Raw genomic sequence first — 237,573 nt, forward strand, 5'->3', positions numbered from 1 at the left:
AAAAGAACATCTGTCCCAAACTATAGGGCCTGACCAGAGAATTTAAAGTACAATCAGAGAAAAAAATAACAAACCTGTTGCTTTTTTCTTTACAAAAACAACTCATCTACAAACCCCAACTTCTTTGCCCACAGTTCTCACCAAACTCTAGCTCTCCGCCCCCCCCCCCCCGAAAAAAATAGCTCACATCCCCTATTCAGACCCCCAAACACCTGCACAAATAAATGGGCTTTACGGAGGCAAAAGCCCAAGGGCAAAAGCATTTTGCATTCTGCAAAAGAATTTTGCTGCAAAATGTACTAGTTTGTTTGTATACTACATCTACAGAAATGTGAAACAAGGCAGTTAGCTGCACAGAAAAGCTTATTTTTACTGGCCTGTGGAGGTAACAGACAGAAGCCAATTGCCTGCGGTGGTTAACATGACAACTTCTCTCCAGTCTATCTTTCCCTGCTCTTCCACTTTTGTTACCCTTCCAAGTGTCTGAGTGCGGTATATTCAATTATGTGCATGTCAACCATCTTGTTAATTTTACAAGGGCCAAATTCTCCTCTCCTTTACAACTTAGTTAATCTCAATAGAGTCAATATACATACTGCTAAGGATGAGATAATTGCTTTGCGTAAAATAAGAACTGACCCTACGTCTTGTTGAATTGAGAATAAGGTGGAATGGTTTTTAACACAATACATTTTTCATTTTCACATTCTTCTGCTCTACCTGTTGAATCTGAAAACTTGACTTTGCAAAACCTTACTACAAGAGAATGCCCCATGAAGTCAATAGGGCTGCTCCCATAATCAAGGAATATGAGTGAGAGTAAATTTGAAACATCACTTATTCAATGGCATCTAAGATGTCTGGAGCTAACATAGTGGTGTCGTGGTCCATGACTGGAGCTCCTAAGCACTATGGTAATACAAATAAATAATAATAATAATAATAATGCAGTGGGTTTTTCAGAGGGCTAAGGGAGTGAGGTAGCCAGTTCCCATTGGATCCCAATGAAATTTGGGTACCTTTAGGGTCCTTGGAAAATCCCAGCTTTAAAGTGAGTATACATATATATTTTTAAATTACTATGACATTTCATAAAAATGAGGGTCAGGGTGAGTAAATATCCCATCTTGATCTTTTAAAAATATTAATTATTATTTATATAGTGGCATTAATTTACCTTAAGTGTCTCCTGCTAACCCTCTCTGCCAAGCCCAGCTGGTGCAGCAACAGTCCTCAAACAGCTGCAGGTGAGGGGAAGTGGGAAAAAGTGCATCTTTACTCCGTCCATCTGAGAACAGCTTTCCCCTGGAAAGGAACAGCCCATACTCACCCAATGGAAGGGAGAGAGACAGGTTGAGGGGTGCAGAGAGAGGGGTGTCTGGGATCAAATGCACCTTCCTCCTCCAGGAATGTGGTCCTGTTTGAAAAGGGTAAGAGGAGAGACAGCTGTAGGGGTCTGGGAATAAGTACTTGTAACCACACCCTATGGAAGCTGAGGAAGTCCTGACAGTAGAAGGAAATAAGCCCCCGTCTCACTCTTTCAAAAAAAATGAAAATAAAGAGAATGTGGGATTGTGGATCCATTTTGGGAACCTGGTTACCGAGTCCAGCCATGAGCTCTCAACTCCCTGTTGTACCTAACTTTGTCCCTGGAAAAATCATGGAGCAGGTCCACAAGGAATCAATTTTGAAGCACTTTGAGGAGAGGAAAGTGATCAGGAACACTCAGAATGGATTCACCAAGGGCAAGTCATGCCTGACTAACTGAATTGCCTTCTATGGTGAGATAACTGGTTCTGTGGATGAGGGGAAAGCAGTGGACATGTTATTCCTTAACTTTAGCAAAGCTTTTGATACGGTCTCCCACAGTATTCTTGCCAGCAAGTTAAAGAAGTTTCGGCTGGATGAATGGACTATAAGGTGGATAGAAAGCTGGCTAGATCATCGGGTAGTGATCAACGGCTCCATGTCTAGTTGGCAGCCGGTATCAAGCAGAGTGCCCCAAGGGTTGGTCCTGGGGCCAGTTTTGTTCAATATCTTCATTAATGATCTGGAAGATGGCGTGGACTGCACCCTCAGCAAGTTTGCAGATGACACTAAACTGGGAGGAGAGGTAGATAGGCTGGAGGATAGGGATAGGATACAGAGGGCCCTAGACAAATTAGAGGATTGGGCCAAAAGAAATGTGATGAGGTTCAAGAAGGACAAGTGCAGAGTTCTGCACTTAGGACAGAAGAATCCCATGCACTGGTACAGACTAGAGACTGAGTGGCCAGGCAGCAGTTCTGCAGAAAAGGACCTAGGGGTTACAGTGGACGAGAAGCTGGATATGATCAACAGTGTGCCCTTGTTGCCAAGAAGGCTAGTGGCATTTTGGGCTGTATAAGTAGGGGCATTGCTAGTAGATCGAGGGACATGATCACTCCCCTCTATTCAGCATTGGTGAGGCCTCATCTGGAGTACCGTGTCCAGTTTTGGGCCCCACACTACGAGAAGGATGTGGAAAAATTGGAAAAAATCCAGCAGAATGCAACAAAAATGATTAGGGGACTGGAGTACATGATTTATGAGGAGAGGCTGAGGGAACTGGGATTATTTAGTCTGCGGAAGAGAAGAATGAGGGGGGATTTGATAGATGCTTTCAACTACCTTAAAGAGGGTTCCAAAGAGGATGGATCTAGACTGTTCTCAGTGGTATCAGATGACAGAGCAAGGAGTAATGGTCTCAAGTTGCAATGGTCTCAAGTTGTAGTGGGGGAGGTTTAGGTTGCATATTAAGAAAACCTTTTTCACTAGGAGGGTGGTGAAGTACAGGAATGGGTTACCTAGGGAGGTGGTGGAATCTCCTTCCTTAGAGGTTTTTAAGGCCGGGCTTGACAAAGCCCTGGCTGGGATGATTTAGTTGAGGATTGGTCCTGCTTTGAGCAGGGGGTTGGACTAGATGACCTCCTGAAGTCCCTTCCAACCCTGATATTCTATGACTCTTTGATCAAGAGCTGCCATGGCCCCTCAGTGCCTGTTTCCTAGCAGCCCTTTCAGTTGCCACTCTTCCCGCCTCTCCCCTCCTTGGCACCTTTAAAGGTGCAGCAGATCCCAATTTGGCAGTTGAAGGAACAAAAATGCACCTTCTTCCACACTCCTTGCTCTCCGATGTTTTGGGCTTTGTCTTCAATGATGCCAAGGTTTTGTGTTTGTTTTTTACCCTGAGTTAACAAACCACGATAGTTATCGCACTGTAAAATCCTAAGCGTAACCAAGGCTTACTGTGAGGAAGCGAGGTGAGGTTTGCACTATACTCCACAGCAATTGTTGGCTGCGCTTAGCTTACCTCACAGCAAAACTAAGTGCCTTGTCTCTACTATGATTTTAAATTGGGATAGCTAACATGTTAATTACCCCACACAGCTTTTTTGTCAACTCATTTGAATGGTGTTGCTGCAGTGTTTTCTGGCACCTGCTGCTGTCCCAGTTTACCACAGCCCTTCAGTGATGTAGGAATCTACCTAGGTGGGGCTTCTATCCACAGTCAGGAGGAAAAAGGCAAGACCATAAAAACGGCCATACAGGGGCAGACCAATGGTCCACCCAGCCCAGTATCCTGTCTTCTGACAATGGCCAATGCCAGGTGCTTCAGAGGGAATGAACAGAACAGGTAAACATCAAATGATCCATCCGCTGTTGCCTGTCAGAGTACATCTACACTGCAATGTAAGCCCAGGGTTAGTAGAACTCAAGTTAATAGACCCTGGATTTGTTAATGTAGAGCCTGAGCATCTACACTCATTTGTAACCCCAGGTTAGGAATTGTTGAAACCTGGCTCCCAACTTGGGGCTCCAGCATCTACAGTTCATTATATGTGCCCGAGTCCAATCACCCATATCCACTTCTTAGTGCCCTTTCAAAATGTGGCCGCTCTAGGCCTTTGTTCGTTGTACAGTGTGGATAAACTTGACTGTCCACCAAACCTGACTGTGCAGAGGACAAAAAGTCAGCCCATGGGATTGTAGGATACTTTTGACGGACTCCCAGAGCACGAGGCCAGTGGGGCTGCATCTACACCGCAAAGCAATAGAGCTTGAACCCCTGACCCTGAGCCCTCGGTTAGCATGATTTGTATGTAGAAGGAAGGGGGAGATGGCTTGAGCCTGAGTTTGAACACTGTTATTACACTGGAGTGTAGACATACCCTCAGGAGCCACAACAGGTGTGTCAATTAAAACCTGTGGCTAGCCCACGTCAGTGGGCTCAGGCTGCGGGGCTGTAGATGTCCGGGCTCTGGGACCCTCGCCATGAGGGGATCCCACAGCCTAGGGTTCAGCCCAAGCCCAGACATCTACACTGCAATTTTATAGTTCTGTAGCCCAAGCCAAGTGTGCCCAAGATAGCTGACATGGGCCAGCTCTGTCTGTTTAATTGAAATGTAGACACATTTAATATTTTTTTACATCTAGTGTAACAATAAATAACAGTAAAAAAGACTAATGTTGGCCATTCACTCGCCCTGATGCTTAATTTTATGGTCAATTGTATCGGTGAATTGTACCACACTTTAAAGCACATCTAGCTGATATGGATGACACACTGAACCAAATCATCTGTCAAAAACCTCCTCTACAGTACCTGCCACAATTATGCTTCTTTGGTAGTTCCAATGCACTTTCCATTGGATCTACACTGTCACAAGCAAACAACTTTAGAGATTAAAGTGAATACATAGTTGTAAACAAAATGACGTCTGAATGATAGATAGGTAAACACCGTATAACAGTTCAGCCTATGCAATGAATGGAAATGATAGTTTCATTCAGAAGAAGCATGACATTCTTATATTAAAACACAGAGCTGAAGAAAAGGTGGCATTAAAAGCCACTTTCTTCAATGGGCAGTTTATTGGCGTGCGTCCCGCAGTCTACCTGATTCCACCAGACACTGCCAGTCTCCTCCACTGCTCCTTCACTGGGACTCATTACACTTTTTGCTACAGAATAGGACTGGTGGAAACATATCAATCAATTTCAGTGAAAAATTGGAAAGAAAATTAACATTTTTCATTTGGTTGAAATTTTGTGGCAATTTTCAGTGAACATTTTTTAAATGAAATGAAAATTTTGTTTTGTTTAGTTTTGAAAGTAAGAGAAATTTTTCATAACCATTGAAAATAACTAATTAATTCTTAAGATTTGGGACATTTTTCCCTCTCCTACAAACATAGAGTTACTCATCACATTGACAAGCATAGGAGTCTGCAACGTTAACTATAGTATTGTTTTCAGCAATCTGCCTTTTCCTAACATAGCCTCTTATTCCATTATAATGCTTGAATGTTTCACAGGCAATGTTTCCAATCCACTATTCCTAGCTCATGAAACTTTTTAACGAAATGTTAGCATTTGCAGACACCAGATGTTTTGACATAAGGAGAAGCAATATGTAAATTTTAATCCATGCTAGGAACAATAGCCTGCAGGCACCTTTTTCTTATTACATGAATCATATACTTAACCACAATGTGGTGGATTATATCAAAATCATCATCATCCGAAGTATAGTACACTTGTCTTGTGGTTGCCAATTAATGAAACTGATATATATTTAACTTGATGGGTATCAGTGATTTAACCAATAAGCTTTAGCATGCTTCACTACTGTACCTCCCCTGCTATAATTAGATTTTTGGCCCTGCAACTGATTAGTATCAAAACTTCTGGGTTTTCCTTTAATCTCCCATCGGTTGTCAATACAAGTGATGCTTACATCAAACCTGATTGGGTATCATTTGCTAACATCACCATTTTTAATCAAGCAGTCTAACACGGTGTCTTTCCTAATCTTTTTAATAACTTCTGATTGGATTTCCTGATGTTATTTATTTAATCATTAAGAGCTTGATTCTGCAAGATGCTGAGCACCTCCATAAAATGGAATTGAGAGCTCTTAGCACTGCACAGAGAATCTTTTATAATCAGATCTGTGTATAATGTATGCACAAGCAAAGTTTCCTTCCTTTTGGCTAATCACAGAACTTTAGTATGCAAGTAATAATTAGCATATTCAGTTTTTAACGTTAATTAGGGAAATCTTAATGAACGGACTAATGGAATAATAATAATAAAGATGACAATACTATCTTCATTTTAAATAAAATGTTTATCTAGTGCTGTGTAAAACAATAAAAATCCTTATTTTCAAAGAAATAAACATAAATGCTACCAAAACAGGGCTGAAATATATATTCCTATTTAACAATATTTGTATTATTCATGTACATAAATGCCAGCTATATTCTTGAGATGGCACTTCTGATATTAGTAATTCAAAATGTTCAATCCAAATCGTAACCTAATTCAAAATGTTGTCTAATTATCAGTTTTAAAAATGTTTTACATCTTAAAAACACAATATTCTGTTTACCCTAGGTTGTCTGGGGAACTTCTAGTATAGTAAAAGATTTTTGTAGAGCATCTTTGTGATTTAACAGATACCATCATACCTGCTAGCAATTTTGCAACATTCTGAAAACACTTTCCATAAATCAAAGCCTTAGCCGCAAGAATAAGCAGATGGCAGGAGAACATATTAAAGAATATATCAATTATATTCATTAAAGGAAGGCTTCTGGATCATGATGTATCCTAATGGACTAAATGTTTAGCAGTTGTGAAGTCTAGTAGATATCTCCTCAGATGCTCTTGGCCGATGTTATTATATTGTTTGGTAGTGGGGTTCTTAGTGAGTCTGGACAGTGAGATTTCACAAGGGATATATATATAAAAAAGATGTTTTAATTTTAGTTCTTTAATTGTATTAATATAATAAACAAAGTACCAGGACATATCAAGTGTATTTTTATAAAGATTGCATGTACAGTATGTAATAAAGTATATTCTGTCACATACATTTACTTAGAAAACAAGATACTGTATGGTTAAAAATGAAAAATAGCAATTATTATAAAAATATTCTAGTCTCATGCTAGTAATGTAAATGCCTTTACTGATCTAACAGACTTAACATAATTTTAAATTACAATAATTTTACAGCCTCCATTCATATATACAGCCCTATTAAAGTCAAAAGGTATTATAATAACAATGTTCTTATTAAGATTAAATGACTGAATTATATTTAGTCCTTTACCCGATAAAGCAACTGCAGTTCTGTTTGTTAAAATGTTTGCATGTAGTTTACCTTTTCAAACAGTACCCCCACTCTAGGCAGTGAAATAATTTAGGTCTTGTTTCTTAGTATAGTATCTATATCCATTTCATGAATTAAACAAGTTGATAATATTTCAACTCCCTTTCCTTTTTATATAATTATCAGTTCACTGGTTCATGTATACTGTAAGAATATGATGACCAGCTTTTAATATCTGCTACTGAAAACTGGCAAAAGCTCCTCATTTAACATATGTGTAAAAAATGAAGATAGTGGCAGAGGGTGTTGGAACAATTTGTATAGTGGGGGTGCAGAGAGCCATTGAACAAACCTGTAAACCCTGTATATGATGGAAACCACTTCAAGTCTGAGGGTGCTGCTGCACCCCCAGCACTCCTAGTTCCAGTATTTATGGATAGTGGATATCCTAGAAGAACTATAGAAGTCTTTCTTTCTTAGGGCCTGAGTCATAGACCCACTCCATACCTTTTGTACAAGACTTCAACAAACAAGGCTGTATTAGAAATAATTTGGCCATATTGCTCATGCACCAAAACCTGCAGTCCCGATACATAATTTACTCACTGACATCAATAGGAGTTTTGCTTCAGGATTTGTCCCCGTATTCATCAAATCACTTTCCTCTGCATAAGCATGCAATGAAGAAAGCATTGTGCCCTGGTTTAAAAAGTACTAAGCTTTAGTACCATTTCACTAAAGCCGAGCTGACACAGAGAATTTGTTATTCAAGAAGTTTGGGATAGTGAGACCAACACGTGGACAGTTCTGGCCATCTAGTCTGTTCAGAAGCTTCCTTAACTCAGTAGGGCACGTCTCCATTGCCCTTTTTTGTAAGCATTAAAATGTTTGTATTAATAGATCAAACCAGGAAACTGTAGACTCTGCCACTAAGGAGCCAACTTAATTTTCTTTTTTTCCCAAAGATTCATCCCCTAGCAGATGTGTCAGAGAAGTATTTCCCACTTTATACCATTGATTTCAGGGGTGACACCATATCTTTTATTAAGTTGTAGTAATTCATAAAAACACTAACGATTATTTGAAATGATGAATATCTACTGGAAAAATAATTTGATGGCATTGACACAGCATTATCATCATGTTCATTAACATAAGCATTTTCATGAATGACTACAGCTTGATGAGAGTGTAGTTGTTGTCAATATATTTATTTGCAGAGACAGCAGTTCAGTATCTGGAAATAGAAACACCGCCTGTTAGATTTCTCATGCAGAAAATACTTCTGGTGTTTCATATTGAGGGCATTGTAAGATGACTAGAAATGAACTTTAAAAAAATTCATGAATGCACTGTAATCCTTTTTTAGGACAGCACTTGTAGAAGTGATTAAATTCAGGATCTTCCTTAAAGTCAATATGGTTCCTAGGTATGATCTAAAAATTCAATAGGAAAATCATGTAACACATTCATATTTAATTTCTTTTTCTCCATTATGAGCAAACTCACATTGGTGTATTTGAAACTAATGTAGTAGAAACTACAGTACAAAGACAAATGAAAATACTTGACATTAGTCAACAATTCCCTCCCTTTGGCAGCTGAAATGGGCAATACACATCCTAAATTAAGAATCAGTGCATGAATGTTACTTTGGATATATCCTATTTTGTATTTGACTTTCACTACAAGCTAGTCCACTGGTTCCCAATTTATTTATCATTGTGGGCTACATATGCAGCCCACAATGCGTTACCTGGGCCGCAGGGGCCGGGTGGCAAGATAGCGGCAGCCTGGACCCCGACCCTGGACCTCGGAGCTCACGGGGCCGGGTGACTGCCCCACCCCAGACCCCTGGAGCTTGTGGGACCAGGCAGCAGCCCCAGACTGTTACCCCAGGACCCGGATCCCGCCACATGGGCTGGCCTTTAGCACACAGCTGAGCTGGGCTGGAGCTGAGTGCTAATTGGGCCGCATGTGGCTTGCAGGTTGGAAACTGCTGAGCTAGTCCCTGACAAAGCTGTGAACTCTAGTGAAGTAGGCTCTTCTTCCTGTATTCAATTACCTTTGGTTAATATTCCTTCAATGCTCCCATCCCCATTCCCGCTGTTCTTTAAAAAAAATACTTAACATGTCAGTTGTTGTTATTATTTATTATTTGCATTGTAGTAACAACTAGGGGCCTCAATCAAGGATCAGAGCCCCGTTGTAATAGGCACTCATATAACAAGAAAATGCCCCAAAGCACTTACAGTCTAAATAATTTGATTTATATGAGCTAATAGAACTCCTTGAGTTGACTGAAAAACTCAAATGTTTCCTTTAGACAGATAGAGATTGGTTTTACTACATGTCTGCAATGCTTCCTAGAACCTGAGATGAAATTATACAATTTATAAACCCATGTCTTAAACTCTTAGCAATGCACTGAAGTCAGTCCAAGTGAAATGGAATGAGAAGATAAAATTCTATCAAGAGTACACCAGATAAGGAAACTGTAGCCCTCAAACTGTTTGGATATGCTGTAGCACACTAATCAGATCTGGGCTATGGCCCCTGTACAAACATTTACCTAAGGGAACGATCCATTTAGCAACCTGAATGGATATTCCATGAGATCTCATTTAACTTCTGGGCACAATTTGTTTTTGTTTTTTTTAAAGAAAATGAATCTATCAGGGTAAAGACATCATTCTTGGATAATAAATGTAAAGCATTCACTCAACTAGCAGCCTGCTTGACTCTCCCTTAACTACTCCACTACCCATATCTATAAGATACCTTTTTTAGGCAGGTTCTGGCAGAGCAAAGTGGAACACAACACTTTTACTTTTGAAACATTTTTTGACTTGCACCAAGACCCCCACAATGCTCTTTTGACTCAGTTGTGGAAAGCTCTGAAGAATTCGGGTCAGCTCAATTTCCAGTGTATTACTATTAGATTTAGAATGATTGCACTTAATCTATTCCAAGTATATACATCTCTCTCCAAAATCCCACTATGTACAAAAATCATGTGTCTTCTACCTGCCCTCAAACTGCCAAACCTCTGTGGGGTTATCAATCCACATGTTTTGTGAGTGCCCAGTATTAGCATGTTAGAAAGTAGTGGATCATATCAATAGGTATCAGGAATATCCCTTATGATTCCAAGGTCTGCCTACTTCATTTTTATAGTGAATCTAGAGATGAATTGAAAGTGAAATTCTCTCTGACAAAATGTATATAATGGGAATCCAGTGCATTGCCTTCTATATCCAACTGGCTCAAAGACGTAGGTATCAATTTAGATATAGTCCTTTTAGAAAAACCTTATTATGCCACAACAAGAAACAAGGTACAATTCATGTCTGGAAATAGCTTTCACAAGAAAAACAGTAGAGAGAAGAGTTGGCAACAAAGAACTGGTGTTAGCCATATTAGCACTAATGGCTGTTTTTATTTGTACTAACTGTAACACTGAATATATTCATTGTGTCTTGAACATACCTGCACTCTTAGTATGTTCTGTTGCCTGAACAGAATCTGTCTTGAAGCTGCTTAAACCTTGCATCTGTTTCTGTCTGATTAATTCTTTTAAATCAGTATCATTATGTTAGTTTTTGTTTTTCTTCAGTTACACGAAAGCGTTTGAAAATAAATATAAAATATGGGATACTTTTCTAAATAGGAATAAAACAGGAATTCTAAGGATTCTGAACACAAATTTATGGACTTTGTTGCTTCATTATAAAAAGAAGTAGATGCAGTTCATGAAGCACTGAATTTATGCAGACTTTACTCTGACAAGAGCCCTTTGCTCCCTTTTTTGATGTCTGTAACCTCTCTATTGCAGGAACATCACATTCAAACATTTCCTCATTGTTGTGTTGCAATTGTTGTATATATTGAAATTTCTCCTTTTCATTTAAAAAGAAATTAACAAATATTTCTGACTAAAACATCATTAAATTTGAGAGAAGCGAGTGGTAGATTCAACAGAGTTTTTGCAATGTGGGTCTTCATTTTTCTGGGAACCATTTTAATACTGCTGTGAGAATGTGAGGGCAAATGGCTAAAGCCTTCCCAGTGAACAAGGAATGGTCTGTGCAAATGCTAGCTCTGAACAGATGTAGTCAATTCTGGGCAAAGAGATATGAATTCAGGTCCATCTTTCGTCTTTCTGTGACATATGCACTCACCTACCCATGCAACAGCTTATGTCCACAACAGTTCTCCACCTTCTTTGAACTGAGTACAAACATCACACTTAAATTCATAATACAGTCTCTTAGCACCAACAAAAGATTATAAAAATTAATTATGCCCTTTCTAGTTTTAGAAATCATCTCCATCATCTGTGCTAAAGCTACTTCTTCTGCTGCTCTCTTTTGATGCAGCAGGCGATATTGAAGACAAGAGTGGATCTGTTCCAAATGGCGATATTGTGTCATCCAGTAAGATTTCTTCTAACCTTTGTTCTTCTTTTGAAGCAGCGCTAAAAGACAAATCGGTGAAATGCGAGAGAGGATCAGAAAAGGCTGTGGATCCATCACAAAGGTCAGCATTTGGTCCATGTACCAGAACCAGTTGCTGAGAATAGTTTATGGAATTCTCCTCTGGATATGTCTGTTGCTTGATGTCCTGGGCAGCTACATCCACAGCACTGAGTGAAGACATGAGCGGTAGCCCATGCGCACGAGCCTGTATTTCTAGTTCCTACGGTTTCAAACAAAAAAGATTGAAATAATGATTTTGGAAGGGAACTTTATTTCTTTAGAAGCACTGTAGGTAAGAAATATTCATACATATTGTACATGCTCATGCACAGTAATTCTTAATCCACTTGTGGCAATATGTTTAAAAATACAATATATATATGGCCAATCCATGATAAATAACAATAAACAACATGGGCTGGTTTTCTTTTTAATTCTCAGCTTGTAGTTAAGTGAACGCCCTATGGGAATATAAGAGAGATGACAATCCCCATAATACCATTACCTACAGTACAGAACCACTTCAAGGTGATGGAAAAATGCTGCAGATATTTCTACTTATTAATTATCCACAAAAATTCAAGGCTGCTATCTGGAGAGATAGCAGGTACCTTACCTGATGATACATTTCTTTAAATCTTGCATTTCAAGCTATGGAAACCAGATTCTGATACTTTATATCACATGAGCAGATGATGTGTGACTTAATATAACATGGCACAATGTACCCCAAGGCAATGCAATGCCGTGGAAATTTTACAAAAAGCAAAAGAAAATATGGAGGAGGATTTAGTGTTCAATATTGTTTTAGGGAAACAAATGAATTTTTTTGCTGTAGTAATAATGTAGATATACTACATAAGGCAACATTTCTTCAAAATATTGTATTAGTTCTCTATAAATATGTTACCTTGCATAAAGCCTAATTATCGAAGGATTTTTCTAGAAATCTAAAGAACTTGCATAGCAATAAATCAGACTCATAAAATTATGTAAAATTGTACCATTCCTGAAAAAGGCCAATCCACTTTTAATAAATGGCATTTAGGAGAAAAAAATGATACAGATGAATTAAATTTGATGATGGATAAGTAGTGAGAAATCTTTGTAGTTCATAGTGACATTCTTATACAAACCTGAATTCGAAGTAGAAGTCTTCTGTTAGTCTGCTCTAATTTCTTCTGTCTGTGTTCTAATTCTCTAGCTCTCTGTTGTTCTTTTTGTAGCCACTTGATGTACTCCACTGATGCTTTTAAAATCGTTCCTTTGTTCCAGCGCATATCACTGCAGAATGTAGAGATAACCTTTTCACAATTGTGCATGTCAGCAGAATTCATAAGAACTTACAAAATCTTTTACATTAATATGAAATAATGATTTACATGACTATTATTCACTCTTAGATATTATTGCTTCTGAATGGAAATTTTAATAGAATAGTTAAGAAGCCCTTATATAGTAAAATTAATCCCAGAATGAAAATAAGTGTCAAAAGAAAGTAATAAAGTGACTTTTTGTGGGAGAGCTAAATGCAATATCATGATTCTACCATTACAGTTTTTATATTTTTAGTGAAAATTGCTTTTATTATTAACTCCAAGATTAAAATCTCTGTGCAGTATTTCTGCATTAATGAACTAGGAAATATACATTACTTAGGACTTAAGCCTAAATTTTTAAAGAACATTTCAAATATACTACTCCTTTTACCTGACTTTCTAATGAGGTAGCTTTTATGCTTGTCGGGGAAAAAATTGTCCGGGCTGAATGCTGGTCCTCATCGATGGTGAAGCAGACAAATTATAGTTTAGCAATCACATGGAGTGTAATATGACAAAACTTTCTCATCAAACCCTTTGACCACACTTGAATCAATATATAGCTGGTTAAGCAGCACAAATAAAAATATATCCCAAATACTTCTTCTCCAAGGATCAGACTGACTGTGGCACTGATCAAACAAAGATCTTAAGCACGTGCTTAATTGTAAGCACACAAGTAGTCCCATTAAAGTTAATGTGATTAAAGTTAACATTGCACTCAAGGACTTTGTGGATCTGTGACCTTGAAACAAAATGGGTTTTATGAAGCATGCAGATTTTTGATATAGTTCTAAATCTTATAATATAGGTATGGGTACAGCCTGCATGTCAGATACAGATTGCAAGATTTTAGAAAATCCATGTCACCAATTTCAAAGACAGAATGCCTGTAGAAGTCCACACAGAGGAAAGAACTCATATGGCCCCAGGTCTTGTATATATAATAGCTGATTGTGACAGATATGATCATTTCCTGCAATATTCTGGACAAACCTTATTGAATTAAGTGTTAGGAGCTCATTGTATTAAATATGCAAATTATTACGTATTATTGTGGGATTGTATGTAACATTTCTAGTAGGGAAACATGGCTAATGTAAACCCTGGGAAGTATTATGAGCTTTCAAGGACTATTTGAAACAATGGACCAGACAAGTATGAACTTTTAAAGTTAAGTGGGTCTCCCACAAAATCTCTAGGGGTGGTGTATACTAATATACCTCTGGTTATGTAAGAACTCAGCCTTTTGAAGCATTGCTCCGCTCCTGAGGAGGGACATTTGTCTGCTGATCGCCTGTTACATGAGGACAAGATGATACTGCTAAGAATGACTTCGAGCAGATCACTGAAGGCTACGTGGCTCTGGGAAGAAGGATAAAGGAGTTTCAGATGCAAGTGGTGTTCTCATCCATCCTCCCCGTGGAAGGAAAAGGCCCGGGTAGAGACTGTAGAATTGTGGAAGTCAATGAATGGCTACACAGGTGGTGTCAGAGAGAAGGATTCTTTGACCATGGGATGGTGTTCCAAGAAGGAGGACTATTAGGCAGAGACCGGCTCCACCTAATGAAGAGAGGGAAGAGCATCTTTGCAAGCAGGCTGGCTAATCTAGTGAGGAAGGGCTTTAAACTAGGTTCACCAGGGGAAGGAGTCCAAAGGCCTGAGGTAAGTGGGGAAGTGGGTACCGGGAGGAAGCATGAGCAGGAGAGCGCGAGAGGGGAGGGCTCCTGCCTCATACTGAGAAAGACGGACGATCAGCGAGTTATCTCAAGTGCCTATACACAAATGCAAGAAGTCTGGGAAACAAGCAGGGAGAACTGGAAGTCCTGGCACAGTCAAGGAATTATGATGTGATTGGAATAACAGAAACTTGGTGGGATAACTCACATGACTGGAGTACTGTCATGGATGGATATAAACTGTTCAGGAAGGACAGGCAGGGCAGAAAAGGTGGGGGAGTTGCACTGTATGTATGGGAGCAGTATGACTGCTCAGAGCTCCGGTATGAAATGGCAGAAAAACCTGAGAGTCTCTGGATTAAGTTTAGAAATGTGAGCAACAAAGGAGATGTTGTGGTGGGAGTCTGCTATAGACCACCGACTAGGGGATTGAGATGGACAAGGCTTTCTTCCGGCAACCAATGGAAGTTATTAGATCGCAGGCCCTGGTTCTCATGGGAGACTTCAATCACCCTGATATCTGCTGGGAGAGCAATACAACGGTGCACAGATAATCCAGGAAGTTTTTGGAAAATGTAGGGGACAATTTCCTGGTGCAAGTGCTGGAGGAACCAACTAGGGGCAGAGATCTTCTTGACCTGCTGCTCACAGACCAGGAAGAATTAGTTGGGGAAACAAAAGTGGATGGGAACCTGGAAGGCAGTGACCATGAGAGGGTCGAGTTCAGGATCCTGACACAGGGAAGAAAGGAAAGCAGCAGAATACGGACCCTGGACTTCAGAAAAGCAGACTTTGACTCCCTCAGGGAACTGATGGGCAGGATCCCCTGGGAGAATAACATGAGGGGGAAAGGAGTCCAGGAGAGCTGGCTGTATTTTAAAGAATCCTTATTGAGGTTACAGGAACAAACCATCCCGATGTGTAGAAAGAATAGTAAATGTGGCAGGCGACCAGCTTGACTTAACAGTGAAATCCTTGCTGATCTTAAACACAAAAAAGAAGCTTACAAGAAGTGGAAGATTGCACAAATGACCAAGGAGGAGTATAAAAATATTGCTCAGGCATGCAGGAGTGAAATCAGAAAGGCCAAATCACACTTGGAGTTGCAGCTAGCAAGAGATGTTAAGAGTAACAAGAAGGGTTTCTTCAGGTATGTTAGCAACAAGAAGAAAGTCAAGGAAAGTGTGGGCCCCTTACTGAATGAGGGAGGCAACCTAATGACAGAGGATGTGGAAAAAGCTAATGTACTCAATGCTTTTTTTGCCTCTGTCTTCACGAACAAGGTCAGCTCCCAGACTATGGCACTGGGCAGCACAGCATGGGGAGGAGGTGATCAGCCCTCTATGGAGAAAGAAGTGGTTCGGGACTATTTAGAAAAGCTGGACAAGAACAAGTCCATGGGGCCAGATGTGCTGCATCCAAGAGTGCTAAAGAAGTTGGCGGATGTGATTGCAGAGCCATTGGCCATTATCTTTGAAAACTCATGGTGATCGGGGGAAGTCCTGGACGACTGGAAAAAGGCTAATGTAGTGCCCATCTTTAAAAAAGGGAAGGAGGAGGATCTGGGGAACTTTTTGGACTGTAGGCACCAAAAGAGCACAGAATGAGACTTCTTTTGACTATTTCAGAGACAGCCTTGGAAAACTGTACTCACCCACTAACCCGTGGTGACTAAAATATCATTAATATTTTCTCTATTTTCAAGGAAAAGAGTGAGTGACTAGATCTTGTGCCTGATTTGGTAAATTTTTATGGCAATTTTGCAAAGTGATACTGAAATAAGAATACTTATAGTGTATTCTTCAGAGAAACAATGGGTTTTTGCCAATCCTCCTATCCACATAAGGTCAGCCTATCCTATCAAGGAACCAGAACAATACCATGAGAATTATGTGTCCACTCACAACCAGCTGGCTCAGCTTGAAAATAAAGAATATAATGCCGCAAAATTAGGTGCCAAGATAATTCAATGTTCAACAAATTAGAAATTCTTAAGATAGCATCATCCTCACAGTGGAAAAATAATTCATACAAAACTGTCAAATATTTTTTGCAACAGTTTCACACAAGTGTTGTTATTCAAAAACAGGCAAAAAATTTTGACAAAAATGTTTTTTCAATGTATATTCCTACTAGACATAAGAATAAACCATGTGTTATAGACTATACTTTGAACCCACTAATCAACAACTGGAAATCTTTTTTTAAACAGAATAACGTTAGTAACCTTAATATAATGATCTGAATATTATTTACATTTCCTAATTGTGACGGCTGGACATTTCTACTGATATAATGGTGCTATTTTTATCTCTTTCTTTAAGTTAGATCTTCACTAAGAGTCTAATTGTTACATTCAGATTTACAATGGAAATAGGCAACTGCTACATGGCTCAGAAGCGTTAAGGCACAAATGCTAGACAGGTGACGTTAACTAAATGAGGTGACATTAACAAATTTGAGGGGCTTGCCCACCAGTGTGAACTCTGATGAAAAGCTTGCAGCCCTTCTGATATCACTTTACTAAAGAATTTTGAATCCTTGGTTTTAAGTCTGGAAGTTCTGGACTGAACGACATCAGTCACACTTTCTTAAGTTTGATATCCAATAAGCGTATTGTTCAATACCCGATAGTAAGTACAAAATTCCTCCTAATTGGCATATATATGGTGGGATGTCTTACAAAATAAGAGTATTATAGCTAATCCTTCCAGTGCATGAAAGAGAGACAGAAGTTCCCTCATACACTAGGACTGATGCAGGGAGGGGAAAGGCATGCAACAGCAAAGGATTGGTTGGGGATCAGCTGGTGTATGACAGTGCCATCCATAGGCCCTTTGCTCCATCCATACTTATTTATGTCAGCAACAGAGGAGAGCTGATGAAAGAGCTTCTGTGCTGGCTCTACATCACAGAGGTTCCCCTTCTACTAGTGTGATTTTCCTGGGACAGCTATGCCCACTTTAGCACCACCTTCTGCTGGCAGTGCAGCATAAGGCAGCCACCTCACAGCTTGCATAACAATTACCTGCAGTATGCCTAGCTCTAGTTAGTAATTGGCCCTCACTTCCTTTAGAGCTGAGTTCATCAACATTAAGACAAAAAGTCATGGAATCTGAAAAATATTGTCACTTAAGAAAAAAATAAAATAACATCAGAATAATTTAGCAATTCCCATAACATTTTCCTGTTCTTTAAACTTTGAAATTCTAAGCTGAAATGCAGTTAAAGTTAAGTGAAAAGTGACTGCAAGTGTCATTGTGGAATTCCATGTTTATTGTCTCCCAGTGATTTCTATATCAACCTTGCTCAGTTTGCAGAGAGAATTATGATTTTCTAGCTACCAATGCTGCAAACTCATCTGAGAATCTGCAAAGTCAAGCAGTTGATGTTAGTTGTTATTTATTTTATTTGTAAATAATATTTTAAAACAATATTTAGAAATGGCCACATTTTAAATAATTGGAACCATCAAATTGTGCATATAACTAGCCTGTAGACCTTCAGGGAGTTATTATTTGTTATTCTTGTCCTCTTTCCCCATTCTTTTCTATTCCTTGTCATACTCATGTAATGTCTTAAATTAAGCCCAAGTCTTGCAAATACTTACATATATAACTCAAGACACAAGAGCAGGTCACTTAAGCTCAATAAGCGCTTACAGGACTAAGACCTTAGACTGTAAACTCTTCACAATAAGGACTGTGTCCAGGGCCATCCCTAGACCTAATGGTGCCCCAGGTGAGGAGCATCTTCAGTGCTCCCCTTCCATTTATTAAACTTTTGAATACCTTATTTTTATTGCATATGTAATATGTAGCCCATTTCACAATTTGGATGCACCATATGTATGCATGTTTTCCCTGTCATATAAAATGATAAATTTGCATGTTAGGATCTGTAAATCTGTATTTATTCATGTCATATATAAGCAAATAAAAAACTAGTTTCCTCTAAGCTTATAGAAATTTTTTATAGAATAGATGAAATGTACTAACATCAAGAAATTGAACTATGCACGAACATTGGGTGGACCCAGTATTAAATAGTATTACAGTAGGTGACAGCCTTAGAAGATTAACCCAAGTCCTTTAGTTCAAAAGGTCACTTTTCTTGCCTTTGCCCACACAAACTGAAGCACAGCATCAGAGAGATCCAAATACGGGCCAATGGAATTTTCAGACGATAAAATAGCAAGCAATGTCAATCTCTTGTTGGCCATCATCGATTGAAGATATGTTTTAATGAGCCTGAGCTTTGAAAAGCTGTGCTCATCACTCATGGCTGTGACAGGCAACATGAGCAGAATCCTCAAAGCTATCCACACAGTAGGAAAAGTGTCCTTCAGCTCTGCATCATGAAGGAATTGGAGAACTTGGAGTGGAGAGTGCTTCCCATGTGGCAAAATATAACAAAAGTTGTCTAGTTCGACGTATAGGTCTTTATCTTTGACATACAAACATTCCCTATATGTCAGCATCCAGTGAAGGTCAGTACAATTATTTAAGAGTGTTTTTCTGTCCCCCAGCAGCTTACTAAGGTCATACAAAACCACCCAGGTCTTTTCATGGTGCTTCATTTGTCCGAAGCTTTCTTCGATGGACACTCAAGCAGTGTCAACGAGTGAGCAAAAAAACTCCCTCTTGATTTTTCTTCCTAGCTTCCCATCACCTCATCTCTTCCCTCTTAGCCAAGCTGTCTCTTCTTCGATGAATACGAGTTTCTCTGAAGACAGATTCAACTCCTAAGTTTTCTGCCATTTCTTTGGCAGCAATGATAGAATCTTCAAATCCATTGTCTCTGTAGGCCACAACAAAATCAAGGCAGCTTCTCATCAAAGTAGTAGCAGTCGCAATGTCCATCGACTGAGTTTGTAATACCTTGCTTACAATGTTTACTTAGAACAGGAGATCATGCCAAACCACAACTGAGACCAGACATTTGAAGTCAGTTTCTAGTTTGCCAGGCTATGCATCTTTTGTCAGATTCCGGTCTCAGTTTTACTTGACTGTGTCAATTCCATCAGGGCATCGTAAACCTCAGTCACTTGGTACCTCACTGGCCTTACACTGACAATGCAGCTCTCCCAGTGAGTGTCACTTAGTGGCTTCACATCAGATTTGTAACATTGTCCATGAGGATTTTCCTCCTGATAGTCGATGCTGAAAACAGGACATATATCCTTTGCTGTAATCTGAAGATACTAAATCTAAAGATGATGACACTGCATCTGACACAACCAGGGTGAGGGAATGGCATCCAAAAGGCATGAAGGAAGCTCTTGGATTCAGCGCAAGGGTCCTTGTCTGGACAACCCTGTTTCTTCCCTTCATTTTAGCAGCATTGTTGTAGCCTTGGCTGCAGCAGTCCTGAAGCTTTATTTTACTCTCATTCATAGATTCATAGATATTAAGGTCAGAAGGGACCATTCTGATCATCTAGTCTGACCTCCTGCACAGCGCAGGCCACAGAATCTCACCCACCCACTCCTACGAAAAACCTCACCTATGTCTGAGCTATTGAAGTCCTCAAATCATGGTTTAAAGACTTCAAGGTGCAGAGAATCCTCCAGCAAGTGACCCGTGCCCCATGCTACAGAGAAAGGCGAAAAACCCCCATGGCCTCTTCAGATCTGCCATTCAAAATGTTCATAAACAGTTCTGTTAAGTCTTTTCCAGTAGAGTCATCCACAGACTGGAAACAGATAAAGTGTTCTTTTACTTGGATACAGCCATCCTCATTGTCAACAAAGCTTACTATAAATGACATCTTTTCACTGTGACTAATGTCAGGAGTGCAGTCCATTATTATGGTGTAGTACTTTGCTTTGCTGAGCCGCATCAATATGTTATCAAGCACCTTCCTTGCCATAAGGTCAGTCAATTCATTTTGAATTGTTTTGCTGCAGTAATGGTCCATAGCTTCTTTACAAACTACTTGACGTAGGTGCTCACGCATGACATTGTCGTATTTCCAGGAGCTCTACCAAATTGAGAAAATTACCATTATGTTAACTGAACAACTTACCTGATGAGCCCTGGAAAGCCAAACTATTAGTCACTATTTCACTGTTCAAGTCATAAAACACAAGTACACTTTCACAATTACACAATAAAACAAGATTCCCAATATTGCAGCTGGGATATCACTTCAGTTTGTTCTTATATCTCAGTGATTGACTGGCAACATCCTGCCCCTTATATATCCTCGAGGGCATGGCTGACAACATTCTAGGAGGTTTGAGGAAAATGTAGTTCTCAGAAAGTCTGGAAGGTTCCATGAGATTCTACAAAGATCCAGAAGTTCTAGGAGGTTAGTAAAACATGAATCCACATACGGAATACCTGAAACATTTACTTCCAACATTCTAATTTTCCCTTTTGTTGCTAACAACAAAAACAGCACCCCAAGCCTGGCGTCTCCCAAGCCCAGCACCCCAGACAGTTGCTTGGGTCACCTGCTCCTTAATCTGGCCCTGACTGTCTCTTCCTATCTGTTGTTTCAGAGTAGCAGCCGTGTTAGTCTGTATTCGCAAAAAGAAAAGGAGTACTTGTGGCACCTTAGAGACTAACAAATTTATTAGAGCATAAGCTTTCGTGAGCTACAGCTCACTTCAATGCATCCGATGAAGTGAGCTGTAGCTCACAAAAGCTTATGCTCTAATAAATTTGTTAGTCTCTAAGGTGCCACAAGTACTCCTTTTCTTCTTCCTATCTGTTAGCCCATCACAATGAAACCGCAGTACTGCCCATGGCATCTGTGTGCTACTGTAACAATAATAAAAGGAGTACTTGTCGCACCTTAGAGACTAACAAATTTATTAGAGCATAAGCTTTCGTGAGCTACTAATTTGTTAGTCTCTAAGGTGCCACAAGTACTCCTTTTCTTTTTGCGAATACAGACTAACACGGCTGCTACTCTTTAACCTGTAACAATAATCTTACCCCAGACTATTATATTATGTGTAAGATTAAGATTTTGTCACTTTTATTTTTTAGTAAAAGTTAGCCACAGGTTATGGGCAATAAACAAAAATTCATAGAAGCCCGTGACCTGTCCCTGACTTTTACTAAAAAGAATGGTAACAAAATAGGGCTGATAGGGGGATGAGAACCTGAGCCCTGCTGCTGGAGGGGAGGAGGGGCAGGGGTCCAGACCTGCCACTGCTCCAGCTCACAGCTCTGGGGACAGAAATATTCTTTCCATTTCTTCTTCAGTTTCACTGGAGATACCATGAGAAAGATAGTTATTATTTTGGAACTTCCAGATTCCATCTGGAGCATGGTTTAAACAATCAGAACTGGAACTTGGAAGTGCTGAGACACATGAAAAGGAAAATGGAAAAATACATATATTTAAATGCACTGGTTTTGAATTTTCAGCAAAATATCAGTGTTTGGTTGTGGGTTTTTTCCAGTTTTATTTTTAAATGATTTTACTTGCCTGCTAATAGTTTTGCATTTTGAAAGTACCTATCACTTGGATATCTAAGCCCTTAAAATTAAACTAAAAAGACAAAGTATTTTGTAACTTAATAGAGACAATATTCCCACCTCAAGTTTTCTCCCACTGAAAAAGCAAGTTCAAAACATCTATTCAGTTAAGCAATGTAATCCATGCCCCTAAGCATAAAATTAAACTAAAAAGAAGAAAAGGGATTTCAGTGCAGTCAGGAGTGAGTCCCCCCTGAAGTTCAACTGGATCAAAACAAGTTCAGCAAAGACACAAGAAAATAAAAGTGAGATACAAACACTTCTAAGAAGCAAAATCTGCCTTGTAAATGTAGATCATAGAATCATAGAAATGTAGGGCTGGAAGGGACCTCCAGAGGTGATCCAGTCCAGCCCTCTGCGCTGACTCAGGACCAAGTAAACCTAGATCATGCCCGAAGGTGTTTGTCTAACCAGGGGTGGGCAAACTTTTTGGCCTGAGGGCCACATCAGGGTTGTGAAACTGTATGGAGTGCTGAGTAAGGAAGGCTGTGCCTCCCCAAAGAGCCTAGCCCGTGCCCCCATCCACCCCCTCCCACTTCCCACCTCCTGACTGCCCCCCTCAGAATCCCTGACCCATCCAATCCCCCCTGCTCCTTGTCCCCTGACTACCCCCTCCTGCGACCCCCTACCCCTAACCACCCCCCCAGGACCCCACACCCTATCCAACCCCCCTGCTCCCTGTCTCCTGACTGCCCCACCCCCTATCCATATCCCCGTCCCCTGTCAGGCCCCCCAGGACTCCCATGCCTATCCAACCCCCCCGCTCCCTGTCCCCTGGGACCCCTGCCCCTAACTGCCCCCTCAGGACCCCACCCCCTATCCAACCCCCGCTACTCCCTGTCCCCCCCCGACCTCCTGGGACCCCACCCCATCCAACCCCCCATTTCTTGTCTCCTGATCTCCCCATCCCCTGAACTTTCACCCCATCCAACCCCCCCCCGTCCTCTGACTGCCCTCCGGGGTCTCCTGCCCCTTATCCAATGCCCCCTCTCCCCTTAACCTTACCATGCCGCTCAGAGTGGCAGGACAGGCTTATTTGAAAGCCTGGGAGGTGGGCGGGCACAAGCCGTGCCGCTCGCACGGCGGCGTTACTGCAGGGGAGGGGGGACAGCGGGGTAGGGGCTGGGGGCAAGCCTCCCCAGCTGGGAGCTCAGGGGCAGGGCAGGATGGTCCCGCGGGCTGGATGTGGCCCGCAGGCCATAGTTTGCCCACCCCGGTATAACCTATTCTTAAAAATCTTCAGTGATAAGGATTCCACAACCTGCTTTGGAAGCCTATTCCAGTGCTTAGCTATCCTTATAGTTCAAAAATTTTCCTAATGTCTAACCTAAATGTCCCTTGCTGCAGATTAAACCCATTACTTCTTGTCCTACCTTCAGTGGACATAAAGAACAATTGATCATAGTCCTCTTAATAACAGCCCTTAACATAGTTGAAGACTGGCCTCCCTCAGTCTTCTTTTCTCAAAACTAAAATATACCCAGTTTTTTTAATCTTTCCTCAGAGGTCAGGTTTGCTAAACCTTTCATCATTTTTGTTGTTGTCCTTTGGACTCTCTCCAATTTGTCCACATCTTTACTAAAGCATGGTGCCCAGAACTGACACAGTACTCCAACTGAAACCTCACCAGCGCTGATTAGAGTGGGACAATTACCTTCCATGTCTTACATATGACATGGCTGTTAATACACCCCAGAATATTAGCCTTTTTTGCAACTGTATCACACTGTTGGCTCATCTTCAATTTGTGATCCTCTGTAACCCCACAGATCCTTTTCAACAGTACTACCACCGAGCCTGTTATTCCCAATTCTGTAGCTATGCCCCTGATTTTTTCCTTTCTAAGTGTAGTATTTTGCACTTGTCTTTACTGAATTTCATCCTGTTGATTTCAGACCAGTTCTCCAATTTGTCAAGGTCATTTTGAATTCTAAACCTGTCCTCCAAAATTCTAGCAATCCCACCCAGCTTGGTGTCATCCACAAATGTTATATGTATACAATCCATTCTGTTATGCAAGACATTAATGAAAACATTGACTTGTACCAGACCCAGGACAGACCCCTGTAGGACCCCACTAGACTTGCCCTCCTCATAAGAGGCTTCCAGATAGCCTCTGTAGATGTCCTTTTTGATCCTGATTTTGAATGTGATCTTCTCAAAGGAAGCCATCCAGGATAGGCATGCTAATCACTCTGCCTCAGTTGTAGTAGCATTGTTCTTCCAATGCTAAGGATGATTTGCTCCACGGTTATTAGTCCAACTACCATCCAAGCTTTTCCCCTTGCAACCAAGTTTCCAGTGTCAGAAACATCTTTTAAAATCAATAAATATGGTGACAATATTGAATTTGAAGCAAGTTACAGAGTGATAGTATAAGGCAGGGTGTTTTAAAGAAAGAAGGCTGACTGGGAGAAGAGGAAGGTGGATGGTAGCAGAACAAGAGCCTCAATAGAGGGTGTAGGGAGTTGGCAATGTACCGTGCCAGGAAGAAGTAATTGATAGATGTGATGGGCCCCAGGTACAAGCGCATTTATGATTATAAATAAAGGGAAGATCATAGACATTAATTCTTTGAAGCATTTTAACCTGACAGACATTAGTAAAGTTAGATTATGGGCTATATTTATATACATAATCTATTATATTTGCTACATTTTCAAAAGTGATCTTGGGTGCCTCAATTTTGGGATGCTCAACTAAGTTGAGACACTTTAAAGGGACCTGATTTTCAGAAAGTACTGAGCACATGAATATCAGGCCCCTTCAAAGTGCCTCAACTTGGGAACTTAAAAATGGAGGCACCCAAATTCATTGGTCACTTTGTGACTGTCACATCATCTAACCAGTCAAGTACTGAAAGAAACAAAAATGTGACATGTTCATTATTTTTTCCCAAAAAACTGTAAGGCAACATCACCAAAATGTTGCATACTCTGCATACTGGTGCATACTCTTTAGGCTTCACTGATTGACATGAGTTTAAATCCATCATGTGCTTGTGGAAGAACGAAAACAGATTTAAGGCCAGTTTATGTGTTTTAACAGGAGATCACTATAATGTATGAAATATCAAAACAAGACCTGAATCCAAACCGAAATATTCAACCCAAACACCCCTACATATCTGAGTGAAAATGTTGATTCATATCTGGAATTTGCAGCTCTCGCCCATTTCTAATCACAGTTCAAGACTTGCTTCCATTAGCACTTCATAGCTGCAAACCAACAGTGCCATCCACTGTTTCTCAGAGTAATCTTTCCTCACAATTCTTTACTTAAATGGTCTAAAGTACTGTCCGAAAAAACACTAACATTAAAACCAATGTTACCAATATCTCTCTACAGGACATCTGATGTGAACAAAATCTTATTTGGGGGCTTAGGGTAGTCTTACTTTAACTCAATTGGTACACTCATCATTATATTAGTAACAACAACAACAACATGCCCATTTTACCCATTTTGGGTTGATGCCAGAGAACAAGCTGAGCTTTTGAAAATGTCATTCCCTAGAAAGGGCTCTGACTGTGTTAACTTTCTCACTGGCGATTTTGCTCAGAGTGGCTTGTCATGCCACGCTTATACTTATGTAAGTCTCACACAGCTTTATATTATTATAAAAATCCTTAATTTAATAAAAAAAACTTCTTAGCCCTGAGGAAAAAAGGCTGAAGTGTCAACAGAAAATTTTATTCTGAGCATCACAAAGCAGCCACTGACGAACAAATGAAACCCACAATATTTGTATAACCAATTATATCCAAAAAGAAAAGGAGTACTTGTGGCACTTTAGAGACTAACAAATTTATTTGAGCATAAGCTTTCGTGAGCTACAGCTCACTTCATCGGATGCATTCAGTGGAAAATACAGTGGGGAGATTTATATACACAGAGAACGTGAAACAATGGGTGTTACCATACACACTGTAACGAGAGTGATCAGGTAAGGTGTATGTAAGGTGTATGGTATGTATGTAAGGTGTATGGTAACACCCATTGTTTCATGTTCTCTGTGTATATAAATCTCCCCACTGTATTTTCCACTGAATGCATCCGATGAAGTGAGCTGTAGTTCATGAAAGCTTATGCTCAAATACAGACTATACGGTTGCTACTCTGAAACCTGTAATTATATCCAAGTTACAATCATACTGGTGCATACTCTTTAGGCTTCACTGAGTGACATGAACAATCCAAAGCTAAAAGTCTAGGCTTTAAATAACTTACTGAATTGTTCTTGCTCATCCTGCAATAGGCTTTACTATGGTGTGTCTTCCCCCGCTCCCATTTTGTTTACTGCAGAGCTTTGAAAGTTTGCTAGCACCAGAGAAAGCCGGCAAATTGAAGGTCATTGACTCTCTGTTTTCTATGTTAAAAGAGTTAAAGCCAACTCTTTTAATAGGGCACGCTGATTGCAAAGACTTTCCAAAAGCTAATCTTTAGATACTATCTGTTAAACAGAATTGTTGACAACACAAACTATTTTCTTACAATAAATTAAAAAGGATGATGAAAATATAAACATTAAGAGAATGCAGTAGGGTTTAGCAGCATAAAATTTGAGTTATCGCACATTTATTTATACATTGGTATAAAAATTATAGCCATTTTTGTATCAATTCAAAGTACCTGAATTTCCCTTGCCTTTCAGCTTCTTTTTTCAGTGAATGTAGTTTTTATGAAAGGTGCCAAATCAACAGCCTCAGAGATTGAAGTATTCTGTTTATCTAAAGAACAGGTAGCAGCAGTGCACATGCTGCTTCATCCCATTAAAGGGACCATCTCTAGGGATGAGAAGGTAGTTCATTCTCCATTATCATTCTACCCGTGGCCTCTCTGGTGAGACTCCGAACAGGCATAGCAATTATTCCCAGATGTAATGGTGGTTTTTGTGGTGTGGAGACTTCTCTCTGAGGAAATGCAATGATAAGACCACCAACTCTTTTCATTACAGCCATCAGAGGTTAATGATTTTTGCTGACCAGCTGGGCTGGATTTGAACTAGAAGCGAAAGTCTCTGTATCCCATTAACCGTTTTCATGGTTATCTTATTGCTCCTTTCCCTCTTTATTTATACTATAGACATTGTTATAGAAATGACTGTTGAACTCACGGATCATTAGACTTTGGAATAAGGGTGCCAAGCTCCTTGATTCGGTAATTAATATTATACCTTCTTCTTCTTTCAACTGTTAAAAAAAGAACAATTTACTATTGTCATTATGAAACATTCTTTGGAAAAGGCCTAATGAAATATTTTAATTAGTTAAAAACAGGCAGACCAATATAAGGACCAGTGCAATACATTCTGATTTACAATGATAGAATTAATCCTGAAGTTAGCTTAGAAATAATAAATTACCGGGTCAAATTCAAAACCTGTATAGCTCAACATCCCTTTGCCTACTTGCCTCAGGGTCTCAGTAATGTAGGTTTGCTTTGATTTTTAATGTAATTGACTTACCGCGGTGGTCCAGGAGGGAGCAAATTCATATCCCTCCACCTACAGGGGCAGCTCTCCCTGCAGGGCCATTAGTTCAGGGCAGATGGTGTTAAGGTTGCCACCATTTACTATGGCTGGGGTTCCATAGAAGCCCCAATACCAAATGTACTAGGTGCCTGTGATTGTCCCCTCTCCACATCCATTCTTCTGCCTGCAATGGCCATCTCTGGTCTTCACGCTAGCTGGTGCGCTTGCCTCCACTGTGGGCCTACAATCCTAGGAATGAATTGGGCTCATATTGCTAATAAGATCACAATGAGGGTGTGTCTACCCAATGGGCTAATGTAATCTATGGGGGTATGATTTCTAAAGCGCACTGTGTTGCACATTCATTGGTCCATGGACACCGTAGTGGTGAGTACTAAAGTTACCCTAGTGCACTTTAATGTACTATTGTTTCAAATAGCACTACATTAAAGTGCAGTAGCACGGTCTAGGTGGGCCAATTAATGAGCAATACCTTAGTGAGCTTTAGAAAACACTCCCCCATAAAGCACCTTAGCCCACTGTGTAGACAAGCCAATGGTATGGTTCTGGGGATGCATGCCACCTTCTAAGAGATGAAAATGCATCTGGCCACTTAAGCCAAGTATGTGGGTCAAAGCATCAGGCAACTTACACTCCCTCATCGTATTAATTCTTTTGAAACAATAAGAAGACAGACAAAATAGGATGTATAGTCGACTAATTAATAATTTCACCCATGAAAGGACATATTCTCCCTTCTCTGTGTTGCCAATGGAAGTGTGCATTCCTAGGAAAAAACAGTTATATCATCAGCGTGTCCATATTATAAGGACAAGGAAACAGAACATTTGGTGCCAAACTGAACACACAGAATTTATTTTTGAGATAGCTTTATTCAGTGTTTTGTTTAGTTATCAACCACTATACCTTCCATTATGGCACTGGCTAAGATGTGACTGTTGATCTGGTGTAGCACGAAACACGTAACAGGCTTCAATGGTTATTTTTAAAATAAACAAAGTTAAAAGCTATAGGAACCAGTCGAAACTCTTAAAGTTTCATATAGGTTAAAGTTGATTTCTTAGATCCAAACCTATCTCCATGATTTTCGTTCCAGAAATTTATGTGGCCTATTTTTCCAGTTCCTCTTCAGAAGTTCTTGTATTAATTTTGACCAGAACTACAAAATGTGAACTTTAATTATGCCTGGTATCTGAATGCTAGTGTAGTTCAAATCCTCTTCAGACCATCTCTAAAAAATACGATCCTCATAAACGAGCTTACCTTAAAGGGTTATTTTTTAAATCACACCAGCAAAACCTTTATATTTAATGCCTTAATATGTACAAGCAAACAGATAGTCGGGTTAGCCTCCAGAGAGAGTCTGAGCGCTAAAGTGTACACACATGTGAAACATGCCCCATGGCTGAATATTGTAGTCATGACAGATAGCTAGGCTTCAACCCAGCCTCCAATATTGTGTACAATTAAATGCACTCTTCTCCCCCACTGAGATGCCTAATTAACTAATTTGCGTGTGGTGATTATGGTCTAGCAGTCAGAGGGAGCAACCTAAGCAAAGACAAGATTTGGCACCCCAAATGTATGCTTGCTACTCTCTTTCCTCCCTCTCATTAATCCAAACAACTCAGCAACACCTGGAGTTTCCTACCTGTGTCTTTTCCTCCTTCAGAAGGAACTCTTCATTTCTGGCCAATCATCTGAAACAGGCAGTGGCTGCTGCAGGGCTTCAAAAAGGATGCCACAGCCACCATCAGTAAGATTTTCAGGGTGTGTTTGTAACCCAAAAGGCCCCATCCACAAACATCTGGGTGGAAACAAGGATACCTTCTGGAGGGGGGAGGCTACGTGAGCAAAAAGTACTCTACAGCAAGTGAAGAGTAGCATGGGTGGGTGGATGATACTACACTCCCAGTACGCCAGGAAGTATCCTGCTTAACATACGTCAAATGTTATCTGAGCAGATGGAAAGATAAGAACTCCTGAGATCTAATGCTAGTCTGATTCTGACCACAGAATTAGGAAGTCATTGAATAGTTGGGTCTCAGTTTTCTATTCTGTAAAATGGGAAGGGAAAAGCTCAGACTCACGGATGGAACCAGGGCTGGGGAATTTTGAGGAGAGACTGGATGAGGAAAGTGGTCAGTGGAAACATGTGACTCAAAGAACCAGGCAGAGAAAAAGACGGGCTAGTGAAGGAGAAATAGAGCTTAGGAACAGGTTTGCAGAGTTGGAAAATGAAGAAGGGGCTCAGCAGGTACTTGTTGAAGGTGGAAGGGTAAGGAAGAAGAGAAGAGAGGGTAGTCCTATAGAAAAAGGGGAAGAGTCAAGGGAGACTACACCAAATATGAGCCCCAGGAGGAATCATAGAATCATAGAATCATAGAATATCAGGGTTGGAAGGGACCCCAGAAGGTCATCTAGTCCAACCCCCTGCTCAAAGCAGGACCAAGTCCCACTTAAATCATCCTAGCCAGGGCTTTGTCAAGCCTGACCTTAAAAACCTCTAAGGAAGGAGATTCTACCACCTCCCTAGGTAACGCATTCCAGTGTTTCACCACCCTCTTAGTGAAAAAGTTTTTCCTAATATCCAATCTAAACCTCCCCCATTGCAACTTGAGACCATTACTCCTCATTCTGTCATCTGCTACCATTGAGAACAGTCTAGAGCCATCCTCTTTGAAACCCCCTTTCAGGTAGTTGAAAGCAGCTATCAAATCCCCCCTCATTCTTCTCTTCTGCAGACTAAACAATCCCAGCTCCCTCAGCCTCTCCTCATAAGTCATGTGCTCTAGACCCCTAATCATTTTTGTTGCCCTTCGCTGTACTCTTTCCAATTTATCCACATCCTTCTTGTAGTGTGGGGCCCAAAACTGGACACAGTACTCCAGATGAGGCCTCACCAGTGTCGAATAGAGGGGAACGATCACGTCCCTCGATCTGCTCGCTATGCCCCTACTTATACATCCCAAAATGCCATTGGCCTTCTTGGCAACAAGGGCACACTGCCGACTCACATCCAGCCTCTCGTCCACTGTCACCCCTAGGTCCTTTTCCGCAGAATACAGGATGGGTTGAAGAAGATTGTAAGGGAAAATAGGAATGGAAAGAACTTGCAGCCAGAGGGAACAGGGGAGAGACTGGAGAATAGCACTGTCACCAGGAAGAGGCAGGTCTATGTGATCGGGGACTCTTTATTGAGAAGAATAGACAGGCCTGTAACTAGAGCTGATCCTGAGAATAGAAGGGTGTGCTGTCTTCCGGGTGCTAAGATACGGGATGTAGACCTGAGGTTGAAAAGGATCCTAAAGGGAGCGGGAAAGAATCCCCTAATTATCCTTCATGTGGGAACAAATGATACGGCTAGATTCTCGCTGGAAAGTATTAAGGGAGACTATGCTAGGCTGGGGAAGACGCTTAAGGAAATTGAGGCTCAGGTGATCTTTAGCGGTATCCTTCCTGTTCCTAGAGAAGGGCAACAAAGGTCTGACAAGATTATGACTGTCAACAGATGGCTTAGGCAGTGGTGCTATAAGGAGGGCTTTGGGATGTATGGCCACTGGGAGGCATTCACGGACAGAGGTCAGTTCTCTCGAGATGGACTTCATCTGAGTAGGGAAGGAAATAGACTTCTAGGATCGAGGCTGGCACAACTGATAAAGAGAGCTTTAAACTAGGAATTGGGGGGAGATGGATGGGAGATGTCCAGAAAATCTCCACGCCAGATTTTAGCATTGAGAGGGAAGAAGATGAAGTAAGAATGGATACAGCCGTGGGTAGGAGAATGTATATAAGGAGTGAGGGCGGTGTGGATACTAGTCTAATAGGTTATACTGGATGTAGAATGACTGTGCCTAATAGGGTACAAAATGTGAGCGAGGCCAAACAGCAAAAATTAAGATGTTTGTACATCAATGCGAGGAGTCTAGGTAACAAAATGGAGGAACTAGAGCTACTGGTGCAGGAAGTGAAACCAGATATTATAGGGATAACAGAAACATGGTGGAATAGTAGTCATGACTGGACTACAGGTATTGAAGGGTATGTGCTCTTTAGGAAAGACAGAAACAAAGGTAAAGGGGGTGGAGTAGCATTGTATATCAATGATGAGGTAGAATGTAAAGAAATAAGAAGCGATGCAATGGATAAGACAGAGTCTGTCTGGGCAAAAATTACATTGGGGAAGAAAACTAGTAAAGCCTCTCCTACGATAGTGCTTGGGGTGTGCTATAGACCTCCGGGATCTAATTTGGATATGGATAAAGCCCTTTTTAATGTCTTTAATAAAGTAAATACTAATGGAAACTGCATGATCATGGGAGACTTTAACTTCCCAGATATAGACTGGAGGACCAGTGCTAGTAATAATAATAGGGCTCAGATTTTCCTAGATGCGATAGCTGATGGATTCCTTCATCAAGTAGTTGCTGAACCGACTAGAGGGGATGCCATTTTAGATTTAATTTTGGTGAGTAGCGAGGACCTCATAGAAGAAATGGTTGTAGGGGACAATCTTGGCTCAAGTGATCATGAGCTAATTCAGTTCAAACTAAATGGAAGGATTAACAAAAATAAATCTGCAACTAGGGTTTTTGATTTCAAAAGGGCTGACTTTCAAAAATTAAGGAAATTAGTTAGGGAAGTGGATTGGACTGAAGAACTTATGGATCTAAAGGTAGAGGAGGGCTGGGATTACTTTAAATCAAAACTGCAGAAGCTATCGGAAGCCTGTATCCCAAGAAAGGGGAAAAAATTCATAGGAAGGAGTTGTAGACCAAGCTGGATGAGCAAGCATCTTAGAGAGGTGATTAAGAAGAAGCAGAAAGCATACAGGGAATGGAAGATGGGAGGGATCAGCAAGGAAAGCTACCTAATTGAGATCAGAACATGTAGGGATCAAGTGAGACAGGCTAAAAATCGAGTAGAGTTGGACCTTGCAAAGGGAATTAAAACCAATAGTAAAAGGTTCTATAGCCATATAAATAAGAAGAAAACTAAAAAGGAAGAAGTGGGGCCGCTTAACACTGAGGATGGAGTGGAGGTTAAAGATAATCTAGGCATGGCCCAATATCTAAACAAATACTTTGCCTCAGTCTTTAATAAGGCTAAAGAGGATCTTGGGGATAATGGTAGCATGACAAATGGGAAGGAGGATATAGAGGTAGATATTACCATATCAGAGGTAGAAGCGAAACTGAAACAGCTTAATGGGACTAAATCGGGGGGCCCAGATAATCTTCATCCAAGAATATTAAAGGAATTGGCACCTGAAATTGCAAGCCCATTAGCAAGAATTTTTAATGAATCTGTAAACTCAGGAATAGTACCGAATGATTGGAGAATTGCTAATATAGTTCCTATTTTTAAGAAAGGAAAAAAAAGTGATCCGGGTAACTACAGGCCAGTTAGTTTGACATCTGTAGTATGCAAGGTCCTGGAGAAAATTTTGAAGGAGAAATTAGTTAAGGACATTGAAGTTAATGGTAAATGGGACAAAATACAACATGGTTTTACAAAAGGTAGATCGTGCCAAACCAACCTAATCTCCTTTTTTGAAAAAGTAACAGATTTTTTAGATAAAGGAAATGCAGTGGATCTAATTTACCTAGATTTCAGTAAGGCATTTGATACCGTGCCACATGGGGAATTATTAGTTAAATTGGAGAAGATGGGGATCAATATGAACATCAAAAGGTGGATAAGGAATTGGTTAAAGGGGAGACTGCAACGGGTCCTACTGAAAGGCGAACTGTCAGGTTGGAGGGAGGTTACCAGTGGAGTTCCTCAAGGATCGGTTTTGGGACCAATCTTATTTAATCTTTTTATTACTGACCTTGGCACAAAAAGTGGGAGTGTGCTAATAAAGTTTGCAGATGATACAAAGCTGGGAGGTATTGCCAATTCGGAGAAGGATCGGGATATTATACAGGAGGATCTGGATGACCTTGTAAACTGGAGTAATAGTAATAGGATGAAATTTAATAGTGAGAAGTGTAAGGTTATGCATTTAGGGATTAATAACAAGAATTTTAGCTATAAGTTGGGGACGCATCAATTAGAAGTAACGGAAGAGGAGAAGGACCTTGGAGTATTGGTTGATCATAGGATGACTATGAGCTGCCAATGTGATATGGCTGTGAAAAAAGCTAATGCGGTTTTGGGATGCATCAGGAGAGGCATTTCCAGTAGGGATAAGGAGGTTTTAGTACCGTTATACAAGGCACTGGTGAGACCTCACCTAGAATACTGTGTGCAGTTCTGGTCTCCCATGTTTAAAAAGGATGAATTCAAACTGGAGCAGGTACAGAGAAGGGCTACTAGGATGATCCAAGGAATGGAAAACTTGTCTTATGAAAGGAGACTTAAGGAGCTTGGCTTGTTTAGCCTAACTAAAAGAAGGTTGAGGGGAGATATGATTGCTCTCTATAAATATATCAGAGGGATAAATACAGGAGAGGGAGAGGAATTATTTAAGCTCAGCACCAATGTGGACACAAGAACAAATGGGTATAAACTGGCCACCAGGAAGTTTAGACTTGAAATCAGACGAAGGTTTTTAACCATCAGAGGAGTGAAGTTTTGGAATAGCCTTCCAAGGGAAGCAGTGGGGGCAAAAGATCTATCTGGCTTTAAGATTCTACTCGATAAGTTTATGGAGGAGATGGTATGATGGGATAATGGGATTTTGGTAATTAATTGATCTTTAAATATTCAAGGTAAATAGGCCAAATCCCCTGAGATGGGATATTAGATGGATGGGATCTCAGTTACTATAGAAAATTCTTTCCTGGGTATCTGGCTGGTGAATCTTGCCCATATGCTCAGGGTTTAGCTGATTGCCATATTTGGGGTCGGGAAGGAATTTTCCTCCAGGGCAGATTGGAGAGGCCCTGGAGGTTTTTCGCCTTCCTCTGTAGCATGGGGCATGGTTGACTTGAGGGAGGCTTCTCTGCTCCTTGAAGTCTTTGAACCATGATTTAAGGACTTCAATAGCTCAGACATGGGTGAGGTTTTTCATAGGAGTGGGTGGGTGAGATTCTGTGGCCTGCGCTGTGCAGGAGGTCGGACTAGATGATCAGAATGGTCCCTTCTGACCTTACTATCTATGAATCTATGAATCTATAAAATGGGGATAATAATACATATGTAATTCACAGAAGTAAGGGAGACAGTATGGTTTAGTGGACAGTGTATCATATTGGGAGTCGGTAGACCTTGTTTCCATTCCAGCTTTGCCACTAGCTCACTGTGTGACCTTGGGCAAGTCACTTTATCTCTGTGTCCCCTCCTACCCTTTGCCCGTCTTTGTTTGGACTGTAGTTTCTTTGAGGCCGGGACTATCTCTTGCTATTTATTTGTCACTACAAAAATATAATTTATTCTAAGTTATTTATAAGTATATGCTGTAAGAATTAATTCATGAAAATATGTAAAGTATGTCAAAGGTTAAAAATGTTATATAAGTGCGCACAGTATTATTTTATCATCTCTGGGAAGAAAGCAATGTATTTATGGAGTTCTTTTTTGTCTCCTCCTCAGAAACAGATCCTTTCTGTTAGTCTTGGACAACAGCAGATAGCTGGCGCACTCCATTTCTGTTCTCTCTGTACACAACATATAATGATATAGAAGTAGAACATATACTCACTGAGGTTGTGGTTGTCCTTTTTTTGCCTCTCCTTTGCCATTGCTCGTGTATCTGCTTCTGACAGAAAGTAACATTTATTAAAACAGTCCTTGGGTCACAGTTCTACTACTTTCTCCCTGTTACAGTGTCCCCTTTTCATTAAGGCAAAGTTTTTAGACAACAACTTTAGAATTTTTATCAATTCCCACATTACTAAAGAAGACTGTGCCTTTGACCAGTATTGCATTTTCCAGTGCACCTGACAGGTTTCTTAAGACTTTATTGAACATGCATTTTAATTAAAAAAATTAGAAGTGGTAAAAAAGAACATTACATTTAGTACTTTTTTCTCCAATTTGCTGTACTTTACAGTGGAAGGAATCCCTGCCCCCCAACCTTTACAATAAACTAATGTGAATCTGGATTTGTATATCCCATAATGCAATAGTTAATCAGATTTCTAAGGTATTCATATTGAACAAACTCACTGTTTCTTTTGAGTGACACTAATAAACCGTACATGGTTGTTAGCATTCTTTGGATTAACTGAATGTAACTTTTAAAGTTGTTAATCCATTGATATAGATTCTCCTTGAATAGACGTATTGTAAGCTTTTAAAAGAGCCATTTGTTCAATCCTGGAACAAATTTAATGGGCGATAATTTATTTATGCTATTGATTAGGAGCCAAAATGTGGAAGAATCCTCTATGTTTCCTAAAATAATTAGGTTTATTAGAAGCATGATGTTCATAAAGACGACAGAGTACACATTGTTTCTGAGTTGCTAAAGTAGAGGACCAGTGTAAACATTTCTCTTGCTCTTTGCTCAACTCCTTAAAGGAAAGAACATACACTTTGCAAATTCTTAAGCAAAAAATACTATGTATTTCACAAATATTTTATTGGTAAGGTTCACTGAATTTTTAAAACAAACATCACTGCCTCTTAAATTATTACATGCCAAAATCCCAGAGCTATATTACCTGTGATTTCCCTTTTTAGTGGTAGAGTAGATGGGCAGGAAGCATTTGTAAGACCCATATTAGCAGGTGACAATCCTTGGTCACTGTTATATATATCCAAAATGCTACTGGACAGCTTAAGGAAACAAAGGAAAACAATAGGAAAAAAAGAATCACAATATGTTACAAGCTTAAAAAGGTAAAAAGCAAAAGTAAATGCTAAGAGCAAAATTCTCGATCAGATGCGTATTCATGTCTCATGTTCTTCAATGTGAGCTGCATATGCATCTAAAGCAGAATTTGTCATCATCTTGTATTAAATAAAATTAAAGGTTAAGGGTCAAAGCCTGCCATTGTTCCACATGCAGAACTTTGATAGAGGACAATGTGGGATTTGTGTGTTGAGTGATGGCAGAATATGGCTCTTGGTGTCTGATTTTGAAATAATACTGTAGCCTATTTTCCAATAACAAGATTACTGCAGCTACACTTCAAACATGAGTTAAGTTGAAAGGGAAAATAACCTTGCTGGTCTTTACCTAGTCCCCAGTGAGTACTTAACCACACCATTGAACTCAGAATTAGTATTTCATTTTGTTTATGCTTTAACAATATAAAGAGGTTAAGGCCCGATTGCTTTTAAAAGAGGAGTGAACAGAGCACTGGAGAACATGCTGTTGGAGCAAATCTTGCAAAGTTACAAGGATAGACCAGAAACTCTACTAGCTTTGATTCAGCTCTACCATGTCTGGCTGTACATGATATTGTATTGTTCCTTCCTTTGTGAAATGCGATATGATACTTGAAAACAAAACAAAAAATTGTTAAAAGGGAGTGAAGGTTGAAAGAGTGTTCCTATGGATTCCTGCTAGCACCCCAAGATATTAACCTTTCTTTGAATAATTCTAAACTCTTTAAAATAAAACCCAGTTCTGGAAATCTAGAAATGAACAGTTTAGACTCCAATCCCATATAATCAATCCTTCATCACTCATTATCCCCATACCCAACTTACAATTAAACACTGTTGTGTATCCATGTGAAAACAGCTGTATACAAATGTGACTCAAGCCAGCCCAACAGACAATAAGACTGGGAGAACGAGAAGAAAAGATGCCAAATATTGTATTCTGCCATTTTATGGCACGCACAACTTCTGTGCACAACATTTCTTCACCCTGGCCAATGTACAACGAGCTTTTTTTTGACAAAAAAAGGGGCTTTTGTCAGTCTGGTCCAAAAAATTTTAAAAAGATAGATGAAAAAAGCAAAGACAGTTTGTTTTAGTTGGGGGAAAAGTAAACTGTCCTTAAGATACAAAGTCTCTTTTAAACTGTGTAGACCTTCATTGTCCCAGTTCTTTCTTGCATCTTGACCATGGGATTAGGCTGGAAAAGCACTTCTAGTTCTTCTACCTCTTCCCCTCAGGATGTCTTCTCTAGATTTCCCTTGCCTCCACTTTACGTTCCTGAGCCCCTAATTAACTATTTCTGTACCTTCCGTAAGGTTGGGCTCATTGCAAGCTGCTTGGGACTAAGGTACTTTGGTAAAGATTTGTTTAATGCTTATCTGTCCCATGCTAGTGTTACTACATTCTTTCGTGAGTCATTTTATGTATCTACTTACAAAGAAGCTTTATCTTCTAGGGGAAAGAAATCTCTTTAATTTTAAAGATTTTCCACTTGAGAGTCCAGTTCACTGCAAATTCTCCTAGTAACCAGTGGTAGAATGAATCTACCGTTGCACATGTTGCACACATACAAATAACACCACCTATGTACTTCAAAGCACTTTATTGGAAGACTAATACTTCAGAGCACTGAGCGCTCCTAAACACAGATAGAAATCACCAAGCCAAGTCAGTTTTGAAAATCTGCTTAAATATTTGATCTCTCAGTGCAAATAAATTTTAAAGAATGTTCGGAATTCACTTGAGTATTACTCAAGAACAAGCTACGTTTAATATGTAGGATCTGAAAGCTAAGCACATTGCCATCATAAGCACCTTTATTTCATTCCTGAGTAGTGAAACAAAGAGTACTGTAGTATTTATTATATTTTTAAGTTTGTAATATCTGTGTTGCAGTCATACTATAACTGAACTATAACAGTGGATTTTGTATCAGCTCCAGGTGTATATTTAGGGACTCCTTTTAGATTACATTACTGTAAATTAATGCAGAAGTTGGGCTCCTGACACTAGATTAACTTCCAACAACCTAATCCAAAATCTTCCTAATGGAAATGTTACTATTCACTTCAATGGACTTTGGATCAGGCTCTTATTGGGATTAGTCTTATTGTTTTAGTGAAATGACAGGGAAAAAATAACTATTAATAATATAATAGTTTTCTTACATACAAATAGTCCAGCAAATGTGATTTGTTCAAATAACTGCAGTAAAATTCTCATTCACCTACGCATACATATTCAAAACTAGGTATTAATATTGTAGTAATGGTAAATACATTATAATTTGTAATGTTATGTAACAAAGTGCTGAGGGTAAGCACTGAGCCAGCACTCTGGTCACCATTGGTACTAATTAGGTTCTCCTGGAGAAGTCATAATTAGAAGAGGTGCACCAGATTACCAGGCAAGATTGGGAATAGTCAATAAACCAATTAGCCCCTCTGACAGGGAAGTTGTATAAAAGAGCACAGGAAGGAGTGCTCAGGGGGAAAAGAGAAAGAGAGGAACAGAAGGCTAGGAAAGCTTGGCAAATGCAGGGGAATCCCCTGAGCAGAAACACCTTACCTACCTACCTCCCCTTTTGGAGACTGGATCAGGAAATTGAGATACAGTGTGTAAGTGTGGAGACAATGCTATGTATTTGTGGAGGGATTAAAACTCTAAATAAACAACACAGTGGTGTTTACAAGGAAGAAGATCTCAGGATAGTGTGTTCGTGGAAGAGGTAGGGGTGCACCATGCTGCTTTTTCACGATCTGGAGGCTTGTCTGGGATTGTGCCTGTATCTGTGTGGTTTGGAAACCTGACAGAGAAGCCGGTGTCGAGTTTTGGCAGTCTTGGTGATGGTGGGAACACCGCAATGGCTGGTGGAGCAGCAAAGGAAGCTGTAGAAGACACTGAAGGGCTTCCAACAATCACACCACACAAAGAAATAGTCCTTGCTTGCCTGGCAGGCAGAGCAGCAAAAAAGCCAGCAGGAATTTATATGGGAGCAAATCCAGGTTCAGCAACAATTCCTGCAAAGTTTAAATTGCTGAGTCCTACAATGGAAAAGAGAAACTAGGCACAAGGGATAGGACTCTGTAAGATGGAACAGGCAGACTACCCTGATGCATTTGGTTACTTTTGAAAGGGTGGCAGTGGGAGCCAGAACAATGTGGGCCTTCTGGCTAGCAACCTATTTAACTGAGGAAGCACAGGCAGCATATACAGCTCTCGGTGATGAGCATGCAAGAGACTATAATGTGGTTAAAGCAGCCATCTTGGATCCGGTGGGCCAGTCCACAGATCAATATTGCAAGAAATGTAGAGTGGCAAGAATAGTAGATGGAAACAGAGGCCCAGGAGCCAGAGGGGCAAGAATGACCCCCCCACCACCAACAACAAAGAAGGTATAATGGAGGGAGAACAGCTCAACAGGCTGCCCTTGGTGTGATGACCTCAGGCAGAGACAGAATTATGGGACGGAGCCACACCCACCAAATGTGGTTTTTGTGGGTGGAAAATGGGTAGCCTCTGTAATAGGATCCAAGATGAAGACTCTGAGGGCAAGGAGGGGCAGATGCCTGGTAGAACCTCCATTAAAGGAAAAAGAGCAAAGGGGAAGAAACTAATGCTAATTAGGTTCCCATGGAGAAGGCCTAATTGGGCAGAGGTTTACCTAATTACCAGTCTCAGTGTAGTCTGCGTTCATGGAAGAGGCAGGAGTGCAGAATGCCGCTCCATCACAGATACCAGTGCCATTAATAAAGAATGTGTAGATGACAAAGAATGGGATGGATGATATGAACAGATGAGTTAAATTGAAGAACACATCTAAATCTCAAGAGTTAAGCCATATAGACAATCTATATATCTGTCATATAGATATAATCAAATATCCACCATCTAATCAAAAAGGCATGAATTATAATCACAAAGTCCAACTCTGAGAAAAAAGATCACAGACATCTAACTAGATGCTGATGAAAAATGATGCATTAACCATGAATTGCACATGACAGCCCAAGAGCAGATGGGGGTTCAAAAGTACCTCTGTAGTGACAATCACCTCAACAAAGGGTGGACAAACTCCCTGAGGGCATGTCTACACTACAAAATTAAGTTGTCCTAACTTATGTCGACATACAGCTGCTGCAGAAATTACATCACTTGTATATGTCTACACTTTGCTTCTTTTGTAGATGGCACACGTCCTCACCTGGACTGCATGCACTGATTGAACTGTCAGTGTGGGGCTTCACGGAACAGCTTCTGAAAACCAGCAACAGTTGATGTAAGCAACACAGTGTCTACACTGACACTGCATCGACCTAACTACATTGACATTGACTCTACACCTCTTATGGAGATCGAGTTATTAAGTTGGTGCAGTGTGTGAATTACATCGGTGGGAGTGAAATTCTAGTAGACATGTACATAGTTAGATTGACAAAAGCTACCTTGCATCAACCTAACTCTGTAGTACAGACCAGGCCTGAGTCTCCACAACTGATATAAAAGGCCCAAAATCATTTCCCAACCCACTAAAATCACCTCTCTCTCATAGAGATTAAGACAGTTTTTGTCTCCTCTATGTTCCATTCTCAGTGAGACACTGGGAAAGCAAAGCTGCCACACTATCTGTATGTGATAAAAATGAGATACAGAGCTGCAAGTCATTCATAGACTGATGCCAGTGCAGTACAAGTAATCTCCCCATCTCCTTGAAAGCTCCACGTAGGTGTTAAAAAGAAGTGTCCGAAAGAAGTCTTGTAGAAAAACACCTTACCGCAATTTGCCCTATAAAACCACTTGGAAAGATAAGAACAAAGCCATTAAAGAGAGAGAGAGAGTGAGAGAGAGAGAGAGAGAGAGAGACACCACTGAAATCTGGTCCCCATTGAAGTCAATGGCAAAATTTCTATTTACTTTAGTGGAACCCGAATGTAACTTACCATGTTCCCAGCTGAAGAACAAGGTGATTCTATGAAATCTTGTGGTCAATGGTATCAAAGACTGAGACTAGACATAAAGGAATCAGCATAGACATCTGTCCTTTGTCCCTTGCTAGGAAATAGTTGGATCAATAACATTAGACCAATCACTCTGCCATATTCAGGCAAAAAAAACCCCAACAACAAACAAACAGGACCGAAATGTTCAGATAGAGAGAAGAAAAAACAGTATGAAGAGGTGGCTTCTTGAACAAGGACCTAACCATCAGTAAGATAATGGCACCCTAACCTCCCAAAAGAAGATGTTAACAATCCTGATTTATAATTCATCCCATAACTCCCTGCTTGAATTTATAAGCCCCGTGGGGCTAGAAGCCAATTTACAGGTCACAGCTAAAAGTTTCCCTAAAACCTCAAGCATTTTAGGGAGCAAAAGTATCCTAAACTCTGTAAAAAAAGTCAGACAAATCTGCACCCACAAAAGCAGTCAGATCAGTTCTATCAAATAGAAGTGCCGTGAAATGAATTGTTGTTTTCACACAATGCCCAAAATCAGCAAACTAAAATGGCAGTAGATTAAATGCCAGCTTTGTATTAAGCAGAAAGACATGAGGTGGTTGTTCCTGTGATGTAGGTAGGGAAATATTATTATCCATTATCCCTTTTATATAGATAGCAATACTGTGATTCAGGGACCCTGGAGCCCAAGCTCTAGGACATTCCCCCAGGGGGTCACAGAGCCTGGGCTACAGCCCAAGCCTGAACATCTACACCACAATGAAACAGCCCCATGGACTCACAGGGCTTGGGCTGAATTAGCTGACATGGGCCAGCCATGGGCGTTTAATTGCAGTGTAAACATACCCAAAGTGATCTCGCTTGAAGACACTAGGTTTGATTCTGAATTACCCTGCATTTTATGACAGGTTTCAGAGTAGCAGCCATGTTAGTCTGTATCCGCAAAAAGAAAAGGAGTACTTGTGGCACCTTAGAGACTAACAAATTTATTTGAGCATAAGCCTTCATGAGCTTCTGATGAAGTGAGCTATAGCTCATGAAAGCTTATGCTCAAATAAATTTGTTAGTCTCTAAGGTGCCACAAGTACTCCTTTTCTTCCTGTACTTTATGTAGACATTTACCTCAGCACAAAATGAATGTAAAACACTAAGTCAGAATGATAACATTTGACACCCACTTTGCACTGATATAAGTGACTATACATGCTGCAAGGCAATAGAGACTGTCATCCACTATGCTCTAGGGGGGTTAGGAGCATCAAAAGTGCTAGGTTATAATCCTAGTTCTCAGAGTAGCAGCCGTGTTAGTCTGTATTCGTAAAAAGAAAAGGAGTACTTGTGGCACCTTAGAGACTAACAAATTTATTTCAGCATAAGCTTTCGTGAGCTATAGCTCACTTCATCGGATGCATTTGGTGGAAAATACAGTGGGGAGATTTATATACACACAGAGAGAACATGAAACAATGGGTTTATCATACACACTGTAAGGAGAGTGATCACTTAAGATGAGCCATCACCAGCAGCGGGGGAGGGGGGGAGGAGGAAAACCTTTCATGGTGACAAGCAAGGTAGGCTATTTCCAGCAGTTAACAAGAACATCTGAGTAACAGTGTGGGGTGGGGTGGCGGGGAGAAATAACATGGGGAAATCCCATCCCACCATCAACCTCAGCCTGGACCAGTCTACACAAGAGATCCACTTCCTGGACACTACGGTGCTAATAAGCGATGGTCACATAAACACCCTATATCAGAAACCTACTGACCGCTATTCCTACCTATCTGCCTCTGTCTTTCATCCAGATCATACCACACGATCCATTGTCTACAGCCAAGCTCTACGATATAACAGCATTTGCTCCAACCCCTCAGACAGAGACAAACACCTACAAAATCTCTATCATGCATTCTTACAACTACAATACCCACCTGCTGAAGTAAAGAAACAGATTGACAGAGCCAGAAGAGTACCTAGAAGTCACCTACTACAGGACAGGCCCAACAAAGAAAATAACAGAACTCCACTAGCCATCACCTTCAGCCCCCAACTAAAACCTCTCCAACGCATCATCAAGGATCTACAATCTATCCTGAAGGACGACCCATCACTCTCATAGATCTTGGGAGACAGGCCAGTCCTTGCTTACAGACAACCCCCCAACCTGAAGCAAATACTCACCAGCAACCACACACCACACAACAGAACCACTAACCCAGGAACCTATCCTTGCAACAAAGCCCATTGCCAACTCTGTCCACATATTTATTCAGGGGACACCATCATAGGGCCTAATCACATCAGCCACACTATCAGAGGCTCGTTCACCTGCGCATCTACCAATGTGATATATGCCATCATGTGCCAGCAATGCTCCTCTGCCATGTACATTGGTCAAACTGGACAGTCTCTACGTAAAAGAATAAATGGACACAAATCAGACGTCAAGAATTATAACATTCAAAAATCAGTCGGAGAACACTTCAATCTCTCCGGTCACTCGATTACAGACCTGAGGGTGGCTATCCTTCAACAAAAAAACTTCAAAAACAGACTCCAAGGAGAGACTGCTGAATTGGAATTAATTTGCAAACTGGATACAATTAACTTAGGCTTGAATAGAGACTGGGAATGGATGAGTCATTACACAAAGTAAAACTATTTCCCCTTGTTATTTCTCCCCCCCACCCCACCCCCTACTGTTCCTCAGATGTTCTTGTTAACTGCTGGAAACAGCCTACCTTGCTTGTCACCATGAAAGGTTTTCCTCCTTCCCCCCCAGCTGCTGGTGATGGCTCATCTTAAGTGATCACAGGTTTCAGAGTAGCAGCCGTGTTAGTTTGTATTCGCAAAAAGAAAAGGAGTACTTGTGGCACCTTAGAGACTAACAAATTTATTAGAGCATAAGCTTTCGTGAGCTACAGCTCACTTCATCGGATGCATTTGGTGGAAAAAACAGAGGAAAGATTTATATACACACACACAGAGAACATGAAACAATGGGTTTATCATACACACTGTAAGGAGAAAGAAAAGGAGTACTTGTGGCACCTTAGAGACTAACAAATTTATTAGAGCATAAGCTTTCGTGAGCTACAGCTCACTTCATCGGATGCATCGTGAGCTGTAGCTCACGAAAGCTTATGCTCTAATAAATTTGTTAGTCTCTAAGGTGCCACAAGTACTCCTTTTCTTTTTGCGAATACAGACTAACACGGCTGCTACTCTGAAAACTGTAAGGAGAGTGATCACTTAAGATAAGCCATCACCAGCAGCAGGGGGGGGAAAGGAGGAAAACCTTTCATGGTGACAAGCAAGGTAGGCTAATTCCAGCAGTTAACAAGAATATCAGAGGAACAGTGGGGGGTGGGGTGGGAGGGAGAAATACCATGGGGAAATAGTTTTACTTTGTGTAATGACTCATCCATTCCCAGTCTCTATTCAAGCCTAAGTTAATTGTATCCAGTTTGCAAATTAATTCCAATTCAGCAGTCTCTCCTTGGAGTCTGTTTTTGAAGCTTTTTTGTTGAAGTATAGCCACTCCTAGGTCTGTGATCGAGTGACCAGAGAGATTGAAATGTTCTCCAACTGGTTTTTGAATGTTATAATTCTTGACATCTGATTTGTGTCCATTCATTCTTTTACGTAGAGACTGTCCAGTTTGGCCAATGTACATGGCAGAGGGGCATTGCTGGCACATGATGGCATATATCACATTGGTAGATGCGCAGGTGAACGAGCCTCTGATAGTGTGGCTGATGTGATTAGGCCCTATGATGGTGTCCCCTGAATAGATATGTGGACAGAATTGGCAACGGGCTTTGTTGCAAGGATAGGTTCCTGGGTTAGTGGTTCTGTTGTGTGGTGTGTGGTTGCTGGTGAGTATTTGCTTCAGATTGGGGGGCTGTCTGTAAGCAAGGACTGGTCTGTCTCCCAAGATCTGTGAGAGTGATGGCTCGTCCTTCAGGATAGGTTGTAGATCCTTGATGATGCGTTGGAGAGGTTTTAGTTGGGGGCTGAAGGTGATGGCTAGTGGCGTTCTGTTGTTTTCTTTGTTGGGCCTGTCCTGTAGTAGTGACTTCTGGGTACTCTTCTGGCTCTGTCAATCTGTTTCTTCACTTCAGCAGGTGGGTATTGTAGTTGTAGGAATGCATGATAGAGATCTTGTAGGTGTTTGTCTCTGTCTGAGGGGTTGGAGCAAATGCGGTTATATCGTAGCGCTTGGCTGTAGACAATGGATCGAGTGGTATGATCTGGATGAAAGCTAGAGGCATATAGGTAGGAATAGCGGTCAGTAGGTTTCCGATACAGGGTGGTGTTTATGTGACCATCGCTTATTAGCACCGTAGTGTCCAGGAAGTGGATCTCTTGTGTGGACTGGTCCAGGCTGAGGTTGATGGTGGGATGGAAATTGTTGAAATCATGGTGGAATTCCTCAAGAGCTTCTTTTCCATGGGTCCAGATGATGAAGATGTCATCAATGTAGCGCAAGTAGAGTAGGGGCATTAGGGGACGAGAGCTGAGGAAGCGTTGTTCTAAGTCAGCCATAAAAATGTTGGCATACTGTGGGGCCATGCGGGTACCCATTGCAGTGCCGCTGATTTGAAGGTATACATTGTCCCCAAATGTGAAATAGTTATGGGTCAGGACAAAGTCACAAAGTTCAGCCACCAGGTTAGCCGTGACAGTATCGGGGATACTGTTCCTGACGGCTTGTAGTCCATCTTTGTGTGGAATGTTGGTGTAGAGGGCTTCTACATCCATAGTGGCTAGGATGGTGTTTTTAGGAAGATCACCAATGGACTGTAGTTTCCTCAGGAAGTCAGTGATGTCTCGAAGATAGCTGGGAGTGCTGGTAACGAAGGGCCTGAGGAGGGAGTCTACATAGCCAGACAATCCTGCTGTCAGGGTGCCAATGCCTGAGATGATGGGGCGTCCAGGATTTCCAGGTTTATGGATCTTGGGTAGCAGATAGAATACCCCAGGTCGGGGCTCCAGGGTTGTGTCTGTGCGGATTTGTTCTTGTGCTTTTTCAGGGAGTTTCTTGAGCAAATGCTGTAGTTTCTTTTGGTAACTCTCAGTGGGATCAGAGGGTAATGGCTTGTAGAAAGTGGTGTTGGAGAGCTGCCTAGTAGCCTCTTGTTCATACTCCGACCTATTCATGATGACGACAGCACCTCCTTTGTCAGCCTTTTTGATTATGATGTCAGAGTTGTTTCTGAGGCTGTGGATGGCACTGTGTTCTGCATGGCTGAGGTTATGGGGTAAGCGATGCTGCTTTTCCACAATTTCAGCTCGTGCACGTCGGCGGAAGCAGTCTATGTAGAAATCCAGGCTGCTGTTTCGACCTTCAGGAGGAGTCCACCCAGAATCCTTCTTTTTGTAGTGTTGGCAGGAAGGTCTCTGTGGGTTAATATGTTGGTCAGAGGTGTGTTGGAAATATTCCTTGAGTCTGAGACGTCGAAAATAGGATTCTAGGTCACCACAGAACTGTATCATGTTCGTGGGGGTGGAGGGGCAAAAGGAGAGGCCCTGAGATAGGACAGATTCTTCTGCTGGGCTAAGAGTATAGTTGGATAGATTAACAATATTGCTGTGTGGGTTACGGGAACCATTGTTGTGGCCCCTTGTGGCATATAGTAGTTTAGATAGCTTAGTGTCCTTTTTCTTTTGTAGAGAAGCAAAGTGTGTTTTGTAAATGGCTTGTCTAGTTTTTGTAAAGTCCAGCCACGAGGAAGTTTGTGTGGAAGGTTGGTTCTTTATGAGAGTATCCAGTTTTGAGAGCTCATTCTTAATCTTTCCCCTGTTTGCTGTAGAGGATGTTGATCAGGTGGTTCCGCAGTTTCTTTGAGAGTGTGTGGCACAAGCTGTCAGCATAGTCTGTGTGGTATGTAGATTGTAATGGATTTTTTACCTTCAGTCCTTTCGGTATGATGTCCATCTGTTTGCATTTGGAGAGGAAGATGATGTCTGTCTGTATCTGTGCGAGTTTTTTCATGAAGTTGACAGATTTCCACTCTATACGGCTAAATTCAGTGCCTTGCATAATCACAGGTTTCAGAGTAGCAGCCGTGTTAGTCTGTATTCGCAAAAAGAAAAGGAGTACTTGTGGCACCTTAGAGACTAACAAATTTATTAGAGCATAAGCTTTCGTGAGCTACAGCTCACTTCATCGGATGCATTTGGTGGAAAAAACAGAGGAGAGATTTATATACACACACACAGAGAACATGAAACAATGGGTTTATCATACACACTGTAAGGAGAGTGATCACTTAAGATAAGCCATCACCAGCAGCAGGGGGGGGAAAGGAGGAAAACCTTTCATGGTGACAAGCAAGGTAGGCTAATTCCAGCAGTTAACAAGAATATCAGAGGAACAGTGGGGGGTGGGGTGGGAGGGAGAAATACCATGGGGAAATAGTTTTACTTTGTGTAATGACTCATCCATTCCCAGTCTCTATTCAAGCCTAAGTTAATTGTATCCAGTTTGCAAATTAATTCCAATTCAGCTGTCTCTCCTTGGAGTCTGTTTTTGAAGCTTTTTTGTTGAAGTATAGCCACTCTTAGGTCTGTGATCGAGTGACCAGAGAGATTGAAGTGTTCTCCAACTGGTTTTTGAATGTTATAATTCTTGACATCTGATTTGTGTCCATTCATTCTTTTACGTAGAGACTGTCCAGTTTGGCCAATGTACATGGCAGAGGGGCATTGCTGGCACATGATGGCATATATCACATTGGTAGATGCGCAGGTGAACGAGCCTCTGATAGTGTGGCTGATGTGATTAGGCCCTATGATGGTATCCCCTGAATAGATATGTGGACAGAGTTGGCAACGGGCTTTGTTGCAAGGATAGGTTCCTGGGTTAGTGGTTCTGTTGTGTGGTGTGTGGTTGCTGGTGAGTATTTGCTTCAGATTGGGGGGCTGTCTGTAAGCAAGGACTGGTCTGTCTCCCAAGATCTGTGAGAGTGATGGCTCGTCCTTCAGGATAGGTTGTAGATCCTTGATGATGCGTTGGAGAAGTTTTAGTTGGGGGCTGAAGGTGATGGCTAGTGGCGTTCTGTTGTTTTCTTTGTTGGGCCTGTCCTGTAATAGGTGACTTCTGGGTACTCTTCTGGCTCTGTCAATCTGTTTCTTCACTTCAGCAGGTGGGTATTGTAGTTGTAGGAATGCATGATAGAGATCTTGTAGGTGTTTGTCTCTGTCTGAGGGGTTGGAGCAAATGCGGTTATATCGTAGCGCTTGGCTGTAGACAATAGATCGAGTGGTATGATCCGATGAAGTGAGCTGTAGCTCACGAAAGCTTATGCTCTAATAAATTTGTTAGTCTCTAAGGTGCCACAAGTACTCCTTTTCTTTTTGCGAATACAGACTAACACGGCTGCTACTCTGAAACCTGGATTACAGTGTGTATGATAAAACCCATTGTTTCATGTTCTCTGTGTGTGTGTATATAAATCTCCCCACTGTATTTTCCACCAAATGCATCCGATGAAGTGAGCTGTAGCTCACGAAAGCTTATGCTCAAATAAATTTGTTAGTCTCTCAGGTGCCACAAAGTACTCCTTTTCTTTTTGCGAATCCTAGTTCTGGCACTCACTTGCTGTGTGCCCATGTGCAAGTTGTTTGACCTCTCTGAGTGCCAATTTCCCCATCTCTAAAATGAGTGTAAATATATTAATTTTTGTCAAATACTGGTGTTATAGTGCCTGGATGAAATAATGTCAGTAAATGCAATATAAATACAAAATATTATCAAGCCTGTCAGTAAGAAAGATTGGAGTAGAACTCCAGAGTTCAGAGCTCCCTTCCTCCATTCGTACTCTAGATGCTTTCTTCTAGAGTGTGGGTTCTGCTTCCTCCATCAGGATATATAGGCTACTAGAGATTTTAAACATCCTTACAAGTATAGATTGCACAGTGGCCTAACAATGTTTGAAGCTGCTTTATACGGAGCAGAAAAAGCTAATAGCAAAATTTAATGCAACTATGTGTCCACAATACTACAAGGTATAGATGAAGCAAAACAACAACAAAACAACAACAAATACCTCAGAAAATCCTACTGTACATATCTTAAAAATAAATTCTTAATTTATTAATTTAATAATTATTTAATAAATTTCTTAATATTAAAACTTCTGAACTATTTTCCTTCAAATATGGATTCTTGTTTAAATCACATTAGGATCTACAAAGCAAGACAAATTTGATGCCCCTTTGACATGTATACACATTTCTGTTTTGGGTTTTTTCCCCCCCATATGAAAATTCCACAATTTCTTAAAGGATTTTGCTGAAACTCTATAAACAAATTCACCTCTGGTATGATACCAAGCATGGAAAATTCTAGTACCCCAATATATTATACAAATTATTAGGTGTCATTCACATTATATCAGGCCACTTGCATATATATTAAGATCCTGTATGTCACAACAGGATTTCATGATGTTATATGATGTAGCACTGAAAGTTTATACACAATTATGGCTTGAACCAAATATACTCAAAACTTTGTATTTAAACCTCACAAAAACCTTTGTAACCTTACAAAAAAGCACAAATACTTTTGCAATGATATAATTATACATTATGTATATGAAAGTGACCTTACAGTGATATAGCACCATTAAATGCGATGAATCCAAGCACTTTAAAATGTCCTAATTGTACTAAGTATACATGCGTGCTCTCAGTTTTGTGTCTGTGTATATACTTTGTAGATAACATGTATGTCCTATACACATACAAACACATATAATAATTTCACCCACTTAAAGTCGGAGAAAGATAGCAACGGTTAACACAGGAAATGATTAACCAGGCACACCCAGTGACAGTGTATTACTGGAAGTGAATAATACTATATCTAACTGAAACTGCAAGGGGAATTAATGAAAGCAGAATATATATAACCAATTAGAATTTGGCAAGGATACCAGGCTTAACGCTCTTGCTTTTAATAACAAAAGTGCCACTGGATCTTCAATGATTGTATCAGAATATTGGTTTGACATCTCATCTGTAGATGGTGGTTCTCATCTGTAGAGCTCAATCCTGAAAGGTGCTGAACAGTGCACTCCAGCCTAGACCAATAAAGCATCTCAGCCCATGCTGAATTTTAACTTTGTGAGTTTCAGAGTAGCAGCCGTGTTAGTCTGTATTCGCAAAAAGAAAAGGAGTACTTGTGGCACCTTAGAGACTAACAAATTTATTAGAGCATAAGCTTTCGTGAGCTACAGCTCACTTCATCGGATGCATTTGGTGGAAAAAACAGAGGAGAGATTTATATACACACACACAGAGAACATGAAACAATGGGTTTATCATACACACTGTAAGGAGAGTGATCACTTAAGATAAGCCATCACCCACAGCAGGGGGGGAAAGGAGGAAAACCTTTCATGGTGACAAGCAGGTAGGCTAATTCCAGCAGTTAACAAGAATATCAGAGGAACAGTGGGGGGTGGGGTGGGAGGGAGAAATACCATGGGGAAATAGTTTTACTTTGTGTAATGACTCATCCATTCCCAGTCTCTATTCAAGCCTAAGTTAATTGTATCCAGTTTGCAAATTAATTCCAATTCAGCAGTCTCTCGTTGGAGTCTGTTTTTGAAGTTTTTTTGTTGAAGTATAGCCACTCTTAGGTCTGTGATCGAGTGACCAGAGAGATTGAAGTGTTCTCCAACTGGTTTTTGAATGTTATAATTCTTGACGTCTGATTTGTGTCCATTCATTCTTTTACGTAGAGACTGTCCAGTTTGGCCAATGTACATGGCAGAGGGGCATTGCTGGCACATGATGGCATATATCACATTGGTAGATGCGCAGGTGAACGAGCCTCTGATAGTGTGGCTGATGTGATTAGGCCCTATGATGGTATCCCCTGAATAGATATGTGGACAGAGTTGGCAACGGGCTTTGTTGCAAGGATAGGTTCCTGGGTTAGTGGTTCTGTTGTGTGGTGTGTGGTTGCTGGTGTTGGAGAACACTTCAATCTCTCTGGTCACTCGATCACAGACCTAAGAGTGGCTATACTTCAACAAAAAAGCTTCAAAAACAGACTCCAACGAGAGACTGCTGAATTGGAATTAATTTGCAAACTGGATACAATTAACTTAGGCTTGAATAGAGACTGGGAATGGATGAGTCATTACACAAAGTAAAACTATTTCCCCATGGTATTTCTCCCTCCCACCCCACCCCCCACTGTTCCTCTGATATTCTTGTTAACTGCTGGAATTAGCCTACCTGCTTGTCACCATGAAAGGTTTTCCTCCTTTCCCCCCCCTGCTGTGGGTGATGGCTTATCTTAAGTGATCACTCTCCTTACAGTGTGTATGATAAACCCATTGTTTCATGTTCTCTGTGTGTGTGTATATAAATCTCTCCTCTGTTTTTTCCACCAAATGCATCCGATGAAGTGAGCTGTAGCTCACGAAAGCTTATGCTCTAATAAATTTGTTAGTCTCTAAGGTGCCACAAGTACTCCTTTTCTTTTTGCGAACTTTGTGAGTGAGTCTCTGGCTAGGACTCAGCAGCGTTTTGCAAGATCAAGTCCATAGTGCCCCCAGTAGCAAGTCCTGCAGCTCCAGGACTTTTGCTAGGGCTCTCCCATCCAACTACTGAAGAGGCCTGACCCCAGGGTGCTGAACAAATTTTATAGTGGGGGTGCTGAGAGCAACTGAGCCAAACTGTAAACCCTGTATATAATGGAAACCACTTCAAGCCTGGGGGTGCTGCAGCATCCCCCTGCACCCCTAATTCCAGCAGCTATGCATGACCTTGAGGAATTTGTGCTATCTAATGAGATTACAGTTTGAATTAGTATGGCTGTAGACATGAATGTTATAAAAATGTAGTTCATGGTTGCTATTGAAGAGCTGGCAGTTACCACAATTCAGTATCTAAAATACCATAGGTCCTTTTCTAAGGAAAATATCATGCTGCTAAGCAAACTAATTTCCTCCTGTAGGGAAATACTGTGGTATTCCAGATATCACAGCATGGTAACTGTTGGTAGATGTCTATTCAGTAGAGACCACATATATGGAACATATAATATATCAATATTACACACACAAAAAAAACCTTTGTTAAAAGAACATTAAGGTTGCTAAGTCAAGCACCCAAAATTTAGGAAATCCAAGAATTAAGATTGCCTTAATTTGGCCCCCTTGTACATATGCTTTATGATTAAGGTTAAAATTCTGTCATGGGTATTTTTAGTAAAAGTCAGGGACAGGTCTCAGGCAATAAATAAAAATTCACTGAAGTCCGCAACCTGTCCCTGACTTTTACTAAAAATACCCTGGGGGTTGGGGGAGACTAAAAGTCAGAGCACTGCTGGGGGCTGACCTCCGTCAGGTGCTCCAACCCAAGCATCGGTCCAGGGGCTGCTGGTCTGACAGTCAGCCCACCAGTCAGCAGCTCTGGCAGCCCCAGGGCTGACCCCTAGGGACTGCTGCTCTGGGGACTGCAGCTCCAGCAGGCCCAGGGACCATAGCTCCTGCAGCCCCGGGGCTGGCCACCAGGCGCTGCTCCAGTCTCACCACTGCTCCTGAAACAGGGGCAGACAGCCGTCGCTCCAGCCGCAGCGGGGCTGACCCTACCTTGGCCGCTGCTTCTGCCCTGCCTCAGAAGAAGTCACAGTGATCCCAGAAAGTCATGGAATCCATGACCTCCGTGACAGAATTGTATCCTTAATTATGATACAGTCTTTAATTGCATGATCACATTATCATTTTTCCAGGTTACTTTTTTTTTTTGGTACATTGCAGTAGCATCCAAAGTCTTCTGTCAGGATCAGGGCCTGATTCTACTAGGCCTTATACAAACACAAAGTAAACGGTAATTTCTTTTCCAAAATAAACTAGATTTTCTTGCTTTTGTTAAGTCCTACGGAATGCAGTAAAGCCCAGCTCTAAATAGAGTTACAATTTCTTTATAATCTCTATTCCACTTTAATCATCTGCACTGATGTTTTTCCACCCACATGACTAGACCAAGATCAATAATCCCTGATTTATCCTAAAATTAGCTGGCAAGAGGCACTCATATTGTGAGCAGCCATCATTGTTCCATTAGACCTTGAAATTCATGTCACCATCCATTGAGGAGGAGTCATACATGTTAAGAATAGATACCTTCAACAAATACATGTATCTCTAATAGCTATACTCGTTTTGTCCGTCTTCTTGAGTGTACAGTATCATAACAATACCTGTAATTGTAAATTTCCATTTCTGCTTGATAGAAATTAATACATCAGATGACATCTAAATTGCAGCTTGCATGTTAAATGTTAGGACAATCTGTCATTCACATTTACACCCTGTCTATACACATCTTAAATCATGTTAATATTGGACCTTAAATTATAGCACAATTTTGTAAAATGATTCTTGTCGGTCTACCTTATCCAGGAAAAGTATGTTATCACCTTTCTACTTAAAAATGGCTCTTGCTAATTCTTTCTAATTATAACTATAGAGAGGGCCTTAATAACGCTTTTACACTGGTGTCACTTGCATCCCTAATGTGGAAGGAAGTCGAAAGTTAGAACCATTTTGATTGTCCATTTCATGTATTATGTAAAATGTTATTTGTTTTATTCCTTCAGATTCAAAAAGTAAAAACAAAGTATTTAATTCCTTATCATTTACCTCGTTTGTTCAGTGTAACCAGGTGACACAGCTGGCTTTAAACTCTGAAGTATGGATATGAATTTCAAAACATGCATTGATTTTTTCTGCACTTTAGTCCATAACTATCAAGTGACTAAATTGCTGTTCATACAATTACTATACAATAATATCTGAAATGTCAGAAATACTTCCTATTTTTAAATGGGGGGGGGGAAATTGGAATATCTGAAATACCTCTCAGTATCTGGCTTACTGTGTGCTAACTGCTCACACAATGGAAGAGATATATAGATAGGACATATAGTCTAGTGATTCAGAACTGGAACAGGATTCTGAAGATCTGAGTCCAACTTCTGGTTTTGTCATAGAATTGCTGTGTCACCTTGGGAAACTCAGTAAACCTCTCTCTCTCTATCTCTCTCTCCACTCACTCTGTAAGATCACAGATAACAATACTCCCTTTGCCCAACTCTTTGTCTGCTGGTCTGTTTAGACTGACAGTGCTCTGGCGCAAGAGCTCTCTCTTACTAGGAGTATTTCCAGGGCCTAGGGATCCCTTTTGCAGTTGGACGTTAAATGTACTCCAGTAATTAAACTTTTATATAATTACTTATTAAAAATATTGACTTTTAAATGACAATCACTCTATATTGGGAAATAAACTTGCTTTATTGCTAACTAATAAAAACGATACCTGTTTCTTTTTTCTTTATTTCCATGTAAAACATCAAATTAGCAAGTGCTACAAGTTTCAGATCTCTGTACTTATACCCAGCGCAAATTCCAGCACCTTATACATTTATCTTTAACCTGGTTAATAATTGTACACTGCTTGACCTGATACTTAACACTCAGATATATTATGTATGAAAACTGGCTATTTTTATCTTTGAATAATGAGCAGCAAGCTTGTTCATTATTCACAAGAGAAAAATGAACTAGTTTCAGATTCCCACATACAGTATATGCCCAGAAGAAATGTTAGTACCGACCACATACATAAATGTCCATGGTCTAGCCCAGTTGATTCCACACCAAATTCCATAGCTGTATGGGATACATGAGGCCCTGGTCTTATTTGCCCAAGCCTTTGGCTAGACCAGTGGTTCCCAAACTTGTTCCGCCGCTTGTGCAGGGAAAGCCCCTGGCAGGCTGGGCCGGTTTGTTTACCTGCCACTTCCGCAAGTTCGGCTGATCGTGGATCCCAGTGGCCGCAGTTCGCTGCTCCAGGCCAATGGGAGCTGCTGGAAGCAGCGCGGGCCGAGGGAAGTACTGGCCGCTGCTTCCAGCTGCTCCCATTGGCCTGGAGCAGCGAACCATGGCCACGGGGAGCTGCGATCGGCCGAACCTGCGGACATGGCAGGTAAACAAACCGGCCCAGCCCGCTAGGGGCTTTCCCTGCAGAAGCGGCAGAACAAGTTTGGGAACCACTCGTCTAGCCAAAGGCTTGGGCAAATAAGACCAGGGCCTCATGTATCCCATACAGCTATGGAATTTGGTGTGGAATCAACTCCTTGCTGTAGAGTTGTGTGCTGGGCTATACATTTAATTCCTTTTTAAAAATGTTCCTGGCTCTTCTGGGTGCAAAGATAACTTAAGAATGTGAATTCAAAGCAAACTAATGAAGTGATACCTGACTATCGTGAGGTGGACCTGTGGCCCCTCATCTGAACCACACCCATTTTAGTTTTTGTACTGGCCTCTGTAGAGCTGTGACAAAAACCTATTCTGTGGCAAGCTGGATACATAAGCTTCCTTGCTTTGCCACTCCCTCAAAATAATCCGCATGCAGCCCTTATGAAGGGCTTGACTCGGACAGAGAGCTGTATACCAGTCTTCCACTCCATGAATGAGTTTCACCCGCAGAGTCCTGCTTCAGACAGGTATAACTCATGAAAAATTGGTACTAAACATTTGTTTTGACAGTTCAGTTACAAACACAAGAGAACGTCCTCTCTGATATCAAGAAATGTCTTCACAAAGATTGCCTCAGAACTGTTTACTGCAACAATCTAAATTAACAAACTGCATTATTGGTTCTATACATATTAGACAGTTTCTAACCCTGTACTTTATCTTGTTTGTTCTAAGATTAGTATCTCATGATCCACATGCTTTATATATTTTTAACTCAAAAATATTGAAGAAAGACAAAGAAAATATTTGCTCACCAGTTTTATTTTTGAAGAGTCTATAATTTCCACAATATCGATAGTTTGGTCTTTCTCCTTCATTTTTCTCTTTTACTAATCTTGTAAACAATATCTAGGAGAGCTGTGCTGAAGCTTATGTACCAAGGTGAACTTTGATTCTTCCTTGGACTTTCAGACTAATCTGGTGTAGAATGTGATTGACAAAGCATTCACATTGACGTTATGCACCTTTTTCAAGTTACCCACAGTAACCAAAGAAAGTTGTTAATATTTACTCTGGACCTTTCTCTAGAATGGTTTTGAACCCTAGCAGTTTATGAAAATTGCCAAATGACATCAATGCTTACTGACTGAAAACTATCCATACAATATGCAGCACTGGGCTGCCTAGTCCAGCATTATGTTGTGCACCCTTTAACAGAAAGGATATCTGCCTGAATGATCACAGTAGTTATTAAATAAAGTATTTAGAGAATATCCTGATATTTTTTCTGTGTGGTTTCTAGCAATCAGACAGACAGTAATTTTTTTGTAATCCATTCAATTACCAAATTGTAACCATCAGTATTTGACAAATAATTAATATGAATACAAATTATTAATGCCATGATGAGCAATTGTGACCTCAAAGACCTTGTGACAGCAATGGGATTTTGCAGATAGATAGAATTGTGCATTCATCATGGTTCAGAGAGATTTAATGAGAGCTTTTTATCCACTGCTGTTAACATAATCATAAAAATTACAGATGGATAAAGACTTATTAGATCATCTAGTCCATACCCTGGTCAGGGTAAGATTATTCCCTACAGAACATTCCTATTGCTTTGCAGGTTATCAACATCACAAGAACTAGCCACTTGAGCCACTAGGCAACTGCCAATTGCTTAATCAATTGTTTCCCTGTAAGGGCTACAAGGCTCATCTATGTCCTTTCTTCCAGTGGTTGCAGGCCCCTATGAGACTGCAGCTACCTCTCTCTTTAGCAAGGTGATGCAATTCTTACAGGCTGCCTAATGGGTTATTCTCTTGTAACACGCTAGCTCGCTTTTGTGGGTTCTGTTGTTCTTTTCTGCGCTCGTGTATTATCCCCTTGTGAAAGGGTGTACCTAGCCTTTGCAGCTCCCTACAGAAAACACGGCAGTCCCAATACATCCCATCCAAGAAAGCTGCACTACAGGAAAAAAGGTGCACAAAAAGTAAGTTCTCCAGTCCCTAGAGGGACCTCACTGAAACAGCCATCTTGGAAACTACAAAGGCCCGGTCCTTCTAGGGCTAGAAGGGCTAACAACAGCCAATCAGAGCCCAGCAAGCTCAGGTAAACGGAGATGCAGGGCCCTAATACGCCAGTCCCTGGCTGACACCAGAGGATTAAAGAAGCATGGTTCTCTCTGGTTATAGGAGTGTGAGGATTAGCCAAGGTTTATTGCTGGCTGCATTTGTGTAGCTGGGTTTGCGCAGGGAGAGAGGGATCTGAGAACTTTGGCCCTCTTATAAGGATGAAGATAAAGAGGCCTAGAGAAGTAGCAGCAACAAGTTGAATTGAGAAGTTTCTGGTTGTTCTTTATTGGGTTCCTGGTGTAGTGGGTGGGCCCAGGTTTCCCAAGAAGTGGACAGGGCTCACTTGGAAGCCCTAGAAAAAGATTAAATGTAAAGGACCCAGAGTTGAGGCTGAAGATCTTGGAGAGGGCAGATAAACCCTTAAACCACTATAGAGATTTTTGGCCATGAGTCTTGTGGTATAACTGTAGAACTGATAGAATAACTCACAATGTTTGATGTATTAAACATTTTTTATTCATGAATATTTTGGGCAAACACTTCTTGTAGATTTTATGAGAATAGATTTTTTTCAGTAATCTTTGAACAAGGTTAAATTTGTCTAGGTCACATGGTTTGTTTCTATTCCTTAAATGAATGAGCATAATTCCTGCAATCATGTTTCTGGTGCAAGTACTTATAATTACTAATTCAAAATGTGCTTTTCACCAGTATTCTCCACTATTTGCTTATAATTCACTGTTCTCAGGAAATATTACTGCTAGCAAACTAATTGACTAGAATATACATGGAAAAAATGGATACAAAGTAAAACCATTAAAAATTGTGAAGGAATATTCAAAGGCTTTTTTGTTGGCTTTGCTCAGCACTAGAGGTGGTCAAAAAAATTGACACTTTTTTCCATCTAAAAAAGTCATTCTTTCTCTTTCTCAAGTTCTTCTGGTGAAACTAGTCCACATTGCATGAATAATTAAATATTCATTGGGCCAGAGAGAAAGAAAAAGAGACTGACTCCACAGCATGGTGGTTAAATCACTCAGCTAGGATATCAGAAATTTGGGTTCAAGTTCCTCCTTAGCCTGATGCAGAGTAGAGACTTGAACCTGCATTTCCTAGGTGAGTGCAGTGTCCTAATCCCCAGAATATTGGTTCTTCTTTGGTGGGTCTCTGTGCTTTTTCATGAAGACATTCAAAAGGTCTAGGTTTCATTTTTGTTCTGTATTGAAATGAAAAATTTCAAAACCTCTATTTTTTTTCAAGTTAGAATTCTTGTTTCCCAGCCAGCCCAACTTAGCACTTTACAGGTGGAGCTCAGGCCCTTGCAGAATGGTTGGTTTTAGATAATAATCCAGATAGCAGGATTCTAACAATCTTCTAATTCTTTTGATGTAAGGTTTGGTGAAAATCAGGTGAAGTAGAAGCCATTAAAAAAGTCAGTGTTCATCAGTAGTTGATACACTGCGATTATCTAAAATACTGCAGTTATTTCTTAAAGTATTAGTATTTGTGATATTTCAGATACCCCTGTATAATAACTATTGGCAAATAACAATCTTTTCATAGGGGCCACTGTTCTTGGCAAACTACCAGTATAGTGTTCCCATGAGTCTTGGCAGCATATATATATATATATATATATATATATATATCTCAACACAAACAAAACAAAAGCTATGGTTAGTGATAGCTAGGATTGCATCACGACACCTCAGTTGATCCAAAACCTGAAAAATCTGGAAATAAAAAGTATCTTGCATTCCTTGACATTTCCTGCTACACTATCTATAACAGGCTCCATAAGGCTTTCACTTCCATCTTCAACAGATTCCAAAAGAAATGTTTTCCCCAACTTCATCAAACCTGCATTTTGATGCAAAATCTTAATGGTGAGGTCATATACTTTATATCAACAGTGACAGTCACACATTCCAAGTATTTGGAAAGTTAAAACACTTTAGCCATGCTGATAAGGTTGCTGATAAGGTTTTGTGTTAAAGTGCAAGTTTGGTGAGGATGGAGAGCTGGTAGCTTTTTGGCATCTGTGACCATCTCCAGCTATAGCAGTACTTGTACCTACAACAGAACCTCAGAGTTATGAACACCAGAGTTATGAACTGACCAGTCAACCACACACCTCATTTGGAAGCAAGCGGCAGAGACCAAAAAGAGAGAGAGAGAGAGAGAAAGAAAAGCAAATACTCTACAGACCAGTACCGTGTTACATCTAAACTACTAAAAAATAAAGGGAAAGTTTAGAAAAAAAAGATTTGACAAGGTAAGGAAACTGTTTCTGTATGTCTTTCTTTTAAATTAAGATGGTTAAAAGCAGTATTTTTCTTCTGCATAGTAAAGTTTCAAAGCTGTATTAAGTCAATGTTCAGTTGTAAACATTTGAAAAAACAGCCATAATGTTTTGTTCAGAGTTATGAACAAACTCCATTCCCAGGTGTTCATAACTCTGGGGTTACATTGTAGTTAATTTAACCTTTCTTTCATTACAGGTGGCAGCTAAGTAATAATTACTACAGCTGCAGTCGGCCTATTGTCTTAATATACATGTTGCATTCAACGCATCAGTCTTCAGTGTTCAAAGTAACTTCTCTCAAGGACACTATGTTACTTTCTAGAGCTGACACTCAGGCCAACGACGAGGGGAGCAAAGGGGACAATTTTCCAATTTTCCTAGGAGCCCAAGGCCCTTTTAAATCGCCCAGGTGGGTTGCAGGGCTCCTAGGTGCGTACAGGGTGGTACCAGCAGAGGCGAAGGCAGCCGGGCGGGCATGTGGAAGCCCTGGCTGTGCCGGAAGAGCGCAGCCAGCAGCAGCTTGCTGGGCACCACCCAGCGCAGCCAGCAGCAGCTCGCTGGGCACCAGCCAGTGTAGGCGCAGCATCGCCCAAATGTCAGGTGGACTGCATCCGCACGGGCACAGCTTGTGTGTGCATGCACCAGCCGCTGCACATGGTCCAGCTCCGCGCCCATGTGGTGATGCCATACCGGGCCAGCAGCAGCGTGAGGCCTGTCTCCAGCCCACTCTGCATGATATGCAGTGGCAGTGACTCCCCGACCCAGCGACCCTTCCTAGGGGGCCCATTGACAGTTCTGCCCTGGGGCCCAGAATTGCTGATGGTGGTGCTGCTGACACTAACAACAGCCAAAATAACAGGTCCCATCATATTGGATCCTCATGATTATGGAAAAACGAGTCTCGATCATATTCTGTTTTACTTTTAATTTTGTTTTTCTAATTAAAGTTCTAGATTATATCAGCAAAACAGTGTTTTGGGTTTGTTATTCCTTCATTGGTGTAGTACTGCTGAATCAATGCTAGTCTTACATTTCCTCTGAGCAATACATGATGGTAATAGATATGCTTTATTTGAAAACAATGTTTCATGGTCAGAGACAGAACTGGGGTCTACAAATACTTGCATAAGTATTGAGGCAGCTAGATTAAATGTTCTCTGTCCCCTTATCTTTCTTTACATAAGTGATTTTAAAAGTTGGTGATAAAAGATACCCCTGATCTAAAGTAGAAACTTAAGTGAAGAAGAAATAGAGCTAGTGCATTCTCCACTCTGAGTAGTTCTTAAATCAGGGGCCCAGGGATAGATGCTTTTCTGATATAGTGAAATTAAGACCAAATTTCAGTAAAAGCCAGATGACCAGCTGCTTTAGCATAGGTGGAGCTGCAATGAGCACCTACAGGATGGAAGGAGTATGTTCCTGTTTTCACTTTTCTGACCCTACTAATACCACAACTATAATTCGTTAATTAAGGGGCAGATTATGAACCTCTGATCAATTATTCACATAAGTAGTCCCATAGACTTTAATGTGAACATTTAAGTCGCATATGGATGCATCCAACTAAAACAAACATCAGTTTAGAACTACACACAATGGGCAGCAATACAAATTCCCCAACCACATCAACCACCCACTAAGATTAGGAAAGAAAATGGTCTATGGATTAGACCCTGTGAAGCCAAAGTTCACTGAAAAGGTGAGCTTTACGTGGTATGTGGAAACCTAACAAGCTGAGTTCTAGCAGAGCATAAGAGGGAATGTGTTGCAGAACTGAGGAACAAACCATAGACAATGACAGAAGCATAAATTTAAAGTGTGTCTCTAATGCTTCTGTAGATCTCAGCTGCCACAGTGGAGTATAAAGAGAGGGGAGACCACTAAGTGAGCCATAATCACCTAGGGCCTGATTCTGATCCATCCGACAACAATGTCAGGTGCTTGTGCAGAAACACAGTGGAAGGCACAAGGATTCTCCCTAACTGCTCTTTGTGTCACTGTGCAAGGAACTGGAATACAACTGAAATCCCTCTGCTTGCAGGCACAAAGATGATAGCTAGTGTGGGAGATACCTGCCTCTTCTGGGAAACTGAAAATCCTGAGATTTTAATTCTGGCTGCTCCCTCCTCCTTGTCCCTGGAGCATCTTGTTATAACATGACCAAATATACAGAGATGTTTTAACTCAGGAAAATAATATATTCCTCTACTTTATGTGTTGCTGGACATGAGTGTATCTGAAGAACTCAAGAACTGTCATCAAACCGCCCAAAGGGGGCAGGAAAGAGGCAGAGCCATGGCCTACCCTCTCTCCACTTTGGCCCCTGGAGCAGGCCAGGTGCTCCATGGGGAGCAGACTATACCATCCTAAAGGACACACACCTGGCTGTTCAGAAAAAGGTTGTACCTCTCTGGCCTCCCAGCATCTTCTCCAACAGGAGTCAGCCGCTAAATGGCACTGTTTGGCCCTGTGGAGTTGCAGTCAAAACAGTGTAAATAAGAGAAAACTCAGGTCCATAGTGTTTGACAGATTAAAACCAAAATGCTGACTTGTACCTGCAAGAAGAGAGTAGCCATAGACAATACACAGAGTGTGTATACTTCATGCCTGAAGCTAAACATTAATGAGGCTGGAATTAGCATACTTAGTTAATGAAAAATCTTCAGTTTTAAAGAAGGATTCCAATCCTGCTTGAAAACCTACTTTTCATGGAGTCTTTTCACTCTCACTGACCATCCCTCCATACCATCTTGCAACTGTTAAGGCTCTTCCCTGCATCAGACTGATCTGAGTATTAACTCTGTTCATCAAGGACCATCTGTAAAGTGTTCTGCATATTTACAACATGCTATAAAAATAATAATTTGAACTCTATAACTGGCATAGAAATGTTTGAACACTCACTCCAAGTTCTAATTGCCAATCTGGGCACTATCACTTCGAGGGTGAAGTCTGGAAATAAGGATCACACCATGAGTTGGGGCTCAGAGGAGAAAACAGATGATATCTTAAGTAAAGTTTGAGTACTCAGATTATTTCCCCAAATACATAATGCTCTATTTTATTTACAACCCAAATTTTGTCCACTCTCTTTCCTCAAACTTGTAACATATTTGACAATGTAAACAGACTGTTCATCACATTTTTAAAAAATTGAGTCTATTGCTTTAATATTATTATTCAATTGGTATTTTTCATATTCTCACCTCAGTGCTTATAATTATTCCAAATGGGTGCTGTTTACCAATGTTAGAGGGTCAGCCCAAGGGTCTCTGCAACAAATAGAGCTCAACCCACCATCTTTCCCTTCAGAGTAGCATGTAGGAGTAGCTGCTGCTACACTGGGGATCTCTGAACTTCTTGCATGCTATTGGGGGAGGGAGTCTTTATACTGGCTTTCATGGATCTATTTAGTCATAAAACCCCTGCACAGGGGTATTGAGGAGCTGAAGCTACTATTCCATCCCAGAGTCTGCAATAATAGCAATAGAGGAACTGTGCTGGAACCCTCTATCCTTATCCTGGCCACATCCTGGGGCTGTGGATTCCCTCAACCCCTATGGCATTTCCTGGCACAAAGACAAATAACTCAGAACAATGGGGAGGAAACTTCACCACTTGAAAATACTGCTTATTCTGTCAAACTATAGTTTACAATTCAATTCTATATCACAAATCTATAGTACTAATAGCAGGATGAAAATCCATAAAATACTTACAGTTCTTTGCATTAGTAGTGTAGCTTCGGAGCAACCTATCCCTTCATCATTAAAACTTGATTCCATATTGATGATGTCATCAATAACCTCCTCCATCTAAGAAAATAATAGTTTTAAACTATTAATGATGATCCATATTTTTGATAATATGAAACTAAAGAGAAAATAAACTGCAATCAACAAAAGTGAATTAAAAACAAAGATCAAATTCTTAAACCTCATATAAACTTTACTATCTGTGAAAGATTTTCATATATATTAGTTCCCATGAGTAAAGTAAAAGTGGTTGTGTTTCACTAAGTTACTTTTTTCCCTGAATAACAACAGCCCTCTACCCATTCCCCCTTTCTGAGCCTACCACCTTGTCACACCAAGATCAGATGATAGAAGGGTTGTGGGTAACTAGTAACCATCAATCCCAACCCCTCTCAAGTGTGTCATATCCGTAACACATTTATCTACTGGTCCAGGAAGGCTGCCAGGAATCTGTGGTTGTTCAAGAATCCTGGTCACTCATGCTGCAGCATATAATGCTGCTGCCAAAATTCAGCAGGTTGAGTAATGTGTTGTGTGTTGAAGCACAGAAATTCATGGTACCTCAGTTTGGATATTCATTCCAAAGATTGGACACATATCCAAAACAGCCTGTCTGGTCCTAGCCAGAATCAGGAACTGCAGAAACATGTGACATTGATAAATAATTAAACAGAAAAAACAGTAAAAATACTTTTTGAAACCTCAATACAGGTTCAGTTTGGGTTCAGTTTGAGTTTTGAGTAACAATCTGGATTGGTACACAAATACCTTGTTTTCTTAACAAAGCAGCCCTGAAGAAGGACTCATAGTCAAACACTGTTGCTAATTCTGTTGTCTATAGGTAAGATTCACTCATGTCATGTGGGTTTGTACAAGCGGAACTGGTAGGGGAACTGTGGGTGGAGCAGCTGTGTGGATGTGCCTGCACACTCCATGCTCCCACATGTCAACTACCATGAAAGGCCACAAATGGAGCAATCCAGGGATATTTATGCAGCTCTGAGGCTCCATGCAACTGGCACTGAGAGACTGCAGTCACTACTGTAGCCAATAGCATCCCCAGGGAGAGGGTAACTATTCTGCAGCTCCTTCCCCTCCCCCCCCCCCGTGCCCATTGGCCCTACACTGGGGTACAGTATTCCACTTCCCCAGCCCTTTCACACTCCACTGACATAGAACTCAACTACTCAGGGCATATGTAGATTGAAAGGATTTCACCCTGTGGTAACAGCATATTCATGAGTCTTTTTTGTTGTATTTAAATCCCATCATGGGATAAAGCTGCTTCCTTTCTTATGCCATTGAATTAATTCTCCTTTTGCTAGTATGCAATATCTCTTGAAATCTACTGAAGTACTTAAGAACATCTTGATCTATATCTGACTGCATAAAATGTACAAGCCAGATCCTCAGCTGGTGTAATTAGGTGTAGCTCCACTGAAGTCAATGGTAGTGCTGAAGTCAATGGAGCTACACAGATTTACACAAGCTGAAGATCGGGCCTATATAAAATACAGCAATTAACTGAAAAAATCAATGACTGGGTTTTTGCATCTAAAATTTAGTCTGGTGTTTAAACTTATTATATATTTGAAATAATGTTTTTAGACAGAAATAACTTCCATTTGACAAAGGTTTGCAAATCCAGATGCATATTCAAAAAAATGGACAGTAATATACTAATGTCAGACTTTGTATTTGACATGCATTCTGCAAATACAAAATATCCAGGTGCAAACTGAAAGTTTAAGTGTCTAATCCTGCAAGCAGCTATTCACACTGGCATTCAGAATCCACGCACTTCAACGGGACTGCTTGTGTAAGCAAGGAGTACTCAGGTGAACAAGGGCTGCAAAGTGAGGCTATAAGAAAGGGAACACTGATGTGGTGCAGCAAAGAACTGGTACATGTATATTTAATTATTATTCACAAGTAACACAAGGTGTGCAAGATAACCACCATTCTCCTATACTTTCCCTCAGCCCTGCCTGTATCTTAAACATACATGCCATACCACATTTTCATGTTGTCCTCCAAGACCCAGTAGCTTGGTAACCGGACTTTCTGGAGCACCAATATTGCTGGCAGGAGGCATGTGTCTGTTTCTCAGTACGGATGTAGCTCCTGCAGGCTGGACTGTATGGCAGTGGGACAGTGAGAGGGTTTGGCTGGAGAGCTTGGTGTCAAGTGTCAGGTATTGTTTCACTTGATGTTTCTGGCTTTGCTGTATGTGATATCTAGATTGATTTTCCAAGTGTGTTTGTACCTGTGGGGAAAAGGAAATAATTTTTGAAGTTTATATTTATCAATACAATTATTTATACATAATGTTGCTTTATAGCATAAGTTTGGTAAAGAAGAGCATAAAAGGCCAGATCTTCAGTTGGAGTAAATAGATGCAGCTCCATTAAAGTAAATGTAGCTATGCTGATTTAAACCGGGTGAAAATCTGGCCCTTATATCAGCATTGTAGAATTATTATAAATCTCAAATCTTTGGTAGATGTCACTCCCTTATACATTAATTAGATACTTCACATACCATTATTCCCCTCCCGCTTCCTTAGGGCTATATACTTTGTTTACATGATGGGAAAGAGGGAATAGAAATATAATCACTGTACATAATCTGGTACATCTCTTTCCTTTTTTCAAACTCATGATTCATCGCTAATTGAAAACACTGACCATGCCTGCAAAAAATGACAGTCAAATGTTTAAACATGTATGCACAATAAAACATATTGTTTTGTAAGTGTCACAATGAATAAAAGGATTCTAAACCAACATGTAATCTAACTGTGTTTGAGTAATTAAACAGTGGCAATCATCATCAAATCTCATAGTATATTTGATTGGCTCACCTTGTAATAAGAGCAGTCCGTCAAATGAGGCATTTTTGTATTTTTGCAAAAGGAAAATTCCAGATACAATCCTAGATGGGTACTAACCAACCCCAAACCAAACTGTCTTCTACAGGCTCCCCTAGAAGAATGACAATTTTTGAAGACGATGGGACTTTATAAACTAAGTGGTCATGCCAAAAGAGCTAATTGAGTAAGACTTTGGGCCATCCTTTAATTGCACAGATTGACAATTACTACTTCAAATGGGTCCCATTTCAGATCAATGTCACATTCCTACAATTCAACCACCACAAACTGTACTGTCATTTCAGCCCTGTGGCTCTCTTTCTATGTTACGGTATGACTAGTCACAAATTTCTTGTAATCAATTTTCTTCAAGCAGCCTTTGTGCAGGCATGTTTAATATTTCTTACACAATAGTAAATCTCGCTTTGCAGCCCTTATTTTCTCTATTTTTTCACTCTACTTAAATACACTTCTTTTTAATTCTCCTACCATACATCAGCACAGACAAACAGCCCATAAAAAGTCTTTTGCATTTAAATTAGCTGTATGTTGGTACAATATTGCAGCACTTATTTTAATAGTGTAATGCTGGTATTTTGCAAATTATTTTAATTGTGGCTCCCATAAACTAATTTTTCAGTCATGTAAAAAGATTAAGATTTGCAATAACAAATATACATATACATTGCTATAGTGTACATGAGATAGGCTTTAAAGACATTAAATTGCATTTCAGTAGAACATCTCTGTAAAATTTTAAGAATACTGTTTAGACAATCCTATAATTTTAAGTTATGAATACATATGTCCTATGTATGGCGGTTGTATATTCATATATATTTTAGAGTCATTTAATTCACAAGAAATATTCATAGATTCCAAGGCCAGAAGGTACCATTGTGATTATCTAGTCTGATCTCCTGTAAAACACAAGCTATAGAACCCCCCAAATATAACTGCAAGAGCAGATTTTTTTAAAAAAACATTCAATCTTGATTTAAAAATTCTGACTGATGGAGAATCCACCACACCTCTTGGTAAATTGTTCCAATGGTTAATTATACTCACCGTTAAAATTTATGCTTTATTTCCAGTCTAAAGTTGTCAGCTTCAACTTCCAGCCATTGGATCGTGTATACCTTCCTCTGCCAGACTGAAAAGCCCGTATTAAATATTTATTCCTGTAATGGGGTTTACAGGATATAGGCAGAGGAGAGAGGAGAGCCTTCCTCACTGAGAGGCAGCCAGGCTGAGCACACTGGCACAGCTGCCAGAACTGCCAGAGACACACACCCACAGCTAAGATCAATAAGGAAAACAGCCCAGCTATAAGGGAAGGAGAACAGGGAGAAAGGAGGCAGAAGGGCTTGAGATGATGGAGGGGCTACAAACCTAGGCTGGCTCCAGGGAACCGATAGGGAGGTAAAGGAAGCAAGCCCTGGAGCTTAAGAGCTGATTGATTCATTTTCTGTTAAGTTGATGGACTAGGCTAATTTGAGTTAAATAGAGGAGAGACAGTTTGGCGAAAGATGGGACACCAAAATGGAACTACACACAGAATCTTTAACAGTTTCCAATGTAGGTACTTATAGACTGTAATCAAGCCATCGCATAACCTTCTCTTTGTTAAGCTAAATAGTTTGAGCACTGATTTCACCACTATAAAGCATGCTTTCTCATTCTTTAATCATTCTCATGGCTCTTGTCTGAACCCTCTCCAATTTATCAACATCCTTCTTGAATCATGAGCACCAGCACTGGATAGTGTTCCACAAATGGTTGCACCAGTGCCAAATACAGAGATAAAATAACCTCTATGCTCCTCATAGAGATTCTTCTTTTTATGTATTCCAGGATCGTATTAGCTCTTTTGGCCATCCTATCAGAGGGGAAGCTCATGTTCAGCTGAATGCATCATGACCCTCAAATCTTTTTCAATGTCTCTGCTTCACAAGACAGAGTCCCTCCATCATGTAAGTATGGCCTACATTCTTTATTCCTAGGGATATACATTTACATTTAGCTGTATTAAAACACATCTTGTTTGTGGGCATCCAGTTCACCAAGTGATCCAGATCACTATGAATCAGTGACCTGTCCTCTTCATTATTTACCATTTCCCCAATTTTTCTAAAACTGAAAACTTTATCAGTGATAATTCTGTTTTCTTCCAGGACATTGATAAACATGTTAAATAGTGTAGGGCCAAGAATCAGGCCCTGCAGGACCACACTGGAAACACATCTGCTTGATGACAATTCTCTGTTTACAATTACATTTTAAAACATATCTGTTAACCATTTTTTAATCCACTTAATGTGTGCCATGTTCATTTTATATTGTTTTACTTTTGTTGTGTGGTACCAAGACAAACACCTTAAGAAGTCTAAGTATATTACGTCAACACTATTACTTTTGTCATCCAAACCTGTAATCTCATAAAAAAAAATCAAGTTAGTTTGACAAGATCTGTTTTTCCATAAAACTATGTTGATTTGCATTAACTACATTATCCTCTTTTAATTGTTTATTAATTGAGTCCTGTATCAGCTGTTCCATTATCATGCTGGAGATCAATGTCAAGCTGACAGGCCTATAATTATCCAGTCATCCTCTTTACCCTTTATAAAAATTGACATAACATTAGCTTTCTTGCAGTCTTCTGGAACTTCCCAGTGCTTCAATATTTCTTGAAAATCAGTATTAATGGTCTAGCAAGCTCCTTGGGCAGCTCTTTTAAAACTCTAGGATGCAAATTATCTGGACCTTCTGATTGAAAAATGTCTAACTTTAGTAGCTTCTGTTTAACATCCTCCAGAGATGGGAACAGAAAGAATGTTATCACCATATGATGAGACTATATCATCTAATTATCCCCAAAAACAGAACAGAAATATGTATTGAACACTTTTTCTGCAGTATTATTGATAATTGTGCCATTTTCATCTAGTCATGGACCAATACTATTGTCAGGATTCTTTTTGTTCCTAATATATTTTTAAAACTTGTACTTATTGTCCTTAACTATGCTGACCACAAGGAGAAATCGATGCCCCTTGGCTTCTCAATTTTCTACAATTCCTAACTTCTGATTTATATTCATTACTATCAACTTCCTCTTTCTTCCATTTGTTATATATTACTACTTATTTTGTACAGCTGCCTTCACTCCCCCTTGAAATCAGTTATTTATTAATTTACTTATTAATTAATACATCCTTCTTCCTTGATAGTGGACTCTTTAGGAGTCTAGTAAGCTGTTATTAAAATATTCTGATTATCATTAACATTATTCTCATTAAATTCTTCCTACTATATAATTTGGCTCATAATTGTTTTCAGTTTTGTGAAATTGGCCTTATTAAAATATCTATCTATCTCTATATGGATATATATATTAATAGTCTGGATTTTATTCTGTGTGCACATTATAAATTTGATCAAGCCAGGATCACTTGTACCTAAGCTTCCATTAATTTTTAGTTCTTGGTCAGTTCCTTTTTATCTGTTCAGACAAGGTCTAATACAGAATTTTCCTGTGCTGGCTGCAATGCTTTTTGAGTTAGGAAATTGTCATTTATAATGTTTAGAAATTCCAAGAATATTTTAGTATTGGAAGCATGAGACCTCCAGCAGATGTAACTCAAACTGAACTTCCCCATGATCACACAGCTTTTTTTCCTATACATTAAAGATAAGTATGTGAGGAAGTGGCCATCCTCTTCCCAGATATGGTTTTTGTCTGGCGCAGCCACCAATACCTCATCTTGTGCTTTATATGTTAGGAAATTGATCCATAAGCATTCAGGATAATTTTCTTCTGAGTTATCAGTGACTCAGGTAATGCCATTTTTGACATAGTGGCCCCCCTTTTGCCCACTCAGTCCTTCCTAAATAGTTATAACCACTGATTTTAACACTCCAATAGTGTAAATCGTACCACCAGGTTTCAACAATACCAACTAGATCAAATTTATGCCCATAAAAATAATTAGGTCTCGTTTGGAATTTTCACGTTAGTTTTCGAAAGTATGTAATGTGCTTTAATTAAGGCCTCAATTCATCAACGCACTGAAGGACTTACTTAACTTTAAATTCATGCTCAAATCCATCCCTATTCATCAAAGTACTTAAGTATGTGCTTAAATCCCTTTACCTTCATTTGGATTTAAGCCCATGTTCAAATTTAAGCATAAACTGCTGAATTAGGGCCTAAGTGTAAAATTTACCCCATGCCCATTAAGCTCGGGAATTTGGACACTCTGTGAGTGGAGTGCAGCGTGGTTGGGAACTGACCCCAATCCAGGACCAGGGTACAGAATTACTGTTTAGCATTCCTTCATTCTGTCATTCCACAAAGAGCCATAGGTCCTCCATACTAGTTATACACTGTTCTAGAGCCACTGCAAAGGAGTGAATGTATGTCCCCTCTCCTAGCCTACTAGAACTTCCACACTGCCTAGGCTGGTGCAGAAATCCTTCCTGTGGTGCACAGACACCCAAATTCAGCAGTTTTGCTAGTAGAACTGCCACAGAGTTCCTTTCCATGGTGTAACAGATGAGGAGGACTTTGCACAGGCTCTCTATACCATGGCCCAAATATTCTTTTTTCTTAAACTGAGAGGACAATTGTTCTATCATGAATGAAAAAGTGGCTTGGAAATTCAACGTTCCTGCAGGAAATATTGAAACCACACTACTAGATGTAAAAAATAAACAGAAAGGAATGTATAAAGCATTTGCAGTTCATTAGATTAGTCTATGTTGGCTTAACTTAAATTGTTCTTGCGAACAAGGAGATTTAATCAATTAGTTGATTTTATTACCAGGATCTTTTCTGGGAGGATGATGTGGAGGAGGAAGATGCTTTCTTTTTGTTTCTTAGACTTTTAGGATGATCAATGAACGCTTGTGGCACCCGATTGCGAATTGGACCACCGCTTCTGACACTGTCCTATTGCATTGTGATTTCCATGAATGAAAATCAACTAAGCATGGAGCAGTAGTAATTCAGAAATCAGGCTCTTTTCTTGGATGGTTGTCTTTCAGTGAGACCAATAGATCTTAACAATGTTGTAGTAGACATTTCACAAGCAGGAAAGCATTTAAAGCTCCTCCAGTGGGAGATGGTCATTACTTCAGCTAAAGTTTTTCAAACTCTTAGTGGCCTCAAGTGTTCAAATTACAAAAGCAGTAAATATGAAAGTAAAATTGTTTGGGTGGGAAGGGATTTAGACTAAGATTTTAGAAAATGGGTACTTGAAGTTAAGGTACCCAGTGCATCTTTAGGCACCCGATTTTTAAAAAAATCTTGACTACTATATAGGCCGTAAATTTTTCTTTTTATATTAAGAGAACATTAGGGTTGCAAAGTCAAGCATTCAAAAGAATTAAGAATATCTGTGCAACATGAGTGAAATAGAAGAGAAAATTCAAAACTTGGTAAAAATGTTATCAAATCTGAGGGTAATGTAGCAATTAACCACAATATGATTGGAAACTGTGATTTATTCTCTACTGGAATGTCAGAAGATTGGAATGAGTCACATTATCAAATGTTAGTAATATTATGTTCAGTTTAAATCTGTTGAATAGCTCAGATTGTAGAATAAAATAAACTTTTTAGTGTTTGTAATTTCGACAATAGTTATTTAATTTTCATTTTCATTTTGAGTTTCAGTGCAACTGTTGGGTATAGTTCATTATTCCTGCGGCAGTTAAGAACAAAACCCTGGCCCCAAGGATAGAAACCACAGACTCTGGAGAAATTTGAATCTGAATCTAAACTTGGACACTCTAGCCCAGTGTTCTCAACCAATCTACACATAGCTGTGACAGCCTCAGGACCATTCAGGTAGTATATATATTGTGTGGATGCGGCTCACATAACACATATACAGCTGCATATGTGGCCCATAATGGTAAACAGATGGAGAATCACTGCTCCAGCCCATTTTAATTGGTCTTCATAAAGGCATTGGCATTGAAATACTCAATCCAGGGGGTTAGGAAAAGGATCATTGGATAAAACAAGCATTCCTCTTTGCTCCTGGGATCCCCCACAACCTCATCCAGTTTTAGAACCAAGCTCAAAATGAACATTTACATCCATGAGTAACTCTTTTAAGTTCACTGGAAATATTACATTGAAAGGGACTATTCATGTGCATAAAGTTTCTCATGTTCACTAGAACCTCAGAGTTACGATCACCAGAGTTACAAACTGACCAGTCAACCACACGCCTCATTTGGAACAGGAAGTATGCAATTAGGCAGCAGAGACAAAAACCAAAAACAAATATTGTACAGTACAGTACTGTGTTAAATGTAAACTATTAAAAAAAGGGAAAATTTTATAAAAAGATTTGACAAGATAAGGAAACTGTTTCTGTGCTTGCTTCATTTAAATTAAGATGGTTAAAAGCAGCATTTTTTTTCTACATAGTAAAGTTTCAAAGCTGTATTAAGTTAATGCTCAGTTATAAACTTTTTAAAGAAGAACCATAATGTTTTGTTCAGAGTAACGAACATTTCAGAGTTAAGAACAACCTCCATTCCCGAGGTGTTTGTAACTCTGAGGTTCTATTATAAGTAAATAATTACAGAATTTGGGCCTATGTTTACATTTATCCTATTTTTATTGTTTAAAATACTTGTGAAAAGGAAATGTAAATGATTAAATTGTGGAAAAGATGAACGGTAGGGGAAAGTTTTCAGAAGTGCCTAAATGATTTAGATATGTCTACACTACGATAAAAGCCCTGCAGCAACGCTGACTCAGGCTCACAGGGCTCGGGCTGCGGAGCTATAAAGTAGCAGTGTAGATGTTCAAGCTCTGGCTAGAGCCCGGGCCTGGGCTGAGTCCCCACAAGAGCGGGTGGGGCTTAGAGCCTGGGCTCCAGCCCAAGCCTGTACATCTACACTGCTATTTGTAGCCCTGCAGCCCAAGCTCAAGTCAGCTGACCCAGACTTTGAAGATGTGTCTACACTGGCAACATGAGCCTTGCCTCAGACTCAAGCCCAAGTCCCCTTCTGTCCATACACAAATCACACTAACCCGGGGTCAAACCCAGGGTCCCAGGACCCTGATAGGCTACAAGGTATGAGCCCAAGTCAAAGCCCTGACCCAGGTTCAAAAGGCAGTGTAGATGCAGCCCCACTTGACTCAGGTCCTGGGAGTCCTCCAAAAAGTATCTCAGAATCCCAGGAGCCAACTTCCTCTGTCCTCTCTGTTCCAAGACTCTTGAATCTACACTATTGAAAACAGATGCAACCACCCTGGGTGTACTGCAGCAGCTCAGTGAGTCAGCATTAACCCTTCTGACCCCTGAGCTGCAAACACACCATCACTGAGTTTGCAATAGAGACTGACCAGAACAAGCCTTTTGCAAATTGTGCTACTTCACGGTCACAGGAGCACAGCCTGGGACTTGGTACATCTCTGCTGTGAGGCCAATAAGACTGTGGACTTTAGTAAGAGTATCAGCAGTTAAATTGCTTTGAAAATGTTGACTGGCCAAAATGTACATGCCTGGGAGATTTAGTTGGGGTGGGTGGGAGGGGTGGGGGGCAATTAGGTGGTACCTGAGCTCCAGTTTTGAAAATGTCAGTGGTGCCTACATGATGGACTTAAGCATCCATTTTCCTATTTAGGTGCCAAAATCCCTTTAAAAATCTGGGCTTTAAGCCTAAATCCCAATGATTTTTTAACTAGTCTAAGTAAGTTATTCAAAAGCAGCAAAGTAATTTAATAGTGTAAGTCCTATTTTCAGAAGGGAGTTTTTAAGCATTGAGGAGACTAAGTTCCATTGACTTTCAATTATACTGAATGCCTAACTCACTTTTGGAATAGGATGGGATTTAGGCTCCTAAGTAACTTAAATGTTTTTGAAAATGTTACCAGTAAATGGTCAGGATAGCAGTAATGTGCAGATGAGCCGGTACTGATTCTCCTCCCAGACATTCTTTTGTAGCTGTTATAGTCAGTCCAGGCCGATTATTGCTAAGACTTTTGGATGAATGAAAGCTGGCATAAGTTCTAGCAGAGATCATTTCATCTCCTGCCCACTACCTTGATTCTATTTACTTACTCCAGGTAGGATTACATAATCAGATGGTTCAGAACCAGAATCCCAAATCCTGAACACTGAAGGCATTAAAAATCCATACCCAAACCCAGAACTGAATGTTATGATTTGACTTGAACCAAAACCTTGAATCCAAACACTCCCAAACTTTGGAGAAAGTTTAGGTCTTCTTTTTGAACCGCCAGCTCACATGTTCATATGTACTGTATTTCTAATTTATATTCCATTTACAAGCCAGTTATGAGTACAAACATAATTTTTAGGAGTTATAGATGCAACTGCAAAAGTCTTCATTTCTTTCTAATTTGAGCACACATCTTGACCATGTTGTAAATCTGTGGTAAAATTGTGTAATATCCATTCTATTCCTGCACAAGTATGAAATTTAGATTAAAAAAATGAAAGTAAAATTAGTATCTTTTACAATGTCATAGCTAGGATTTCCAATTTGTTTATTTAAGCAAACATTAACCAGATTATTTGCTGATGGGATTTTTCAATTGGAAAAACAAACAATTTCTATGGTTTTCATGTTTTCACATGTTCAGTATGCCAACGTTTTTATGGCTGACTTAGAACAACGCTTCCTCAGCTCTCGTCCCCTAATGCCCCTAATCTACTTGCGCTACATTGATGACATCTTCATCATCTGGACCCATGGAAAAGAAGCTCTTGAGGAATTCCACCATGATTTCAACAATTTCCATCCCACCATCAACCTCAGCCTGGACCAGTCCACACAAGAGATCCACTTCCTGGACACTACGGTGCTAATAAGCGATGGTCACATAAACACCACCCTATATCGGAAACCTACTGACCGCTATTCCTACCTACATGCCTCTAGCTTTCATCCAGATCATACCACTCGATCCATTGTCTACAGCCAAGCGCTACGATATAACCGCATTTGCTCCAACCCCTCAGACAGAGACAAACACCTACAAGATCTCTATCATGCATTCCTACAACTACAGTACCCACCTGCTGAAGTGAAGAAACAGATTGACAGAGCCAAAAGAGTACCCAGAAGTCACCTACTACAGGACAGGCCCAACAAAGAAAACAACAGAACGCCACTAGCCATCACCTTCAGCCCCCAACTAAAACCCCTCCAACGCATCATCAAGGATCTACAACCTATCCTGAAGGACGAGCCATCGCTCTCTCAGATCTTGGGAGACAGACCAGTCCTTGCTTACAGACAGCCCCCCAATCTGAAGCAAATACTCACCAGCAACCACACACCACACAACAGAACCACTAACCCAGGAACCTATCCTTGCAACAAAGCCCGTTGCCAACTCTGTCCACATATCTATTCAGGGGATACCATCATAGGGCCTAATCACATCAGCCACACTATCAGAGGCTCGTTCACCTGCGCATCTACCAATGTGATATATGCCATCATGTGCCAGCAATGCCCCTCTGCCATGTACATTGGCCAAACTGGACAGTCTCTACGTAAACGAATGAATGGACACAAATCAGACGTCAAGAATTATAACATTCAAAAACCAGTTGGAGAACACTTCAATCTCTCTGGTCACTCGATCACAGACCTAAGAGTGGCTATACTTCAACAAAAAAGCTTCAAAAACAGACTCCAACGAGAGACTGCTGAATTGGAATTAATTTGCAAACTGGATACAATTAACTTAGGCTTGCATAGAGACTGGGAATGGATGAGTCATTACACAAAGTAAAACTATTTCCCCATGGTATTTCTCCCTCCCACCCCACCCCCCACTGTTCCTCTGATATTCTTGTTAACTGCTGGAATTAGCCTACCTGCTTGTCACCATGAAAGGTTTTCCTCCTTCCCCCCCCTGCTGTTGGTGATGGCTTATTTTAAGTGATCACTCTCCTTACAGTGTGTATGATAAACCCATTGTTTCATGTTCTCTGTGTGTGTGTATATAAATCTCTCCTCTGTTTTTTCCACCAAATGCATCCGATGAAGTGAGCTGTAGCTCACGAAAGCTTATGCTCTAATAAATTTGTTAGTCTCTAAGGTGCCACAAGTACTCCTTTTCTTATAGCAGTCATGTTAAAGGTAAGCAAAAGCCCATATTTGATGTGCAGGTGGGAGTCATAAATAGTTCTTCTAAATATCCAAATAAGGAAGAATGCTAATGTTGTGTCAGTAATTAAAAAAGACAAGTAGAATGACCCAGGTAAATATAGGACAATTAGCCTGACATCAGTTCTTGACAAAATAATGGAAAGGCTGATATGGGATTCAGTCAATAAAGGACAAGAATATAATTAATGCCAATCAATATGATTTTATGGAAAATAGCTCACGTCAAACAAACCTTACTTCATTCTTTGATAAAATTACAGAATGAGTTAAAATAACTGTTCAGATGTAACGTACTTTGACTTTTGTAAAGCGTTTGACTTAGTATCACATGACATTCTGATTAACAAATTAGCACTATACAATATCAATAAAGCACAAGTTAAATGGATTAAAAATTGACTAACTGAGGACTTGTCTACATTACCATGGTAAATCAACCTACGCTACGTAATCTATGTAGTCGATGTACCTTAGGTCAAGTTACTGTGGGGCCTTAAAAGAAACTCTCCTGTCGACTTTCCTTACTCTTTTCATCGAGGGTAGAGTACAGGGGTCGACTGGAGAGCAATCTGCTGTTAATTTGGCGGGTCTTCACTAGACCTGCTAAATTGACTGCCTGTGGATTGATCTCAGAGCGTCAATCCCAACTGTAGTGTAGATATAGCCTGAGAGATCTCAAAAAGTAGTTGACAGTGAGGAGACATCACCGGATAGGGAGGAGGACAGGGCTGTTATGCAGAGTAACCTGATCGCATGGTAAGATGGGCCCATTCAAACAAAATGAGTTTTAATACAGACTAATGCAAAGTTACACCATCTAGGCACAGGGAATGCTGGCCATACCTACAGAATGGGAGGACTGTATTCTGGAAAACAGTGACTCTGAAAAGGATTTAGGGTTATAGTGGAAAAGCAACTCAATGGGAGCTCTTAGTGTGATGCTGTGGCAAAAAGGGCTGGTGAGATCATTGAAGTATAAATCAAGGAGCAGTGGTAGGAGAAAGGAAGTCCTTTGAACTCGGTATTTGGCATTGGTGAGTTGAATACTGGAATACTGTCTTCCTTTTTGGTATCCACATTTTTAAAAGTATATAATACCTTCACAGAAGAGGTGCAGAAAGGAGACACAAAAATGATTCACGGGTTGTAGAAAATGCCTTTCAGTGAGAAATTTTAAGAGTCTAATCTATTATCAAAAAGAAGATTGAGAGGTGTATAAATAATTTCACTTAGTGAAAATATCAGGGCTCTTTAACTAGTGAAGAAAAGCATAAGAAGAACTAGTGGCTGAAATTGGACAAATTCAAATTGGAAATAAGACACACATTTCTAACAATCCAGGTTACTAATCATTGGAAAAAACTACCAAAGGAAGTGGTGGCTTCTCCATTTCTTGATGTATTCAAATCAAGACTAGATGCCTTTCTAGCAGGCTTGCTTCAGTCAAACACAAGTTACTGGGATCAATTTGGGGGCAATGGATGACATTTAACAGCCTGTGATATACAGGAAGTCAGAGTAGAGGATCAGTGGTCCCTTCTGAAGTTTACTCTATGAAGTTATAAATTTGGCTACTTTACAGCTATTTTTTCTTTGATAAAAAAAAATTGAATTTTCAGCAAACAATGTTAAAACTGAAAGCCTTGTTATAAAATCACTGGATCAAATGCACTCTTGATATAGTGGGTGCCACTCAATGGATTTCACTACAGTTTGCCCACTTATGTTACAGATGAATATACTACCATATTTTTAACTATTTGTGGAATAAACTTCTCTGGTGATAGTCACAGTTACACTAGTGGGAACACCATCATCACCATTTGACAGCAATACAATGTTCACAGTAACTATTCTAGTTATAAGATTTCACGTTCTTTCAATCTTAGTACTAGAAAATAAGCACTGAACTACAACTTCTTTGTTAATAAAATATTCTGTAAGAACCTAAAGCTGTAATTCCATTTTAAGATAAATGCAACAGCAACATAGACTATTATAATAATTTTTCTGTGGGTTTTCAAGTAGCTTTCAGAAAGATAGTATATTTGATGATGAAATAGCCTTTCCTAACTGCTGGCAGCACCAAAAATAAATTGTTTATTTGTCCTGATAATTTTATTAAACTTGTTAAGCTTTATTGAAAATAGCATGTATTTGTTTCATACCAAAATTAAATTTCAATTAAAGTTAGAATAAAAATGTTCTATTGTTATCTAAAAATTTATCTCCAAATAATATTGCTGCTTGTCTTAGGGCTGGTGTCTAAAAGTATGTGCGAGGATGTCAATTATTTAAGTTAAACGCAGTAATTAATTTTTTTAATGTGAAATTTTGTTGACTGGAACTTTGATCTGACTAGATGGGACCTTTTCTATTAATATGCATGAAGAGAGATTACAAAGGAAAAAGACATCCTGTCTGGCAATCCACAACTGTGTTTAGCTGATGTCATATAGTAGCTTTCAAGTTAAAACAAAATTCTCATGTGACTCTAATGAATTATTTTTCATCCAGTTTAACCTTTTGACATCATATTCATCAATAAGTTGTGAACGTTCTTTCAAGGGTGAAGAGACTAAAGAAGCGCATTTTTAAAGTTCTTTTACAAAGGCCATGTCTTTGACAATCGCTACTGTCTTCTCTATTTTGGTATCTCAATGTCCTAAAATAGCTCTCTCAGCTATAAATGGAAGGGGAAGGATTCTAAAATTCTCTATCATGGCTGTCAGTAATTATTAGAAACAAGATATAAATTTAATAAAAATATCCTTAAAAATCTGCTGCAACTATAGCTAGGTAAGAAATATATTATTAATTTTTGTCATTTATATTCTTTTGAAATAGGTTTACATGCCATTTTTGTTCTTTTTGTCTGCAAAGAAGAAAAATGATATCATTTTAAAGTGACTACAATATTTTCAGAAAGACATCTTTAACTTTTAAAGGACACAGGTGATACTGTAATACACACTTAAAGACAATGGGACTCAGCAGTATGGACCCTGGGTTATAGTAGTGGATCCAGATATAGGATCAGGGCTATGATATTTTTGTGTTCATTTTAAAGATTACAATGATTGTAGGCATTTACTCTTATCTTGGAAAAATGTCATTTACGTTCTAATTCAGGAAAGCACTTACGTACATACTTAATTCCCAAAGAAGTCAAGGGGGACTTGTCTACAAGGCGCATTAGTCTGCACTAGAGGTGTGTAAATTCTAGTGCACACTAGCATGCTGTGCACTAACTGGCCCACAAAGACCAGTGCTCATGTGAACTAAAAGTTCCCTAGTGCACATTAATATAGTCCTGTTTCAAACAATGCTACATTAATGCATGCTAGAAAAATGTTAGTGTATATCAACAGGGTCCACACAGGCCAGTTAGTGAGCAATATACTAGTGCGCACTAGAACTGACACCCTCTGGTGCACTCTAACACACTGTGTAGATGAGCCCTGAGACTTAAATGTGTGTTAAAAGTTAAGTTTAAGCTTCAGTGCTTTTCCTGAATAGGGATAATGTAAGCACACAGTTAAGCGCTTTCCTGAATCAAGACCTTAATCTGCAGTATTCTATTCCCACCATCTGCTTCACAGATGTTCAAGAAGATCTGATCCTCCTCCCACTGAAATCAGTGGGAGTGGTCATTATTTCAGTGAGACCTTGAAAAAGCCCATTAATTAACATTTTTTTCAGTATTTAAGTGTCCAAAATCTAATTAAAAATTAAACACAATTTTCTAATTTGATAGACAAACTATTGAAACATGAATGACATTACATTTCTAAGTTTTGCTCTAGTTGGCAAAATACAACCATAAAGTTTTCATATTCTGGTCTACATGAAACCTGGAAATAAAGAGGATAAATGGGACCCCATGTCAGAAAGCTGTTTCATGTGACTGACACCTCTTCCCATGCACAACCCCATTGACTTTTAGAGTTTATTACAAAATGCACTTCAATGGGACCTTTCTCATATAAGCTGCTGGGTAAGACGAGGGCTTGGAGAAGAATATAACATTCATAGCAGAAAGTTTTTACAATGAAAATGCTAACTTTTGAGATTATGAAAATGTGTACAAAATGGCTTGAAATCTTTAACAAGTCAATGTTTTTTGACAAAAAAAGTATAGCAAAAAGTTTTGCTAATAGGACTGCAAGAAAGTTAGAGTTAAAGCTGAGTACAAGTGTTTGCGGGGATCAATGTCTTGGACATTATCTCTGAACACACAGATGTGTGTATCATTAAAATAGTTACCCACAATCAAACTTGACTTTTTCTAAATTAAAAATGTCAATAATCATTTCAATTATGACCTTGATAACATTTTTTACACAAAATTTCATTGCAAAAATTCACAATTTGTTAGTGGAAAATAGGTCTGGTTCAAACTCTGCAAAATAGAAACAATTTCAACATTTTGACATTTTTCATAATACTTTGAAAAATGCTTTGACCCACCTCCAAGTTAGAGGCTACTGGAAAAGAGAAGTTAGTTAGATTAAAAGGCTGAAGTAAAGACTGAATGACTGCAGTCCTTTGATCTTAAGGTGAGAGAGGAAACCACATGGTCCCAAGATAGTAAGGCAACTGCCCACCTTGCCCACTGTTAATCTGCCCTGATATATAGACCATTACCAAAAGCCCACCTACTTGTCAGAGCACTGATCTTAGGAAACAAGTTTAAATATACACAATTTAGCCAAAGGAGCTAAAGAAAAGTGAGTCAGCAAATTAGCAAAGAGAAGGAATTGGACTGTGTGGATCAAATGTAAAAAAAGAGACTGCAAATAACAGTGTTACATAAGGAAAAGCTCTCAGCAAGATATGACCAAAGGTACAAGAAGAACAATAGCTCTCCCATGGACAGAAGATCAACACAACAGCATGTGACCATTTGGGGCTATATCTTAGAACTGGCCATTCCCTGCAAAGTTATTTTAAGAATTGGAAAGGTGATTATTTTGACAGGATTTCCCCAAGGTGGTATTTGCTAACTTTCATTGGTTGAGTTCGGGTCCTTTCCTTCCTCTGTTTCTGTCTGTTAACATCATTGTTCACACAACATTCATTCAGCAGGAAATGAGTTTTGTTGCCCAATGCGAGGCCAACTAGCTGTACTTTACAACTATAGGCTTGCTGTCCCAATTGAACTGGAAGACTGGAGAGACTTTTGGCTCCTTAATTGAACTCATGCAGTCAAGATGCACAAACCTCTGACGGATCCTTGGCCAAAATCATCTAACTCTGACTTTTGCTGAAAGGAGCCCTAAGGCTTTAAGGCCAGCTTGTCAGGTTTTAAAATAAAATTTAACTCTTTATAACTTTGCAGACTTTATTGGCATTTAAGAACAATTTAACTCCCTAGCCCAGTAGGATTTAAGTTTCAAAACATGCAGTCTAAAAATAGTACATAATCTTAAACAAAACAAACAGGCTACAGGCATTATTTTTTTACAAACTATGTGATTTAAATGAAAGATTAGAACTGAAAAATGAATTAGGAATCAGACCATACAGTATAGTTACTTAGAGAAATGTAGAACTGGAAGGGACTTCAACAAATGTTCTAGTCCCCTGTGCTGAAGCAGTACCAAGTAAACCTAGACCACCCCAGACAGGTGCTGCAGATTAAGCCCTTTACTTTGTCCTGCCTTCGGTGGACATGGAGAATAATTGATCACAGTCCTCTTTATAACAGTCTTCAAATATGTTAAGGGCTGTTATCAGGTTCCTCCCTCAAAAGGTAATAACAAAATGTTTTTTAAGTACATCAGAAGCAGAAAGCCTTCTAAACAACCAGTGGGGCCCCTGGACGATCAAGATACAAAAGGAGCACTTAAAGACGATAAAGTCATCACAGAGAAACTCAATGAATTCTTTGCTTCAGTCTTCACAGCTGAGGATGTTAGGGAGTTTTCCAAACGTGAGCCATCTTTTGTAGGTGACAAATCTGAGGAATTGTCACAGATTGAATTGTCACTAGAGGAGGTTTTGGTATTAATTGAGAAACTTAACAGTAACAAGTCACCGGGACCAGATAGCATTCACCCAAGAGTTCTGAAAGAACTCAAATGTGAAATTGTGGAACTATTAACTATGGTTTGTAACCTGTCCTTTAAATCAGCTACTGTACCCAATGACTGGAAGATAGCTAATGTAACACCAATATTTAAGAAGGGCTCTAGAGGTGATCCTGGCAATTACAGACCAGTAAGTCTAACGTCAAATTAGTTGAAACAACAGTAAAGAATAAAATTGTCAGACTCATAGAAGAACATAAATTGTTGCGCAAAAGTGAACATGGCTTCTTAAAAGGAGATCATGTCTTACTAATCTATTAGAGTTCTCTGAGGGGTCAACAAACATGTGGACAAGGAGGATCCATTAGACATAGTGTTAGATTTCCAGAAAGCCTTTGACAAGGTCCCTCATCAAAGGCTCTTACATAAATTAAGTTGTCATGGGATAAGAGGGGAGATTCTTTCATGGACTGAGAACTGGTTAAAAGACAGGGAACAAAGGGTAGGAATAAATGGTAAATTTTCAGAACGGAGAGAGGAAACTAGTGGTGTTCCCAAGGGTCAGTCAGTCCTAGGACCAATCCCATTCAACTTATTCATAAATGATCTGGAGAAAGGGATAAACAGTGAGGTGGCAAAGTTTGCAGATGATACGAAACTGCTCAAGATAGTTAAGACCAAAGCAGACTGTGAAGAACTTTGAAAAGATCTCACAAAACTAAGTGATTGGGCAACAAAATGGCAAATGAAATTTAATGTGGATAAATGTAAAGTAATGCACATTGGAAAAAATAACCCCAAGTATACATACAATATGATGGGGGCTAATTTAGCTACAGCTAATCAGGAGAAAGATCTTGGAGTCATCCTGGATAGTTCTCTGAAGACATCCACACAGTGTGCAGCAACAGTCAAAAAAGCAAACGGGATGTTAGGAAACATTAAAAAAGGGATAGAGAATAAGACGGAGAATATCTTATTGCCCTTATATAAATCCATGGTGTGCCCACATCTTGAATACTGCATACAGATGTGGTCCCCTCATCTCAAAAAAGATATACTGTCATTAGAAAAGGTTCAGAAAAAGGGCAACTAAAATGATTAGGGGTTTGGAACAGGTCCCATATGAGGAGAAATTAAAGAGGCTAGGACTTTTCAGAGTGGAAAAGAGGAGACTAAGTGGGGGGGATATGATAGAGGTATATAAAATCATGAGTAGTATGGAGAAAGTGAATAAAGAAACGTTATTTGCTTGTTCCCATAATATAAGAACTAGGGGCCACCAAATGAAATTAATGGGCAGCAGGTTTAAAACAAATAAAAGGAAGTTCTTATTCACTCAGCACACAGTCAACCTGTGGAACTCCTTGCCTGAGGAGGTTGTGAAGGCTAGGACTACAACTGGGTTTAAAAGAGAACTGGAAAAATTCATGGAGGTTAAGTCCATTAATGGCTGTTAGCCAGGATGGGTAAGGAATGGTGTCCCTAGCCTCTGTTTCTCAGAGGGTGGAGATGGATGGCAGGAGAGAGATCACTTGATCATTACCTGTTAGGTTCACTCCCTCTGGGGCACCTGACATTGGCCACTGTCGGTAGACAGGATACTGGGCTGGATGGGCCTTTGATCTGACCCAGTATGGGCATTCTTATATTCTTATGTTCTCGGTCTCTTTTTTCAAGGCTACACATGCCCACTCTTTTTTAATCTTTCCTCACAGGTCAAGTTTTCTAAACCTTTTATAATTTTGTTGCTTTCCTCTGGACTCTCCACATCTTTCCTGAAGCGTAGTGCCCAGAACTGAATACAATACTCCAGGTCAGGCCTAATCAGTGCTGAGTAGATCCATTTGAGGCCTCACCAGTGCCAAGTAGAGCAGGACAATTACCTCCTGTGTTTTAGAATCATAGAATCATAGAATATCAGGGTTGGAAGGGACCCCAGAAGGTCATCTAGTCCAACCCCCTGCTCAAAGCAGGACCAAGTCCCAGTTAAATCATCCTAGCCAGGGCTTTGTCAAGCCTGACCTTAAAAACCTCTAAGGAAGGAGATTCTACCACCTCCCTAGGTAACGCATTCCAGTGTTTCACCACCCTCTTAGTGAAAAAGTTTTTCCTAATATCCAATCTAAACCTCCCCCATTGCAACTTGAGACCATTACTCCTCGTTCTGTCATCTGCTACCATTGAGAACAGTCTAGAGCCATCCTCTTTGAAACCCCCTTTCAGGTAGTTGAAAGCAGCTATCAAATCCCCCCTCATTCTTCTCTTCTGCAGACTAAACAATCCCAGCTCCCTCAGCCTCTCCTCATAAGTCATGTGCTCTAGACCCCTAATCATTTTTGTTGCCCTTCGCTGTACTCTTTCCAATTTATCCACATCCTTCTTGTAGTGTGGGGCCCAAAACTGGACACAGTACTCCAGATGAGGCCTCACCAGTGTCGAATAGAGGGGAACGATCACGTCCCTCGATCTGCTCGCTATGCCCCTACTTATACATCCCAAAATGCCATTGGCCTTCTTGGCAACAAGGGCACACTGCTGACTCATATCCAGCTTCTCGTCCACTGTCACCCCTAGGTCCTTTTCCGCAGAACTGCTGCCGAGCCATTCGGTCCCTAGTCTGTAGCGGTGCATTGGATTCTTCCATCCTAAGTGCAGGACCCTGCACTTATCCTTATTGAACCTCATTAGATTTCTTTTGGCCCAATCTTCCAATTTGTCTAGGTCCTTCTGTATCCTATCCCTCCCCTCCAGCGTATCTACCACTCCTCCCAGTTTAGTATCATCCGCAAATTTGCTGAGAGTGCAATCCACACCATCCTCCAGATCATTTATGAAGATATTGAACAAAACGGGCCCCAGGACCGACCCCTGGGGCACTCCACTTGACACCGGCTGCCAACTAGACATGGAGCCATTGATCACTACCCGTTGAGCCCGACAATCTAGCCAGCTTTCTACCCACCTTATAGTGCATTCATCCAGCCCATACTTCCTTAACTTGCTGACAAGAATGCTGTGGGAGACCGTGTCAAAAGCTTTGCTAAAGTCAAGAAACAATACATCCACTGCTTTCCCTTCATCCACAGAACCAGTAATCTCATCATAAAAGGCGATTAGATTAGTCAGGCATGACCTTCCCTTGGTGAATCCATGCTGACTGTTCCTGATCACTTTCCTCTCCTCTAAGTGCTTCAGGATTGATTCTTTGAGGACCTGCTCCATGATTTTTCCAGGGACTGAGGTGAGGCTGACCGGCCTGTAGTTCCCAGGATCCTCCTTCTTCCCTTTTTTAAAGATGGGCACTACATTAGCCTTTTTCCAGTCATCCGGGACTTCCCCCGTTCGCCACGAGTTTTCAAAGATAATGGCCAAGGGCTCTGCAATCACAGCCGCCAATTCCCTCAGCACTCTCGGATGCAATTCGTCCGGCCCCATGGACTTGTGCACGTCCAGCTTTTCTAAATAGTCCCTAACCACCTCTATCTCTACAGAGGGCTGGCCATCTCTTCCCCATTTTGTGATGCCCAGCACAGCAGTCTGGGAGCTGACCTTGTTAGTGAAAACAGAGGCAAAAAAAGCATTGAGTACATTAGCTTTTTCCACATCCTCTGTCACTAGCTTGCCTCCCTCATTCAGTAAGGGGCCCACACTTTCCTTGGCTTTCTTCTTGTTGCCAACATACCTGAAGAAACCCTTCTTGTTACTCTTGACATCTCTTGCTAGCTGCAGCTCCAGGTGCGATTTGGCCCTCCTGATATCTTTCCTACATGCCCGAGCAATATTTTTATACTCTTCCCTGGTCATATGTCCAACCTTCCACTTCTTGTAAGCTTCTTTTTTATGTTTAAGATCCGCTAGGATTTCACCATTAAGCCAAGCTGGTCGCCTGCCATATTTACTATTCTTTCGACTCATCGGGATGGTTTGTCCCTGTAACCTCAACAGGGATTCCTTGAAATTTACTTACAATATTCCTATGAATACACCTCAGAATGACATTAGCATTTTTTTCAACTGCATCACATTGTTGGGCTCATATTCAATTTGTGATCCACCATAACCCCCCAATCCTTTTCAGCAATACTACTGCCTAGCCAGTTATTGCCTATTTTATAGTTGTGCATTTGATTTTTCTTTCCTAAGTGTAGTACTTCGCATGCCTCTTTATTGAATTTCATTTTGTTTATTTCAGACCAGTTCTCCAATTCATCAAGGTCATTTTGAATTCCAATCCTGTCCTGCAAAGCACTAGCAACCCCTCTCAGCTTGGTGTCATCTGCAAATTTTACAAGTATATCCGTTATCAAGTCACTAATGACCCTGCAGGACCCCACTAGATACATCCCCACAGTTTGACAGCAAATTATGGATAACTACTCTTTGAGGTCTTTCAACCAGTTTTGCACCCATATTATGGTAATTTCATCTAGACCACTAAAATAAAGACATACCACATCTCCAGCTTCCCCGCGATCCATTAGGCCAGTAACCCTCAAAAAAATCAAAAAAGGAAATTAGGTTGGTTTGGCATGATTTATTCTTGACAAAACCATGTTGGCTATTACTTATAACCTCATTATCTCCTAAGTGCTTACAAACTGATTGTTTAATAATTTGTGCTAGTAGCTTTCCAGGCTGACTAGTCTCCTTTTTTAAAGGTATTTGCCCATCTCCAGTCCTCTGGGACCTCATCTGTCCCCCAAGAGTTCTCAAAGACAGCTGCTAAAGGTGCCAAGATTGCTTCAGCCTGTTCCTTAAATACCCTAGGATGAATTTAGTCAGGCCCTGACAACTTGAATACATCTAACTTAAATAAATATTCTTTAACCTGTTTTTTTAATAGATCATGCAGGCTCACCAAGCCACCACAATCAAATTACAGAACGGATTCTAATATTGTTACTCATGCTGAATAATATCTTACTCCATCAGTGGTCCCATTGATTTAATTAGATCTGTGAATAAAACACATCTGTGTTTTTCCAGTTTGTCTTTATTGTTGACATTATTCAATTTAAGGGATTGGTAACTTTTGGCTAATGCAGTTGATAAATGGAGAGAAACTTTTGCACAGGTAGCTATGTTTAACTGGTCAAACCTTTACTTACACTGAATATCATCTATCTCCATGAGAAGTCCCACTGAAAACAACTGGACTACCTAAGGCAGAAGGGGCTACAGAACAAGAGTAGGGGGTATCAGTCTCCTAGTGAAGACCTCAGGATGTGGCACTATCTATATAGAAAAGACTACCTTTTGAAAATTATTACTCCTGGGTGAATTCTGCATCACTGTGTGTGTACAGAATTCATGACTCCCACAGATTTCTTTGCTTCCTTGCAGAAAAATGACTTCTGATGGGGAAGCAAAGGGAAACCGCAAGAATGGTCATGCGCCGACGCCCCGGCAGTGCAGGCAGGTGGGTTTGGGCACCCAGAGCAGCCAGTAGAGATGTAAATCACCACTGGGGGGGAGTCTGGGTAGTCATGTGTGTGAGAGACACACTCTGTTCCTCTCAATTGCTGTTGTGGCATGCTCGGCATGGAGGGGCAGAGCTTTGGGGGTATTTCTGAAGAGGTAGGCATGGGGCAGACTCCGGTCTCTCAGGCAGAGGAGAATGTAGCAGCCTGCCTGCTTAGTGAATTGTTCCCATTGTTCTTATTGAATTCCCCCAGGAGTATAAAACAGGTGTAAAAATTTTTACATTTACATTTTACACTCCTTTTACATTGCCAGAGTGATGTAAAGGAGCCTTATTGTAAAGGACAGTATGGCCTTATAAATGCTTATGGTGCTTTAGTGATTAGAACTGGTCTAAATTTTTGGACTGAAAAAAATTCCTATCAAAATATGCTCCATGAACTATTTGCTACTGATCTTTTTGAAGATGGTCAGTAGCCAATATAAATTGTGAATTTGAGTCCTCACCCCTCACTTGCTCTTCAGTTGCCTATGATATACCACTAATCATAAGGATGCATCTATTTGTTGACTAATAACTAGAAATAAATGGTCAATACTAGCTACATTACTAGTAGACAGAGGGGGTTTGGTGATTTCCTTCAATGCTCCCCTTCCATTCTCCATCCATTGTATTGTAGTTTAAATAAATTACAAAAATAATTGAAACCAGATGGATTATATTGCATTATTTGACTGAAAAATATGCAGAATTTTGCAGAATTTTAAAACATTGTGAAAGAATTTTTAATTTTTTGGCACAGAATTCCCCCAGGAGTAGAACATGAAACAAATGATTATTTGGCTTTAACTAGGCCTTTGTTGGATGAGCTTGTATATACTGCATTTTGCTGGGTTCCCATAGCAAAAACTAAATAGCAATATGAAGAATTTCTCTGTATTTGTGCATTACAGCAACTAAAATTGCTGATCCTTACAACAAAATAATGTCAGCAATAAAGGAAATCTGTGAAAGGAAGGTTATGTTTTATTCATAGGTATAAAATATTATAACAAATATCATATGACAAATGTATATTGTAAAAAACTAGAACTCAAAGTACACTTTAGTTAGTAAAAAAGGTGTGAAGGTGTGGGGGAAAATTAGAATTTTTGCTTTCACAAATGTTTTTAAATGGCAATATGATTAACTATTTGACTACTGATTAAAGCCCACACTAGAAAACAGAGAAATTATTGTATTATGAAGATCCATGCAATCCACTGTGAGTCTGATTACATTTTGCTGTCATGAGTAGATGGCAGTTAGGTTGTGGGAGGAGCTCAGGAGATAACCATGATGATATATGATAAATGATTTGGGTAAATGCATATAGAGTACACTATAAAGTTTGTGGATGATACCAAGCTGGGAAGGGTTGCAAGCATTTTCGAGGACAGCATTAGAATTCAAAATGACAAACTGGAGAATTGGTCTGAAATAAGTAGGACAAAAATAAATAAGGACAAATGCAAGGTGTTCCACTTAAGAAGGAATAATCAATTGCACAAATACAAAATGGGAAATGACTGCATAGAAAGGAGTACTACTGAAAAAGGATCTGGGAATTACAGAGGATCAAGAACTAAATATGAGTCATCAACAGTGCAATATATATAATGCAAAAAAATTGAATATCATTCTGGGATGTTCTAATGGGGTTTACAATCCCCATACTGAGCAGAGGCAGAAGGGAGAGAAGAATCTTCTCTACTTACAGGTAATCAGTTGGATTGCATCCCCTCCTCCCCCCAGCTGCTAGGACAGCCAATCATGGACACAGGCACCCACACCTGTGCCCAATAGTGAAAACAAGGCCTGCTATAAAGGAGGAGAGAACCTACCTGGAGGCAGGAAAGCAGAGGGGTGATAGCCTGCTTCTGAGAAAGCAACTAGGGGGACAGAAAGAGACTACAAGTCCTGGAGTTGAAGGGCTGATACTCAATTTAAGGTGAGAGTTCATGAACTGAACTGATCTGATCTGATTAAAAGCAAGCTGAAGAGGGCTATACTTCAGGGCTTGGCTAGGACTAATGAAATGCTTTTGTTTAGAGTACTAACTGGTCATTATGGCTTAAAACAAAAATATTTTTAAATAACTAGATCAAGATGGACTATGTGCACTCTGTAAGGTAGAAGAAGCAATTTGATCACCTTTGATGGGTATGTTAATGGCTTTGCTAAAGAGAGGAACACACTTGAAGACATTCAGCTGTCTTAAGCTTAAAAAAAGCTATTGCCCTTTAGCAAAAGCACTAGGGGAATGAAGTATTTTAAAAGTGCTGTTATGCTGCCTTGTATCTTTCAGATACTGTGAGAGGATATAAAGTGCTAAGTAGTGAGGAAATATACTAGGTGGTGGCTATAGCCAATTCAGATGTGTCTACTTTGCCATAAAAAAGGAAAAGAGGGCTAGTTGGGAGAAGCTGTAAGCAATACATGGAAGTAATTTCTCCTGTCCCCTTCCTCCTTCACACTGATGAGGCATCAACTGGATGTACTGTGTCCAGTTTTGGGCACCACACTATGGGAAAGAAGTAGACTAATTGGAGACAGTCCAGAGATGAACAACAAAAATGATTAAAGAGCTAGAAAACATACTTTTTTCAGTCTGGATAATGGAAGACTGAGCAGGTATATAAAAATACATCTTCCTAATTTCTAACCTAAATCTCCCTTGCTGCAATGTAAGCTCATTACTACTTGTACTGTGCTCAGGGGATAACTACAATTTATCACCCTTCCCCTTAGCCAAAATATTACAAGGGGTACTTAGTTCTTTCTAAATTCTTCTTTCTCTTATCTCTCATTATCAATAAACAGAGTCAAAGATCCTAAAAACTAATAGAGGTCCTATTGTGTAAGCAAAAGTTACAAGGTAAACTTGCACAAGCTTCTACTTAAAAAATGTTTTGTGCGTGTGCCCCAAATTTGTACTCCATGTTTGAATTTGGAAGAGCTTCTATTTGGCCTTCCTCTAATCTGAATATCCCTTACAGAGGTGAAGAGAAGGTTGCTGACTGTAAACAAAATTTGTTTTATTATTCTTGCAATTAATTGGAAATCCCACAAATGGCATAATTGGTATTTACAATACTAAACTTAGCAAATGATCTTGACCATTCATCATATATCCCATTCAGTGGTCATTCAATTAGCTGAAAAAAATATCATTCAGACTATTTCTAATGTGCAACAGATCAAAGTTTCACTTCTGTCTCCAATTACTTGACTTCTAGAAGCAGCTTTCAAGAAACCATTTGGGGAAAAAACGCTTTTCTATTTAGGTTACAGTCCCATAAATGTACTCTAGAGACAGTTTAGAGACACTACTTGTTCGTTCAGTATTGGGCTCTCTCATTTATATTTAGAGCTTGCTGCAACAAACCTTCACTTACTCACTTGGGTAGACTTTAGGGTAGACTTTAGGAAGGAGCTATCTAAGTACGGATTACTCCATAACAGTCAGAATTTGTAGGAATTGATATTTAGGGAAATATCCAAATGCTAATTGTCATTATCCAAGCTTTATAAATCAACAATTTTCAGTCATGATCCACTCAAGAGTATTTTAATCAAGTAAAAATGAAATTAAGAAGACTGATCCTGCTGTCATTTAAGATGGTGAAACTCCCATTTAATTTTAAGGGGAGTTTTCTGTGAATAAGGAATTAAGGATTACTATGGATATGACATTATTAAGAGTAGTCATTCAAAGATCTATGGTACAGAATAAGGCAGACTCAACAAGCCTTATAAACACTTTAGTCCTAATGTGTGAAAAACAAGTTATAAATGTAGAATTGCATAGCAAATAACTCTCATAGTTACTAAACTTCAGTTTTTCAAATCGGAAACATGGATCCAGCATTTTTAAAAGCAAAACACTATTAAATTATATGAAACTGTTTCTAAATTAATGCCATGAAATGTGTAATAATGAGGTGAAACTTCAAATTAAATCATAGAAGAATAAAAACGTTTTATTAAGCAGGCCTGTTGATATTTGTCTTTGCAGGTTCAGATTTCCAGTATACTTTGAGTAGTTTTTAATAGTTCCCAGTTGTAAGCTACAAGATGCAAAACTTCTAACAATGAGGGAATGTCAAAGAATGTGTTCAACAGTAACTGAAGACGTATGAATGTCAAACGGGGTGACATTTACCAATATCTGTGTTTGTTACCAGCATTATGAGAGAGCATCCTCATGGAAAAGATGCAAAATGTCATCTTTTTCCATCTGCTTTAACAAGATAATCCTACTTTCTGTTAAGTTACATGTGTAACAAAGCATGTATTGATTAGGCTGCTTTTACCACTTAAAGTACAAACATTGACTTGCCAGGTTAGTTACTTACCCGCTGTGATTGGATTTCTATCAGTTTTATCATCTCTTAGAGCATCAACTCAGAGCCCTGTTACCAGAACGTAAGCAGCTTGCTAAGGACAAAGCAAAAGAATAACTCCATAAAATACCTGACTACAAATAATGTATGTTGGGTTTTGTGCAAAACCCAGTTAACTTAGGGGAGAGAAAAGAGAAGTGGTACATTACAGTCAGTCTGGAATTTCAGTTAAGGAAGAAGAAATGATGCAGCAATTTCAAGCAAAGACACTTCCTATTTGTGTGTAAAATGTGTTACTAACTGAAGAATCAGTGCTGGAGTGAAAGCATAGGGTAATGGAATAGCCATGTTAGTGGTTTTCCTTAATCGCTTAATTGCTCTGTCATCACTGTTTCTTCGCGCAAAAAAAAAACCCACCAAGGCAGCATTTTCCTAACAATATATTATTCTTATCTAGGATGGACTAACTTCCTGTATTTGAGGACTAACAGTCCATCGAGCTCTAGAAATATCCTCCACACAGTTCAACGTATTTGTATGTAGAAAAGGAGTACTTGTGTCACCTTAGAGACTAACAAATTTATTAGAGCATAAGCTTTCGTGAGCTACAGCTCACTTCATCGGATGCATTTGGTGGAAAAAACAGAGGAGAGATTTATATATATATACACACACACACACACACACACACACACACACACACACACACACACACACACACACAGAACATGAAACAATGAGTTTATCATACACACTGTAAGGAGAGTGATCACTTAAGATAAGCCATCACCCACAGCAGGGGGGGGAAAGGAGGAAAACCTTCCATGGTGACAAGCAGGTAGGCTAATTCCAGCAGTTGACAAGAATATCAGAGGAACAGTGGGGGGGGGGGGTGGGGGGGAGAAATACCATGGGGAAATAGTTTTACTTTGTGTAATGACTCATTTCCCCATGGTATTTCTCCCCCCCCACCCCACCCCCCACTGTTCCTCTGATATTCTTGTCAACTGCTGGAATTAGCCTACCTGCTTGTCACCATGGAAAGTTTTCCTCCTTCCCCCCCCCCCCCCCCGCTGTGGGTGATGGCTTATCTTAAGTGATCACTCTCCTTACAGTGTGTATGATAAACCTATTGTTTCATGTTCTCTGTGTGTGTGTGTGTGTGTGTGTGTGTGTGTGTGTGTGTAAATCTCTCCTGTTTTTTCCACCAAATGCATCCGATGAAGTGAGCTGTAGCTCACGAAAGCTTATGCTCAAATAAATTTGTTAGTCTCTCAGGTGCCACAAGTACTCCTTTTCTTTTTGCGAATACAGACTAACACGGCTGCTACTCTGAAACCTGTATTTGTATGTGACTCACTGTTCTGGAGTCAATTCCATAATTTTCTGATTATTTTTGGCTTCAGTAGTTTTCTCTTCCATCAGGTTTATATACATGTGGGTATGACTATTATATACTCGCATACTTTGCGTGCCTTACCACCAAAATATCTTCTCCATTAACTCTCCCTAGGTCAATAAGGTTTTCACCTTTCTAATTAAGGTCAAGACTTCCTCGGGTGAGTAGTCAGGAGAAATCCTATTGAAATTAATGGAACTGCGAGCATGAATAACTGCTTGCCAGAATGGGTGAAGAATTCACAAAATAAACCAGGATAGCAGAGAGTGCAAGTCGGGTCCCAACACTTGAATCTGTGCCATTCTTTGTTCTACTGATTTTTTTTTTCCACTTCTCATAGTTGTACTACCAAATGGTGCACTGCTACAACTGTAAGCATTCCAACTATAGCACAAGGCTACCCTTCCCAAAAGATCAAGAAATCCCACTAATTTTAAGTGCATTTGAAGCCTGGATCTCCAGTGTAAGAATGTAGCATTTACATTAAAATAACACTCAAGTCTCCTGCCTAGCTAAATTTAACCTACATTTTCAATTCCTGAAGCAAGACTTTCATGTTAACCACTAAAGTTTCATTTTTACTTCCAAAGATTCAGTTCACATTATTGTAAATTGTCTCTCTTCAAAAGCACTTAGTGCAGTTGAGTTGACATTTATGTTTGACAAGGAGTGTGAATAGATCAGGTTGAGCTATGTCAACAAAATACTTCACCTCTTGTGTGGAGAAGGTCTTCATAAACCTTGAGTGAGAAGAAAAGCATAGCAATATCAACTGAGAATTCCCAAGTCACCTTAGATTTGCAGGTGACATATTTGCTGAAAAACTTTGAAACAATGATCAGAAATTTTACTAGGAAGAGTAAGAAACACTGACTCGTGATTTTGGTCCTCCACATTCATCATGTTTAATAAATTGTGATTATGGGTGAAATAATTAGAAGCTGGACTAGCTGTTGCATGCTAATCCAGGCAAGATGATGAGGTCAAGAAAAGAATTAAGGCTTATTAAATAGCCTTTGGAAGACTGAACAGCAAGTCTCATTTCTGCTTGTAAAGATATTTTTGATATCTTTGTATTACTAGCTATTTTGCTTTAAGCAAAAACAAAGGCACTCCTCAAGAAAGTAATGAGGACAAAGCTGGATAGTAAAGCAGGGGAAAAAGTATAGCTGGCATCCTAGTAAAAAATCAACTGGTAAAAAAGCAAAGCCAGGTAAAAGAAATTGCACAAGAAAAAGGTAAAATGGCAATGAACTAGAGAATTCTTTGAAATAAAGAGAAGAAATATAGATAACTATTATGAAGGGAGCCAAGGTAGTTTGCTAGGATAGGAGAGTTAGCAGAGAACATGGAAGGATACATTAAAAATAGACTTGTAGGATGTGTGTAACTAGATATGGCTCAAGAAAAGAATGCTTGGTAGTCTTGTATGGGAGGCTTTTGATTAATTAAAAAAATCCAGGAATGTGCAGAACAATAACTCTTTTCATACCATAAGTGACACACAGTTTAAATATTTTCTTAACTGCAAATTGAAATTCACTGCATGCACAACTTCTATTTAATGCCCACACAGCAAAGCGCACTGATGGTTCTTTGAGAACAGATCAAAACAGTGCATCAACCAAAAAGTGTTGTAAATTGTTCTGCCAGAATGAAGTGACTAGTATAAGAGACTTTGAAAGGAAAAAAACAATGGTGCTAATTTCAGTAAGGCTTTTGACCATGTCATGGCACTGAGGTGGTGAGATCCTGGGGCAGAGAGAATTGTTGTCAGGCCCTGGGTGATGCAGCCTCACCAGATGCTGAGGGGCTGTGTGAGCTGGGTGAGGGTTCTAGGGGTGAAGCCCCTTGCCCTGCTTTGCCCAGATCCCTATGCAGATCCAGGAGGGGTGGGGCTGGCAGGCCGTTGGGGGTTCTCCAGCATACCAGCTGCGAGACCCTGTTGTGGGATGACTCTCTCTTTGAGACAGGATCCAAGTCCTGCTCCTGTAACTGCCGAGGGTTTGAATTTGAATCCAGGGAACCAATCGGCAGAGAGGGAAACGGTCAGTGAAAATGCAGATGACCTGGCTGGCAGCAGGGAGGAGCTGCTAGGCTTAGGCTGCCTGCATGCCTGTAACCAGACCCCTGGGCTGGGTGGGACAGAGATGCTCCCTGCCCCCTTGCACACCAGAGAGGGGGCTCATGCTGGCTCTGATGCAGTGAGGAAAGCGGCAAGCTCACTGCCTAACCCCACTAGGACAGCAAGGGCAGCACTGAGCACAGTGGGAGCTGAGACCCCAGCTGAGTGGAGGGTAGACACGGGCAGGGCAGGGCTGGGCTGGGCTATGTCTCTGTACCACACTGTGTAGACGAGTTTTGTGGATGGACTCGGAAGAGCTGCCCAGTGTGACTATGTGAATCCCCTGACCATGCTTCACTTGGTAAGCGAAAGGAGCCTTGAGGATGTAGCAGCTCTAGAACAACTCCATAGCCAGTAGGAAGGATTCCTTCTCCTTGTCCTGATGGAACATAGCAACACACAGTGTGGTTAGTCAGGCTGTGCATTCGCCCTGGGACAATACTCCACCCAGACACAAGACTGTACACTGGCTAGTGAGTCACTTTTACAGACTAATCTAATTCCCTAGATAAGATGTCAACAGTTGGTTCTGATCCACAATTTTCAGTGGATGTCAGTATGTCCGCATCAAATTCAAAGTCTTAATAGTGTACATAAAGGGCTTCAGAATCTAGGCCCCTCACACTTGACCATCTGCCTGGAGGATGAGCAAGAAAGGAAGCCCAGGGAGGAGTAGGATAGAGCACAGGTTGTAACATGGACGAGAGTTCTGTAGCCTTGCCCTACTACACCAGTGAAGTGGTGTACGAAGATAAGTTTTAACATAAACAGATCACTTATGATTTAGTCAACAAACTATCATGCTGGGCATCTGACACATTTCTGTTGCAAAACATAATGCATACTGTCCTACTAGAATATAAAAAATAACCCTCTGCCACCAAGACTTCTAATCGGGGATGGATTTCCAAAAAAAGGCCTCTCCAGCCTTCCAAAGCTAAAGCTCAGCAGCTTCTCTACCTCTATCCTCTAGATGAGTCTGAAAATCTCAGCCTAATACTATAATGTACTATTGAACTTGATTGTGTTCTCTAGGACAGTGGTCTCCAAACTTTTAGGCTTACGCACCCCCAGGGTGAAGACCAGAAGACCTGCTGCAGGTGCACCGCTGGAGGGGAACACCAGCCATGGACGTGCAGAGCTGCCACGCAACCCGGTTTAGAGACCACTGCATTAGGAAATCAATGAGAATTTTGGCTAGCCCAGAGGAAAACAAGCCTGTGGCACTCAGGACTAGAAGCTAGTTCATGGTTTAAATTAATGAACCATGCTGCAACTCTACTACAGCATGGTCTTCACAAATACTGTACATGTACTTCATAAACACTATACATACTAATGCCATTCATAGCAACTTTTACTGGTAAAATAACATAAATACCACTGGATTGAGACATGGGAGATGAGGCTTCAACTCCTGGCTCTAACACATGTTTCTTGTGTAACCTTGGGCAAGTAACTTAATCTCCCTGTGCCTCACTTCCCCATCTAATCGTACTTCCTTTCTCCCACCCTTTATTTATTTAGATATATTTAGGCAGTGCGATGTGGTATACAGAACCCATCCTGGAAAGCAAGACCCAGGTGGCCCTGCTCAGACGCACCTGAAACCCCTGAACAAGCTGGGAGCAGGAATTTACAAAGGGGAGCAGAGCAGGTCAGAGAGAGACCCCAGAAGGGAGCAGAGGACTGCTCTGAAGGGAAAATATTACCAGAGAGCTCACTGCCTGGACCAGGCAACACAAGCCTGTGCAAACCCATGGAGGAGAAGCAGGCAATTCAGATTGCAGGCTGGAGACTTGATTAGAGTGAATTACTCTAGGAAGCAAAAGGGGACTGGGGTAGGAAGTGGTCCTGGGGAAGGCATAGCTTAACATTCCAAGATGTCAAATGTGGCTGCCCACCACTGGGCCCTGGATCAGAACCTGGTGGAGAGGGTGGGCCTGGGATCCCCTATTTACCGCAAGAGGACATTACCACATCAGGATTCTTCACCTAGGTGAGAGACCTCCTGGAAAAGGCCTTGACTGTTCAAGGGCCCAGCCCCACCAAAGTGTTTGTGCTAAATGGGAGAACTGGAAACCCTTGGGTCAGGGGCACTGAGGGATCTGACCTCTTTCAATAGGGAGGCGCTATACTAAAACCCAGCCTAATTATTAGGTGGCACTGTTGGTGATTATGCACTATCTATAGGCAGACACGTTGTACAGGGTCGAGCACAATGGAGCCCTGATATTGGTTGGGACCTGTGGAGTCAACAGCAACGATCATTACAAATATTTCATGATTGTTTTACTTGAATAAATTAAGAACCATCTAACCAATTTTTTTTCCTCAAGATAAAAATACTATTTTGGGGCTAAAACCTAGCAAAATTCAGCCCAGCCTGAATTTCAACAGCAGCTCAACCCCTGATAAGCATGACTGGGGCTTACTATAAGTTTATGGACAAGATTGGATCCACAAGCACCCTCTGAACTATAGGGTCATAAACACAAAGATTTATTCCTTCAGAGATCATTCTTATAAATACTATAACGAAGTAGGCAAGTGTACCAAAAGAAAACAGATCTTTGAAAATACATTAACTATTTCATTTAGAACTAATGATGTTTGCCACAAGTCCACTGTAAACACATCCACATGGAACATTTTTGTGTTTGGAAATAGTACATAAAAAAAAGACTTTTTTTGTTCTCATTGATAAAACTTTGTTTCTACTCTTAACTAGAAAAAACTTGCCAGCTCCTATTTATGCAAAACAGAATATTTAGAAGAGGGGGGGAAAAGATGTCCTCTAACATCAGAAGAAAACATCAAAGAACTAGTGGCAACATCTTAAGGCTTTTATCAAAGCCATTGGAGAATGCATTAAAGCAACAATATATGTACCTTTACATGTGATATAACTATCAAACTCAATAGTATGTTTGATTAACATAGACAGATACGTGACTTGCATGTGCTCCTGTTTTAAAAGATAGACTCGAAATATGGCCTTGCTTGCAAAACTGAAAGAAATCTGACAAGAATGTAGGATTAAGTCCTCTGGTGTCAATCAATGTAGCTGTATTAAAATCAATGGAGTTAAAGTGACTTATACCAGCAGAGAAACGGGTCCTTTATTTTATAAAATAACTTGTACTGTCTAGATACAGAACACAGCTTTTTTGATGCATATACATTCCATCCACTTATGCAGAGATTTTTGGAAAGATGTACTAGACTCTTGTCCTTGTAAACAATGTCTACAAACCCAATGGAGCTCAGTGCAAGACTGCTGGAACTCATACTGGCTTTGCATTTTGGTGCAGATCAGCAAACCTCCATCCCCAAAGGTAACTTGATTCCTTTCAGGAATGGCCACTATTCATTATTTGTCGCTAAAACATTCATTTAAAAATCTTCAGAGCAGCACCAGGAACAACACATGATCAGCCATATGAGTGGATGAATTATGCACAATTTCAGCTCTATACTAAAATTAACTGACTCATTTTCCATAAAAAGTGTGTACATGGTGGAGGCGGGGGGATATTCTTGTAGAATTGGAGACCAGACGCTTGTTCTTTTCAAATTTAGGGCTAGACCATGCTATTACAATCTGCCCCCAGGAGCAGCACAGATTATGAAGCATTTCTCAGAGAGACAATTCCTTCCCTGTTCCTGAGAGACAGAAATCTGCTAGTGGCCCCATTCGGCTTCAAGCCCACAGATCATGGGTTCCAGTTCCTGCTCTTCCATTGACTGCTGTTAATATTTCTGTGCACTTCACTACTCTTATTATGAGCCAAGATTTCATGCACTGTGAGTAAATATCATTCACCAGTTTCACAACTAAAATAACTGACAGCTTGCATAAAATAACTTCAGAAAATACTGAAAATAGAACCCAAGTCTCTAATAGAACAGAGATAAGTCTCATCCACTTTGCCACACAGCCTTTCAGAAGGAGCATGTCAAATTAAATGCATGGACTTATACAGTGTGGCTCTGCACCACACTGTTGCAATGAGACCTATTATGACAGATTTATGGATTCTGCAACTGCTTCCATACGAAGATCTGAATCTTTATCTTAAGTGGTAGAAAAATCACTTTTTTTTACACCCTGGGTTTATTCTGTCAGATAACTCAGCTATGCTGTCTGAAACCACTAGACCACATTACTCTTCCAGATCAGGGAATGTAAAACAATAATCCTGATGCCCAGCATTACAGCTGTCTCCTTCTGTAACTCACTGGCACTAAGAGCTTATCCCTGCATGGACTGATCCACACAGAGGACAACACCATGCATTCCTTCTACCAGCGGATCCTACCTTGGTGCTGTTGATCTGAAGGTTGTAAGTTAATATCCTGTTGATAACCCATGTGGGTGTGAAAAAGAAATTATGGGTAAAAGTTAGTAATTGGAGTAATTGTAAGATTGATGATTCTATTTTATTGCAAAATGTATTCAGAAGTGAACTTGGATGTGTGCTAATGCATGTTTTACTGCTGCATTTTTATTATTTGTGTTTAGATAATGGGAGTTTGCCCTTCCACAGTGGGGTGTGCTAGACTTACAGTGTGCTTGAGAGAGACAGCAAGGTGTGGAAGATTTTTGCATGCCAGAGAATGGAAGACCCTGCCTATGCAAACTCCCAAAAGATCAGAACTTGATTTAATAAACTTACCTTTCCAGGAACCATGTGTCCTTCTTTAAGGTGTAACATTAATGCTTATGGGGAATTGGATACCTCAGGGTTTTGCCAGTGAAGTATAGAGCCTTTCTCCTGGAGATCACCAGTTTGAGTATTGCCTAGCTCAGTGGAGATTAAGCACTACTCCTATCTAATGGATGGTTAGTAGCTCCTATATGAGATGAGTTTGGTAAGTCCCAATTCCAGCTCCCCTACCACAAACTCCCCACTAGATTGCAAGTTATTTGGGACAGGGGCTACTTTTTACCACTATGATTACTTCTTTGTACTGAGGTAGTGCCTAAGAATCCTAGTTGTCAACCAGGATTGCATTGTGCTAGGCACTATACATACACAGAACAAAATGACAGTCCCTGCCCCAAAGAGCAATGTGCTAATACAGGGCCTAGCGTAAGGGGATCCAAATATGTCATCTAATGAGAGCTCCTACAGCAGTGGACAAAAGAAAAATCAAGATTGTGAGAGTTGGTCACACTGTAACTGAAATACACACATGGGGGTGGGGAGAGTTGGTCACATTGTAACTGACACACGCACATGAGGGTGGGGGTGGGGAGAGAAATTGGTTTTGCTCTGTCTATTTTTCTAACTTGTGTTTGAAATCTTGTGATTTGAGGGGGCGGGGAACACACTCATGATTTTTAAACTCTAGGGATTGCCGTACTGCAATGCTCATTTGGAAAAAACCCTGACAGCCACATTCCATAAAAAAAGTCTTAATGACATTTAGGAAACTTTTGTTGTTGTTGTTATTACATCTAAAGAGGCAAAAGGTCTGAAAAATATTCCCTTTCTAGCCCACATATCTGCTTTTCTTTGCGAGGGCTTGCAGCTCATGTGCCAGATCTCACTCATAATAATCAGCACAGTTCTGAATTAAGAAGAGAGAAGGAACGAAAGGTTGGGAACACACATTCAATAACATTAATTGTCTATTGCTGCATGTCCTGCAGTGCTCCTGAAAGTCATGTTTTAGGAATATTCATGCAGACATCCAGCAGAGAACATAACGGTAGGTTTATACATATCCCTACGACCACTAATGAAACAATGTCAGCTTTTTATGAATATTCAGTGTGCATTTGTTTAAAAAAAAAAAAGAAGGAATAACAATAGCTAGCCACTCTGTAGGTTGGCACCAACTGTTTGCCCTTTGTCAGGGAAAAAATAATTGTATGTGAATTGTAGCACTCATAAAAGTGAGATAGGTATAATGCAGGCAGATCCTGTGAAAGAGTCTTCACACACCTCAGTCCTCACCTGCAACGCTACAGTTATTCAATTACTGGGGCGTACCTCTATCATCCATAAAAATCTTATGCAGTGATTTTGTGATAAGCATAAATGTCTGCTTAGGATAAGATTAATATCACCAAATACATTTCATTTACAAGATGACAGCAGGTTTCTGAACCTGGGTTTCCAGATATGAAAGTCTTCCATAAGCTACAGCAATATCTAGTTCACAATAACATCTAGCCAAGAAAAATTGCCTTTGCATACCTTTGTAGATTAGTATAAATCCAATCTACCAATGAATTACCAACTACACTTCAGGAAATTTACTGAAGAGGCTCTGAACATATCTGAACAAAGTACTGTAAACGCAAACACATTGACTTGTGTGTATGTATGCCACTGCCCTTTTCTGGATAGAAACACAAATGTTCAGCTACTTATTACAGGCCTTGTACTCAATTTAGCAGAAGAACTGTCTCCTGTTATGCAAGTGATAGGGCTGCTGCTTTTTGGTGCTGGAGGACCATTGTGTGAAACCTAGTGATAACCATGCATTCCTATGTAGCCAGTGACTAGTTATAATATAATAGCATGAACATTCATCAGCAAGCCTTTCCCCACTATTCAGACACATGCATTCAGTGATAATCTCTATGGACTACGCTACATGCAGATGTAATTTTATCATATGTTATTTCTTCCTTGCCTGATGAAATGCAAACATCCTCAGTGTTCCCAATGCCAATCAGAAAAAAGGGCAAATAAGTTTTTTGTTGAGTTTCAAACATTACAAGGCAGAGCCTACTTTGATTGAGTGACAACCACACTATCAACATACGAGGTATTCAGAGCAACAGTAGTGGGATGCATGTCCCTTTTGAGTTTCCACTAATTGTGGAATCACTTATTTATAGGAGATAAAAATTTCATTTGAGATGCTCCAAATCCACTTTTGTGAGGTAATTGCAGAGAAGAGAGAAAAAGAAAGACTTGTTCAAAACATGCCAAACGTTCATGAATTTCCCAATGGATCTCATATACTTATCAGAATTCTGCCACAGGACTCAGCAAACTAAATGATAGTGCATTCAGATAATAATTATATAGTAGCTTATGCATACTACAAAATATAAAAAAAACACCTCTGAATTAAAGCACTTATTACTGATTGCTTTGGATCTCATGCTGGCCACCATTTTGCATCAGTACCCATCTCCTACCCTTCAGCCTCATGTCTGTCATGATGTCAGTCCGAAATCAACCAATCAGTGATGTCTAGGCTGAAAGATGTCGCAGGGTAGCTGACCCTCTCAGCTGGTCAGGCACCCAGCCAACATTGACAGGCTCTCCTAAGGATTAACCCAGATCCACCTGTGAGTAGTTACTTGACCACATGGCTGAATGACAGACAATTAGCTCAGGAACACATGAGCCTAATAAAATGTTATGAGGGCTCAGTCAGGAGAGGCCAGAAGACAGGAAGCGGCTGATGAAAGAGTCTTTCCAGGGAAGCTGCCTAGGGAGTTCACGAGGAAAGGGTACCTAGGAAAGGTATTCTTAGAAGTAAGAGGTTCTGCAAAGGAAGAGCTATGAGTACCAAGCCACTAGTGCAGTCTGGTCCCTGTTAAAGGACCTTACGAGAAAGCAGCAGGTGGTTCAGACTGCAGTGGAACTACATCCCATTCTAGTGAAGACTTCTATTCTTTTGACCTCTTCAGGGCCCTGAGTCAAGAGAAGGAACCTTTCCCAGGTGACGACCAGGGTTCTACAGAGGGGGTTCCTGGGCTGAGAGGACCTTGCTGATAAGAAGCCTGTTTGGACTCACGTGGACTTAAGTTTACCTCAGCCTCCCCTCCCAGCTAAGATGCTGGGGTAAAGACTTACATGCATGTCCATTTGGTTTTTGATTAAATCAATTAGACCCCGAAGGGTCACTGTTCACTACATAAAAGCCTTATTGAAAGTCCATTGGGGAAGTGGAGGCAGGAACATGCCTGCAGTTCTGCACCTGGCCACTAGGAAACATGATGGGTGACACTACACTCCTGCCAGAAGGGGATGATCTAGTGGGAGTGCCCACCACAAAGGCCAAATAGGGATAGTTGACATTTACTTACATATTAATAATAACCACCACAAATGGGAATTGTTATATATAGGTGTATATATTTGTCCCACACACACCAGTTTTAAAAATATAGATTTGAAAGCTCTTTGAGGGCTTGGGGTTTATCTCAAAAGCTTTAGATCCCAGACTGCAGTCAATGAGCTCTATACTTCCAACTCAGGATATCAATTACTCTCATTAGTTTCAATGTATGTCACTTGTATCCTGCCATGGGAAACCAGGGCCTAACATGATTACTGTTTTGTTTTGTTTTTTAATCAAAATAACATTTTAAATATGACCAGATCAGAAACATGCAGAACATTGAGGGAGAAGTGGATTCTCAGCATTCTTAACATATTTCCTCTCTGGTTCAAGGCTGATTTCAGGTATTGATACACATATGCATGTGATTATCTCATTGGGTCTGGTAAAAGCTGCTGCTGACTGATAAACTAGATGCCTCTATTTCTTGTATATTGTTCAAAAGGCAAGCTACTGAACACTCAAAAAGTCTCTTCCCACTGTATCAGCCTTCAAATTATAAAATTGATTTTCTGCTGTCTTTCATCATGTTTACATCAGTGTAATTCCGTTTATTAAAATAAAGTTACTACTGTTGAAAGAAGGATATTTAGACCCAGTAATGAAAAGTCTTTGATTGAAGGACAAACACCAGTTCTTAAGGACCATGAGAACTGGCTGAATATCTGATTCTAGTGCATAGCATTCTCAAACTCCACCTACACTGTTAACAAACTGTTGTACTAACACAAACATTACAATATTGTGAATTAGTTGTGATATTTCATTCACGACACCTTCTCAACAGAAACCATGTAAAACCAACAAGAGCTAGACTGACCTCCTGTATGAGTGCACCAGGATGGAAGAGCACAAAAAGATTCCCCTTCCACGTGTGTACCTGTGTAGGGTCCAGACATAATCCCAATCCTTGACACTTGGCATGCAAGGAGCAGGAAAATGTAGACTGGACAGTGGTCCAAAGAGGGATGTTGCAGTGGTTTCAGGGCAAATCTATGACTGTGATCCCTATCAGCCAGCAAAGGGAGACAGATGCAAACCAGCATGGCATATTTACAAATATGGAGTTTCTTTTGAAATGTGCGTTTTAGACCAATCCAATGATCCAAAAATTCAAATTCAGGCCTGATTTTTCAAAGTGCTGAGAATCTTCAACTTCCATTGACTTCAAATGGAACTGGAATAAATTGCCTAGGGAGGTTGTGGAATCTCCATCACTGGAGATTTTTAAGAGCAGGTTAAACAAAACACCTGTCACAGATAGTCTAGATAATATTTAGTCCTGCCATGAGTGCAGGGGTCTGGACTAGATACCTTCTTGAGTTCCCTGCTAGTCCTACGATTCTATCCTTCTATTTCAGTCCCTCTGATCAGTGTCTCAACGTGCACTGCAGGATGGTGGCATCTACTACCCATTTCATTGACTGTAGACCTGTGCTAGTGCACTCTGGGAATAAATTACTTCTGAATTCTTTCATCTAATTAAATTAATGGCATATTATTTCTCAGAGATTCCAGTTTGATACATGAGTTACACAGTGAAATTCATTAGGTTTTACTTTGGTCCAATTTTGTTAAACATTTAACATTATACACACAAAAAACTATACATTTTTTAAAAATTACATATCACTTACATTTACGGTAGCACACAAAGACCGCTGATGTAAATCAGAGTCTTTCCTTTGTTTTCAGTTGACTTTGGATTAGTTTCTAAATCTCTTGCAAGCAGTAACTTTCTCATTCGGTATAGAAGCATGTATGTTAAGAAAATGCCAAGGTTATCAGAAAAAGATGTGTACTTTGTTCTCTATTGTACAAAAAAAATAAATACAACTGTTTTCAAGTATGCTGCTCCCTGACAAAAACCTCTCTTTGGGAAATATCTAACTTACAGTAAACGTTATATGGGTTTTTTTTTTCCAAATTATTGGGTCTATTCTGAAAGTATTAGTTATTTTGCACAAATGTTACAATAAGTTAAAGTTCACCAGGAACTATCATTATATTATATTATCCTGATCTTTGCACAGTGGCAGGTGAACTATCATTGCCACTATTCTTAGTGATCTTTGTCCAAAGGCATGAATTTAAGAAGTCACACTATGTCAGATCCCATAACTGAACAAGAGAAACATATTCAATGTAATACCCAATTCACTGCTGTGTGATCAGTCTACATAAGCAGCCTTTTCAGCCAGCCTTGCATTGCAGAGTTTGATGCTGCAAAACCAACCTCCTGTGTTGAAACTGGCGCACTGTCCGATCAATGGAATTTGCTTTTTCTGGCAGGTGGGTGACCACTGGCTAATCCCCACTGCTCATTCCAGATTTATGATTGGTTCTTGGTCCAAAGGGAACTGTACGTAAAAAGGATGACAGGTTTGGAGATAAGGGATAAACCCTTTCCTGTGAATTAGGCACCAATCCACCATTTGGAACTAATGATATTTGAGTCAGCTGAAATGTCCACTCTCTCACTCTGAGATTGGGGATAACCTGGCTCAGTCACTTGTGTTGAACTGTTAGCCTATTTAAGTTTTGGGACAAGGTAGGCCTGGCCCATTTATGACCACATAAGATAAGAGGTCAACCAGAACACACATTACAGTAGAACCTCAGAGTTACAAACACCTCAGGAATGTTCGTAACTATGAACAAAACATTATGGTTGTTCTTTCAAAAGTTTACAACTCAACATTGACTTTCTATGGCTTTGAAACTTTACTATGCAGAAGAAAAATGCTGGTTTTAACCATCTTAATTTAAATGAAACAAGCACAGAAACAGTTTCTTTACCTTGTCTAATATTTTTTTTTTAAAAAAAAACCTCTCTTTTTTTATAGTTTACATTTAACACAATACTGTACGGTATTTTTTTTCTGTTTCTGCTGCTGCCTAATTGCATACTTCTGATTCCAAATGAGGTGTGTGATTGACCAGTCAGTTTGTAACACTTGTGTTCATAACTTTGAGGTTCTACTGTATTATATGTCTATGAAAAGGGGTGATTGCCAGAGATAAAGGAACAAAGGAAAAGTCATACCAAGTTAAACCATTGGCCTATCTAATCCAGCATCCTTTCTCTGACGATGGCAAATACCAGATTATCCAAAGGCAAGTGTAAGAAACCTCAACATAGACAATTATGGAATTACCTATCCCTAGTGAAGTTTCTTGCTAAGCCGTAGCAGTTAATGATTGACTTTTGTCCTGAAACATACGTATATATCTCTGCTAAAAAAGTTTTCTTCTAGTGTAACTGTAGATGCTTTAAAACAATGGAATCTGACTTATCTCTTGGCTTCCAAGATATATTATGGCAAAGAGTTCCACAGGTTATATTGTGTTTTATAACCAAAAAATAGTTTATTTTTATCCATTAAATCCATTTTCAGTTTCATTGAACGTCCCTTTTGTTCCAGTTTGATGGAGATAGGCTAAAGAAGAAAGTAACCTCCCAGCCATGCAGCAGCTGCCAGGCCATCAGCCTTTGGAAATATTCTATGTAATGAAGTTGTTCCAAAAACTAAGTAGCAACTGTCCTCACTGTCACGTGCTCTTGGCAAACCTTCATAACATACCAACAGAGCACACTTCTACTTAGTTGAAATTTAAAATAAAATCTAATTTCCAGGATATGAACTCAGAAACAGCAATTTAGAAAAAATAATGAAACCAACAGAATTAAAATAAAAGGAGGGCTTCAAGATTAAAGGCCACTGAAAAAATGGCTGATCAGATAAACAGTTATCTTTAAACAATATTCAGATAAACAGTATGTGAATTATTTCAACTCCTCTTGTACATCAATAGTAAATTCATTCTGGTAATTCCAGAAATTAAATTTAAAGAATTAAGTTTTATCATTATGTATAAAGTTACATTATTAAATGTAACAGGAACTCTGCAGTTTGGAACTAACCCTGTAGAAAGGCTTTTTATCATTTAAATATGATTTTTGAGGGGCGGGGGAACCTCTGCTGAACACTAGTGCATGCTGTTTCATCTTTAATTTAACCCTTTGAGCATTTCGCAGAATGCATCATGGAAGATGAGTTGTGGGCATCAAAGAGAAAGATAAGTTTGATTAATTCAGTTTGCTTAGAAAGGAGGAATTATTTCAACTTACTATCATGTTAATAACTATAAAGATAAACTAGGATTCCTGTTGGTGTTTATAATTGGTTAGACATTCTTTCTGGGATTTCACTGTAAAATGCAGAAGGCTGCAGATTCAGGCAAAGAATGATCTATAGGCAGTGGCATGTGGGTTGCAAACTGCAGCCCTTTGCACCTGAGGAAGCCACAGTTGTCGACAAAAGCATTTATCCTTGGGGTAAGATCGTCAATATTTGGAGTATGGCTCTTCCCAGAGAATCTAGATAGGAAGGATTTTAAAGTGCTTCTTGTTGCAAGGTGCTGGATGCCTTCTTTATTTCTCAAAACACCCCCAGCACCATTTGCATGAATGGGAAGTGAAAACATCCAGGAGGCATTGAGCACCTGGCAGAATCAAACCCTAACATATCCAGTGCTCCATAGTAGCCCTGCTGATGGAGGCTTCCTAGAATATACTGGGAAAGAACAAATTCCATTGTGTCCTCTGGCTATACACTCTCCCCAACCACCACCATTTTGAGGGCAGTACTGGCACTTCTGGCTCCCCTAGCACAGTGGATCCTGGTGGGCAGCTGACACCTTACTCCACTGTGATGGAACAGAGAACCCTCACACCAGCAGAAAAGGGGTTAAAGAGAGCCTATGGTCCAGCTAGCCCTGCCTCGCTATGCCTGCAGCCAATGCCAGGCCTGGAGGAGGAAGAAAAGGCGAGAACCTGCTCAGTTCAGGGCCGACTGGTGAAGAGGCAAGAGGTAATACTGCTTCTCTCTACAGGAGGGGAGCTTAACTACAAGCATGAGAGCTGGGATAGCAGCACTGTCCCCTGACCGAGAGAGACTGTTAAAGACACTAGGGAGCACCCAGCAGTGAGTGAACTTTACTCTTTGACAATAAGACCATTGTGGGGCTAGGCTCCCTCCAACTTTGTTTCTTCCTCTGCCCCGAGGGTCTTCAGGCTGTGGCAGAATGCTGCTAAAAGTCCACAAGGGGGTGCTACACCAGCTGAAACACTACAAACTGTTTGGACCACAAGGGCCATGCCCAAACTGAAGGGTCATGGGTAGGCAGTAGCCCAGGGTAGTGGAGTTAGGCTGTCTGCTGGGAGAACCCTGCCAGTGTTGCTTCACACAAGGCCCTGGGCTGGGACCTGGTGGAGAGGGAGGGCCTGGGTCTCCCTACAACATACCCTTAAGGGTTGAGGCCAGAAGATTCCTGGCCTTAGGTGAGGAACCGGTCACCTCTGCTGCACAGTTGGGTACATCTACAGTTGGGAACATCAGGTGTGCTAACTGCTAGCCTGCCCAGCCTGCCGAGCACCTTATTATGCACTTTACATAGACTTGCTACCACTGAGAGCCCTGCATCCTTGGCTACATCAGCAGAAGCTGGAATATTGCAGAGCTGAAGTTAAACAGGTACATGAAGGTTAAAATTTTACAAAATGCTAACTACCATTTATCACCCTTAAATATTTTAATACAAATGTGTTATAGATACAATTCCACCTTCCACAAGGGACAGTCCCTACCTTTTCAGCTTGCTCATATTGGGCGAGATCATCAGCATTTGTAAATCAGTGTAGCTCCATTAAAGTTAAAGTAGCTACAGCAATTGATACCAACTGAAGAGTAGGCCACTTATAATTAAAGGCTCTAAAACAAAGTTAAACCATGATACTAGAAAAAACACTTCAATAGGTACCAAAGTTCTGTAAAGAAGCTAGCTCTACAGTGAGCAACTAAAACTGAACAGAGGCTACCTTTAATATCATTAACAAGGGGTCATCAGTGTATTCTAAGAACTAGCAAGAACCATACCCTAGTTGCTCAAGATAATGAAATTTCACTGTCCTATATTTAGAAATTGTCTTTAAATAGAGTTCTAGCTCAAAAATTATAGAATGATGCAAGTTAAGAAGATGGAGTCTACTGGAGTCTCTTTAGAATAGTGATATGCAAACCTCAACAGGTTCACCCCAAAAGCTGGATGTTTATTTAAACGTGGTGGGGGAAAAAAAGGCAGGAACACTTGGGGCATGTCTACACTTACCAGGGAATGATGCCGTAGAGATCAATGCACCAGGGACTGATTTAGTAGGTCTAGTGAAGACCCACTAAATCAACCACAGTACTCTGGTACTCCACCGGAACGAGAAGCATAAGGTAAGTCAATGGGAGAGTGTGCCATCTGCCCAGCACAGTGTAGACACTGCAGTAAGTCAACCTAAGCTATGTCGTCGACTCCCACTAGGTTATTCACATAGATGGAGTTGCGTAACTTAGGTCGATTTACCCCTGTAGTGGAGACAAGGTCTAAGTTATTCCCATCTCCCAACTTTATAGTCTATCCTTTCTTCTCTATTAGACTTTGAACTCTTTGGGACTGGGACTATCCTAATTATGTGTCTTCTACAGCAGCAGTTCTCAAATATTTTCATAGCACTGACCACGTTTCAATACAAAGAGATAGGCTCATTGTCCACCTCACCCCTCCACTGGCACTCATATAACATCCTTGTAGCGACTACAGCAATTGCCTTTATATAAAACAAAACTATGCAAGTGTCTTGTGTAATTGTAGCTGTCTTTGAATGAACTTTAACTGATGGAAATATGGAGGAAAACCAGCGCCATGTGATCACATAGTTCATTGTAGACCACTAGCAAGTGCTCTGTGCACTAGTTTGAGAACCTCTGTTCTACAGCACTGAGCACATGCAGTACTTAACAATAAACAATAAGGTAAAATAAAACTATCCATATTTATTGGGCCAAATTCAAACTTGGTTCAAGGGGGAACAATTCCAGTAAAGTCCATGGAGTTTAACTGGTTTGCAGCAGATACATTTGGCTCAAAGTCTTGTGAAAGTATGGCTATCTTGGAATATTTTCAATACTTCCTGTTTATGGTTAGGCTGGAAAGTCTATGAGAACAGGTCTCCCCCTTCCAGCTATTTTGACAACTGTTTCCAACCCTGCCCTTGCAGGAACCAGGAAATGCAGAAGTAAGCATTGGGGGTGGGGTCTGTGTGAAAAATATACTAAATAAGTTTGGTTTAGTAGAGATTGCACTGGTCATAGACTCCTGAGCTAGGACACTTGGGCTGTACTTCAGGGCTGTCACTGACCTGTTATGTGACTGTGGGCGACTCAATTTGCCATTGTTTCCTCTGTCTCCCTTTGTCTGTCTTCTCTATTTAAACTGTAAGCAGGGACCTTGATTTATTACAGGTTTCATTTAGGTTTGGCTGAACTTATTTTCTCTGAACAAATTCACTCCTCATTTCTTTACATCAATGTTTGTTAAGCACCTAAAAAATGAAAATACTACCTTTCTGCTACAAGTAAAGTGAAAGATAGTGGAGCTGTGCCCCCCCTTGCCAGCACAGGCCAGCAGAGCCAGTTGCTCAGGACGGGGAAGGGAGAAGGGGGCAATCCTTAAAGGGGAAGAGCAGAATGAACACTTGCCTTGGGGCTGTGCACCAACTTCAAAGAAAGCTGAGCTAAACATGCATTTTTTCCTGTTTTCAACTTTTTTTTTTTTTTGCTAAAGGAAAAAGAAATTGCTATACATTTTTCATAAAGTGACTAAAGTCTTGAGACTTTTGTTACAACTCCCCCCAGCTCACACTTAAATTGCTTCCAACCAAACTTAAAGCAACCAAGTTTTGAACTGGCCTACGTAACTCAGACACCTACCTGAAGACTTTAATAAGCCATTTATGTGCACAGTTGCTTGATTTGCATGTGACAATTGCATTTTTGCAGTTGGAACTACTAGTTTTTGCAGACATCTTTTCTTAGTATGCATTACAATGTCACTATTTATGGGGCAGATTTTCTATTTTGTACCCAGCCCTGTATTGAAGGCAGTGTCTAGTCACAACTTGCACTCTCCATGTTCATATGCAACAGTAAAGTATAACCTGGTCCTATTTGCAGAGTGCCAGCACAGTGCTCTACAAACAGACAAGATTCTCTAGTTCAGAATTTACAATCTAAATAGGTTTCAGAGTAGCAGCTGTGTTCATCTGTATTTCGTGAGTTTATGCTCAAATAAATTTGTTAGTCTCTAAGGTGCCACAAGTACTCCTTTTCTTTTTACAATCTAAATAGGCTACATACATATGAGCACATGAGCTACAATAACAAAATGAAAACCAATTTATTAGAGCATAAGCTTTCGTGAGCTACGAAAGCTTATGCTCAAATAAATTGGTTAGTCTCTAAGGTGCCACAAGTACTCCTTTTCTTTTTGCGAATACAGACTAACACGGCTGCTACTCTGAAACCTGTCAAAAATGATAACTGTGAGCAGAGCTTGGAAATCCTGAAACCCTTCCAGTTTCTTTTGAAGAGCTTGCTTTAGGACAGCTTTGCAATGCTCTACTGGTGCAAAGGTGCCCTACTCATTTTATCTAGGCCCATCTGTGCAGAGAGATGTTCAAACAGCTGTGAGTGTAGGAAGAATCCCTGGCTGCCAGAACCACCCCTTAGGGCTGTAAGAAACTGGCACGATTTGGAGAAGTAGACATATTAGTCAAAGACTGGTTTCAGAGTAGCAGCCGTGTTAGTCTGTATTCGCAAAAAGAAAAGGAGTACTTGTGGCACCTTAGAGACTAACAAATTTATTAGAGCATAAGCTTTCGTGAGCTACAGCTCACTTCATCGGATGCATTTGGTGGAAAAAACAGAGGAGAGATTTATATACACACACACAGAGAACATGAAACAATGGGTTTATCATACACACTGTAAGGAGAGTGATCACTTAAGATAAGCCATCATCCACAGCAGGGGGGGAAAGGAGGAAAACCTTCCATGGTGACAAGCAGGTAGGCTAATTCCAGCAGTTAACAAGAATATCAGAGGAACAGTGGGGGGTGGGGTGGGGGGGAGAAATACCATGGGGAAATAGTTTTACTTTGTGTAATGACTCATCCATTCGGACTGGGAATGGAATGCTTATGCTCTAATAAATTTGTTAGTCTCTAAGGTGCCACAAGTACTTTTTTTCTCCTTACAGTGTGTATGATAAACCCATTGTTTCATGTTCTCTGTGTGTGTGTGTGTGTATATAAATCTCGCCTCTGTTTTTTCCACCAAATGCATCCGATGAAGTGAGCTGTAGCTCACGAAAGCTTATGCTCTAATAAATTTGTTAGTCTCTAAGGTGCCACAAGTACTCCTTTTCTTTTAGTCAAAGACTGGTGCTGTGGAAACAGTTTAAAACCACCTTTGCTCCCTTTTACTGCCACAGCTCAAGTCAGCTTCTTTAATTTACATTTTTTCAAATGCATTTGCAATTCCCACAGCAGCATGTGTAAACAACTTGTGAAATTAACACAGATAAGAATTCTGTAAGAGTTGTTCTTTCTATCACTAATTGTCACCTTTGTAGTCTCCTGTCAGTTCAGGTGTTGAATATTCTTGAAATTCAAAGGTATGAGGTGCGCTTAGTCTTTTTATATGTAAATCAAACTTAAACAGATAAAATTTAAAATGCAATATGTGTTTTAGAACCTAACTTTGTTATTATTCTTCAATTTTGCTTCCTTCCAGAAGCATTCAAAACAAAGAATATTAGGCTTGGATTAAATTACTAGATTGTGCTCTGGTTTGTTCATCTGTTTTCTTATTAAAAAGAAAAGAAGTACTTGTGGCACCTTAGAGATTAACAAATTTATAAGTACTCCTTTTCTTTTTGCGAATACAGACTAACACGGCTGCTACTCTGAAACCTGTTTTTTTATTGGGACTATTAAAGAAATCTTGCATTCTACATTTGAGATTCTTCTAAAAAAAGTCATGTTATCTTAACATCAATCTATAATAAAAATAGTATATTGCAGACTAATGCTAAAATTTAGCTTTACAGAAATTAAGATTAGTGTTCATAAATTGCTATATTAGGAATGTCATTTATTAAATCTGAAACAATGTGCAAGATGCATATTTGCAACAGAGTGACTGGCTCCCTTAAGAGTGAGTGGGGGCCGGTGCACCTGGACTGATCAGCTGCTGCCCAACAGGGCTTAACGGAAAGTACCTGTGTCTTATCAAGGGGGAGACAGCTGCAGGTAGTTGTTAGAAATCTCCCCTTGGCAAGGTGCAAGTGGCCCCCTTAAGCCCTGTTGGTCAGTCGGTAATTATTCTTGGTGCATGCTAGACTCTATTCCCTCTTAAAGAAGGGAGTCACTCTGACATACATTTTTCCAAAACAATGTCCTGTCTCATTGTTCTGTACTTACAGGGCCAGATCGTCAGCTGGTGAATAAGCATAGTTTCAAAAAAAGAAAAGGAGTACTTGTGGCACCTTAGAGATTAACAAATTTATTTGAGCATAAGCTTTCGTGAGCTACAGCTCACTTCATCGGATGCATCCGATGAAGTGAGCTGTAGCTCACGAAAGCTTATGCTCAAATAAATTTGTTAGTCTCTAAGGTGCCACAAGTACTCCTTTTCTTTTTGCGAATACAGACTAACACGGCTGCTACTCTGAAACCAAGCATAGTTTCGCTAAAGTCAAATAGCAGTATGGACACCGGTTGGATATGGACCACTGTGACAGACTGTATTCTTATGGTCACCCTTTTTACGAGTCTTTGATACATTTTGTACAAAATATGCCTTCTGGGGTATAATTTGAAAACTCATAATCTGATGAACATTATTGTCCTAATAAAACATGTGGCAACATTGTATGTAAACTTATAAAATTCTACTGTATGAGGCATGTTTCAAGTCTGGGGAAACAGCTTCACACCAGTTTCCCAAAGACAAAAGTCTAGCCAACCCCAGCCAGATGTCAATATAATAAAGTGGACTATCACTTGATTAAGCAGACATTCTTTGTCAGGAAGAAAACAATGAGCAAGAAATTTACATATTGGCAAAGAAACAGTTAAGGGTTCCTGTTCCCCAGACCACCTCTCTCCTGAACCCCAGATGGAGATGATCTTCAAAGGGAGAAGAGAACTATAAAAAAATGAGAAGAGAAGCCCCCAAACACTCTCCTCTTTCTCTCTGCTCACAGTTTCGACGCCTGAAGAAACACTGAACTGGGGGCTGACTGAAGGAGTTCAGCCAAGAAAAGCCTGTGGCAAGAAAAATCTTTGCTTTGCATTTATTTAGCTTGTTAAAATGCAAAGTAATACCCAACTTTCCTTTTATTTCTTTGTAACTAATTCTGACTTATGTCTCATTACTTGAAATCACTTAAAATCTATCTTTCTGTAGTTAATAAACTTGTTTTATTGTTCATCTAAGCCACTGTGTTTGGACTGAAGTGTTTGGGAACCTCCATTTGAGATAACAGGGTTTCTGCACATCATTTTCTACTAATGAAATTACAGACTTTCTATGAGCTTGTATTGCACAGAAGGGAATTTGCTGGTGTCATTCTGCAATATCATTCAGGATGTCCAGAAGTTTTCTAGAAGCACTCATAACTCAGCTGGGAGTAATTTTTATGCTAGAGGCTGTGTGAGCAAGGCCAGGAGTTGTTGCTCTCACAGCAAAGCAGTGTAAAAAGTACCCCAGATTGGAGAATTGAGGGGGGACAGCTGTCCAGCAGTCTACATTGTACCCTGAAGAATGTAAAACCACTAATGGAAATTAGGCACCTATGTCCTTTTGAAAATCCCCTAGGCATCTATCTGCAACTCTAGATGCCTAAATACGTTTGAAAATCTAGCCCTTGGGAGCCTAACTTCCACTGGTTTTCAGTGAGACTTATGATCCTACACCCAGATTTTTTTAAAGGTATTTAGGCATTGTGTGCTCAGCCTTGCAACACCTAACTGATTTAGGAGCCTACATCTGATTTTTAAAAGGCATGTAAGCACTCTTGGCTCCTAAATCAGTTAAGCATTGCAATGCTGAGAACAGCAGTGCCTAACTGCCTTTAAAAATATGGGCATAAGTCACTTCTGAAAATGTGACTGAAGCTCCTAAGCAATTTAGGCACTTTTAAAAATGTTATCTTAAATCGACATTTAGGCAACTAAATAAGAAGTCTGATTTTTCAGAACACTTCAGCCCCTTCAGTTTCCATTGAAGCCTATTGGAGCTTTGGATGTATAACTCAACTGAAAAACAGGACACTAATTTAAGTGCCAAAATATGCGTTTAGGGGTGCATAATCATTTTAAGTGATTTAGGAATACAAGTCCCATTCATTTTCACTGACAATTGTGCTCTTAAGTCATCTGAGTGCTTTTGAAAATCCCATTTTAGGTGCAAAAAGAAAAGGAGTACTTGTGGCACCTTAGAGACTAACAAATTTATTAGAGCATAAGCTTTCGTGAGCTACAGCTCACTTCATCGGATGCATTTGGTGGAAAAAACAGAGGGGAGATTTATATACACACACAGAGAACATGAAACAATGGCCATTTTAGGTGCATAATTTTAGGCACTCAAGTTGGAAAACAATGGGCCATGACCATGGAAGCAATTATTAAACTAATAGATTCTCTAATTGGTGATCATAGCTTTCTTTCATTTTATGCGCCCCCCCCCGGGAACAAATAAGTTATATTCAGCAGTCAGTATGCATGGTTATTTAAATTATAGTCTATTTTCATATACCCATGCAAATAAAGACATGTAAACATACATAATGTTCATATGCTATTTACTCTTTATTCCACAACAGAAATTCTAAAATTTATAATGAAGTAACATGCAAGTGATATATAAATACATACTTGGAAGGATTAGTTTTTTATTGGTAAATGTCAATAAACCTCAATTTCACCATAGACACACAAACTGACTAAAAATATATCCATCTACAATGATCACAATTTATATTTAGGCAAAGTAAGAAAAACGCTGCTTGAACACTTCCTGGAGTTTGATTTAAGGATATTCACTTTGCATATTATGACATGTGATATTGACCATTTATATTACACAACTGTGAAAATTTAAATTGAAAGTGCAAAAAAGCTTAAACAATATTATCCATCAAAATTATTACAATTGTGCCAAGCATAAATATATACTAGAAAAGAAAAGTGTGTGCTAGCGTACAGTGCATATACAATTACCAGAACATAGTCTTGCATTGAATATGCAGGCAAACCTTCCACTGAATTTACCAGGAGCTTTGTGTGAGTAAGCAGTGAAAGATCATACTCTGAGTCATTTATATTACTGATTCATACAAAATAATTTTAGCAAACTGGGAAATATAATGTTCATGTCTCCTCAGTAAGTAGTATGTTAGGTTAATAGCCTAGCTTAACCCCTGTTAGTTATGGTGCAATACAACAACCCTAGAGGTACAATAGTTCAATTGTGACATGATTTAAATCCAGAGGCACTGGTTAACAAGTTATTTTCAATCAGATCCTGTTACAAAAATGCGCTGCAAATTCAGCTACAGTTAAAACATAAGCATTTAAATCAATTACTAATGTCTAAACAATTAAACACTGTTCTTTAGTTAGTACTCCCCTACAGCTGGAGCCAGAGTTCCTATTTTTAAGAAAAGGCAAAAAGTGATCTGGGAAACTACAGGCCTGTTAGTTTGACCTAAACTGTATGCAAGGACTTGGAACAAATTTTGAAAGAGAAAGTAATTAAGGACATAGAGGTAAATGGTAACTGGGATAAAATGCTATATAGTTTTACAAAAGGTAGATTGAGCCAGACCAATCCGATCTCCTTCTTTGAGAAGATAACTGATCTTTTAGATAAAGGAAATGCAATAGATCTAATCTTCCTGGATTTCAGTAAGGCATTTGATACAGTTCCACATGAGAAATTAGTTAAACTGGAGAATATGGGGATTAATGTAAGAATTAAAAGGTGGTTAAGGAACAGGTTAAAGGGGAGACTTCAATGGGTCATACTGAGAAGTGAACTGTCAGGCTGGAGGGAGATTACTAGAGGAGTTCCTCAGGAATCAGTCTTGGAACAAATTGTATTTAATATTTTTATTAATGAACTTGGCCCAAAAAGTGGGAGTGTGCTAATAAAATTTGCAGATGACACAAAGCTGGGAGGTATTGCCAATACAGAGGAGGGCCAGAATATCATACAAGAAGATCTGGACAACCTTGAAAACTGGAGTAATAGAAATGAGATGAAATTTAATAGTGCCAAGTGCAAGGTCATGCATTTAGGGACTAACAACAAGTTTTGCTATAACCTGGGAACTTATCAGTTGGAGGCGACAGACGAGGGTTAGATAGGGAGAGCTCCAAGTTATTACAGAGAATTTCTTCCCAGGCGTCTGGCTGGTGAGTCTTGCCCACATGCTCAAGGTATAACTGAGCACCATATTTGGTGTTGAGAAGGAATTTTCCCCCAGATCAGATTGGTATAGACCTTGGTGGTTTTTCACTTTCCTCTGCAGCATAGGGAACGGGTCACTTGCTGGTTTAAACTAGTGCAAATGGTGGATTCTCTGTAACTTGAAGTCTTTAAATCATGATTTGAGGACTTCAGTAACTCAGCCAGTGATTATGGGGCTATTGCAAGAGTGGGTGGGTAAGGTTCTGTGGCCTTCAACATGTGGGGCATCAGACTAGATGATCGTGATGGTCCCTTTGCATCTGGCTTTAAAGTCTATGAGAGTGCAGCCTAACTGGCTGGGCCGTGTGCTCTGGATCCCCACAGGGGTGGAGCAGCAGCTGAGCAGCCATTACTGGATCTTCTGGTGCTACATTTGTCCTCCTGGCTAGTATGCTCCATTTACAAGGAAGAAAATCATCAGTGGATCCAGGTGGTTTCACATCCCCTGCCTGACTCCCCAGGAAGCACTTAAGGATCAGAGGTCTGCAGCTCCCCTTCTTCCACAAAGGCAGCACCCACTTCACTTGACCAGGGCTGTCTGCAGACAGAGATTGGGATAGGATTTGGGTCTTGGAAAACAAGCAGTGACTTAATAAAGATCAGTTGTTTCCTCACAAAATTAACTTCATGTAATTGTTAAAAACTTGCATGTAGTAAATGAAAAATGGAAATAGACTCCATATAACCCCCTCCCCCAACCAAAATATTATTTTGAGCTGAAAGGAAAACTTTAATGATTACTTTAAAGGTGAGACATTCTCCAATGTACCAGCAAGCCTATCCCAAAAGCTGTAGCATAATGATATTCCATATACCAGACAAAATTAATACATGATGAGAGGACTCTTTCATCTCAGCAGGCACACTCAAGTTAAAAAAAGCCCTGAATATGGATCAAGGCTTAGATATTTAAAAGGGCAACTGAGGTATATGTAGTGATGCAGAAATGTTTGTTGGACTGAGATTAAAAAGTGCTATAATCAGAATCTTCTTGTAATGCAATTTCTTCAGAATTATGAATAATTGTAAAAATCATAAGTTTTATGAGGTTTTCTTAAAAGGGGGGGGCTATATTCTGAAGCCTGCAGAGAGGCATTTTTCTCTCACTTTTGGGCACAGATGACATTACTACTATATGTAACTGAAGTGATTCAATTGCCTCCAAATGGGAGGTTTTACACCTGCTTGTCCAACCAAAGTCTAAGAATCATAATCAAAGGACATACATCTTCTCCCACTCAGTTTTTCTAGCTATGTTTCAGTGAAGGACCCTATTATTATATCAGAGAATAGGAGAAGGGATGCAGGATAGGTGATGGAATGGAGGAGAGAGGGAACTGCCGACTATAAAATTAAAAGGCAAATGAATAATTTAAAGTAACAAGTACAGTATTTTCATGGGTTTTTTCATTTATTTCTATTAAGATGACACTAAACTAGCTTTAATTTGCCTCCATTGCAAACAAATGCATGATACATTATTCAGAACATATAAGCAAACAAGGCAGAGAATCGGTTTAAGCAACATGCCACAACTTCTTTTAACTGTAACATAGCCAACAGGGACTAACTGTACCCTGGCCAAGAATAGATCCAGTGTGGGAAAAATCAGCTTCAAGCTAAAACCAGCAGGAATGCAGGCTGCCCCCTGCATAGCCTTCCAAACAAAGGATTCAGCCCAGATGCTGGAAATGTAACTTCTCTCCCTTTGTAGCAGGATGAGGGTATGAATGAGGGGTCTCTGTCTTCCAAGCAATACAGGACCTAACAAAAGTCTCATGGGTCCCATGCTTGGGTTTACCTAATGAACTAGCATTTACAAGCCAGCATTCACCACACTAGACAGTGGCACATTTTGTGATAAATTCAACACAATTAAATCCCTAATAAAACCAGGACTCCAGCATGCTATGAGGTGAATAAGCCCACGTGCTTTTGTTTGCCCTCTGAGAAAATCCTGACACCCCAAGTTGGCCAGGCCCACAGCAATCCTGGAGAACCAACGCGTGTATACTACAACAAAAGCCATATAAGGAAGGTGAATGGTGCAGTTCAGGTCCTAAAGATGGCCTGGGAAAAGCCATTTAGAGGCCAGGAGAAGGGTGGGAAAGCCCATCAGGCCACCCTGTTTCCATGAACTTGCCAATGAAACATCAAGGATAGAGACAATATCTTATACTTCCCCTTTCCCACCCCACATGCACAATGTTGCATCTTCCCTTCACCTCTAGTCATTGCTTTCTATGAAATCCATATGGAGCTGGGAAATGGGGGGCTAGGTAACAAGGAGGCTGAGAGAGGCCTTCTACTGCACACAGTGTAGATCAGTACTTCTGGTCTCTGTCACCTGACAAACTCCTCACATCCTCCTGGTTGAAATCAAGAGAGGATTTTATCAACATACCTGAGGAGTACATCATGAAAATAGGTAAAACTTTAGCAAAGAGACAGCTCACAAAGAACTAACTTTGCTACTAAAGGCCATGAAAATAAATCAATTCATTGCTGCAAAAGCCTTCCATCTGAGAATCTCAGAGGCATTATGCAGGTAAGTAAGTATTGTAATCTCTGTCTGATAGATGTGGAATCTGCGTCATAGAGAAATTAAAGGATTTACCTAAGGTTATACAGCTAGTCAGTGGCAGAATTGGGAATGAAACCCAGAAGTACACATTCCAGACCTTTGATCTAACTACTGATGCCCTGTGTTTCACTCTGCCTGATCCAACATGACTTCAAGGGATGTAACAATTGTGATTTTTTTTTAAAATTTGGTGTTTGATCTACAGTAGATAATTGGAAAATTAAACCCCACGTGACCCCATTGAAGGCAATAAAATTATACTTAACAAGAATCTGGCCCAATATCCTTTTACAGTTTGAGATATTGACATGAATACTTGCCAGACTGAGGTACTGATATAGGAAGCCATCCTTATTCAGGAATGGCACTTAAACACGTCTTTAACTTTAAGCACATAACTTAAACATGTACATAAACAATTTGCTTTCCTGAATATGGATGGATTTGGTTAAGCACATACTTAAGAGCTATTCTGAATCAAGGCCAGAATTAGCCATACGGCTACCAGCCAGAGGGTCCTTTGTGTTGGGGAGACCAGACACTGAAAAGAGACTCTCAGCTTTCATTTTTAAAAGAGCTTACTATCCACTTTGTGAAAACTGGAAAACAGAAACTGATCTTCATCCATGTAAAAAATCCCCTCCATCCTCTGCACACTTTTTAACTTAACTTAAGCTTTTAACAGCTTAAATAACTATCTGATAAAAGTTTCTTAAAATCTTTAAGTTGTCCCTGTTCATAATAATGGACAGGAATAGGTTACAGCTGAAGGGCAAAAAATGACTTCATAGGACCACCCAAATATAAGACACTTTCTGCTACCAAATATAATCTCCTGTCAATATGCATGTACAGAACTCATTATTAGTAGTAGAAAAAACTACCTCCCTGTAGGCTAAAGAGGAAAATGTTGTTAACTTTGGAAAGGTGAGGGTAACATTCTACATGGTAGCAGGCACTGAAGATAGGTTTCCCCTCATATTTCCATGAGCAACGAGCAGTTTAGGTTAGCCCTACAGAGCAGGTGTATTTTTGTTTCCACAAGTAGAAACAATAGCAGATATTTGCCAACCATATATCTCAAGACTTCATGTAAATCTGTACCCATTGCAATATGGCTATCAAGAAAACTGAGAAGCAAACTTAAATTAAAATAAAGCTTCCAGTTTTCCAAATCAACATCAGTGTCCTCAAGCCTCAGACCCTCTTTACACCAAAAAATAAATGTCCAAGGAGGTTAATAAATATTCTCATCACTCAAGACAAAGATATTTTTATAACCTGCACTTTTTTCCCAATACATGCACACTTACTACTTACTCATTTTAAGGTTACAAAGATACATAGGGAGAAATAACTGTCCTAAAAAGCATGCTGACATCTTGGGGGGGGGGGATCAACTGCTATCTTAATCTATCAGTTCCTAAAATTATTTGGATGAGGGATCACTTTTCTGTAGATCATATGCTATACAATTTTATTTTATGATTGTATCTATTTCTTATTATTCTACCACTAGGTGCTAACATTAAGACCAATAAGAATAATAGCCAACACTTATACAATGTTCATCACCTTCAAAGTGCTTTTAAAAAGATAACACCCTGTGAGGAAGATACAATTAAATTTTACTACACCCATTTTCCTGATGGGAAAACTGAGGCCAACAAGTCAAATGCCCCACATAAAAAGCCAGTGTCAGAGATAGAATCTGAACTCAGGAGTACAGTGCTGTTGATCCTGTCTCAGACCATTAGACCAAGGCTATTTCACATATTGTTTATCTGTTTTACATTCAAAATCTCCAATAAAATCAGCTGGGAGGGAAAAAATTATAAAAAGCAAAAACGTTGCTTAACAGTTTTATCTGAATAGTTTGGTGAAAATCTTTTCTGTGTCAAGCAACATTTTTGCTGCAAATTATTTGTTGGTAAGTAATAGATGGCTGATTAATACAGAAGACATACAAATGTGATCATTAGTTTTACAGAATAAAAGATTTTTCTCATGCTATGCAATAAATGAGAAGGGATACATGCTCAGACTGAAAGCATGACAGAGATATCTGTCCATAATGCCTATAAATAGATCTCTTGCATTGTTAAAATCAGAGTGTGTGTGTGTATATACACACACACACACACACACACACACTGATTTTACATGTATATACATACATACACACAAGTGAAAGAGGGGGAGGATGGATTATGCTTGCTATATTTACAGTCTGACTCATCATACCTATATTTGAATGCTCCACAAACAAATGTCATTTTAAAAGCATAAGTATGGTCAACATAAAATACCATCAAACCATATCTCTATTATTGTACAAGATCGTATGTTGTGAAGCAAACGAAGATGTTAACCACTGAGTTTCTGATCTAACATCTACAAACTTAAAACCTATAGGATGAGATTCTGACTTCTGTTCCACAGTGTCAATGCAGAGTAACTCCACTGAAGCCAGTGCTGCTGCTACTCCAAAGAGACACTGGTGTAAACGAGTTCAGAATCTGACCTAGAATGTTCAAATAGCCAATAGTTGCAACAGCAGGTATTTCATAACTAGGGGCTTCATTCAAAGCACATTGGGATCAGTAGGAGTCTTTCCACTGACTTTAGTAGGGTTTGGATCAGGTCCTAGGATTGCAATAGCAATAAAATGCCTGTTAATTTAATGAAAAATGTAAGGTGCATACCTTTCACTATTCAACAGTTTGAAATGTTGAAAGTTCTGAAGCAGTTTGGAAGTGCAATGTGGTCATTTAAGCACCTACACATTTAGCACATTCACTATGTACAAATCCACAACATTTTACCTTAACGAAGGTTCCTTACAGCATTTGTGCTTATGTAACTTAAATAATCAATTAATGCATTTCTCAAATATTAGACAAAAATGAAAAGTTTATCATTACACTACTTGCTGCAAATGGAATTTTAATTCAAATACTACTTATAAAATGACAACATATAATACAGTCTAAGTAGTTGGGCAAAATATGAGAACAATGATGGAAAACTGGAACAACAGAGCCTTAGCGAAACAACATGTATCATTCAACAATCTGAAATGCCTGATCGAGAACCTGCCCTACTTGTCTGCTGCGTCTTGAATTTTTTTCCTCAAGTTATACATCTTTAATGAAAGATCCTCCTTTGTCAGGTCAATATATTTCCAATGAATGTATAGAATAAAACCTTTGTAGACTGCTAAACATAGTTTATGTCCATTTCAGGCCAAAAATCCCATCATAACATTTAAAAACCAAGAAAACATTTTTAGGGATTGAAAACAAACTATTTGCAATTTACTACAATACTTCCAGAACAATGAAAGAAAATAAGGAATTGCCTGAGTTAGTATGTAAATAGTGACATATACATGTGACGCATGATGCCAAGAATTCAGTTTTATTTCTTACAACTCAAGGTACATAATATATTCACTGCCGCTATAAGACTGTTTTAAGTGGAGTTATACATACCTGCCCATACCAACTGTATTCCAGCATTGTAACTGTAGGGAAACCAAGCCTTAGGAAATTCAAAATAATTTTGTGAATACCAACTGTTTCATGTAATAGGAAGCGCACGCCTATACTGCTACTTTCCCTTTCAAGTGCTGCAGTCTACAACTTTTTACTTAACCACCAGCACTGCTACAATCATAGCTTTGTGGAAGTGTTGTGCTCTTACAGTTAAAACCTGTTGATAATGAACCTGAACCCATTATTTTGAGTCAATGAATTGAAAGAAATAGGGCAAAGAATGAAAGCCACAGGGCCAATTACCAGCATTCTTTGATGTATTACTTGCTAGCACCCACCAAATCACTTTGTGTCTTTGTCTTGATCCCCTCTGTTATTCATTAATTATTCTAGAAGGGTTAGAGTTCAGATAGCTAATTGCACAGACAGTCTTACTTGGTGGGGATTCTCCCTACACTGACACTTTCCCCAACTGTGCCCAGCCACCTTGTATTATGCCAATTAATCCAATTCTTAGCATTTTTGTACAGCCTTCCAGGTTCTTTTAAAGCTTTGCCTAAATATTTTCACTAGGGCTCCTATGACAGAGGCCAAAGCAGATTCAAGAACTTGTAAGGTAATGTTCTACAATTGTATTCTCCTTTCTCCATGGAGGCCACAAGCCACAACAACTGGTTTTCTTCCCCACATAGCTGCATCCATTCTCACAACTGCTGTATGTTTGGACTAGATCTTTTACAATAAAGGAACAGACAGATTTAACAACTAATTGGCAAAAATTTTACAATATTGCATTCTTTCTCCCTCCTGGAAGCCACTAACAGCAACCAAATAATAATGGACTGCTTCCTCCTTTATCTTTGTCAGACAGTAACTACACTGAGTTGTACAAATCTTTATATAGATACATGGATGATGCATATAGATAGATAGATAGATAGATAGAGAGAGATGTATATATATATCTATATCTATCTATAATATATAATTTTTGGATATAGTCTCATTGTTAGAAAGAAGAATCAAGCTGTCTTGTTTCCTGATTAGAGCTGGTTGAAACATTCCAATTCTAAAATGTTATAATTGAAAAAAGGGACTTTTTTTTAACAGTGGAAATAAAAACAGAGAATCAAATGCAGTTTGGAAGTGCAATGTGGTCATTTAAGCACCTACACATTTAGCACATTCACTATGTAAAAATCCACAACATTTTACCTTAACGAAGGTTCCTTACAGCATTTGTGCTTATGTAACTTAAATAATCAATTAATGCATTTCTCAAATATTAGACAAAAATGAAAAGTTTAGGGCCATTTAGGGATCTGGGGCAAAAATTGGGGATTGGTCCTGCAGGGGGTTGGACTAGATGACCTTCTGAGGTCCCTTCCAACCCTGATAGTCTATGATTCTCTGATCAGCTGCAAATGGGCCTTCTCCCACTCTCAGGCCATACACAATCGCTTCATCCGATGAAGTGAGCTGTAGGTCACGAAAGCTTATGGGGGGAGGGATAGCTCAGTGGTTTGAGCATTGCCCTGCTAAACCCAGGGTTAGGAGTTCAATCCTTGAGGGGACCATTTAGAGATCTGGGGCAAAAATTGGGGATTGGTCCTGCTTTGAGCAGCGGGCTGGACTAGATGACCTCCTGAGGTCCCTTCCAACCCTGATATTCTATGATTAAAAAAAACCAGTGTGTGTATCTGTTGGTATTCTCAGTCACCATCTTTCAACACCCAGATCTAGTAAATGCATGCTTAACTGCTCTGTTTGCAGTCTCAAATGTGGATATTTATACCCAGGACTTTTAGAGTTGGCATCTGTCATGGAGTCCCCGGGCGATGCTCTGGAACTGCTCCCTACGAAGCCAGTCAGGATTCTGGGGAAGTCTCCTTTCTGTGAGCAGACTGTCTTCAGGACACACAGCTCACACAGCTTCCACCTTCCTGGGTCTGACCTCGGAGCATTTGGCATCCTCTGCCCCTCCGTGCACTTCCCACAGCAAGTCCGCCCAGGCGGGGTCCTGGGGAAGCCAGAGGGTCCTGCACCCCAACTTTGCAGTCTGATGTGACTCTCAGCCAATCAGCCAGTAAAACAGAAGGTTTATTAGATGACAGGAACATTGTCTAAACCAGAGCTTGTAGGTGCAGAGGACAGGACCCCCCAGCTGGGTCCATTTTGGGGGGCAATGAGCCAGACAACCCCATCTGCACTTCACTCCATGTCCCCAGCCAGCCCCAAACTGAAACTCTCTCCAGCCCCTCCTCCTCTGGGCTTTGTCCCTTTCCTGGGCCAGGAGGGCACCTGATTCCTTTGTTCTCCAACCCTTTTGCTCTCACCTTGCAGGAGGGAAGGGCCCAGGCCATCAGTTGCCAGGATACAGGGTGTCAGTCATTCTCTGTGTCCAGACCCCTGCACACACCTGCCCTCTAGGGCTCTGAAATGAAATACACCCTTATTCCACCACCTAGCTACTTAAGAACTGCATAGGGGAAACTGAGGCACCCCCACACTATTCAGAGGAAACATTAAGAACAGTCCCGCTTTGTCACATCTCTCCCCCCTTCGAGACCGAACTGAGCGGGGTCACTTTAGCCGGTGACCTGGGGAAGTTCCAAGCCACCAACGTTCCCATGGATGCCCCAGCATCTCTCCCGTTCCTTGGTGGGAGTTACACCAGGCCCTTCCAGTTTCATGCCCTCCCTTAGGTTGGGGTGGTCGATAGCACTCATATGCCGCATGTGGGAAGGTTTATGCGGCCCGTGCCCTTTTGCCACCCCAAAACCTCCAGGTGTCAAACTGGGATCAGGTCTTCTCCCAGCGCTCCAGTCTGGAGGCCTGCAATTCAGGCTCTCTTGGTTAAGAGCCCCCATCTTGACCTGGGCCACATACTGTTCACTTATAGAACTAGTATGGAGACATTCCTTTCTCAACAACCTTGTCTCCCCAACAAGCTGGTCAAACACAGCCACTTGGTTATAGGACTGTAACTTTCTTAACAGCTTTCACTTCATCTGAGACCTTCTCAAAGCTATCCACACTGGATCTTTCAACAGGAAAGTCAGTGGATCCATTCACAACAGAAAATTTCTGGCTGTTAGGAACTGAAACTTTCTTGATTAAATCACTTTCACACCCTTCAGTTGCAGTAAACTGCTTGCAAAGACTACCATGATGATTCCTTTCCCTAGGGCTTTTCTGTGCAACAATTCACCCTTCACAGAAATTCTGCCCTTACCCTCTTCACTAGAGTTTGCTCTAGAGGAACACTTTCCTGAGCAACAACAGACTTTTTCTGGGTCTCACTTACATCCAGAATTACCTCTGGCCCATCAGGCGGATTCCTACTCAATCCCCCTTCAGGCAAACTCACAGACTTCCTAAATAAAAGGTTAGAAGCATTCTCCTTCCCTTTGCCACACACAAGTTCAGGAATCTTTTCCTTCTTGCTAAAGGTTTCCACGCCATCTGTACATAACACAATCAAATCACCTTTATGCTCTCCTTGTGCCCTGGCTAGGATCTCACCCTGATTAGACAGAGTTGCTATACTCTTTCCCAACAACACACAAGCAACAGGCAAAATACAAGCACCAGAATTGTCTGGTCTCTGGGATTTTACATAGACACTAACTGGATGCGACCTAGTTACAGTGCCATTCTCCCTAGCAGACACAAATTTAGGACCATTCCCTTCCTGGGCTCTAGCTGAATGCAGAACCAATTCTGAGACAACTGCTCTATTCTCAGCCACCACAGGCTGAAAGGCCCCTTCTGTCTGCTCCACAGACAAAGAAGAGCTGGAGACACATTCTCCTTTCCCAGACACACAGCTTGGGATCTCATTTCCCTTGTCCCAGCACACAGGGCTGTTCATAGACAGCTACTTGGAGATCAGGGTAGCTCCCTCCATAGGCAAGTCAATACCCCTGACAGACACAGGCACATTTCCTTCACCGTCACACTTCTCCACCCAGCTAACAGGTAAGGTACAGGGACACCCATCTTCCCCTCTCCTCGACTTCCCACACTGCTGATTAGACAAAGCCATCAGCTCACAAGGCTGCCTAGGCTCATCCAAAATTTCCTTACCAAGCACCTTGCCACTCCCAACAGATACCCTGTCCTGCCTGTGTCTCCCCCCACTCAGCTGGGGTCTCAGCTCCCACTGTGCTCAGCGCTGCCCTTGCGGTCCCAGTGGGGGTAGGCAGCGAGCTTGCTGCTTTCCTCACTGCATCAGAGCCAGCGTGAGCCCCCTCTCCTGTGTGCAAAGGGGCGGGGAGCAGCTCTCTGTCCCACCCAGCCCCAGAGGTCTGGTTACAGGCAGGCAGGTAGCCTAAGCCTAGCAGCTCCTCCCTGCTGCCAGCCAGGTCATCTGCATTTTCACTGACTGTTTCTCTCTCTGCCAATTGGTTCTCTGGATTCAAATTCAAACCTTCGGCAGTTACAGGAGCATGGCCTGGATCCTGTCCCAAAGAGACACAGTCACCTCACAACAGGGTCTCGCACCTGGTATGCTGGCAAACCCCAAAGACCAGCCAGCCCCACCCCTCCTGGGTCTGCACAGGGAACTGGGCCATAGGCAGGGCGAGGGGCTTCCTCCCTGGAACCCTCACCCAGCTCACACATCTGAGGCTGCACCACCAGTGGCCTGACAACAGTTCTCTCTGTCCCAGGATCTTGCCACCCCAGAAATATCTCCCCATTGACCATCACCTTCCGCTCCCACTGGAGGTCCAAGGGGCCTGACGCCAGGAAACTCCACACAGACATATAGGTTAGGGTCAGGAGTGGGAGCCTGTCCACCTCCCCAGCCATCTGGCTGACAGTCTATGGTCTTGGGACCCAGCAAGGGAGCTAGACCCCAGGGCTTTTCCCCCTGGTTCAAATTGCCAGCCTGCTTAAAGGCAGTGAGGTGGGCATCCACATCCCCCGCCCCAACCAGGGGCAGCAATTTAGTCTCGAGGTTCCCTGCGGAACTGGCACCCCGGGGTCTATCCCCCTCACCCCTAGAAGGTCCCCAGTTGGTGCATCCGATGAAGTGAGCTGTAGCTCACAAAAGCTTATGCTCAAATAAATTTGTTAGTCTCTAAGGTGCCACAAGAACTTTTCTTTTTACGAATACAGACTAACACGGCTGCTACTCTGAAACCTGTAATATCTCAGTTTTCAAAGCAAATTTTTAGCAGTATTTTGGCATTTTTGACAACCTGCATGCTAATCTATGTCAGCAAATAACAGAAATCCAATACCCTACAAGCAACCAGGTCAAAAGAACAGTCCAATAATCAAGAGTCTTACATAAGAATCTGTTTAACACCCAGGAGGATAGGCTAGGAAAAAGATTAAAGAAAAAAAGTTTATGGATTTTATTTTTCTGCCTCAAGAACCTAAATAAGATCAGGATGGTGCTTCTCCCCTCTCCACATTTGAACACAAACTCCAGAATACAAGATTATTATTAATACCTTTGTTAGATTCATCATATATTACACATGCACTCAGAAGCACTCAGGTTCTATCTTCAGGTAATAGCTCATGTAATTATTTCTGGTTAGTCTAACCAAGATTTTATGAGTGACCTTTCTTTTTGGATTGACCTGTTGGCTTGGCTAACACAAAAACTCATTATTCATGAACTCAGACTTATTAAGTGTTCACTTTCAAACTCAGATTCATAAGCTACTGTAACATCAAAACTAGGATGACAAAAAAGAATTCTGTGAATTAATGTATTCTTACATAACCATGTCCATGCATAAAGTAGACATCTTTCACATTCTATGACTTACCTATTCCTCATTAAAAGGAGCAAGCATAAGGTTTCTATCTCATTAATATGTGATTTAAAGAACCAAGACATTTGAGTTCTCTGCAATAATACAGCAATCTTTTTATAAATGAAAATTAGTATATAGCGATAAAGTGTTCTATAATTGTAAAACAGGAAGTAGCTTGAGTCAGCAATGGGGATGAGACTAAGTAAAAACTATACAATATAGTCTAATCTAGTGTAATTTTATCTCAATTCTCACAATATTTGACATTTTTCTTAAACCCCAGCACCTGGCATCATCTATGCAGGAATCTCACTTTCATTGTGATCCCTCCTGGCTACAGAGAAAAGCTTGAAAACATCAACCCTAAACATTCAGAAGAGTCCTACATTTATTATTTTTAAAATCTCTTCAAGTTTTAAACCAATCACATCACTTTTGGGGGACTAACTCCTCATTTTTGAATGCTTGAGGTTGACATTGGCACTTGATGATTACCTGTCCTGTTCATTTCTTCTGAAGAACCTGGCACTGGCCACTATCAGAAGACAGGATACGGGGCTAGATGACCTTTGGTCTGACCCAGTATGGTGGTCCTTTGCTCTTATGGCAATGAACTCTTTCAACCCTGGATGAGATTTTCAAAAGTATTCAGCATTGGCCTAATTCTGTTCCTATTGAAGTCAATAGAAATTCCCTTCGACTTCGGCTTCAGTTGGCTTAGAGCTAGGCCAACACTGATATGTCTATGCCACATCATTTACAGCAGTTGTAGAACTTCTGGTGAAGACGCTCTAACCCAATGGGAGAGAGCTCTCACGTCGGCTTAATAACTCTTGCTTCCGTGAGAGGCAGTAGTTGTATCGGTGGGAGAAGCCTACACCAGTGCTTAGGTCGGTATGATTTACATCGCTCAGGAGTGTGGATTATTCACACCTTGAGCCATGTAAGCTATACCAAAGTTATTTGTAATGAAGACAGAGCCTGAGTTCTTTTGAAAGCCCCACTTCATCTGCCTTTCTTTTTCAGGTGGGACCTTCCATAAAAGACTTTGGAGGTACACTGAAGGCCTAGTTTTCTAGACCCCTATACTCTCTTTAATTACAGGAACAGTAAATGATTTCTTCATTGGACAATCAAAAGTTGGGGAAGAATACAAATCCAGGTGTGAACAGGATTTTTCCAGTTTACAGATAAATATTCAGCTCATTCAAAACACTGTTATAAAAATGTCTCCAAGAGCAGACTAAGCTCCGCTTGTTCTAGTCACACAACAGAGACAGCGACCGAAAGGGAGGTTGATACCCAAAAAGAGCAATCAGTTTAAACTTGAAGTAACAGGCAAGCAGCAGCAAAAGAACTTGGAGAAAAGGTCTAAGTTATGCTTGACTAGATTCTCTACTGTATGTGAATATTGGCTATATTGCCCCTGTGAATTTAAGCTTTGCTCTCTGACCCCCTCTGTGAGCTGTACACATCATTAGGCGAAAACACCCTGCATTTCTAAAGTGGTAACAAATCAAAAACCCTCTTTAAAATAAGATACATGAGCTACAGTAAGGATTATATGAACCACTACCTTAAATTCTTCATCTAAAAGGGTGTAGCCCTAAATTATCTTACTGCTGAATACTGCAAGGCAATTAGATGGTTTTGAAACCATATATATTTATGCATTCATCTTTCTTTTTGAAACAATGTGGTTCCGAAACTGGGCTTTTCCCCTGTCAATAGCATCTTATTCTTAGATCCTCTCCCTTAGCTAGTAAGCAGTATATTTTATTTATAATTGCCAAATCCTTAACTTCTGCTCAGGAAACATTTCCATTGAATGGATTTTGCCTAATAATAAAACTAATACTTTGCTTTTCCACAGTGTGTTTCATCTGAAGATCTCACAGCCGTATCCAAGCCGTGCTTACATTGCACAAGACTCACATGAAACAGATAAAATGCTACAGGTTTTCAGGACGGTATATGGAGAAATAGGCCTTATACTTCCACAGCGCGCACATCACAAGCACAGCAACTCGCTACTAAATGCGACAAGTTTCTACACACAGGGCAAAACGATTTATTTGATGTTCTGCTACAACAACTTACAGCACAAAAATAATTGTGGAAGAAGAGCAGCAAAGCACTACAAAATGAACATGGGCTGACAAATCAGGGGAGGAGTCACTGCAGTAACAATAAATAAGATATAGCAGTAGTCTTTTCTGTGGCAACAATGTTAATGAACTTCTGCATCTGCAGAGCTGAAAAACTGTTTCACAATATCAAGTAAAATCTCTCCCAAATCAGGGAGAAAGTAAAGTAGTACCCGGTGTGGATGGCTTTAAATGAAATAGCTCCTAGAATGAGTGCATTTCACAAAATATCAACAGAAGCAATGATTAGTAACATAACACAAAAGTTGGACTCTAGGAAATATGACACTAGACATCCTAGTAAGAAATGTCCTATGTGTGGGAAAGTCAGCTAAAACTCTCCAGTAAGAATCATCATCATGCACAATCACAGTTGTTGCATGCACGTATAGTTACAGCAACTGATAGATTGCAACACTTTGGCCTTGATTCAAGGAAACACTTAAGTACGTGTTTAACTTTAAGGATGTGATTACCACTGTACTGAATGGGGATGCTTTCATGAGTTGGTGCCTCAGTTAACTATTATTACAATGGGGCCTCATATCAAAACTGAGGAAAATAGAAACAAGAAAGTAACTGCAAATAGAAACCCTGACACATGGAAACTTAATATAGGAGCCCATGCCAATGTATTGCCAGAAAATGAATACCAGAAAATCAGGAACCAATCCGAGAGAGAAAAATAAAAAATAAATATGCTTCAAGCATCTTGTAGAATCAGATAGTCGTCTCTTTGGGGCAGGGACTGGGTCTTCATATGTATTTTTACAATGTCAAACACAGTGAGGCCTTTGGATACTACTATACCTTATTTGAAATCTTTATACTAAATCAGGCCACCACACATATAGGAATATATAGATATAGATATGGAAAAAGACAGATTTTATATATCTATGCATGTATATATATTCAATATTATTAATAATGAGGCGGATAAAAAGGGACAAGAATCCATTCCATTTAAAAAGAGATTCTCTTTGTATTTTTTTCTATTTTTAATAATTAAAAAAACGCCAGTGAAGCATCATTTCTTCCAGTTCTCCTTTCCATGGAGAAGTGTTTTAGTATTATTTTTAATCAACGTGCATAATGCAGGGGAGGAGGTTTCTATCTGCAGAGGTCATCACATTTTTAGAAGCAATATTGCTGTTATCGCAAGAGTGGCCCATTAGCTGTGGTGATAACTAGCACAGCAGTGTGGGAATCACTTCGGAGATGTCATCAGCACTTCTGCTGCTAGGGAGTGTGCTTAAAATAGCCTTGTATGCATGGAGACATGACTTAATATAAAGAAAAAAATTCATTTTTCCATTTTATGTTTGATCAGGTTTAGGTTCCCTTTGAGTTACATTTCCTAAAAACAAAATTATACGTTTCATTTTATGCAAATTTTTAGAATAAGAGGTATATCTGCTGAGACAACTCTCATCACAGTGGTATCACTAACATGAATGCTTTAGAAACCTTTTCAGAGTCATTTATCTTTTTAAAACAGAATGATAGTTTTCCTTGTTAACTACAAAAAAAATGCTGCTCTTTTAGGGTCTAATCCAAAGCCTGTAGAAGTCAGTTGGAGTCTGCCCATTGTTTTCAATGTCCTTTGGAACAGGCCCTGGGTCAGATGGCAGTTCTCAAACAGCAGGCAGGAAAGCAACATTTATTTTATGCAGAACAAAAATATAATAGCAATATCATACCAGGTCACATATCCTAAGGGACTGCATTTCCCTTATGAACATCAAAAGGTGGATAAGGAATTGGTTAAAGGGGAGACTGCAACGGGTCCTACTGAAAGGCGAACTGTCAGGTTGGAGGGAGGTTACCAGTGGAGTTCCTCAGGGATCAGTTTTGGGACCAATCTTATTTAATCTTTTTATTACTGACCTTGGCACAAAAAGTGGGAGTGTGCTAATAAAGTTTGCAGATGATACAAAGCTGGGAGGTATTGCCAATTCGGAGAAGGATTGGGATATTATACAAGAGGATCTGGATGACCTTGTAAACTGGAGTAATAATAATAGGATGAAATTTAATAGTGAGAAGTGTAAGGTTATGCATTTAGGGATTAATAACAAGAATTTTAGTTATAAGTTGGGGACGCATCAATTAGAAGTAACGGAAGAGGAGAAGGATCTTGGAGCATTGGTTGATCATAGGATGACTATGAGCTGCCAATGTGATATGGCTGTGAAAAAAGCTAATGCGGTTTTGGGATGCATCAGGAGAGGCATTTCTAGTAGGGATAAAGAGGTTTTAGTACCATTATACAAAGCACTGGTGAGACCTCACCTAGAATACTGTGTGCAGTTCTGGTCTCCTATGTTTAAAAAGGATGAATTCAAACTGGAGCAGATACAGAGAAGGGCTACTAGGATGATCCGAGGAATGGAAAACTTGTCTTATGAAAGGAGACTCAAGGAGCTTGGCTTGTTTAGCCTAATTAAAAGAAGGTTGAGGGGAGATATGATTGCTCTCTATAAATATATCAGAGGGATAAATACAGGAGAAGGAGAGGAATTATTTAAGCTCAGCACCAATGTGGACACAAGAACAAATGGGTATAAACTGGCCACCAGGAAGTTTAGACTTGAAATTAGATGACGGTTTCTAACCATCAGAGGAGTGAAGTTTTGGAATAGCCTTCCAAGGGAAGCAGTGGGGGCAAAAGATCTATCTGGCTTTAAGATTCTACTCGATAAGTTTATGGAGGAGATGGTATGATGGGATAATGGGATTTTGGTAATTAATTGATCTTTAAACATTCAGGGTAAATAGGCCTAATCCCCTGAGATGGGATATTAGATGGATGGAATCTGAGTTACCCAGGAAAGAATTTTCTGTAGTATCTGGCTGGTGAATCTTGCCCATATGCTCAGGGTTTAACTGATCGCCATATTTAGGGTCGGGAAGGAATTTTCCTCCAGGGCAGATTGGAGAGGCCCTGGAGGTTTTTCGCCTTCCTCTGTAGCATGGGGCACGGGTCACTTGAGGGAGGATTCTCTGCTCCTTGAAGTCTTTAAACCACAATTTGAGGACTTCAGTAGCTCAGACATAGGTGAAGTTTTTCGTAGGAGTGGATGAGTGAGATTCTGTGGCTTGCGTTGTGCAGGAAGTCGGACTAGATGATCAAAATGGTCCCTTCTGACCTTAGTATCTATGAATCTATGAATTTAATAGGAACATAGACCTGAGGTCCACGTAGTCCAGTATCCTGATTCTGACAATGGCCAGCATCAGATACTTCAGATGAAGGTGTAAGAACCTCATGGTAGGCAGATGTGGGATCTTCTGTTCCCACACACTTTTCATTCTGCTCTTTAATAGTTAGAAATTGGCTTAAGCTCTGAACTACAAGGTTTAATATCCCTTCTAAAACTTTGGTGTAATTAATTATGATAGCTCTAGCAACTCAATTTCTACCCTTGAATTAATATCACATATTGTTTTACTTAGTAAAATTTGCTCAGATACCATAACAACAAGTAGTATTTGCATGAAACACCTCCCTGGTAGCAAATGTTGATCCTGCTGGGAAAGGGTTAAGTAGCTTCTGCTGACTTGCTGAGACAAGTGACTAGTTACCTCAACTGGAGATAAGTCAGGTAGGACTGGCTCTCTGGAAACAGAGATCAGGATGAAAGAAGAATGGCCCAGTAGGTCAAGTACAAGCCTAGGACCTCACTTGAGAGAGGTTCAATTCCTTGCTCTACCACAGAATTCGTGCTCAAATCAGTTAGTCTCTCTGGGCCTCTCCATTTGTAAAATGGGGAATACCTCACACAGAAGTGTTGTGAGTAGAGCTGCACAGGTTTTTGTTTTAGGGGCTGAACTGAAAAATAAAAATAATAAAAGATTCTAATCAAAACCAATTTTTAAAAAAATCATCAAATTGAAAAAAATTCATTTTGAATTGACCAAATTTTTTTATTTGATTCAAAATAATTTTTTCAACTTTTTCATTTCAGTTTGGCTGTTTATGAGTGTTTTTTCAACCTTCTTTGTGTGTTTTTTTTAATTGGCCAATTTTGTAAACAAAACCCCATTTCAAAATGAAAAGCTGAAATGAAAAATTTAGATATTTTCAAAATGAAACATTTAAAATGAAAAAGTCAAAGTGAAATGTTTAGTCTTTTTTCTAATGTTTCTTATTTTATTTCAGCCAAAACTATTTATTCAAATTGACCTGAATTTGTGAATAGTTTTGGTACCACAAAAATACATTTTTTGGTGAAAACAATTATTTTTACTGAAACAAACTCACTTAGCTCTGATTGTGAGGCCAAATGCATTAAAACTTATATGATACTTGGATGTTATGATAAGAGGGATTACAAAAGTACTTAAGATAGGTATTTAGATAGGTAGAGAAGGACCCCAGGACCCAATCCTGGGTAAAAGTTTTGAGCAAAACTTTTTAAAATCTTACTCTTTGTTAATAAAGCCAAATCCCTGGGAAAGAATTCATTTGGACTCTGCACAGCGTGTAGACTGCATTTGTGGAGCAGGCTGGGAAAGCTGCAGGCTTGAAAGATCCATATAAACCACATGACAAATGTTAGTTTTGTTTTAGCCACAAAAATCAAGGATCCCAGTAACGAGGATTCCACTGCACCCTTAACTTGCAATTGGCCCTGCAGTTCTTTTCCATGCAGAACTCCCATTGGTTTCACTAGGAGTTTACTGTTGGAAGACCAGGTTCAAGGAGTTTGTTTCCCTATATGTTTAGATATTACAGCCTATATAGGACAGTCTATTCAGTGTTTGTAAATTCAAGTCCTTTGGCACATAGTTCTGACTTGCCTTTCACAACAATGGACATTGTGATATATGGAGAGAATATATCAAATATTTTTTACTAAAATATGGGCTCTGTTCTCCTTTGACACACACATTATAGTGACAAAGCTCTGTCCTTGTCTCTGTGGGTCCCACGATTCCTGGCAGATTTCGCTAGCCTCAGAGGCTCACTGTGACCCTCCACGTAACCCTTCTTTCTCTAGAGACAAGGGTCACAGTCTACTGAGCCATTTTCATCATAAGCCAGCGAGGGAGGTGAGGAGAAGTTATCCTTCCTTGCACAGTCTCTGTTTAATTAATCTGTGATTAATCAGGGGTAAAGATGGGGGGGAGCCTGGGCCAACCCTCTACTCCAGGCTCCAGCCCAGGGACCCTAATAGTATCAGCTATGGTAGCTGACCTTTTAGAAACACGACATGTTCAATTCCCTGGGCTACTTCCCCCACAGCAGCCCTCACTTCCTCAAGCTCCACTTCACCCTTACCTCAGGGCCTCCTTCCTTGTGCCTGATATGGTGTGTACTACTCAGCCTCTCCAACCACGCAACTTCTTCCCACAGCTTCTGACATGCACACCCACCTGACTAACTGGGAGGCTTTCAACTAGTTTCAGCCAGCCCCTGATTGGCTTCAGGTATCCCAATCAACCTAGCCTTCTCTCTACCTTCTGGAAAGTTCTTAATTGGTCCCAGGTGTCTTAATTGACCTGGAGCAGCTGCCATTTCACTTATCCTGGTACCAGGGATTTGTTTAGCCTGGAGCTAATATATCTATCTCCCATTACTCTTCTATAGCCATCTGGCCTTGCCCCGTCACAATTATATACATACATACATACACACACACACACACATTCCAGGAGCATCAATGGGAGCTACAGGCGCATATTCATCCACACACTCTGGTTCCAGTTCCATTATCCTTGATCAGGAAAATCTCCCATTGGCTTTAGGAGGCTAGTAGGCCATGAGTCATTAGAATCTTTGATTCTATAAAGTTTGGGTCTATTAGGAACAAATTAATGTACTGTAAATGTCACAGGACTCCTCGATCTGTACAAGCCATTGAGCTATGTTTGAGACACAAATGGAATTATAAGGTAGAAAACTTAGTGATCTGGTTAATTTTCCCAGTAAACTAATGAGAGTTGTGTCTCCAGGAGAGACTAAACCTCATAGTGACTACTCTTATTTTATTAATTATTTAGACTTTGTCCTAAAATCACAGTGTTCGAGGGAAGGGTGGTTAGGATCACGAGTTTCAAGTTGCGACCATTTTTATTACTACTGCTAGTTATACCAAGTGACTAACCTAGACTTGCAATGCAAGAACTTGTCTGTCCCTATGTCCAATAAGGTGCTTAACATCACTTTTAGTAGATACAAATAAATAATAATAATGAGGATTTTTTCTTTTCTTATATATCAGTGTACCCAGGAGCTGTTTGACTTGCATGTACTATTTCCATCTTCAGTCTCTTTCTTTATTTCTCTGTGTGCCTTATTTGCTCTGCATCTGCCATTTTTATTCTACATTTTTCATTCTGCTTATTTCTTTCTTCTCTTTGCTCTCCATTCTGTACATTGATCTCATTTGTTTCTTTCTTCCAACTCTCAGCCTTACGCCCTATCAATTTTCTCCCTATTAGGCAGTGAATTTGCTGGCACTCATAATATTATGGGAACATCTTGTTCAGAAGATTTTTTTTAGAATTTAAATGATACAGGAATGATTCTTCTCTGGTGGAACACATCTATTCTGATTTCAAATGATCAGCTGTAGGAATTGGGGGATGTTACACTGTAGTTAGGATTCTGGCTTATGAATCTAAGGTCTTGTAACGACATAAATGTCCCTAACTATGAAAAATTAGGATAAGGGATGAGGAGAAATACATATAGGCAGAAGCCTCTCTTAACTGATAAGTTTCGCAAATGTTCTTTAATTGAAGGTGATATTTACTTCCAAAGCCACTAAGTCTTTCTTGCCTTCAGTGGTCTTTGGATTAGGTCCTATGCAAATACTGAGCAAATTAACCATCCTTGGGTTTCAGCAACATGAATTTGCTCAAGTGTAAGCATTGGAGATCAGAATACAGTTCCTTGTTTTTGTTTTCAGTATCACAATCAAGTAGTCTACATTACACACTTATAACCGAATATATTCGGCTTTAAAAATCACAGCTATTTAAAAAACTACTAAGGTCCAAAACAGCATCCCACATGGTCACATTTTTCCTGTTATCTTAGAAAGGCCAAACTGAATATCTGAAACAAAACAGCTCCTGGGCTGCAATCCTGTATGCCAAGTATTAGCCTCGAGCAAATTTTTACAGCGGAGATACTCAACCTGAGGTAGAGCTTCATAATGGGAATACTGCCAGACCCTTGACTATAACCAATACTACTGGGCACCAGTATAATATTTAATTTACACTTCTTACAAAGATAGCAATTTTTTTGTTATCTCACTGCCTAAGTGAAAATCTCGTCCCAATTCACTGCCCTCATGAACTCATAAATGGTCTTTTAAACACTGCTGTGATTTTCAAGTGGAAATATAAAATGGCAAGAGTTAAATATTAATATTTAGTTCTTGCATTGTGCCCTTCTTTGATACCAATTACAACTTGAACTTCACCTAACTGAAAAAGACTGCAGACTTCACTCAATTAGCAGTAATAGGATTAAAACATAGCTTTGGAACTGAAGATTTAAATAGAAAAAAAAACCTTGGCAAATACCCACTGCAGTACCAAATTAATCTCAAAATAAATATGCAGTCTTGGGTAAAATAAGTGGAATGTAGAACGCGGGGGAGGGGGAGGAGCTTTCTTTTTGACAACTGCTGCAATTTACTATTTGTGGATTATGATTAATTTCGAATAGTATTTTTCTCCATTTGGCCTAAGCACTCTTGAAATAGATATTGCCAGTCAAAGAAGGTTTCCTCACATGCAACTATGATGCAACTTGTTATGCTGAAATAGTGTCCAGTTTTGCTCATCACATTTTTATTTATTAAAAGGATTTTTTATGGTGCTTGTCTCTGTAATATCGGAGATTCACACAGACATAAATGAATTTTATTTGTATACCCATTTTACAAGTGAGGTGCAGAAATTAAAGCTGTGTATCTAGCTGCACTAGAGAACTGAAACACTGGTATTCGAGCCAGTGGACAGCACTGATGTGAGTACCATCAGTGCTGCATGTGTCCATATTACCCATGCAGTTTTGGCTGCAAGTTTACTCTGCATCCACACTTGCTGTGTGCTACACAACTGCAGTTTCAATGTCCTCTGTGTACCTACTGCACAGTTCCCTGGATCAGTGGGTTGGAGATTTTTGAAGGGATTTGGGGAGGCTCTTGGAATTGTGGCAGAAGATATCAGTTTTTCATATCTCACTGGGAAGCTCCCATAATTGTCTGCCCCAAAGTACCAGTGTCATTTCTTGTCCTTGTCTCAAAACAGAGGCCAAGATACATCATCTGTGCTCATTCCTTGTTCAGCAAGAAAGGTTTTGCGTGGAACTTCAGTAAAGCAGTCATAAGGAGGCAAGTCATCTGCAGCAAGGTAGTACAAGCAATACATGTAGAGATAAGGAACAGAGACCAGCAGCTAATGGAGTTCTGCTTGTAATGGCCATGTTCCTTCCCCCAGGCCTGGAATAGCTGACTCCATGCAGTATGGTACAAATGGTGGAGTGCTGTTTTTTGGTCCAGAGAACCACAGTGACAGATGAAGCAAGTTGCTCTAGACATCTGGAATTAGTAGCAATGGCTCTATAACTCCAGAATCTGGAAAGATTTTTTTTGTAGCTCATTGGCCCCAACCTAGTCGTGTCAGACCAACCAGAATGAGAGTTCTACTCACTATAGAAAAATAAGTTGCAATTTCCTGAGGGAAGCTGATTACCCTGGCTGGATCCTGGCCAATCGGGAGCGGTTTGGAGTTAGGAAGTTCATAGTGGGTGATGTTTTCAGAAAAGTGGACAAGTCAATACATAGCATGGCCAATGTGCCAGAGATGAATGAGGCTTTTGAATATGCATGATAGCTTCTGCTTGGGCAGTAGAGACAATAGGAGGGATGAATATTGGAAGCAAGTGGAGACTAAATAAGGAGAAACTTCATGGGGCAGAGGCAAAGAAATACTCAAAGATACATCTACCCTTTTACAAATACTAATGGCAGCATTCATGAGGACCAGGAAAATTCCCTCTCCAGCCCCAGTAAAAGGCTGCATACCTGTTGCAGAAAATCTCTTTGTCCACCAATTTCTTGTCCCCCTGAACCAGCTTGACTACAACCTACCCTGTTCTGTCTGGCTCTTGAGTCCCACAGATAAATCATGAGATCATGGCAACGTTTCAGGTGAATTCCAATGTGACTTCAAGTACTTCTGGAGAGTACCTGGCATTTATATTCTTCTCCTCATCCTTCTTGCCCCTCACGACTGCATTGCAAGGCACCTCAAGCTGAGTGGAAGGGAGAATTGCAAATATTTGGTCTTTTTTTTTTTTGGTAAGAAAGACCTTTTCTCTGGCCTGACCTATTACTACTGTCCAAGGCTTTGTTATTGTTGACCCTAAAGACCTTTGATCTCTGCCAGAAGATAGGAGTTATGCAGCACTATTTGTACAGTAACGTGACTCTGGGCCGTGAAGATCAGAAAGTAAACTAGACAGGCAACTTATGTGACTGGATGCATTGAAGAGGAAGGATGTTTACAACTTTCAGGCTATTACACTATGCTCAGCCTGGCACTGGACTGGCAGAGATCACCAGGACAGAGGAAGACATGATTGTTAATATTGCTCAAGGCAAGCCTAATCTAAACAGTAGTGTGAATACCTATTCATCACTAGAAATAACTGTACGTGCGGGTATGAGATTTGTTATTGGGGTGTTAGGGAGAGCAAATGGTGGTTAATATATCAGATTTCTCATGTAGACAACGTCTAAGTAATTTCTTCATTGTGTGGCCAAAGAACAGAAGCCCAAATTCCCAAGTTCTACTCTAGTGACTTAATTAGAAGAACTTCATTTGAAATTTCTACCTTTTAGGGGACAGAGATTCAACCACCCACCACAATTATAGTCTCAGACCACTGACCAGTGCATGAAAACTTCAAGATACAGAAGTTTATCTGGATAACTTTCTAGCTGATAGATCCCAACAGGAAAAAGCAAAAAACAAAAGAAAGAGATCAGACATTTAGAGATGATTGTCATTCTTTATAAAGATTAAGAAACTTGCAGCTCTTAAAAACTGCATTCCTGTATTAATCCAAAGGCCAGCCATTGTACAAGCACCCACAGTGCATGCTGCCAGACACTGCTTTGCTTGTGATCTGAGACTTGACATGAAGGGACCACCTTCTCAATGGGAGAGAGTTAATTCTTCATATTGGACCATTCTTGGGCCCCTAATAATGCTCCACTTTATGGCAAATATACAAAATTTAATTTGAAAGGAATAATGTTTACACATGATTTGCAGACTGAAAAAGAGGATAACAAGAAATGATGCGTTCTTACATTCATGTTTGCACCAGTTGGAGTGGGTAGTTGTAATCTCTGCATTTTGGGATAGGGCTTAATTATGTTTTCAGGTTTAAGGATATTTTAGAAAACAAGAAAGCTCTTATAAGAAGACGAGTCAGTCAAAGTATTTGATGAACTTCATGTTTGATTTGTTAAAGGAGCCCTAGGTAAACTGCTGAGCTAACAAGGTGAAGTTCAGAATAATGTATGAAGACAAAATGGATTTTTTCATTTTAATATATTCAAGCAGGAGAAAATAAATAATCCTGATTCTTCTAAGGAGGTGGGCAACTATAAACACATCCACTAATTTCAATGTTTTCTGGAAAAGTCAGAGCTGGTTGGCAGCCAGATGAGGAAGACTAACCACTGTTAATGACTACTTTCACCTCCCCACTCCATTATGCCTAGATCTAGCCTGAGAGCTCAGTGTCTCACTTTCATGAGCAGTATAAAATTCTGCCACAAAATTTAAATTAAAAAAAAATCAATTATTCATTGGATCCTAGTAACCAATAGTTTATTTCCCTACATTTGATTTTTTTATTCAGTGATAGTTCTGGCATCCAAAGTGGCAACTAATTGCACTGTCAATGAAATGGGATCACCACAGCACAGCCTTTATGCATTTTTCCTAATAAATGTCAGTTGAAGCTCAACCACTCACTTCACTAGTTGCTAATTTAGGCCGAATACCACCAGCTTTCTAGAGAGAGAGATTGTGGTTTTGAATAAGATTAATCTCGCAAGTGAAGTGTAACTTTCTTTTCGTTATAATAAAGGCCTTTGGTTATCCATTAAATCTGAATTGCGGGTTTAACAAACACTTGTATAAGACTCATTAATATTATCCTTCAAAATTTGATATAATTACTAATTCAATTAATGCTACTTAATAGCTTGGAAGTCAGGTCTCTTCAAAAATTCAGTTACCATAGCTTTTGCCACAGAGCAGCAGTTCTGTAATTGCAAAGCTCTTTTTCACTATGCTCCTTCAACTTAACTTTCTCCGTACAAGTCCAAAACTTGAGCTGATGTTTTTCAGATATATCACTAGTGCAGTTTGGTTGGTGCCCTAATCCATCACACCAAGTGCCTATGGCTGGAACACTTCTGATCTGCAAGTTCACAGGCCTGATTTACCCTCACTGTCATAGACAGGTGGAAATTGCACCTCCCTGCACCAGTGAAACTGCTCAGGAGATGGATTCATGACCAAGAAGGGCAGACGGTGTTTTCATCCTCACTCTCTACTTCCACTGTGGGAGGACAGCTTTAAACTATGTTTGCAGTGTTGTTGTAGTCATGTTGGTCCCAGGATATTAGTGAGAGAGGTAGGTGAGGTAATATCGTTTATTGGACCAACTTCTGTTGGTGAGAGAGACAGGTTTTCAAGCTACACAGAGCTCTTCTTCAGATCTATTACCTCACCCAGCTTGTCTAGCTTTAAAGTATGGCTGTTCTGGATGATTCCATCTGTTGGATCCCTAGCCATGCTCCTTCTGGGCTAGCACCACCCATTTCTGGTGTATACCAGTCAGCTCCAGGACTCTCAGCAGAGAAGGTTTGTGGTGCGCTCTTGGTGGACTTCCCACCTGCTACTAGAGACTCTGAACAGAGGATAGGCTGGTGGAAGGCAGCATATCCTGTGGCTGGATCAAATCTTTTCCTCTTCTGCTCAGCTCTTTCTTCTACACTGTACATCACCTTTTATACAAAGAATCACAAAGTGCTTTACAATGAGTCATCCTAACAGGTGCCAGTTTTATATCCTTAGAGAATTATTTCATGAGAGAAGTGACTGTAAATGTTGAACAGACATGATCCAGCATTAATGCCTTCTTCATCTGAAGGAGGTGAAGATCATGATGAACTCTCCTTTTCAGTAGCAGAAATATCAGAGGACAGAAAACAGCTAGATTTGGTGATCTCCATGTTATGGGAATTATTGCCCAGAAGTGGGTCAACAGCAGCTCAGGTGTCAGGAGCCATGAGCAGAAATAGACAACACAAAAATAAAAAGGTCCAAAGAAAGGCAACAAAAATGATGAGGGGACCAGAGGACTTCACATGAGGAGGAGTTAAAAAGACTAGGCCTATGTAATTTGGAGTAAGAAGAGACATAACAAAGATATTCAAATTAATGAATGAGATAGAGCAGATGAGGCAGGAACTATTATTTGTCCTCTCCCATAATGTAAGAATAATGGCCCCCCTTGAAGGTGAAAGGTAACTAATTTAAAATGAATATCATACAAAAATAGATGTGAACACAATATATCATTAACTTGTGGGAATCATGGCCAACGGACATTATTTCAGCAAATAGCCCAGCAAGATTTTAAAAAGAATGTAACCCCAGTTACATTAGCCTGAATAACTTCATATCGTATGAGTTATTAAACAGATCATCAGCTGGAATCAAGAAGAATTGGGGCTTCTGTCCTCCCTCAAAGCAACTGACACTGGGCACCTGTCAAAAACAGAATATTGGACTAGGTGGATCCTTCATTTGTTCCATTATAACTAACCCTTTGCTCCTGTGTGCTGTTACTGTAGCTATGCTATCACAAAGGAGGAATTGCCTTCAGCACAGCTATAACATATTATGCAGACTCACCTATAACTGTCTTGTACTTGGATCTGACAAACTTTTGAGTAGGATGCATCATTCAGACACCAATGGATTTAGGCTATATTTGTCTATCTATACGGGGGAATCAAAGCAACTGTTCTATTAGCTTCTGTGTCTATAGTAAGGTATGGAGACGTGTCAACAATAAGGTGGCTATGGTTAATTATAAAAGATAAATTCTCATATAGTGCAGACTCTCGAGCGTTTGGCCCAGTATAGCGAGAGTGGGATTTTGTGTGAAGTACATCATCCAAAATGAAGAAAAACATACCTGGGGAATTGGTTTGATGGGACATGCACTCATCCCACTGTCAGCAAGCCTAAGTGCCCCTGCATTCATGCATCACCAATTAGGTGCACATGCAGAGCATGCTCTACCTGAAGAAGGGGAGCTTCTAAAGATGAAGCTGACCACAAAGCAGGGAGAAGTTTGCTCAAGAGGAGAGGCTGCTAGGGAGCCCACCAATCAGGGCAGCCCAGCCTCCCCTTTGCCCCTCCCCCTCATTTAGGGCAGAGAGACACTGCAGCCCTGATTGGGGCTGCTCTAGACATCTGGTTTTCCTCAGTGTCCTGTTGCTGGACCTGCAGACCAGCGTCACAGACTGGAGGTAATTAGACTCACAGAAGACAGTGGTAGTGAGCACAACTCCAGTGGGGAACAGTGAGCTTGCCTAGGATTGGGGTTCCAGAGGGTAACCAGGGACAAAGGATATAAAGAGATGACAGCAGAGCAGAGAGCTGGCCGACTACAACTGACTACAATTCTTGAGTATCTGAAGTTTTGATTTCATTTTTTTCATGGATACCTTCAAGAACCCTGGAAAACCCTCCACTGGTGCATTTTATCTATTTAGATTGTAGGTTTTTTTGGGGCAGGGAGTCTCTTATAATGATGCTATAGTGTTTAGCAAACATGGGGCCCAATCTCACTTAGGACCTCTAAGCAGTACTAGATTACAAATAGAAATCATAGAAATGTAGGACTGGAAGGGATCTCAATAGGCCATCTAGTCCAGTGCTCTGAACTGAGGCAGGACTAAGCTCCAGTGTTTAATTACCCTTACAGTTAGGAAGTTTTTACTAATGTCTTATCTGAATTTCCCTTAATGTAATTTAAGCCCACTGCTTCTTATCCTGTCCTCAGTAGTTAAGGAGAACAGTTTATCACCCTTCTCTTTATAAGAGCAACCTTTTACATACTTGAAGACGTATGTCTCTCCACAGTCTTCTCTTCTCCAGACTAAACAAACCAAGTTTTTTCAATGTAACCTCATAGGTAAGACTCCGGGTCTGTCACAGAAGTCACGGATTCTGTGACTTTCCATGACCTCCATGACTTCTGTCGCAGCCAGTGTGGCTGACCCCAGGGCCACCTAAGCAGCCACACTGGGGTCCAGCCACACCGACTGCTGCTGGAACGGCCCTGGGGCTAGCTACTTGGGCGGCCCCTGGGGCCAGCCGCATTGGCACTGCTGGAGTGGCCCTGGGGCCAGCTGCACCAGCCACTGCTCAAGCAGCCCTGGGCAGCTGGCCCTGGGGACTGCCTGAGCAGCAGTCCCAGAGGTGTCAGCAGCAGTGGCAGGTGGGCGGCCCCTGTCAGCTACTGGCCCTTTACCCCCACCCTCCCCCCGAGCAGCGCCCCTCACCCCCAAGCTAAGATTTAGTCAGAGGTATATAGTACAAGTCATGGACAGATCACAGGCTGTGAATTTTTGTTTATTGCCTGTGACCCGTCCATGACTTTTCCTAAAAATACCAATGACTAAATCATAGCCTTACTCATAGGTCATGTTTTCTACACCTTTAATCATTTCTGTTTCTCTCCTCTGGACTTTCTCCAATTTTTCCACATCTTTCCCGAAGTGTGGAGTCCAGAATTGGACACAGTACTCCAGTTGGGGCCTTATCAGGGCTCAGTAGAATAGAAGAATTACTTCTTGTGTCTTGCTTACAACACTCCTGCTAATACATACCAGAATGATGTTGGCTTTTTTTGCAACAGTTTTACACTGTTGATTCATATTTAAAAATTGTGATCCACTATAACCCCCAGATCCTTCTCTGCAATACTCCTTCCTAGGCAGTCATTTCCCATTTTGTATTTGTGCAATTGATTATTCCTTTCTAAATGGAGTACTTTGCATTTGTCCTTATTGAATTTCATCCTATTTATTTCAGACCATTTCTCCAGTTTGTCAAGATCATTTTGAGTTCTAATGCTGTCCTCCAAAGTACTTACAACTCCTCCCAGCTTCATATCATTCATAAACTTTATAAGTGTACTCTCTATGCCACTGTCCAAATCACTTATGAAGACATTGGATAGAACTGGACCCAGGACAAATCCCTGCAGAACCCCACTGGATATGACCTTTCAGCTTCACTGTAGCCATTGATGTAAGGGACCAGGGCATAGGTGGTCTGGCCTAGCAATCACAACTGATCTGAGGTCCACACATCAGGGACAGTAGTCAATTAGCAGGGGTTGGAGAAATTGTTAGAGCCAAGTTCAATAAGCAAGAGTTGGGGTCAAAGTCAGCCTGGGGTCAGATACCAGAGATTGGGAGACGAGCTGTTGTCTGGAGTCTAGCAGGCCTGAATGACAACTTAGTGGGGCACCCTCCAGGGTTAAGTAGGACATTTGGCCAATCAGAGGGCTGCAGAGTACCATCACGCTTGGTACTTTGGGCGGTACTTCCTGAGGCACCAACTCTCCACAGTGCTCCCTGGCTGTGATTCTGCATGGCCTCCTGGTGGCACTGTGGGACCCTCAGCCATCCCAGGCTCTAACCCATGGATCCTTACAAATGGTAACTATTCTCTGTGTACAGTTGTTGAACCAGCTGTGCACCCACCATATAGCAGGCTCATCCAGGCTGTTTCCCTAGTTTGTTTATGAGAAGCTCATGTGAGACAATATCAAAAATCTTTCTACTCTCAACATACATCAAACCTACTTAATAAAAGGTTTCAGAGTAGCAGCCGTGTTAGTCTGTATTCGCAAAAAAGAAAAGGAGTACTTGTGGCACCTTAGAGACTAACAAATTTATTTGAGCATAAGCTTTCGTGAGCTACAGCTGAATTGGAATTAATTTGCAAACTGGATACAATTAACTTATGCTTGAATAGAGACTGGGAGTGGATGAGTCATTACATAAAGTAAAACTATTTCCCCATGTTATTTCTCCCTCCACCCCACCCCCGACTGTTCCTCAGACGTTCTTGTTAACTGTTGGAAATGGCCCACCTTGATTATCACCACAAAAGGTTTTCCTCCTTCCTCCCCTCCTTCCTGCTGGTAATAGCTCATCTTAAGTGATCACTCTCCTTACAGTAAAAAGAAAAGGAGTACTTGTGGCACCTTAGAGACTAACAAATTTATTAGAGCATAAGCTTTCGTGAGCTACAGCTCACTTCATCGGATGCATTCGATGTAGCTCACGAAAGCTTATGCTCTAATAAATTTGTTAGTCTCTAAGGTGCCACAAGTACTCCTTTTCTTTTTTGTGAATACAGACTAACACGGCTGCTACTCTGAAACCTGTTATTATGCAAGGCACTGAATTTAGCCGTATGGAGTGGAAATCTATCAACTTCATGAAAAAACTCGTACAGATACAGACAGACATCTTCCTCTCCAAATGCAAACAGATGGACATCATACTAAAAGGACTGAAGGTAAAAAATCCATTACAATCTACATACCACACAGACTATGCTGACAGCTTGTGCCACACACTCTCAAAGAAACTTCAGAACCACCTGATCAACATCCTCTACAGCAAACAGGGAAAGATTAAGAATGAGCTCTCAAAACTGGATACTCGCATAAACTACCAACCTTCCACACAAACTTCCTCGTGGCTGGACTTTACAAAAACTAGACAAGCCATCAACAACACACATTTTGCTTCTCTACCAAAGAAAAAGGACACTAAACTCTCGAAACTACTTCATGCCACAAGGGCCACAACAGTGGTTCCCTTAACCCAGCAATATTGTTAATCTGTCCAACTATACTCTTAGCCCAGCAGAAGAATCTGTCCTATCTCGGGGCCTCTCCTTTTGCCCCTCCACCCCCACGAACATGATACAGTTCTGTGGTGACCTAGAATCCTATTTTCGACGTCTCTGACTCAAGGAATATTTCCAACACTCCTCTAACCAATGTATTAACCCATAGGGACCTTCCTACCAACACTACAAAAACAAGGATTCTGGGTGGACTCCTCCTGAAGGTCGAAAAAACAGACTGGACTTCTACATAGAGTGCTTCCGCCGATGTGCACGGGCTGAAATTGTGGAAAAGCAGCATCACTTGCCCCATAACCTCAGCCGTGCAAAACACAATGCCATCCACAGCCTCAGAAACAACTCTGACATCATAATCAAAAAGGCTGACAAAGGAGGTGCTGTCGTCATCATGAATAGGTCGGAATATGAACAAGAGGCTACTAGGCAGCTCTCCAACACCACTTTCCACAAGCCATTACCCTCTGATCCCACTGAGGGTTACCAAAAGAAACTACAGCATTTGTTCAAGAAACTCCCTGAAAAAGCACAAGAACAAATCTGCACAGACACACTCCTGGAACCCTGACCTGGGTATTCTATCTGCTACCCAAGATCCATAAACCTGAAAATCCTGGCCACCCCATCATCTCAGGCATTGGCACCCTGACAGCAGGATTGTCTAGCTATGTAGACTCCCTCCTCAGACCCTATGCTACCAGCACTCCCAGCTATCTTCGAGATACCACTAACTTCCTGAGGAAACTACAGTCCATCGGCGATCTTCCTAAAAACACCATCCTAGCCACTATGGATGTAGAAGCCCTCTACACCAACATTCCACACAAAGATGGACTACAAGCCGTCAGGAACAGTATCCCCGATACTGTCACGGCTAACCTGGTGGCTGAACTTTGTGACTTTGTCCTCACCCATAACTATTTCACAATGTATACTTTCAAATCAGCGGCACTGCCATGGATACCCGCATGGCCCCACAGTATGCCAACATTTTTATGGCTGACTTAGAACAACGCTTCCTCAGCTCTCGTCCCCTAATGCCCCTACTCTACTTGCGCTACATTGATGACATCTTCATCATCTGGACCCATGGAAAAGAAGCCCTTGAGGAATTCCACCAGGATTTCAACAATTTCCATCCCACCATCAACCTCAGCCTGGACCAGTCCACACAAGAGATCCATTTCCTGGACACTACGGTGCTAATAAGTGATGGTCACATAAACACCATCCTATACCAGAAACCTACTGACTGCTATTCCTACCTACATGCCTCTAGCTTTCATCCAGATCATACCACATGATCCATTGTCTACAGCCAAGCTCTACGATATAACAGCATTTGCTCCAACCCCTCAGACAGAGACAAACACCTACAAGATCTCTATCATGCATTCTTACAACTACAATACCCACCTGCTGAAGTGAAGAAACAGATTGATAGAGCCAAAAGAGTACCCAGAAGTCACCTACTACAGGACAGGCCCAACAAAGAAAACAACAGAACGCCACTAGCCATCACCTTCAGCCCCCAACTAAAACCTCTCCAACGCATCATCAAGGATCTACAACCTATCCTGAAGGACGACCCATCACTCTCACAGATCTTGGGAGACAGGCCAGTCTTTGCTTACAGACAGCCCCCAACCTGAAGCAGATACTCACCAGCAACCACACACCACACAACAGAACCACTAACCCAGGAACCTATCCTTGCAACAAAGCCCGTTGCCAACTCAGTCCACATATCTATTCAGGGGACACCATCATAGGGCCTAATCACATCAGCCACACTATCAGAGGCTCGTTCACCTGCGCATCTACCAATGTGATATATGCCATCATGTGCCAGCAATGCCTCTCTGCCATGTACATTGGTCAAACTGGACAGTCTTTACGTAAAAGAATGAATGGACACAAAACAGACATCAAGAATTATAACATTCAAAAACCAGTCAGAGAACACTTCAATCTCTCCAGTCACACGATTACAGACCTGAGAGTGGCTATCTTTCAACAAAAAAACTTCAAAAACAGACTCCAACGAGAGACTGCTGAATTGGAATTAATTTGCAAACTGGATACAATTAACTTACGCTTGAATAGAGACTGGAAGTGGATGAGTCATTACATAAAGTAAAACTATTTCCCCATGTTATTTCTCCCCCCCACCCCACCCCACCCCACACTGTTCCTCAGACATTCTTGTTAACTGCTGGAAATGGCCCACCTTGATTATCACCACAAAAGGTTTTCCTTCTTCTCCCCATCCTTCCTGCTGGTAATAGCTCATCTTAAGTGATCACTCTCCTTACAGTGTGTATGATAAAACCCATTGTTTCATGTTCTCTGTGTGTGTATATACATCTCCCCACTGTATTTTCCACTGAATGCATCCGATGAAGTGAGCTGTAGCTCATGAAAGCTTATGCTCAAATAAATTTGTTAGTCTCTAAGGTGCCACAAGTACTCCTTTTCTTTTTTATCACACCTACTGTTTCCCTCCCTATCCACACGGCTTGTTACCCTGTCAAAGAAAGCTATTAGGTTTGACATGATTTGTTCTTGACAAATCCATGTTGACTGTTACTGGTTATCATCTAGGTACTTATAAATTAATTTTTTGATTATTTGCTCCATTATCTTACTGGGTACCAAAGTTAAGCGAGGTTGTCCTCATTGCCCTTTTTATAGATAGATGCTATATTTTCCCTTTTACAATCTTCCATGATCTTTCCTGTCCTCCATGAGTCCTCAAAGATAATCGCTAATGACTCAGAGGTCCTCAGCCAATTTCTTAAGTATTCTAGGTTGTATTTAGTCAGGCCCTGCCGACTTGAAGACATCAAACTTGTCTAAATAATTCATAACTTGTTCTTCCCTATTTTAGCATCAGACCCTACCCCTTTTACACTGATGTTCACCAGGTTAGTTGTCTGATCACTGTTAACCTTTTTGGTGAAAACTGAAACAAAGGCATTTAACACTTCAGACATTGCTCTGTTTTCTGTTATTGTCTTTCCCTCTTTATTCAGTAACGGGCCTGCCCTGTTCTTGGTCTTCCCCTTGCTTCTAATGTATTTGTAGAATGTTTTCTTGTTACCCTTTATGTTTCTAGCTAGTTTGATCTCATTTTGTGCCTTGGCCTTTCTAATTTTGTCCCTACATGCTTATATTGGTTCTTTTTACATTCATCCTTTGTAATTTGACCTAGTTTCCAATTTTTGTATGACTCTTTTTTGACTAGTAGGTCACTGTAGATCTTCTGGTTAAGTCAGCATGGTCTCTTACAATACTTCCTATCTTTCCTACACACTGGGACAGTTTGCTCTTGTGCCCTTAATGTCTCTTTAAAAAACTTCCAACTCTCCTGAACTCTTTTTTCTCCTTAGACTTGCTTCCCAAAGGATCCTACCTACCAATTCTCTGAGGTTGCTAAAGTCTGCCTTCTCAAACCTCATTGTCTTTATTATGCCGTTTTCTTTCCTATCAATCCTTAGAATCATGTGAACTCTTATTTCCACACAAGCTGCCTTCCACCTTCAAATTCCCAATCAATTCCTCCCTATTTGTCAAAATCAAATCTAGAGTAGTCTTTACCCAGTCTCTTTCTCCACTTACTGCAATAAATAGTTGTCTCCAATGCATTCCAAGAATTTATTGGATAATATGTGTCCTGTTGTATTATTTTCCCAACAGATGTCTGGGTAGCTGAACTCCCTCATCACAACCAAGTCCTGTGTTTTGGATCATTTTTCTAGTTGTTTAAAAAAAGCCACATCCACCTCTTCTTCCTGGTTAGGCGGTCTATAGTAGATCCCTACCATGACATCACCCTTGTTTTTCATTTCTTTAATCTTTACCCAAAGACTTTCAACAGGTCTGCCTCCCTTTTCTATCTCAACCTCAGTGCAGGTGTTTACATCTTTGATATACAAGGCAACACCTCTTCCCTTTTTCCCCTGCTTGTTCTTCCTGAACAAGCTGTACCCTTCTATACCAATATTCCAGTTTATCCCACCAAGTCCTGTGATGCCAACTATGCCATAGTTGTCTTCACTAATATTTCTAGTTCTTCCTGTTTATTCTCCACACTTTTTGCATTAATATACAAACATCTAAGATGTTCATTTGATTTCCCCTCTGCATTCCCTCTTGTCTCTTCTTTGTCCCTGCCTTGATTGTCCATGTTCTGACCCTTCACCTAGCCTCCCTGTTTTGAACTCACCTATGGGCTTTTGTCTTCTGCCCCAATCAAACCAACCTTACAGCCCACCTCCCTAGGTTAGCTAATTTGTATCTAAAGATACTCTTCCCTTTCTTGATAGGTAGACCCCATCTCTGCTCAGCAGTCATTCTTTTTGGAACAGCACCACATGATCAAGGAAACTGAAGCCCTTCTAGTGATATCTTCTGCACACCGAAGCATTCACCTGCAAGGACGTGTCTGGCTCTGTCTGAGTCCCTGCCCTTGACTGAATGGATCAATGAGAACACCACCTGTGCCCTCACCTCCTTCACCCTCACTCAGGGTCATACCTTGCAGTATCATTAGAGCACACATGGATGAGCAGCATGGGGTAGTAGTCAGGGGGCTGGATGATCTTTGGCAAACCTTCCGTAATGATTCAGATACAGGTCCCTGGCAGGCAGAATACCCCAGGATGCCAGGTCAGGCCAGCAGATGGATGCATCCGTCCACCTTAGAAGGGAGTCACAGACCATCACAGCCCTTTGTTTCCTTTGGGGAGTGGTGGTCGTGATTCTTCCCTCTTGGGGTACATGGCTTCTTCTTCTCCTCCATCTTTGGGGGAGACTCCTCATGACCCTTATTACTAAGGCAGCATACAGACTATTTATCTTTATGGAGGGTAGACTGGGAGCAGGAGTGGACTACTACTTATTGCCAAAAGTAATCAGCAGCTAGCTTCCTCCCTGTGAAGTAGCAGTTTCTTCCCCCACCCTCTCCACCCCTAGTAGTGCAACTGCATTCCTCTCCAGTTAGATTGCTTCCTCAACCTTGCGGGTCTCCATATGCGTATTGTGAATTAATTCCTCATGTGGACAGATACTCACTGCCTGGCCACCTCCTCCTGTAGCTCTCCCACCTGCTTCCTGAGAAATTTTATCAGTAGGAACTCTCACACTAGATGGTGTCCGCAACCTGGCTTTCTGTAAGTGGGAAATGCAGGCCACAGTCTCTGCAAATCCACACCAGGACCTGGGTAGAGGTATCCGTGATCAGATTCTCTGTTAGGACACGGGCGCAGGAGCCAAGAACAGTGTTGGCATTGATAATGCCACCTTTCCAAAGCATGATGATTTTATTCTCTCTCCTTCCTACAAATTTCTTCTCAAACTGCTGTTTACTAGCTCCCCTTGGTCGCTTAGCATCTGACTTTTACCCCTTCTCTCCCAGGTCAACCTTGCCCCCTTATCAACACAACAGCAGAAGGGAAGTCACAAGGATGATCAAGGGTCAAAGGATAGAAGGCTAGAGCCTTGCTAGTGCACACTCAGCTAGTGCACACTTGCTAGTGCACACTCAGCCTCTGCCCCCCCATCCTCAAAAACACAATCCCTAACAAACCACACTGTAAACTTTAAGCAACCCAAAAGAGAAACCAAACAGACAAAAAAGCTCACTCACCCCAAGATTTAGTGTTTGCTCCTTCTTCATGAGGGGATCTCCCTCTCAGATTCCCGTTTGCTCCCCCTGTTCACTAGCTAAATAGATTACAAACACTTTGACACAAAAGGCGTCACCACTGTTACTAAGATAAAATATGTTTAAAAGGCTACAGTTCACGCTACGTCTGATTATTATATGCACTGATCTATTTATGAACATGACTACTTTTGTAAAAGGAACTTGCTGATTTGATTGCATCACAAAAGACTGGGGGCGGGGCAGAAGGGATCCCACTGACTAAAACAGGAAGTAAGGGAGGGGAGAGCATGGCTTTATCCATTTGCTGTTGTCAGATGCTATCTTAACAAAAGAAAAGATACTGGAGACCTCTTAAGTAGTAGTAAATACTTAACTTGTGTATTATTAACAGGAAAGCCACCCAAAACATTACTGACTGGTCAAAAAACCCAAGCAAACTCTGAGAAGGATTTGCTACGTGGTGTCATGATTTTTTATATTACATAAAATAGAAAAACATTCTTTACTCTGCAAGTGTGTGTCTTTACAAATATATATTTATGTATTTAAGTCCATTTCAGGCCATACGGCTAACCTGCTGGCTGAACTTTGTGACTTTGTCCTCACCCATAACTATTTTACATTTGGGGACAATGTATACCTTCAAATCAGGGGCACCGCATGGCCCCACAGTATGCCAACGTTTTTATGGCTGACTTAGAACAACGCTTCCTCAGCTCTCGTCCCCTAATGCCCCTACTCTACTTGCGCTACATTGATGACATCTTCATCATCTGGACCCATGGAAAAGAAGCCCTTGAGGAATTCCACCAGGATTTCAACAATTTCCATCCCACCATCAACCTCAGCCTGGACCAGTCCACACAAGAGATCCATTTCCTGGACACTACGGTGCTAATAAGCGATGGTCACATAAACACCACCCTATATCGGAAACCTACTGACCGCTATTCCTACCTACATGCCTCTAGCTTTCATCCAGATCATACCACTCGATCCATTCTCTACAGCCAAGCTCTGCGATATAACCGCATTTGCTCCAACCCCTCAGACAGAGACAAACACCTACAAGATCTCTATCATGCATTCCTACAACTACAATACCCACCTGCTGAAGTGAAGAAACAGATTGACAGAGCCAGAAGAGTACCCAGAAGTCACCTACTACAGGACAGGCCCAACAAAGAAAATAACAGAACGCCATTAGCCATCACCTTCAGCCCCCAACTAAAACCTCTCCAACGCATCATCAAGGATCTACAACCTATCCTGAAGGACGACCCATCACTCTGACAGATCTTGGGAGACAGGCCAGTCCTTGCTTACAGACAGCCCCCCAATCTGAAGCAAATACTCACCAGCAACCACACACCACACAACAGAACCACTAACCCAGGAACCTATCCTTGCAACAAAGCCCGTTGCCAACTCTGTCCACATATCTATTCAGGGGATACCATCATAGGGCCTAATCACATCAGCCACACTATCAGAGGCTCGTTCACCTGCGCTTCTACCAATGTGATATATGCCATCGTGTGCCAGCAATGCCCCTCTGCCATGTACATTGGCCAAACTGGACAGTCTCTACGTAAAAGAATGAATGGACACAAATCAGACGTCAAGAATTATAACATTCAAAAACCAGTTGGAGAACACTTCAATCTCTCTGGTCACTCGATTACAGACCTAAGAGTGGCTATCCTTCAACAAAAAAGCTTCAAAAGCAGACTCCAACGAGAGACTGCTGAATTGGAATTAATTGGCAAACTGGATACAATTAACGTAGGCTTGAATAGAGACTGGGAATGGATGAGTCATTACACAAAGTAAAAACTATTTCCCCATGTTATTTCTCCCCCCCACCCCACCCCCCACTGTTCCTCAGATATTCTTGTTAACTGCTGGAATTAGCCTACCTTGCTTGTCACCATGAAAGGTTTTCCTCCTTTCCGCCCCGCTGCTGGTGATGGCTTATCTTAAGTGATCACTCTCCTTACAGTGTGTATGATAAACCCATTGTTTCATGTTCTCTGTGTGTGTATATAAATCTCCCCTCTGTTTTTTCCACCAAATGCATCCGATGAAGTGAGCTGTAGCTCACGAAAGCTTATGCTCTAATAAATTTGTTAGTCTCTAAGGTGCCACAAGTACTCCTTTTCTTTTTGCGAATACAGACTAACACGGCTGCTACTCTGAAACCTAAAAATAACCAGTACCCTTTCTGCAAGAGAAACTGCAATTGAGAAATCTGAGGTGAAAGGCACCTAAATAAGGGCTGCTTTGGCGCTTCTCTGAAGGCCTCTACTTAGCATTTTGAACGTCCTCAAATTATGTCAAGCTTTCATTTAAAAGAACAGGCTCCATTCAGTCCCATCCTTACCACGCTCTGTATGAGGTAAACTGGAATCACTTTTACATAATTGCTTATTGTCCTAGAAAAGGGATATTGCATCTTGAAGACCACCTTTTCCAAGAACTGTTGATGATGAATGGGTTAAAAAATAAGATGCCACTTGTGGACCCAATGTTTTTGTGCCATCGTCTCAAAAGAAAAGCAGTCGATACTAAAAAGCTATTCCAGATCCATACAAGATAAAGCACTAGAGCTGGTCAGAAAATTTCAGTTTCTAAATGGGAAAGGTTTCTGCAATGTTGTTTGTATAATTTCCCCCTTTTCCTACCAGCTCTAAAACAACCTTTAAAAAACCAACTTTGTGTCCGTTGTAACAGTGCAGAAGTCCATGATGCTAGGCAGGGATTTGCGGCAAAAATTCCTGTATAGCACAGTCCAAGAAAAAGAAAGCAGCCTCACAAGCAAGGGGGGAAATGCAGGCATGATTGTATGAAAAATCCCACCCAAAACAAACCCAAAGTTGCTTATTTTACACTAGTTTGGCTAAGCTCACTACAGAATGATTCCCCCCCCCAAACAATATTATGGGTAACTTTGCTTCCTACTCCAAACTTCCTACTATCATGTAAATTTTTTTACACTTAGCTGTATGAACTTAATTTAACATCCATAACTCCAATCTGAATGATTTTTCTGTTCTTACCACTCTGCCTTTAGCTGCAGCTTAGGAATACAATTTTCCCTGTATTCGAACTGACCACTTAGAGTTACACAACAACATAAAAATGGCCATACTGGATCAGACCAGTGGGCCATCTAGCCACGTATCCCGTCTTCTGACAGTGGCCAATGCCAGATGCTTCAAAGGGAATGGAACAGAAGAAAAATCATCAAGTGATCAAACCCCTGTCATCTAGTCTCAGTATCTAAAAGTCAAAGATTTAGGAACACCCAGATCATGGGGTTGTATCCTTGACCACCTTGACTAATTGCCATTGATTGACCTATCCTCCACAAATTTATCTAATTTTTTTGAACCCAGTTATACTTTTGGCCTTCACAACATCCTTTGGCAATGCATTCCACACGTTGGACGTGCATTTTGTGAAGAAGTATTTCCTTTCATTTGTTTTAAACCTGCTTCTCTTGATCAGGGCTTTTATTAGCAGCAGGACACCTTCCAGTGCATGACTGCATGTCTGGGGACTTACTAAAGGTGGATTTACAATGCAGTGCGTGCACGTGTTTTTCCAGTTTAGTTAGTCATTTCATTAGTCAATTTCAACATATGTCCACAGCATGTGTAAGGGTTAAATTAGTCTCCTCAACAACCTTGCTTGCGCTGAGTCTGACGCAATACCACATACAATGTGGTCTTTAATGAGCAATTCACACAGTTCTCCAAATGCACAAGTCATTGTACAGCCAGTTTTAAATCAGTCGTGTATTGGTGCATACTTTCCCCATTTATCTGACTTCTGGGTGCCTCTCATATGGGAGATTTCTCTGTAGTGCACAGCACGCTTCCAACTTATTCTTTAAGATCTGTATTTTTTTCCTTTTTCTCCTGCATCAAATTGAATGCTTCTTAAATGCTTTTGCATCTTAAACTGCCACATGAAGAAGTAATGTTGTTTGCAGCCATTCATCTTTGTTTGTACCACTCGCAATTCTGTACTGCTCAAATCTTTACTTCCACTTTCTCCAGTTTTTTGCTGCATTTCCTTCAAACACAAACTTTTCCAGAGGCTTTAGTTTGACCTTTTTCTTTTCAGGTTTGTTATACTCTTCTTACTTTTTGTTTTGTTCTGGCACCATGTAATAGCTGTTGCCAACTTGCTATTCTGACATAAAAAAAAATACTGGAAACATTTTAAGTAACAGTAAAAGCTTTACTTAACTTGTTGTTTGCCAAGAACTGTACATAGGTATTGCTGGCATGCCTGCAAAGTCTAAGCCATGTGCTTCTGATGATAAGGCTCACTTACACAGTGATTCCTCCATCCAGCACTATTGGTAACTTTAGCCAATTTCCTACTATCATTACATCTATCATGATTACTTTATTGCAACTACTGTATGTCAATAAATATCAATGTGTTTATATTTATGGGAACCTCCATACTGTGCATGATGAAGACTCACTAATCAAATTACATAGATCTAGTAACCACCCAAACACACCAAGAAATCTTATCTACAACCAGGGATGCAGATACCACAGAATATGCTCCGAGGAGAAAGTCCAGGATATACACCTTAAACACACTCAAAACTGCCTTCACCAAACAAGGACACTCCACCAGAGAGGTAGATCACATCATGAACAGGCCACCCAAATACCCTGAAAGAACTTGCTTCAATACAGAAATAACCCCTCCCCCCTCTGACTCCTAGTTCTCACCTACTACCCCACACACTGAACCATACAAGGTATCATCAAACAACTATAGCCCATACTTGATGGGGAGCCCATCCTGAAAGAAATCTTTCCTGAACCCCCTTTTCTCGTCTTCTAACAGCAACCTCTCTAAACTCATCATCAGAAGCAAGCTCCCAGGACCAGGACACACCAACTCAAAGTGGCACCAGACCCTGTCAGAACAACAGATGCAAAACTAGCAATCTCCACTGCTACAATGATCAACACCCCCTGCCCACAACACATCTTTCAAGATCCATGGATCATACACATGCCTATCACATGTGGTGTACCTCATCCAGTGCAGTAAATGCAACTATATGAAACCAAACAATCACTAGGCTCTTGAATGAATTCACACAGGAAAAGACAAAAACACCATACTGGCTCAGACCAAAGGTCCATCTAGCCCAGTACCCTATCTTCCGACAGAGGCCAGTGCCAGGTGCCCCAGAGGGAATGAACAGAACAGGTAATCATCAAGTGATCCATCCCCTGTTGCTCATTCCCAGCTTCTAGCAAACAGAGGACACCATCCCGGCCCATCTTGGCTGATAAAATTGATAAAACCTGTCCTCCATGAACTTATCTAGTTCTTTTTTGAACCCTGTTATAGTCTTGGCCTTCACCGCATTCTCTGGCAAGGTGTTCCACAGGTCGACTGTTCTGTGTACTTACAGAATTACTTTGATATAACTCCTTGGCTCTGGGGTGTGAATAGTCCACTCCCCTAAGCGACGTAGCTATACCAACCTAAGCGCTGGTATAGACAGCACTATGTCAGTGAGTCAGCTTTGACCTCACCCACTTTGTCTCTCTAATCAAATTGCAGACATTTGTAGTATCAGTGGTTTAGAATATTTCAATCAATTTTTTTTCCACATTATTTACGGTACAACTTCCCCCAATTCTTTTCTCCCGTCCTGTTTATTTCTTTCACTTTCTTTTCTTCCATTGGATTCCCTTCTTCAGCTTCTGCCCTTCCTTTCCATTTCCTCATATATTCTGTTCTTCCATTTCCTCCTCCTCTTCCCATTCCCTGAGGGAAACTTTTGTTTTACTTCTGATTTTCTTGTGTTTTCTGTTTTATTTCCCTCTCCCTTCTGTTCCTCTTCCCCTTGTTCTCATTCTTTCCCTTTCTGTCCTTTTCCTCTTTTCCCCAACCTCTTTCTCCCTCTCCTGTTTCTCTATCTGCTTCTGAATGCCTGTCAATTGTCTCTCAGACTGACAGGCAGCAAAGATTCCATGTGTGTCATTCAGTAACACTGGGAAACAGTATTGTTCTGGACTTCTTATTTGTAGAGTTCCACAGATCTGAAAGGCAGCATTATGCAGATCAAGAGCCATAACTGGGAAGAGACTCTTATCACTCTGTTCTCTCTCTAGGCCACTCTTCTAATATGGTATATTAGCCACATAGATTCTGGAAAGAACAGTCAAATGGCAGTTTAGACAGGAACAGACAAGCTCAGACCTCAGACAAAAGAAGGTTACTCACCCACAAAAACACAAGGGTAAATAGAGTTTTGGGATGCACACTCTTGAAAGCAATTGCTGAGTCCCTGATATCGACTGGGGACCCTCAACTTTATGCAAGAAAGAAAAGCTTGGCAGAAAGCCAAGCTGTCATCAAGGCTGTAGCAGACAAAGAGGTTCTTCTGCAGTAGCCCAGGTTTGCTTGGGATATTAGGGCAGATTAGATTCCCCTATGGGGGTGCCATGAAGGACGCATAAACAGAGTAGAGGGATTGATTGGTTGAAGAAAATAACCTTTGTGACAACTAGAAGATCATACAAAGCAAGGCTTTGCTTACTGCAGTGAACTATGGTTGTTGTTATTTAGATGTAAAGAGAAACAAGTTCCCTATACAATGCTCTAGGTGTCCAAACACTTAATTAGAATTAAAAAAAGAAAAGGAGTACTTGTGGCACCTTAGAGACTAACAAATTTATTAGAGCATAAGCTTTCGTGAGCTACAGCTCACTTCATCGGATGCATTAATTAGAATTGCAATAAAATCCCAGCAGCATTCAAATATTCATTTCAAAAAGAAGTCAGCCATCCAGCCACCTACAAAAAGACTTATTTGCACTCCTTCATTGTTCTAGGAAGCAATTATAATGGAAGTTATTCTTATTAGACAAATCATTCAGTATTTGTGGGGAAAGGCCCATTACAGCCAGTGATTGAAAATGGCTAATGGGCTAATTGTCTTACTCACCTATGCAGAACACAAGATGTAGGGTCATATCCTCAGCTGGTGTAAAACAGAACAGCTCCAATGGAATCAATGAAGTAATGATGATTTACACAGCCTGACAAGCTGACCCATAATATTTTTCTTCACTTTTTCTTGACCTGCACTGTTGTATGGTGGCGTGATATGCCAAGATATGTTTGTTTTTACTCTCCTACAAGTAAACATGCAGTGATTTTGTGAGGAACCATTTCCAACTGGCAAATTTTCTTCTATGCTAAAGCTCAGTGCCTCTTTCAAATCCTCCCTTAAAATCTTTATCTGGCATGATGCTTACAAAAAAATTGGCAATGGTTAGGCAGCTGGTAAGCTGAGACCAATTCTTATCATGCTGATCAATATCACCTCATTGTTAGCCTAGCGGATAGGACGTTTGAGTACACTGCAGGACTTCCTTTGTGACCTCGGCATATTCACTTAATCTACCCTGTACCTCAGCGGTAAAATGAGAACACTACTTCTCTACCTCACAGGATAAAAATTCATTAATGCTTGTGAGACACTCAGATATTGTGACGATAAGGGCCAAATAAGTATACATAGATGAATAAACTCTTCAGGGTATGGACCATCTCTTTTTCTGTGTTCACACAGCAACTAGTTGAATGGGGTTGGGATTCTGGTACCTCTGCAATATAAATTATAAATATAATAAAGATCTCTGTACTGATCTAAGTCAGATGTAGGGCTGCAGTGAAGTAACAGTTGTAGAGGGGAATTAAGAATCTTTGGAGAGCTTGTACAGGGACTGTGGAGTCATTCTAGTTTGATTCGCCTGGGAGAGCTATAAACTCTGAGGCTACAAACAGTTCATTTGCTCACAGAGATGAGTGGAAGCGAGATGCTGGGAGAGTGGCCAAGAGCAGCCATTACAAGACTCAGGATCTCTCCTACAACACGTAGATACAATCCAGGGGGTTAATAGAGGCCACTAGTCAAAATTATTTGTTGTATCTATGCTTTAAGGGTTTTATTTTCTGGTAATCTTTTTTCAAAGATTACTTGTAGGAGAGTAAAAACAAACATATCTTGCATTTATTATTTTATTGTTATTACCACAGTAATAATGATAATTCATATACTATCTTAATTATAACATAGTTCCTTGTGTCCCTAAGGGATCCTAATGTATTTCACACAGTATAGGCACAATCCTCAATTTACTCAAGCCAAAGTTATCACTGACATTTATGTGGACTTTCCCTGAATGAAGGCATGTAGAGGGCTGTACAGATATATGCAAGAATAGGTAACTGAAATGCAGGCACCCAAGGGGTGTATCTAGCAACTTTTCAAAGCCACACAATATCACTACCCAACATTTAGGGCAGGAAAAGTGAAGACAAATGATGTATGCTGCTGAAACTGTAAAGAGAACTTTGGTGAGCTGAATGTAATTTCTAGAGTTGGTCAAAAAATGAAAAATATTCTTTGTGGAAAATTTCAAGTCATTATTGGTCCAGATTTCAAAAGGGAACAATTCAAAATTTATTGCATTTTTCATAAAAAATGTAAAATAGAAAAATGTTTAGCTTTGAAATTTTAGGTTTTTTCTCTGCCACCCCAGCTTCTTCCTATTTTTCAGCTTCCATGCTTTTTGCTTTCTCTCCTCCCCATTTTACCACTGAAAAGGAGGGGAGAAACAGGAGATGGGGAGAAGGGAAAACAATAAGCCCTAACACAAAAACTTGTTAAAAAACTGAAAAAGGTAGATATTTTAAAGAAAACTCAAAAAAAATGGAAAAAATCTTTCACTCAAATTTTTGACCAGTTCTAGTAATTATCCAAACTGGACCTCAACTCGTACACTGGGAACACTCTTAAAAGAAGTGCAGTGGGATCCTTAATGATCTCAGGTGGTCAGAACCTTGGTTGTGGTATCATATCTGAACAACGGCATCTCCAGCTGCACAGTGGTCTTAACATCAAGATAGCAGTGGGTTCAGCATTGACTGAAAGGGAAGTTATATTAGTGGCACATACTGCGTATGCCCATTATGTGTGCTATGTACCACTGGCAGGGCAGAGCCAGCCTCAAAGAAGCAATGAGGAGGAGCAGTGTTGATTGCCCTACTGCCAGCTCATGTCTGGCACCATGGCCCTCCATCATGAAGAGGATGGGTGGGACCAAACGTAAGTGGGTGGCATAGCAATCTAGTGCAAGGGGGTCATAGGTGTCATGATGGCCATGAGGCCAAACCTGCATGGAACTTGAACCCCATACAGCAGGTCACAGTGCCAGTCCCCATCATGACAGAGGGCCATGGGGCCAAACCTAAGTGGGCAGCGGGCACCAGGGCCTGGCCACCCTTGCCCTGCTTCACAAGCCCTTGTCCCTTCTGCTTTGCCTGCAGGATTTTCTTGCTGAAAGTCAGAAGTCCTGCTACAAGTATGGGGAGCTGCAGCGAGTGCTCACACAGGGGAGCTAGCCAGGAGAGGGGCAGTGTACGTGAAGGGGTTTTGCCTAGGGCCCAGTGATAGTTCTCGGTGGCTGACTCCATAATGTTTCCTTGCTCCAGGTGTGTGTTTTGTTGGAGAAGATACTTTGGGCCGGAACCCTGAAAGCTCCATTCGTTGTGCATTCCATATGAAAAATTTCAGGGGCTGCCCCTGGTTACATCTACAGGCTCACAAATACCACTGAATTGTATTTTAAGATCATCTAATTCAACTATTTACCAGACCCAACCTAGCTTGTGAGACCCATTAATACAGCAAAGATATATGGCTGCTGGATTTATTACTACCTCTGACTTTTTCTGGCTGCAGTCCCAGCTGCGGGAAGAGAAAGAAAGATCATAGTTGCTGATTCGGGTCTAGATTTTAGGTAATAGAGAGGATCCTCAGCAGTAGTCAGATTCTGGCCTGTGCTCTCCAACCCTCCATCATCATCTTCCCTGCACTTAGACTCAATCTGACCTCTAACATTTTTACTGCCCTCACATAGTCTGGTGGGTCAGCCCACCAGCTTGGGGATAAAGCAGTCAGCCATACCCAGTTCTGCATTAGCCTTCAGGGCAGGCTCTTTTATTCTTCTCCTATACAAACAATACAGAAGAGTAATAAAAATGATAGTCCTCACCTGGACTCATACTGCAGGGTCCTTTACCTCTCAATAGCTCATGGTTCACAGCCCTCCCTTAGCCTCAGGGGGCTGCAGGGCCTGCCTACCTGCCCTGTTTCAGGCTCCGGCTCCGGCTCCTGCTGCTCAGGGAACTTTGCATCTCCTCTGGCCTGCCTTCTCTTATAGAGATGGGTCCTCTCTTATATCTTCCAGCTGAGAATCAGAGCCAATCACAGCTGCTGAGCTTCTCCTTAAGCCAGGGCTTGCTGCTCCCTGGCTCCGCAGAAAGGAGTAGACCACTCTGCTACACCTGCCAAGTCCTCATGCTGATTCCCAACACCATCTTATGGCACCCACCTGATTCATGACGGATTTTCACAGCCCAAAGCCAGGAACAGTGAGAAAAGAAGATTGAGATTCATTTTTAAAATAGGATTTAAGCTGCTCTGCTGCAGTTCTTACATATTTGCATCAGTATCAGGTCTGAAAGTCATATGAGGGGAATGGTGTGTCATGGGGTTTGCCTGAGCTGGGGTGTCCTATGGAAATTCACCTTTACAAAAAATAGTTAGTCCACGTAGGCATTAGAGACTATAATTTGGAACAACTGCCCTTCATTGATCCAACCACAATATTGTCAGTCTGGCCCCTGACCAGGCCAGGTTTCTAGGTTTAGGACAGAGAATAAATGCATACCTGCCTTCCCTACCACAGTCTCACCCAGAACCAACCTTCGAAAGACACAGACAGTCCTTTATATCTGGCCTGCTCTGCCCCGATTGGCTTCTGCCTGCTCCCAACCCTTCTAGAAGCTGGAGAACTAAGTTTCCCTGGTTCTGCCACCAGCTGATCCTGGGAGGCCCCTGTAGGTGTGAACTTGCTTCTCTTCTCTTCCAAAAGCACAGCTTCATAGGGTGGAGTATGCTAAAGCAGTGGAGAGCAAATGTTTTGTGCACCCCATCACAAGATGCAACTTGCTGCATGTATATTTCCAACTCCCAAGACCCTGTGTTCCTACTGGGACCTCTGTATCCCTTTCAGAGCTTCAAACCCCCTTCAATTTTCCCACTCAACTCCTTCTCACCTTCTGAACTCATGGTCAGCTGAGGAGACCTAGGACTTCCTCTAAACCAATTAATGCAAATCTTAATCCATCAGACGACTTGCTACTGTGATGACAAGCACTCCATAGACTCCACATAGTGGGTATCCTAGCCATCCCAGCCTGGACATCAAGAGATCATGTCTAGAAACGAACCTGTCTTTGGGATGGTAGTTTAAAACACCAACACCTTGACAATGTGTTCGGCCTGACTTGTCTATTTTGTTCAAACCTTTAAAAAAAAATTCTACCCTAACTCAGGTGACTTGATCTTCCTTGAACCTTTAGACACTTCCTGCTTTTTGGAGACAGTACTTCCTATCTGTGACTGACAACTGGGGCTGTGAGAAAAGAATGGGACAATCATCCCATCTGTGATTGCTCCTCTGCTGCTCATGACTGGAGTTGAACTCTGAAGGGTGCCCAGGACTTTCCAACCATCAACAGAGGAGGAAAGGTAAGCCAGGAAAGCTTCTGCCATAAACTGATCTGCTGCAAATGTGTGTTAGTAGGGTGAGTAATATGAGCCCCAGGACCATTCTACCACTCATAGGGAAAGGGCTTGACTTTTAAATGTCACCCACAGATCCACTATAAGGGGGCAAGCTTAGGTTATTTTTATTTTTCCGCTATTTTTTTCTGTTTCTAGCTTGTTTTTGTTCCACTACTAGACTATTTGTACACCTCTTTCTCCCCATTGTTACTCTGCATCCCTTTCCCCTCCTCTCTTTCTTTTACATCCTACTACTTGCCTGCTTCCTCCCCCATTTTCCTTCTTCAAATAATTTCCCTTGCCACTCACCAAGCCGGCTTTCCTTCCCCTCACTCACCATATTCCATTTTTCCACCCTCTCATTTTCCTCCTTCTCCATTTGTCCGTTCCTCTCCATTTTCCTGTATGATTTTCTACCTGAAGGACAGTGATATCTCTGCAGTCTCTTAAGCACTCATTGATCACCTGCAAGACATAGTACTGAGTGCATCTTCATGCAGCGCCCCCTGTCTCAGGTTACCATAGAAACAACAAAGCAGCTGAAAGGGGAGTTAGCACTGCCCTGCAGGATGAAGCTGTTGGTCAATTTGCCAAAGCAGGAGATTGGCAGGAAGTCATGGTACCAACCACATGCAGGCCTCATTTATTTCCTCCCAATTACAGGCAGCCTGTAGGGGAAAAGTAAAGTGCCAGTACATTTGAACTGACGTGCACCGACCCACTGAGAGTGCTTGTTAGCACTCACCATATTCAGCATTTCCTCTCACTGATTGATAGAACAATGTATATATGGCAGACAGCAAATTCATTACAGCACATTAGCCAGACAGGCAGACAAATGCCCACAGGGGCAGAAAAGCTGTAAGGAATAAATAAAAACTTTATTTTAAAAAAAATCCCTTCTTTTTCCCCAGGCTATGGTGAGGTAGATTGCAGGAGTGGGTGATTGGAGGGGCGGGCAAAGAGAAGGGAATGCCAAGTAGGGGTGGGGAAGTTGATTAGCAGTCAAACACGCTCCTGGTACACTCAGGGTCATATTTAGATTTTGTATAATAACTGAACCTCTGCTTGTGTCTTTTCCCCACTGCTAAATGTAGTTATTTTCAAGAAAGAAAGAAACCCAATAAAATTCCAGATGATGATCTCCCAGTGCAGTCCTGGAATAGCACATCTGAAATGGGTGTTTGTCCATTTCATTCATTGTAAATTAGTGTCCCCTGGTTTAATACATTAAAAAACAAGCAAACTACTGTCAGCATTTATCAACTGCTACCACCGTGTGGCACTTGAGAGACCACAGTAATCTCCTATTCTGAGTAGAGGGAAATACAGTTGTATCAGCTGATAGCACTGTTTGGAAATTGCTGGTAAATGTTGACTTCTATAATGCACCACCACCACCAAAATAACACGGGTGAGTATGAACACTAGATATCAACCTCAAACTGATCCCGGTTGAGATGGGAGAACTGGACTAGGCATTATGGCCTCTAAGAGCCAGGGGGCTGTGGGAACAGTGGCAAAGGCAATCATCCCATGCCTGACTGCTCCTCCACTGCTATCGACTGGAGTTGAGTTTTGAAGGCTGCTCAGGACTTTTCCTACCATCAATGGAGGAGGAAAGGTAAGCCAGGAAAGCTGCCATAAAATGATCCACTGATAATGAGTATAATAGGGTGAATCAGGTAAACCCCAGGACCATTCCACTATCCATAGGGAAAGGGTTTGGCTTTTAAAGATCACCCACAGGTTCACGGTAAGGGGGCAGGCTTAGGTCAATAGAAAGCTGAGCCTAACTGTTTTGGCTCAGGTAAGGTGTTTTTGATCAGGGATGGGCCCAAAGAGGAGCCAGTTTACTAAGATTTACTTAAGATTACCTGCCCCTCTGTTAGGCTGTGTTAATTCCAGCAGCCTTTTTTCCTTTCCCTTCAGGATCTAAGTGAGTTAATTATATTATAAGACTATTTAAAAACCCAGCTTTCTACAGATAGCGCAGTATACTGAATTTTGCTTGATCAATGATTGTTGGTAATATAGGTACCTCAGAGAAGTCAGATGTTTTGTTTGATGGAATGTGTGTTCCCACTGGAAAAAATCCTTTGAATCCTGGATACTGTGGAACTGGCATATAGCACCACGAATAACTTGCCTGGGGCTCTTCTTGATAGTGTTTGTCCATCCGCTCCTGATCCTGTATCTTTCCTCAGAGCTGAAATTGTAGTCCAGTAAGTGCCTGCAACATAGCTTTAGTTCCTCCTATTCCACTATTAGCAGAGCTGAAAGAATCACTGTAGAAAACACAAAAATAAAATAGAAGCAGCAATTTAATTTATATCACAATGTAAGGCTACTACTGTGAAAGAACAGTTCCTTAAATAGAAAACCAAATTAATGTTATGGTGGTTAGAGTGCACCCATAAGGACACAATCCCTAATGTATTACTAAAAGATGAGAAGAAACAGTTGGCATTCAGTTAACAATCATGTTTGGAGTTTTGTGACTGACTTTGTTATTCTAAGGGAAGCCAGGTACTAGTCTCTTGGGATTATGTACAAAGGCAAGAAAGAAGTGGACATGTATGAACCTCAAAAGTGACTGCTGGGTTAATAAAACAGTCTGTTTTCTGTTCACCCACTCTTCCTCTCAGTGTGCAAGTACATTAAAATATGTCAAAAGGAAAGCCATTTGCTGGGGAGAAATAATTCAGCTAAAAGTCAAAATTTCCAGCTGGTGCATTGCCTTGGTGTGTATAAGTGCACTAACAAAGTGACCCACATATCTCACTGGATGAAAGTTGATATCCTCATTAAAGCAGAAACAAACACTTAAAATAGGAACAACTGCCAGTTAAAAAGAATAGAGCACAATTGATATATGCCTGCAGTTTTCCTTACTCGGTTTCCTACTTGTACTATAACAGCTATACTATATATATGTAAGTAACTTCTTGAAAAAAGCAATGAAGGCAAAGCTAATTCCATATGCGGTGTCCATTCTACTTTGCTAGAGGAATTTTATTGCTAATAGTCAAGTATATTATTGATCCATGTTTAGGGGGCAGGAAATCTTTTAAAGTCCACTTTATATGTAGTCACATACAAAATAGGGACCTACTCCTGCAAAACCCTGTTGTACAATAGTAATCCTTATAAATGTGCAATAGTCCTACAGAAATGAAGAGGACAATTCATAGGAGCATGTAAGTATTACTCACATAAGGATTTACAGGATCAGCATCATAGACTTTAAAATAATGTTATCTAAATGGCTTCTACTGACTTGCCCCAGGAAATTCAGAATTAATGCTTCAAGTCCATCTTTAATGCACTCTGGTGGGTCTAAGTATTGCAACATGCCTGATATGTGAGATCAAGTCACCCACTGTTTGTTCCACTGTTTGATGGAGGGCAATATTAGATGAAAGATCAAGCAAAATGGGGACAAATTTCACACTGTGCAGTAAGCAGCCTTTTTGTTTTTTTAAATTAGCTTTAAATAATATTAATTAATAAATTATTTCATTTGAAAAAAAGGGAAGAAAGAAAGAAATCTGTGAGAGACATGTATGAAATTTGACAATTTCCAAAAATCTGTATTAATAACCAAATAGGAGCCATTAGAGTCTACCATCTAAATATGAATATAGGCAATGTTCCAAATGTATATCCTCAGGACTTTTTAAAATGTGCATTATTTATCTCAAGCTCATAACTCCTTCCCCCATTATGCAAATACTTACTTAGGGTCTTTTGAAAAATGCATTTTATGAACCTATTAGACTATAATAGCTCTTAAGTAGCTGTTATGAGCTAGCATGTCAATATATATCCAGGAACTTTAAAAATGTTTTAAAGCATTATATAGAACATTACTATTTATTATTGTTACTATAGGTTCAGTGAAAGACAGCCTGGTAACTGTTGTGCACTTTTCTCTCACTGAGGTTTCATCCTTCTCAGTTTATTTGACATTGGCTAAAGTGAACCCATAACAAGGGCATACTTGGTTGAACTGTAATGTAAGAATTTAAGCACTGCTCCTACAAGTGGTTCCGTGAAGGTGGACACGGAGACCCACTGAAGTCAGTGGAGCCTTGCCCACTTGGAATAAGCTGCAAGATCAAGGTCTTCCTTTCTTCTCCTTTGGTGCCAAAAAATAAATGAATTGAGTCTCAAAACAGGATGCTGCAAAAGTTCCATATTTCAGCTGGGGACCAGTGATTTAGATAACTTGCCCCAAGTGTCAAAGGAAGCCTGCATGGAGCTGAGAATAAAATCATGTGGCATCTCTTGGCTCCCAGGGCTGTGCCTTAGCCACAAGTACTAATGGCTTGTGCAGCTGAACACAGCCCAGTGCCACCAACAAAGAAGAGAAAATAAACCCTGTTTCCTTTTTATTGCATTACTTTTATCCTGAAGGCATTCATGTTCTTTTGGTCCTTAATATGAGAAATTCTATCATGTATTCCTTGAACATCCAAAATTCCCTTTCAGTTCAATGGGATTTGGGGGCTTATTATGAACACAGAATGAGGCACTAAGGGTGAAAATCTATCCCCCTCCTTGACAGCCTTGTAGGCCCTGCCCCACTTGCAGCAGTAACAGCGCCATGCTTCTGCACAGAGGAGGCTGAATGTGGGGATACTGCTCAGAGGGTGCACACTCTGGGCCTGCTCCTGCTCCCAGTGACTTCACAGAGAGATGGATCAGACCCTCTGTTCACAGCATGCAGCCTGGCTCCAGCATGAAGTCCCTATGCAGCACCATGCACGAGGTGGGACATAAGAAACAAAGAGGTGGGTTAGAGGAACCTTTTCTGTGCAGATCTTCTCTTCCTTGTACCGCAGGGCTGAGATGGCCACATAAGGCTACAGAGACACTACTTCAGTCACTGAGCTATAATAGCCTGTGCAGAGTGGCTATACAGTCACTCTGCAACCCATTAGAGTCTCTCCTCCCAACCCCACGACTTATATGCCCAGGGCCTAGATGAGTTAATCAGGCTGGGTACTGGATATGAGCCCCAGTGAGTGCTGAGGAGTCCGCATTATGCAAAGTAACATAAGTGGCTGCAAGAACTCCTTCCTGGGCTCTGCAATCTTGTATCAATGTGGATATCACTATTGCAGTGCAGACGCATGCAGATAAAACTACCTCTCTAGTGTGCTAAAAATGTTACTGGATATGCAGAATAGTAGTTCTTCTAAACAAAGGAACTTAGTCATTTTCATTTATTTTTCCCCTTCAAAAATGCCCCAAGGCAGTCATCTATTTCAGTTAATGGTAACCTGAAAATGAGTATATATATATGAACTATAGGAACACAAAAGGCATCTAAACCCACAAACATTATTTTTGTACACACCAACTCAGCCGAATAAATTTCTTCACATTTCATTGGAACTCTTGGTTAACTCTTTGTATGCCAAGTTTTGACAGAGTTATATGCCAATGGAATTGCATTTGTATTATAGAATGCTCTCTTACAATGGAAGGGAAGGAGGACAGTAACATACAACTGCAACAGATGTAAAAGAATCTCAAGTATTTTTTCAATTTTAAAAAGTTACATTTGTTTCAAGGTTTTTCCACCCCCCAAAAGTCATAAAAGTAAAAATTAACTTCAAACATATAAAGTATTTAACCGCTATTACTAAAAATTACTTTCAGAATTTGTTCCAATATGTTATTAGTAACAAAACAAAGTTAAAAAAACCCAGCCATCTAATACTGGGTTGTTCCACATTTCAGAGTGGGAGGTGGGGGGGAAGGGGCGGACTGGAATTGTTAAGCCTTTTTTCAATTTTTTTTTTCTTTTTTAGTTGAAATTTAGAACTTTTCAAAATTATCTGACTAGCTCCACTGGTCAAGGAAATTCCAAGATTAAAAAAAGAAAAAAACGAATGTGAAAATGGAGTTCAGGTTGAGAATACATATCATTAACTGAATGGTAAAAGACCTTGCAGGGATTCAGAATTAAGGTTACACTTCAAAGAAAGCTCAACATGTTCACTTATGCAAATGCAGAGTTAAAGAATCTAGACAGACTTAACTCTGCCCTGTTGTGATACCATGCTATAAACATAAACATGATTAAGGCATTTTAGTGTCTGTGATCCCGGATTAGATGAAGCTGATTTTTAAAGACACACTAGGGCTTCTTCATATTTTTCCCCTTATGGTGTTATATGAGATACCAACTTCCTGAATTCAAAACTGGCAAGACAGTCACTGACGGAGCCAACTTTGCAACTGGGATGGGAGGGTGGGAGTTGTGCACAGAGGTTTTGGGGGATCTGGGACAAAATCTGAAACTGAGGCTGCCCACCCTTCCAAAAAATGTATCACTGAGAGGAGGCTTATGGGGGGGGAGGGGCAGGAGGAGGATGCCTTGCATTCACTACACAGCAATGACTCAGCTCCTGTCCCATGGGGCTGGACTTGGCTTCCTGCTCAGGATGTTGAGACCTGGCACGCAGGATCACAGCACCACTCAGGTGTCCTGGCCACCCCTCAATCATGATGGAGGGATCTAGGGGCTGAGTCTGTGGTGCTATGACCCCACATACCTGGTCACAACACCACGCGGTTTGGGGGCTCTCTCAAACAGGGGAGCTTTGGACAAACTGCTGCTTTTGCCACACCTCTGGCCAGCCTTGGGTAGGGGGTGCAATGGTCATTGGTGGTGCCACTAACCCCCCACAGCAACACCCTCCACTCCAGCTCCATAACCCTAATCCTGGTCCGGTGCAGAGGGGAGGCCTTGAGGGAAGGGGGCAATGGAAAGTGATCCCATCTTTCAGTCTATCAGCCCCCTTTTAGCTCCCTACTGGTTTTAAGTAAAAGTTTTTACATAACGCAAAGCCTGGCATATGTGTTTTACTTCCACTCAGAGTAAAACAGAAGATGGAGATATTTTGTAAGAAAAAATGTATCTTTACAAAAGACTATGGGAGACAAGTCAGATGAGCTCCACTACTAAACAATGGAGATAATGAATAAGTGGGCTAGCCTGAAACTGGATAGGATAATGCACTGAATTGGAATTTCAACAATAATGTTTAAAATGTAGATGGGAAAGAGAAGAGTGAGAGCTAGTCAGAAAATCAAGTATGACCTTGAATTACAATATAGCGGGGAGGAAAGAACAATAGTGAGATTTTGGGTTATATTTCCAAAGGCATCAAATTATGGATCAGGCAATATCCTTTCTCTCTACAGCACTGTTGAGATTGAATTTACTACTACATATAGCTCTGAGCATCGCATAGCACAAAAATGGAAATTATATGAAAAAGAATAACAGCAAGCATTGCTAAGGAGTCAGGGGACTGATTTATAAGAATTAAATGACAAATGAGTGAGATGCATAATAGTCCACAAATAGGTAAAAGGCGTAAATACTGAGGAAGAAGATGAAATGTTTATAATAATACAAGAGATTATCACTGGTCATGATTAGTATATTAAGAATGTTAAACAGGTAGAATACCATGAAACATTCTTGACAGTTTACAGAGTAGCAGCCGTGTTAGTCTGTATTCGCAAAAAGAAAAGGAGTACTTATGGTACCTTAGAGACTAACAAATTTATTTGAGCATAAGCTTTCGTGAACGACAGCTCACTTCACTGGATGCATTCCAGTGAATCTTAAAAGACAGTGATTGTGTCCCAAAGAAAGTCCCATAATTTGAGTCCTTTAAAACTAGACTTGGCAAAGTACTAGTACAGCTACTGGACAATAGGTCATGAATCTGTATTAGCAGGGGATGGACAAAATGACCTATCAGGTCTTTTTCCTCTCTAACATCTTTGAGCCCATAAAGTTCTAAGTCAGATGTTTGCATCTCTTGTCCATGTAATCAGGAATGCTCAGTGTAGCCACAGGGAGAGCTGGAAAGGTGAGGGTAGTCTTATACAGTTATCTGATATAAGTCAGAAGAAACCCATAATAGTTAAAAATTCTTTTTATACAGTAATTATAAATATCGTTTTCTTTTCAGGGCTTAGGATGGAAAACTGAATGGAAAACTGGACTTTAAGGACATGGATAAAGAACAGTACATGAAGAAGTTATTATTGCAGATGGATCAGGATGGAATTATTGCAGATGGATGCAGAAGAAAATGACATTGAAGATATTCCCCTGCTATCAACAAAAACTAGTAACAGAGTTTGATGCATAATCAGTGGTCTTGTTTCCTCCTACTCTTCACCAAGTAACAAATATTTGAAGTCAGAATCCTAACGAAGGCTCGTTGTTCTTCAGCTCTTCCATGATAATCTCTTTATCTCCTCCCTGCATTACGGTGCCCAGATACTGAAAGAAAAAATTCAGAGCCAAGGAACATCAGCAGTAGTAGTCTGATTTGAAGGTGTTGTGGAAGGTGAATATATTGGTGATACTATAACCTGCTTTTAGTCATGAATTAATGTCAGATTAAATAATGATTAATAGTACTTAGTTCTTATGTGCACCAGTAAAAGTACTGCAACTAGCTATAACATCTGGCCACCTGGATAATATAACCCATAGATTTCACCCAGTGATTGCTACATGAACACTTTGTTCAAACACAACCCATAGGTTTGTTCAGTTTGTCCCCCCTTCATAGTTAACATGTGTATGAAGGAGACAGTGAGATGATTAGGGCTGCTGTACTAATAGTGTGGGGATAAAATGCAGCTTTACAGCTCCTTTTAATTAAATACAGGGTGTCTTTGCCCTGCTTTCAGGGTGTGGCGCTGTGATAGTGGCTTGGATTCAAGCAAGCTGGCTGAAGCTCAAAGCAGGAATGATGCATGTATGGGCCAAAGGAAGAATGTGACAGAAGTCGCTTGTGCTGGAATCCAAAACTCTGAGAAGATTCAAACAGCTACTATTTTTAAAAAAGAGGTCAGCTTGCCAGAGAAGTGTTTCCTTCTTTCCACACAAATATGAAATAGATGGAATACAGGCTGTTCTGATGTGTACTTCCAGAGCCCTCACCCCCCACCAATACCACTACCCCATTATTATTATTTGTATTTCCATGAAGCCTAGGAGCCCCAGTCATGCACCAGGACCCCATTGTGTTAGGCACTGTACATATCCCGCTGTCAACTATTTGATTAAAGACAAATTTAACAAATGATTGAGGAGTGAGGCAATTTCAGACCATTCTTTACAAAGCCTCCTGGGGTGCATAAACTCCAGACTGCCACATAAACTGGGCTGCCCACCACCCTGACCAATTCTGGGGCTCCCTCTTCCCTCCCTAGTGCACAAGGGGAAAGGGAAGCAGAGAACCAGCACTCACACTCAGTCTGTAGGGAAGGAATTGCTGAAGTGGCGGGAGGCTCATGTGTCTCAGTCTCCTTTTCTGCCCCTGCTGGGGTTGAAGAGGGAGCCCAAAATCTTCATCACCCCTTACAGCTTCAGCAGGGGGGCAGAATCAAGATGGGGATGGGTTTATTTTCTTTTAAATTAAAACAACAAAAAAGGGTACCTGTGGTGGTTGGGAAGCATTACTTGTGCCGTGAGTATCGTTGCCTAGGGAGATTGTAGAATCTCCATCACAGGAGATTTTTAAGAACAGGTAAGACAAACACCTGTCAGGGAGGGGCTAGATAGTATTTAGTCCTGCCTTGAGTGCAGGGAACTAGATGACCCCTCGAGGTCCCTTCCAGTTCTATGATTCTATGATTCAATCTCCCCCATACTCAGTCACCTAGGGAAGACCCCCATTGGGCCCACAACAGCAATAAGTTTTTCAACAGTGCGTACTCAATAGCTTCTCCTTGCAGCACACCAATTTATGGACTCCGACCATCTGCTTTTCTGTATTTTCTCTTTACTTGTTTGACTACGGGTTTTTCTGTGGTGCTTGTTGACATACTATATGAGTGCCACACAAACATTAGCTGGTTTCAGAGTAGCAGCCGTGTTAGTCTGTATTCGCAAAAAGAAAAGGAGTACTTGTGGCACCTTAGAGTCTCTAAGGTGCCACAAGTACTCCTTTTCTTTTTACAAACATTAGCAAATTTAATCCTCATAATACCCCTTTTGATCCAGGGAAAAGTTATTATCTCCATTTTACTAATGAAAAATTGAGGCATAGAGAGAGATTTAGGGCCTGGTTTGTTTTACAGAAGAGCAAAGCATCTAAAACTCCATCTGAAGTCAGTGGGAGTTTGGGGATCTCTGCTTTGGTGCTCAGCACCTCATGAAATCAAGTTTTAAGTGCTCAGGTTCTCACAGGGAGCTCAGAGCAGGGAACAGAACTCAGATCTCCTGAGCCTCAGACCAGTGCCACAATCAAAAGACACTCCTTCTCCCCTTCAAACAAACGAGACAAGTAACATAGCAGGTGAATATTAGCCTTTAGAGCTGGTCAGAAAATGTCCCCAACCCCCAAAAAAGGCAAGGAAAATTCAAATTTTCAAAAAATTCAACCACTCCCTATAATCCCAATATGACAGTCTGCAGTGGGATTTTCAAAAGAGCCTTAGTGTCTTCAGAGTCATGTCCCACTACTGACCATCAATGGGACTCATGCCTCTAGGTCATTTAGATGTTTCTGAAAATTCCACCCCTAATTTCTATTCCTATTTTCAGGCTCATTGGCAGATTCAGCAGTTACAGTACTGAGCAGCCCAGGGACTGATTTCAAGGAGTATTTTAGCAGGACAACTGCCTTGGGGGTGATTTAGGGCCTGATGTCAATCAATAAGTGCTGAGTGCCCTCAACTCCTGTTGAACTCACCAGGAGCAGAGGGTACTTAGCACCTTCCTGGAAGTGCTCAGTTCCTCACAGGATCTGGTCCCTAATCCCTCATGTTACTTCACTCTAGAGCCCTCTATGGGTACCTCTATACAGCATTTTGGAGTCAGCCTGATCCCAATCCCCTCCCTAGACTTCAGAGCCCAGGTTCCAGCCTAAGCCTCCCCTTCAAAGTGCTGTCTACATAGCTATTTTCAGAGCACTCGAAGGAACCCTGCTAGCCCAAGTCTGTCAACCCAGGCTGGGAGGCTGACTCCAAAATAATGTGTAGACATACCCTAGCAGGTTCAAGATGGAAATGAAGACAGCACAAAAGCAGCCTCTATTTTAAAAAGTTGTCTAATGCTCAATAAGTTCTGTTCCTAATTATACCAATAAAGCAGACAGGGAACCTGAATTTTATACAAAGAAGTCTCCAAAAACATCCATAGCTGGTGCCGGATATTGGATGTGCAGCAAACTTCTGGTCCAGATATTAATATTAAATCAGTCCCTTTGATATGAACAACAGTTTTCTTAATTTGGGAGGAATCTATACCTGCTGGGATTTAAACCCATGGATCCAAAAAAAGTAGATCTAATAATTAACAGTAGTACTACCAATTATCATCTTTGCAAGCCACAAGAGGGCAAGATCATCAAACTCAGATGTTTAATTTGAGTGGCACAATTTCAGTCCTCTAGAAATTATTGCTCAGTTCTACTTGGAATTAAGCAAATTACACCAGCAGTCCAATGATTAATGATGCAGCTCTTTTATTTATCTTGTCATTTTTCCCCATTTCTATAATGCACTAATCAATACTGCCATGGGCGGCCGGTGAACTGGCCGTTGGGGGAGGCTAGCTCCCGGCCCCTCTCTTTGTGTCCGAGGCCCTGCCCCTCCTCTTCCCCTTCTGCCACTCTCCCCCACCCCATAGGAGCCCAGAGCACCCCCACCTCAATGACCCCAACCCCCAACTCCCCAGCCCCAGTGTGCTAGGTAGTGTGGCCACAGCTCCCCCGGCCCAGGTGAGCCATCCTTGAATACCTCTTAACATCCATGTAAAAAAATATAACATCATGTATGTTAAAACAACCTAGAAAGGCAGACTACCAAGTTCAAAGAACTTCCCAAATCGTAACAGAAGTTAATCCCACCCCCAAAACAAATCTTTATCAAAAGCCTCAGTAAACACTTAGGACTACATTGTTTCCTGACTCAACATGGGCTTATGGGGATCAGGGCACAAGCAGCCCTCCCTCTCCTGCCCCCTGTGCAGTGCACTATTGCAGTCAATAAATTAATGGGAACACAAGGACTGCTTCATCCTAGTGCCTGGGGATCCAAAGAAGGTAAGGAAGGCCCCACGCATCCCCCTCCATACTGGCTGGCAAAGCTTACCTGCCAGAGGGAGCGGGCTGCCTCATTTTAAGGGATGGTGCAGCATGCATGCTTCCCATGTAATTTGGGCTGTGTTGGGATAGATTACGATTCCGGAACACATGTGGGGCTAGGCAGTTGCCAGCACAGACCCTGTGTATTTGCAGAATCTGTCCCTTACATAGGCCTTGTAACATGTGTTGAAGTCAGGATCTTTCAGATCGGGCTGGTGGGGGTGGGTGCAACTGTTGAGTGAAGAGCCCATTAATGAGAACAAATTGCTCTTAGTCCCCAGGTGTAAGGGTTCTGGGCTGTCAGAAACAACCATGCTTTGCCAGGCTCAACTTCCTCCAAATGTATGTAAAACAGTATTGCTAACCCCAAGCATTCAAAAATTGAGTCAAGTCCCAAAATTATGAGATTGGTTTAAAAATCATGAGAATTTAAAAAATAATACATTTGGGTTTCTTTTTAGTTGCCTTCTGGTTTTAGAGCCTCTAGGGTTCACATTTTCCAGCTTTTCTCTGCAATCATGAGGGCTAGAAACTTACTTTTTTAAAAAAGGAAAGCTGACATTCTGTTGTGTTCACACGATTCCCAGAAAATACAAAATACTGCACGATTTGTGAGAATACTGTGAGATTTGGCATCTCTGTGATTAATTTTATCAAAGTGCCAGGACTGGTTTGCAGCTCTTGGACAAAAAATGAAGACTAACTGTTAAAATGTTCAGCTGTTTAGCAGTTCTTTTATAGCATGAGACTTCATTACAGGAGAAACTCCTTCTGGAGTAAGGGTATCAAACTAAGACATGCTGATGCTTTTGAAGCTGGAGTAGCAGCAGTGAAGGTGCAATGGTGCCAAAACCAGGTCCCGAGCGCAGGCGGGGGCAGAAAAATTCCATTGTTCCTGTATTTTGGGCAGCTAACCCTACTGACAAGTATGCCATAAAAAATAAAACAGTCACCACCACAAACCCATCTGCCAGAGGCTACCATTTAGCACATGTGAAATTAGATGAAGAGCCTGAAAATTCTCTCAACAATTAGCATGAATTGTATAATATGTTAAATTATGTTAAATAAGCGACATTAAACAAACATTAAGGTTGCAAACCAGTTAGGAAATGCCTGAATTAATTTGTCTGTGCAAACTTAGTTCAGACCTCCTGCACTGCTGTAGCGCTTCAGTGAAGGTGCTACTACACACAGGGGTGGTGGAAAAATGTATATAGTGGGGGTGCTGAGAACCATTGAACCAAATTGTGAACCCTGTATATGATGGAAACCACATCAAGACAGGGGGTGCAGCAGCATCCCCAGCACCCCTAGTTCCAGCACCTATGACTACGCCAATGGGAGAGCTTTTCCCGTTGGCATAGTTAATTCACCCCGGCAAGAAGTGGTAGCTATGTTGATGGGAGAAGCCCTTCTATCAATATAGTGCTGTCTACACTGGGGGTTAAGTTGGTCTAACTGCATCACTCAAGGGTGTGGCTTTTTCACTCCCCTGAGGGACATAGTTATACCAATATAAGTTTATAGTATAGACCTGGCCACAGTCTTTAATTACATGATAATTTTCCCTACAGGACCTCTGTCTCATTCAGGGCACAGCATCGACTATGCTCAATAAATAGGTTGCTACTACATTTTTCTTTTTGTCCTTATTATTCAATATATGGCCACATGCCTTATTTACTGTAAAACATCCAAAGCCTGCACTGAATAAAAATGTATTAATTTCTTCATGGGTGCTTATCACCATAGCATGTAAGAGTTTCACAAACTTTAATGAATTTATCTTCACACTATCCCTGCAAAGTAAGGTGGTGTTAGTAACGCCATTGCACAAGTGGGGAACCAAGACAAAGGATTCATTATCAAAATTGGCCATTACTTCTGGGTACCCAGGTTGAGATGCCTAGGAGCTGATTTTTCACAGTACTTAGTATCTGTAGGTCACTTTATATGTTCAAAGCACAAGCTCTTGTTGACTTCAGCCACTGTTGTATGTGTTCAGCACTTCTGCAAAAATGAGGAACCCAAAAATGAGAAACACAATTAGTGGTCACCTGTGAAAAGTTTTAAAAGATCGAATGCCATCCTGGATAATAGGATTCTACTTCCTTCACCACAAGGTCATCCTTTTTCCTCCTGCAGTTCCTGCTTCATTCACTGCACACCTTCCAACTTCTGCAACAAATGCAGCAGGGGTTCTATAGACAACACTCTCTCTACAACCTTGATTTATTCTCAAAACACTATCCATTGAGTACAGGAAATAAAGCAGGGCTCTTCTGTGATTAATAGTGTGTGACCATATAGTTAAAGATGGTATCATAATGGATGCACCTGAGGGGGGAAAAGTAAACTTGGTGGGCTACCTTAATGTGGTCATTTCCTAACTATTGTGTGGTTGACTTTGCAACCAGTTTTCTTCCCTATTACGCTGGTGACATACCAGAAGGGGAAACATTGACAGCACAGGAGAGACAGTCTCCCTGCTCTTGTTTCTGATGACTGGAACACCACAGTGGCTCCTGGCAGCCAGTAGGAGCAACTGCAGTAAAAGTAAAACTGAGCAAGCCTCTACAAGCTTACGCTGAAACATGCTCAGTGGCTCTGTGGTTATGGCGCATACTCAGTGAAGATTGAATCAGAGAATTTTGCTCCCACCCTCTAACAAGAGTCTACAGATCATATGAAAAATCTCTGAAAAATCATTTATAACTTAGTCAAGTTTGGGTGGATTTCACCTGGACAGCAGCCTTCTGATTCCAGGACAACCCCCCTCCCAAGTTTCAATTCCAAGAGCTGTATGCAGTGTAGTTCTAGCCATGTCAGTCCTAGGATATTAGAGAGACAAGATGGGTGAAGTAATAGCATTTATTGGACTAACTTCTGTTGGTGAGAGAGACGGGCTTTCAAGCCACAAAAGCTCTTCTTCAGGTCTGGGAAAGGTACTGAAGAAGAGTTCTGTGTAGCAAAAAAGCTTGTCCATTCCAAGAGTTGTAAGAATTTTTTAACATTGGCAAAACACAACAATTTTCAGAGACAGCAGTACCATTTTGTGGGAAACATTCAAAAAAAAAAAGCAGACTCAGGAAGAGACCTGGCATGAAAAATTTCAGCCCCATATGATTCAGCAAAATTACAAGTAACTGAAAGTAGTGTGTGTTATAATGGGAAGTTTTAAGCAACCTTAACAATAAATGTTGCTGCCAGCTTCATCTCTAGTATACTTTTTTTCTTTTTAAATATCTTTTGATCAATCCCAGCTGATATTTGGGTAGTAGCATTTGGAGGTATCGAGCTATTTCCCAGTATATTTAATTGAATTCTGGTTTAACAACTATTGGTAGCAAATGCAACTATAGTATATGAGGGTGAACTGTCCTGGCAAGTGCATTCTCTATTGATATTTTTCATGCCTGCATGAGACCTTTTTTCTCCCTCAAGCTACGTGACAGTAGGATCAAGAGGATAAGTGAATGGAATTGCAGTTCTCAGTCACATTGCCATGTAAATAATAATCATACATACTTACTTTCTACATTCTGAGTTAATATTCCTTCAGATACCATCTCCCTAAAAATTCGGTCCTAGGTATTAAACAATTGTAAAAATAGATGATTTTCTTTACAAAACAAAAACCAAAATACCCGAAACAAACAAAAAACCCACCACACACCTCATTTGCTAGGAAGTTATAAGTGCTGCAAACATTTTCCAACTTTGTCTCTGTCAAGATTTCCTATATAATTTTGAAAATTCAGCAAAATGCTTTAGATAGACAGTGAAAACTGATCTATCTACCCTCCTTTAGTTACCTACTCTTCACCTTGGCCTTGAGATAAAGCCTCTCTACTCTTACAAATAAAGAAGAGCCATGACATATGAATATAAAGGTGTCTCTGTTGTAGAGATTTGAATATCACTTTTGGGTTTTGGCTACTGCAGGCAGCTTCTCATTATTCTGATGCAAATCTCACGCAGTAACAAGAGTTTACATTCAGCACAGTCATCATGATTTTAAAATAAATGGAATATGCATCTTAAAGTAGTAAAACATCCACAACTTTTATAGACAAATATGCTGCAATGCACTAATCCAATAGGAAAAACAAACAAACAAATACTACTCCATTTTTTTGTTTAATTTTGAGGACGTGTCTACATTCCTCATAGAGAATGACTGATAACATCACCTAGAGCCTCTTACAAAAAATTAACATCCTGCCCTTGCCTCACATGCTGCACTGGCTGACAGTCTTCTACCAGGTGATAGGCCAGGTGCTAGAGAATAGGATCAAGCTGAATGCCTGTCTGTAATCATAATCATTGTGATAGGTTTGAACATCAGAAAATTTATTTTTAATTCTTAACCTTGGAGTTTTAATGATGGTTGGTGGCACAAGAAAAGCACATTTACTACATACACACCCTTTGGCTACCAGTTTATTTAAATGTGAATTGGACCTATCAGTCTATTAATACCAATTATTTATTTGCTTATTTCCTATTATTTTTATGTCTCTCTGTTCTCCTTCACTCAGACTCTGTAACCCTGACTTACCACTATGGACCATATTCTCCCCAGTACTGGTCTTTCCCGTGAAGGGAACATTCTCCTGGGGTAGGAGTCACTTTACCTTGCCAAGCCACACGGAGTGGATAGAGGTTTGGGCCTCCTAAAGCTATTGGATCTTAGGGCACCAGTACAGGCCCTTTGTCTTCATACAGCAGCCCTGTTGGCCACTCTTCCCCATGGCAACGGCAGCATGTGTCCTTTAAATACCATGCTGCTATTGGCTAACTGCACCATGACTGTCCAACATGCTGTCCCAGTTACATTTCCAAGAGTAGTTGCTTCTTGCTCCACCCCTAAATTTCTGAGCATGAAGAATGCTGCAGGATTCTGTTGGGGGAGTTTCTATTGGGTCTCAAGAAATGGGCAACTAGTCTGTAGGAAAGGCTTTTCAGGTTCCTTTTCCCAGCTAGGTTCCATTTGGCTCTTTACCACTGATGGAAACAGAGTTGGGATTATGGCCTTAGAATTCTAGAGATCTCAGGTCTAATGAAGTAATAGTCTACAGGTGTGTTCTTGTACAGTTAGTTAAAAAACACAAAAATGTCAATAAGAAAGACAGGTATGATTCAGAATTAAAATGTTAATGTTTTAAATGGAGTTCTTCTGTCTAAATGTATCTATCTATAGTAGGCTATATATAGACTAATAGTCCAGAAATGATCTGTTAAATTTTATATACATAGTACCTTTGATCCTAAAGGACCCCAAAATATTTTTCCATCTCTAGGCTTTATTTTAGCTCAGGTGCGAGAGAAAACTTATGTTAACTTCAGTGGGGAGTTGCACATGTGTATTCTAGGCCACAATATCTATGTCAGTCACTGCACCTAATGCTAAAATAAGACAACCTGTAGAACATGACTGCTGTATAGCAAAGAGAAACAATGAGGAAGTGAAGAAAAAATACTGTGTCCTGTTGAAATAGATGGAGGAACTTTGAAGTGGCAGAACGTAATTAATCAAACCGGAATTTGGTTAGGATACAGTGGCTAACATACCTATTCATTCAAATACTGCCATATAATCATTGCTGAGCACAACAGGATAGGTTCTTAGTTTTGTGTCTCATCCAGAAACTAAAAACTTGAAACAACACAGTACCCCATTACACCTTCCTGTAGCCCAAGTTGTTTATTGACTCACAGGAACTATACCACTTGCTGAATTACCGCCCCATTTCTTACAGCACCTAGTTTTTCCTCCTAGGTCTCTCACTTCAGCACTAAGTAGTTGCAATCTAATATAGGGTGTGTGATCTAATCAGACCATAAAACAGAATGTTATGGCCATAGGCCAGCATATAATACAGTATAGGGTCTCTATGTTACTCTATATAACTCATACTCATATGTAAGTTTTCTTATAAAAATAATATTACATAGATTATAAAAAATACAGTTTTACTTTATTATCTAATCTGGTGGTAAAGAATATATCCTATAATAAATCAACATGATTGCTTTTCAGATACTTAGAATTTTAAGAATCAGTCTAGCAAGGTGCCAAGCACTCTGGCCAGAAGTCACAGGCTTCAGTAAGACTATTCACATTAGATCTGGTCAAAAGTTTTCACACAGTGTTGTTCTGTTGAAAAACGGCCTTTTTAAAAAATGAAACTTTTCTTGAAAAGTAGTCTATATTACGGAAATTTTCCAATTTTGGCAAATTTTGCTGTGCTATTTTGACCAACAATTTTATTTAAATCATTTTCAAAATCATCATAGACTTTTCAACATGAAAAGGAGTACTTGTGGCACCTTAGAGACTAACAAATTTATTAGAAAAGGAGTACTTGTGGCACCTTAGAGACTAACAAATTTATTAGAGCATAAGCTTTCGTGAGCTACAGCTCACTTCATTGGATGCATCCGATGAAGTGAGCTGTAGCTCACGAAAGCTTATGCTCTAATAAATTTGTTAGTCTCTAAGGTGCCACAAGTACTCCTTTTCTTTTTGCGAATACAGACTAACACGGCTGCTACTCTGAAATTTATTAGAGCATAAGCTTTCGTGAGCTACAGCTCACTTCATCGGAAGTGAGCTGTAGCTCACGAAAGCTTATGCTCTAATAAATTTGTTAGTCTCTAAGGTGCCACAAGTACTCCTTTTCTTTTTGCGAATACAGACTAACACGGCTGCTACTCTGAAACTTTTCAACACGATTACCAAAACCCACATTTTCTTACTGAAGCCCAGTTTTTGGGAAACAGATTCTGTAAAGATGTAGGTAAAGAGTGTCACTGAAAATTTCACACACAAAAAAGGAAATAGATCCTTTTTTTTCCACTTGAAATTTCCAGTTTTTCAACCAACTTTAATTCATGTACTTAAAGTTAAGCACATGAATAAGTCCTTTGCTGGAAATCTGAAGGATGAATCCCTTAGAGAATAAAATGAAAATAGAACATTGCTAATATAGAAATCACTATAATTTGTATAATTCTTAGGTCAAATTTAAATTAGACCCAAGAAATAAAAATCTAGATCTGAAATAAATGTAAAATCACTTGCAAATACTTAGCAAATCACTAATTCTGAGAAAAGGAATATTTATGTTAATAATCCACACATAATGTGATATATGCAATTTTATAGGATTTTAGTTTTAAATTATCATTACATATGAATGATCTGTTTTCTTTTTTTTAAATAAAAACAGTGGTTTTATATCTGTAGCATATGCAACAAATTCATTTCTGACTCAAAAAGTATTTTGACAGTAAACAATCTACTGTGAAAAGTCTTTGATCTTATATAAAAGATTTTTTTCTGCAAAATATCCATTAATTTTAGCAATGCCTATGATCATTGCTTTTCAAAGCCTATTAAAATGTGTATATTTTAATAAGATTTGGGGCCAAATCCTGCACTTGGTTATATCATTGTAACTCTGTTGTAGTCAATAAGGATCCATTGGTTTAACTGAGTTTGACCTTAAGAACATGATATAGTTTCTCGTTTTTTGACAGTTGCTAAAAGTTTCCAAGATCCCAATATCACTTATGCATTAAACATAGAATCATGGATACACTAATTATAAAAGCATACTTACTAGTAAAGCTGCTCCAATATTTCTACATCACAGTTTATCCACTGAATCAAAGATTCCTCTCTCATATCATGTTGATTTTGAAAACTGACACTTGTCATTATTGCCTGTAGATGTAGTTTGGGATAATTGAAAGCAAAATTCAGATTTTCAGAATCTCCTTTTTCTTCCACTGTCTCTTTTTTAACATTTACTTTTCAGTGCTTTGCTTACAGTCCTGTAACAAATACTGCTACCATGCTGGCCAAAAACTCTATGCATAACAGCTAATTGGCTATCTCATACAACTTCTTTTAGTGAGAAATGGTTATTGAATAGAATACAATGGTATTCTTAGACGGGGGGGGGGGGAGAAGAATAATGGGCACTGAAATGACAATACAAAAAGAGGAGAAATCTCAGATTAGCCCAAACTCCCAGGCCCTAATCACTGACAGAAGAATATGGTAAATCAAAGCAAAAGACTCAATCCATTCGAACAGGATTAAAGGTTTAAACTGAAAATCAACAAACTTGTTAGTCTTTGAGAAAAATTGACACTGGGATTTTTTAGAGTTGAAACATCCAACTAAATTATTCCCCACTGCTGTTTAGGACATGTAAATGTGAAAAAGTAGTGGCTTACTCTACAGAAGACAAGCAAATAGATATGTTTAAGAAAACGGATCCATACAAGATTCCTCAAAATTGGAATGACCTGATTACAAATGTAGTATTGTATATTCTATTTACAATTATAAGATTAAGATTAATGACACAAAATATTTTAATGTATTTCATAATCTAATCATTGTTGTGTTAAAGGAAACATGAAATATACATAGCTATGCATGTTTTGTAAACTTTTAATGTTAGGCATAATTGTATACAATGTAAAAAAAAAAGTCAGAGGATGGATCTTTGCCTTCATTTTTTATTCCAGAAAAAATGCCATTGAAACTAATAAGAGAGGGGTTTTTTTCTAGGGAGCAGGAGTGGGCATTAGTTTCACATTTTCCTCACTTGGGGAAATAAACAGAGACAAAAGTCTAAGATGATAGCGTTCTTATTTCACTTTACTTCTGCAATGTAATTGGTTGTACTGTAACAGCACATGAAACATAACAGAACCATAGCACGACACTGCAACACAATGAGCAGTATTTCCTCTCTTCCATTTTTTGTACCACTACTGATAATGCTCATTTAGAGCTTAATTCATTAGAGCTATTCTAACGAAGAGAAAGATAAAGTGTAAAATATATCACAGTGTTTTCTAGAAGTAAAGTACTGACTTTTTCACTCGGGAGTAACACCAGGTCATCCTTAAATTAAAATAATATCACTATGACCTTATTTTGTTGTATCACACCTATTTGTATTCCCTCTTGTTGTTATGGAGTTTTGTAACAGAGACTTTGGAATTAGAATTGTGTGCATGTGTCAGTACAGGAGCTGTCTTGAATAGTAACATTTATTTATTAGGAACAAAGTACATTGCTGACTGTTTGGGACTAGCATAGTTTGCAATACTATTAATATAGAGCCTAATCCTGCAGCCACTTAAATTGTGGAACGCCTGCTACTCAAGTTTAGAACAATTATTTGATTTACCAATGCTTTCTATCCCCCAGTGGTCTGTCTAAACAATATTGAGGCTATTTTTGTGGTCAAATAAACTCAAGCTTCTTCGATTTCATTCAGCACACAACAATGCATTGCAAGTTTAAGATATGACATTCTATGTGGAACTTGTTATTGGGCTGGGAATATTTGACCTAGAATGCCATTATCTTAACTTATACATTTTAAAATCACGTTTTGAAATACAGCAAAACTAAGATTGTAGTGAATTTAATTTCAAAGTCATTTTGGATGTCCTTTCAAACTGCATGTGGTAATCCTTGATTTTTGCACTGATGCTAAATGTTAATGAACAGAGCCACAGTGTACCATTTCACCTAGAGCAATGAAAACATTAAAATCTCTTTAGAAGACTGAATAAAACTTTATTTTATAAATATAATCCTCGTTGAAGCTCTACCATTTCACTGTACTTTTGAAATAAGGGCACATGGAAAATATGGAAGAGTTCCTTTGAGATAGCTAACTAAAGCTACAAAATGAACACTGTACTGTATTTCCAAGGAACACGGTTCAAAAGTTGTACGATTACTACTAAGGTTGTTTTATTCTTTACCACATTTGGAACAGGAAGTCTGTGTTGTTCTTGAAGAATTCTGAAAAGCAATGTCACAGTCTGATGACCTCTTCTCCTCATTAAAACGTTCCCAAAGACAGCTCTCTGCATGATGTTTTGTAGCTTCAGCAGCCATGAACTAATTTGTACCTCTTATTTTGATCATGCACTGGTGAAAGAACCAAACAATATTTTTCTTTAAACACAGAGAGGTCTTTCAACAGCTCAGCATGCACTTCTACCCTCTTTTTAATCTTGGAGCACCTATTTATTTGCTCTTTTCACCACTAAATCTTCTTTACTTCTTTCTGCCCCCCTGCAAAGCTGCTAGTTAAAATTTTCAGTGTTTTTTCTTCATAGGCTTAAGCCATTAGAAGGGTATTACCATAAAAAGGGACACAAGGATATAGAGATATGGTGCATCAGAATTTGCATTTCTAATTTTAATCCAATTAAACTAAACTAATATTTATTTAGCTACTACCTTTCTCTAGTGTATATAAATTCACTAAAGCTAGTGCAAAAAAATTCTTCCTGCAGGAAATTAGTTATAAGTGCTCACTGCAATAAGTGATTTGTTCTGCATACTGAGTATTTCCAGATTTTGCTTCTAGATAATTAGTATTCATCTGGTTGATTTGTTTATTTTGCATTCCTTAATTTTTTTTTAGTGATGGATTCATTATGCAAGTCATATTTTTCTCTACATCATGGATTTTGAGCTTATGTAAATTGTAAAAAGGTACTGTAAGGGCATTTTCTTTTAATGCATAAGGCATATACCTGGAAAAGGAAGCTATATGGCTTGGCATTTTGAATTAGTTTAGGGCTTTTTCCGCACCACGCACTTTAACAGCTACTGAGCAAAAAATAATAACGTGTTGACACTATTTGTGCTTCATTTTCAATTAATAAATGTTAATTTAAATTAATTTAATTATGTCTATACAAAATATACATCTTGAAAAAAATATGCATACAATTTTAAAACATAACCCACTCCTATCTAAATACCTTGTGGGCCTGGTTCTGCTCCCATTGACTTCAGGGAGAGCATTCTCAGGCCCTGCAGTGTCAAAATATTATACATGAGGCAAAAGCCCTTCTGCTACCCTCCCTTGGGTATTTTTAGGGAAGGCGGGGAGGGCAGGGAGACAGGAAAGTCTTAGAGGCAGACTTTGCACAATTTTCTACAAAGTCTTGCTTTTCAAGAGGAGGAGAGCACACAGCCTCCCAAAACCGTAAGTCCTAGGGAACCTGCAACACAGAGAATCCAGAGTCCAGCAGAAGAAGAGCCATCTAAGCTACTTTCTCCTCTGCCTTGTGAAAACATATGTCCCATCTGAGCAAATCACCTTCTCTGAGGGCATTGCTGGCACAGAGCCAATGTTAATACTGTGTCAAAGCAGTATTAACTTGGGTATGCATGTCTGAATGGGTATCTACTGCCTCTTGAAGAAAGACTGCCACAGATATCAGTTCCTCCCCCTCCCATCCTGGCTATCTCCCCTTCCAAGACTGTGGAGTCCAAACCTTCCAGAATACACATGGAGAGTCTCCTGTGGGAATGAGGGAGAGTAAGTAATGCATCTGTAATGCAGCACTCCCTGCATCCGTAGTCTCCAGAGGACATCTCCCCAAGCAGCATTTGCTTTCACTGTGGAAGCAGAGGGGATGATTGAGACCCAGGAAGTGTTTCACCATTCTGGTCAGTGTTGTCTTAACAAAATGTATGGTAAATCTCATATATTTATTTCAGTGAAATGAAACCCTTAGGCAATTGTGTGTATTCCTATTCCTGTGTACTGTTATGCTTTTCTATAAGACAGAGAAATTCCTGGAACCTACAAGATATTTTTCCAAATTTAAATTTCAGTTTGAATTTTTAGTTGCAGTAAATCTGCTGAAATTAACACAGTGGATTACATTTATTACCAGATCCATATTTTACTTCTCCAACGGTGTAATCCTTTTGCACAGAGTTAATCCTACATTTGTAATAAATAACTTTATAGTGCAAACTCCAAAGAAAAAGAGCAGTAGGTAGTCTTGTCATGTCTTTCAACTCTCCAAATCAGAGTTTTATTCATAACTTCCCACCCACCCTTTTGGACTGTTTTTAATTTTATATATATAAACTATATTATTAATAGGTCATCTATGTGTTTTCTCCTCCAATGATCTCTCCATATACACAGACACAAAGTATAGTGTTTTATCCAATCCAGTTATAACAGAATAAAGCTACAGATCTTCCATCAATTCCCTTGGGAGATAATTTCACATGACGATATTGATGAGGCTGCTGACTTTGCATTTATAACCTAGAGTTGGTTGGATGATGCTATGGGACCATCATTGGTGCAACTGTCTTTGGTTGGGTTTCCTAGGTCTGAGGAAAAGGAAGATTGTATAGGAAGCATGGTTATGCTTTTTTTGTTCGCATCAAGTCAGAAATACAGAAGACTGACTACAACAAATATTTAACCAAGCATGACCATCTCATGTGCACATCTCAAAATAGGGCTAGTGCCGCTATATCAGTCAACCCATTACGCCCCGGAAGGTCTTGCTGGGTTTATGGCATTTTTCACTGCAGGAGAAATGAAGGCACTAACACTGATTAAGCTCAGTGACTTCTTTTGGAATGTAGACAATTATTTTGGATCAGCTCAGAATTTCACAGCTGCTGTGACAACCATGGGACTGTCCTGGGTGGTTTTTGTTTCTGCTCACATATCTAGGCTCTTTCTGGATCTGGTGTTTGGGTTGGGTTTAGATATCAGGAAGGCAAAGATTACATCTTTGTCATCAAAACAAAGGCCATTATCTCCTTCGAGATTGGGATGATTTATCAGTGGACATTTCTGGCAGATAACCTGATTAATCTGAGCTACTGCTGCTTGGTCACACAGTAGAACTGATCTTATGGTGATGAATTTTCTGGTTTCTTTGTAAATCAGATCACTTAGATCTTAAGTAAATTGTCTGCTGCTGTGGAAATAGGCTGGTATTTTGAAAGGACAAAACACAAAGTCTGCAGTCCTTGAGTTTCAGCCTGCCTCTCTCTTTAAGGCCCCTGGCCACCACCCATGAATGGATCCATAGTCTTCTTAGCTTGTGAAGACTGTTGGTGTTGTATAGTCTTTTCTTAACTTATGTGAGGAACCCAGAATATGAGGTAGCACTGCAGTAAAAGCTGAAGAAATTATAACCACCCCTAGATAGGCAGCCTAAATGTTCTTTGTTTAATTTCAAATCCTTACTCTAGATATACCTCCTTGGCCAGCCTAAACAATTCCTTGATATTTACACCTTCTGATATAACACTTCAAAATGATTGCAACATCCCTCCCTACTTTGGCCATGCTATACATATTAAAGGAGTCTCTTGTTTAGTCATTTTTGTTGCTCTTTAAAATTCCTTCCAATTTGTTAATATTCTTATTTACTAGTGGCCAGAATAAAAGCAATATTCTTAGTGCCATTTCACTCCATAGACTTACTTCATAGGACCAAATCCTGATCCAAAAGCCAGTGGTGGTGTCCAGCTTTCAAGGCCATGGCTCAACCAGATGTTGCGGTCCCAATGAAGAAGCTAAATCTTGAGGAAAGACTCATCCCTGGTGTGGCTGCTACATGGCTGCAGAGCCCAATTCTCCTCCCCGGAGACAGAATCAGTAACCCCCTACCTCCCACCACTGCCATATGTAGGAGAGGGGCCACTGGAAAGGGACCTGACTTTCCAGACTGTGGGACCTTATCACCCCAGCTGAGTGACAGCGATGGATACAGTGAAGGGACCAAGTGGCCCTTAGAAACACTGGAGCCAGTTCTAAAACAGAGCTGGCAGGTGAGGATGAAGAACCTGCTGAGGCCCAAATTACTCTTGCATACATGCAGGTGCACCAAAGCAATCGAGACACATTAGCTAGAGGACAGCTCTTGGCGAGCCTCAAGCTGTTCCACCCAAAGAGGATGTTTCTGTACCCTCATTCTCAGTCTTCTGTGTCAGAGTATAACAACTCCACAGGCAGCCACATTGCTGCAGTAGCTTCCACTGAATTTCTGAAACCCTGACCAATCTCAGGATATGTCAACCTTGTGCAGAGCTCCCGTAAGCAGAAGTCAGGAGCAAATATACCTCTTCTTTGTGGGAGAGTCAGAATTACTCAGGACAGAGTCAGCATTTAGCATACAGGCCAGTAACTAGACACTACAGTGATAGGAGAGAAACAGACTGATAGATTAGAATTTGATGCAATAGGCCCAAAAAGCAAATTACATTGAAATGTTCCACCTACTATCACAGCTAATTAAAGATTAAGTCAAATAATAAATAATAATACTTAACAATGACAAATTAACTTCAGTGCCAACTTTTCCTGTAAAAGAAGGCCCATTTATACTTCCTCTGATAAAGCATGCCAACGTGCTCAGGGTCTAACTGAGCACCATATTTGGGGTCAGGAAGAAATTTTTTCCCCAGGTCAGATTGGCAGAGACACTGGGGGTTTTCACTTTCCTCTGCAGCATGGGGCATGAATCATTTTCAGTGTAAACTAATGTAAACTAGTGTAAATGGTGGGTTCTCTGTAACTTACAGTCTTTGGATTATGATTTGAGGACTTCAGTAACTCAGCCAGAGGTTATAGTTCTATTATAGGAGTTGGTGGGTGAGGTTCTGTGGCCTATAATGTGCAGGTCAGACTAGATGATCACATTGGTCCCTTCTGACCTTAAGATTATGAGTCTATGAGCACCTTTCATCCAGGGATCTCAAAGCACTGTAAGAAGGTGGGTAAGTATTGTCCTCTCTCTATTACAGATGAGGAATCTGAAGCAGAGAGGTTAATTTAATTTCTGAAGGATATACAGCATTTCTGGGAAAGGGCATGAAATAGAACCATATATCCAAAACTAAATTAAAATAGTTCAAATGTGTTATTTAAAGGCATGTACAATGTGTTGATTTTTTATTAACACTACCTTACAAAAAATCTGATTTTTTTCCTTTTTCTGGAAGCAAATGCTATAGGGTTTTAAGTTAGAGCAAATTTTGGTACAAGTAATGTGAATTCTGACTCTGTCTTAACTATAGTGAGAAAGAAACATCCTTAGCAAACCTTATGGTATTTTTACTATTTTAGCTTTTCTCCACTAGATGTCCCCAGTATGTCACATTAAGCATTGGCTTCACAGCTAGGATCTTTTTAATCTGAAAGGGTATATACTTCTTTTGAAGAGTGTGTTATTAAGATGTTATGATTAATGATTTTCACTCCAGAGTTCATTTTATCTGGAAGATTAATAAGACACGGATCTACAAGAAGAACACAATAATTTAATTCTCTGCCAAAGATATAGCGACTACCCAATTTAGGAAGCAATTAAGAATCTTGTATGCTTTCTTCTGTGGAAATATTTAAGCAATCAAAGCACTAAAAAAAATAGAAATCCTTACAGTAAAAATTCTTATATTTCAAAAAGGAAGCCTTAACAGTTTCTTCCCCCACCCCAACTTTATTACTTTCAAAGGGGATATAACAGTTACACAGGGCCCATTCACAATAGACTGGGTCAACAGCAGGAGTCTTGCTTAATTTGAGTTCTAATGGATGTTTAAGGTAAGATCAGAGTAAAATCTGGCATGATCACAAATATCATTTTAAGCCTTTCCCACCTTCCCAAAAAGCCCTCTGAAACAAAGTGTGGGAGGCTGGAAACAAAGCTGTCATATTAGAAACTTAAAGCAGGTAAACTGAGCTAGAACTAAAAGAAAAGGAGTACTTGTGGCACCTTAGAGACTAACAAATTTATTAGAGCATAAGCTTTCGTGAGCTACAGCTCACTTCACTTTGAAGTGAGCTGTAGCTCACGAAAGCTTATGCTCTAATAAATTTGTTAGTCTCTAAGGTGCCACAAGTACTCCTTTTCTTTTTGCGAATACAGACTAACACGGCTGCTACTCTGAAACCTGAGCTAGAACTAATCTTTCAATACCTTGACTTGTCTGAAAACTCAGTAAGTTGTATAAAGCTTTAGGTTTTTCCACTTATTCGGCTGTAAGTGCTGCTGTGGGAGATCAGTAGATAGATCTGTACTGTATCTTCTGCTTTTCAGGAATGCAACAAGGATTCCCAAAAGGCGCCAGTGGATCTCAAACTGGAAACACTCTAGCAGCATGTTTTGACTCTCAGGGCATCAGGTAAAAAGTTCACGCTGTGCAGATGAGCAGCACCAGTCCGAGGGAGTAGGGAGGACAAACCAAAACAAAAAGAACCAAAAAAAGGGGGGAGGGGGAAAGTACTCTGAATGACCTTTTACTCTGCAGCTAATACACACCCCTGGAACAATGGTAAACACTGACTGAGGGTCTACAGTCTCCAGTGGTTTCATGGCATGTCACCATCCCCAGCAGGACTTAATGTGACAATAAAGTGCATGATTCCAATAACAACAAAACTTAGATGTAAGAGAAAAGGAAACAAAGCTATGTGCACTTAGCCCATGAGTGCACATTCTCTACAGCCTTTCAAGTGTTTCAGTTTCCAATAATAAGTTGAGAATGCCTTTATGGTTGCACAAGGGATGAAACAGTGGTTTGTGTGCAAAGGTCCTCAAACATTTTTAAACAGAAAAACAGCCCCCTTAAAAAAGACCGACTAAAAACAAAAAGAAAAAAGAGCCCTGTTTTTTTGTTTTTTGTTTGTTTGGTTTTTTTGCTTATTTGTGATCAATAAAATCTTTCAATTTTTTTTTAAAAGGAGGGAGGGACAGATTATTTTTTCAGTTTGTTCCTCACATTATACATTCAGATCCTCTCTCATCCATAAGTCTTTATGACAACGCCTGAAAAACTAGTGAAATAACATGACAAGCACTGGAGTGAGGAAGAGGTTTGTAGACATTGTGCCACACAGATTCCCCCTTGCTGGGGGAAATCTTTGGTCACCACATTAGGGCAGCTTTATGGTGTGGGGGTGCTGTGGGGGTTGAGGGGCAGACTATATCAAGAGCTAAGAATGAGGACCACTATGTTTTCTTTACTTCTGAATTTACAAATCCTTTTAGCCCAGCTCTGTTCTCACATTGTTTTTTTCACATATCAGTCTCAGTTCCAACATTCTTTTTTAAAAAATTCTCAGCATCTTCCCACTTGACATATCAGGCCTTGTTGCCTCTGAGAAGCCTTTTTGGGTTGATTGCTTATGGTTCAATACCTAGGAGAGATGGGGAGCAGTGGAGAGTTCTTTCAGAGACTGCTTTCATCATGGTTTAGTTAAAAGCAGCATTGACATTCTTACATGACTGCATGGGCTTCATGTGATTCCTCCATCTGGGGAGGCTGCACACACATGGAGCATGGCCTCACTCTGAGGCCCGCCCCCACTCAGCCTCCTCCCCCAGAAGCCCCGCCGATGCTCCACCCCTGTCCCTGCTCAGCCCCCTGCTTGAGGCCCTCTCCATCCGCCACTGATGCCTCTTTGTCTCCCTGGCTGGCTAGTCTCTTTGCCCTGGTCCCCCTTCAGGCCCTCCCACTGGCCAGCCAACTGTCCAGCTGGCCACTCACCTCTCATGTGCGCCTCCCTTGTGAGTGGAGCGGGGATGGGAAGAAGCGGAGCCTCAGGGGAAGAGGATGACCTGGAATGTGGGCTTGGGATGGAGCATAGGCGGGGCCACAGCAGGGGCACCCACCCTTCCGACAGCAGTACGCTCCAAAAGTGGTGGGCCAGATGTTTGGAGAGGCTTAGCCTCCTCTGGCCTGTTATACCCACCATCTATGCATGACTGCCATGGCTGCTTGTGGGAGAATAAAGGATATAGCCCCAGAAATGCATTCCCCTACTCTGACTCTGGTTTTGCTAATGACAAAGGAGCTGGGATAAGATACCCACTCCCCATTCAGCCCTTCCTCTAGCAAGGCACAATACCTAGGGTATGTCTACACTGCAGCGTAAGCCCAGGGTTAGTGGGACTCGAGTCAGCTGACCTGTGTTAGGGAACTCTGTGCTTGAGCTTCCACATTGCATTTTATTCCTGTGTTAAGATTTTTGTAATCCATGCTCAAATCAAGGGCTTTGGCATCCACAGTGCAATGCACAGACCCAAGTCAAAGTAACCATATCCCAGAGTTCCCAGTACTGCCCCTCCCCCTTGAAATGTGGCAGCTCTAGCGCTAGGACCATGATGCACTGTGGGAAAACTTTACTGACTGCCATGCATGTTACAAGGAAGCAGGTTCCTTTGCAAAAAGCTTCATTCTCCATTGCAAATCCAGGAGGCTCTCTGATAGTGTGCTTGCAAATCGGTGATCAGAAGACAATGGCTTAATGCTGACATGAGCTGCTGCCGTTTGCACAGCGGGACAGTGGCTCCCCTTTTCAATGTGGTGGATTGCAGATTGCTGGGATTGAGAGGAGAAAGAAAGTTGTCCCACAGAATTGTCCCACTTCCCGCTGACTCCCAGGACCCAAGTCAAGTGGGGATGCATCTTCACTGCAAAGCAATAGGGCTCAGACCCTGGGTCCTGTCCTAACTCAATATCACACCCTCCAGGGTCCTGAGACCCTGGGTCCGAGCCCTGGGTTAGCACAATTGCAGTGTTAGACACAAGTGGGGTTAGACGTGAGCTCAGGCTCAAGCACAGAGCTTACGCTGCGGTACAGACATACCCCTAGCGCACATTCAGGGTTCTCAGAGGAATTCAGCCTTCCCCCGTGCCCTGTGTTGCTCTCAGTGTCACCAAAGCGCTGGAATGGAGCAGGTAGGCTGCAAAGCAATACAACTAGTTCCACTGACTAGCCAATGGGAAGTGCTAAGGGTCAGTGGAGTAGGAGACAATAAGAAATAAGCTGCCACCATGGAGGTGCCCAGATAACACAGTGGTGAGCATGATGGAAGAACCAGAGTAGGGTCAAAAGTTCTATCATTAACTATAATCCTATCTGGAGAAAAAGGCTCATCGACCATGTCTGGAACTCACACATCTGGGGGGGGTGGGGAGGAGGAAATCACTGCTCTAAAAAAGAATGCACAAGAGCAACCTTTACAGGGAAACAGACTGGAAATGTAGCAGGACAAGGTAGAACAAAAACAAGAGAGTCTCGTATAAAAATAACTTCCTAATCACATGGGTAGAGAGACACCTAGTGGCTAGAGAGAAATAAGGCAAACGCTTTAAATAAAGTGATACAACCATTGAATGTTTAGAGCTGAAATTCTGTCTCCATTGAAATATGTCAAAACTCCCATTGACTTCAGTGGGGCCAGGATTTCACCATATAGCTCTTTGATAGAGAGGGTCAAAAGGTGAAATTGTGATGACAATTTTCATTGACATTTTGACCAAAAAACCCTAACCTACATTTTTTGTGAAAATGTCTGCAAAAGACATTTTGTTTTTTAGAAGCTCTACACTAAATGTTAGGGGTATGATTAACCCAGCTAAAAGGAGGGCAGTGGGCATTAAATATTCTGGGATGGGGAGGGGGAAAACAGTGTTCAGTTGCATACTTCAAAATTACTACCACCACTAACAGAGCTGGGCAAGACAATATTTCTATTCCTCTTATACAGAATATAACGGCAGAAAAAATGACAGTCATTCTCAGTCACAAAAATATACATCTCTAGTTATCCATCGCTCAGTCAAATGAATCGAACAAAAGAATTCCAGTATCAGGAAAAATTAGGCTAAAACATATAACAAACCAAGATCCCTCTGATATATTCAGACTGGCTGAAGCTCCTGGGTGATCATTTTTAAAATGTGTCCTGAACTGAAAAATACAGAGGGCAGCTCAACACTGAAAACTCAAACACATTTATGAAGGAGAATGAAATATTGGGCAATGTGGTCCGGTGAGTCCCATGAGACTGAGAATTAAGGGACCTAGGTTTAATCCTCACTTCTGCAACTGACATCCTGTCTGACCTTAAACTAGTCCTGAGAACCTTTAATCCTACACTGTTCTTGCAGCTCCACATGAAACAAGGAAGAAGCTTCCTTATAACCATTAGCCCAGAATTTGGGACCCCCAGTTCAATTGCCCACTATGTTTGATGACAAGAAGGAATTTGAACAGAGGTTTCACACCTCTCAGGTACATGCCCTAGCCACTGGACTACAGGGGGATTCTTGCTCTCTGGCCAATTAATGTTTAATTATTTAATAATTACTTCAGTGGGAGAGACTGAGAGAGATGTACATCAAAATAGCCCACATCGAAACAGCCTCCTCCTCCTCCCCTCTTCCAGCACTTTTGTGTGGAGTTGCAAAAATGGCTTAGGCACGTAAACTGCCTGACTCCAGGAGAGGGTTCTTGACTGGGGATTTCAAGCACCTCCCTGCAGCCCAGACTAAACTCTGCGAGAGAGGAGGGCTTAGGACACACCCTTCTTGTCATTATCTCCCAATGGCTATCTTAGGCAGCTCCCTCCCTAGCATGCTGGCTCCCAGTCTCAGGTATGTGTCTTTCCCCAGGTATTATACAGGGAGCCTAGCTCAGGCTTTGTAGATTCCAGTAATTTTCTATGTGCGTAAGTCATTTTGTGGATCCAGGCCTAAGTCTCTGAGTATATTGTCTGCAAGAAAAAAAGTGTAACTGGACCATGAGAGGTGCTTGTCAATAGAAAAGGAGAACTTTTTCTCCCAGAGGTTCACATGGTTAGCTGAGTAAGACCCAGTGGGAGTTCTCCCTCTGGCAGACCTCAGGAAAAGGAAATATTCCCTCCCTCAAAAAGAAAAGGAGTACTTGTGGCACCTTAGAGACTAACAAATTTATTAGAGCATAAGCTTTCGTGAGCTACAGCTCACTTCATGCATCCGATGAAGTGAGCTGTAGCTCACGAAAGCTTATGCTCTAATAAATTTGTTAGTCTCTAAGGTGCCACAAGTACTCCTTTTCTTTTTACGAATACAGACTAACACGGCTGCTACTCTGAAACCATTCCCTCCCTCAGTTTCTTCCATGTTAAGACATTTGTTTTCTCCCAGTCTCCCCCTGCCTTTAGACTTTCTGAGGTCCTGTGAATCTCCCCTGGAGTGATGCTCCCCTCTGACATACTGCAGAAGATCCATATAGTGGACCGGGTAAGGAAACATTAGTTTTTCCTTTGCCATCTTTTGTACCTCAAGCTGCTCAAGTGTCCCCTTCGAGGCCCCTGAACTCTGCTCCTGACAGATTCCCCATGTCCTCTAGAAAAACACATACTCCCCTCATGTCTAGATGGTGTCCTGCTGCTGAAAAGCAAGGAGGTTCATTGGCTGTGGAAGCCAGAGAACTGTTAATGCTTCCCCAGTGTTTTCTCCTGCACTGGTGAGCTGCTCCTCAGGTCCCCCCATTTAGCCCTCTCTGCTTTTTCCAGTCTTCATTGTCCTCAACAGTCTCTCACTGCCAAGTTCCTAGGGCTTTTAGAGACTCCGCAACCATAAATCTGAGGGGTGGAAATGGTTAGAAAAGCCCTGATAAGATTTCTGAGGCTTGCAAAGCAGTTGATGCACTGACCCAGGAAGATCCCTACTTTTACAAGTTTCAGAGTAGCAGCCGTGTTAGTCTGTATTCGCAAAAAGCAAAGGAGTACTTGTGGCACCTTAGAGACTAACAAATGTATTAGAGCATAAGCTTTTGTGAGCTACACGAAAGCTTATGCTCTAATAAATTTGTTAGTCTCTAAGGTGCCACAAGTAGTCCTTTTCTTTCTACTTTTACAAGTGACTGGATCCTCTCCTCAAAATCTCTGGAGCTGCTTAGTGAGTCTACCTTCCTACAGACCACAAGAAGTCTGGAAAGGGGGCAGGGGGGAATGCCTCCCCCCCTCAGCATTCTTCAATTCTCCACACCATATAAGAACTATTTGAAAAATGAAGGAAATAACACAATTAATTTCATTTAGGTGAAGTACAATTACATGCACATGTTAGAGGTTTAACTGCATGTTATTTTCAAGAACTTCATCCCCACCTTACCACACACAAGAAGTTAGACTTAGAAACCCGGGAATAGCAAAGTTAAGGCTGCACTTCTCAAACAGGAGCAAGACATCCAAACTACCTTAACTCTGCCAGCCTACCATCTCCCCACTTTGCAAGGAGACTATTAAAAATATGCACAGATTGATTTTATAATTTGCTTCATACTTGCGTATGTCCCGTACTATATGAGACGAATTGTCAACACATTTATTTTTACTCATGGAAGTGCAGTAGTTTCTCACTTGCGGGAAACCCTCAGAGGTTCTGATCACCATCTGTGGTGTCAGAATGCTCTCAGAATACCTCACAGGATCCAGCCCGCAATGAAGAGTTTTATGCTATTTGTTGAACCAGGACATTAATGTACTTTTTTATGTAAAGCTGGTGGGAAGTGTTTTTTCATCCTATGAGAATTTTCAAGACTAAAAAAAAAGCACCATCCTGAATCAGGATGAAAAGTTGAAATTTCAAAAATTTTCACTTGCTAGCATTTTGAAAAAAAATTCAGATTGGGTCAATTAAAATGTTTCATTTTGATTTTGTTTACTTTTTAAATAAAACCTTATAAATTAACTTAAATTTTGAAATAAAAAAGCCATTTTGACTTGAAAAATGAAACAGTTTTATTTTAAAAATGTCAAATTGGGATGTTTTGACAGTGTCAATTTTCAAATATTTTAAGAATGGGAAATTTACCAGAACCAATCCTTTCCCAAGAAGTAGGGTGACCAGATAGCAAGTGTGAAAAATCAGGACAGGAGATGGGGTGTAATAGGTGTTTCTATAAGACAAAGCTCCAAATATTGGGACTGTCCCTGTAAAACTGGGATGTCTGGTCACCCTACCATGAGCAATTGTGGTTTCAGTGAATCTGCATTTACTGACAAAATATATTTTGTTGAAAAATTCCCAAGCAGCTCTACTTCTATGTGTTTTATGTATTCCCATAAAGCAGTATAACAATTAGGGCTGTCAATTAATTGCAGTTAACTCAAGTGATTAACTCAAAACAAATTAACTCGACTGAAAAAATTAATCGTGATTAATCACAGTTTTAATCGCATATTAAACAATAATAGAATACCAGTTTAAATGTATTATAAATATTTGTGGATGTTTTTCTACATTTTCAAACATATTTATTTCAATTACAGTGCAGAATACAAAGTGTACAGTGCTCACTTTATATTATTTTTATTATAAATATTTTCACTGTAAAAAGATAACCAAAAGTAATAGTATTTTTCAATTCACCTCAGACAAGTATTGTAGTATGATCTCTATCATGAAAGTGCAACTTGCAAATGTAGAATTATTTTTGTTACATAACTGCACTGAAAAACAAAACAATGTAAAATTGTAGAGCCTACGAGTCCACTCAGTTCTACTTATTTTTCAGCTAATCACTAAAACAAATAAGTTTGTTTACGCTTACGGGAGATAATGCTGCCTGCTACTTATTTACAATGTCACCTGTTAGTGAGAACAGGCATTCATATGGCACCGTTGTAGCTGGCGTTGCAAGGTATTAATGTGCCAGATATGCTAAACATTTGTATGCCCCTTCATGCTTCAACTTGTAGATTGCATCTTTTATTTATCTTTTTTTACAGAGGAAATATTTGTAATAAAAAATAATAATATCAAGTGAGCACCCTACACTTTGTATTCTATGTTGTAACTGAAATCAATTATTTGAAAATGTAGAAAAAAATCCAAAAATATTTAAAATAAATTTAAATTTGTATTCTATTATTGTTTAACAGTATGATTAAAACCGCAATTAATTTTTTTAATCTCACACTTAATTGCAATTAATTTTTTAATCCTAAATCCTAAATCAACAGAATCCAGGTGGGTTGGGTGCCTTTTATGAGCAGTGCAATCTTAACTCCGAACTACCCTGTTTTCTAAAGCCTGCTTTGTTTTGTTTTTTATAACTTGTGTTCTTGAAAGGTAATATACACTCAGCTACCTGTTCCCATAACCTTAGCAAAGTTTTTTCTTGTGTGGGAATTATTATTAATTAAGCCCTGGTCTACACTGGTGGGGGGATCAATCTAAGTTACGCAACTTCAACTACGTGAATAACGTAGCTGAAGTCAACATACTTAGATCGATTTACCGTGGTGTCTCCACCGTGGTGAGTAAACTGTTGCCATTCCCCTGTCGACTCTGCCTGCGCCTCTCACAGCGCTGGAGTACAGGAGTCGATGGGAGAGTGCTCGGGGGTGGATTTATTACGTCTAGACTAGGCGCGATAAATCGATCCCCACTGGATCGATCACTGCCCACCGATCCGGCGAGTAGTGAAGACATACCCTAAGTCTGACAGATACCTCACGAAAGACTAATACCACGGAGCCAACCACCTTTTTCAGTAGCATACACAAAATTTACTCCAGGATGGACCCCTTTTTTATCCTAGAAATTCAGGCCCAGCTTCAGTAGGTACTTAACCACATGCCTAGCTTTAAGCCCATAAGTGAAGTCATTGGGATATAAAAGTTAAGAATGTGCTTAAGTACTACAAGAGGCTGAAACTTACTGAATTTTGAATTTCTGGAGAATGCTGTCCTCAAAATAATTGATTTTCAGTGGGAAAAAACACTGAAAATTTTTAAATAAAAATGGTTGTAAAAACGTGATTTTTCAAGGAGCTCTGTTAATTACTTTGCTGAATACAAACCACCAGAACGTAAAAATTCTCTCCCAATATCTCTTGCATCATCCACCTGTCTTCAATATGACCACAAGCAGCACCTAGACCATATAGTAAAATCACTGCAACTTAACTGCTCGCCCTTAAAAGATTTCCTTTTAAACATTTTATATTGATGGAAAAAAAATTACCTGCATGTTAACAATAAAGAAGTGTCACCAATAATCCTCTGAAAAACCCTAAAAGCAGTCCTCAAAAGGAAAAATAAATGCTTTCTTAAAACAAAACAAGCAATGGACAGAGTCTCAAGGAATTTGATTTTTCTATAATTTCAGACCTAGAAATGCAAGACAAAAAAATTCAACTGAGAGGTGCTAAAAATCGTTAAAGCACAATTGAATTCAATTGAATAAAATTAAATGAAAACTGAACTGCCATGTATAAAATAAAACTTAGGAACAGTGGAATAGAGGAAGGACGCTGCTGGCATTTCATCTGAGGAAGCAGCAGTCCTCCAGAATAATCCGCTACATTTGCCAACCAATACAGAATAAAATAACCAACAAAGGCGAAGAACTGTCTCCAGCCTTTCCTAACTATTATGGGAACTTTACAGTGAATAATAGCAATCCCTGATCTCAGCACCAAAATACAGAATTTCCTCGTTAATCATATTGAACGCCAGCAGCTCTCATAGAATCACTGGAAACAAAGGAACAAGAAAATGTTATTAAATCCCATAGAAAGCACAAGACTCTGAGGCCAATGGCTATTGGGAAGATTTCTACCAAACCTTCCTGGAACACATACAAACAGTAGTTACCATTTTAAAAAAAAGAGCCATCATTACCACAGATCAGATATGTGAAAGTAGAGCGCTGAAGGAGGTAGGGCTAAATGAGCATACTGTATGCTTTATTATAGGCTGTTCCAAAGCCCACTGAAGTCACGGGGAAATCTTTTTATGGACTTCAAAGGACTTTGAATCAGGGCCCTAATATGTTTGTTGAATGAAGCAGGGCTTCAGGAGATCTGCCTTATTCAACACTCTGCTGTCTAACTAGTAATTGACAGCATTTTAAAACACTTTATTCATTTTTTTAAAAACCTAGGAAAATCCATTCCAAAAACATTTAAAATATATTAAGTTTGCAAGATAAGCTGCTCTGATGTTAGGGAAGGTTATCATGCAACTTTAACTCTATTCCCTGAGGCAAATTAATTAGGGTACAGTCTTTAATTATGGAATCACATAATATTTTTTCCTCAGGTCCTGCCTCATCCCATGCAGAAATTGGATGGTGTGTAGTGCACAATACCAGAAGATAATCCAGTGGTGGATAATAATACTTTGCATATCTGTAAATGTTTTCCATCCAAAGATCTCAAATGTTCTTGTCTAGATATGTATACCACGGTATTCTAGCAACCTAAAAATTGTAAAAGTAAACACATTATCTCTGTCTCCATCATCTAATTATCATGGGGATTTGGTTTGTTTTTGCTTTATTATTCTGGGAAGATCAGGTCAAAGGAATGGGGTTTACAATTTGATCCAAGTTGATTCATAGGTTTTAAAGGGCAGAAGGGACCATTGTGGTGGTCATCTGATATGACCTCGTGCATAACACAGGTTTGTAGAACTTTCCTAATTTATCCCTGTTGAACTAGAACACATATTTTAGAAAACATCCAATCTTGATTTAAGAATTGACAGTGGTGGATCTGAAGTCAGTACAATTCATGGGGGGAGGGGTTATTTCCTGGAACAGAATTACATAGCCAATGGTCAAGAAAGCTCTCTCTCCCGCAAGTTTGAAAGTGTCACTTTTGAGTACAACAATTCTAGTAGAACATAGCTGTCGTGGAAGGTCATGACCATGTAGTATAAGGTAGTGCCTCGGATAACTTGGGCCAACCTCATGGAAGGGCTTTGAAAATAAGGTCCAAATCCTTTAACTTGATTCTGTATTCAATGAGAAGTAGAAAGTAGAGAACTGAAATAATGTGATATGATCCGCTAGTATTGCTGAGTTACTGGGCAATTGCTTTTTGAACTAATCAAAATTTTGAAGCTGGTAGGTTCATTCCTAAATTCTTACTGAATAAATCCTTGTGAGGTTGATTAAATATATTTATTCTCATTTTATAGATGGAAAAAATGAGAAGCAGAATTAATAGCCAAATTGTTTTTAAGTGGCCACTGATTTTTCATGCTTCAATTGGCACCTTCCAATTCTGTGCCTGATTTTTAGATATGCTGAGTTTCTACAGCTCTCATTGACTCCAAGGGAGTTGCAGGTGCTCAGCACTTCTGATATATAGACCCCGGATGTCTCAGGGTAGAATTCGACAAAGTGAGGCACCCAAAATAAATGTCTATTTTTGAATATATTGGTTGAAGTGAGTTGCCCAAGATCATACAAGAAGTCAGTGCCTGAGCCAGGAATATAACCAAGATCTCCCAATGCCAAGACCTGTAGTTTAATCACAAGACCATCTTTCCATAGCATGTGTGATTGTTCCAGAACTTCACTAGCTATTGCTGCATTACAATGATCTCATGTAGGTTTTTTTTTAAAATCCCCTTTTAGAGTAAATGAAAACAAAGACTTACAAATAGGTTTTGAATTACTGTCTCTATCACTTAGGTTTGTGGAGGACACTATCTCCTGGGAGTCATCTGTGTTAATTAAATTAAAAAAAATCTCCATAAGGTCCAAAGCATGCTTAATGAATTAACAAGGAGGCCTCATTGAGCAGAAGCCTTTTAAACTCTAGTGAAACAAATCAATTCACATTTTATTATTATCCACTTAACGAATTAAATCTGTCACTTTATATCATATGAAACCAGTTTTTCATAAATGCTAATTAAAACCATTAAAAATGGAAATCTGCTTTGAAAGAGCTTATGCAAAGTGTGAATATTGATGCAAGAGATAGGCCTGTTTGTTCTTATGAATGAGAGAGAGAACTTTTACTATAAGAAGCTGCACTTGCTCTTCTGGGAATAAGAACCTAAACCGAAATCTAATTAAATCTGAGACATGGAGAAAGGATTCAGAAAGCTGTACTTAAGGGAAAGTCCCATTGCTATTTCAGTGAATGGGAGTGGTTTGTTTTGAAGCTTCCTATCAAACTTGAACCTTAAAGTCTCAAAAAATTATAAAATAAAATAATAATCAGCCAAAAACAAAAAAGATCTCAAAATGTGTTATCTTTCAAAAATCTCATTTTAAGCCAATCTCTCACAGGTATCCTACCCCATAACGCACCAGATGTCAGAGACCAGGATTATTTGAGGACTCATGATTTTTGAACACATGGGGTTAGCAATACTGTTATTATAGCAACTGAGCTGGCATAGTTGGCTTAGCTAAGGTACACAGAGCATTTTACTGAGTCTGTCAGCAAAGACCAGGAAATGATTGATTTTTGCATGGAATATGTCTCGCTGTTGGCAACCCTTTTTGGTCCCCCCAGACCATGCCCTTTTCTCCTAAAACAGATAAAAAATGAGTTGATCCAGAGGGGTTTCGCCAGGTTTTCTGCCATCAGATTCTAGGCAGAATGATAGTTTAGAATAAAGAAACAAAACAAAATTCACAACTAAAATATCCCCCAATGCCTCAGGACGCATACAGTACTGTCTAAGCAGTCACAAAATCTCCTTACTTTAAACTTTGCCTTCTTTTCACCCTATCCCCTTGTCCTGTATCCATGTGTAAAAACATCTCTTTATTTGGATTGTAAGCTCTTCAAGGCAGCTCACTATTTGGACACTAAAATAAATATTAAGTAACATTTGCATCTCTGAATTCTGCTGGTAAATTTCACACTTTTCAATGAAAATACATGTAAGCCTCATGCCAGAATTTGGCTTTAATAATATACAGTGACACAATAAAAAAACCTAATCAAGATTTGCAATAAAATTAAAATGCACGTTTTTGTGTTTTGTTTTACTTTGAAAATTTTGCAAAGTTTTTCCAGTAACTAGCACTGCAAGTAACAATTTTTAGATCCCCTGCTTCATTCACTCACTTCATTCACATACACAGATATTTTTTCCCTTTCTCTGCATTGTTCTAAATCCTACGAGACTGCAGACTTAAACAGATGCGTCTGAACTATAAACTGTAGTTGTTGTCCAATAGTAGTTTACATTGTCACATGCCACAGCACAGGTCTATCAAACCGGTTTGCTGAAAAAGGCAAGCAACTACTACGGGAATATTTGATGGTTTTTATTAAGTCACATAAATACAACGTGAGTGTGACTCACTCTCACATGATTTTAAGAGCCCACAAAGAAAAAAAAGTGTATGAACTTCTCATCCCTGAGACTCAATACCTCATAAATGTTAGATCAGTGCTTTCATTCCAGTTTCACTTCTTGTCAGCATAACATCCTGAAATAAAGTTATGCAAACATTGGGCCAGATCCTCAGACCAGCTCCAAAGTTGAATTGGGGCCATAAAGTTACTTTAACTGGCCTTCTGAGGATCTCTCCTACATAAGGGGATTCCCTAGGATGATGGCCAGAGCCCGGATATTATCTCTATGCCAACCCCCCACTGGCCTGAACATAGTGAGATGAGGAAAAGTAGATAAGGATGGAGTACCACTGTAATGGCTATCCCCAGCTTGGGGACAGAGTGGCTTCCTACCAGCCCCTGAATTAGGGAGCTGCAGAAGTAGTATAAAGTCATCTTTGTCCCCTTCCTCTGATCCTGTGTCAAGATCAGTGCAGCCTCGTCAGAGAATCTGGGTCACTAATACAAATATATTTCTCATGACAATAAAACAGATGTGGGGAGGCATCCTAGTATTTATTTTCTTAAGCCAAGGGCCCAGTTCTAGCATCCTTTCAATCAGGCTAGCCACACAGAAGTCAAAATATAGAAAAATGGCAGTGTCAGATTCTAAAAGAGAAATAGAAACTAATGTACTAAGAAGGAAGATAGACGTCATAGAGTAAAACAGGCAAACAGAGGATATTTTAACCCTGAAAACCTGGGAACAATCAAGACTGGGATGTTTTTAGAAAGACAAGATGATGTGAAAATAAAAGTATAAATGGAAGCAAACATTGAAATTCTTCTTTAGGTGAAGTGGTAGAACTGCTAAATTGAGATGCATAGTTTCTCTAACAGAATGTTGGGAATCATTAGGAAAGGGATAGATAATACGACAGAAAATACCATATTGCCTCTATATAAATCCATGGTATGCCCACATCTTAAACACTGAGTGCAGATCCCATCTCAAAAAAGATGTTTTTGGAATGTTATGTTATTGGAACTGGAAAAGGTACAGAAAAAGGCAACAAAAATTATTATGGGTATGGAACGGCTGCCATATGAGGAGAGATTAATAAGACTGGGACTTTTCAGCTTGGAAAAGAGACGAGTAAGATGGCATATGATAGAGGTCTATAAAATCATGACTGGTGTGGAGAAAGTAAGTAAGGAAGTGTTATTTACTCCTTCTCATATCACAAGAAGTAGGGATCACCAAATAAAATTAACAGGCATGAGGTTTAAAACAAACAAAAGGAAGTATTTTTTCACACAACGCAGTCAACCTATGCAACTCCTTGCCAGAGGATGTTGTGAAGGCCAAAACTATAACAGGGTTCAAAAAAGAACTAGATAAGTCCATGGAGGATAGGTCCATCAATGTCTATTAGTAGGGATGATGTCTCTAGCCTCTGTCTTCCAGAAGCTGGGAATGGGCGACAGGGGATGGATCATTTGATGATTACCTGTTCTGTTCATTCCCTCTGTGGCACCTGGCATTGGCCACTTTCGGAAGATAGGATACTGGGCTAGATGGACCTTTGTTCTGACCCAGTATGGCTGTTCTTATGTTCTTAGTTCAGACACTAACAAGAGTCCTAATATAGACACCTAATCAGTAGTTCAAGCTCTTTGTATTAACTCTGATTCAGGCCAGCATGCCTACTGCTCTGAAAAAGCTCATGAGTTTCTGCAGTTGGTATTAAAGTGTGGAAAATATGTAATGTGCTCAGTATCTGGGAGCTGGAATCCCATAGAGGTTTGAGATGGAAGAGATCAAGGAGAATAATTTCATAGCAGTTCTTTTACTTCTTGAGCCCAGGGATCCCTACCCACATTTCCCCCACAATCTGTAGAGCCTTCTTGTCAAAGACATTTAGTAATTTTATTCAAAAGTGATTTTTCCTGTCTGCACTTGAATCTTTGCTAGTGTTGCTATCAAAGATCAGACTTCGAGAGGGGATGGCAGCTGCAAATTGGCCTAGGTGTTATCTTTCAAGCAGCCTAGGTTAGACAGAATGATATGTAGTAGAAAGAATAAATCCCTTATGCAGGGCCCCAGGGTATCATTCCATAAGATATTTTTTAAGACAGCACCTACTATTTGAGGCAATATAGTGCATTCCAAAGACACCCCTCTCCAGAAAAAAAAAATTAAAGATCTAAAGATAAAAGTTTACTCTGGCAGGCATAATATAGCAGTCCCCAGTCAGGGATAGATTCTACCAGGCAGGACAATCATACATACCTTTCAGTACTGTGGGCCTGATTTTCACCACTTTGCACCTTGTGTAGTCAATTATACCTGTGCAAATTAAATGTAAGATGATACCAAGGCAGACTGATAGCATTCTGAACTACCAGGTGCCAATGTGTATACATTCACTATTTACATTGACAGTGTTTTATTGTGATAGTTTGGCATTCCATTTTCTATGAAATACATTCTTTTAAAATTTGCTACAGCTGTTGCTGCTTCCCTCTTATGCCTTTCACTTTTTCCTTTCATTATTAATTATTATTATTATTACTGTAGCACCAGAAGCTCACTGAAACCCCAAACACCTTGATAAATAGAGAGAGGAAGCTTCATGGTCAGTATTCTGACCTATGGGACTGAAACATGGCCTGTCATGATCAAAACTGAAAAGAAGTTGAACACCATTCAGTCGAAGCATCTCCAAATGATCCAAAACATCAAGAGTTACAAATGCAAGTCAAATGAAGAGATCCACTTCCTAACTAAGCATGTCCTGCTCTCTCAAACAGTTGCCCAATGCTCTCTGAGGTGGTGTCTACCAACTTCCTACGAGAATCATCTCAAACTTTGATCTAGTGAAAGCAGGATGGAAAAGAGTTCCCAGAAGATGCTGGATGGTATCAGACTCCTGTCTCTCACAGGTATCCTACCCCATAACACACCAGATGCCAGAGACCAGGACTTTGGGCGGTTATGCTTAGTGGCTGGAGGAGGAGTTGGTAGCCTGGAAGCCCAAGATCAGAACCAGAGCCAGAGGCCAGACACCAGAGCCAGAAATCAGGAACAGGAACCAGAGGTCAGAACCCAGTTAGGCAGAGTAAGGCAAGGCTGGGTCTGAGGCAGAAACATGAGTGGCAACAGACACAGATACTATCACAGCCATGGGTGAATGTTTTGAGCAGCCACTAAGCTGCTGCAGGACTTAACAGCTGGTCTACTAATTCTTCCTACCAATCAGGCAGGGTAGCCAATCAGGCAGCCTACTCTAGGCCAGCTGCACTCAATACGTTGCCCAGAGACTGGCTCTGATTCCTGACATCAGGACAGAACATCATAGAAGCTCAAAACACATTTAGCGTCACTGATGCTATCCAAGTGACAGCAAGAGAACTGACCTAACTCAACCTAGGGGCTGAGTCTTATTGTAAATCTTTTGTCTTATGCTGGTCTTTCGTGTCTCTTAGTTTCTCTTTCCTTTCATCTTCCTCATTCCCTTTCCCTCTCTTCTTTTACCTATGTGATATTAGATCCTTGCCTTCCTCCATGTTCTTTCAAATCACATCCATGTCATGGAGAGGATTACTAGAGTGAATAGTGAAACATTATATGTTAAAGAGGGGGAATAAAAGAGCTGTCCAACTCAGAACTGTTTCACACAAATGGTGGAAAACATATGGAATACACTAATGAGAAGTTATTGTCATGAGTAGAAGTGAGTTCAGACAATAATGTGATAGAAAAAGTAAGTCAAGGGCCAGGTGAAGGAAAAGCAACACAGATTTGAGAGTCAAACAAACAAAATAGAAAGAGCTTCTCAAAGCCAGGGCAAATCAGGTTTCCAAATTAGTTCAAAATCCAGAGAATGAGGCTCTTCAGCAGTCATTCCTCTTAATATTTATCCCTCCTGACAGACTAATTCCCTCCAGCAAAGCCCAGCCACAATCCTCTCACCTTCCATAGGCAATCCCTGCAATGTAGGATGAATCTGTGCAGGGGAAGTGTGTTAAGCTTCTCACCACCAACCAGTGAATGGGAGGTCTCTGAACCCAGAGACTCCTAGATTCCTTTCCAGAGAAAGAAGGGGTAGAGAAATGGGGGGGGGGAGGTACCTAAAATTAACCAAAAAAGGACATGTATGACATTGTCTTTTTCCAAAACGGCTTGTGTTGTGCAGTCTGTTGAAAGAATATAGGTCCCAGAATTTTTGTATCTAAAAATATGTAGTGACATTTGAAAGGAGGAAGTGTGCCCTTGTATATAAGCAGATGTGGGGATTTCAGCATTGTCATCTTATGCTGTTAAAAATGTTATGAAAATAACTAAATCATTGTTACATATACTCTTAAGGCATCCCCCGCAGTGGAGCATTTACAGGACATCATGCATTTTCCAAACTCTGTGGGCCAGATTCTGATCCCCTTTCTTATGTTAAGTAGTTCCTTGCCTCTTGAATAGTCCCACTGAAATCAATAAGACTACTTGTGCAGCATGGTAGTACCCAATATGAATAAATGTCAAGTATCTCATTGTGTTATGTATTTCTTTTAAAATTGTTTGTTCCTTGATTTTCCAAAAGTGTGAGAAAAAACTGACATTTATAATATGTCATTCTACTTTTTGTGAATTTCTTTTGTAAGAAAATTATTTATATCTGTCTTATGGATGGAACAAAGCAAACTAAAATTGATGTGCTTTCATATCAATCAGCTCTTATGAAGCTGAATAGTTAAGGTCTGATACTAAATACATGTGTGCATATGTGCTATATGAAATAATTTGACAAACGAGAGACTCTAATATCAATTAAGCAGTATTTAAAAATATTGAGTTGTATTTTGGACTGACCTCAAATAGTTCAGAGGTTGAATAAGCCCCTAAATCTTTTGGATACTTATCTTATTTTTTAATCACTTTTCCCCAACTGCACTTTCTCTATTTCCCAGTTATATCAGTCCCACACCAAAATCAGACCTCTCTCCCATGCCCCAAATGCCTCCTGCACCAAATACAATACTAGCGGATTCTCCTAAAACTAGATTTGATGACTACCATTCTACATTACACCTTATGCTTTATTTTCTTCTCCCAATACCCCGCCTTACCCCAAAATATCCCTGGTATTCATTTACTTTCTTCAGCTGACATAAGGCCTCCATTACTTCCTTCAAACTTATAATTTTGTCCACATCCACAAAGGAACTCAGGTGTTGCAATGCCTAACTTTTAGCCACCTTGAAAAATCACTGGAGTCCCAAAAGCCCAGATTAAGTGCCTAGGCTCTCTGTACAACAAATGGGGAGTGATAGGCACCCAAGTATGGGATCCACAAAAGCCAGCATGCTAGGCAGGTGACCGCCTGAACTAGCCAATAGCAGATGCTGATGAGAGAGATGTGTCTAAACCCCTCCCTTCTGACAGAGATATGCACCGCAGGCCAGGCTGCAGGGAAGCATCTAACTCTGCTTGCGATCCAGCTAGAAATCCCTCTGCTGGACTCAGGCAGTTTAGGCACCTAAGTCATTCCTTGCAAGAAATGGAGGACAAAACAGTGCCTTCCTTAGAATTTTTAGCCCAGTGGTTAGAGCAGTCATCCAGATGTGACTCATGTTCACTCATCCTCCCCTGCCAAGCCTCTCTGCTCTCAGGTGAGTGCTTTAATCACTGAGCTATGGGATATTTTGATGTAGGTGTCTCTCAATATCTCCTGTTGAAGCTATTCCACTTCAGCTAACTACTTAAATAGCAATTTGGCCAGAGAAAGGGAGGGTGCAAATGACTTGATCCCTGCAAATCCATGGGTAGCCATTTTATATCCATGGACCATTTCTGCAGATAGCAGCACAGATGCAGATACAAATTTTGTATCCATGCAGGGCTCTGATGGTAAGAGCCAGGTGGGCAGCTGTGATAAACTGCAGCACTGCTGTGGCAAGGAGACCTGGGGGGCAGGGACATTAGGTGGGAAGCTGCTTAGACTCCATGCCCAGGGCAGGTGGAGGGTCTGCCACGGCTCCCTACACCTGCCTACCCGGCTCTTACTGTGACCAGGCTGTGGCTCTGAGCTGCCCCACCCCTGCCCAGAGCTGGGTCAGGGAAAGCCGCGCTGGCAGCTGTGGGGAGTCTGGGTCCCTCCACCTGCTCCGGGGTGCAGGGACACGGGCAAGGGGCTGCTTGGGCTGAGAAATGCAGTCTTGCCCCTCTTTTCAGTCAGAATTCTCCTGCAAAGATCATTCTCCTAAGCCATCGCTTTGACTATGTCATACCCTCTCCTTTTTTTTTGCCTCCCTCCAGTGGCTCTCCCTTTGTTATCACATCAAACATAAGTCTTCACTTTCAAGGCCCTTCATGCCCTAACACGATCATGCCTACCTTCTCATTTTTCCAACAAAGTGACTGAAACATTTGCACTTACAATTTTTTTTGGTTGAAATTTTTCCTTTCCTGTGTTGTAGAAAAATCAGAAACCAAAACCTGAGCTTTTTATGGTTAAAATGTTTGGTTTCCAATAACATAGTGGGTTTTCGCAAAAAGAAAAGGAGTACTTGTGGCACCTTAGAGACTAACAAATTTGTTAGTCTCTAAGGTGCCACAAGTACTCCTTTTCTTTTTGCGAATACAGACTAACCTGGCTGCTACTATGAAACCTGTCATAGTGGGTTTTGGTTCAGATTTTCGGTACAAATGTTTAGTTTTTGGTTAAAAACCACCCTGGTTTTCAGTAAACATTTTCAGTTTATGTAAGCCAAAAATTTTTACAAAACCCAAACCCTTTGACTGCAAAGTGTTTTCAGAAATAAAAATGATTTAGGTTTTTAACTGGAAACTAACAACTAACAGCTCTAGTTATTAGACCATAGGATCATATATCACTTTGGCAACATCAGAATGATATATAAGGGGGAATTATATGTCCTGTTATTACTTTGGTCTGCTAAGTCTGCCTAGAGAAGTTTGTTTTTCATTTCTTGTTTGTTTTATATTTTATTTCTCTTACATGTGCCTCTTTGCAACTAATTTACCTGCGAAATGTATGTACACCTGAGTAATTATAGAATCCTAATGATATATGTCACTTGCTGGTGATGCTAGAGAATTTGAGATTTATTGTTATTAATATTATTAGACCAAACATGTGCTAAGTGCTTTAAGAACGTGGCTATACGGATGCATTCAATGTAAATGCAATGACTCCTATATGGAATGTAGGAAAATTACCCTTTTGGAGGGAGAAATGTTCTGGCACTTTGTAATGAACTGCTGAATGGAACAATACTTAAGTCAATGAACTCAGGAAGTTTCACAGCCTTTATAAGGGCAAATTTTCCCTTTGCAACAACAGGAATTTTGCCTGCATCAGAAGTGCAGGGTCACAATCTTAGTAAGGAAGATGATAAATTCTTGCTCCTTGTTTTTTTCTGTAATTAGCATTAAGTATACTATAAGAATACTTATTCCAGCTAGTGCCTACAATTTATGAGCATTAAATTTACACACAAGTTTATAAGACAGTTTTTAAAAAATATACTGAAGAATGAAACTGAAACAGGAGTGTATTTAAAAACATAATATTTGCTTAGCTTCAGCCTCATGAAAATTTACAATTTATGATACAATTTAAGAAAGCAGAGTATCAACTGAATTTTAGACCCAGTATTGAATTCCACAGCATACACACAGCTGTCTATGAATAAATGTTTGTATTATTGTAACATGTCTCCTTTGCCCCCAACTTTTCATTGACCTGTTAAACTTTGGTCTAAACTAAGATTCCAAGCTCTATGAGGACAGGGAATGTCTTTTTCTATAAATCTAATATAGATTCCCAACCCTGTTGGGATCTCTAGGCACAATGTAATACAAATCAATAATCTATTTAAAGACATTTTAATGCTCACAACTTGCTATAATGAAGGTACTACATATCTACTGCCTGTAAAATTATTCAGAAAAATGTTACCTTTAGTAATGTCTCAGCATATGATCTGCTGTATGTATTTTCTTCACTGGTTTTTCAGATACAGTACGTGCTTTCCTTCAGTTTTAAATGAGCAATTATGTTCCCCGAAGATTGGTCAAGCTATATCAACCCAAGTTGCTTCCTCTTTTTCACATCAGACTCATCTCTCATTTATTAAACTAAAATGTTCAACGGAATGACTAATAATACAGTACCACTATATTAACAGTTTACAGCCAACTGAGTTATTTTAGCACGTTCCTTGAAGAAGAAGAACAGGGTGCTTTTTAAAAATGCCAGTTCCTCTAAAATAATCCCACTGCAGGTGCCCTGAAAAAGTACAATATTCCTTACCCAATATACAATATACCATGTTACAGAAAAAACAACCACCCAAAGTGCACACTTTCATTTCAATAGATTATATTAATTCCCAGTCTCAAAAATTAAATAAAATTGGAGAAATGAATATTTATCTTTATTGTCCAAGTATGTCAATGCAAAATATACATAACTATTTTAATATATTAATATGAGTTTGATTTCTCTCATTATATAATTTAGATCATTCAATAAATCAATATTAATTATATATATATAGTATGTATATAATATAAAACATTATATGATAGTAATATATATCTTTTAAAGCAGGATTACACAATTTGGTGGGGGGTCTAACTATAATATTGACATTTGGATTCAGGCATTAAAGTATATGCCATTTCATCATTAAAGTTTTGGGTAAAGAAGCACAATTTTTTGGCTGAAAATGGTGCTGAATACAGTTTCTCCTCAATTACATTTGCTGCTGAACTTGTTAGCGCTAGTTCAACTGGATATTTTTGCCTAATGTAGTTGGAGGATTTTGTGAAGTAAATTCTATATTTCAGACCTCACTACTTCATTCATTGCTGGTCCTTCTGTACCCATGGAATGGCTTCTCTGAACAGAGAAAGGTTTCCTCTGGTAGAGATTTTACAAAACAGCAATTTGGAGGTGATTTCAAAAGACAGCTATTTGGAGCTCACACCAATCTTTTCTAAACCATTACAATTAAGAACTAATGATTAGGGTTTAATCCTCTAAGAACCTACTTGCAACTTTTGAATCCAAATATCAAGATTATAGTTAGAACCACCCATCCCTCCCCCCCTTTTTTAATTTCCCCACATAGTCAGTTACTATTTGGCAAGTTTGCTGCTGATGTGCCATTGACCAATAAAAATGTTAGTGGCCCAGGAATATCAACTCTGCCTGACAGCCAGACTGCAAATAAAAGGCCTTCAACTAGACATTGATCATCCAATTTCAGCACTCCATACTAGATCCTCCCATCACTATTGGGAATTCACTGGAGCACCCATCCCTGTCTGTATGTTGGATGTCAACAAGATGATGGAATATGCATTGATAATTCTAAGAACAGCACCAAACCCTCTCTGCTGTTGTGTTATTTTGCTTGCCTTAAAATTCCCCAGAGTAGACCCACCCTCCATCCTCCTACCCACACATGCAAAATATTGTGTCTAGTTATAAAGTTAATTTGCACTTTTTTGTGATAGCACTCTTAGGAAAAGCATGTTGGAAACTATAATGTTTGGAAAATGTTATGTTCCTCATCATTTGACCTCTTACACCTATGTAAGTTCTCACAACACAAGCAGTACACTGGGTAGGAGAGAAACAAATGGTAGAAATAGGTAACATATTAATGTGTGTTAATAGCTTTCATCTACTCAGTGGTATATATACCCATCTTTTGGGTCCAATCCTACTTCCTTTGGCATCAGTAGCAAATTCCCATTGACTTAATTAGAACAAGAGCTTCAACTGAATGCGGAATTTATCCTATTGATACTATACAGAGTTCTCAAGAGTCGTCTCTCTTAAATATCTTGTCTGTCTTTATAGAATAGATTGGTTCTCACATCAGTCAAGCTGAAGTGGGAAAGAAAGATAATAGAATATCAGTAATCTTTTCTATTTTGTTGTTGGAAGTTTTTATATACTTCCCTACTTCACTCAGAGTAGTTCCTCTTTATTCAATTCAAGTACTTTTAAAACTAATTACTGTCTAGTTCTTGTTAGAAACTCCCAAGAGGTGCTGTTGCGGCAGACACTGGAGTTTAACTGCTGAGTCACTGTCATCTGACTGTACCACAAATGACTTGAATATTTTTTCTAAATTTACTGGATTGTATCAACAACACATTAAAATCACAAGACGTTGGCAACATTTTTAACTTTCCTTTATCACATATCCCGATTTGGACATAACTATTACAAAAACATGGCGATGCTGCTGGAGAATTGCGGCAAGCTGTTCAGGAGAGTGGAGTTTATGAATTTAATGTCCATCACTCAGTAGGGGTACATGTCACTGTGATCTTGCAAGTGTCCTTTTGGTCTCTATTTTTATATGCAATATTCGTAAGTTTAAAAAAAACATTCTGGAAACTCTTGACACTTAGCAAAAAAATTCAGAAGATGCTAGCCACCCAAAGCAGATGTAATGAAATAACATACAGAACTATCTTATGACAGCATTAGAGATTTGTGTATGGAGGGTTTAGTGTACAAAAGTTAAAATAAATGTGTGACAGAGACAGCACATAATAGGAGAAAAAAGAAAAGAGAATTACCAGAATAGGGACTGTCCACACCCCAAAAATATATTTGCAAGAGAATCCAAAACAGAATTCTGCGGGTCAGACTCTGATACCATTGCTCATGCCGAGTAACATCTTTATTCATGAGTGCACCCTCTGATTTCAGAGAGACTACTCAAAGAGTAAGGTACTATTGAACATGAGTAAGGGTGTCAGACCCTGGCCCTGAGTTCATCTACAGTTTAGACGTCTTGTGTATACATATCTATCATTTACAGGTGGACTTTTCATAAGTACTCAACATTTCCATTGGCTTCAACAAGAGCCTAGTTACATCAACTCAGAGCACTTCGGTTTTAAAACTCTAAGGTAAAATATATTTCCATCATTTTAACCATCCTGAGTGCATACCTGTCAGGGATCCTAAGTACATACTCAGGACAGTTAGCCTCTCCTGTCACTCACACTGGGCAGCTCCACTATTTTTAGCGCACTAGCTCAATCAGAACTAGGATGGATACATCATCTTGAAGTGGGAATGACTGCCCCAGCTCAAAATGTAGACATACCCTCAGAGGTATTTAAGCAATGATCATCAATATTCTGAAACTGCCAACTTTTCTTTGGGAAATGTATCTCATGATGGTGCTCATTGCCCTTATGACCTGCTAGCTAGATTAATGTGTGTTTTATATGGGCGCTGTGCCTCAGGAGTATGAGTATATGCATACAGACAGGCAAACACACCTGAGGATGCCTCCTCCCCACCACGGTCTCTTCTGGCTGCCTGATATCCAATCGCAAAGCAGATACTGACCCATATTCTGGGCTCGGGAGGGATGGTTGAGATGGGATAAATGGAGGGGAAGGGTGGGCATCAGCGAGCCAGTTGTGGCTCTTCTCTTATGGCAGTTTTGTGCCAGCCTCACTGGAGTTTAGATGAGCCTAAAAGTAGAACTGATCAAATGGCATTCAATCACCTCTATATCTGGTCACATATTAACTAGGGAGTGTATTACTTGACAGATACTAGTAAAATATGTCAAATAAATTCAATATTGTTCTTCTATGTTGAATGACAATATGTTACCAAACAACATAACTAAGGTTCAAACATTTTATTCTTTTACAGTAAGAGGGCACATGAGTTAGGGGATGAGGACTGCATGATAGTCCATGTATTTTTCTACTCTGGCTAGTAAGCTTAGTCTTCAGGCTAGCACATGCTAGGTAAATTTTTCAAGCTCTAAACCACTGGGTACTGTTGTACAATGTATCCATTGCTAAAAAAAAAACCACAAAACCTAATTACAGAACTAGATAAACCACACACCTCAAACTCTGTTTCTTTTTCTGTGTGAGAGGAGTGTGAGGAAAATATTGAGGGAGTGCTGAGCTGAAGTTTAGTTTTGAAAGGAGTTAGAGGCCCATGGTCATTTGATCTCTTGTTGAAGTGAGTTTAATAGGCCAGGACAAGCTGCTAACTGAAAGTCTGGCACCTCCACTCCTAAACATTGAGAACAGTATTGGTCAGTGTCATTGTTCCAGTAGAATGTAGTTATTGTGGGAGGTCAAAGTCATGGAGAAAGGGTCTGTAACTAAAGGCCAATCCCATGGAGGCTTTGAATAACAGGAGAGCCACCTTGATCAGGACTCTGCATTCAACAGGGATCCAATGCATAGAAAGTGGAGGACCAGCACCAGAATGATGTGTTTACAGGGACCGGTACTGCTATACAGACATTCTGCTTCAGTTTCTACCAGCTGGAGCTTTTTAGAGTTAATGACTTCACTAGTTATCTCCAAGTTGGAACTAGAGGGAACACTGACCATACATGCACTAGAACTATTAAAGTAGATACAATAATTGTTAACAACTTTGTTTATTTTTCAACTATTTTCTTCAGATATAGCTGATGCATGATTTTAAGCAGAGTCAGCTATGTGGGACGTTAGAAGGGGTAGCAATGAAGTGTTTTCATCTAGAGAAACAAAGGTTCAGTTAAAATGTCATGTTCAGAGTAACAACAATCAGTATGAACAATTTTCTTTTAACTTTTTCTTTAAAGCCATCCATGAATTATGCTGGTCCTCCAAAACAACAGAGTTTGAGATGGAGGTGGGTGGGGGGCGAACGGCACATCTGTTCCAGCAGACAAATATAAAATATTACTGGCACCTGTAATTTGTCTTTCCTCCTTGGTGTTTCATGTGGTCACTTGTTCCAAGTGCCCAATGGCTGCTGCTGTCCCGCTTCCTATTCTATATCAACCAGCCACTATATATTATATGTACATACATTATATGTTTTTGGGTAGGAAAATGTACCTAATACTTAAGATGACTATCTTCTAAAATGAAAGGCTTTAAATCCCCTTGAAAAGGGGCTAATTCTAGTTCTCCCCAGGCCAGGGAGCAAGATATTCCATAGTTATAGAGCTATAGAAGAGAAGATTGGTACATCTTCTGCATATGCAAGACTAGAGTCCATCAGCCTTCTCCTAGTGGACATTTTAGTCAGTAAAGTATGTTGTGGACCCAGTCTATTAATGGCTTTAAAAGTTACACCAAATAGATCTTTAAAGATCTTTAAAGATCTATTTCCCCAGAAGAATTTCTAGAGATCATAGTAGCTAAACAAATGTGTCTCCATGGGGAAAGCTGCAATGGATAAAATAAAATACCAGGAAATAATTTTTTTAAATGTCAGACAAGGAAGCAATAAAAATTGTGATATTTTAAAAATAAATACAGCAAAAATAAATAAAAATGTGTATATTTCTATTTAACTGCAGCAAAATGGGGCCTCTACCCTGTCTGGAGCTTTTCCTGGATTCTCTAATACAAATAAAGAATAAAAATTAAAAGAAAAGAAAAGGAATCATCATAACCATTAACAACAGCAATGAATTATTACAAGGAACACCAAAAATACTTTACAGACCCATAAGGTGGCAGCAAACTTCTTCTGTAGCAGGAGTTGGGAATTAGTAACATCATTCTGCTGTCTCTTGCAAAGAGATTCTGCAGTTTGATGTATTTCATTCTACATTAGAAAAACAAATAACAAGAGTTACTGATATACTGAAGTTTTTTTAAGCACATAACTTTCCACAGTAAAGAATCACAAAAGTCCTGATTAGAAACATTGGAGGTTTCAGTACACTGACACTGAATGGCAGTTAGCCTGCTGGAAAAGTTTCGTCTGATAGAAATACCATGTGCCAGATTTCAGTCTAATTGACAAGTGTTTCAATCCAATGTAAATCAATTGGTGTTAGGTCTACAGCAATATCAAAATGCTTTGACTATTGAAGTGAGAAAAAGTAATAGCATGGATTATGCAACAGTTCCCTCTTTAAAAATAAAAAAGCCAGCCTCATTATTTTTGGAGGCCTGCATCCTGATTTTTAAACACTTGGGGTTGTTAATACCGAGGCTGTTCTTTGCATATATTCTTGAAGACTGGATGCAACTGTCCTGCTGCCTTTCTTCAAGTTCCTAAAGGCACTCCTCTGGGACCTAGCTTACCCCATTCCAGGCAAATGTTGCTTCCCTTTGTTAGGAAAACGAGGACTTGGGAGAGCTGACTAGGAAGGCCACCTTTCAAGTTCTGAAGGATCTGTACCATCTGTCACATGCAGATATCATGCCTCTGGCTGGTAAACTGGAAGTTTTTTCTGCTAGATGCACTTGGGTACTGCTTACTGGAATCTGGTGCTTCATGTGACATAAAATAAACAGAAATCCCCTAATACCTGATGGAGGAAATACAATTCCACAATAAAGGCATGATTCTACTCCGAAAAGCTACTCTCTAAGACAAGTACTGTAGGGTTCCATGTTAAATATCTCTCAATGTCTCCCCAGTCAATTTTCTTCAGCTTACAAATGAAGGATTTTTCTCCCTGGGCTGCCAGCCCTGCACACTCAGCTTAGGATTTGAAAGCCAAGCTGTGTTCTTTTTGGCTTGTGCACCATCACCAGGAATAAAGCCTGTTATTCTGAGTCAGCATTATCTTCCATAGATTTTCCAGCAAGCTAGGTAACTTCAACTGAATGGGAAAACGTCTTGTGGGAAGGCTATAACAATAGGGATGCTTAGCGCTAGGACTAAGGAAGAGACAATGGGCCTTCATCTAAACATCTCTGCTTTCCATGAGGGTCTCAAGATCCACAGGATTTCCAACTATAGCTTTAGGCGATCTCACACCTTGCCTATTCTGTGAAGGGACGCCTTTATGGTTCCCTGGCCTTTACACAGGTGTTTCCCATGTCTGGACCTCTATTAATTTCTTACTGTTACTTGTGGTATGAGTAACACTGTTGTTCTAACTCCTGTACTGCAATAAAGAATGATTGGATGATGCATACAACATACTCTTAATAGCTAAGATAAAAATAATTTAACATGGAATGTGTTGATATGGAAACATAAGTTGTCCCTGACCTTAGAGAAATGTCATTCTTCCCTGTCTATTTTATGTATTACTGTAAACCATCTGTTTTTATACTACCCTGACTTAATGCAGATATAGTGACCATATTTTACCTTGTCATGTACAAAGTACCAATATTAATCATTATACATTTTTAAAATTAAGAAGAGGGAAATGAGTTTTTTTAAGAAAACAAACTTCACATCTGCTCAATGACCTAATGTGATATTAGCTTGGCTAAACTTGTTGAAATATAGAGCTGAAAATAGAGCAGCATTAGCTGAGAAAATTTATGAGTTGAACTTTTACTTTGAAGAATTGTGATTCTTCATCAGTACTGTACTTTCTTTTTTGGACTTTGTTCAAAAGCTAAGTTAACTTTCACTCTTGGGAAAAAGCAGGACGAGAAATAAAACTTCTCCCCTGTGTAACAAAAAGTAAATCTTTCAAGGCCTGGAAGAAGCTCCTGCCTCCAGCAAATATATATTTGAGACAGTTCAAAAGAAACAATATTAAACACAGTGATTCAGTTCTGAAGTGTTGTGTCACTAGTAGCAACAGAAGCAAATGACCTTTACAAAGAAACCTTCCTCATCAAACACTACGTTCAACATCTTTGATGATTTCCTGTCAAACAGAAAGGGGCAGATTCTCTGGTAGAATCATAGGATTGGAAGGGACCTCAAGAGGTCATCTAGTACAACCCGCTGCTCAAAGCAGGCCTTAATCCCCAACTAAATCATCACAGCCAGGGCTTTATCAAGCCTGACCTTAAAAACCTCTAAGGAAGGAGATTCCATCACCTCCCTAGATAACCCATTCCAGTGCTTCACCACCCTCCGAGTGAAAAAGTTTTTCCTAATATCCAACCTACACCTCCCCCACTGCAACTGGAGACCATTACTCCTTGTTCTGTCATCTGATACCACTGAGAACAGTCTAGATCCATCCTCTTTGGAACCCCCCTTCAGGTAGTTGAAGGCTGCTATCAAATTCCCCCTCATTCTTCTCTTCTGCAGACTAAATAATCCCAGTTCCCTCAGCCTCTCCTCATAAATCATGTGCTCCAGCCTCCTAATCATTTTTGTTGCCCTCCTCTGGACGCTTTCCAATTTTTCCACATCCTTCTTGTAGTGTGGGGCCCAAAACTGGACACAGTACTCGAGATGAGGCGTCACCAATGCCGAATAGAGGGGAACAATCACGTCCCTCGATCTGCTGGCAGCGCCCCTACTTATACAGCCCAAAATGCCATTAGCCTTCTTGGCAACAAGGGCACACTGTTGACTGATATCCAGCTTTTTGTCCACTGTAACCCCAGGTCCCTTCTTGCAAAACTGCTGCCTAGCCACTCGGTCCCTAGTCTGTAGCGATGCATGGGATTCTTCCATCCTAAGTGCAGGACTCTGCACTTGTCCTTGTTGAACCTCATCAGATTTCTTTTGGCCCAATCCCCTAATTTGTCTAGGTTCCTCTGTATCCTATCCCTACCCTCCAGCATATCTACCACTCCTCCCAGTTTAATGTCATCTGAAATTTTGCTGAGGGTGCAATGCACGCCATCCTCCAGATCATTAATGAAGATATTGAACAAAACTGGCCACAGGGCCAACCCTTGGGGCATTCCATTTGATACCAGCTGCCAACTAAACATGGAGCCATTGATCACTACCCATTGAGTCAGACGATCTAGCCAGCTTTCTATCCACCTTATAGTCCATTCATCCAGCTCATACCTCTTTAACTTGCTGATGTGGTGTAACTGTCAGTATAAACTGTTTCTAAAACCAGTACAATCAGCCGGGAAAAATCACTTGAATATAATGATGATCCTCTCAATTGTGTAGAGCCAATACAGGGGTTCTTACTCCATTCGTCTTCTGTCTGTGTAGCAGGAGAAAAGGGTTGTGCCCAAATGGAAGAAGGTACTAATCTCCAGCTGTACCTTGGTAAGGATTACAAGTAAGTTAGAGCAGCCTTCAGGTTGCATTAGCCTGGCAGTCAGGGGATTGACCTGTACAGAACTACTGCAAAATCAGGAGAGTGCAATGATGAGCTTTTACACCACCTTTGCACATGTGTACACACCCACATCAATCTGCATTCTGTGCAGACCAGCCAAACCCCAGGATCTGACTCAGAAGCTTTTGAAGAAGCTAATCTTAAGAACCAACTTTACAGAGAGAAAACCAGAAGAATCTAGCTAGCCAAAGCACTCTGCTTTTAACAATACAGCAAAGTAACATTCATTCCAACTGCGCACACCAATAAATGGAAATATTATTCAAAATGATGTTGATGGTCTAAGAAAACAGGCAGCTTATGCAATTCAATATAGAGAAATGTATCCTCTTTGGAGCCCCCCAGAAAAGCTTAACAGCCTTCTAAAGAGTCCGAGTCTCATAGAATGAGAGACTGCATTAAGGAAGCTTACACTGTCTGGGGTAACAAGGTTCTACCTCCTATCTAAGTTTATTCCATGAGAGATGTCTCTATCTCAAGGGTCAGTAAAAGGGATATTTACCCTCAAGAACTGTGTTAGAAAGCTGCAAACCATCCTTAAATACCTTACTAGGCCACCACAGGATTGAAGAGACAATCTCTAGGTCAGCATTTCTCAAATGCGGCCACCATGACTGTGGCCACAGGGCTTCAGGTTCTAGCCCTGGGCTCTGGCTATGTGGCAGCAGGCCCTGGGCTGCACAGCTTCGGGCTCCATCCCCAGAATCCATTCCCCAGCCACTGGGCTTTGGGATCTGACCACAGGGATTCAGGCTCCAGCCTCCCACTGCCTCCCTCGCCATCCACCCTGTTGCCCCTCACCCCCTTTGCCTCCCCTAACCCCTATCCAGGATTTAATTTGTCCCCAGGCTTGCCTAGGATGAGTAAGTCTGCTGTGAAAAGTGATACTTGTATGTGTGTTGCTAGCTAGTAAGTCTGTTGTGATATTAACAGACATACAAGTATCACTTTTCACAACAGACTTACTAGCTAGCCATAAATAAATTACAATGATTTGGACATATATATTTGCATATTTATTTGTTTTTCCTAAAGCTAATCAAGTATTTTAGGAAAAAATATGAAAGCAGACATCAGCAAGAGTTGGTGGCCACTCTGAGGCCACCAAAGAATTTGTCCTGAGAACCCCTGCTCTAGATGCTATCTTTGGTAGGAGAGTCTTGCATACTGTAATCTGTTAATCAGATTTTTTTTCTCTGTATCTGCCTTAGTGAAAATGATTGGGAGCAGAGGAACTAGACCCTCCACTTCCCAGCTAGGTATCCTAACCACCAAGCTACCAAGTCATTCTCATTCACCTGTTAAGGTTAAAGTGATTGAAGTGGTGGGGCGGGGGGGGTTCACAAAACTGGGTGATTGGGCAACAAAATAGAAGATGAAATTCAACATTAATAACTGCAAAAGTAATGCACATTGGAAAAATAATCCCAACATGGGTTCTAAATTAGCTGTTAGCACTAAAGAAATAAATTTTGGAGTCATCGTGGAGAGTTCTCTGAAAACTTAATATACAGCAGCTAACAGAATGTTAGGAATCATTAAGAAATGGATAGATAAGACAGAAAATATCATCATGCCATGATATAAATCCATGGTGTGCCCATACCTCGAGTACTGTATCCAGTTCTGGTCACCCCATCTCAAAAAGGATATAGTGAAATTGGTTCAGATAAGGGCAACAAAGATGATCAAGGGTATGAAACAGCTTCCCTATGAGGAAAGACTGCAAATATTAGGGCTATTCATCTTAGAAAAGAGACAATTAAGGGGAGGAGGTGTGCTAAAGGTCTATAAAATCATGAATGGTATGGGAAAAATGTGTTATTTACTCTTTCCCACAATAAAAAAACCAGGGGTCTCCCAATGAAATTAAAAGGCAGCAGGTTTAATACAAACAAGAGGAAATACTTTTTCACACTATGCACAATGAACCTGTGGAACTGATTGCCATGGGATGTTGTGATGTTCAAAGTATAACTGGGTTCAAAAAAGAACAAGATAAGTTCTTGGAGGATAGGTCCATCAATGGCTATTAGACAAGGTGGTTGGGGATGTAACCCGTGCTGAGGGCAATACTAAACCTCTGACTGCCAAAAGCTAGGAAAGAAGACAAGAGTGGATCTCTCCAAAATTGCCCTGTTCTGTACATTAACCCTGAAGCTCTGGTAATGGCCATTATCAGAGACAAGATACTTGGCTAGATGAACCACTGGTCTGACTCAGTATGGTTGTTCTTATGTTCTCTCTGGCCCAAAGACTATTTAAGTATTTATCCACAGCGGAACAGTAATTGGGCCACAGAGAAAATGACTCCATAGCTTGGTGGTTAGGGCACCCATCTGGGAGACAGCCAGAGTCCAGTCCCTCTGCTTCAATCACTTTCATTATTTACCCACAGTGGAACAACTTCAACAGGATAGATGGAGGGAGCCTCCCATCAGAATATCCCATAGATCAGCAGCCAGAGCATCTTCCTGAGAGGTGTGAGACCCCTCTTCAAATCCTTTCTCACCTTCAGGCAGAGGGAGGAATTGAACCTGGGTCTTCTACATCCCAGGTAGAGCTCTAACCACTGAACTAAAAGTTTAAGGTATGCAGCAGCATCCCTTCCTCCTGCTCCAGTCATTTTGTGCAAGGCAGGGCAAGTATCTAATTCATTCCTGGAAGAAAAACATTAGCCACCTGACACCACAAGACAAGTTCCAGTTCAGGGATCAGTAAGCAGAGTTAGGCACCTCCCTACAGTCCAAACTTAAGTACCGATCTCTGGGAAGGGCTTAAGACACACTCCTCTTTTTGGCATCTCCCATGGGCTAGTTTAGCCAGCTTTCCACCCAGCATGCTATCTTTTGTGGATTGCATTCTAAGTGTCTGTCTCTCCCTATTCATTGTACAGGGAGGCTAGGCACCTACCTCGAGATATGTGGATTGCACTGTTGTTCCTGTGATATTTAAGGCACCATAATACTCAGCATTGCAATGCCTCTTCAAAGAGAGAAAGGTGTGTCATCAGAAGGGGTGCCCTAGAAGTGGCCTCTCATGGCCTCAGGGAAGCCCCTGCTTCAGTCTCCCCATTCAAGGGACGTCAATAAATCCCAAATCATTTTGTCCATTCATGCCCCTTCTCAGCTTCTCCTTTAATAAAATAACAAACATTCCAAAACAAAGTTCTCAAGTCCCTCCATTTACCTCTTTGTCAAGTCATTCCCAGACCTTTCCTACCTGTACTTTCACTTCCCAAGTCCAAGGTTTCTCTGATGGAGCCTGCTTACTCCTAGCAGCCTCTCTGTTCCACTCTGCTCTCCCTGGGAGCCCCCTCTCTGCAGCTTCCCACTGCTTGTTATAGGTCCATCGGGTAATCCCTGATCAAACCTCCTTAGTAACAAGAGTTGGTGGGCCCGGGCACTGGCCTTAATGGGCAAGCCACCCTGTTACAATGTGGATGTATTGTAGACAGTGTCTCAGAATCTGCCTTAGTGATCTAACAATTATGTTGATTAAAGAAGACAGGACTGAACCTGTGACACTGCATAGGTAGACTCTCAAGGAGGAGCAGCAGTACATCAAAAATACCATCAATAGCATACTTGTTGGAGGTCACGGACATGTCTGGCCAAGGAGCCTGAAGAGACCTGTAGAGCAGGGGTCTCAAACTCAATTTACCTTAGGGCCAGTGCCAGTCCTCAAATCCTCCCAGTGGGCCAATGTCACTAAAGATAGTGTTCAGAAAAGAAAACTGTATTTTTTTAGTTCGAATTTCTTAGGAATAATAAAACTGTCACACAACTTTATACAATTCTTTGCCTGCTAGAGAGTTTTTAGTGTTTGTCAGACACCTGGCAACACTTCAGTTCTGTCAGTTTGTTGATGTTTGGCCTCACTGACTGAGCAGTTGAAACCTTAAGGACTGCAGCAAGGTGTGCATCGGATAGCTGTGTTCGGTATTTTGACTAGCTTATATTTATTGCGGAAAAAAGTGACGCTGCCTCCATGGCTGATTCTGCCCTGCAACTAGTGATGGTATCTCCGTCCCTCTCCCGCAGCCAATGGGAGCTGCGGGGGGCGGTGCCTGCAGCAGACATTGCCAGCAGCATGGCTGAACGCGTCTCTCTTCTGCAGGCTGCAGTGCGGAGGTTCTCAGGCCGCAGATGGCCCATGGGCCGGGACTTTGAGACCCCTGCTGTAGAGGTTAAAGCCAAGGCCAAGCCAATATTGTACACAATGCATCTGGAATTGGGGTATACAAGATATGGTCAGTTCAAAGTCAGGACTAAGATTTCAATGCAAATTATGCTCAATCATCTGTTTCCAAATGAAAGCAAAGTTCAAACATTCAAAATCAGACACTGTGCCTCACACTGTGTGTACTTGGCAAAATTCATACCTGGTATAACTCAGCTGGAGCCAGTGGAGTCACATCAGAGATGAATTTGGCCCCCTGTTTAGTAAAGTATACATTTAACAACCTAACTAGTAACAGAAATATTTGTATTATAGGGCCAATTCAGCCCTTGTGTAAATGAGAGCATCTCCCATCAAAGTCAATATGAATTAGGTACACCTACATCTCGGCTGAACTTGGCCCTGTACATGTAATGTGGACAGCAGTGCAAGTAGGGCGGAATGGTCCGGTATGCTGGGCGGCCCCACCCAGGAAGCTCCTCTGGCACAGCTGTACTGCCCCCAGACCTTCCATGGAGGGTCTTCTCTGCCTGTACAGCAGCCCCATTGGAGGACAGGGCTGGGGCCGGGTCTGGGGCGTGTGTAGCTGCCGGAGGCTGCTCTGGCGTTCTGCTTCTTTCCCCGCTGCAGTTCCTAGGAAAGCCCTGACGGCATGGCTGTACCTGCTCCAGCCCCTCCCCAAGTAAGGGGGGTGGATCATGGGGAGGGGACAGGGAGAGCGTGGGGGCCCCAGGGACAGGGTGGGGAGGAGTCATGTGAAGGGTCATGTGAGGAGGTCATGTGCCCCCCCATATCCCCTGTACCATTAAGAAATGGATTCCACTTGCACTGCTGAATGTGGATGAGTTAATCTTATTGCAACATTCTTGTTTCCCTGGTCCCTGTTTTCTAATTTTTGGCATTTTTAGTTCTAATTTTACTCTCGCATTGACATTTACAATCTGCCCTGCACAAGGGGTGGTGCAGGAGCAGTGTAAGAAAGGAATCCCAAGTACTGGAGAACCACAGAGGATGCACGTCTTCCTCCCCTAAACAGCTGTGCCACAATCTGATACACATATATTTTATATTGTAATTAGGACCGTCATTTTCTCATGGCTCCTTTCAATTTTAATTTTATGTCAAAAGTCCTGGGCACTATTTTGCACCCACCACAACCTTTATTTTTTCCAATTACTTTTATTGCAAATAACAAAATATGCCAAGTGGACAGTTCTGTGGATAACAGTGGACAATTCTGAACAGATGTATTGCTGTACTGGAGCTACATTTTAAAACCCAGTCTGACTCTCCAAATTCTTTTTTCTGGATGAGGGGGGGAACCTTTAAGACTCCCTGGAGGACTTAATCTCTTGAAGATAGCTGTTGGTAAGCTCCTTTTCTCCAATAACCCCTTAGGCAGCCCAAGACTTAGATTTGCAGCTTTCAAGACTCGCATTGAAGTCTCTTCCCCTATTTGTCATTCATCCTCCTCCCACCCATTCATATACAGGCAGAAAATACAAATTACAAAAAACAAAAGCAAAAACAAAAAACCCCCACCAACCATGGGCTGTTTTTTTTTGTTCGTTTGTTTTGTTTTTTGTAAAAATTGTTGGTTCCAAAACTCTTACGGCAGCCATGCCAGAAGTCCAGCCTTAATTAGAATATGAAAATAGCAAATATAATCAGCCTAGACTATTACTGGCTTTACAAATTTAAATCAGAATTATACCAGGAGGTTAATACAAAGTCACTAATATATTATGAAGTTCTCCTAAATGATGTGAAAGTCTCTAAAGTAAACAGAATAATCACAGATGTCTCAAGAGCAAGAATGTTTTTAATGTAAATGTCATATTTAAGACCTTGATATTAATAACGTATGTGTCAGATTAACAAGCCACTAATGCAGTATAAAGAGGCTTCTAATTACAGTGACAACTCTGTGATTTGTGAAAAACGTTTAATAATGTGCAATGAATGACTGCTAACTTGTATTCAGATACACTAAGAGCTTTGCTTATATTTGATGTTTGATAATCTTGTTTTGAAAACAGGGTTTGAATTGCAGCTCAAATTCAAAAGGAAAAAATACAGGTTTTCCAAATGCACAGCAGCATCTTTGCATCTAGCTATGAGCAGACCTCTGTAATTGGGGCAGGGGATAAGTCAAGTCCCATTGTCACTTGTAGTAATTTGACCTAGCCAAGGATCTGATCCAAAACTTATAAATATCAGTGGGAATTTTTCTATTAATCTGAATCGGTTTTGCATCAAACCCCAAATGAATTCTCCTCATTAAAATGTTATCCTCTCAAAAGAGGAGAATAGTCTGGAACAGCAGAATTAGATAAATGTTTTATCAGCTGTTTCTAATATTAGGTCATTTTCAAATTCTGGGATTCATTACTGCCATATAATCTATTTGAGATTGACCCTGTTTACCACATTATCTGAGCAACTCTTAGTCTGTAATGTATTTATTCCCATGACACCCTGTGAAGCACTCAGGTTCCTTTTGGAAATTTTTACCATATGTGACTTTTCTAAGGCCACATAAGAAGCCTGGGATTGACCACAGAACTGAACTTGGGTCTCCTGAGTCCAAGGCTAGTTCCCCAACCACTGCAACAATCCTGCCTCTCCATTAATCAGAATGGATTTTACAACTATAAAACTGGAGTAATGCAGTGGTGACTCAGGAACATTGTGTATCAATTTTTTACCTTTATTCCCACACCACAAGTGTGCTGGAGACTTATACATTCACTGTATTATTTTAAATTGTAAATTTTCATTTTAGATTCACTAGCAGATCATTTAGACGAACATACTTGACCATTGTCTCACTTCAAAGCAAACGTAACTCACAATGTCATCTCTCTTTAAAGACTGACGCACAAGTAGGATAAGATAGTTTGAGTAACAATGCATGCGATTTTGAAACTAGGTGAGAGATGAGTGACAATTTCAACACTGAAAGAGATGGCTCCTATGCTCTAGGGAAGCAGGAATGCAGATAACTTGAAATTACACACAATCTCAACTGACCATTTCCTTCCAGCATAAATCACTTCATACATAAACCTTCATAGGCATGTTGTAATTCCCTAGAAAGAGCTATTTGTTAGTGTTTAATGTACCCACCCTACACACACCCACATCATATATCATTTGAAATTTTATTTGATGGATGTTTAGATGAGATCTCATGTGAAGACCTCAGGTGGTGCTGTAAGCCTGTATACAAGGTAAACACTGGTACCCAAAATGAGAAACTATTTTTTTGCATAGCCCCCAAAACACTGCAACATAACTATAACTATTGTTTTTACTGTTTAAGTTAATTTCAGCATCTTAACTTGATGTTTATTGGTCAAAGCTAGCAAACAATAATGTATTAAAAGATTTTTATTGGTTTTGTATGGGCAAATATTTTTTCAGTCAGCATGGATTTGTCAAATTGTGTTAAAACAACCTAATAGCTTTCTTTGACACGGTAATAAGCCTTGTGGATGGGGGAAAGCAGTAGATGTAGTATATCTTTACTTTAGTAAGTCTTTTGATACTGTTTCGCATGACCTTCTCATAAACAAATTAGGGAAAATCAACCTAAATGGAGCTACTATAAGATGGGTGCATATCTGTTTGGAAAACCATTCCCAGAGAGTAGTTATCAGTTCATAGTCATGCTGGAAGGGCATATTAAGTGAAGTCCCACAGGGATCAGTTCTGGGTCTGGTTCTGTTCAATATCTTCATCAATGATTTAGATAATAGCATAGATAGTGCACTGATAAAGTTTGCAGATGATACCAAGCTGGGAGGGGTTACAAGTGCTTTAGAGTATAGGTTTAAAATTCAAAATGATCTGGACAAACTGGAGAAATAGTCTGAAGTAAACAGGATTAAATTAAATAAGGACAAATGTGAAATACTCCACTTGGGAAGGAACAATCAATTGTGCTCCTTCAAAAACGGGAAATGACTGCCTAGGAAGGAGTACTGCAGAGAAGGATCTGGGGATCATAGTGGATCACAAGCTAAATATGAGTGAACAGTGTAACACTGTTGCAAAAAAATAAAACATAATTCTTGGATGTATTAGCCGGTGTGTTGTAAGCAAGACACGAGAAGTAATTTTTCCACTTTACTCTGCGCTGATTAGGCCTCAACTGGAGTATTGTGTCCAGTTCTGGGCACAACATTTCAGGAAAGATGTGGACAAATTGGAGAAAGTCCAGAGAAGAGCAACAAAAATGATTAAAGGTCTAGAAAACATGACCTATGAGGGAAGATTGAAAAATCTGGGTTTGTTTAATCTGGAGAAGAGAAGACTGAGAGGTGACATGATAACAGTTTTCAAGTACATAAAAGGTTGTTACAAGGAAGAGGGAGAATAACCTCTGAGGCAATGGTTTTCAACCTTTACAGACTACTGTACCCCTTTCAGGAGTCTCATTTGTTTTGTGTACCCCTCCCCCCAAGTTTCACCTCACTTTAAAACTACTTGCTTACAAAATCAGACCTAAAAATGTCACAGCACACTATTACTGAAAAATTGCTTACTTTCTCATTTTTACCATATAATTATATAATAAATCAATTGGAATATAAATATTTTACTTACATTTCAGTGTATAGTATATAGAGCAGTATAAACAAGTCATTGTCTGTATGAAATTTTAGTTTGTACTGTCTTCTCTAGTCCTTTTTATGTAGCCTTTTGTAAAACTAGGCAAATTGGAATATAAATATTTTACTTACATTTCAGTATATAGTATATAGAGCAGTATAAAAAGTAATTGTCTGTATGAAATTTTAGTTTGTACTGACTTCTCTAGTCCTTTTTATGTAGCCCTTTGTAAAACTAGGCAAATATCTAGACGAGTTAATGTACTCCATGGAAGACCTCTGCATGGCCCCCAAGAGTACATTGATTGAGAACCTGATTGAGAACCACTACTCTGAGGATAGGCAAGAAGCAATGGACTTAAATTGCAGTAAGGGCAGTTTATATTGGACATTAGGAAAAACTTCCTAACTGTCAAGATAGTTAAGCACTGGAATAAATTGCCTAAGGAAGTTGTGGAATCTCCATCACTGGAGATTTTTAAGAGCAGGTTAGACAAACACCTGTCAGGGATGCTTTAGATAATATTTAGTCCTGCCTTGAGTGCAGTGGACTGGACTAGATGACCTCTCAAGGTCTCTTCCGGTCCTATGATTAAGCTGTTTAGCATGTGACAAAAGTGGCGAATATCAACATTGTGCAATATACTAACATGATATGTTTTCACAGGACATATTCCTAGTGGTAAAGTATCTCACAAGTGATTATAATAGCTGTCTATATTTTCAAGTGAAATTTTCTGATCAATACCAGTAGCAGTTGATTGCGTGCCCATAGTTTGTACTTCTTAGTGGGTGGACATGAATGTACATGATCTCCTAATATAATGCTTCTCTGTGTGTAAGCTTGAGTACATACAATGTAGCATCTTCTCTGCCTGGTAGAAGGTTTAAATTGAAATTGCCTAGGCATGCAGGATTAGCCTTTGGAATAATCTAGAAACTAGCTTTCAGTGACACTTATGCATAGGCCAGTATTAGTGTTAGAGATGACAATACTCAGCTTCATATTATAAATATGCAAAGCTACGAGAGAAAGAAATGAACTAACAAGAAATAGTGAAGATCAAAATCCACAAACCCTCTGCACTGAAGAGGGATGAACACCATGTTATAGCTCTTACCATCCATGTCATCAACAATATAACAAACCCATTCGACTGTGAATCACATCCAGAGGTGGCTTATCAAAATACATGGAGTACGTCTAACAGGGATACAAGAATCCCTACTGAAAATGGCAGTTATTGGTCAAGAACAAATGGAGAGATTTGTGAGAGATGCACTTTGATTCTGGTGGGACATATGTCATGATAGGGCTAGAGAAGCTATCTGGAATCAAAACATTTGCTGACATGGGCAAGAAGACCAAATTTAAGTCTGTTAAGGGACAGACAATCACAGCAACTATCAGTCTGTAAATTGTTTTCCCATAGAGCTGTGTCCGTAGCAAGATGCAAAGATGATGTTTCAATGGCAACTGTTCTTTGTTACCCAATAGGACCTGTGCCTATGTCCCTCTTCCATGCTGATGGAACAATAAGAAGGACAAAGTTGAATTAGGGCATCAGCTGGAAGATCAAGCTGAAAGGATCCATGAGCTAAGAGCATGCAACAAAGAAACCACCATGTGGATCAGAGATGCTATAGCTGTCATACAAATGATGGCTGAAGATAAATTCCACGCATTCAATGGATTGGCTGCTGCATATTTAAGGCAGATCCTAGAAGGATCTGACAAAGCTAATTCTATAATCTTAGTCTTTGAGACAGATCTGACAACAGTAACTCTAAGAAAACTGTAAAAGATAGCACTGGACAGGATCTTGTATGCAAGACATACCAGGTGACGGGTGGACACCCCAAGCCTCCAAGGAAAAAGTTTATAACATGGCATCCAACAAGCAGTCACTTGTAAAATTCCTCTATGAATATATGGTTCAAAATGCACTTGCGAGTGTATGAGCACACCCAGCACAAACACTCCTCGTTGCTGGATGGTTTTCCAATGGTGAAGTAGCAAAGTCCATCACCAGTACAGGAGCTGGAGAAGCCCAAGACCCGTACAGTACTCAAGAGGAAGTGGACAGAAGGATGCTTATGCATGATGTATGTGCCAAAATGGCTTTTGGGTCACTTGCTATCAAAGGAATCATAGTAATTAGATCACCTGATACAGATGCTTTCACCCTCACTGTTTACTGCTTCCAAGAATGGAATACAAAGATAACATAGATTGAAACAGGCACTGTTAACAGCACAACCAACAAGCGAGCAGTTTATGATACACTCATTTCTGACTTCTGCAACATACTTCCTGCTGTATGCGCATTAAGGATGTGACTATCATCCATATTTGGTAATGGGAAAAAAATCTGTTTAATGTTGTCAAAACAAAGGTTGCTTACCACTTCAGATATCTTGCCAAATTGGGAGAGTGATGGACAAGCTGTGATTTCTGCAGCAAGGAAGTTGATAGCAGTGCTGTATGACCAGAGTGAGAAAGAAAAGTAGACCCATGAAGACATGTATTGCTTCTGCCTCAATCTAGCCATCAAAAGGACAAGTCATTGGCCAAACTCCCACCATGTAAGGACAGTTCTGAAAAGCATGTCAGAAAAGCATCTTGGCAAACAAAAATTTGGATGTCTTCACTCATAGATAAACCAGCTACTGGGTCACCATTGCAACAGGAGTGGAAAAATATGGATGATTAACCACTTCCTGTATTCTTCAAGGGCCCAGTGGCTTCTGAGCTTCTACAAAACCTTATCTGTGCATGTACCAGTAGGGGTTGCTGCACAATCAACTGTGTCTGTAGTCAGAACAATCTTCCCTGCATGGAACTGTGCACATGCCAAGGCAATGAAGATTATGGTAACCCACACACTCTCAAGAGAGATCATAACAAAATGATGATAATGACGTGAACTAGAAGCATCAACAGTGCTATTAAATTTCAATGATACTTGCATAAATTAATTACTAGATTTTGTTTTACCCTTTAGATTGTTGTTATGTTGCTTTGAGGTCACAAAGAGATTTAATTTTATGTCTTGGAATAATAAAAAAGTAATTAAACAAACTGAAACTAATGCAAATATTCCAAAGTGGTCATTTTATCATGTTAATTATGTCATTATTTGTCTCCATTTCTATGGTAACAGCATCACTTGACAGCTCCACATCATACCTCATCTTTAAATAGACATAAGCAGCTTTCAAATAATGTTTAATGTGCATATGTGCAGAGAAGGTACATTAAGTTGACCAAATTGGTGGTGTATGCTGCTCACTTATCTAAGACAAAAAATCCTACCTGTCCTAGATGAAAGAATGGTGGATTAATTCTCTTAAAAATTTATCAATTTATGAGATCTTGCCCACATATCTTTGTCTTTAGTACTGATTAGTAATTTTTTTCATTGGTACAACTAGGCAAAATTGGATAGGAAATATATCCAAATAGGGTAGCTGACTGTGAAAACCCATTTTCAGTGGATTATAGTTTTATATTATAGAACTAGGTCAGACATTTATGTTGTATTCTTTAATTTTTGGCTAAACATAGAGAATTTACACCTAGAGAATATATCAATTTAAATAAATAAATGACAAATCATTCATAGATACATAGATTACAAGATCAGAAGGGACAACTGTGATCATCTACTCTGACCTCCTGTATAACACAGGCCATAGAAATTTCCCAAATAATTCCTAGAGCACATGTCTTAGAAAAAAAAATCCAATCTTCATTTTAAAATGGTCAGTAATGGAGAATCCACCACAACCCTGGGTAAATTGTTCAAATGGTTAATTAACTAAATTTCCCAGCTCAGTCACAACTCTTTCTGTTACATGATTGTTCGTCAAGAAATGTGACTACAAAGGCATTTCAGAATACATCACATTTGCCCTTGGTTCTACATTCATCATTGGAGGGTTGGAATATGCTACTCTTTCAATTTGGGAACTCAGAAAATGAGGAACACTTTAGTGGCCACCTATGAAGAGTTTGGTTTAAGTGACACACCCCATATCACATAAAAGCTCTATA

At 40.3% G+C, this 237,573-nt stretch overlaps 1 protein-coding gene across 5 annotated transcripts; it reads right to left on the bottom strand.

The window, feature by feature from the left end:
• Positions 1-6,137: 6,137 nt before the first annotated feature.
• TFEC (transcription factor EC) lies at positions 6,138-215,739 on the bottom strand. Of its 5 annotated transcripts, none has more exons than XM_043495354.1 (9): positions 215,646-215,739; positions 168,859-169,105; positions 65,502-65,753; positions 63,452-63,547; positions 36,214-36,328; positions 35,250-35,306; positions 27,224-27,299; positions 12,753-12,900; positions 6,138-11,836 (listed from the first exon to the last, which is right to left on the bottom strand). In XM_043495354.1, exons 2-9 carry the CDS (start codon positions 168,994-168,996, stop codon positions 11,456-11,458), a joined length of 1,263 nt encoding a protein of 420 aa, XP_043351289.1. In that variant the 5' UTR covers positions 168,997-169,105; positions 215,646-215,739; the 3' UTR covers positions 6,138-11,455. The 5 variants fall into 5 exon arrangements, with proteins under 5 accessions (XP_043351289.1, XP_043351292.1, XP_043351304.1 ...); XM_043495357.1 differs by having other exon boundaries at positions 6,144-11,836; positions 35,250-35,303; XM_043495369.1 differs by lacking the exons at positions 168,859-169,105; positions 215,646-215,739 and adding an exon at positions 155,102-155,350 and having other exon boundaries at positions 6,144-11,836; positions 35,250-35,303.
• Between the last annotated feature and the right edge of the window lie 21,834 nt (positions 215,740-237,573).

This window comes from Dermochelys coriacea, chromosome 1 (genome assembly GCF_009764565.3).
Source record: "Dermochelys coriacea isolate rDerCor1 chromosome 1, rDerCor1.pri.v4, whole genome shotgun sequence".
Taxonomy (NCBI): Eukaryota; Metazoa; Chordata; order Testudines; family Dermochelyidae; genus Dermochelys; species Dermochelys coriacea.

Coding starts and splice junctions, on each gene's coding strand:
- TFEC (XM_043495354.1), bottom strand. CDS start 168,996: ATGGACAAACACTATCAAGAAGAGCCCCAGGCAAGTTATTCGTGGTGC. Junction 36,329..63,451: donor CACTACTAATGCAAAGAACT/GTAAGTATTTTA, acceptor TGTTTCCTTAAG/CTGTCCAGTAGCATTTTGGA. Junction 27,300..35,249: donor AAAGGACAACCACAACCTCA/GTGAGTATATGT, acceptor TTTTTTTAACAG/TTGAAAGAAGAAGAAGGTAT.